Below are 279,982 nucleotides of genomic sequence, written 5' to 3' on the forward strand. Positions count from 1 at the left end.
CTTCTTGCCTCTCCCTGTTTCCAATGGTGTCAAGCAGTAATGGTTGCCTCTTGTCTTTCCTCTAAGAACTCTGAAGTCCAGGTTATCCAACTAAGAAAATCCCTGCTAGTCCTCTGCTGAAGGCACATGACACACATCAATTTAATTAAAGATAAACATATTGGATAGGAGTAGGCCTCTTTTTGATCTATCTTCTGCCATCTTTTCAGGAAAGCAGTATTAGTCTTTGTTTTGCTGTTGTTGTGTTGTTGTTTGGGAGACCTGGCTACTGACAGGATCTGGTGTTGCAAGGTATTCCAAAAGTGGCTCAAGCATGGGCCAGCCAGTGACCATGAGGTAGGGCAGTCATAACTGCGGTGGGGATAATAATAAGCTGCAGCAGTCAGATAAGGTCCTTTAAGAATGTATAATAATTCTGAAAATTATATAAAGAATTTACCCTAATAACAGAGCAAACACACAGAATGGATGAGAAATATCATGAGCTAGACTGGGAGAGAGAGGAAAGAGCACATTCTCTGGAGCAGAGGTTCTCAAACTTAAACTTCAGCATGTGTCTGAATCCCTGGAAGGACAGATTGCTGGGCAGCCCTCTCCACAGTTTCTGGTTCAGGACTCTGGAGTGAGGCCTGAACACTTGCATTTCTGAAAAGTTCCCAGGCGGCACGGCTGCCATTGGTTCCAAGATCACATATGAATAAGGCTGGAAGTTGGACAGAAGAGAGTTGCTAGATGGTGCCACCGGTTTAGAGGCTGGGCAAAACACCAGGAAGATGTAGAAACGCCATGCCGGAGCTCAGGAAGAAGATGGAGATTAGGGACAGAAGAGGGAGAGCTGTTGGCACAAATTCAATGTCCTTATCCTTTGTCTCTTTTGAAAAACCATTTGGAGAAGCTTACAGAGGGAAGAGGTGAAACCAAGATTGTAAGATTAGTGAAAAGTACTGACACAGGAGGGGGAGGGGAGGAGAGTTAACAACAAAGAAGAAAACAGAGATTACAGTCTAAAGTCAACACAGCTGCCGTGGTTAAATCGAAAGCCTGGTTTGGAGCCTACGGGCATTCAGGGAAGATTGCCTGAGCTTCATAGGAAGAAAAGAAGAAAGGAAATATTCCAGTTCTTCAAAAGTACACCAAGTTTTCCTAGGACTAAAGTCTCAATGGAAAGTCTTCCTTGGAAAATTACATGGGGAACATGAGAATCACTGGGCTGGATTCATAATAATATCATGCAGATAAGGAATTCCTGTAGCAGTCTCATATAGGACCCCTGAACAAGTATTCCACTAATGTTTGCTTAAACACAATGAAGAGTATCAATAAATTTGGCTTTGGAGTTTTTATTATATTATTCATTTATATTAATATGCTAAGTGCTCTTTGAAAACACACACAAGCAGGGGCACCTGGGTGGCTCAGTGGGTTAAGCCTCTGCCTTCAGCTCAGGTCACAATCCCAGAGTCCTATGATTGAGCCCCGCATCGGGCTCTCTGCTCAGCAGCAGGCCTGCTTCTCTTCCTCTCTCTCTCTGCCTGCCTCCCTGCCTACTTGTGATCTCTTTCAAATAAATAAAATCTTTTAAAGAATAAAAATAAAACACACACACGCAGATTTAGTCTGTCCAGCTCTAACTTCCACCTGTTTCTGGCCCTTACCAACTCACTCCTAGACTAATGTCACAACCTCTTACCCAAGTACTCTGCCTCTAGTCTCTTCTTCCTTCAAGGGATTTGTTTGTGCATCATTCTGAGAATCACCTTATTAAACTGACATTTTTAACCTGATGTTTGATAACACCACATCCTTGTTCAAAAGCTTCCCATGAAACTCTTATGCTTATAAAATAAAGTTCCAACTCCAAACTGTAGCCTGTATTCGAAACTTTCGTAATATGGCCTCAACATGGCATTCTGGCCTTATCTCCCGTGACTCCAGGAATGGACTCTCAAGTCTAACATAATGAAAGCATTCCTTTACACTGACCCCGCTCTGTGCTGCTTTGGACTTTGCCCCTAAATTCTTGGCATTCTCTTGTTTGAATATCCAGCCCCTCCCTTCCATCAAAATTCTATCAGTTCTTTGATCTTCTCCCTGTCCCATACCTGACAACAAACTCCATGCAAGTCAGTTTTTCCCCCTTTGGAATTCTGTTAATTCTTGTAGTTATGTTACATGAAGAAATCCTGTCTAACCAGACTGAAAGTTCCTTGAGGACCAACAGTATGCTGCTGCTTTTTATTCAAATCTCACGGCAAGCAGCCTTGTAGTAAACACTTAAGTATTTGAAGGGAGACTGATGGTGTAAAAGGGAAAATGGTTAATAGTACCAGTACCATACACATTATTTTATTGGATTTTTTTTTAGCTATAATGGTTGTCATTATAAAGTATAATAGCATTTTAATGTGGTGTAGTCAATCATCCAACAAGCTGGTTTAGATAATTAAGTTGGGTTTCTTATTTTGCTTTATTATGCATTGAACCTTCAGAGAAATTATTTGGGGTATTCGTAAAAGGACTCTTGGAGTAAATACCAATCAGCAGGTATCTTTTTCACTTGTTTTGACTGCTATATAAACAGTTGCTTGTATCTTTCTCAATTATAAGCTCCCTGAGACCTAAGACCATGTCATGTTTAGCTTTCTTTTTTGCCAGTGTATGCTCATATCTTATTCATAATGCTTGGTAAACATTGAATGACTTGAGTTTATCTAATTTATATATATTTAACTCAAATTTATAACCCACCAAGAAAACTCACATGAAACACTTTATTTAAGATGGTCCCTTAAAAAAACGAAGCACCAAAGCCAAATGTGTTTATGATTTAGGTACAATTATCTCCTTGCCTAATCTCAGCAGACAGCTCAGTAATTTCATAGAGCACTGAAAAGAAGAGGTGATTTAGGAACGCACAGGCAAAATTTAAGAACAACACTTCAGGCAACATATCAGTTTGCAGTTTTAAATTTGAAAGGCTTTGGAAATGTTTATATCCACAATACAGTGGCAGCTATGTATTTATCATTTTTAAATTTCGTTTTGCCAGAGGACAAGGCCAGTTCCAGAAAAACAAATCCAGCCCAGCCTTCTTAAGAGTCAGGTCCCATTGCGAAACAACATTGTTCTTTAATCTTTATGTTCTGAGAGAGAAAAATAGTAAAACATCCACCAAAAAAGTCACCATTTGGGTGACTTCTCTTGCATAAGTTTGCATTCTTGTAGAGTCTTAAAAAGAATTTCTAAGTTAAAACTTTTTTAACTATTGTTCCTCCATGTACAGAATGTAGATAAGCTGGAAGTTGAGTAAAATGACCTTGGGTTTTATGTGCTCTGTCTCACAGCATTTCAAAATGAACTTAGATTTATTTAAAAAGCTATAAGAATAGACAAGGGAAGGAAATTAACTTTAAACATTTGGAAAAACAGGGCTTAGGAAGGGGCTTACAGAAGGGGCTGCTTGACGGCATAAACACAGTGGGAGGGGTTCCCTATTCTAGAAGACACTCTAACCTTTTAAAGTAGACCTTTTAATTGAAAGAATAAGAAACTAAAAACAACAGCTTCAGGTGGAAAATTTCCTTGGAGTAAATGGTTTTATATGTGTAACCTAAATGGCTCCCGAGTGTTCCTTGCCTCCAAATGATCTGGTTAAACTTGATCTTAAACCTCATTCTGTAGTCAGAGGCCTACTTCATAATTTCAGCAAATCCTTCTAGCTTACTTTCTCATGCTTCTCTAGGCCGCCATAAACCAGTGTTCTTTTGCTCTTTATCTGTAAAATTTGATGATACTATAGATGGAAAGCCCAATCTCTTCATCAGTTTCCATAAAAACCCACTCATATCATGCATTGTTTAAAGTTTTTACTGCTGTTGCATCTTTTGAAGATTGAGAGTGGTCACATTCTGCAGCATGGCCTTTACCGTCTAAGTGGCTCCTTCACTCCTCTCATTTTTCATCTCCTTCTCCAGATGAACAGGCAACTGAGGGAACTCAGACTTCCTCACTGAGGTCACAGCATCTTCCAGCCTCTAGAAGACCTCTCTCCCACTTTATCGTGTACCTTGTGATTGAATTTTCCTAATACAACTGGCATTCTCTTCCTAAGAAAAATCCAGATGGAAACTGTCAATATACCCATATTTTTCCATTTCCTTATGTATATGCACCCTGTGATTTATATTCTGAATTATATTTCTGGTGACTGTGCTCTCCACAAAAAGAGAGGCCCAGAAGATGTCTGCCTCTCATAAAATTAAAATGTGGACTCCTGGCTTTAACTAGGAGCTGCTCCGTCTGAATGGGTGACAGAAGGGTGACCACTGTGGTTTCCCAGTGCAGCCAACCCACACTGCTTAAAGCTGTTCCCCCTGGGGGCACCTGGGTGGCTCAGTGGGTTAAAGCCTCTGCTTTCGGCTCAGGTCATGATCCCAGGGTCCTGGGACTGAGCCCCAAATCGGGCTCTCTGCTCAGCAGGGAGCCTGCTTCCTCCTCTCTCTCTGTCTGCCTCTCTGCCTAGTTGTGATCTCTGTCTGTCAAATAAATAAATCTTTAAAAAAAAAAAAAAAAAAAGCTGTTCCCCCTGAAGGCCTCTACTTTGTGTCTTCAGCCATTGCAATTTTTCACTTCAACACCAGTACTATTCTCCAAACAACAGCTGTGTGTCTGCCCACTTCCTTTGCACTCTGGATAAAACCGGCCTCTCAGAATTCCATTAGAGCAGGCCTAGCAGTAGTGGGTGGATAATTCTCTGCTTAATAAGTAAGGAAAATCTGAAAAGTTTCTCTGCTCATTTTCTCAAGTATCTTCTATGGAATGATACCAAGGTATCTGACATATTGTTGATTGCCTTTCAGTACATAGAACACAGACATCCCTTAACACTGGGACATAAATCAGAGGATCCAGATTAACAATTAGGAAGAGTAGCTCTAAATTCTAAACTCAAGCAGTGGCTCATGAGAATGCTGCCCTCCCCGCTCCTCTCCACCTCCCTAAATTCCAGCAGAACTTCGAATTTTGCCCAAATTCCTCCTCCTCTGAAACGTCTTCCCAGCCTTCTCCAGCAGACCGTAGCTTTTCTTCTTCTGCAAGACTGGGTATAATCTGATGGTTAATAGAAGGAACAACCCAGTGTAAATAAAAACTGTCTAACAATTAGAGTTCCCTAATACTGGCATGGGCTACCCTGGGAATCAGTGAGCCTTCTGTGTCTGAAACAACTTAGAAGTCGGAAAGACGATTGTCCACAATGTGGCAGAAGCAGTTTATTGCTGAATAAAAACTGAACTTGATGATCTTCAAGGTCTCCCCTGATGCCGAGTTTCTAGTTGCTGCCTTGTGTCCTCTGATGAAATAAAATATAGCACTGTTCTGCAACTGCTTCATTATTTTTGCATGTCTTTTAATTTTTTTTCTAAATAAATATGAAACAGCTCAGAACCAGCAATCTCTTCATTCCCTTTCAGTGCTCTGACCACCTGGTACAAAAAAAATTTATGAAATGAATCACAAGAACTGGTTTTGAAGGGAGGTGAAGAAATGGAAGGGAGGACAGCCTGGAGACCGTACAGCAGATTTGGGGCAGCACCACAACATGACCATTCTAGGGATCAGGTCCTACTGAAGGATGCGAGCTCACAGGGCAATCCTTCAACAGCTTCAATTATTCTACTGCTAGGTCCATGCAGAAATTATTGCTGCCACTCCTAACCAGCATGCAAAAGCAGTTCTCATTCTCTTCCTCCTTGTCATCATTCCTGATTTTCTACATATGCAAAAGATGCTCGCAAGAAACACTAAACGAAGTGTTTAATAATTATGGCAAATATATCCATAAATTCTTTAATTGTCCCCATTTGATTGGAGGAAATTCCATAAAAGCAGACTAGAACCCAATCACAGACAAGATAAAGACAAGTGCATCAAGTCCTTAGTTGGGTTCACAGATGTGCAGCATCTACTGGTGATTGAAAGCTTGGAGGTGATTATACTGCTTTGTGCTGAAAAGAATGGTTTGTGGATCACCAGCATTGGCAGTGCCTGGGAGCTCTTTAGAATTGACAAAATTTCAGACTCGACTTCAAACGGACTGAACCAGAATCTGCACTGTAACAGCCCAAGGTGGTTCCTGTTCAAAATGGAAAAGCACTAGCGTACAGGGCCTTCCCTTTCGGTAGGGAGCTTATCAGAATCAGCTAGGAAAATTGGTTAAAGAAAAAGCACCTCCTGGAGAGTCTAGTATGCCCACACTAGTGCTTCTGTTACTGATAAGAATTGTGATAACATATTTCTGAGGATTTGAGGGGGGAAATGATTGTAAATCATTGACCTGTGGCTATAACACTGAAGCCCATTTCTGTTTATTGTGTTTTTTTCCAGTATAATCATGCAATCAAAAATGAGGTATTTTTCCCAACATTGTCTAAAATTGAAACAAACCAGTCATACCTTTTCTTTAGATCAAAATGGCAATTTCTTTTTAACAATGCTACAAAGGAAAAATTTTAAGACATCCTGTTGACTTCTAGTTTGTATGCAAAAAGCCCTACTGAATAAGTCAGAAAGTTTTTAGCATGGAAATATGCTTTGAATTTATGACCATATCTGGGGAGTGGAGAGTGGCGTGGATTACCACTGCATTAAATATTTAAAGCCTGAACATATCATTTATATTTGCTATAATGCATGGAGAAGATAACTTAATATGTAAATGTATGAAAGTCACCAAAAATATTCTTTATGTTGTTTCTAGATTAAGCAGTTGATTAAAGCAAATACTATCATAAGATATGTTCTCCAGTTGAAGAACAGCTTAAAATACATTTTTTTTAAATAAAGATGAACATGTAATCATTTTGTTAACATTAAAAGTTTAATGGAAAAAATGCTTTATTTTGAAGCAAAAAATAACTGAATAATATAATGTAATTTAAATTTAGTTAGGGTCTGGTATTCAGAAAATGGAGAACTTCCCTCATTCTAACTTCAAGAACTATTGACTATGAGGGGGAGCCACAAAAAATTCCTATCTAGATGATAGCCACTCAGATTTCCTCAGTCATCAGTGTGAGAGGTCATGAGGTCTGAGTCCAAAGTTAGAAGAGTGAATCTCAACTTTGTCCTTATTCATGTAAGCAAGTGATTTAACCTTTTTGATCTTTATTTCTTTCATCCATAAAATGAAGAAATTATTATATACTAGGTATCTATGAGAGTTTTTTCATGTTTATTTATAACATGAATTACTGTATATATATTACATTTATTTATTTTCTCTCATTGTGGTTTTTGCTTTTTTTGGATGAAATGATATCATGTCTTTATGAATAACACATAAATTTAAATTTAAATTTAATATTTACCTTTAATTTTGTTAATCATCATTTTACCTAACAAGTTTCTAATTTTACATAGCCAAATGTATTATTTTTTAAAAAGATTGTATTTATTTATTTGACAGAGAGAGAGATCACAAGTAGACAGAGAGGCAGGCAGAGAAAGTGAGGGAAACAGGCTCCCGGCCAAGCAGAAAGCCCAATGTGGGGCTTGATCCAAGGACCCTGAGATCATGACCCAAGCCAAGGGCAGAGGCTTTACCCACTGAGCCACCCAGGCACCCCAGCCAAATAAATTATTTTTAAGATTTTTCAATTATATTCATAAAAGTCATCCTTCAGCTCAAGGGAAGATAATACTTTACACAAATAATCTAGATTTGAATTAATTATAATTTATTCATGTCTTTTAAAGTACTTTTATTATAAAATTATAAACTGCACATTGTAAATAAAATATTTTGGTTTTGCTAATATTTTGCCATATTATGGTTAATATTTTGATTTATTTCCTTTTAGTCATTTTTCTATGTAGATTTTGTCCAAAATTAGGATAATACTATTATGCGATAATGAGAAATACGTATTTGGTCTCTGTTTCCAATTTCTGACACAGAGTCCCTAAAACCCTCATAATATTTTTTTAAGTGATAGAGATGCTAAGAGCATCTTCTCTTCTAATATTTGGTCTTTGACCCAGGTTCCTGACATAGGAGTGTTTAGACCCTTGGAATTTCTGGGGTCATAAGAGTGTCTTCTTGTATGCTAATAAGATGACTGGTGGCTAGGGGCTCCTAGATAGCTTCACGTTGGGGATTGTTCACCAAAAAGACATGAGTAGAAGGTTGAACTATCATCCTTACTTTCAACCTCTGGGGAGGGGAAACAGGGTGAACTTAATCACCAATGGCTAATGATTTAATCAATTATTCCTAAGTTATAGAACTTCCAGGAGCACCTTGGTGGCTCAGTGGGTTAAGGCCTCTGCCTTCGGCTCAGGTCATGATTCCAGGATCCTGGAATCGAGCCCCGCATCGGGCTCTCTGCTCCGTGGGGAGCCTGCTTCTGCCTCTCTCTTTCTGCCTGCCTCTCTGCCTACTTGTGATCTCTGTCTGTCAAATAAATAAAATTAAAAAAAAAAAAAGAACTTCCATAAAACTCCAAACAACAGGATTCGAAGTGCTTCCTGGTTGGTTAACACTGAGAAGTTGGTATGCCTGGAGAGGGTATGAAAGCTCTATATCGTCCACCACCCCCAATACTTTGCCTATGCATCGCTTTCATTCAGCTGTTCCTAAGTTGTACCCTTCATTATAAGCCAGTCAGAACGAGCAAAATTTCTTGATATCTGTGAGTTGTTCTAGTAAGTTATATAATCTGAAGAGGGTATTATATATATTAAGTTGAGGTGTGTATATTAATATATGCTTCAGTTTGAAAGTATTTTATCTTAAAAGAATTAAAAACTTATTTCCTGGCTTTGTCCATGGCAAAGGCCTAGAAGTAAGTACCCATACTTAATAACATATTTAGCACAGCAATGTCTAACTGTGGTCTCCAAAAACCTTTCCCACTAAAACAAACAAGGCCTCCTTGGAAAAATGCCTCAATGCAGAAGTGGAACAGGAATGTGCAAGGTAAGAATAGAGCATCATTTGACAACAGAAAACAAGCAAGCAAAGCCATCAAAAGAACTTGGAAGTCAACTTGAAGGGCTTTTTCCATTGGTCAAAGATGAGACAGCATGAGTACCAACTAGGATAATAGCAGTGGGTTAAACTAAATCCTGTATGTGTTTATAAAAACAACAATTACAACAACAAATAACTCATTTATCATCTTTGGAGGACTGGAAAGAATGAGTGTATTATCTGAAACTAATAAGCAAGGAAGAAATCAAGTATTTGGGTAGTCTTTCCTTTACAAGCTATATCACTGGGTAACCAAAGAATCAGTGGGAGAAAATTTCTCTTTATTAAAGTATTCCTAATAATAAATGAAAAAGAGGATAATATAATTAAAATTTCACCATTTATGACCTCTAATGAATGAATAAATGTAATTTATTTTCCATAGTACCCATGGAATCAGTCTGAGGCTGCGAAATAACTTGAAATTTCTCTTTTGCTCATTTCCTTCCCCCTTTTCAGACCGGCTTCCTCTACTCCCTTACTTGGTTCTCCAGGGAGCACTTCCATAATAAATCCAACATTTATATATGAATTCTTATCTCAGGGTCACCTTTGGGAGAATTCAACCTAAGAGATCACTCAACCATGTCATAAAAACATTGTTTTAAAGATATATTTATTTTATTTGGGGAAGAGAAAGAGAATGCATGAGGAGAGGCAGGGGCCAAGGGAGAGGGAGAAGCAGACTCCCTGCTGAGCAGGGAACCTAATGCCAAACTTATCCGAGGACTTTGGAATCATGACCTGAGCTGTAGGCAGACACTTAATCAACAGAGCCACCCAGGTGTCCTTAAAATAAATTTTAAATATAATGCAGATAATATAATATAACATATAATATATTATATATATTATTTATATTATATATACATATGTAAATATTATATATTATATATAAATATGAAAGCTCACATAAGTTTTATTGATTTCCCAAAACATCTACTATAGCCTATAAAGAAAATTTTAGAGGATGGTTGTTTATATTCAAAATCACAAGCGATGCTTCCTCCACCTAGTAGATGGCCTGATACTGGAACACAGTTCATATTTGATAAATAAATGATGCCTTATGGTTAAAAGTAACTTTTATTCAACCTTGTGTTCATCAACTGATTAGGCAAGATATTTCACAATGAGTAACAACAGGCTTACATTATGTATTGAAATCCAAAATTCATATTCACATGTAAAAACCCCTAATTAAAAAAGGAACATCTACTCACATGAGCATATTGAACATGAAACAGAAATACAGTATAAGAGTTTCATATTTGATCCCCTAAATGCAAACATTAATGTGGAAATAATTTGAGGTTTACATTTATTGTCATAATCTTGCTATCATTTCACATAGTCACTGCTTTTAATATCACAGTTCTAAAGAAAGCCTTTAGTTTAGAAAATGTTTTATTGACTATTGAGCACATTTGACCTCAGTTTCAGGATCCTCGTACTTCAAATGTGAACTTGCCTTAATCCACTGGAAACAACGTAGAGCCTTATGGAGCTAATTTAAGAAATTGAGTACTTTTACTGGAAAAGAGTTGTGTTCTCATATCAACACTAGATTAAAAAATGGGTTAGTGTTGATGTAAGAATCTCAGTCATTTTCAGGAGAGGTTTCACAATTATTCTTCCCTTACATTTTTTTCAAATAGATTAAATATGTGACATCTTTATATTAACATTCAAAAAGCACTAAAACATCTGTAATAGCAAAATATCACTGAAGCTCCCCTTGAATTTTCACTCAGTAATAGCATATTTTTGGTCCAGCTTGTCTGTCTTCCAAGAGTAAAACCAAAGCAAGAATGGGTTAATTCTTAGCAACAAAAATGAGGCATCACAGTAAAAGCAATTCTAAAAGGGAAGTCTATAGCAATACAGGCCTATCTCAAGAAGCAAGAAAAATCTCAAATAAGCAACCTAATCTTGCACTTAAAGGAATTAGAAAAGAACAACGACCACAACCTAAAACTAGCAGAAGGAAGGAAACAATAAAGATTAGAGCAGAAATAAATGATATAAAAACTAAAAAACCTTGGGGTGCCTGGGTGGATCAGTCAGTTAAGTGTCTGCCTTCAGCTCAGGTCATGATCCCAGGGTACTGGGATGGAGTCCTACACTGTGTTTCTTGCTCAGCAGAGAGCCTGCTTCTCCCTCTCTCTCTGCCTATTGCTCCCCCTGCTTATTGCTCTCTCTCTGTCAAATAAAGAAATAAAATCTTAAAAAAAAAAATGGAAACTAAAAAAATAAACAAAGAAAACAACAGAACAGATCAATGGAACCAGAAACGGGTTCTTTGAAAAAAATCAATAAAACTGATAAACTTCTAGCCAGATTTATCAAGAAAAAAAGAGAAAAGACTCAAAATAACAAATAAGAGGAGAAATGACAACCAACACCACAGAATACAGTCGGAAGAGACTACTATGAAAAACTATAGGCCAACAAATTGAACAACCTAGAAGAAATGGGTAAATTCCTAGAAAGGTAAACTACCAAAACTGAAACAGGAAGAAATAGAAAATTTGAATAGACTGATAACCAGCAAAGAAATGGAGCCAGTAAATTCCAACCAACAAAAGTCCAGAACCAGAGGGATTCACAGGCAAATTCTACCAAACATTTAAAGAAGAGTTAATACTTATTCTTCTTAAACTACTCCAAAAAATAGAAAAGGAAGGAAAGCTTCCAAATCTTTTCTATGAGGACAGCATTGCCCAGATACCAAAGCCAGATAAAGACACCACAAAAAAGGAGAACTATAGGCCAATATCCCTGATAAACACAGATGCAAAAAAAAAATCTCAACAACTAGGAAACCAAATTCAACAATACATTTTAAAAAATCATTCACCACAATCAAGTGGAATTTATTCTTGGGTTGCAAATGTGGTTTAATATTCACAAATCAATCAATACGATAACATCACATCAATAGGAGAAAAGATAAGAACCATATGATCCTTTCAATAGATGCAGAAAAAGCATTTCACAAAGTATACAACATCCATTAATAATAAAAACACTCAACAAAATAGATTAGAGGGAACGTACCTCAACATAATAAAGGCCATCTATGAAAAACCCACAGCTAACATCATGTTTAATGGGAAAAAACTGAGAGCTTTTCCCGTAAGGTCAGGAACAAGACAAGGATGTCCACTCTTACCACTTTTATTCAACATAGTACCAAAACTCCTAGCCACAGCAGTCAGATAACAAAAAGAAATAAAAGGAATCCAAATAGGTAAGAAAGAAGGAAATTTTCACTATTTGCAGGTGACATGGTACTGTATGTAGAAAACCCTAAAGACTCCGCCAAAAACAAAAAACAAATGAGCAAACAAAAAACCCTGCTAGAACTGATAAGCAAATTCAGTAAAGCCACAGGATACAAAATCAATGTATAGAAATCTGCTGCATTTGTATACACCAATAATGAAACAGCAGAAAGAAAAATTACAAAAACAATCCCATGTACAACTTCACCCCAAATAATAAGATATATAAGAACAAACCTAGCCAAAGTAGCAAAAGACCTATACTCTAAAAGCTATAGAACACTAATAAAAGAAATTCAAGATGACACAAAGAAACTGAGAGACATTCCATGCTCATGGATTGGAAGAACAAATATTGTTAAAATGTCTATACTACCTAAAGCAGTCTACATATTTAGTACAATCCCTAACATATACCAACATCATTTTTCACAGAACTAAAACAAACAATACTAAAATTTATATGGAACCACAAAGGACCCCAAATAGCCAAAGATATATTAAAAAAGAAAAGCAAAGCTGGAAGTATCACAATTCCAGACTTCAAATTTTATTACAAAGCTGTAATTATCAAAACAGTATGGTACTGGCACAAAAATAGACACAGAGGGACGCCTGGGTGGCTCAGTTGGTTGGACGACTGCCTTCGGCTCAGGTCATGATCCCGGACTCCCGGGATCAAGTCCCGCATCGGGCTCCCAACTCCACAGGGAGTCTGCTTCTCTCTCTGACCTCCTCGCTCATGTTCTCTCTCACTGTCTCTCTCTCAAATAAACAAATAAATAAAAATCTTTAAAAAAAAAATAAAAATAAAAAAAAATAGACACAGAGATCGATGGAACAGAATAGAAAATTCAGAAATAAACTCAAAATTATATAGTCAATTAGTCTTCAACATAACAGGAACGAACATCCAACAGGAAAAAGACAGTCTCTTCCACAAATGGTGTTGAAAAACTGGACAGCAACACGTACAAGAGTGAAACTGGACCACTTTCTTACATCATACATGAAAAAAAAAAATTCAAACAGATTAAAGACCTAAAGGTGAGACCAGAAACCATAATTATTCTAGAGGAGAACATAGGGAGTAACTTCTTTGACATCAGCCATAGCAACGTCTTTTAAGATATGTCTCTCAAGGCAAGGGAAACAAAAGCAAAAATAAACTATTGAGTCTATATCAAAATAAAAAAGCTTCTACACAGTGAATGAAACAGTCAACAAAACTAAAAGACAACCTATGGAATGGGAGAAGATGTTTGTGAATGACATATCTGATAAAGGGGTAGTATCCAAAATATATAAAGAACTTATCAAACCTAACATCCCAAAAAATTCCAATATTCCAATTAAGAAATGGGCAGAAGACTTGGACAGACGTTTCTCCAAAGAAGATGTCCAGAAGATCAACAGACACATGAAAAAAATGCTCACCGTCACTTAACATCACAGAAATGTAAGTCAAAACTACAATGAGCTCTCACCTCTCAGAATGGCTAAAATCAACAACACAAGAAACAACAGGTGTTGGTAAGGATGAAGAGAAAGGGAAACCCTCTTGCACTGTTAGTGGGAATGCAAACTGGTGCAGCCAATGTGGAAAATAGTATGGAGGGTCCTCAAAAAGTTACAAATAGAACTACCTTATGATCCAACAATCACACTACTGAGTATTACCCAAAGGATACAATACCACCAATTCAAAGGGATACCTGCACCCCAGTGTTTATAGAAGCATATTTACAATAGCTAAGATATGGAAGCAGCCCAACTCTCCGTCAACTGATGAATGGATACAGAATGTAGTGTGTGTGTGTGTGTGTGTGTGTGTGTGTGTATACTATTCAGTCATAAAAGAGAATGAAATCTTACCATTTGCAATGACATGGATACAGCTAGAGAGTATAATGCTAAGCAAAATAAGCCAGAGTAAGATAAACACTGTATGATTTCACTCATGTGTGGGATTTAAGAAACAAAACAAACACACACACACATACACACGAGAGAGAGAGAGAGAGAGAGAGAGAGAAAGACAAAGCAAGAAACAGATTCTTAATTATGGAAACAAATCTGGTGGTTACCAGAGGGGACGGGTGGAAGGATGGGTTAAACAGGTGATAGGGATAGAGGAGCACTTGTCATGATGACACTAAGTGATATATGGAACTGAAATTAATACATATACTAACATATTGTACACTTGAAAGTAATATAACACTGTAGGTTAATTAACTGGAATGAAAAACCAAAAAATTCAGCATTAAATAAAGTTTCCTAGAACAAAAAACAATGCAGAAGATGATTTAATATGATACAGGCTACCATAGCAAGAAGGTCTAGATATTCTGGCTCAGGGCATCTGAATAATAGAATGACTGTCACTATGTAGGGGACACATCTGGCTTCATGCAGAACTGTGTCATTTCTTGAAGACCTTTCCAATTGCATGAGCTTGTGATTATTCATGGAGGAAACTCTTTTGTATTACTTACAAAAAGTTTGACCTCTACAACTTTAGCTTTTTTTTTTTTAAAGATTTTTTTATTATTTATTTGACAGAGAGAGATCACAAGCAGGCAGAGAGGCAGGCAGAGAGAGAGAGAGAGGAGGAAGCAGGCTCCCTGCTAAGCAGAGAGCCCGATGTGGGACTCGATCCCAGGACCCTGAGATCATGACCTGAGCCGAAGGCAGCGGCTTAACCCACTGAGCCACCCAGGCGCCCCTACAACTTTAACTTTATGGAAAGAGTGAGACAGACTTATTTTCCAAGTGATGATTTAAGAGGGAAAAATATTTATGAGGTACTAGATTGTGATGTCTTGCAATGCAAGATGCAATAAAACAAATGAGGTTTTTCTTCACCCAAGGTACTTTTCACTGATTCAGGTTTAAAAATATATAGTTATGGGGCACCTGGGTGGCTCAGCTGTGGAGCGTCTGCCTTTGGCTTAGGTCACAATCCCAGGGTCCTGGAATCCCTGCTCTGAGGGAAGCCTGCTTCTCCCTCTGTCACTCCCTCTGCTTGTGTTCCCTCTCTCACTGTGTCTCTCTCTCTGTCAAATAAATAAAATCTTTAAAAATAAATAAATAAATATATAGTTAAGTACACATGTATGTACATTAATGAAGAATTTGAAGGGAGAGTTAACATTTTAATAGTACATGTGATTAATGATGTCTTGCATGAAGTCAGAGCAAGAAAAGTCAGTGCAAATGACCTCTGAATTGCAAAAAAATGCAGGCTGAAATGTCTTCAGTAATTATTTTGGCTGTGTAAAGTCTGAAACAATGAGTGAGGTTTCAAATTTCTTTTATAGAACCCATAGGATTTAACACATCAAGTTTTGGGAAGTACTCTGGCTACTTATTTAAATTAAAATATGACAACTAGTAATAACATTATTCTAGTTGTAGTCAACATGCACAGCCCGCCTTTGCCAGCTTCATGAAGCAATGAAAAACAAAAACAAAAACATTTTTTTGAGTTATTCTAGTAATTTTGAACAGCTGCAACTAGTTTACGAGAGCGTAATTTTTGCCAAAGATATTTTATCATGCTCTTTCTTTATCATCCAGTTAAATATTCCTTATATTTCAATACCAGTTAAATTTCTTTCTTATTTCTCAGAAATACGAATACAACTAGACAGGCCAAAGATGGTGTCAAGCTTTTCATACTGTCTCTTATTCATTAATCATACATATGAAACACCTAAGTTATTTTGCTAGTTAAGAGCAGCACTTGGGCTGAAATCCTGGCATGGTTCACTGCCAAAAGGATGAAATGTAGGGCACCCCAGGGACTAAGCATTTCTCCCACTGTGTGAAGGCCCGTTGTAGCATTCTTTTGGCTTTTGCTGTTTGTTCAAATATAAGCAAGTAAGTTGTGAATTTTAGCTCATCTGGGTCCTTAGCCAGTTTCCTTTACCCTACATCCCTCTCTTCTACTTAGAGATTCACCCCAGCTGCCTTTTCCAACTCTATTCTGAGGAGTGCCCTTTGTTGCCCTGGCTGGGCACCAAATTTATCCAGGAAAGGCCAAAACAAATAGCACCATTGAGAGACATTACAAAATGACTGTTACTTTGCCAGAAGCTGCAGCAGACTCACAAGCCCTCAGGGGGTCTCTAGGGATGAGTTGAGACTCACATTCAAGTCTCCAGACTTTCTGAAACTCTGCTGCCCAGGGATCAATTCTCTTTTCATAGGTAGAAGGTGAGGATAATTTCAGGATGACTTTACTGACTCATTTACAGAGCCTGTCTATGGCTTCTGAGTATAAAAAAAGGTAAAGACAATGTCCTTTCAAGTGGAGATGGGTAGGTAAATGTCTGTCTAGTCATGTCAGGAAAGCAACAGACTTCAGACTCACTGGGTTATGCCTGCCCAATAAAACCCATTGTATAGTATTTTTAAGCAATGTTACTAACAAAAAACAACGGACAGCCACTGGAGAGCTTTGAGAAGAGGAACTGATGAAGTTCTAGGGCTGCCCTGCTGAATATAGACTGAGGAGGACAAGAATGGGAGGGACAAGATGATTTCAGAATCCACTGTAGTGGCATGGGTAAGAGAGGATGGTGGCTTGGTTTAAGGTGTTGGTATGTGGGCAATGTCTACAAGGAAAAAAAACAACAGTGTTCCATTTCAGAATTAATCAGAGGATCTTTTTTTTGTGGAAGTAATCGCATAGCAAAGTTGATTACAAAGGCCACTTCTAGTACCCTAAAATAAAACTATGTCATTATATGTAGTAGTGTGCCCTTAGCTAACCTGTCTTTCAACTTCCTCTCCATAAAATGGGTTAATCTACTTACCTCATGAGATTGATTTGAAAATTAAGAGCATTAATATATGTAAATCTCTTAGAACAGAGTTTTGCACTAGAAAGTATAAATAAATACAGCTATTAGTAACTTTCTATTCTCTGTATTACAGAGTGGCAAGTGGGAGGGCATAAAAAAAGTCTTTCAAAATTTGCACAAAATCATTACATTTTACATTTTAATGTAAAAAAGGATAAAAAGACAACCTTGCTTTACCACATGGACAAATATTATCTGATCTCTCTTATGAACCAATCTTTCTATTTATTGACTCTGACCTTGCCAACTGTCACTATTGAACAAAATTCAGTTTAGCTAATGGCTAATTCCTGTCCTCAGTATCAATACCCAGAAGAAGTCTTTGAAAGACACAAGCAAGATTCTGTTATCCTAAGATTTTCTTGCAAGGAGAAGTGAGGGTATTTCTTCTCTTCTGGTGTCCAAAGGAATGACCGTATGTATGTCTCCTCAATGGCTCTAACTCTTGCTGGTAGCATCCCCAGCCCTTGTCACCAGCAATCACTGCTTATCATGGTCCTAGCTCTACTCTCAGTCCAGCTTCTGGTTTCTGTTGACCACATATTCATCTGTTGTCCTTTCAGACTAAGAGTGATTAGAGTGATCCATTCCGTGTATTAATTCCCTCCATTTGAAAGATTGAGGGTGGCTTCTCTTTTCCTGGCCACATGTTGAATGATAGAATATACATGCAGGTGATTAAGTAGAACACATTGGGAAAGATTAGATTCCCACTATGCACAGAATTGCATAAACTTTTGGAGGCAGGAAATCTGGGTGGTGGGGGAAGCAGTATTTACATTTAACCAACAAAATTTCAGCTTACTACATCTGAGGTGGTATATAAGATAGCATAGATACCAATTTAACATCAATTCTACGATGCTAAAACTTGAAAGAGGTAGGAAGGAGAGGAATGAGAATTTATTAATAAAGAATCATTTGACCCCCCTCTTCTACTAAAAGACTGGCAGGAGGCAGTGACAGTTACAACAGAGGAACAAGTAGGCTTCGTAATCAGAGGCTTTCTTCTAGCAAGGAACAAAAAAACATAGAAGGAGGCTTCCAACTTCATATTCCACCTTAAATGCTAAATAATTTCTCTTCAAAGACATACTCTTGAGCTTTCTTTTTTTATTCATGAACACTGTACATCACATACAATACCAGGAGGTTGCTCACATGACTTCAGATAATCTTACGAGTCAGTTATATTCTTCATGGTAATTGATATATTTCAAAGACCTCAAAAAATATAAATTAAATGTTCAAGAATCACTCAAGTTGAAAGAATTACCTCCAAAAAATAAAATATTCTAGAATTTGAGAGAATGTAATGAATTTATCACATTGATCATTTAGTCAACCAAGAAAGTCTATATGCTAACCAAAAATCATTATGAATTTATCTATAAAAATCATCATTAAAATGCATTCCTTAATTTCTCTTCATTACTTGCTTTCTTGTCAGTGGTTATTCTATCATGTTAGGATTTCAGCAAGAGATCAATAGCAAATGGCGGGGGGAGTCTTGTTCTCAAAGGGAAGAACTTCCTTAATTTTACAAAGGCTACAGACAGCCTGCCTTCTGTGCTGGAGGTTAGAGAAGAACGAAGCAAACTCATCTCTTGTTGGTAAGGTAGAGCTGAGTTGGCAACTCTCTCTTCCTGAATGAATTCCAAGGCCAAATAGCTCAACAACTTCTTGTTGCATTAGCCTCAGTCCCATGGAGCACCATTTGGAGTATTACATTTTTTTAAAGATTTAAAATAATAATATGTTTTGCAATTTTGTACTACAGTAGTTTAATATCAGTATATGTTATCAAAGTGAGGATGTGGAGAAAGGGGAATATTTTTACACTGTTGGTGGGAATGCAAGCTGGTATAGCTACTCTGGAAAAAAGTATGGAGGTTCCTCAAGAAATTAAAAATAGAGCTACCCTACAACCCAGCAATGGAACTACTGGGTATTTACCCCAAAGAAACAAATGTAGTGAAAAGAAGGGACACATGCTCCCCGATGTTCATAGCAGGAATGTCCACAATTGCTAAACTGTGGAAAGAGCTGAACTGTCCATCAACAGGAGAACGGAAAAGAAGATATGGTCCATATATACAACGGAGTATTACTCATCCATCAGGAAGGATGAATACTTACCATTTACATTGATATGGATGGAACTTGAGGGTATTATGCTGAGCAAAGCAAGTCAATCAGAGAAAGACAATTATCATGCAGTTTCAACTGCACGTGGAACATAAGAAACAGGGCAGAGGACAATAAGGGAAGGGAGGGAAAACAAAATGGGAAGTCATCAGAGAGAGAAAAACAATGACACATTTAACTGTAGGAAACAAACTAAGGGTTGCTGGAGGGGAGCTAGAGGGGATGAGATATCTGGGTGATGGGCATTAAGGAGCGCTTGTGAAGTGATGAGCACTGGGTGTTATATGAAAGTGATAAATTATTAAACACTATATCTGAAACTAATGATCTACTAAAGGTCGGCTAAGTGTATTTAAATTTTAAAGGAGGGGTATGTGGGTGGCTCAGTCAGTTAAGTGTCTGTCTTTGGGTCAGATCATGATCTCAGGGTCCTGGGATCTAGCCCCACATTGGGCTCCCTGCTCAGTGGAGAGCCTGCTTCTCCCTCTTCTTCTGCCTCCCTGCCCATCTGGTGCTCTCTCCCGCTCAAATAAGCAAATAAAATCTTTTTAAAAATTAAAATTTAAATTTAAAAATAAATAAAAGAATATGTTATCAAAGGTTATCTCAGCTTAATGTTGATAATAACTGATCAAAAAATATTACAAAATTATGAACAAACCAGCATAATAAATCATATTTTCTACTAGAAGTTCTTTCTCTTTTTATCTCTTGCTTCTTCTTTCCTTCTCTTTCTCCTCTTCTCCTTTCTCCCCTTCATTTCACTTGTCCTTCTTTCTGCCCTCCTCTTCCTTCCTATTTCTTTATTTTGCATAAACTTGGTCCCTAAAACTCCCTCAGGTTCCAACCCCTTTCCTGACACCCACTTATTTCCTTCTCCACAAAATGTCTCAAAATTTTATCTATACTTACTTCCTAGCTCTTTAAATCAAGACTTCAACCCCACATTTAAAAATTTAAAATGTTACTTGTGAAAGTCATTGACACTATCCCTTTGTCACCATCAATTGACAAAATCAACAATGACAATGTTAGAGTATCATTGAAAAAATTCGTCAGCTGTTGGAAACCAATTATGATGTGCCATACCCCCAATGTAATTTATACACTATACTTAGAATATAATCAGGCTTTGTATCACATAACAAAGTTTCTGCAGATATCAGAGTAACTCAAATCAAACCAGCTTTGAGTGATAGACTAGTCAGCATTACAGGCTTACTAGAGGTGAGACCTGAGGGTCCCTTAAAAGAAATTAATATTGCTGTTACCAGTCATGGCAAGTGAGGAAATGTAGCCTAGGGAAAGGATGCCTTACAATAAGGCGAGGAAACAAATATTTAGTCTTGCTCTAGGGCTGGTGGTCAATGTGGACTCTCAGCCATAGAGAGCTGTGGAAATTCTGGTTGTGGGGTGAACTGCCTGGGTCATGGGGCAGCCAAGAAAACAAAGCTGGAAGCCAGTGATCCTGGGCCTAGAATAGTTGTAAATATTCTCTGTGTTTTCCTTCCATTGCATCATTCCCTCCTCTTTTGCTGCCTTTTTTTTTTTTTTTTCTTTAAAGGCATACCCTGATCTTAGTTGTGCAAGGAGTAATTAGAAAAAGATCTGTGTCTTAGTCTGGACTGAAAAGGTATGAATGCAGTATTTCCTCCCCCAAGTCTGAATGGGCAAAGTGGCGCTATAAGCAATATCAGAGGCAGCAGCTCAGGGGGAAATGAGGAAGCCCAGCAAAGCCATATGGAGGTGGCCTTGTTTCCACAGACCCCTGAGGCCATAAACAGAAACTGAGGAAGAGCTGAGGGTGCTGGTTCCTGACAGAATCAATGGGAGTCAAAACCATGCAGTGTAGACTGCATCTGTGTCTATATCAAATTTAAAGAGGATTAAAACTAATTCATAGGAAACTCAGACAACAGAAAACTGTACAGTGAGTTTTAAGGATTTCAGTCCAGCACAGTAAACATTCACTCGGTGCTTTCTACGTGTAAGGAAGTTATACAGACTGTGCTTTTGAGAAATTTACAATCTACAATAAAAATTCCAAATAAAAAGAGGAAATAATAAAGTCCTCAAAAGTAACTCAGAATTTAATAGGCATACAGAGGAAGAAAATTTTATTTCTGAGCTGGGGATTCAGGTAAGGTTTAATGTGTGTCATGACAGGGTCAGTGATAACATAACCCGAAGAAGAATCCAGGAGACACAATGTAGGCGTGAAACACATTTCCCTCATGCACCAGTTGGAAATTGTGCTCAGGTGTAAACAACCAAAAACCTAATGTGTAAGCTAACTGAATTAATCATCTCTTTACCCAACAAGAATTTCTGGACACGTGTCAGTGCAGTGGCTCTCAGAGCCATCAACATCCCAGGCTCTTTCATCTTTCTGTTCTACGTTCCTTAGTGTTCCAACTCTCATCCTGGTAGTTTCAAGATGATTCTGGTTTCCCAGCCATCTCTTGCTAAAGGATAAGGAGAAAGAATGAGTCATGGAAGAGACAAGAAAATGTTGCCAATCCCCCCAGCAGACTACCAGTTAGGTCCCTTTGGCTAGAAGTATGTGGGAAGACTTCAGTCCTTGGAGCACCTGGGTAGTTCATTCAGTTAAGCATCCAACTCTTGATTTCAGCTCAAGTCATGATTTCAGGGTCATGAGACTGAGCTCTACATTGGGCTCCGCACAGCGGGCAGAGCCTGCTTAAGACTGTCTCTCTCCTATGCCTCTGCCCCTTCCTACCCCGCTGTCACGTATCTGCTCTGTCTCTCTCTCTCTCACACACACACACTCTATCTCTCTAAAAAAAAAAAAAAGAGAGAGAGAGAGAGAGAGAAAGGAAGAAGAAACAGAAAAAAAAAGCTCTCTCCTTGTTATCAGGAAGATTGAAATATGTACTTTTTGTTTTCTTCTTGTTTTAGGTGATCACACTGTTAATACGCCTTCTGGAAAAATAAAAGTTAGGGTTCTGCTACAGAAACAAAGGAAGAAAGAATATTAAGTTGTTAACTACCCGGATGTGCCAAACCCCCACTCATTAACTATGCAGCCGAGGATAAAAATCACTAACATTTCTGTATGGCAGTTTCCTGTACCTGTGAAATGGTTATAATAATACTTTCCTAGCATGCGTTTGGGTGGGGATCAGGGACTATGTATTCAGGATATTCAATATAGTCTTGACAAGTTAGGGGAGTATGATAAAGTGTAGGTGCTGTTATTATTTGGTTAATTGGTTTGTTTGTTGGTTGATTAGGAATTGAAGGAGAAGTCAGTTTACAAAAGGTAGATACTGAAAGAATAAAATTTTAGATGAAGGAAACAAGAGTGCAAAAACATGCAACTAGAATACATTAAGAAAGTTTAAAGAGGGGCACCTGGGTGGCTCAGTGGGGTAAAGCTTCTGCCTTCAGCTCAGATCATGATCCCAGGGTCCTAGGATTGAGCCCCACATTGGGCTCTCTGCTCAGCAGGGAGCCTGCTTCCTCCTCTCTCTCTGCCTGCCTCTCTGCCTACTTGTGATCTCTTTCTGTGTCAAATAAATGAATAAAATATTTAAAAAAAAAAGAAAGTTTGAAGAGTGTTCAGGAAATTTTACATAGTTCAGGAAGGCGGTCACCAAGTGAAAGGGAAAAAGAGAATGGTAATGCTTGAAAGTTAGGCTGGAAGTGGGTCATAAGCGGAGTGTTGGCAGTGGGGTTGGGGAACAAGGGCATAAGAGCCAGGTCGAAGGGTTTGGACGCCTTGGCAGATAAAGTGGAAGCAGCGAAGGTTTCAATGCAGGATCAAGGGCACGCTGTGCTTCATGCTGGCCACTTTGACAGCAGTGCATAAGACATACTTGGGAGCTGGAGAGAAACCAAAGCAAGGAGAAGAGTAAGGAAATTAATTTATATCCAAGCCAAACATAATAAGAGCCTGAAGTGAGATAGCAACAACCGAATGGAAAAGAAGGACTGATGTGGGAGTCATTTTTAAAGCATTAATTACAGAATTTGGCATCCAACAGAATAGAAAAGGTCAGGGAAAAGATGGTGCCAAGGTAATGAGCTAAAATTTCAAGCTTAGTGGCGTCGTTACTCACGGTGGAGTGTAGAGAGGAGGCCAGGGAGAAAGAGGGCCGCATTAAAAAAAGGTGGAAGGAAAGAATGGAGAGGGAAGTTGAAGGGAGGGGACAGATGGAAAAATACTGAGAGTAGAGAGATTTAGTCATGTAAAATAAGTTGTATAAAAATGGTTATATTGCAAAGGGTTCTTTAATCCATAAAAGGAATTTTCTCAGGCAAATTAATGAATCTGTAACAGCTAGATGCCTAAGCCGAGTCATGTGCTAATCTGGCAGTGTGGGGAGGCACCTCCAACTGTACACTTTAGAACATTTACTTGCTGTTGCAATGGCATTAGCATAGAAATAGTCCAAAAGTACGCAAACAAGTTTCTGAAGGAAATTCTCACTACTTAGTCTTTCACTCTCATTAGGATGCAAAATTATTCCTCTGGAAGTATTTGGGCACAGTTTTCCCTTCCTAGAGGCAGAGGGATAAGTTAATTTACCTCTCTAGGATCCCTTGCAGTGTTCAGATCTTGTGATCAAGGGCTCTGGGCTCAGTTTCAGCACTTAATGGTCACAATGGAAACCCAAGGCGAAAGCAGACTGGGGAATCGCTGCTGGAATCAAAGCACTTTGTCACTTTGAGAAGAACAGAGTAAGGAACATAAGTGGCCTATTGACAGAATTGTTTGCTTATCATTTTTGGCACCTGTCATTTAAAACTGGGCAGGAAACACCTTTGAAAAATGATCATCCCAAACAGTTAAGCCTAAATACAGTACTTTCATCTCCGCTTCTGGGATTTGGGGTCATTTAGATTTTGACATTGTAGCCTTAAATCATCTAAATACATTCTTAAGTTTGCGGAAAGGGATAATTAGAGTCTAAGATCCTATTTTTGAAGAATTATTCTGAAAATGCTTTTAGTGAAAGCTTTTGTGCAGACACAAATCTTTAGATTCAGTATTATTTTAAGTAAAATGAAGTTTGTTTCAAACTTCAGAATGGTCTTTGAAAAATGTTATGTGTTTTCTTACAGTATTTTGGTTTACTTTAGAGATAATCATTTCTCCCTAAATGAAGTTACTGGAATTTACTACAGCATTTAATTTCGTACCTGCTTGGTCTCAGGCACTTAATCAGCACAGATATAAAAAGGTACAATTTGATTATGCTAAATTATCTCACTTGTGATTGGGACTAGCTAGTTTTAGGAGCCAACGTGATTGTAAATAAATTCATATTAGAGGGCTGAATGATTGGAAGTCATGTTTTTCTTATTTTCTTGAATTTTATTACATATGAGGTTACAGATCCCATGAGTTTGTGACACTTAATCTAAAAGCAGTAAAAGTGCTAAGCTGGGTATATAATGATATTCATAAATCAACTTATCATAGAAAAAGATTGTGTTTGTAGCACTTTTTCAAGTTGGCAGCTGTCTGCAGTGAAACTAAGGAGTCCTCTTTCCTCCTTCATATTTATGGAAGTACTCTGCTAGTTTGACTCTCACTGGAGGTTCCCAACTCCTAAGTAATAATGTCTTATATGTAAGACATTCCTTGTAGAGTTTTTTTGGCTAATAATGTCTTGTATGTAAGACCTTCCTTGTAGAGCTTTTTGGGCAAAACGCCAGTCAAGAAAATAGAAGATGTCTATAATAATCTCCTTTTCCATCCCCATAACCACATATTTTATAGACTTCAAAAGTAAAGATTAAGTCAAGGTCATCCAGTTAGAGATTAATTTTTTAACACAAAGTCTAGTGTTCCATTCATTACCTCATCTTTATTACCTTAAAAATCACATTCAGCATGTATTATGCTTAAGCTTTGTAAATCATAGGTTAGTATCTGAATCAGGGATCATGCCTTACAAGCAGCTTTCTTAATAAATCCATTTGCTCAGTGTATAATGCCAAGTTAAAAGAATTTAAAGAACTCAGATTAGGTTGCTTTTTAGTAATTCTAATTGTGACTTACTAAATTACATTACAAATTGAAATGCAGCTGAAATAACTCTGTAACTGGTGCTGTTATGGTTAATGAAAAGGTTTCCCCTATCTCTGGAACATTTATTTTCATGAAAGTGAGTTCTATTCAGCAAGTACTAATGAGACATTTGTCAGGCTAAAACCTTGTGTTTGAATCTTCTTAAGAAAATCACAGCAACAAGCTCAGAAAAGTATGAGGTATGGGTGGGATTTTAATTAGTGCTATTCCAATTAGCATTGATTTCAGTTAGAGCTATTGATCTTCCACTATATGCCAGACCCTTTGTTTGGCACCTTCATGAACATTACGACATTTAATTCTCTCTCAAACATGATGGGGGAGGCATGGTGATCTCTACTTCACAAATGAAAAAATTTCAGGATTCTGAGATTTAGTTTGATGTTCTGTCCATAAGCTTCACTAATGGCAAAATAAGCTGTCTGAACCTTGCAATGGAGCTCAAGATAGATTAGTATATAATACATATCATAATGATAATATTTATCATGAATTGGTTGATTCATTTATAAATTGGGCTGATAGTATTAGCAAACATGAAGCTATACTTGAATAAAATGAAACCAGTAGGGCTGTGGCAGTGGAACATACTGTAGAACTTTATATATTTCTATATTGCTTAAATGTTTGTTAGAGTAAATACTAATTGTAACTTCAAACAAGCAAAATATAAGAAAATGATGAGAAATTTTGGTTAGATTTACTTTAAGTCTGGGAATGTCCACCTATTTTCATTTGATGCTGGATCTCCATATTATGTATGGTAGAAAACAGTAACAACAATGACAACAATAATAATTGTAAACATTCATGTTGTATATATTCAAACACATTACTGTATGATATATATGTTATATATTTATTTATTTATATTTTATTCATATTTATATTTTATTTTATTTATTTATATTATATTTATTTTAAGATCTACTATTTATTTTAGAAAGAAAGTGTGCAAGTGGGGGGAAGAGAAGAGAGTAGGGGAGAGAGAACCCTTAAGCAGACTCCCTGTGGAGCACAGATCCCAAAGTGGGGCTCAATTCCAGGACCCCAAGATCATGACCTGAACTGAAACTGAAATCAAGATTCAACTGCTAAACCAACTAAGCCACCCAGGCACCCCTCTTCTCTATATTAACTCATTTAATCTTCACAATCTTTTGAACTTGAGATAATTATTATCTGCATTTTAGAGATGAGGCAATTACAGCACAGAGAGGTTAAAGAATTTTTCAAATTTACATGTATCCAAGCAATATGCCTCCTAAATACAGGTCCTTTAACACCCAGTCTCTTTTGCCATACCTACTTGAACTCTCCTATGGTCTAGTTCAATGACTATTAGGTAATATATCATTTTGATAGTTTTGTTTTGGCATTAAATCACAAATTCCTGGGATGCCTGGTGGCTCAGTCAGTTGGGTGTCTGCCTTTGGCTCAAGTCATGATCCTGGGGTCCTGGGATCGAGTCCTGTGTCTGGCTCCTTTCTCTGTGGGGAGCCTGCTTCTCCCTCCGCCTGCTGCTTGTGTTCTCTCTTTCTCTCTGATAAATGGATAAATAAAAATCTTTTTTAAAAAAATCACAAATTCCTAATCCTCACCTGAATTAGTATTTAGAAAACCAAATTACTTTCAATTCAGTTTGGTACATATCTGTTGAGAGCCTGTCAGATGCCAGATGATCTCCTGGATGCTTAGGATATATCAGCTACCTTTGGGGAGCTGAAGTGGTAGAAGGAAAAAAAAAAATTATGTGCCTGAATTCTCCATAAAGTAGAGCCTGTATCCAAGACTGATGTAAGTATAAGTAGCTAATTTAGAAGTATGATCTCAGTGGATAAAAGTTAGGGACAGGGGGAATAAAAGAAGGATGGTGGAAGAATCAATTATTGGACACAGTAAGTTGGCAGCCAGTGTCTTGTTTTATAATCTATGGGATACTTTGTAAAATGTATCCAGGAGTATCTGCCTGAGGGAATAAAATACCCACCTCCCTTGGCCGCGAATAGCCATGCAGGATCAAGTCCCCTCACCTTCGGGTTACAATTTTGTACCCAGCAATCTCTCAAAGGCAGTCTGCACTGCCAGAGAAGCTCTAAGACAGGAATTTAAGATGTGAGTCTGAATTAAGGTACCGCGTGCCTGAGTCAGGCTGCAACCGCATGAAGCTGGTCGAAACCCTCAGGGAACCAGTGACCTCTGCCAACGCCAAAATCATAAGTGAGGCCAGCAGGATTGAAAGCTAAATACAAGCTAAACAATGCAACAATGAACAAACACAAGTAAATCACATAATATTAAGAAAGTGACAAATGATATTGCCAAACAAAAACAAAAAAAAAAAAGGAAAAAGAAAAACAAAATAAAGCAGTTTAAGGAGATTTGGAATAAGGATGGTAAAGGAATTAGGCTGAAATCTACATACAGTGGTCAGCCTTGCCTCATTAAAAGGGAAATAATTGAGCAATGACTTGAAGAAAGTGAAGGAACAAATCACGCAGGTAATTGAAACTTAAAAATAATTTGACTACTGTCAACTATTAAGAACTGTTGAATAAGTTCCTTCTCTTTTTATTTCAACATCTCTAATTGGAGAAGGCTATTTAAAGTGTTTGTTAAAACCAACGATTAGGGGGCGCCTGGGTGGCTCAGTGGGTTGAAGCCTCTACTTTCGGCTCAGGTCATGATCCCAGGGTCCTGGGATAGAGACCCTCATCGGGCTCTCTGCTCAGCGGGGAGCCTGCTTCCTCCTCTCTCTCTCTCTCTCTCTCTCTCTCTGCCTGCTTGTGATCTCTATCTGTCAAATAAATAAATAAAATCTTAAGAAAAAAATCAATGATTAGTTAGAACTTTTGGTTTGGTTTTCAGGCATTCCATTAATTTCTTTCAATTTACTGCCTTTGTTTCTCTCCTCTCAAGTAAGGCAAGCTTTTATCACTTTTAGGTACAAAAGACTATATGGTAATGAAGGAAAGAATGTATGTATCCAAACCAACTTCTCCCTTGGATGCCTGACCTATAGATCTACCGCTGATGACTAACATCTTCACATGGAGTCCAATAGACATTTCAAATACATCAAGTCCAAGATTAAGCTCCGGATATCCCCTGCCTTACTTCAAAGGTGCTCATTTTACTTTTAGTTGACTACAAATTCCATTTTTCAAGTTTTCAGTGCCAAATAGTGCCATTCTTGATTCATTTCTTTCTCTTACTTTCTATATCTGGTTTGTAATCCAATTCTGATGTCTCTAATTTCGAAATATAGCCGGAATTTAGCCACTTCTTCACAGCCAGAGGCTTGGTTTAAAATACCGTCATCCCTCATCTGCATTACTGCAATAACTTCCGATGGTCTCCTCCTTTTCTTGCTTCCTCTCCTACAGACTGTTAAAAACTTGCTTTAGATCTTGTCATTCCTCACTTAAAAGCCTCCAATGGCTTCCTGACCCACCCTGAGTAGAAATCAAAGGCCAACTCTGACCGCAAGGCCTTGTATGTTCTAACTGCCCATTACCTCTCTGACCCATCTCCTAACACTTTCTTGGTCCAAGCAGATACACGAGCTGCTCTTAAGCCTTTGAACTTGCTTTTTCCCCCCAGATATCAGATGACTAACTCCTTCAATTCCTTCAGATTTTTCTCAGGAATCACTTTCTCAATGAGACCACCACCCCCACACCCCTACTATGGAGAATAACACAACTTTCCCCCTCCTCCAATGCTTCTACTTGTCCTCTGCTTCATTCTTCTCCATAGCATTTATCACTTTCTAATACCTTCCTTCTCTCTCATTTATTCCTCACCTCTGCCACTAACATACAAGCACCCAAAACTGTGCTGAGCACATAACTTAGGCTTAATAACTTTTTTGCTGTATGAAAGAGTAAACAAACGATTTTGGAGGCATCCATCCACCTCCAGAATAGTTATGAGGATTATAGCAGGAACCCCAAAACAAGAAAACGTTCAGCTTTTGAAAACCAAAGTGTAGTTTTTCAGCTAGTCAATAGGCTAGAGTATCAGAATTTGTTAAGAAACAAAATATTTTTCAAATTTCTTTAGCTCCCATTAATATATTAAGAACAAGTTTGTGTAAACTTGTTGGCAAGATTTTATTATAGACCACAGGAAAGAGGAATCCTATGATCTGGCATCAACAAATTTCTTTCAGAAAGGAAGGAGCAGAAAAGCTTTCTCCATTCAGGAAAGGTAATATTGGGGAGGAAAAGAGAAAACAACTCCTTGGATGTGTGTTATCTGCCTACACTTCTCTGGGTTAACATCACAGGAGGTGGAATATTAATTAGATTGAAAGGAAAGCCAGAAGCAGGAGCTTTTGCCCATTTCCCACTGGGTACCCTGAGACCATATTCACACTGATACTGGGGCAGAGAGAGGAGAATTGTAACAGTGCTCAGACACTGGAGGGAAGTGGTTTAAAAAGTCATTACAATGAGGAAATCAAAGCACTCCTAGAATAAAAAACTTCAGTGCAGGCAGACCAGACCAACCAGAAAGCATGTGGGAGACTCTCACGTGGGTATGGGAGACACACCCAGAATAAACGGGGGATCTGTAGTGCCATCTAGGATCAAGACAGTACATAACTGAGGGGAAACAATCAGGTTCTTAGTCAAGATAAACCATAATTTCTTAGCCATAGATTTCAATGAGGAACACTAGCAAGACATTCATGGGCTGGACCCAATTGAGCACAGGTTAATGAATATCAGTATCAGCCATTGTAAATTCAAGAGTCAGACCAACACAAAAACCATCATGAGGCATGCACCCCTCCAGTGAGGATCTAGATTCCCCCTTAAGAATCTAGATGAGGGAAAGTTAATTCCCCTCATCTAGATTCCCCCTTAAGAAATAGGCAGGCATAGGACAGTCCTGATAAAAAGTGTTTTTATCAGTCCTGATAAAAAGTGTTGTTTTTTTTTTTAAGATTTTATTTTATTTATTTGACAGATAGAGATCACAAGTAGGCAGAGAGGCAGGCAGAGAATGAGGAAGGGAAGCAGGCTCCCCACTGAGCAGAGAGCCTCAATCCCAGGACCCTGGGATCATGACCTGAGCTGAAGGCAGAGGCTTTAATCCACTGAGACACCCAGGTGCCTCAAAAGTGTTTTTTTTTTTTAATTGACTAAATGTTTACCACATCAAATTGTTTTTAACTAGAAATGAATTGTGTAAACTGAAAGAAAATGATATACACTGAATTGGCAAACTGACAATTTGATCTGTACCAGTTACTTCCGAGAGTGAACTGAGGGCTCAGGACAATTTTATCAGTTACGGATAAATAAAAAGCCCCACACATTTTTTTGCATGTCTATATGATAACGAATTTTTTTACCTTACAGCCACAGCAAACACATCATCCCTCACCTCCCTAACCAGTCCTAAATTAAAATACTATGGCCAATCTGAAAAAAAACCTAATCAATTTTTCACTTGTGACTTCACACTGACCATTATAGTACAGGATAGAATTTCAACCCTGTACAGGCTTTTTGAGAAAACTTATGTAGACATGAAAAATAAGCTTTTACAACAATGGAAATGTTGGCTCTCAACATAATTAGGAGTGCATCAAATACAAAAATATGTAAGTAGAAAAAAGATATCTATATAGTTTAGTCAACAATTTTCTCCCAGGATTCCAAGGAAATTCAGGACATACTTTCTTCCATATTCATCATACAGTCAACCAACATCCAAAGTAGGAACTGTTTCCAAATGGAATACCAACCAAATATATCATGTGACTTCATGTAAAAAGTTTAAATCAGGATATCCCTTAATAAATATAATACTTCTGAATGAAAATATTTTCCTTGAAATGATGTAAAATACCTTTTTTATTTATTGTAAATTTTTTATTAACTGTAAATGTTTATCTGGGAAATACTAGTTCAATATTATCTGTAATAGGGTCTCAGCTTTTGCATTGATCACGTGACAAAAGAATTTAACCTGTCATTTGCTGAATTTAATTGCTACTTTTGAAATAAAAAATAAGGAGTTATATCCTGTTGTTGTTTTTGTTTGTTAGTAACTGACTAAAGGAGTTTCTTGGCTAAGCAATTAAATTAATGCCATAGTCATTTCTTAAATTATAGATTGGTGTCTAAGACTTACTGGGGAAAATTGATGGTCACGAAGACTTAACTGACTAATCAAGACCAACTATTCTATTCATCTTATAAAATCTCTCTCCAGGATAAGACAGATAAGAACAATTGACATTATCATTTGAAAGAATACTATTTAACCTAGTTATACAAGTCATTTAAAATATCCTTACTGGTTTTAATGTGTACGTTAAAATGAAAGACATTCTGTAAGAAAATTAAAAATAAAGCAAGAAATAGACACATTTTGTTTTTTCCATGTGAAAATTACTAAAAATAGTGTGAAACATTAAAAGAAAAAATTTTAACGTTAATATCACTATCTAGTTCTTCTAATGATCACATTCTATACTCGACCACTGACATCTACTCCCTTTTCTCTAGTGCCAGCTCTTATTTACCCAACTACATTTGCTCTTAAATAGCAGTACATCAAGCTTCATAAAAGCATGATCTCTCAGGTTTCTTTAATGTAAAAATGACTATCAGTGAATGTAAGTATCAAGGTTATCAGTGAATTTACTGATTAGAAAATACTATTGCAAACTTAAGACAAGCAAGGAATAAATTGCCAAGAATCTGATATGATGATTTTTAGGTTCAAATAGAGTGCTAATCTAAAATAACCAGTTTATTTAGAGAAATATAATCTTTTACTCTGATTTAACATCACAGAAATTTCCAGAATCGAGAGCAAGGTAATTATTAAGTTACAACAGTGGTTCCTTTAAGATTTTAAAAATTAATGGTTTAAAAAGAAAAGTTAAGCAATCTTTATGTCAAGGTGAAATTCCAAAGTCATAAATTATCAATCACAATAAAATTATGAAAAGTTCGGTATGAAACTTAAAGTGGATTTAATTTTATTTTTGATAGTGTGTCATTTTGAAAAGCTGAAAACATTACTCTAATATAAATGTAGAGTCAACATGTGCCAAAACTTTAGTTTATTAATTAGGGAAACAGGATGTTAAATCTGGTTCCAGTGGCAAGAATACCCAAAATTACTAGTACTGGTCAAAAAAAAGTGTTCTCTCCAGCAGACATAAAATATTTTCCAGTTGACTTGGACTCACAAATATACAAACAAATACCAAACAAATAATCCCCAAAGATTATTCTTGAAGACAAGAGAAGACTGGTCTCATTTTATCTTGATAGGTAGGTGTAGCAGGAGGTGTTAATTAACCACAAAAACCTCCTTGCTGAGGTGAGCTGAAGCAGAGCCATGTAGAATTGAAAAACTACCCACACCAGGAAATTAACTTCTGTGTAAATTTCATAAAGAATCTCAGACTGCATTTTCAATAACCTCTATTATTCCAGATATAGTTTATGAATTGTTCATATTAGCTGTTTTATTCTGAGACCTAAATCTCAGAAACTAAATCTCAGAAATTCATCTCAACAAAGTTTACCAGTAGAATCCATAAATTTGAGTAGATTCTTCTCTCCTCAAGGTCCCAAAAATACAATGAGATTTCTGGGCTGCCATGGAGTGACGTTATTTACAGCCGGTAAGCTCTGGAACACATATCAGACCAATTTTCTGGGACTGTTTTATGGGCATTGGTTTCACCTATAAAGTACAACCTTTATTCCTTCATGGTGAGCTTGTCAGAACTGATGAAATGAGATTTAGTCTCCTACAGAATGATACTTCCAGGTATGGTCTTGGTTGCATAAGCAATTTATCTAATTCTGTCCTGGTAAATAGGAGGACAGATTCTGGTCTGAACTGGTACAGCTAATTATCATCACCATAAAAAAAGCTAAAGGCTCAGGAAAGTATTTGTTCCCAAATTCTGAAGCTTCAGGGAGAACAAATTGCCATTTAGAAAATGTTTTATTTCAAAAAAGAAAAAAAAGATAAAAAAATGTTTTATTTCGATTTACAAAAGCAGAGTCTACTAAATTGAGGGCTAGGTAGAGATCAAGAAAAAAGAAAAAAAGTTTCCTTATCTACTTAATCAGAAAAAAAGAGCACTAAAAACATTATCAAAATTAGATTTTTCTCCTATTTGAGTATTAGAAATTAGTTCAGCAGTCCTGCTTTCTTGAGATGTCCTCTTCAGGACTAAAAAGAGTGTTGTTAATCCTGACTCAATTTTTAGTATCTGACAGTTGTCTAAGTAGTGACGTTTTAAAATTCATATCTTATATCCGTAAGTGTGTATATTGAAATATCAAGGGGCGCCTGGGTGGCTCAGTGGGTTAAAGCCTCTGCCTTCAGCTCAGGTCATGATCCCAGGGTCCTGGGATTGAGCCCCACATCGGGCTCTCTGCTCAGCAGGGAGCCTGCTTCCCCCTCTCTCTCTCTGCCTGCCTCTCCGCCTACTTGTAATCCCTGCCTGTCAAATAAATAAATAAAATCTTTAAAAAAAAAGAAAAAGAAAAAAAGAAATACCAATAGTTAAGGGGCACCTAGGTAGCTCAATGGCTTGAGCCTCTGCCTTTGGGTCAGGTAATGATCCCAGGGTCTTGGGATCAAGGCCCACATCGGGCTCTCTGTGAAGCAGGGAGCCTGCTTCTCCCTCTCTCTCTCTCTCTCTGCCTGTCTTTCTGCCTGTTTGTAATCTCTGTCTGTCAAATAAATGAATAAAATCTTTAAAAAAAAGAAATCTTTTTCACAGTTAAGTGGGAACCAGGTCTTTGAGAATCTTTTCTTGAGACAGCCCTCTTTGGTTTCACAACTCTTCCATCCACCTTGTGTGGCCTTGCATTCATGGCTACCTCCGCCTCCACAGTGGCATAAGGAACAAACCCAAAGCCCTGGAGCACTTGGGTTTGGATCTCTCATTACCACATAGTCTTAAGCGTTCTCCCATTGTTCAAAATGGCTCCTCAGACTCTCATCAGTTGTTTCAAAGCTCAAACCTCTGCTGAAGAGCTTCCACAGCTGTTCAGGCTTTTTGGGAGACTCTAACTTATACATGGCAGTGTTGGGAGAGAAGACTTTAACGATGCTTACTTGGCAGAGTTCATGGGTGGAAAGGAGTAATCTAATCTCTCTGTCTGAGCTCTTCTTGTTGGCTGTCACCCAGTGCCCACTGTCTGCTCCTAGAGGATGCCTGTATTCCTTCTCACCTAGCCCCCTCCATCTTGAAACAGTAACCATGAATTGAATCCTTCTCATACTTTATCCCTGGCTTTCCCTTCCAGTACCAGCTAGAAAAATTTTTTTGCTTTTAAAGAGCACCTGTGATTCCATTAAGTCCAACTAGATAGTCTATTTTATAGGTTAACTGATTAGTAACCTTAATTACCTCTGCAAAATCCCATTTGTGGTGTAATATAACATAATCACATGGCTCATCACGTTCACAGTCCTGAGGATTAAGAGCAAAACCTCAAAAGTTAGGGATGTAGCAGCATTTTAGAATTCTGTCTGCCATGTAATCCTTTTTATAAGGCTCTTAGACTTTTGTTCTTTCTAGCCTATAGTTTAGAGCAGAGTCTGCAAAGAAGGAAGAGGAAAGGAGAGGGTGCATGTTGATGATATGACTGAATATTTAAAGTTAATTCATTATAACAACTAACAATATCAGAATAGAAAAGATCCTCTATTGGGGTGTCACATAACTATTTTATATGGATTTGACCAATGTTTCTCTTATGAAAAAGAACATATGGACAATGTGGGAATTGACAATTCCACACAGAAATATTCTGAGTGTTATAAATAAATTACTACTTCATGATTTCAGATGCAATATTTAGTATCTACAAATGACTTTTTCAGATTACTTGGAGTCATTAAAAAATGTTAATATGGGAGGGATGCCTGGGTGGCTCAGTGGTTAAGTGTCTGCCTTCAGCTCAGGTCATGATCCCAGAGTCCTGGGATCGAGTCCCACATCGGGCTCTCTGTTCAGCGGGGAGCCTGCTTTTCCCTCTCCCTCTGCCTGCCTCTCTGTCTACTTGTGATCTCTTTCTGTCAAATAAAATCTTTTTTTAAAAATGCTAATATGGGAGATATTTACATGTTTCATATTATTCTTAAACTTCTCTCAAACATACAGAAGATGCTTGTTTGAACTCCAGCCTCTTCTGCAACCCCCACTAAAGATGTTAAAAGAGAAAAAGCAGTTAAAGGCTACACTTCGTTTTCTTTTTCTTTGAGTTCTTATTATTCTGTCACACCAAATCATTATTTCCTTTTGAAAAACCATCCAGGTAATAATAACATCTGTTCTGGAAGAGCTTCTTTGTTCAAAGAAAGAACTGATGCCCCTCAGAACTCCTATTTGGTAGTCCTTTGTTCTCTTCTTTTCCTTTTTGTGTCTCTCGTTTTAAATTCACAATTGTATTACCCCTCCAGTTCATCCACAGAGCACAACATGCCCTACATTCGAATAGAACAAATACTGCTGTATTATTTTTTAGGCCTCTTAAAATGTTCAAAACGCCCATATTTATTGAGAGCCCACAAGATAAGAGGTTCCGCAAAAAAGGTGTCATCTTTGTTTTCAAACATGATGCTACTCATTCTTCTCAGTAGGACAGTCATTAGTAAATTATTACTCAAACAATGCTGAGAAAATTCTACAAATCCACCTCCAGATTTTTACCCCATATTTTTATGACTGTTCTCAAGAATTCACTGTGAAGTTAGAGATTAGAGATCATGAAGCAAAGTGGTCCATGTGATGTAGAATTTGTAGCCTAGTAAAAGCAAGCGTGGCATTGGATTTGATCACTGTGTCTCCCAGAAAAGTATATTCTAAACCATTGTACCTATGAGATTTTTTTCCAGATTTACACAATATAAACATTAAAAGAGAAAATTTGATATTTCATATTGATGTGATAATTCACTATATCAGGGATTGGCCAACTTTTCTGTAAAGGGACAGATATTGGACATTTTTTAGGCTTTCAAGTCATACAGTTTCTATCATAGCAGCTATTTGATTCTGTTGTCCCATGAACACAGCCACAGAAAATATGCAAACACATGAGTGTCGCTGTGTTCCAAAACAACATTTTTATCAACACTAAATTTTTAATTTTACATAATTTTCACATCTCATGTTACTTTTGCTAGTTTTCAATCTTGATAAAATGTACAAACCATTCTTAGCTTGCAATTGTTAAGCCCTGCTTTATATCATACATTAGGCAAACTCTAGCACTTCTCAAGCTAGTATCCAGGGGTCTGGGGGCAGCTGCTCTAATGGAACACTACAGCCACAAAACTCAACCTTTCCTTAGGGTTGATAAGAATAAACTGTAGAAAGTCTGTCATCTCCATTTCTTGGGTCCTTTTCTTATGAGACAAATTGGTATATGCTAGTAATTGATAGGATTATATTTGTCACTCGCTCCCAACTATTGTTAACACCTACTATGTAGAAATTACTCCGATAGGTAGGTGTGTTGGGTGCCTGATATTGAGGATATATATATATATATATATATATATATATATAATTATATATCAAAAAAGAATAATGGAAGAACAAATAAAGACAAAACCAGACATAATAAACTAAGAGATCATGCAGCTAACAAGAAGGCAAGAGCTCATATATTTGGGGAGGGTGAGTGGATTTTTTAAGGAAGGCTATCAGATGGAGGTACAATTTTGATCTGGCTTATAGGAGGGGTATAATATAAATATTAAATATTGAAAAAGGACATCCTAATTGTAATTTAGCTAATGAAGTTACATTAAAAGCTCTGTGCACAAGTCCAATTCACCTCTTTCTTAAAAAGTGATACTTATCCACTAATAATCTATGAACTCAAATACTAGAAGTCACAAAGGAAAATACTTTAGACACCCTAAAAGCCCTGAAAGTTTTGTATATTTATAAAAATCACTGGTATTTACTAATTATTAAACCCAGAAAAATCTATCTACCTCTCCATTTAATTCAATACAGGGTCTAAACCAATGAATTTCCATTTTGTGTCTCTCTGTATAATAGTGCAAAATACAGTGTTTTGAGTTGTGCTGTGAACTTAGTGTGTAAAGAGTACTAGCTATATGAAGATGTATTTACCAAACAACAACAATAAGCTAGGCGCTGTGTAAATAGATAAGATTTTCTCTTTTGTGTGCTGTATGTTTGCTGTTGTTTTATGCGTTAGATGTTATTCTGTTAAATGCTCACAAAAAACAAACCATGGAGTATGATATCACATTTTTTTTTAACTGATTTACAGGAAAATTTCAGAGATACTTAAAAACTGAAGAGAATCGGGGCGCCTGGGTGGCTCAGTGGTTGGGCCGCTGCCTTTGGCTCATGTCATGATCTCAGGGTCCTGGGATCGAGCCCCACATCAGGCTCTCTGCTCAGCAGGGAGCCTGCTTCCTTCTCTCTCTCTGCCTGCCTCTCTGCCTGTTTGTGATCTCTCTCTGTCAAATAAATAAATAAAATCTTAAAAAAAAAAAACTGAAGAGAATTTATCTTAAATTATTGTTACAACACATTTACTTTAAAATCCTAGCATTTACTTTAAAAATCCCTCCTTACACACATATTTTCAAGATTTACTTACATTTCTACCTGCATTTTCTCTAAATTAGAGAAGCCAGCTAACCTTTGAATCAAAACAAGTCACCCTCAGTTATCCAGCTGTTAGTAACAATGTTAATTTCCTGTGAGCACTGCATTAGCTGCAAATAATTTCTCATATGATGTACTTTCATTAACATAAAGGTCTGAAATATTTCCTAATTGCCCTTGTGATTCCTCTTTTCACCCATGAACTATTTAGAAATGTGTTAATTTTAAAGTATTTAAGATTTTCTCTAAATATCTTGTTACTAATTTCTAGTTTCATTCCATTTCAGTTGGAGAATATACCCTATATAATTTTAGTTCTCTCTCTCTCTCTCTCTTTTTTTTTTTTTAAGATTTTATCCATTTATTTGACAGACAGAGATCACAGATAGGCAGAGAGGCAGGCAGAGAGGTGGGGGGGGGGCAGGCTCCCTGCTAAGCAGAGAGCCTGATGTAGGGCTCAATCCCAGGACTCTGGGATCATGACCTAAGCCAAAGGCAGAGGCTTTAACCCACTGAGCCACCCAGGCGCCCCTGATTTTAGTTCTCTTAAATATACTGAGTTTTTTACATAGCTCTATGTATAGTCTATACTGGTGAACATATCATGCAGTTTTAGGATATATTTGGCTATAAATGTTAATTAGGTTTTAATGGTTTACTGTGTTGTACAGATCATCTATTTCTTTACTTATTTTTTTTACCTAGTTAATTAGAATTATACATATATATTTTGTATATACAAATATATATATAATGCATCTCCCCCACCCCCCCTTTTTTTTGGCTCCAGTCAAGTTCTTATAGGTACCATGTTAAAAATAAATAAATAAATAAATAAATAAATGGAAGAAAGGCAATACAAGAGAACAATAACTAACTTTAGAACTAGTTTATTTCTTATTTTTATTTTTTTTTTTAAGAAGGAGTTTAGAATAAAAAGGAAAAAATGATTCATACACTTGATGAAAAGCGGCATTTTGGTTTTGTGGTTTGGTTTTTTGGTAAAGAGCAGGCAGCTGCTGGAGTGTTTCTTAGCTAAAAAAAACTTCTATGATCAAAGACATCAAAGATAACCATCTCTGTTCTCAGCTACAACACTCCCCATCCACAGTCAGCCAAACTGTCCAGTTGAAAGAGGACACTTAGAAAAAGAGGGTGAGGGTGGAAACAGTTGCGCAGAATCAGAGGATATGGTACCAGCTTCCTCACTCTCTTTTCCCTCTCAAGACTCAGTCAAGCCATGGTTGATCATCCCTCTCTCTGCTCTGTCAAAAATAAGCACGTTAACGTTTGATGCCTCTGTGTGCTTAATTGAAGTTTTGGCCGAATCATCCTTATCCTCATGAGCTACTCCTGTGAGTGATATGGTAGGGGGTTGACGAAGTAATCTTACTGCTCCCTGTATCACTTTTAAATGATTCAGTCTCCTTCATGTACATGTTCAGTTCTTCAGATTCCTATCTCTATAATGTGGCCTCTGGGCATACAGGGGACTTAATATGAATTCATGGAGGAAAGGGATAGTGGCACCAGAGATCCACATGTGCTATCTTCTGGATCTTGCTGGGCCTGGAGGATCCCTGGACTTGTTACCACTATGATGCCACTGATGCTTACTACAGTTGAGTCATTCTCATACACTAATGCTTTTTGTCCTGACCCGGAGTCAGCCTATATTTGCTCCTAGCTTCCTTAACATCTTCTAAAAGCTTCTGGCTAAGGAATATGCATGAGGGCAGGAGCACTGTATTGAGCTCACTCATCTCTCCATCCTTTTCACCATTGTACCATGTTGGTATGTCACCAAGCTGGCTCTTACTAGAGGCCTCAGGATATGGGCCACATCTTTACTGTTCTCAGGTTATCTTGTACTTATCTGAGTGTTTCTAATACATGCTACTTCTGGAATTTCCACCTTTGAAGTGGGAAGATGAGGACACACAGATCTGACCTTCGTCCTTGGCTGCTATTAGTTTTCCTTACTCACTCCCCTAGGCTAAAAAACTGGTTTCTACTTCCCTTTCCTCTGCTAGCACTTCAATTTAGTCATAGCCTTTTTCTTCAAGGAACACTTACCTGTTGATTTAGCATTAATGGCAGGTGCTGTGTTTTTCTACTCAGTGGAAGAAACTGTAAGATCTGGGCCTATCAGGCATGTGTTCAAAACACAAGCTGCTGCATCAAGAGGATCTGAGGATAACTAACTGTAAAAATGCGTTGGTGCATTATGTCAAATGCAGTATCTTTATTACAGATGTCTAAAATTTTCCAGCATCTGGGAACTTACTTGTTTTTAGAGCAGTGTGAAAATATTTATGGGGAGACCATATAGTTGATTCTTTTTTTCCTCCTAAATCACGAATGAGGTTACAGATTATTATGAAAAGGAGAACTTTTTCGTATATACACAAAAAAGATATATAGATATATAGATAGATAGATAGATAGATATCTATCTATCTATCTATATATATACACTGTGTGTGTGTGTGTATATCTTCCTTTGTATATATAAATCTTTTGTGTATATATACATGTCCCTCAAAGAATCAAATTGTACAGGAATACTTGTATCAGACCAAATAGACTTACTTTTTAAAAAAATATTTTATTTTATTTGTTTATCTGTCTGAGAGAGAGAAAGAGAGCTCAAGCAGGGGGAGCGGCAGGCAGAGGAGAAGCAGGCTCCCTATTGAGCAAGGAGTCCAAGGACCCTGGGATCATGACTTGTGTTGAAGACAGACGCTTAACCAACTGAGCCATCCAGGCATCCCCAATACAGACTTTAAAGTAAAAACTGTAACAAGAGACAAAGAAGGATACAATATAATCATAAAGGGAATAATCCAATAAGAAGTTACAACAATTATAAATATTTATGTACCCAACCTGGGAGCACCTAAATACATAAAGCAATTATCAACAAGCATAAAGGGAGAAATTGGCAGTAGTACAATAATAGTAGAGGACTTTAATACCCTGCTTACATCAATGGATAGATCATCCAGACAGAAGATCAACAAGAAAACAGTGGCTTTGAATGACACATTGGACCAGATGGATCTAACAAATATATTCAGAATATCCCATTCAAAAAAAAGGAACATCTGTGTGGCTCAGTTGGTTAAGCAGCTGCCTTTGGCTCAGGTCATGATCCCAGGGTCCTGGAATCAAGTCCCACCCACATCAGGCTCCTTGCTCAGCAGGAAGCCTGCTTCTCCCTCTGCCTGTTGAGTCCCATGCTTGTACTTTCTCTATCTCTCTATCTCTGACAAATAAATAAAATCTTAAAAAAAAAATAGCAAAATACATATTCTTTTTGAGGGCCCATGGAACATTCTCCCAAAGAGATCACATGTTAGGGCACAAATCAAGTGTCAATACATTCAAAAAGACAAATCATATCATACCTCTTTCTGATCCCAATGGTATGAAATTAGAAATGAAGCATAAGAAAATATGGAAAGAACATAAATACATGGAGGTTAAATAACATGCTATTAAACAATAGATGGACCAACCAAGAAATAAGAAAGGAAATTAAAAAATACATGGAAACAAATGAAAATGAAAATAGAATGGTTCAAAATCCTTAGAATGCAGCAAAAGTAAGAGGGAAAATTATGGCAATATAGTCCTATCTCAAGAAGCAAAAAACAAAAACAAAAACAGACCCAAAACTGCAAACAATCTAACTTTACACCTAAAGGTACCAGAAAAAGAAAAACAAACAAAGCTGAAAGCCAGCAGAAAGAAGGAAATAAGAGATTAGAGCAGATAAATGAAATAAAGACAAAAACAAAACAAACATAAAAACAAAACAATAATACAGCAATGAAACAAGAGCTGGTTCTTTGTAAAGATCAATAAAATTGACAAACCTATAACCAGACTCACAAAGAAAAAAGAGAGAGGACTCAAATAAATAAAATCAGAAATGAAGAAGGGGAAATAACAACCAACACTACAGAAACACAAATAATCATAAGAGAATATTATGAAAAAGTATATGTCAACAAGTCAGACAATCTAGAAGAATGGGTAAATTCGCAGAAGCATATAACCTCCTAAAACTGAATCAGGAAGAAATAGAAAAATTGAACAGACTGATTTCTAGCATTTAAATTGAATCAGTAATCAAGAAATTCACTGGGTGGCTCAGTGGGTTAAAGCCTCAGCCTTGGGCTCCGGTCATGATCCCAGGGTTCTGGGATCCAGCCCCACCTCGGGCTCTCTGCTCAGTGGGGAGCCTGCTTCCTTCTCTCTCTGCCTGCCTCTCTGCTTACTTGTGATCTATGTTAGTCAAATAAATAAATAAAATCTTAAAAAAAAAAATTTCACAACAAACAGAAGCTGAGGACCAAATCGCTTCACAGGGGAATTCTATCAAACAATTAAAGAAGAGTTAAGGGCACCTGGGTGGCTCAGTGGTTTAAGCTTCTGCCTTCAGCTCAGGTCATGATCTCAGGGTCCAGTTATTGAACCCTAGGCATCAGGCTCTCTGCTCAGCAGGGAGCCTGCTTCCTGCTCTCTCTCTCCTGCCTTTCTGCCTACTGTGATCTCTGTCAAATGAAACATAAAATCTTAAAAAAAAAAAAAAGAAAGAAAGAAATTCAGTATTTGAGGTCGGCATCCTCATACCAAAACCAGGTAAGGATACTATGAAAAAAGAAAATTGTAGGCCAATATTGCTGATGAAGACAGATGCAAAAACCCTCAACAAAATATTAGCAAACGGAATCCAACAATACATTAAAAAAAAAATCATTCAACACAAGCAAGTGGAATTTATTACAAATCAATCAACGTGATATATTACTTTAACAAGAGAAAGGAAAAAATATGATAATCTCAATAGACACAGAAAAAGCAGTTGACAAAGTACAATATCCATTCATGGGATAAAATTCATTGATATAAAATTCTCAACAAAGTAGTTTTAGAGGGAATATACCTTAATATAATAAAAGCCGTATATGAAAAACGCATAGCTAATGCCATACTCAAAGGTAAAAAAAAACTGAGAGTTTTTCCTCTAAAACCAGGAACAAGACAAAAATGTCCACTCTCACCACCTTTACTCAACATAGTACTAGGAATCCCAGCCATAGTAATTAGACAAGAAAAGGAAATAAAAGGTATCTAAATTTTTAAGGAAGAAGTAAATTTTATACTATTTGCACTTGACACAATACTATATACAGAAAACCCTAAAATCATTATATACCATAGAAAATCACACTCATTCCCATTTATTCATTCATTTAACAAATACTCAAAACCTATGGTCTGCAAGAAAATTTACATTAAAAAATTTTTTTTACCTGGAAGGAAACCTATTACCATTATTAGTGGGTTACCCCCGTACCATCTCCTACTTAGTAGTTGGAGGAGAATACATGGGACTTAAGCAACGAAAGAAACTTAGAGGAGAGTCCAGCTTGGTTTGCTTCGAGCAATGGTGTTCCTGTAGTTTCTTTCTGCTTGGGCTCTTTCTGCTATAGAAGACAGTGGTTCCTCAGTGTGAGCCAGGGGACAGGCCCACTGGTTCTCTCCAGGTACTGTTCAAAGTGCTGGAGAGAGAGCAGCGTAAAAAGCAATTAGTGCCTTCGCCCCTATGGAGGTCTCCTATAAGCCAAGGAAATATATACTATTAAGCATATAGGGGTAAAAATGATATCTTCAGGACTTCATTACAATTGGAACCACGTAGAGATGATTTCCAAGGCAATACTACTATATTTCCTTAGAGGCAACACTGTGGGCCTTATAGTGGAGTTAAATTGCTATTAAAAAACTATTTGTTGATCTTTCATCTTTTATCTTAGTGAAGATGCTATAATGTCTTTCCTGACCACTGTAATGAAATAAAGTAATTTCCTGCTTCCAGGTGAACAGGCTGGCACACGTTTTCCTCAGTGTTTTTATTAGTTTTTAAAAAAAGATTTTAGGGGCACCTGGGTGGCTCAGTGGGTTAAGCCACTGCCTTCGGCTCAGGTCATGATCTCAGGGTCCTGGGATCGAGCCCCGCATCTTGCTCTCTGCTCAGCAGGGAGCCTGCTTCCTTCTCTCTCTCTTTCTGCCTGCCTCTCTGCCTGCTTGTGATCTCTCTCTGTCAAATGAATAAATAAAATCTTTAAAAAAAAAAAAGATTTTATTTATTTATTTGAGAGAGATAGAGATAGAGCATGAGTGGGGTTGGAGTGGGAGAGGCAGGCTCCCTGTGAGCAGGGGGCCCGACATGGGGCTGGATCTCAGCAGAACATGACCTGAGCCTAAGGCAGATGCTTAACCACTGAGCCACCCAGGCGCCCCTGAAATTACATTTTAAATATTGGGTCTGCCCTCCACTGTCCTTTGAGTCTTCTTTAGCAGAAAAAATCCTTTTTGGAACTTCCCTAATCTTTTTTACTTTTTCCCTTATCTTTTTACTTCCCCAGACCCCAAAGTATGTAATTGGTTGCTCCTCACCATCCTTGGATAAGAGCTCTTTCTGCCCATAGGTCCTGTCCCTGTGCTTTAATAGAATTCTTTCCCAGCATCAGTTCCAGACCTCACAAACATTCCAAACGCATCAATAATTACAACTTTTTTATTTTATAGATTGAACAAATAGGGTATTATCAACTTTATGTCGACAATTTTGAAAACTTATATAAAATGATTAAATTAGGAATTTGTATGAAAAGGATAAATTTTCTCAAGGAGAAATGAAGACGCTCAAGATCTTTGGGCCACAGGGACCTCACAAAACAAGGCCAACTCAAGACCCCCTGGCCTCAGTTTCGAGGAAGCCCCCTAAGTTATGTACCCTGTCTTTAACTGAATGTGTTAGTGCTGAAGTCTTGGATTTAAGTTACTGACAAAAATGAATAGAGGTAACCTGTGGTAATAAAAATATATTATAAAATAAGTTATAATCCAAAACACCGAGTTTAGGTCTGAATTGGGCCGTGAAATGATACTAAATCTAATTTTTACTTTTTCTTAGCTAAGATTCTACTTAAAAATGACTTGAGTTACTGACTAGAAGTATCCAGAAACATGCTTTGAGGAATAGCTACTATTCAGCTCTGGTTAACAGGGGTGACCAATTGAGTTTCTTACGTTTTAGCAAAAATTTAAAAAGAAACTCTGATTTGTAAATGTAAGCCCTTTTTTTAAATTCTGATAAAAAAAAAACTCAGAGTTTGGTAACTAGAATCAATAGATTCAAAGCTTTCCTTTTTAAACAGTTACATTGTTTCCAGTTTCTTATGAAATTATGGTTATGAAATATAGTTATTTTCTTTTCTAAAACATGCTACTATAGGGGTGCCTGGGTGACTGTTAGTTAAGCATCTGTTTGGCAACTGTTGTGGTCCCTGAGAGACCAGGGATTGAGCCTAGCATGGAGCTCCTCGCTCAGCAGGAAGCCTACTTCTTCCTTTCCTTCTAGCACTCCCCTTGCTTGTGCTCTCTTGCTCTCTGTCAAAAAAAAAAAATAAATAAAATAATAAAATAAGCTACTACACAACAATCCTTTGTAGGAGTGTCTGTAACTCCTTAATTGTTCAGATTTTGTTCCTGCCTCAGCATTTAGTTAACTATATGTGTTTTGAAAAGAATTATGATACCTTTAGGGTAGGATTACCAGATAAAATACAGGGTGCCAGTTCAAGTTGATTTTCAGATAAACAATAAATAACTATTTTGCATAATTAAATATTGCATGGGATATACTTAGGCCAAAAATTATTCACTGAAATAATTATTCACTGAAACTCAAATTTAACTTGGCATCCTGATTTTTGTTTGTTTGTTTGGTTGGTTGGTTTTTTTGAGGACATAAACCAATTTTATTGTCCATCATTACGTTATACAAACATCTAGGAATAACAGATTTGTAGAGAAGAAATAAATGAAGCGTAAGTAAGAGGACAATGCAAATTGTTTAAGCTTGGATTATTTCCCAGGATGTTAGGCTGAAAACCATCTCAAAGCATGGTTGGGACTGGCTTCAGAGTAGGACGGTTCCCTGGGCAAGGTCTGCCTTGAATTTAAGATGTTCAGTGTCTTTGTCTGCTGTTCTGACTCTTGACAAAACTTTTGAGATCTATGAGAAAAGTAATGTATTCCTGGTGCTCCAGGGCTGTGCAGAGATCCACTAATTCAACTACAAAAGTGTTATCTGCCCCTCGATCTGCCAAGAAATCCACCAGGTGGTCATATAAGGCCCAGGTCATGGAATTGGTGTTCAATGTCCTTTCACAAAGACTTGCCAATGGACTGAAAGCTCATTTCTCCGAGGGAGAAAATGTCACTCTTGTCCTCTTTTTGCCCAACCTCATCTTCTGGGCTCCTCCTCCCCATCAAATGTTGGCAGGATGCTATTATGAATGTTGAAAGTGGCAGTGATCTTTTCTCTAGCAACTTTCCTCAATCATTTGGCTTCTGTTCCATTCATTTCCAGCTACCAACCTCCAGACATCTTGGGAAGGGACTTAATGTTCTGTATCTTCTTTTCCTCTTTAATTTCATCATTCAGGGATTCAACCAAAGTTTTATCCTCCTGGGCTGTGCAGAGCATCGCAACTGCACCAGGCCCACGTGTACCTGGAGTGGTCCAGAGGTCTGCACGCATGGTTGGGGTGGCGGGATGCATCTGGCACCCAGTCCAGCCTCAGCCAAACCCAGCCTGCAGGACACAGGGCACCACAGAGGCAGCATCCCTGCAGGGGACAAGTGCAGGCATGGAGCACGACCCAGGCTGAAGATCCCGAACCCCTTCCCCGGGGGGAGTTCTGCCCCTGGACATCCTGTATTTTTGTTTACTAAATCTGACAACCCTATTTTTTAAAAGATTTTATTTATTTATTTGAGAGTGAGAGATAGAGAGAGAAAGCACGAATGGGTTGGGAAGGGTATAGGGAGAGGGAAAAGCAGGCTTCCCACTGAGCGGGGGGTGAATGTGGACTTGATCCCTGGGATCATCACCTGAGCCAAAGGCAGGTGGCTAATGACCTGGTCACCCAGGTCACCCACCCAGGTCACCCACCCAGGTGGCCACCCAGGCCCACTGACAATTGTATTTAGAAGTCTCTGTTTTCCAATAAATGTAAGAGATGGTTCTTTCTCAGATTTAACATTTTACAGTTCCCATCTGTGACAGACTTTTTTGTACGTATAATTGTTACTTATTCGTAATTCAAACCTTCCAACTCTATAGACTATCATATCAATTTATCACTGTCTTATTGATGAAGAAACTAAAAGTTATGAAATTATTTTCCAAATTTTCCTTTAGATATGGGGATTATGAATTCCCACTAATAAAACTGTAAGTGTAAAGTTGACCAGCCTCACTGGATTGCCTTGATGTTCAAGTTTAAAGACACACTAATGCTGAAATAACTAGGTATATTTATTGTTTTTTTTGTTAGACTTCTACAGCCAATGTCATTTGAAGCACAGAACTCATAAATGGAAGGATAGTATTCTGAAACTACCGTTAGTATGTTCTACCAACTCACTTTTTAAAATTCCTCAATTTCCTCTATCATCATAAAAAAAAGAAAAGGTGAGATCTTTCAGAAAGCATTGGAAGGAAGCTCTTGGGTGTTGAAATAGTGCTAGCAATACCTCAGCTTGTTGTATAGCATTGACAGGTAGGAAAATTTATAACATGCATAAGAATCGTGCCTGGGGCTATGAGGCAATTCTTAATCCAAACCAAAATATATAGAAAGTAGTCTCATATATGCCTGACGTAAAACTGTGTTTTAGTAACATTCCACACAAAGGTCACTGACTGTCATAAATAGTTCCCATGCAGCCAGGAAATACAGAGGTTAAAAATGGTTGTAATATCATTCCTTTCACATCCTTAGAAAGAACATCTTTATTCTTTTTTTTTTAAATTTTATTTTTAAAAGAGATCACAGTAGGCAGAGAGAGAGAGGGGCAAGCAGGTTCCCCGCTGAGCAGAGAACCCGACAAGGGCCTCGATCCCAGGACCCTGAGATCATGATCTGAGCTGAAGGCAGAGGCTTTCACCCACTGAGCCACCTAGGCGCCCCAGAAAGAACATCTTAATTCCATTTTTATTTTATTTATTTTTTTTTTTTTTTAAAGATTTATTTATTTATTTATTTGACAGAGAGAAATCACAAGTAGATGGAGAGGCAGGCAGCGAGAGAGAGAGGGAAGCAGGCTCCCTGCTGAGCAGAGAGCCCGATGCGGGACTCGATCCCAGGACCCTGAGATCATGACCTGAGCCGAAGGCAGCGGCTCAACCCACTGAGCCACCCAGGCGCCCCTCCATTTTTATTTTTTTATTCCAAAGATAACTATATATTTACTTAGTACATTCCCAGATCTCTGTATGAGAATATTTGTTCTTGTTGACCAAAGTTATCCACCTTATATATTACAATAGAAAACTGTAAAGAGCTAGAAAATATATACTAACTTAATTTATACAGTAGCTCCTATAAATAATCATACAAAAACCACCAAAGAAAATTACCTTATGCAAATAATCTTCTACCTAAGTATCTTGTGACGCCTGATAAATGTAATATACCCAGAAGAAAATACATTAGTCAACAGTGATCTGCATAGCAACTTCTCCTACCATTTCTTTTTTTGAGTATTTTTTTTTTTTTTTATTCGACAGAATGAGATAGCAGGAGAGCAGAAGCACTGGGAGCAGCAGAAGCAGGTCCCCCTCCAAGCAGGAAGCCTGATAAGGGGCTCAGTCCCAGGACCCTGGGATCATGACCTAAGCCAAAAGCAGTGCCTTAACCAATTGAACTAGCCAGGCACCCCCTGAATAGATTTTTAATTCAGACTTAGACTTGTATGGTCAAAGCTGCTTGAGTACCTTCAATGTGCTGGACATTCTGTTCAGCCTGTTAATAAATAGGTATTATTAGGGCACCTGGGTGGCTCAGTGAGTTGAGCCTCTGCCTTCGGCTCAGGTCATGATCCCAGTGTCCTGGGATCAAGCCCCTCATCAGGCTCTCTGCTCGGTGGGGAGCCTGCTTCCCCCCTCTCTCTGCCTGCCTCTCTGCTACTTGTGATCTCTGTCAAATAAATAAAATCTTTAAAAGAAAAATGAATAGGTATTATTTTCCCCCATTTACATATGAAAAAGACTCAAGTTGATACACTCACATATATACAATTTATAATTCCACCCTTTTCTGCTTTCCTATCACATTTTCCCAGGTCTACCGTGTTCACCAGGGCAAAATAGTTTTAAATAGCCAGTAATTAAAGATTGAAATTAGAAAAAAAAACAAACTCTATACCTAATATGTGCTAGATACATTAACTTCTACCTGGACTTTTAGTACTGTACTCTTTCCATCATACTATCCATATTCCAAATATATAGTTTGTGAGTTATTTTTCTTGACTGGCTGCCTTTGATATTCTCAGGAGAATTTTTTTTTTTCTTGTCGGTAGAGAGAAATATACAGTGTAATTGATTTACGTCAAGGGTGGCTCACTCCAGAATGCATCTGAGTTTCTGATCATCTTTAAGTTTCTGTGTTTTGTTTTTCTGACCTTCATATTTCTTGGATGAAACTGGAAACATCCATAGTCTCAAAGTCTCCCCAAGCTAAAGTAGATCCTTTGGGACAAGCAGGTTTAGGCAGCCAGTATGTTTTTTTTCTTTTAAAGATTTTATTTATTTATTTGACAGAGTGAGTGAGAGAGCACACAAGCAGGGGGAGCAGTAGAAGGAGAGGGAGAAGCTACTCTCCTCCTTCTACTGCTCCCCCTGCTTGTGCTCTCTCTGCTTGGCAGGAAGCCAGATTCAGGGCTCTAGATCCCAAACCCTGGGGTCATGACCTGAGCCAAAGGCAGATGCTTGACCAACTGAGCCACGCAGGTGCCCCTAGCTGGTACTTTTGACCTAGAATTCAGAGATGGGAAATGGTATTCAGCATGATATTTATATAATAATATTAATTTTCTATGGACTAACCTCTTATCCTAGCAGCAAGGTAATTGTAATGTTACTTTAAAAAAAATAAAAAAAATAACTTTGCTTCTCATTTTGCCATTTCCCTAGTTTTGAGTCCTCAGGCAAGTCATTTGTTTCAATTTATAGAACTGTAATATAGGGATATGAGTGTTTATCTCTGCAAACTCTTAAAGGACTCAAACTATACTCAGTGAATGAAAGTACTTTGCAAGGTGTTACAATGTGAAGTTTTGTTATTAATAGTCGTTATACATAAGTTCAATAGCTTTTAATGCAATGAGCTTGATTACTCAACACAGATGGAGGGAAAAAGAACTGAACTCATGGGGCGCCTGGGTGGCTCAGTGGGTTAAGCCTCTGCCTTTGTCTCAGGTCATGATTTCAGGGTCATGGGATTGAGTCCCACGTCGGACTCTCTGCTCAGTGGGGAGCCTGCTTCCTCCCTCTCTCTCTGCCTACTTGTGATCTGTCATAAATAAATTTTAAAAAAGAACTGAAACTCATTATAGAGATAAGGAGATTGAAGATTCAATAGCTTAATGACTTGACCAAGGTAATCATAAGCACAGAAAGGCAGACTCTCCCAACGTGAAGCAGAACATTCCGCTTTACAGACTAGGCCTGAACCAAGACATAGGTGGCTCCCATTCTTTAAGAAAAGGATTTCTGTCACCCTTATTGGATGCTTATATCGCCTTCACTGAATGCTTATTCTTTCCCAGGAGCAGTAACTCTCCTGACGTTACCGAGATAGTGAGTAGCCAAGACAGGGATGTGAACCCAAATCTGTCTGGCTCCAAAGTCTGAGCTCTTAACTGCTGTGGTACTTAGTTAACCACACACGTGCTCAACCTCCCAAGAGAAAAAGCAGTTGTTGGATGAGGAGCCCTGGCATAATGCAATATGCTGAGACTTGTTACATTTTATGTTTGGAATGCCAGAGTCAGTGACTGCCTCAGTCAAAGTTGCACATTTTGAGATATAAGGACACTGGCAAGTAGTTAAGGGCTTACAAATCTCCTTAAGGGAGAAAAGTAGCGCCCATCTACAGTTACAATTCAATACGCATTAAGATATAATTTAAGGGGCGCCTGGGTGGCTCAGTGGGTTAATCCTCTGCCTTCGGCTCAGGTCATGATCTCAGGGTCCTGGGATCGAGCCCCATATTGGGCTGTCTGCTTGGCAGGGGGCCTACTTCCTCCTCTCTGCCTGTGTCTCTGCCTACTTGTGATCTCTTTCTGTCAAATGAATAAGTTAAAAAAAAAAAGATATAATTTAAGTTCACTTTTTGGTCATTAGCCTGTTTTTGTTTTTGTTTTTTAAGAAAAGAGAGAAAACACCCATATGAGAATGGTGTTTAAATTGTAAATCACAAGATTAATTTTAACAGAGCTGATACTTTTTTGGAAGTTTTTCTTTTTCCATTTAAAAAATTTAAATTCAATTAATTAACATATAATGTATTATTGGTTTCTGAGGTAGGGGTCAGTGATTTATCATCAGTCTTATATGATATACCCAGTGCTCATTACCTTACGTGCCCCTTTAATGTCCACCACCCAGCTACCCAACCCCCTACCACCCTCCCCCACAGCAGTTCTCAGCCTGCTTTCTATGATTAAAAGTCTCAGGTCTTGTCTCCATCTCTGATTTCTTCTTGTTTTATTTTTTTCCTCTTTTCCCCTATGATCCTGTTTTGTTTCTTAAATTCCACATATGAGTGAGATTATATGATAATTGTCTTTCAAACAGTGCTGATACTTCAATGACATAAAAGGGCTCACTGTTTTCCAATGACTTAGACAATTACTTCTAACCAATAACAGATTTATAGAATCTAGGTATGGAAATTCATTGTGACAAAAAGACATCTTAAAGTGGGAGTAAGAAAATGGACTTTAGACAATTTGGTGTTGATATATCAGAATCTATAGCTTGGAATTTGGATGGGCACTGAAAACTCAGCCCTCCTGCATGCCTATAGTACTTAATATTTTAAACATCTGCATGCCCATGCATGTTTCCAGAGGCCTCACCTCTATCCTGGAATGTATGCATGTTAATAACACATGCATTATACACAATATATACATTCTAATTGCTTAGAAATGTATGTGATAATATAGAAATACAGTGCCATTTATAAGAGCCATTGCATACTAAACTCAGACATTTCTTCTTTTGATAATTAGGGTTGAAAAAAATGTTTGATTTTATCAATTGGAAGAGAGGTAGGGATCCTTCAAACAACTAATGACCAATTTTCTTTAGATTTTCACTTGATTGAGTCTCACAAAAATATTATTGATAAACCCAGTGGTCTATCAGCCCCTCCAGAGGCAGTATCTTTGCCATCTTTGTTTCTCAAATCCAGTGTTAGGTATTATAGATATTCAGTAAATGCTCCCTTTATTCAAAATTTAATTCATAAATATATAATCTACTTGGAGATTCTATGCAAAGAAAATAGACAGGGATTTTCTAAGTTTTGAAATATAAAAAATAAGTTAAAAGCTCCTTGAAATGGACAAGAAATCATATTTATTTTGGTACTTCAATTTCCTTTACATTTTTCTTGTTTTTTTATTTTGGTACTTTTAATCTCTAGAATGTTTACATAGAGTATGTAAACATACTCTAGAATGTTTAATCTCTAGAATGACATAGAATGTCATTTCTACGTAAACATTTTCCCAAAAGAGAAATGGAGGACGCCTGGGTGGCTTAGTGGGTTAAGCCTCTGCCTTCGGCTCAGGTCATGATCTCAGGGTGCTGGGATTGAGCCCCACATCGGGCTCTCTGCTCAGCAGGGAGCCTGCTTCCCCCCCCCCTCTGCCTGCTTCCTCTCTGCCTACTTGTGATTTCTCTTTCTGTCAAATAAATAAAATCTTTACAAAATTGTAAATGCTATAATGTGATAATAAAATTGTAATTCCAAACATAAGGTTATGAAAAGCACAATTTATATTTTATTCTATAAATAGTATTGTTCCTATTTTCTTCAAACTCTGATACAAATGTTAAACTTCATAGAAGAAAAGTGGATTTACTGATATTTTATAAATATTATAACCAAATATGACTTCTTCTAGTAGTATTTAAAAAACCATAAAAAATATAACATCCTCCACACTCAAGTACCCTCATACATGTGATCTATAAAAATTAAAGAAGAAATATGTATTAAACACTTAAAAATATAATCATACTACCATTTTATTTGAGTATGTTACTTATTTCACATAGTATACATTTTATGAACATTGTTTACATAGAAAAATGGCTATAATTACCATGGTTACTAAAATACAATAAAATAATACAACCTTTAGTTGTTGCATTTGCTTTTCATTTTTTTCTAAGTAAGTCCTACACCCAGTGTGGGGTTTGAACTCATGGCCCACAGATGAAGAGTTGCATGCTCCAGAGATTGAGCCAGGCAGGGGTCCCTGTTTTGCTTTTAAATAAATGTAATTAACATTTGGTTTGGAAGTAATTTCAATGGACAAAACTAATCTGTAAGTTTTACCATAATTATATACATTAGACATTAGACAAACACACATTTAAAAATTTAATAATTTTTCACAAATTCCTTCAAATGTATTTCTGTCTTTGGTGTGAAGAGCATCCCTTCCCCACCTTACCCCATAATCTCTCTCTTTCAATTAAATAAACAAAATCTTAAAAAAAAAAAAAATATATATATATATAATTTATTTTCACCTATGAAACAATTACTGGGCAATTTGAAAGTGAAAGGCATTAAAATAAGATGAGAAATAAGAGAGGAAGGAAAAACAGTTATGTCAATGATAAAGATAGGGACAGTAGTGACTAAGTAGAAAACCTGTCTAAGAATCCTGGCTTCCAGAGGACAAAAAGGATTTGGGTACTTTAGGATAAAGGATAAAGCTCTTTCATGGAGTATTTATATTGAAGACAATGACTTCTAACAACACTTTCTATGTTTTAAATCATGTGGGAGTATTCTGTAAATTATAAGAATACCATAAGAAGACAAAATGATAATAAACTATTATGTATATATTCCAGACTTGGGAATAAAGCCATAAGCCTGACTTTTAGATTCCTGTTGTCATCAATAAACTCTAATAAAGATCTTAATAATAATAATAAAGACATACTTGATTGAGATTAAGGGGCTTCTATGAAATACAAAGTCTGAAGAGATTCATTAAAATTGAATACTACCTTGTAACATCTCTGATCTTGCTATATAAAACCTCTCACACACATACACATACACACTCTAGGAAGACATAAGCACTTTCTTTAGGCTATACTATGCTAAAGTGAAATACATATGAAGATAGATCACCTCTTAAGTATGAATTTTTTTTTTTAAGATTTTAAAAATTTATTTGAGAGTCAGTGAGGGAGAGCATGTGAGGGGAGAGGGTCAGAGGGAGAAGCAGACTCCCCATGGAGCAGGGAACCCTATGTGGGACTCAAGGCAGGACTTGATACCGGGTCTCTGGGATCATGACCTGAGTCAAAAAGGCAGTCGCTCAACCAACTGAGCCACCAAGGCACCCTGATTTTTTCTGTTTTAAATAAATCTATTCTGTGACATTTATACTCGAATAAAAACATAAATATTAAAAAGTTTTTCATTGTCCCAAATAATTTACAAAATATGTAGACAAACTCCAATTCTATTTCTCCAATAACTTTTGCATTGCACACTTCATACAGTGTCTGCTTTTTATATAAGCACATACATATTTATTAAGTATGTAAACATTTTTCTCTTTTAATATTCTCCAAGCAGAAATCGAGATCGTAAACTATCATTTGAAGAGATATATAGCTAAATGGATCTTCTTTCTACCTGGTGATTTTGAAACTAACTCCATCAGGTAGATGTAGAATAAGTCTCTCCCAAAAGGAACAAATTCAGTATCTTCTCCATTTTAAATGGTCTACCAGTTTTTTTTTTTAAGGTTGTTTTTTATTTATTTGACAGAGAGGGAGGGAATCAAAAAGGGGGAGTGGAAGAGGGAGAAGCAGGCTTCATGCTGAGCAGTCATGAACTGAGCTGAAGACAGATGCTTAAGGACTGAGCCACCCAGGGACCCCTACCTGTTCTTTTAAATTGAAAAGGCCAGTCCTGAGGTAAATTCCCACTTGCCTCTTAAAATCCCACCCGAGGAATGGAGTCTTAAAGTGTTTCTTCTCTCCTTCATCCATTCCGCAGACATTTGCAAATAGCATTCAGTGTTCTGGGCAATTCTTTCAGGACACAAAGGATGAGACATGGATCCTTAAGTTCACTCCACCACACACCCTGTTACTATGTAACTGAAAACTGAAAATACCATGGGGCCCTGGACCCACTCAACAGAATTTGCTGGGGCTAAGAAAGGAAAGGGCTAATACTACCTATGTAGTCAGGAAGGTCTTTCAGAAGAGAAAATACCCAAGTACATGCATTAAAAATGGTTGGATGGACTGAAGGAAGGGAGATTTCCAAAGAGAAATTGACCAAAATCTTGTAAATTGGGTAATTTTGCAATAGTTCAGCATAACCAGAGGGAAGGATTGAGAGCAGGTAGTTTATAGCAACTGTGATTACTATTTTGCTAATGAAGTATCATATAGGTTAGTACCATATGAGAAGATCTAGGCTATTAGTGATTTGGAAAGTTGTCAGTCATATTATACCTAAGGAAGGCTAAGTAATAGTTGGCCTACAGGATACTTCAGTCCTGTGCCCTCCCATTTTAATACTCACTTTACGACTGCAGCAGCTAGAAAAGAGAACATAGAGTCAAGCACTGGCCCTTCAGTGATTCCACCAGGAAATGAAACGTTTCATGTCTGTTCACGTTTACTTACTAAAACAACGCTATATCTATTTTCAATGAGGTTGAGAGTATAATCCTCCCCTATACCTAAAACTAGGACAGGAAAAATTGGTGATCATTGAAAATGCTTTCAGCAGTTATGAAATGTTATGAAAATGTTTGATGTTTCAGTTTAGACTAATGTAGTCAATATTTATTAGCATGTCATAAATTAAGATTGAAACTAATTAAAATGTAATCTTGATTTTGTGATTGAAAGTCAATAGACTTTAGTTTCACCGTTACTCAATACTTGTATTACTGTCTGTGCAAGCAACTGTAAGTCATTTAGAGGCAAGATTAACTCATAAAATTGTTTAATCTTAGTTATTTAGAGACTAAAAGCCAGATACATTTAATTGATTTGATTAATATTTAAATCAGGTAAGATATTAAAACACAACTTTTCTGATATGGTTTCAATATCGAAATAAGGCACTTTTCCCCCTTTTCATATGTAAAGATACATTGAAAAGAATGTATCATGCACAGAAAGGAGTACATAGTGATGACTGCCCATAACAGACAGATGGCATATTGCTAGGTATTCAATATGTTAGTTTCATCTAACATTTAGTATGCTAGTTGATTGCTACAGTGCTTAAATATTAAGGAGCATTAAGTCAAGACTTGGTTTTATATATCAGTTTTACTACCTGTCAAACGTGATCTTCACTAGGGTGAAGTGGTTAACACAGATTGGTTACCTGATGCTAACATGACAGCAGAGGCCTCCTTTACCATGCTTTCACCTAGTCTCTGCAAACGTTTATTGAAATATTTTTATTCTTAAACTGTAGTTTAGGGTTAATTTATTAATTTCACGTTATTTTTCTGAAAGTGTTTTTATTTAAGAACATTATAAGATAAAATGATAGCAGACTATTATGTATGTATTCCAGGCTTCGGAATAAAGCCATAAGCCTGACTTTTTAAGCTCTCTGTTGTCATCAATAAACTCTAATAAAGACCATATAATAATAATAATAATAATAATAATAACAATAATAATAAAGACATGCTGGTCTGAGACAAGCTTTTGGGCCTGTCAAAAATGGCTTGCACCTTTCAGCTGGCATTTATGATATACGAGATATGCAAATATACCTGTTTGTCAGGTGTAAAGAACCATCTACAGGGCATGTGCTTGGGAACCAAAATGGACGAACAAGCACCCAGCAGTGTGATTCTTTTGTTCCTGTAAAATTTCCAAGAGGTGAATAAAATCTACCATTTGTTCTTAGTTAATAGGTTATCACCAGACATGATCTTCCAGTCCTCATGTCACAGCTGTTATATGCTTAAAAAGAACGAAAGAAATAGGCCTCTGAAGACAAGGCAAGCTTAAACCTGACACCGATTAGAAAAATCAGTGTCACAGGTGCGCTTTTAATCGAATAGCAGCCACCTTAGAGGTCAAGTTGGGGGGCGGGGGGGGGGGGAGGAAAAACAAAACAAACCGCCCTGTATGTGGAAGTCGAACCACGTGGAGAGCAAGCTGCAGGCCCCGCTCGCCGAGTTTTCCCTCCGCACTTCCGCCGCAGCCCGGGTGCTCCCCGCTGGTTCTCGCAGGGCAGGTACCCTTCCCTTCCTCCCCACCTGTTGGGCTCCCGCGCGCCCGGCTTCCCGAAGCGACGCCCTAGCGATGGGAATGGGAACTCTCTGAGTGGGAGTTTCCTTTCCGTTCGGCTCCCCCAGCCGGACCCCAAAGACCCGAAATCGGGTGGGAGGGAAATTCCTACTCGGTCCTCGCCCACCCCCGCCCGTTTCTGTCTCTGGCTCACTGCCTCGCTCGCTCCGATGCCGCCGAGGCTCGTCGGCACTTCTGGGTGGCCGGCCGGAGGAGGTGGCGGCGAGCTCCGGGGCTCTGGGCTGGGAAATGGGGCAGGGTGAGTAAGCCGCCTTGGGAAAGGCCCTGCGGCGCCCCGAGAGGGCCAGCCACCCCGCCCGCAGGGCAGGGGGAGGCGCTGCGTGCGCCGGGCCGGCGCGGGGCTGAGCCTGGGAGCGGCTGCCGCGCTCTCCTCCTTCAAGTCCCGGCTTGAGAGACCAACTAGGAGCGCGCGGTCCGGGGGAGGGAAGAGTGGGAGAGGAAGCCGCGGGAAAGAACAGGGGAGCCACTGTCTCCTGAAAAGAAAGTGGGAGCCCTGGGTGGGAAAAGAGGAACTAGCCCTCCTAACTTTTCTTCGCGAAAAGTTTTCCCAGGGCGTTCTGTTTGTGCAAACTCGGCCGGGGGAGCCCGGAGACGCGCTGCCGGCGTGGCGGCGGTGCCTCGGATCCCAGCTTCTCGCCCCGCTCCTCCTCCTTCCAGCCTGGGGAGCTCCTCTCCCGCCCCGAGAGGCGCCAAATGGCTACCCAGTAAGCCCCACGGGGCGGAGGCTGCAGCGCCGCCTTCCGCCCCCGAAGCTGCCGGCGGCCGCTAGGACCTGAGGCGGCGGCGCCCGCGGGCAGGGAGCCTCGGCCCGCAGGTGGAAGCGCACCCGGAGGTGGACGGGCCCGGGGCTGGGGGGCTCGGGCGGGCTCCTGACGCGCGTCCCGCCCCGCTCAGGCCTTGGGTAGGCGCGCGGCCCGCCCTGACCAGCCGGCCTCTCCCACTCTAGTAGTGACACGCCGCCTGGGAGCTGGAGCCCGCGCCGCGCCCCGCAGGGCGATGGACAGCGGAACCCCGCGCGCGCCGAACGCCCTGGCGGCGCCCACGCCTCCCGCCGCCCCCACAGGGTAAGTCCGGAGCGCCGCGCCGAAGTTTTCCGGGAGGGCGAGGGCAGCAAGGCCGCAGCGCGTTTACCTGGCTGGCAGCTCGCTGCCTGACTCACTGGCTGCGGGAGAGGCGGCGGAGGAGCCTGCTTGCTCCCGGCCTCCTTGGAGGCCGCCCGGGCGCGGGGGCGGAGGGCTATGGTAGTTTTGATTGCTTTTCTACCGGGGCTGCTCGGAGTTGCTGAAGGGCAGCTGAATGCCAGGAATTGGGTGAGGAGTCCTGGAGCAGAAACTGTAACAAAGAGCCCCTTGTTTGGTGCCCTGGAAGCGCGGCGGACGATACCTGTAAGTGAGCTCTGGGGAAGGGGGAAGAAAGTTTCTTTGGCCGAGGGCTGAGGCCCGGGCAGGTGAGCAGTGTCAAAGTGACTGTAAGGAAGGGGCTTTTCTGCGAGCGGTGGAGGGCCCCGGGAGGGTGTACCAGCTGTCAGCCCGCATGACAGTTCCGGGCCCCGGCAGGGTGAGCGCCTCGGACGGGGTGTGTGTGTGCCTGTGGCCAATTGCTGGTGCCAAAGCGTAGCGCAAAGTCAGACTGCAAACAACGATACTTTTCTTTGTGTCCTCACGTGTTTGAAGAGAGATTGGAGGGGAAGGGGCTGTCACATGGTGAGTTAATATTAAATGAAGCATGTCCTCCTGCCAGATATGCTAATAATCACCTTGCTAAGCGTTTGGGTAAACAGTAATGAGAACAGGTAGTTCTGCAAGAGATGGGGAAAACCTGAAAATAACTTTCGTCTTGGTAAACAGTGAAGGCTGAACATGGGCATTCTTTGAGCTTCTGAAGTGGGAACCCCTTTGATGTAATATAACTTTTCCTACATATATTCTCCCAACTCAGTTTCTTTTGTGATAGTTAATCTGAAGTCTCTAATGCTCTAAAGAGCATTTTCTGGAATGATTTCCAGAAAAGAAACGTTAAGGAAAAATGGACTTTGTAACTAATGAATGAGTGTTGTGCAGTTTCCCTGATTTAAGAGTAGAGAAGTCATTTTTCCCTGGAACATGACAGGCGTTTCCTTAGAAGCAAGTCACAGCATGTTTATTCATCAGAGACCATGCGAACATTGGCAGTTGTCTAGAGGAAACATGGAAAAGTCTCAAAGCAACATGACTAATATAAAAGATATTTTGTATAACGCTTACGTAGAGGAAACATGTAGAGTATGAATTAATTCTTTCATTTGTTAGAATTGTCTTCTCCCCTCTGCAAATAGCCCAGTTACTGCTGACTTCCGTTCCTATTATTTTTCCAGTGTTTTCATTGTTCAGTAATATACATACTTCCATTTATTCTCACATCAGGATGTGTAAAGAAATACATTGGTTGAAAGATCTTAATCATAAAAGCATGAGCCTCTAAATGAAACTGCAGAGATACGTGAATTGAAGATGAAACAATTTTCTGGAATACGGAAATGTATTTGAGGGGCACAAAGTAAGATAGTATTAAACCGGTGGATTTGGGGTGTCTGGGTGGCTCAGTGGGTTAAGCTTCTGCCTTCAGCCCAGGTCCTGATCTCAGGGTCCTGGGATCCAGCCCTGCATTGGGCTCTCTGCTCAGCAGGGAGCCTGCTTCCCTGCCTAGTTGTGATCTCTCTCTTTCAAATAAATAAAATCTTTAAGAAAACAACAACAACAACGGTGGATTTGAAAATGGATTAAGTTAAGGAACAATTAAAAAAGACAGCATATGCTTGTACAGGAAATACACTTACTGGTGTTCAGAAATCAATACTTCTTTAGTAAAATAGGTGAGATGAGATGGCTTTGGAATTTAGTGGAAAGAGCTATCTAATGATAAACACGACGACAGTTAAGATATTTCAGATTTCACTTTTGAGAATTTAAAGGTTAAACTGATACATTCTTGAAAATAATGTACAAAACTGCTTTATCTAATTCTTCCAACTATGAAGAAAATACTTTTAAGGAATTTGACCCTCTCCAAATTTGAGGAGGGACATCTGCAAAAATGCTTCAACATCTTATCTAGACTGTATCATTTTATCTTGCATTCTATTTAGAGAAGTGATCAATATCTGCAAAGTATAAACATTAAAAAAAATTGTGTCATCTTTCACTTTTCTATCTTGTTCCTTCACATATCCCAAGTTCCTATTATGTTTGTTGAATATTCAGTGCAGTATTGCTTTTGTTCCTTTTATCAAAAACCCTCAAAACATTAAAAATGATTTAATTGTGGGGTAAAAAAAGGATCCTAGATAGGGGCTTATGGGAGGTGGCAGGGAGCAATCTCAATGTTACAATAAATTATTGGGTTTGGGAAGTAAATTCCTTACTACAAAACTAATTAAACCATGACTCATGACTCTAATAACCCATGAGGCCTAGTTTAGTTCTCCTTGGATATCCCTGCTCTAAAGAATCCCTCCAAGTTTTACATTGTTTTAACAGGTCATTTTAAAGAAATCTAGTGCAATTCTATGTTATGCAAATGAGAATCTGAAGCCCGGAGACACTGAATGACACTGAATGCTGAAGTCCCAGAACAATTGAGTGGCAAAATCTGAAGGAAAACCCAGGACTTTGGTTGCCTGGTTCGTTGCCTTTTTAAAAATTTTTAAAAAATCTATTCCTGACCACTGTAAGATACATTTAAATTTCACAGAGTCAGTTTGGGTACATTATCTTTAGAACTGCTACTGCTTGTGTTTGTAACTTCCCCTACGGATACCCCCCTTCCTTTTTTAATTCATTGAAATTTAAATGTCAAAAGTGTAGTTAGCCTTACTTTGAGTGATGCTAATGTTTTGATTTCGGAACAGATTTTTAGGCATAGACCAGGGTAAAAAACCTGCTTTATAATTTTGCAGCTTTGGAGCTATGGAGTTCATTGAAGATGTAGAAAAAATTAATTGATTTAGTGGCTACTTTTTAAGGCTGTTATTTGGGTGCATTACAGGCTCTAAAATTTTACTGATTGTATAAACTGAATTCTTGTAAGCTAACATTTGTTGACTATTTAGAAGTTGAGTATCTTAGCTGAGGTTTCAACATGAGAATTACCTAGGGATCTTTAACACCATGCTGTCACACCTGATACCTGTTCTGGTTTTATTTGGCCTATGCTGGGACAAGCTGTGGAGAGGTTTTAAATGCTGCTCCAGTGAATGTAATGTGCTATCAGTTCTGAGAGCCAATGATTAAGTAGGTGTTAACATCTGAGATGGAGGTGATGGAATGAGGATTGCTATTAATCATTTTCAGGCAACTCACGATCCTCATTTTCAGCTTTAGTTTGCTTCTGTAAAGATTCCATTTAGTTGCTTTATAGTAATATTTTTTAAAAAATTTGCTACTCCTTTCAGAGGAAGTATATTAACTCCACTTTGCAGTTGTGGAAACCCAGGCTCTAAGAGCTAAACTAACAAACTCAAAGGCACTCAACTTTAAGTGGTGAAAGAGTAACAGAAACAAGATCTGATCCCCATACCTGTGCTCTTCCTCAGGAGGCAAGTTGGCACCCGGAGTTTGCCCCTATTAATTACTCTGAATGGCCAGAGTATTTTTTATCTAGAGTGGCTTTGTAAGTGTCTTGACTTGACTCTTCTAAAATCATTTTTATATTTTTAAAAACTCCTACAAATTCTAATGCATATGAAAAACCCCAATACCTAGGATTTAAAAAGAACTTAAATGTTTGGTTTATGTCTTCAAAATATTGAACATTTTCACGTGTTTGGGATGATTTAATTTATAGTTAACTGATAGCCTTCTTTTGTCATATGGCAAGCTGCTTATTTTTGCTATTAGATGGCTATTAAATTTATAGTGCGCTTTTAAAAGTAGGAATATTCAATTACCAAATAAGACAAATGAAGTTAAGGTAATGTTAGACTTTTAGTCCAAAGTCTAATTTCCTCTCAGTGTGTTAGAGGATATTCAATAACGTTATGATCTTATTACAATATTGAAATGCCAGGTGTATTTATAAATGTCACGCTTATGTTATTAAGACAGCTGCTTTCATTTAATTAATTAGTGAAAACTTGCAAGCCCTTACTTTATGTAAAACACGTTTTTTAATCACTAGGAGATTGGTTCCTGATGTTAAGAGCTTTACCAAAGAAATTATGTAGGAAAAGAACATGATGTTAGCATAGAAATTGTACTTTCATGTTAGCTTTAAAACATTGTTTATGCTTCAAGCTTAATATACAGTAGTTTGTCTCTGATCAGCAAATTAAGGCCCAGCAAAGTAAGTCCAGAAGGCTGAAATGGGCCCTTCACCTATTTTTTTTTTGTTTTTTTTTGAGATTTTTAAGGCTCCCTACTAAGCAGGGAGCCTGATGTGGGGCTCGATCCCAGAACTCTGGGATCATGACCTGAGCTGAAGGCAGTCACTTAACCAACTGAGCCACCCACGCACCCCACCTATTTGATTTTAACCCTAATTTTGTTGTCGTTGATGGTAAAATGCATATAACAAGATTTATTTTAAACATTATAAAATGTACAGTTCATTGGTTCATTCATATTGTTGTGCATCCAGCACCACCATCCGTTTCCAGAACTCTCTTCATCTTACAGAACTGAAACTTCATACCCATTGAACATCACTCCTCTCTGTCATGTCCTCTGGTGGCCACCATTCTCTGTGATTTTGACCGCTCTAAGTAGCTTGTATAAGTGGAAGCAAAAAGTATATATATTTTTGTGACTGGCCTATTTCACTTAGTATAATGATTTCAGAGTTCATCCATATTGTATCATATATCAAAATTTCCTTTTTTAGGGCTGAATAATAGCCTACATGTTGCTTAGCCATTTCTCTGTGGATGGACACTGGGTTGCTTCCTTATTTTAGCTATTGTGAATATTGCTGCTAGGAACATAGTATACAAATATCTATTTTAAAAAATTTTATTTATTTATTTTTTTCATAATTTTATTTTTTATAAACATATAATATATTATTAGCCCCAGGGGTGCAGGTCTGTATCGCCAGGTTTACATACTTCACAGCACTCACCATAGTACAAATATCTTTTTAAGAGCCTGTTTTCAATTCTTTTGAAGTAGAATTGCTGGATCAAATGGTAATTCTATTTTTAATTTTTTGAGGGCGATCGTAGTCTTTCCCATATTGGTGATGCTATTCCCAACAACTGTGGGCAAGAGTCCTTGTTGGTTTCTGTTTCTTTTCTTTTCCTTTCTTTCTTTCTTTTTAATAGTAGCCATTCTAATGAGTGTGAGGTGGCATCTCATCGTAGTTTTGATTTGCATTTTCCTAATGACTACTGATGCTGAGTGTCATTTCATGTCCTTATTGTTTATTTGCATATCTTCTTTTGAGAAATGTCTATGTAAGTTCTTTGCCTATTTTTAGTTGGGTTTGCTTTTTTGGTTGTTGAATGTTGTTGAATGTTAGGTTGTTGAATGTTTTGTACATATTCTGGATATTAATCTCTTATCCTCTGTTTCTGTAGAGTTTTATTGGCACACAGCAATACCCACTCATTTACATATTATGTGACTGCTTTCCAGTCGTAGCAGAATGGTCCAGACAGAGATCATATGGCCTGCAAAGCTAAAAATATTTACCTTGTAGTCTTAGTAAAGTTTGCAGACCCTCTTGGCCTAACTTATGAAATTGATAAATGAAATAGTGATTATTCAAATTTATATACTGGCAGGAGGACTTTTTTTTTTTTTAAGATTTTATTTATTTGACAGAGAGAGAGAGAGAGATAGACAGCACAAGCAGGGGGAGAGGGTGAGGGAACAGCATGCTCCCTGCTGAGGAGAGAGCCCAATGTAGGACTCGACACAGGGTCACAACTCAGCCAGAGGCAGATACTTAACAACCGAGCCACTCACGTCCCCCTGGCAGGAGGACTTTAAGTATTAAACTTAAATTGGAAGAAAATGATTAATGTTCTGTTTGCATGTAACAAAATATATCTTACAGTAAGAAATTTTGCAGAATGGTGATTAGTGATTGATTTTTTTTAAAGTGAAGACAGGCATGGTTCTTTGGCAAGCACTATAGAATTTTAACATATGATATTGGAATATGATATTGGAATATATTTTAAAGAGAAGTCCTAAACTTCTCTTTCATGTGCTGAAGACACTTTCATGAAAAATGACTGATACATAGTTAGATGTTTAGGAGCAAAGTTGAAGGAGTTGCTTTCTAGGTCTTTGAGTCCATACCTACATTATGAGTTAAGTCAAACTGCCTTTATAACTTCCAGCAAGTGTTTTTGTTGTTGTTAAAGATATTTCATATCTGTAAGTTTTCAGTGTTCTAACATTAGTATGATAGTTGTTGTAAGGCTCTTTTTTTTTTTTTTTTAAGACTGCTTTCCTAAATTTTTCCCCCATCTGTTACAGTAAAAATAAACTAAAAGTATGGGAGAAAGAAGTTTCCCAGGACTATTTATAAAGGGCCAAATGTCTTCAGTTTTGCATATAAACTTCATATCTGAGGAATGAATCCCTTGGAAAAGCTTCTCAAAGACTGACTAGTCTTTAGAGAAATGTTAGAGTGAGCTTGGGGTAATGTATTATTATTTTCATATAGCTTAGGTTCACAGTGTTCATAAATGTAAATAAGTTAAAACTATTTAAATGGGTTTAGACTTAAGAAAAAAGCTGAAGAGTGAAAATGTGGAGTAATTTGACAGAGTAAGTACTTTAATTGGGATGGTCATGTCAGTATTAAGACAGCAAAGAATGCCATGGCAGGAGAAAAAGTCTATTCAGCTCAGCTCCTAGACAGCTAAAAACTTGGTACTATCTGTAAGTTTTAATACATTTTACATCATGATAAATCCTTACTAAGGTCAGAATTTCCAGGTTTCATTGGCAATAAATTAAGGTATTTGGGTTTCAAATATATGTTGTGCCCTGTGTTGGGCAATATCCTGATTACATTTGGGTTTTTCATGCTATATAGCTGAGGGAAATTGCTCAGAAACAAGCCTTCAGAAATTTGGTGGGAAGAGAACACATGTACTACCGAATCAGGTCGGTTTCTTAACTGCCTACTCTTCAGAGAAAAAACAGAGCCCCCTTAAGGCTTTCAGGGTTGTGGTTATGAGGTGGAGAGAATGGAGGTGCTAGAGAAATGGGGGGGGGAGAACTGCCTCAGAATCCCTCATTTTAATTCTCCCTAGTTACTCTCGTTCTCGCCCTATTAGAAACACTTTGCCCACTGAAATGAGAGCTTCAGAGATAATGCACACAATTAGAAAGTACCGTAGTCTTCCTCCCCAACCCCTTTATGGGGGGGGGGGCATGTGCCATATGTGCCAGCCTGCAGTGGATGCCTGAAACTGGGCATAGTACTGAACCTTCTATACATACCATTTTCCCCCATGCATACACACCTGTGATAAAGTTTCATTTATAAGGTAGGCACAGTAAGAGATTAACCACATAACTGATCATAAAACAGAATAGCCATAACAATTTAAAGTTACATGTAGAGGTCACTTTGGGGCAACAGGTTGGAGCAATGGAATGTACAGAGGGTCCACAGAGACCGCTTGGATAAATACAGGCCCATCAGGTGACACCCCCTGCCCCCTAAATGTCCATAGGCCCTAACTAACCAGTGGGCTACTTATAAACTGGCATAGTTACCCCAAAGGGAAAATTCCATACATCCCCAGACTTCCTCACTTTCCCTCTTTAAAAGTAGGCCCCGCCCATTGCCTCCTTGCAGTCTCTCCTCTGCGGTCCTGGGGCCAACCCTATTCCATAAAACTTGCTCCCTCCTTTGTTCTGCTAAAGGTGAATTCTTCCACCACCCTCCTGCCACTGGCTTCGCTTGGTCCTCCCCTGACATTTGGGGATCCCCATCCGATGGAGAAAGACTCCAAATTATATGTAATAAAAGTTATGTGGATGTGGTTGGTCTCTCTCACCCCCGGGTGTGTTCACGCATGCACTCACTATTCCCCGCCCCACCCTCCCCCAGTACAGGACTGTACTCACCCTTCCTGTGATTATGAGACTGATGCGCTACCTACTGCGCTAACGAGGCACCTATCCCTTCCGGTGATGACGTGAGATGACAGAGTGCCCTCCTGAGGAGGTGAAGCGAGGTGCTTGATGTAGGCCGTGTGATGCTGGCTGTGTGGCTACACCTGGCCCTATGACGATCCCTCGGAAGGGGAATCGTCTGCTGACTGCGGGCAACCCAAAATGCCCAAAGCGAAACCGTGGGAAACGGGGACTACAGCTGTCTGGTTAATAGGAGAGAGGTTTATTTTTTATTTTTTTGTAATTGCCTCAGACTTGCAGAAAATTACTTTGAACGGAATTAAGAGTGAAATGCCATGGGGGGGTGGCTGACTTTTGAAAATAACCAAAGTGGTTCAGGGGCAATCCTTTGAAGTGGGGTTGAAAAAGCACCTGAATTATAACAGTTAGGGTCATGATGTGCCCATAATGATTCTGATTTTCTCTTTAGTGTGTAGGCTGACTTTAAACACGGTTGAACGCCAGTGACATCAGAATATATTTTTTAAATGGTAGTGTCATTGGGAAAAGTGCATTGTTTTTCAATGTGATTAATTTGGAGGATTAACATGAAAGCATGCATTCCACCGTACTTTTAAAAATTTCATTTTGTAGCCTAGGTTACAGTTTTAGCACCTATACCAAGATATACTTATAAGGAAGTAGAGTTAAGATGCTGAAACCTAAATGGGACCTTTATCACCAGGCCTTGAGGGTTTTCATCTCTCTTACATACGTGCACACATGCTATTATTTCTGGAGAAATGGAAGTGAGGAAGTATGAGATGACCCCAAGGGGAGTAGTGGTGACAGGAGCCAGAATTTTAACAGCTGCTACAGTTGTGTATCAGATCTGCTGGAAAAACAGGAAATTGAGTTGCTAAATTGGAACATGGCTACCACCCTACCATTCCCATGTTTAATGGACCTGCTGTAATTTCTAGGCCAAATTAAGTCAACAGTGGTCAAGATAATTATAAGAGCTGCTGAATTAATTATTTCCTTTGTGCTAAAGTGGAAGTGTCAGAGAGAGGAGCAACCCTTTGTTTCTTGTTCTTTTGTGCCTGCCAGTCAAGTATCATTGCTTTAATAGAATTAGGAAAGAGACATGGTGAATGTCTTAAAGGACCTCATGATCTTAGGCAGCCCCCATATTCTTGGATATCCACGACTGGATCTTTTGCTGACAGCAAAACTCCCGAGTTAAGTGCCTACTAGATTACGGGCATGGATTCTTCCAGTCTTTAACTTTTATTTAAGATATCCATTCCCAGAAAGCAGCTAAATGCTTTAATTTCAAATGAAAATCTTTTTGCTCTCCTTTAGAGAGCAAAGCTGGAGGTAGCAGAAAAAAGAATTTTAGCATATGAAAATAAACTAATTTTTAAATTTTCTGTTATGATCCCATGCTACCAGCCTTCTGCAGTTTTCTCTTTCTCTGAAAGAGGGCAGGTTTTACCATGATAGTTTTATTATCTGTGAACATTTCCCCCTGCAGGAAAGTTAGATAGGACTTCTTTTGAAAGACAAACATGAATGGTCTGAAAGGAGAAATAGACTGATTTTCCCGTCATATATTTTTAAAAGATTTTATTTATTTATTTGACAAAGAGAGACACTGGGAGAGAGGGTAAACAAGTGGGGGGGGCGTGGGGGGGCGTGGGGGGGGGAGAGGAAGAAGCAGTCTTCCTGTTGAGCAAAGAACCCAATGCGGGGCTCCATCCCAGGACCTGGGATTGTGACCTGAGTGGAAGGCATATGCTTAATGACTGAGCTACTCAGGCGCCCCTTCACCTCACATTTTAATTGGGACAAATTTTTATCTAGAACTTATTCCAACCTGTAATTTACTCCAGTTTACCATATATCATTTTTGAAATGCAACCTTGTCTGAAAGGAGCAATGTCTACCTTATGTCTAATTGTCTGTGATCCTGTGTGTATGTAGAAAGGAACATAGGAAATTCATTCTTAGATGATGCTAAGAAAATTTAGTTCTGAACTTTGTGTTGGTATGCTTGTGAAGCCTAGGAACATGTTTTCAATTAACTTGGTAGCTGTAAGTGGTATAGACTTGAATTTACTAATTGCGTTTTTAGGGTTTTTCTTTCTCTTTTCTCTTTCTTTCTTTCTTCTTTTGTTTTTATTTGTTTTTTTTAGATTTTGTTTTTTTATTTGACACAACAAAGCAGGGGGAGCCACAGCGGGAGAGGGAGAAGCAGGCTCCCTGCTGATCAGGGAGCCCAATGTCGGGCTCCATCCCAGGACCCTGGGACCTTGACCTAAGCCACAGGCAGCTGAGTTAGCCACTCAGGCATCCTTAGAGTTTTTCTAATCATATTCAGGATTTCATATATATGTTGGGGATGCACCACTTTCGATTTTCATGTTTTTGTGAATCATAGGGATTTAGGACACTAAGCAGATTATATAAGTTCAAATTAATGGCAGTTCTAAAAGTTATCTGAAGGTGTTCAAGGGATATTTGCTATAATTTTTGGTAAACCAAATCCATTTTTTTTTATTCTTCCAGATATTAAACACATCATGTTGGTGGTGATGAATATTTGAATATCATGGATTTGGATCAGAAAAATTTAAGAGACAAGGTGTCTGAACCCTACAGCTAATTAGAGTGGTTTGAACACAAAAACACTGTTGGTATCAGCATTGGGAAACTAAGAAATGATTGTTTGTGCTGAAGGTATACACAGCCTGGGAAGCAGGGGAGCAGTACCGTGATGGCTATTTAATTCCATCTTTTACCGCCTGTTGATCTTCACAGGGAATTTCATGTGATTTCCAGTCAAGAAGCAGTTTTTAAAAATTATGGCATTTGGCCATTTTGTTTTAATAGTTAAAAGCTATCCAGAATGCCTTGCTCTCTGAATCAAACTTAGTCAAAACCTCTACTTATTGTGCTGATGAGTCATTCTGGTGTGTGATATGTGTGACTGGTGAGGAACCTGTCTTTCTTGGGCTGAGTTGTGGATGCTCTTGCACACATTCTCTTAGGAGAATTTCCTCAAAATGAATGAAGCCCTATGTCAGACATACTTGAGGTGTGAGAAAAGAAGAGTTGTGCTTTGTAATTGAGAATGGTGTGACTTTCTCCCTTAAACTTAACACTGATAATTAAAACCAGTTTTCATTCGAAGAGTAAAAAAAAAAAGACAAAAACAAAAACAAACAAACAAACAAAAACAACCCCCCAAAACGCAGTTTTCATTGATATATGCATTTTAAGCTCTAAAGTGAGCTCGGCAGGGTGGCTCAGTAGGTTAAGCATCATTGAACCCACATCAGGCTCCCAGCACAGTGGGGAGTCTGCTTCTCCCTTTGCCCCTCATCCTGCTCTTGTGTGCTCTCTCTCTCTCAAATAAATAAATAAAATCTTAAAAAATCAGCTATGTCAAAGCAGAAAAAATTTCTCAAGTATTGGGTTTTAAAATAAGATGGGGAAATTTGAAAGAACTAATACCCTGTATATATGCAATCTCATTTTTCATTTTATATTTAAATATATTAAGTGTAACTCAGTTGTATATAGTACTCATTTACTTGAGCCCTTTGTGATCTGCTTATGTTTTTACCTTACTGCTTCATGGAAAAAAATTAAAATTTTTGGGTTGTAAAGGGGACTATTTCCTAGTTTTTACCCCCTTCTTTGCTTAGCCAAGTAGATACACTCAGTGCTAAATGGAAATGTAGAGATAATTAAGTTTTTATTTGGGGATATAGATGAAGAAGGGAACAAGAAAATGGATAATATGTTTGATGAGTGGAAAAATGAAGAATAGAACAGTCTCTGGTGGTGAAAGAAAAGGCAGTGGTTTTGTTAGTTTAAGCAGTTTGAGGCTTGAAGTCTTTAATCTCTTGGGCTCATTTGGTAACTCCGGTTCTGTTAGTTTGTGAAACAGTTCTGTGATCTTAGATTACCAAAGAGCATTTTCTGCCAAAGACCATGTATAACCTCTTCAAAAGTACCATATATGCTTTTGGGGGGAGAGATTCCATGCAAAATATCATTGATAATTATTCTGATGACAGTCATTCTTTACACTGGTGTTTGTAGGTCACAGCACTTACTTATTATTTTTTTAATAGGCAGTATATCCAAATGGCACAAAATTCAAGAGAAAAATGACCAAGCAGTGAGAGATCTCTGTCTAGTGACTTGGTTCCTGGCATCTAGGTTTTCTAAGGCAATCCGTGTCCCTAGTTCTTTTGAATCCTGGTAGGATACTGTTTACCAGTGCTGTCCAATGGAAATATAATGGGAACCACAAATACAGTTTAAAATTTTTTAAACACTACATTAAAAAATTCAGTTTAAATGGTATATTACACGAGACAAAGTTAACATGATTCTGGTTCTATAAAACACACATGTTGTCTTTAACAAAATATTTTGCACTGAGTCAGTTTTGAAATTTAGTTATATAAAATTGAAATTTAAATTCTTAATCACACTAGCCACATATCCAGTGCTGAAAAGCCTTATATAATTATTGGCTACCATACGGGAGAGGGCATCTCCTTACACTCAGGAGCAAATGAATGCATGTGTGCATATTGTTTCTTATACACCGTACTGCTCTGTACCTTGCTTTTTTTACTTAATCATATAACTTGGTAATTATTCCATTTAACTACATAAATAGCTCTATTTTTTCTCCCTGGTGTGTACTGTGTCTTTGTAGGGATGAAATATGACTTACATAACTAGTCCACTGTTGATGGATTTATTCCTCCTACCACTACTCTTTGCTAGTACTACGTGGTCATTTTAGCATTCTTTACACAGTTTACAGTTTACTCAGCTAATACACTTTCCTGGTATGTTTAATTAAGCTAACTAGATTGTGAAAACCTAGAAGGCAGAGCCATGTTCTTGGCTTCTTTTGTGTATACTGCTGGTTTTTAATTTAATTTCCTACATGTACCTAGACACCTAATGATGAATTATCGGATAGGTATTATTTAAATTTGTGTGAACCTGAGCAAGAGGTCAGTGTTGGGGATGAAGACCAGTGGATTACTTGTTCACTAGAGAGGTAAAAGCTTAATTACAGAAAGCGTCAAACTGAGTATTTAACGTTAGTTTTTGCAGCTGTTAGTCAAAATGAATTGTTAAACCACCATCAAATGCTACACAATTTAAAGAGCTTTTGTAAACCTCTTAGGATTCTATTACAAAATTCCATTGTTAGTCTGATAGTATCTTTTAGCATTATGCCCTGCAGTGGTGTTTATAAGAGAAATATACATTCCATTAGCAGTATAAGTGAAAATTCTGAGTAATGTTTCCATCTCAAACTTAGACAAAACCAAGTATTTTGCCATCATGGGGAAGATTGTTTAACAGGACATAAGTACTCAATGTTTATTTACAGCCTAAATATCCCTATTTAAATAATGATAGAGTAACATTTGATTTACAGAATATAGGTTTTGAGAATGAAGCAATTAGTCATTAATTACATGATTAATCAGTGCATAAGAATTCCACTAATTTGTGTCAAGATTCTAAAATCTTGACAATCGAAAGTCTAGAGTGTCAAGAGCCTTGTTATTTTGATTCACTTATTTTACTGGTGTAAGCAATCAGACTTTTGATGTGAACAATAGTAGCTAAAGAATAAGAACAAATAATAAAGGGTGTTTCCTGCCAGCTCAGGAAAGAAGGGCTTGAGCATTTAAACATATCATGAGTGGAAGAAATTAAATTGTTGAAAAATCAGTATGAGTGCTGTTTCTCCCCAGTGTTTTTGAAAGTTATATTTCAAGATGTGTACAAAACTGCAAATATTACAGTAGAAAACAAGTTTGCTCTTTTTATTTTTCTAAGAACGTTTTTGAAAGCAAGTCGACATTTTACATGGTCTTCAAATGAAGTTCTAAGCCAGAGCTCATCAGAAAAAAAACCAAACCAAAACCTTGAAAAAGTAAAAGTTTAATGTATGTCCAGATGTACGGCATTGCATAAAGCATTTTAAGCGAGGCTTCTTCTCTCCATTTAACTCTGCAGTCTACTTTATAGTTGTCCACTGTGGTGAACCGGTGCGCCTGGCTCTCAGGAATTTACCAGCATTATTTTTGGTTTCAAATAAAACTGGTCCATCCAGAAGCCAGAATAACACTCTGAAGCCAGAATAACACTGTTGCAGAATGAACTTGGTGATGGAAGGTTTAGAGCCTGATCTCTGTTCTGCCACTTGTTGTCTGGGTACTTTCTTTCCCTCATTGGCTCTCCATTTCCTCTGTGGTGGAAAAAGATAATTACAGAGCATGAAAGTGTGGAATTAACACCAGCACAAATCAGGCTTTCAGTTTTTGCTTGTTAAATTATAAACATTACCTGTTTTTAGGAAACAGCTTCTTGTTGTGCTGACATTGTTACTGTACTAAATGGAAACCAAGGAGCGAGAGAACATGTCTGTTCTCATTTTTCTCTCCCAGGAAATGGAAGATGGGGTTGGTTTTCTTCATCAGTCCCCCATGAAAGTCTCTGTGCCAGGTGCAGGAAAGTTATTCTTGGAACACTGAATACAAAATGGGTACGAATCTTAATGAAAATCACAATTTTTAGAGGAGAAAATTGTTCCCTCTGAGGTTAGGAATATGTTACCAAGGTGATTGCAATTCTGATTGTTTCTTCTCTTTGCCATTGTGGGAATTGCCTCATATTTTAGTATTTTACTTTTCTTTTCTGTAAGATGAGAGTAACTCAAACTGTATTTCTTTGATTTTGTTAGGAATGATATGTAGTGACTGAAATTTTTCTGTTGTAATGTTATATACAAGAACATCATTCAAAAGAGGGAATGGGAATTTGAGATGCTATTCTAAACATAGGCTCTCACATATTGAAGAATTTTTTTTCTTTTAACATAGTGACGACAATGACTATATCATTTAGGGTGTTAGGCTAATGGGCAACATTTGTTCTAGATTGTATAAAGCTGTAACTCTTCAGGTTCTGGTGGCAGCATATTAGCATGTTATGCTAATATGTTAACCCTGCATGCTCTTGTCTAAAACCCTTTATTAGAACAAATACAATTAAGTAATCTTATTAATGTTTTTCTGGGTTTGCTTTTTTTTGGTAATACAAGAGTATTTTTCATATTCTTGCAGGTAAGTTTGGATGTCAAAAAAGACTATTCAGAATTTCTTTTTTTTTTTTAAGATTTTATTTGTTTATTAGACAGAGAGAGAGAGAGAGATCATAAGCAGGCAGAGCAGCAGTCAGAGAGAGAGGGGGAAGCAAGCTCCCCACTGAGAGAGAGCCCAATGCAGGGCTCAAGATCATGAGCTGAGCCCGAGGCAGAGGCTCAACCCACTGAGCCACCCAGGCACCCCAAGACTATTCAGAATTTCTTAACATAATTAAGATCTTTTCTTAGTAAGTATAATGAAAAATTTTAGGCAGAATGAATTATACTTATGTATAGATTCTGCACTTGGAAAGTTTCTTGAGCATTAAGGTATTCCCAGTAAATTTTCTTTTAAATAATGTGTTTTCTAAGACAGTATGTAAAATAATATGGAACCTTAGTTACTTAAGGGTTTGAACAAATATTTTAAAAATCAGATTTCCACTAATTAAAAGGATCAGGATTATAGTAGTTTAGGAACAATGGGCAGTGGCTTATAGGACTGGTTATACAAGCATGAGCACTTACTGAATACTGACTGTTCACCAGGTACTATGTCAAGTGCATGACAGGTGCTAGTGCATTTAATAGTCATTAATCACTCTGTAAAGTAGATGTAGTTGTTGTCCAGATTGTGCAGAAAAGGAACTGAGGCTTCCAGTGTAATTTGTCCAGGGTCACACAGCCAGGCAGTGGCAGATCTGAGTGGAATCCAAATGTCATTTAAAATCCATTTGGTTAGACCACTTTGCATCTGTTCTCCTGTTCCCCACCCTTTCCCCCTAGAATGGCCAGTGGTGGCAAAGGCAATAAAATAAATAATAGTAGGAGTAACAGTAAATGGGGACTAAACACTTTTTTGCTGATTTTTTTTTCTGATTACAAAATTGATATGCTTATTATAGAATATTTAACAGCAATAGGAATATGTAAAGAAAAATCATCATTATCGAGGCTACCTGGAGAGATAACAATTGTTAACATGATTTGAATTTTAGCATTTCCCAAGGTGTTGCCACTGTCACCGTCTTCTTTTCTTCTTTTTCTTTTTCTTTTTTTTTTTTTTTTTAAAAGAGAGGGAGGGCATGATTGCACACAGGGAGGGGCAGAGGGAGAGAGAGAATCTCAAGTAGGTTCCACTTCCATCATCTGGAGCCTGCTGGGAGGCTTGAGGTCATGACCTTAGTTGAAATTATGAATCCAAGGCTTAACCTACTGTGCCACCCGGGTGCCCTTCCAAGCTGCCTTCTGAATAAGATACAAGTCAACTTGTTTCCTGTAAGAACAGCTTCCATGGTCAAATAATTTTGTGATTGTATGAGTGAAACACAGTCTGTCTTCTTCTTTTAAAGTCTTCTCAGGGATTTTAATAGAATATACAGAATGGACTTCCAACATGAAAACATTGAAAGTAACATTTTCCAAATCTGTTTTTCAGAAGAACAGTGACTTACCTCTTAAAACCAGTGTTCTTTCAGATAAAGTTTAGGTAATGCTATGGATAGAATGCATCCTTCTAGACTTCTCAATGTTTAGATTTTTAACCGTGTGTATTAGTTTCATATTTTTCTTCAGGATTATAAGTTATTTCAGTTATTTGAAACACATTTAAAAATGCTTTTTTGTGGGGCACGTGGGTGGCTCAGTTGGTGAAGAATCTGACTCTTTGTTTTGTTGTCACTGGGCTTTGTCCTCAGCAGGGAGTCTGCTTGAGATTTCTCTCTCCTCTCCCTGCACCCTTCCCCCAACTCATGCTTGCTAATGTTCTCTCTCTAAAATAAATTCATCTTTCTAAAAATTGCTTTTTGAGGAGTGCCTGGGTACCTCAGAGGGTTAAGCCTCTGCCTTCGGCTCAGGTCATGATCTCAGGGCCCTGGGATCCAAGCCCTACATCAGGCTCTCTGCTCTGCGGGGAGCCTGCTCTCCTCTGTCCCCTACCCCAACCCTGCCTGCCCCTTTGCCTACTTGTGATCTCTTTGTCAAATCAATAAATAAAATCTTTAAAAAAATTGCTTTTTGAAATAGTTGTGCAACAAAACTTTTGTTTGCCTGTGTGTGTATTTACATTTTTAAAAATAAATTTTACCTGTTAGTGTTAGACATTTGGGTTATTTCCAGTGAAATCATTAACTGTGCATGAGAGGGTGTAAGTTTTAGATTTGGGTGAATATAATCCCAAAACGGAAAGACTATCAATTCTGCAGCAGTGAGGAAACCAGCTGTAGAGTTTTTTATAGTTAGAAACTGAAAGCTTTTCCAAGTTTCGGAGAAATCTGTGTGGAAGGTCCTGTGACTTGCCATCAGGGGAAGACATGCCAAAGAAAGGACATTCTTAGAGGGAGATAGAAATACAGATTTTTTTAGACTTAGGATGGGGTTATGTCCCAATAAACCCACCATAAATTGAAAATCTAGGACGTCAAAAATGCATTTAATACAGCTGAGTTATTGAATATCATAGCTTAGTCTAGCTTACCTCAAAGGTGCTCAGAACACTTATATTAGCCTACAGTTGGGCAAAATCATCTAATACAAAGCCAATTTTATAACAAAGCATTGAATATCTCATGTAACATATTTTTTAAAGGTTGTACTTATTTATTTGACAGAGGAGAGCAAGCACAGACAAGGGTCACAGCACAGGGAAAGGGAGAAGCAAGCCCCCCACTTAGCAGGGAGCCTGATGCCGGCTTGATCCCAGGACCCTGAGATCATGACCTGAGCTGAAGGCAGACGCTCAACCGAGGCCCCCTCTCATGTAACATATTGAATTATGTACTGAAAGTGAGCAACACGATGGTTGTTAAGTGTGTCAGTTGTTTACAGTGGTGATCATGTGGCCACTGGGACCTGTGTCGTCCCTGCCCCACGTCTCTAGAGAGTATCTCTATACCTGCATACTGTTATCGCTTCTTGGGCTTTTGGCTAAGATCAAGTGTAGTCTATACTTGAACCTGTAGCCTGGGAGAAGATCCAAATTCAGAATTCAAAATATGGTTTCTAAGTGTATATTGCTTCTGTACCGTCATAAAATTGAAAAATTATAAATCAAACCACTGTAAGTCAGGGACCATTTGTAGTCAGTTATTAGAGTAAGCTGGGAGGTTGGGTGTTTGTGTGTGTAATTACCTTTTTGGTTTGGAAGTACTGTACACGTTTTTTCAAATACCGTCTGTGTGGTCCCTGGGCTAGGCTTGGTCTTTTGCCAACAGTACTGGGGAAGTTTGGATACAAGGAGAGTTCTGGTTATTAATTTTTGCTGTGGTCAGGGAGGATGAGGGCTGGAAATCTTGGGCTCCACTGAAGGATGAAGAGGCTGAGCTTTAGGACGGGTATGGATTTTGAGAGGGGGTGTTTGAATTAGTCATGGAGGATTGGGTTTGAAACTACTAAATATGTAACTAAGTATAACAAGAATAAAGCATCATCCAGAAAGTATCAACAGCTCATTAATTTTGTTTTGTTTTCATTCAGCAGATATTTATTGAAAGCTTACTATGTGTCAGGTGCCCACTAGGCTGGGCACTGGCAGCTAATTGTATTGAAAATATTACTATATGGTACATGGAAAATGTATTCATGGAATAAAATCACTTTGTCTGGATTGAAAACATGATTCAATCTTATTAAAAATACACATCTTTGAACAACTTCCAAGGCAGTGTAAACAATACTCTCTCTGTTTTAAAATAAGGAAAGTCCAAATCTCTGAAATGCCAATTACTATGCAGTTTCGAGGTTTTTTTTTTTTTTCCTTTTTCTTTCCCCCCTTGGTTAACATCATGTTTGGTTTTTCAAATGCCTTAATGAACCTTTTCAGAATCTTTATGCAAATATAGAAGTTGTAAATATGATTGCGCCCTTTCTCCACCCCCTCAACACTTTCCCCTAAGATTAATTCTTCTCATTGGACTTTGGGAAGTTGTTAGCACTGACTTTACTTAGCCAGAACCAAGTGTCAAAACTGTCTTTCTCAGCCTGGGATGATTATTGTGAGACTGAAGAATGCTGCCCTCACTAGGGCAGTGGATTGCAAGGTCCAGTGAGATGCCAAAAGGAAAATTCCTAAAGGGAGTATCCAACAACCCAGGAGGCCTGAAGATCATTGCTATGGCAGCGGGAGGTGGTTCTGGCCTACTCCTTTCGTGGCTGGGGCTCCCAGGCCCCTGGCTCAGCAGGCATGGGACAGAGCTGCCAGTTTGATGTCAGGGGACCATGGAGCTTGCTCTTGTTCTGACCAGACTCCGGCAGTCACCTTTGTGGCCTTAAGTAGTAAGTTTTCTGTGTGAAGTAACAAATCAGAGGCATTCCGAGAGTGTCTTGGGGTTATAAGCTTGGCATTTCAGGGAGACCTGGTGTTCAATCCTGGCTCACCCACTGAATAGTTAGGAAAATTTGGACAAATTAACTTCTGTATATCTGCTTGCTTGCCCATCCGTCCATCCATCCATTCATTCGTCTGGAAATGAGTATACCTATCATAGACTCGTGCCTGGGATTAATTGGATGTATTTATATGTAAAACCATGAAATACTGACTAATAAAACTCCTTACCTATGATATTAATTTCACAATTAAATGTCTGTAGCTCAATTATTAACGTTTTTGAACATCAGCATATGAAAGTTTCTAAGTTTGGTTTAAGCTGCCCACTCTCAGTTTTTATTCAGTAAAGTAGTGGTTAATATTTGATTAAGGATCATTGCTTCCCAAATATACATAATGCTGTTTCGTAACTCATCAGTTCCTAGAATGTGATTCTTTCTAAGCAGACTTTCTGGCCCTTTACAGTCACTAGAAAAGGCTCTACCTGGTAGATGTGGAGATAATGAGCACACAATGTATTTATTGTAAACCTTCATCATCCCTTTCTCCTCCAGGGGGGAAAAAAAAAAAAAAATAACCAACTAAGTCTATCATGGGCAGTGGTTCCTAATGAAAAGACTTTATCTTTGAGCCTACAAGCCAGTCCCCTCATGTATAAGAAGACAAGATTTTTATTTTGTAGTTTCCCTATCCACAGCTCAGACTCCATTCCTTTTTCAGGAAACTGAAGCAGCAGATCTGTATACTTCCCAGATCTGTAAACCATAATCAGCCCTTTATATTAAAAATGGTATCTAAGATGAGACCGGCTTATGCCTTGTTTGTTGATAATACATGTCTTAAAACAAAGTGAGTCCGTTTGAATACGTTAGCATTTCCTGTCTAAATTCTTGATGAGGTTAGTTCTTTTGACCGCACACATTCTCTTGGTTGTGGAGTGTGAAGCGACATCAGCATGAAGGTGTTCTTTCTCAGGGAGCTTGTTGGTGCCATATTCTTGTCATGCCGGATTCATTTCCACATGGGTACGCATTCAATTAAAAATTGTTAATGCCATTTCCAAAGAAACACAGATTATTACTCTGGTCATAAAGAAGTAAACAGCTGCATTTTTCCTATTTAAGGTATTCTAATCAGGTTATCACTGGTCATAAACTATTGAAAATTGGTGAGAACTGTCAAGGTCATAGAGAAGGAATCTGTGATCAAAGAAGAGGGTAGCCCACTATAATCACATTTTGAACTGGTGTGCATTTTCCAATAAATACAAGCATTCTTACTGAGACTGGCTGCTATTTGAACAGTATGAAGACTTGTCACACATTACCATTTTGTGATTTCAGAGATGCAGACAATTTTAAAGATTTGTCAAGCATCGTTGAGTTCCCAGACATTACTTGTATATTTAATGAAAATAACAGTATCTTGTTCTTTGCACTAGACTGTTCCAAATAGGGAGAGAGTTCATAGTTAAAAAAAAAAAAAAAAAATCTAAGGGCAAAACTAGCAGTTCCTACCCACTCCCACCCCTCCATACCTACCTATCTCTGAAATAACTAAACAAAAACCTTTCTAAAAATTCCATTTTTGAAAGTGAAGGACACACTTTAAATGAGAGTCAATGAAAACCTGTCCTCAGGATTATACACAATAGAAATATATCAAGTGTCTGAACAATTTGTTTCCTTCTCTACTTAAAATGCACTTTGTGTTTGACATTTTGGCACATTTCCTGACACTGCTGAGCATTCATTGCATTTTTCCAGTTTGATTAAAAAGAATTTCTATGTTGTCAACCTTGATGGTTTCCAGTCTGATATAGGAAAATGATTAGGATTATTTTAAATTTTTATTTTTCTAGATCATTACTGAGTTTGAGAAACTTTTCAAATGTTTACTTTTCATTTGCTTTTCTTTTAAAAATTCAATTCATGCTTTTGTGTTTCTATTTTCCTCTTAATTTTGTAAAAGCTCTTAATATGTATTTTACACTAAGTATGTAAAATCTTTTGTGTCTTGCATTCTAAATATTCCCCAGTTTTATCATTTGTCATGCAGCTTTGTTTATGGAAGCATTTTTAGCGTTCTAGTTTTATATTAGAGACAATTCTATGTGTTTTCCTTTGCTTTGTTTAGAAATGCATGTATGTTAAGTCTTTAAAATATTCTCTTACTTTAGGGGTGCCTGGGTGACTCAGTCAGTTAAGCATCTGCCTTCAGTTTAGGTCATGATCCCAGGGTTCTGGGATCAAGTCCCTCATTGGGTTTCCTGCTCAGCAAGAAGCCTGCTTCTCCCTCTCCTACTTCCCTGCTTTCATGCTCTCTCTCTGTCAAATAAATAAATAAAATCTTAAAAAAAAGTCTCATCTTAAATTTATGATAGATTAAATATTTGACAGAAACAAACTGAAGTTTATTCTTTTGTGATAAGAGGTAGAGTCTAAATTTTAAAAAATTTTTCCTCAACATAATCTATTGAACAGTTTGTCTTTTCCCCACTGATTTGAGATGGCATTCTTATGTATTAAACCTATTTTTATTCATGTGCTAGTGAGCATTGCATTCCATTCCATTGATTTTTCTGCTTTTCTATCAAAATGTTTTGCTTGTGGTGTTTCTATAATATGTTTTAATGATCTGGTAGAGTAAGTCATAATGGCCAATGTTCTTTTTAGAAATTCTCCTGGCTGCTGTCTGACATTTGTTTCACGTTGAAGTTAGAATTGGAAATGAGAATTGACTACTTGCATTCAGCTTCCACATAAATTTCTAGGGAATTGCTATTGTAACTACCCTTTTTTGAATCTTCTCATTCAAGAACATGTCCCCAGTACTAATTTCTTCCCTTTCTGTCTCACCTCTCTCACAGAACACAAGATTTTACTGTTAGGAAGACATCTACTATTAGGAAGGAAGATTTTTCTATTTGAAGCCTATGAAGGCATATCCTATGTCAAGAGCAAATCATCTTGAGGGCTACTGAATTATCCAGATGTCTTCAATAAGGTGATTTACATTGTTATGGTAATATAGTCAGTGGGTCCCTGATCAATATCAATTGAGAACGCGTTAGAAATGCAGATTTTCAGACCCCCCCTCCTGACCTGCTTAATCGGAAAGTGGGAGGATGGAGCCCAACAATCTGTTTTAATATGCCCTCTAAGTAATTCTGATGCTTGGGAAAGATTGAGGACCACTGGAGTAGTCACAGAGAACAGCTTTGTAGTCGCATGGTCTGCAATCTCACTTTAGGTCTTTATGCAGGTGTAGTGTTTTTTTTTTTTTTTTAAAGATTTTATTTATTTATTTGTCAGAGACAGAGGGAGAGCGAGCAAGCGAGCACAGACAGGCAGAGGCAGAGGGAGAAGCAGGCTCCCTGCCCAGCAAGGAGCCTGATGTGGGTGGGACTCGATCCCAGGACCCTGGGATCATGACCTGAGCCGAAGGCAGCCGCTTAACCAACTGAGCCACCCAGGCATCCCAATCCAGGTATAGTTTTGAGTATGTGACTTGTATATTTAAGTCTGGATATCCTCAGCTGTAATATGGACTATTGTGAGAATTATCTGTATCATAAACAGAAGGTATAGACCATGAGTAGCTATTGTTATCAGATTGCTTCCTATTGAGGGCTGCAGTAGTGTACAACATGAGTTTTAGGTAATAAGGCTAGTATGTAGGGGAAGAAGGGAAAGCCTGGAAAACAAGGGGTATTGCTGGTTTTGCCGGGTTCTAGATAATGGGTGGATGCCCAGGAGGGCACAAAAATGCCTGCTCTGGGGTGATGAGGATAAACACTCTGTCTTGTTCAAGACTGGCACTTTCTAAGTGGGCAGACACAGTAGGCCACTGTTCCTGAAATCCCTGAATTTCATTTTAGCGATATGTGTGGGATTAAATTATTATAGTCCTGCTGTTACATTGAATAAAATAAAATTCTGACCTATTTCTCTAGTTTTAAAATCTCTGTCATAGCAAGTTTCTAAGAAATTGGAGGAGGGATAACTAGAATACACAAGTGAAATAAGGATAAATATTTTCCTTCAGATGGTGACGATTAATACACACAAGTAAATACATAGACCCTTATCAGTCACTGGGAAATTGGAAGAATGTTAATTTACTCAACATCAGTAAATTACTTTATTCCAGAGCGTGGGCTAAGTAGAGGCCGTAAAATGCTGAATATAAGTTTTAGCTATGGCTCTTGAGCTGTATAAACCATTGGGTGGTAGAAATAGCCAAGTGATGTGATAGAGTTTATGGCAAGGCTAGGAATAAAGGCAGACATGGATGTCTGCAAGAGCCCCAAAGCTTCTTGGAAGAGGGAACTCTTGAGCTGATTTTGAAGATCTACCACAGAAGAGGTATGTAGAAAATGCTGTAAGAACTTACTTGGTGATGAGTTCTGCTTAAAGGCACTAAGGGTTCTTACGGTATAGGTGACTTGAAAGATGAATGGACATTACCAAGCCAGAAAAGGAAGATGGATATTGTATATGAAGACATAAACAGACCAGAGTACCCTGAGTGTTAGAGAATGTGGAATAGTCCCGTGTAAGTACAGCATAAGGCTGAGCAGAGATGGGTGAGGCTACAGGTGAATCTGGGCCTGATTGTTCAAGTTCTCCTAAGATTATGGTGGACTGAAAGACTTTTTGTTTAATATTTTGTCTTGTTTTTGGATAAGGTAAAAGTATTATATCTTAGTTGGTGCTAGGTCTTTTTTTTTTTTAAATAATGTTTGCTGTTACACTTACATTAGATAAGGGATTTAGATGAGTTTAGAAAACATTGTGATACAAATTTATGCTCATATAACACAATTTTACTTATTTATTTTAAAGTTTTATTTATTTGTCAGAGAGAGCTCACAAGCAGGGGGAGCGGCAGGCAGAGGGAGAGGGAGAAGCAGGCTCCCCACTGAGTGAGCAACCTGATATGGGACTCCATCCCAGGACCCTGGCATCATGACCTGAGCTGAAGGCTGATGCTTAACTCATTGAGCCATCCAGGCACCCCTATAACACAATTTTAGTTTAGGTCTTATTCAGCCTTTTCTCAGTATTGAAGACTTTCAAGCTATGGATTCAAAAATTGGTTGAATTAAACAAAGCCTCTTCTACCGGTGTCAGGGCCTGGAGTTATTCTTGTTACCTGAATCTCCACTGTTAAGTGTACTTTCAGCGTCCAGAGACCAGGTCTTCCTCACGGAGCACATAGAGGTTTTGGGTCACTGGAGCCCTGTCCTGAACTTGAGGCAATTTGGCTGGGTCCTGACTCCCTGGCGAGCTCATTTTTTCCTTATGGAGCCTGGATTTCTGTGGCCTCCGTAACCAGCTGTGAGCCTGCTATGAATAAGACCAGTGTTCCCCCTGCCCTGCCCCCCCAAACATTGACCGCATCCCCAGCCTAACTTCTACACATAGCACAAGTGCCTCGAGACCTTGGCTCTTGTGTTTCATTTACCAGGTGGTATCCCTTTATTATAATACGGATGCTCAAACCTGTATTTAGCAGATCTGGGGGAGTTCTCTTGACTTGAGGCCGCACATCCTAGTCAGCCCTTTTTATCCCTAAATCCTAACTCTGCATATGATTCACTTTTACCCTGAGTAGAAGAAACGTATTTGTATATTATAAGGATTATAGATTGCTTAATCCTGTGTGCTCTTACAATCTAGTGTTGTTTTTAATTTCCATTTCCTGATGTTCTAGTTTCGTCTTGGGCTATTTTGATAGTTCCTTCTTGCTCCTAATTTTTATTTTCTTAAGATTTAATATGCTACAGTATTTTCAAACTATGGGTCAGTTCCTATCAGGTGCCCCTCGTTTCTCCATAAAGTTCTTTTTGCCTGTGTAGTAAAGGCCAGACTCTGGAGTAGGCGTGGTTGCCTCATTCTAACTTTCTTTTCTGGCCTCATCTCCCACTGTCTCTCTCCACCTAACTCTTTTCAGACTTGGGAGGTGGACTGTGACTCTTCTGCATACTGGAGCGTTTCAGCCTCCTTGTTTCTGGTTAGAGTTTCTTCAGTGTGGAATTCTACTGGCCCAACTCACTGCCCAAAGGAATCCACACATTTTTCAAGGCCCAATTCCAAATTCCACCTTTTCCTTGAAGCTTTTACAGATCCTCAAGCCAGATTTATTTCCTCTTCCCTTTTGCTTTCATAGTACTTTACCTCTAAGTCTGTCAGAGCAAGTAGTACCTTTCTGTCTTCTATTTGTTTTGTTTATAAGCTTGTTTTCCTCACTAAGTTGTAAGATTCTGTTTTCTTTTTTTAAAGATTTTATTTATTTATTTGACAGAAAGAGAGAGAGATCACAAGTAGGCAGAGAGGCAGGCAGAGAGAGGGGGAAGCAGGCTTCCCGCTGAGCAGAGAGCCCAATGTGGGGCTCGATCCCAGGACCCTGAGATTATGACCTGAGCCAAAGGCAGAGGCTTAACCCACTGAGCCACCCAGACACCCCTAAGTTGTAAGATTCTTAGAGCAAGATACATTCATCTTTTTGTCCATGGTAGCATTTGCTACTTTATTGAGTTCTTTTATCATTTGTTCATGTTATTTTGTCCTGTGTAATGGGTTTTTCGTAATTGTTTTGTCCATATTAGGATTTTGGTGGTCTAAGAAACCTAGTTTAGGCATAGAGGGATTGCAGTGGAGAAAACCACCGTTTCTTTTTCCTCTTCTCCTTCAGGTATATATGTTAGATAGATGAATCTGGAAGAATGCTAGGGGCTGTGTGAAGAGGTATGATTTGGGAAAGAATACTCCCCATGGACATTTAACTAGGGTAATTGTAATGCTTTGTTTCAAAATTGTTTGAAAATCATAATCCTTATCACTAACTCAGCCTCTCTAACACCACCATGGGGTTCATGTTTTATCTCTTTATATAGGAGGAAACTCTGAGGCTCAGGCAGTTTTCTTAACTGAGATTAATCAGGGAATAGAGGTTTTCCTGGGAGGTCTGCCTGATTCCAAAGCCAACATTCTTCATCACTGTATTCTCCTGCTTTACAGGAGCATGGGAAAGTATGCATTTCTGACCCCACCTTCCTGTACAGAGGTCAAATCAAGGTTAGCTTCAAGATCAGCTCATAGTAGAAAAAGTCGTTTCAATGTGTACCTTTCTTCAAATTATCAGCCTGTAGATGCTTAAGATGTCAACAAAGTATATTAATTTATCAAGTTGAACTATAAATAAGAGAAGTTAAAAATGTAAATATTGACTATATATTATATAGTCAATATATTATATATATATATAGTCAATATAATATATTGACTATATATATATAATATATTGACTATATATTATATAGTCAGCGATGGACAAACACAAAGAATTAATTCATTTAGGTATTTCTTTCTTCACTGTATGACTGAATTGGTAATTAAGAGGCCTATTGAAGAGTGGTGGATTTCCGAGAACAGTGAGAATTTATCCGTTTTTCTAGAGTTGGGAGTGGATTTACTTTCAATTGGAGAAGTTGAGGTATATGAATTGAGGTATATTTTGTACGCAAGTCTGCCTAGTTTTCCTTTCTGTGATACGTGTAAGTTCTGGATTCCACTGCCTTTATTTCTTTCTGTTTAACCACGTAGGCCTTCCTGTGAAGGATCTTTTGTCTTCTGAAAACTTTTGATTCAAGGCATTGTTGTGGGAAAAAGAAAGATCAGCAAAAGGGATACTGTGTATCATTACTTAGACATTGAGATAAAAATGAATGGAAAATTGTTAGACGATTTATTTCAGTATTTGTTGAGCACTTACTATATTTCAGAGTCTCTTTTAGGACAGGGGATAAGACAGACCCAATAACTTCTTCAGAGAATGCTCAGTTGATGACCCAGCAGGCGCTAAAGACTCTTTAATTTTACATATGATAGCGAGAGTAATAATATAAATTTGACCAATATTTATTAAGTTCTTATTTAGATGCTGGGTTTTATGTTAAGTATGTTAGAGCATTTTGTCTTTATAAGAGCTCTGTGTAAGAAATAGTACTTTCTTTGTCCTTATCAGATATAAAAAACAAAAACCGAGAGTGAGAGATGAAACAACTTCTCCAAGATTATTCTTGGTATCTTGCTACTGTAATTCATCCATTCAAATACATATGATTTTAGCATGTTCCATGTGGAAGACTTTCTTTAGAGATTAGTTTTCCAGAAAATTTTAAAATATAACATTCTGCCTGTACTGACTTTGTCATATAGACTCGGGTCTGTATCAAAGATGTGCCATTTTCTTATTGGGTAACCTTTGGCAAGCTAGTTAACCTCTCAGAGCCTCGGTTCCTTTGCCAATAAAATGGGGATTAAAATACATTTTGGATGTGTTGAAAGACACATGGTAGTAGGGCTCTAAAATTTTAGTTTGCATTCATTTTCCTCCTTTTTCATAAAATCACTCAAAACAATCATGTGATCCTATAAAAAGTTTAGTGAGTTTTTTAGCTTGACCACAACAGTTTTCTTGTAAACAGCTTGAGGAGTTCCAGCAGACCAATAACGTCAGTTGTAATGTTGGAGAGTACACACTGGACTCGAAGCTGTGTTTAGTTTGCGACTTTATTGTCCATTTCTTATTTTAAGAGGGAGGGAAATGCTTTCATTCAATGAAAGCTCATGACTTGTTATTACGTGTTGGTGCTTGAAAAGACTACCAATCCTGTAGACAGAGAAATAATCAGTACCTTTCATGTGCTATTTGGGAGATGGAAGTCTGTTACAGAATGGGAATAATGCTGTTTCCATTTCTTTAGCTGAACTAGACAACTGTGATTCTAGATAAAAATATTTCCTCACTGATAAGCTTTTTTTTTTTTTAATTTTATTTATTTATTTGAGAGAGAGAGAGAGACAGAGTGAGAGAGCATGAGAGGAGAGGTCAGAGGGAGAAGCAGACTTCCCATTGAGCTGGGAGTCCGGTGTGGGACTTGATCCCAGGACTCCGGGATCATGACCTGAGCTGACCGCAGAGACTTAACCAACTGAGCCACCCAGGGGCCCTCTCACTGATAAGCTTCTTGAATGCCTAATTTGACTTTATAATTTTGTAACGTTTGGTTACCCCGGTGAGGTCTTTTGAAGGTACATGGTTGTTTATCCAGTGGTTGAAGTAAATGAATTACTATGAAATCTTTGTTGTTGATTAAACAAAAATATCATAGAACAGTGTGGATTCTCATTAGGGTATTGTTCTGTTTAGCTGTGCAGATAAACTATATTTAAAGTAGCAATTGACAACAGTGAAGATGTGTAATATTTAACATCTCCATGTACATCAATCCATTTGCTGATATACCCGTATAAATCATAATTAGAAGTAAAAGTCACTTTCTAAAATATAATTCTGGAAAAGTCATTTAAAAATCAGGGTTTTTAAAAGAATTTTTTTTTTTTAAGATTTTATTTTTAAGTAATCTCTATACCCAACATAGGGCTTGAACTTAGAACCCTAAGATCAAGAGTCATATATTTTACAGACTGAGCCATCCAGGTGCCCCTAAACATAAATTTTTTAAAAATTTGGAAATCTGATGTTTGGTCTTATGTACTGAAAGATATTATTTAAAGGAACCAATTTTGAAATTGTTGAGGTGAATAGCCAAGCTCAAATTTACACAAATGATATAAAAATTTGCATTGAAAATACTTTCTATCTCAGGATACAATGGATTGTAACCACATAATAAACAGTAATTTTTTTTAAAATATTATATTTATTTGTCAGAGAAATAGAGAGAGTACAAGCAGGGGGAATGGCAGGCAGAGGGAGAAGCAGGCTCCCCACTGAGCAGGGAGCCCAGTGTGGGACTTGATCCCAGGATCCTGGGATCCTGACCTGAGCTGAAGGCAGATGCTTAACTGACTGAGCCGCCCGGGCATCCTAGTAATTTTCTTTTTGTAAGATACAGTCTGTGTTAAAGTAAATCTTGGCCCTACTTATTTTTTTTTTAATTTTTTATTTATTTTTCTTTTTTATAAACATATAATGTATTTTTATCCCCAGGGGTACAGGTTGTGAATAGCCAGGTTTACACACTTCACAGTACTCACCACAGCACACACATTCCCCAATGTCCATAACTCCAACCCCTCTCCCTCAACCCTCCCCCCAGCAACCCTCAGTTTGTTTTGTGAGATTAAGAGTCTTTTATGGTTTGTCTCCCTCCCAATCCCATCTTGTTTCATTCATTTTTCTCCTACCCCCTTGTTGCATCTCTACTTCCTCATATCAGGGAGATCATATGACAGTTGTCTTTCTCCGATTGACTTATTTCGCTAAGCATCCATGTCGTCATTGGCCTCTACTTTTTAACATGAACATCAGCTAACAATGATCAAGTGTTTATTATAAGCCAGGCATTGTACCAAGAACTTAATATAAATTTTATTTTTGTGGCAATTTCGAGATGGGTGCTGAGGTGCTTCTTTTTACAACTCGAGAAATTCAGGTAAAGAAAGGTGAGCTCTTTCCAAAGTTAGAGATTTGAAAGGTGGTGGGAATAGCAGTGTGGACCCTTTTACATTCATTAACCACTAATCTCTTCTCTAGAACTACAAAAATGTTCACCTTTTTATGAAGTTTTTTTCCTGTGTAAATAAAATTTATCTTTATTGTAGAATATAAATAACAGATGTGAACTAAGTTGATTATAAAACTGGAGGAAGACCAGGACAATGTATACCTTACCAAATCCCTGTATAAATCATAAATGCCTAGCACACAGTAGGCTAGTTGATTCATTTATAAAAAAATGAATCAATTAAATATTTTTGTAGAAGAGTGATATGAAAAAAATCCTATATATAAAATTTAGAGTTTGTCTTTTGGTCACAGTTGAAAGGCTTTCAAGTGTTCTTTTTAAAAAAGATTTTATTGGGCGCCTGGGTGGCTCGGTGGGTTAAGCTGCTGCCTTCGGCTCAGGTCATGATCTCAGGGTCCTGGGATCGAGTCCCACATCGGGCTCTCTGCTCAGCAGGGAGCCTGCTTCCTTCTCTCTCTCTCTCTCTCTCTCTCTGCCTGCCTCTCAGTGTACTTGTAATTTCTCTGTCAAATAAATAAAATCTTTAAAAAAAAAATAAAAAAGATTTTGTTTATTTATTTGAGAGTGAGAGTAAGAGAGTATGAGAGATGGGAGAAGGTCAGAGGGAGAAGCAGACTCCCCATGGAGTTGGGAGCCCAATGCAGGACTTGATACCAGAACTTCAGGATCATGACCTGAACCGAAGGCAGTTGCCCAACCAACTGAGCCACCCAGGTGCTGCATTCAAATATTCTTGACTGATGATCTAGTGATATGAGTATCAGAAATTAAGACGGCTTTGTCCTCTCTGGTACTGAGTATTGGTAAAAGGAAGTCTCAAAATATTTCCAGGTAATTGCAATGTCTTGTAAAAATGCTACCAGAGAGAATTATACATTTAGATTATTAGTTGTGAGTAGAGTAATTTAGAATTTGACATGGAGAATATAAATGAAACATTTTTTCCCCCTTGAACTTTTGTGGAACATTGGCCAGGTTCTTGATTTATTTATTGTTAACTTGGTGACAGAAACCTGGATGTACTTTTTGGGTGTGCCATTTTCTAAACTTCTCTTATTAATTCCATCTTTTAGATAGGGTTTTTCTTTTTTCTTTTTTTTTTAATGTAACTTAATTTTTTTTTTTCTGGAAGTCAGAATACCTTTTAAAAATCAGTTGTGGGGGCTCCTGGGTGGCTCAGTTGGTTAAGTGTCGGACTCTTGGTTTTGGCTCAGGTCATGATCTCAGGGTCATGAGATCGAGTTCTGTGTCAGACTCCGTGCTCAGTGTGGAGCTGGCTTGTTCCTCTCCTCCCTCTCTGTTCCTCCTCTCACCAAAAGTGAATCAGTAAATCTTTAAAAAAGTAATACAAATAAAGATCAGTTGTGTTAGAGCCAAGAAAATTGAGAAACTGGTGCGCATATTTGCATTTGAGTATGGAAGGTCTCACTCACTATAGAACACTGGTCATACGTGGATTTAACCCTCTACCAGAGTCAATGTTTAGACATCTTGTATTTCTGTGAATCTAAGATGCAAACAAATTTTCGACTTACCATTATTTTATATATTGCTAAAACAAGAAAACTGCCAATTAAATTTGTATGGTATTCTTAACAGTTTTTATTAAGTGATAATTTATGGTAATATTTACCTGGTTTCATGTGTAGTTCTGCAAGTTTTGACAAAGCTCTGTAGGTTTGACATGTAGCCATAACACTCCCTCACAACCGCCAGCAAAATTGAGATATAGAACAATTCTATTATCACTTAGTTTTTAAATTACATTTAATGAAATTGAAAAGGATTTTAAAGTAATTTGACTCATTTTTATTGTATCATTCTTGCATAGTCATAAATAGGAACATATAAACAAAAGATTTTTTTTGTAAACTTCTTATTCAGCATCTGATTCTTCTTTTTAACTCAAGGTTGTCAGTGATTGACTTCATTCAGTCTTGTCCTCTGCAGTCAAAAGCATGGAAGGTGATATAGCACTTCTAGGAATATGTTCTACTGTTGCTTCTGGGATTTTCTTTCAAGTTGTTTATGTCCATTACACAAGTTTGGACTACCATTTTCTTATTTGGCTAATTCTAGTTTAAAAAATTTTTTTAAAGATATTATTTATTTATTTGACAGACAGAGATCACAGGCAGGCAGAGAGGCAGGCAGAGAGAGAGAGGAAGGGAAGCAGGCTCCCTGCTGAGCAGAGAGCCCGACACAGGGCTCGATTCCCAGGACCCTGAGACCATGACCCGAGCCGAAGGCAGAGACTTAACCCACTGAGCCACGCAGGCGCCCCTAAAAATTTTTTTTTTAAGATTTTATTTATTAGAGAGAGCATGCATAAGCAGGGGCAGCAACAGGCAGAGGGAGAAGCAGCTCCCTGATGAGCAAGGAACCCCATGTGAGACTCAATCCCAGGAACCTCGATCAGGCATGAGCTGAAGGCAGTTGCTTAACTGACTGAGCCAGCCAGACATCCCTTTAGTTTTTCCTCAGTGGAGTAACGTGCCACTGGAAGTTAAGCAGCTTCTATTTAAAGTCAGTAGAAACTTTCCAACCAAATCACACTTGAGGGCTTAATGTTAGTCTTGCTGTAGGTAGTGTGGATTAGAATTGATAAAATAGGGTATTAGGTCCACCACTGCACCTATCTATATGTAAGGAGATTGGGGGTATCATTAGGGTCATAGAACTCTTTGGGAGCAAAGCTGGGGCTAGACACTGGCTTTGTCTGCTAGCTTTTTAAAAAAAGATTTTAAAATTCATTTATTTGACAGAGACACAGTGACAGAGGGAACATGAGAAGGGGAGTAGGAGAAGGAGAAGCAGGCTTCCCGCTGAGCAGGGAGCCTGATGTGGGGCTTGATCCCAGGAGCCTGGGATTATGACCTGGGCCAAAGGCAGACACCCAACTGACTGAGCACCCAGGCACCCATCTGTCTGCTAGCTTTAAGTTGTTTTCATAATACTCGTGGGAGAGATGTTCTGATCTCACAGGAGGCTGGTGTGGTAGCAAAACTATTGGCTTGGTGGTCAGACAGACTAGTTGATTACATTCTGGTTTTTGCTTACAAACTTGTGGCTCTGGGAGTTATTTATGTTCTCTTATCTCATCTTGACTTTAGGGTGTTTCCTTTAACTTTCTAAATATTTTTTTATTCATTTGTTAGGGGTGAAGGGAGGGCATAAGTAGGGGCAGCAGCAGAGACCGAGGGAGAAGCAGGCTTCCGATAGAGCAGGAAGTCCGATGTAAGACTTGATCCCAGCACCCTGGGATCCTGACCTGACCCAGAGGTAAATGCTTAACCAGCGGAGCCACCCTGGTGTCCCTCCTTGAACTACTTAAAAATTTTAACCCCTGAATTTTTATTTTAGTAGACAATTGTAAATATTTTTGTATTGCTGCAATCTTCATTAAATTTTTAATATCGATATTGTGTTCAATTGGATTGATGTGTCATTTATTTAATAATTATGGTACATACTTCATTATATAATTACTTTTATGTAGTAACTTCATTATATAGTTACATTTTATAGTAAACTTCATTACTTCATTATATAGTTACATTTTATAATAACTTGGATTTTCATTTATTTACGTTTTCTAATAACTTGGAATTTTATAAATGAAGCTTTTAAAAACCAGTTTCCCGATAAATATTTATTCTGAAAATATGGTATGTCAGGCATATATATATTTTTTAAAGATTTTATTTATTTATTTGACAGAGAGAAATCACAAGTAGATGGAGAGGCAGGCAGAGAGAGAGAGAGAGGGAAGCAGGCTCTCTGCTGAGCAGAGAGCCCGATGCGGAACTCGATCCCAGGACTCTGAGATCATGACCTGAGCTGAAGGCAGCGGCTTAACCCACTGAGCCACCCAGGCGCCCCAGGCATATTTTTTTTAAAGACATAATACCCCACCCCAAATCCATTTTTCAGATCTCTCAAGAAAAAAATTTTTGAATCTGTAAGATATAGCTCAAATACCAGAGAAAGAAACTATTCCATAGGCAAGCAGCCAAAGATAGGTTTATTTTCATTAGAAAATGTTAGGATTTTAGATGATATAGATTCAGGCTAAGATCTATAAAAGTAAATCATATTTTCTTATTTTATCCTTATATTTTCTTTCTTTGAAAATATATCTAATGATATGAATTTGATAGTCTACTTTTTTCTGAGATGAATACAATTTTCTGAAAATTTGGCATTTATTTAAAAGACTCGACTTTTTGTTAAAATTGTTTACTGGAAAATATCAGTGAATATTAATTACTAGAATTCTGTGACTTTAAATACAAAAATTCCAGTTATACGATGTAAATGTCATGTAAATGTATTTATGACCCCAAATTTTGAGCTGGAGGATGTAAAGTTACTTATGTTTGAAAGATTATATGCCATGCTTGGAATAACCCAGTACTAGAAGATGGTAACTCTGAGCATTTCAAAAGTAATAAATTTGTAACCTATTTAATGAAAATAACTGAGGATGATAGTGTGTAAATGGATAATTTGTTTAGATATTTACAACATGGTATTTGCTTATAACATTGAAGTTCAATTAAAAAACAGTTCAAGAGTATGCTGTATCCTGTTATCAGTACATTTTAGTCTAGAATTGATAGGTGACCAATCTCTGAACATAAGAGTTACAGGTTTGTGTTGTCACCATTTATGTTCTTTAGAGAAAAAAAAAATTTACTGTGATAAAGTTAGTTACTTAGAGGATAAATTTTTGTATTCTCATTGTCGTCTGTGGATATCTTACTATTCAGACTTGTTAATCAGTTTTTGAAAGACCAGTTCTGTAATTTTGATCTATTTTATATTTACCTTATGCAACTAATCCTGTAGAATTTAAGACCATGAAATGATGTTTTTATTAATCTTCTAATCTTGTAGATGAAAAATTGAGACCCCTGGCATGACTTCTTTAAAAACAAGGATTTTGCTCTCTAGGGAAATATTATTATATAATGTAGAAGTAAATCCTCAGATTTGTTATCTAATAATGAATATTTAATTCCTTATAGTCAGTCATTTTACCAAAATGATTTCTATGAATGTTGTTCAACATACCGACCAGAATACTAAAATGTATAATAGCATATATCTTTCAGCATCATGGTTTCTACAGAAATGTGGCAATAGATTCTTGCTGAAGGCTAATTCTTTTCTTAAAATTCATCGAGTGTAGATTTTATTTATATCCAATTGAAATGGTATTATTTATCCTTTAAGTCAACAAAATACTGTTTTAGATTAGCCTGAACATATTCAAACTACTTAATGTATTGGTATTTTCTGTGTATAACATAGTCTGATGATTAAATAATTACAAGTGATGATATTGTAATTGGATGGTTGGCTCAGTTGGTTAATCCTTCGCCTTTGGCTCAGGTCATGATTCCAGGGTCCTGGGATCGAGCCCACATTGGGTTCCCTGCCCTCTCTCTCTGTCAAATAAATAAACAAAATCTTTAAAAAAAAAATGACAAATATGGTCTAATGCTGTTGACTAAGTGCATTGAGACTATTTAGGAAACGTTGTAGAAGGTACCGCATTATTTAGCTATAAAAAGAAACATTGTTCTTACACTGTAACACAATGTGAGTAGAGCAACAAACTGGCTAAGTCTGGTTGAAACAATTTCATTTAGTCTCTTTCAAATGCAGTGATATAGAAAACACTATATTTTAAAATAGTGTGAACTTCTGTGCACTATACTTAAGACAACATTTTAAACTTAAAGAAATATGGTTTTATTTTTTCAAGTTACTAAAATACTTTACAAATCTTTTAAAATGGGGCTCCTGGGTGGCTCAGTCGATTAAGCATCTGCCTTTGGCTCAGGTCATGATCTCAGCATCCTGGGATCAAGCCCCATGTCACGTTCCTCACTCAGTGGGGAGCCTGCTTCTCCCTCTCTCTCCCCCTCCCTACCCCTACCCGCTCATGCGCTCTTCCTCTCAAATAAAATTAAAAAAAAAATCTTTTAAAATACTTAAGTACTTAATTTTTTTAATATTAAATACGGAAGTTACACTCTACCTTGGAAAACTGAACTGAAAACAAGGAAATAGATAAACTGGGTAAGAGTACCTAAAGCAGATGTCATAAAGTTCAGTCATTTTTCTCAAAGATCACTAACAGATTTCCTTACCCAAACCTTTTCAGAGTTTATTTAATGTTTAACCTGACAGATATGACTGATTTCAGAAAACAACACTAATCTCTTGCAAATTTGATGAAAAAGAGAATGAAAATGTTATAATGGATTCCAAAAGTTTTTATAAGAATAATAATGATTTATGTTAATAGGTTAGAAATCCCATCCAGAAGGATCAACCATCTAGAAACTATATAAATTAAAATTTTGAGTCAAGTATTAGAGCTGTTTGATCAATAAATTGTAGAAAAAAATGAAAAGTTATCAGAGGGCTATCTTCTGGAAGGTTCTGGGGTTAGTTATGGAGGCAAGATTATTTGATTTTCTAAGGGATAGATAATACATTCTTTATGGATTTATAGAGCACAGGAAAATCTAGGAAGTTTATTTTATAAAATTAGCACACTGCTATTGCCATTTTATAAAGAAATTGCACAAAGTGAAAGAAGTTATCGTATGAGTATGGCTCTAAAACACAAAACTTAAAATGCAAAATAAAATTATGTTCATCAGTATATTACTCTGTCACTGAGTAGGATTAATGCAGGAATTTTTAAAAAATGGCTTAAGGGTAGGAAACTATTCATATATCACCTTAATTAGTCAAAGGAAAAAAATCCTGCTCAAAGTTACAGAGTTTTTAACTGGCAGAACTATGTGTCAGACTCAGTGTTATATTATACAAGTTAGCCAGTCATTACCCAGTCCTAGGAAGTCATTCTTCTTTCTCTTTACAAATTAAAATAGGGTCCGATCTCCCAGCTTTAGCAAATGACCATCTCACCCATGCTGAAATAACTCCCAAGGCTAGGGGCTAACAACCTTCTCAGTAAATCTAGGTCCCTGACTTCATGGCTGTCCATTCGTTCTGAGAGTGTTTACGGAGTGCCTGCTCGGAACCAGCCACTGCGTCAGAGCGTGGGGAGACAAATGTCAGTAAGAGGTGGTTCCACCCTGGAAAAACCCCTGGTCTACCAGTACTTTTCAACATTGTAAGAAACCATTTTTTTTTTTTTTAAAGATTTTATTTATTTATTTGTCAGAGAGAGAGGAGCGAGAGTGAGCACAAGCAGACAGAGTGGTAAGCAGAGGCAGAGGGAGAAGCAGGCTCCCGGCTGAGCAAGGCCTGATGCGGGACTTGATCCCAGGACGCTGGGATCATGACCTGAGCTGAAGGCAGCCGCTTAACCAGCTGAGCCACCCAGGCGTCCCTGTAAGAAACCATTTTTGAGAGGACATAATTTTTTGCTTTTAGTGATCATTTTTATTCTACCCCATCAGAAAACAATATAAATTCATGGACTTGATGTTACTGCTTAGAACAAAGGTTGATTAAAATGTATGTATAAAACATTAATAATACCCTAATATGACAATTTGGTGGGTGAGGGGAATATGAAATGACTCACTGGTCCAGAAAAGAAAATATTAGAACTTCTATTATATGTAATGTAAAAGAGGGAGAGGGAGAAGCAGACTCCCTGCTGAGTTGGGAGCCCATCTCAGGACTCAATACCATGACTCTGAGGTCAATGACCTGAGCCAAAGGCAGCCACTCAACCACTCAATCGACTGAGCCACCCAGGCTTCATCAGTATTTAACACAGGGTGGGCACTGAGGACATTCCTTATGTTGTGGGTCAAAGAGGCTACGTGTGATGTTGGAGAGACCTTGAGCATGCTGTGCTGGGCCACGTTGCTAGTTGCTGGTGGTGATTACCTTTTGGTATATTGCAGTTCACCCATGCCTGCCAAGTGTTCTACACCTCATATTATTTATAAAGTAATCTTCATGATGGTCAGGTATGCATGCCTGCTAAGAAATCACACAGTGTACTCTAAGGAAGTAGCAAACTTGACAGATAGGGTTTTAGTATAAGCTTTCTGTCAGACATAAGAAACACCAAATCTGATAATAAGTGTAGCCCATCAGCTTTTTCCTTTCATTGATGTTGGAGATTGCTGGTCTGGATTTTCTACCTGGTTTTGCAGCTTCTGGTCTAGCTTTCCTCTAATCCATTCTCTGTTTCAGCCAGGCAATGCACCTACAATGCAACTCTGATGTAATGCTTTTGCTTAAAACACTTTTTTTTTTTTTTTAATTGCTAAGGGCTAATTCCAGTTTTTGTTAGCTACACTGGTAGGGGTCCTACCTTCTTCTCCAGCCTTACCTCCTCCTAACTCTGTTTCTAAAGGACTTTCTCTTACCTGTGCCTAAAGGACTTGCATCTTTCCCTTCACTGGGCTGTATCCTTCTCATCATTCGCATATGCTGAGCTATCACGTCTCCCAAAAGATCTTTTCTACCTCTAAGTCAGGTGAGGTGTGCCCTGATGCAGCCCATTGCCCAGTCAGCTTGGCGTAAGCTTGCTATATGGCTTATGTCCATTGTGACCAACTTTAGCAAATATCTCTAGGCCTTACCTCCACGATCACCCATATCATACATACCATACATACACACATACATACATACCAAATCATGCATGTTTATGATTAAATTGATTAAAACCATGTTTTGGAAGGAAAGTGAGATGGGAAAAGGAGCCTGTATAGTTTTACTTGATACAAGATATTATAAACTTTTTAATCCCAAAATATAATAGACGGATTATAAACAATGGTAATTTTGTTTGGCAAGCTTTGTTTTTTAACTTTTCTGTTTTATCACTTTTTAAGAACATCATTGCATATTGTTACTAATAATATGTTTATCGAAAGGCAAGGAAGTATGCAGCTACTTAATGTAAGATAGTTAAAATAGAAATTAATTTCTTCAAAACCTTCAGAGGTTTTGTTTCTTTTTCTATGACCGGGCTTACGGTCTATGACAAGATCACTGTGGATTTAGATAAAGGGAATTTTTTTCTTATATTTAAAGAAATATTTATGTCATTTAAACTGAATTAAAATCCTGTACTGTAACCTCTAATCTTTTATTAAAGTGGCACTTCCTGTTCTTTAGAAAGAAGAGTACTTACCACTGCTCTGTTGCCTAATTATTTTTGATTTTGGACACCTTCTAGTCATGTCTTCCCTTAATTATTTTCTCCTTTTGCCTCTCTCCTTCCCTCCTTTTCCTTCCTTCCTCCTTTTTTTGAGCTTGATTTTTAAGTGTTATTCCCAACTTCTTGGTAGAAGATGTAATTGGATGTTTCTCATATCACTGTATAAAATTTAAAAAATTGTTATATGCCAGAATACTGGTATTTCAAAGAATAAAACCTCTTTGTATTAAAATAAACTATCTCAGAATTCTACTTTTTTGCAAAATTCCTTTAGTTTATGTCCCAGAACATAATTGTTTTGACGTCCTCACGTCATCCAGCGGACCTTTCTTGGAAAGTCAACACTGCCTGATGAATAGTGCAGTGGAGGTTGGGCATACAACCTTACTTTGACTTTGGTAACACCCAGCCCTTGCTTTTTCCTGCTGTACTAGGGCAAGTACACCTTGTTTTTCACACTTAGGTCATTCCCTATTTATTATATCTATTAGGTCTATTAAATCTAATTCCATAGAATTATCAGTAGATCTAATTATTATTATTAGATCTATTCCATATTTATTACTGGCAGGTGCACAAATGTTTGCATGTGTGAGTTGTTAAACCTTTGGTATAGAGGTGAATGTTTGATCTATAAGCCTTATGGTGGATATTCCTGTTTGATGCTATTAGATGATACCATGTGGAATTATGATGAGTTCCTCCTGTATGCCAAGAATTCTGCTGTGAGCTTTACAAAAATACAGATCTTTTACACACACACACACACACACACTATATGTATATGTATATGTATATACATGTATATATATGTATTTCAGATTCTTTTCTTTTCGTTACTAGCATTCATTTGTGAATGTTAATCTGTTGTCTACATAATTGTGAGTTGACTGTAAATAACAAACATAAAAGATGTTAAATATTTTTTTTTCAAAGATTTTATTTATTTAACAGACAGAGATCACAGGTAGGCAGAGAGGCAGGCAGAGAGAGAGGAGGAAGCAGGCTCCCTGTGGAGCAGAGAGCCTGATGTGGGGCTTGATCCCAGGACCCTGGGATCACGACCTGAGCCGAAGGCAGAGGCTTTAACCCACTGAGCCACCCAGGTATCCCAAAAGATGTTAAATATTTTATGTCTTTTTTTGGCATACGTTTTGATTTAGTTGCTAAACGGTATTTCTAGGTTCTAAGCTAAAATGAACTTCTGCATTTATGTCAAGTATAAGTACAAAGAATCAGAAAGGAGTTATGCTTATTTTTCCATTTGAATGCTCAAGAAATATGAGATTCAAATAACTAGCAGAGTTTGTAGGAATTTGCACTATTCCGTCTCCTTTCAGCCCATTATTCTGCTAGAAATATGCAGCATGTTCATAGATAATGGAAGTAAATATGTTATTTATTTGTGCAATTCCTTTCTCCTGTCATAGATATTTTCACTTTAAAGTGAAGTGGTGGCTGAACAAAAAGAAAATTATGTGTCAAATCCGCCCCCCCGCCCTTTTTTTTTTTTTTTAAGTAGGCTCCATACCCAGGCGTGAAGCCCAATGCAGGACTTGAACTCATTACCCTGAGATCAAGACCTGAGCTGAGATCAAGAATTTGCTGTTTTAACTGATTGAGCCACCCAGGAGCTCCTTAAACATTTTTGATCAACATAGGTAAAACTGACTTTTATTGGATGTACAGTTCTAGGAATTTAGACCCATTTAGAGTTTCATGAAAACTCCACCACAGTCAGGGGCTTTTTGGCCATCTGTAAACCTTCTTTAGCCAACTAAGTCTTTTACTAATTTTAAATTGGACTGGTTGTTTTCTTTTTGAATATTTAGTTATTTATTTATTTTGGATATAAGTTCTTTGTCTAATGTGATTTGTAAATATTTCCTCCAGACTGTGACCTGTTGTTTCATTCTCTTGACAGCATATTTTATAGAGCAGAAGTTTTTAATTTTGATAAAGTCTAATTTATCAAATTTTCCTTTTATGAATTTGTGTGTCTTATCTAAGAATTTACTAGATAATACTAGATCATAAAATATTCTGATTTTTCTAGTTTATAGATTTTCATTTTTATATAGATCTGTTATTCATTTTGAGTTAAAAATTTTTAAGGTATAAAGTTTAGGACTAGGTTCCTAGTTTCCTTTTTTTGGTTAACATTCAGATGTCCAATTACTCCAAAATCATTTGTTGAAAAGACTCTCCTTTCTTTATTGAATTTGAACACCTTTGTCAAAAATAAGTTCTTCACATTTGCAAAGTTCTGTTTCTGGAATCTCTTGTGTTGCATTGATCAGTGTGTCGATATTATACTGTCTTGATTACTGTAGCTTAATAGTCTTGGAATCTAGTAGTGTGAGTTCTCCAGCTTGATCTTCTTTATCAAAATTGTTTTCTAATTCCTTTTCTTTACTGTATATTTTAGAATCAGCTTGTCTATATCTACAAAAGTCCTCCTAGGGTTTTGACTGGAATTGTGTTGAATGTATAGAACAATTTGGGAAGAATTGACCTCTTAATACTGTGTGGAGTCTTCTAATCTATGAACATTGTATGTCTCTCCATTCAGTCCTCTTTGATTTCTTTTATCAGTGTCATGTAGGTTTCAGAATACAGATCCTGTATTCATTTTGATGGAGTTTCACTCAAGTTGTTCATTTTTGTGGTATTTTAAAATTGTTCATTGCTGTTATACAGAAATACTTTTGGTTTTTGCAAAAGGAAATAAAAAAGGCATTTTTCATCTTTCTGTGTATTGAAACCCCTTCGCTGCTCCTTGACTCTGAACCACAGGGCTTTTCCTTGACTCTGTCTTTGCATTCATTGTCTGCTTCTGAATTTGGGCTGCCTTGAGTCCTGGCTAGGGTATAGTGGAGGGGAAAAAAAAATTGTTAACTCACTGCCAATTCAGTTGTACTTTGAATTCTGATCTTTTTTAATCCACCTATCCCAATTTAATTTCAGGGACCTCAAATCATTTCTTCATGAATTCCGAGTTTCATAGCTGTATTGTCTTGGAGAGTCAAGGTAGTGTGTGCTTATCTTTCTGAAACAAGAACCAAGACCATGCTCTCTCTTGCAGAGACTTAAATTAAGTCTTTATAATCACATCTCAAATTTTGTTTACTTGTAGCAGGCAATCCATTTATCTGTTGAGATCTGATAACATTTCTTTCTTGTCTACTCCCTGTTAGGAAATTTATAGTATAACTCTTTTCCCAGTTCTGAATACTCAGCTTTTATTTATAGTCTTAAAATATTAAGGAAAAATAGAAAGATTTTGGCTTGACTAAGTTATAATTGAAGATGAAATGTCAGAGTAACATATTTTTGATGATTTTCCTTAAAGAGGAGAAGCCATGGTTATATCTGAAAAATTGTTTGAATTCAGACTGCTTCTGCTGGCAGCCTTGGCAAATTTTAAAAAGGATTGGAGGATTGATATTTTAAAAACAAATTTGTGTGTGTGAAACAAATTGTGTAAAATTTGATATTACACATTTTAAAAATTTTAAGTGATAAGGCATAGAGGCAGATATTTTAAAGAAGGTATACATTCCCCAAATTTGCATGAGCCTCAGGTTTTATTTCTTTTTTATTCACTGCTTTTAAAAAATGCTGATTTATTTAGCCAGAAATTCTGCAGTGAAAGTATTGACAATTTCCATATTAAAATTATGACAAATACAATTTCTTTTCAATTTGTTGGCCACTTTAACCTTAAGATTTGTTTTAGGTATGCCAGGCACAAGTCAGTAAAACCATGCATTTCTGACCTCATCTTCAGGAATAACTGATGCTTTCAATGTAAATTGTAATAATTCTGTATTCCAGCATAATTTAGTGTTAGAATTGCATAGCTTCAGTTTCAATCTTCTTGTGCCTGAAACTAAACATATTTAGTAACATTAGTAGCTCTTATGGCATGTTCTTGCATGAGGGAAAAGGAAGCAATCTAAAGGTCAATTCTGTGGTAGAGGAAGAAGAACTCACCTGCTTTTAGAAAGTGGGTTAAGAGTGCTCTATATTTCCTCTTGCTTTTCTTGGAAAAAAAAAAAAATGTAACCAAAGTCCAAAAAAATACTATCAAAGTCTGAAAAGACTAGCTGGAAATGTATTTCTGTTGTGCCTTCTCCTGAAGGACAGGAATCAGAGGGGACAAATGGGTATGTGGTCATGATGAAATGAAAGAGCGTAGACTTGGGGATATTTGGGTTTTAGGGGTCCCTGGGTGGCTCAGCTAAGCAGCCGACTCATGGTTTTGGTTCAGGTCATGATCTCAGGGTCCTAGGATTGAGCCCTGTGTTGGGCTCCATGCTCAGGGGGATCTGCTTGAGGATATTCTCTCTCTCTCTGCTATTCCCCCTGCTCTCTGTCTCTTGCACTCACTCTCTCTAAAATTAAATCTTAAAAAAAAAAAAAAATCAGCGTTTTAATCTAAGTTTTGTTACTAAAATGGTGGATCTATTGCTTAATGCCTCTGAGTTTCTTCTCTTGATTACAGTTGCTTTATCTCCTTAATTTGTAGACCTGTTTGATGAATTCAACAGGAATAGTTGTATAGGGACCCCAAATGGTGCCTGGTGATAGTGGTATACTCATATAGTCATAAATAGAGTCTTGAGTGCCTCGGTGGCTCAGTTGGTTAAGTGTTTGCCTTTGGCTCAGCCCCGTGGAGTCCCATTTCAGGCTCCCTGCTCAGCAGGGAGTCTGCTTCTCCCTCTGCCCCTCCTCCCACTCATTCTCTCAATCTCTCTCTCTTTCTGTCTCTCTCTTTCTCTCAAAAAAAGAGCCTTTATTATACAATAGCTAGAGCAGACCAAGAAATAGCTTCATAGCTGAGAGCTTTCTGAAAGAGCATGTGCTAATGTTCAGCCTTGATGAATAGCATGGAAAATGATTAGCTTATTTAATAGGGTGCCTAGTTTTTGGCCTGAGTACCCAAGTTTGCTTATATTCCTTAAGACTGAGACATAAGATAGTAATGGGTTTCGAGTAAGGTTTGGGCAGGATGGTAGCCTTGCATCTGTGGGATAGCAGGCTCTTTTCTCTTTTTTCTTTTCATCTTCCTTTAACTTCTCTTTTGAGTACATAAACACATACGTTCTCGCAAGTACATCTCGTAAGCACAAATTTCTTAACCCGATCTCCTCTATCTCACATGATAGTATAACTTGAGGCCTACAGAGGATTTGTGTAGACATTTCAGTCTTTAAGGTGAGCTTGTGATGATGTTAGACTGTTAAGAGAAGCTGTGACAGAGTAAAAAGTAATGGACTTACTGGCGATGATAGGAATTTCTCACTGCATGTGCCTGAGAAAACTGACCATGTTATTTGGCACCTGGAATCTATAGCCATGTGAGTCCAATAAGGAATTAGAAGCCACATGGTAGGACTGATGAAAAACTCAATATAAATATCACTATGAGAAAAGAGTACCTATAATATATAAAGAAACGCTATATAGTACCAGCTGAGGAAGAATAACCAAGGAAGGACAAACCCTTAGAGGGTACAAGACTTCTGTATAGAAATATGATTCAGCACCCCCAAAACAGAGAATTTTGCTAGTTCAGCCATAATGGAGCTGCTCGGGAATTATTAGGCAAATAGGCCACCCTTTGCAGTGCAGATGGGGAGCAGGTATGGACGTGCAGTGGAAGTCCGAGTGGTGGTGGGAGGTGGGGGAGCAGAAGTTTTTCCCATTGCATGAGTTGGTGGCATGGGTAGGGTTGGGATGGTGAAGGTTGGAGAGAGGTTGTAGAAGGAGCCACTCATCAGGGTTTGACCTTCTAGGCCATAAGTGACTATGTGCTGGCTGCGAGGGGCCCTGCCAACAGGCTCTGCAAAGGTAGGAGACATTTAGAACCTTCAGTCTGTGTAGGGGCTCTTGTTTCTATGTTGAGAGGAGCTCAGGTTATTTCCAGGAGGCGAGGCTTCAAGATCACAGAGGGATGGTGTTCCATGCCCATGTCTTGGGAAGGCTTTACCAGATATCTCTTTCCACACACACATTCCCAAACTCCAGCCCAGGCAGGGAATTCCAGGAAGCCCATCTAGAGTGTCTCTCAGTGCTTTTTATACAAAAGCTTAACATCATCTACTTTAAAGGAGAAATGCTTAACGGAATTCCATTGCTTATCACAGAGCCTGCATTGAAGGGTCTGTTTTATTCAAGGGAATTGAGATGAAGTAAACTGATAACTCATACAGTATCTTTTATTTTGAAGAAGGGAGGGTTTATGCCAGTATATCGAATCAATAAACTATGTAAATATTAATTTGATACTTATTTTGCCTTGCATACTTCTTCCTGTCTTCTGAAAGATTGATTTTTTTTTTTTTTAAATTTTAAAAGATTTTGTTTATTTGTTTGAGAGACAGAGAGTGAGTGACAGAGAGAGAGTACAAGCTGGAGGAGGTGCATAGGGAGGGCAAGAAGCAGGCTCCCTGCTGAGCAGGATCCCAGGACCCTGGGACCATGACCTCAGCTGAAGGTAGACATACTCACTGAGCCACCCAGGCATCCCTGAAGGACTGATTTATAAAACTAATGAGAACTAAAATCACACCAGTGGTACATGAAAGACTTGCTGAACTTTGATCATAACATTCCTTAAATCTGCTGGGAGATGTTAATGTTGGCAGCCACTGGTCTCAAGTTATTGATAGTCATTTGGTGGCAGATGGTGTTTGGGGTTATAGTTTAAGAGGAGAAACCACAGGCCTGATTTTCCATCTCTGCTGCCCCATCACCTCCTCCTATCTTGCTTGGCAAATGCCAGCCAGCAGGGACCCAATATTGCCTAGCTTGGTGATGCTCGTCCATGAAAGGATTTTCCATTACATTGATTATTTTACCTGTAACTGATGACATCAGCAGGATTCCTAGAAATAATGCCTCATTTTCTTTCTAGTCACATGAATAGCATTGGCTTTTAGAATCCTTACAGGCAATACTAGATGTGAAAGAAATTGTTAATTTTTTCCTTCAGGCAATTAAAAAAATTATTTATTTAACAGAGACACAGTGAGAGAGGGAGTACTAGGAAGGGGAGAGGAAGAGGGAGAAGCAGGCCCCCCACCGAGCAGGCAGCCCGCTGCGGGGCCAGATCCCAGGACCCTGGGACCAAGACGAAGGTAGACGCCCAACGACTGAGCCACCCAGGCGTCTCCCTTCTGACAACTTAATTAACTAGACTCCTTTCCCTTCTTTTTGGGAGGCCAGCAGCTCCCATCTATCATTATGCATATAAAATAAGGAATTGGTTGCCTGGAAAGAAACCCAGCCTCTTTTTGAGGCTTTTATTAATTACAACCAGTTTATGTTAATGTGGCTTTTCTACCCATTGTAGAAAGTTAAAGACATTGATAAGCAGAAGTAAGATAAAGTAACATTCCCTTGCCTAGAGATTATTCCTATTTACACTTAAATATGTAGAATTCAGGGCCTGTTTATTTCCCCATGTATCTCTTTTTACCCAAATGACATGCTGTTTTGGTCATGCTGGTGTATTAACAGCCTTTTTCTTTTAATGCTTGTCGCCTTTCCATGTTTATAATCTTACATAATAATTATGTAATAATCTTAGTGCATTGTTACAGTGGCTCAGTTGCCTCAAAAACATTTGCAGGTACTTGTTCTAATTAGGAGCTAACAGGGACTTTGCTTGGCCTCTGATTATGTCCTGCAAACTTCTTCAGGTGATGGCCCTGACTTTGAAGAGAACAGGCAATTTGCCCTACACAGTATTGTACTTTGGATTTTTCTGTGGCTTCCTTTGTGATGTGAATGTGTTCTTAGATTACTTTTTCTGAAAGAGTCTGATCTAAGCACATGGATTAAAATTAAATGGTGTTTGACTAGAACATATTGTAGATAATGCCCTATATTTCATACCATGTCACATCAGGACCACTGTTCCTGTGCCGTCCGTATTCTTCAGACCACCGTGTCTGTGCTGCTTCCTGGACCTAGCTTCTGGTTCTGTATTTGGTATTACTATAAATCGAAAATCCTAATTTTTCAGACTGATAAAAACCTTATACAGTTACTTTGAAAGTGTTTTAAAATGTCTGAGTGAAACTTTGAAATAATTTTTAAAGAAAATGTACACTTTAATGTTTTCAGGGGTTGCTTTTCAAAGCTTTCTCTAAGATGAAGCATATATTATTTCAGTGACTTTTTAATGTGGGATCCTTGGTCTCAAGAAAATAGGAAGGCGTCTTAGATATCTTCGATGCATATTCTGTATGATTTTCTAAAAAGGCCTACCAAGGCAATGTATAAACGCTATAAGAGGCTGTGATGAAGATATTGAATACGGTCCTGGGGGGAGTGAATGTAATTGGGGGATAGCCATCAGCCAGCCTGTTTATTCTCGAAGCAAGGAAGGTTTAAGGAGATAATTGCAATGGTAACTTTAGTATCAGGAATAAATGGAAATGAATAGTAGTAATACCGTGAAAAATATTTTAAGTGGCAGTTAGTTTTTTAAACCTTGAGGAACTGCAAGTTTTTATCAAAAGTAAAAGGTACCATATTCCCATTACAAATTCTGTTTCTTTCCCTCTGTCTCTCTCTCTCTACACACACACACACACACACACACGCATCATATTCCTGTTTAGTTTCTGTATCCTTTTAGTCTTGTTAGTGCTTCAAAATACTGCGTTGCTTTAAAAAAAATTTTTTTTAAAAGCTTCTCCTTTTAGAAATGCTGTTATAAAGGAATAACTTTAAAAGAAACATCTAGGGTAGTTTCCCTTTCAAAATAAATATATTTGATTACTTGATATGTGGAAGCAACTTTTCCCCAGAGATGAAGATGAGAAGAGTCCTAGAAGGAAGTGGGCTTAGTGAAGACTGGTAACTGTGATAAGTATTTCTCACAATTCACTTTTGTTTTTATTGGCTCTTGCTGTTGGCATTGATTTAGAAGACTTAAAAATTCATATTCTCCACTTTTCTTAAGAATACTAGATCTTAAAGACTTGTACTTGTTGGGCGGGGAAAGGATTTGTGAGTTTAACAATGTCCTTTGATCTTATATGTAAATGGTGTTGACTTAAGAAAACACTAGAGCAACCCAGAGCAGGGAGGGTAGGGAATGGGGTATGGTGGAAAGGGGAGGTGTCTCTGTCTTTAAACCATTACGCTTGGTGTTGGGGGATGAAATTTCTTTGCGATTCCTGCTGAGTTCATGTACTTGTGCTGAACAGGTACTAAGTCCCTGTTCTTTCTCTTCTTCTCTGCTATCATTGTCCGGGGGTGAGCACCTGACTGAACAGCGGAATTTACCAGGTGGAATAAAATTCGCTGGGCCATCACTGTGCCTAGTAAAGGGTCACTGAAATGTCAGAATCCTAAATATGACATTTATGAGCCTTTAGTGTGTGTCTGCATTTTCCCTCGCCTGATTTTTGTCTTTGTTAACTGCCCCGCCCCATCTCCTCTCACAAAACACCTGAAATGAACTTTTATTTGTATATTTTTGAAAGTTCTAATCAAGACGTCCCCCAGGTATAAGATCTGTCCCAAACTCAAGGACATTTAGGTAACATTTATTTTTATTATGATATGTTAGTCACCATACAGTACATCATTAGTTTCTGATGCAGTGTTCCATGATTCATCATTTGCGTATAACACCCAGTGTTCCATGCAATACACGCCCTCCTTAATACCCATCACTGGGCAAGCCCATTCCCCCACGCCCTTCTCTCTAAAACCCTCAGTTTGTTTCTCGGAGTCCACTGTCTCTGATGGTTTATCCCCCCGTCTGCTTCCCCCTCACCCCTTCATTTTTCCCTTCTTTCTCCTCATGTTCTCCATGCTACTCCTTATGTTCCACAAATAAGTGAAACCATATAATTGACCTTCTCTTGTAAAGTAGCATTTAAACAAGTACAGTTTCCTTTTATCTTCTATCTGTGGAATGCTTCATGGTATGCATAAATTAAGCCTTATAATGCTGTGAGAACAGGGACTGCTATCACCAGGATACAGATGAGAAATCTCTGGCTCAGCCTCCACCCCTTCAGTTTTGAGTTTTGGATTTTTCAAAGAGATTAGCACATTAAAAAGGCAGACAGTTTTTTAGCTTAACACCGAGCTCTGCTGTTGATGTCCTCAAATTCATTCTTCCTCCTTTAAGTATAGAGGACCTGGTGCTTATAAAGCAAAGAAAGTCAAATGATTTGGGGTGGAAGAGTCCAAATTTTGTTTAAATAATTGACCTCTATAAAAATGAATTTTGTCTTCTGGCAAAACTTTTTATAATATGAATTTTAAGACACCTGCAGACAAAAAATTTTTATAATTGAAAAGTGCTTTTCTAATACCCTAGTGATTTTCAGACTTCAAAACAGTTTACAAAGGAAAATACTTCTGGTCTTATTAGTATTCCAGATATGCAAAATGATACTAACCTGAGCCTGCTATAAAATAGGTACTTATGTTTGGTTTTGAATTGTTGAATGGGTCTTCCTACAAATATCTGTCTTACTATATAACATACTAGGATATTTTTATTTATTTATTTTTTAAAAATTTTATTCTTTGCTATATGCAGGTCCATTAAAATTGGAAAGGAATTTCACATAGAACTTAACATGGAAGCTATAAAAATAAAAGTCTCTCAAAGTACAACATGCTTCCACGTCACTAGTGATTTCAGTTATAAGAATCTTTGCAAAAACATAGATAAATTATGGCAGAACATTTTAATAGTCTCCAATTTGTTTTCCTCTAGTGTTTTCCAGCAAAACAAATGTCAAAATTACATGTTAAAAATACTTGGAATTAAGTTTTGTTTGCTAAAGTATATAACATTTTTTTTTTTTTAATTTATTTATCAGAGAGCGAGAGAGAGAGAGCGAGCACAGGCAGACAGAATGGCAGGCAGAGGCTGAGGGAGAAGCAGGCTCCCAGACCAGCAAGGAGCCCGATGTGGGACTCGATCCCAGGATGCTGGGATCATGACCTGAGGCGAAGGCAGCTGCTTAACCAACTGAGCCACCCAGGCGTCCCAAAGTATATAACATTTATAAAACGTTGATTTTTGGTAGGCTGGAAAACTAAGATGGTATGAAATCTCTTCTTTTTTGTTTTTAAAGGAAAAGCTACAACCTTTCTTTAATGGGTTTATAAACCACTATCACATAGCGGAGGTTTCTTCCATCTGGAAAAGATGTCCCACTTATTTCTACAATTTAAGTGGTGTAGAAGTGACTGAAGAAGAAATAAAAGTATTTCAAAGATCTGAATCATTCTACTACGGGTTGGGTCTGGCCTGTAAGGGTAAATTTAAGAGTTTCTGCTCCTTGATGGGGGGACTGCTTTTTGGAAGTAAGAAGCAGAAGATGAACCTCGTAATTCTTTTTTTCTCCCAAGCTGAGTAGTCATCCCTGTTTGGAAATTTAGTAGAGTTTTGTGGTACGAATGTTTCTGGGTGGGAACTGTAGGGTGTGTCTTCCAATGGAATGTTCACTTCAAGGAGAGATTTCAGGATATGGTCGGCCTTGGAAGAGAATTAATCTGGGTTTAGAGCAGCAGCAGGTCACTTAATCTTCCTAAATATTGGTTTTTAGGGCAAGAGTGTTTGAGAGGCAAGATCCTCACAGAGAAAGAGTATATGCTCAAAAGTGTTCTCTCTCTATACAAAGCATTAGTAAAAAATTGATATTTCAAACATTTAGGTATTAGAAGTCTCTGAGTTAAAAAATTTTTAAGCAATTTAAGGTAAAGAAACTTTTTTCCTCGTAATATCTAATATTTGTCTAGGTACTTTACATATGCAGTTTTAATACAAATGTTATAGTGATTGGTACTACTCAATTTGAAAGTTGAAATTGAGGCTTACAGAGGTTAAATAATTTGCTCAAGGTCACACAGTACATAATGGAGTTGGAATTTGGTCTTAGATTTTTTTGAACTTGGGTTATATGTTTCATGATCATGATCCTATGTGAAAAGTTGACCATTTCCAATTATGAGATAACTAAAGCACTAATTGTTCTTTTTGGAGCCATGGCAATTAGCTCAGGAAGTGTATCTACTTAAAATAGCATCTGTTCTGTGTTTATCAAAGGTTGAATTTGGGTTAAAAAAATCTGATCCTTTTTGATATCTTAATATAAATATATATTCTCAGTTTTTAGTTTTATAACAGGAAAACTAGCTGTTTGAAACAAACAAACAGAAGATACTTATAAAAATGTTGGCAGTTTGGACAGGTAATTCAAAATGGCAGTATAGGAAGATCATGATCTCACCTTTTCCCATGGGCACAACAGATGTACAACTACATATGGAAAAATTCCCTCTGAAAAGAACCTGAGAACTAGCAGAACAGTTTCACAACAAAGGATAAAAATTCCACACTGAGATAGGTAGTAGAGGCAGAGACATACTCATCAAAACCTCACCCCTGGAGAGGCAGCCTTCAGTAGGGTAGGGGGAAGGCATCTTAAGAAAAAAAGAAGCAACCAAACAAAATATAAAGGGAGCTTCTTCCTAAGCAGCAAGGGTTTATACCCCATATTATGCATCTCACTTGGGTCCTGCACTGGAGAGACAAAACCCAAAATGTCTGGCTTTCAAAACCAACAGTGATTATGTTCAGAGGAAATCTGAATTTAAGTGGTGTGTATTTAAGGGCTATAGTCAGTGAAGATTCTGTTCTTAAAGGGCTTGTACACAGACCCAGTTGTCCCTGGACCCATTGCAAAACCCAGCAGTTTGAAAACAGCGTAGACTTTAGGTGAAGAAGATTCACTTGCTAAACTTAGTGTCTGCAAGAAGAGCAGAAGTCTGTGGGGACTCTGGGAACTAAATGCCAACAGATACCATTTTTATAGGCTCCCTCTACCTTGCTGGCCTCGGTGCTGGTGGTGGATTTTGTACTGTCACTCTAACCACTTAGCAGCAAGTAAATGGCCCCATCTCTACGAGCCACTGGAGCAGCATTGCCAGACACAGTCTTCTGAACTGCTTGTGCACCACCACTAGCTTTAGTAGGTAAGCAGCCCTGCCCACGACCTCTGTGCTATTTGCATAGCTCAGTCAGACAATGGGCAAGCAGTCCTGACCCTCTGTGCCACTGATGCATGCCCCCAGATCCAATAGGTCTGTGTAGGCCCCACAGGGGATGCCCCTTAAGAATCAACCTAAGGTCACGAGAGGGGATTGTGTTTCTGGACCCAAGGGGTCTGAAACAATCGAGAGAGAGCTCTGATAGATAACCAAGAACTAGGGTAAGGTTAAATGAAAGGGTTCATGTCCTACACAGAGGTGCTTTTTCAAAACAGGTAGATCAGGGTTTCATAATATACAGAAGCAAACACAGAGTCAAGCAAAATGAGGAAACAGGAGTATGTTCAAGTGAAGGAACAGGATAAAACCTTAGGGGAAAAAAAGGCTTAGTGAAATGGATATAAGCAATTTATCTGATAAAGAGTTCAAAATAATGGTCATAAAGATGGTCATTGAACTCCGGAGAAGAATGGATGAATGCACCAAGAACTTCAACAAAGAGATAGAAAATATAAGAAAGTGCCAAACAGAACTAACAGAGCTTAAGAATAGAATAATTAAACTGAAAAATATATAGGGAATCAACAGCAGACTAGATGATACAGAAGATAGATCAGTGACTTGGAAGGCAGGGTAGGGAAAATCACCCAAACAACAGCAAAAAGAAAAAAAAAAAATAAAATGTGGATAGCTAAAGGGATCTGTGGAATAGCCTCAAGTATACTCATATTTGCATTTATAGAGATCTCAGAAGGAAAAGAGAAAAAGGGCCAGAAAACTTCCCTAACATTGGGAAAGAAGTAGACATCCAGGTCCAGAAAGTACAGAGAAGTCTAAAGAAGATGAATGTGAAGAGATGTAAATGAGACACATTATAATTAAAATGTCAGAAGTTGATAAAAAGAAAACCTTAAAGGAAACAGGAGAAAAACAGCTAGTTCCATGCAAGGGAAACCCCATAAGACTCTAGGGGCACCTGGGTGGCTCTGTTAATTAATCATCTGCCTTTGGCTAGGTCATGATCTCACAGTCCTGGATCTAGTCCTGCGTCAGGCTCCCTGCTCAACAGAGAGTCTGTTTCTCCCTCTCCCTCCTGCTTGTGCTCTCTCTCTCAAATATAGAAATAAAGTCTTAAAAAGAAAGAAAGAAGGAAAGAAATCCCATAAGACTCTAAAGTTGATTGTTTCTTGGGCAGAAACTATAGGTTAGAAGGAAATGGCATGATGTATTCAAAGGATAAAACTTCCAAGAATACTTTACCCAGCAAAGTTGTCATTCAGAATTGAGTGAGAGAGTTTTTCAGAGAAGCAAAAGCTAAAGTTCATCACTACTTAACTGGCCTTATAAGAATTGTTAAATGGACATGTTTATGCTAAAAAGAAAAGGCCATGGGGCACCTGGCTGGCTCAGTGGGTTAAAGCTTCTGCCTTTGGCTCAGGTCACGATCCGAGGGTCCTGGGATCAAGCCCCGCATCAGGCTCTCGGCTCAGTAGGGAGTCTGCTTCCCTTCCTCTCTCTCTCTGCCTGCCTCTCTGCGTACTTGAGATTCTGGCTGTCAAATAAATAAATAAAACCTTAAAGAAAAAAAAAAGTCATAACTAGAAATAAGAAAACATATGGAAGAAAAAAATCTCACTGGTAAAGGCAAATATTATAGTAAAGGTAGTGGATCGACCACTTATAAAGTGAGTATAAAAGTTAAAATACAAAAGTAGTAAAATTAACATTCAGGAAGTAATACACAAAATATAAAGATGTAAAACATGTCAAAAACATTAAATGTCAAGGGAGAGTAAAAATACAGTATTTAAAAATATATGGCATTTTTGTTTTTTATATTTTTTAAAGATTTATTTATTCTAGAAAGAGCGTGAGCAGGGTGAGGGACAAAAGGAGAGAATTCAAAGCAAACTCCCTGATGAGCATGGAGCCAGATGTGGTACTCAGTCCCAGAACCCCAAGATCATGACCCGAGCAGAAATCAAGAGTCAGGTGCCCAACTGACTGAGCCACCCAGACATCCCAAAATGTAGTGTTTTTAGAATCCAGTCAAACTTCTGACTATCAACTTAAAATAGACTGCCGTATACATAGGTTATTATATATGAACTTTATAATAACCAAAAACCTATAGTAGATACACACACACAGAAGAAAGAGAAATTAAGGAGTCAATCCCATTTACAACTGCACCCAAAACTATAAGATAGCTAGGAATAAACCTAACCAAAGAGGCTAAGGATATATACTCAGAGAACTATAAAGTACTCATGAAAGAAATTGAGGAAGACACAAAGAAATGGAAAAATTATCCATGCTCCTGGACTGGGAGAATAAATATTGTGAAAATGTCTATGCTACCTAAAGCAATCTACACATTTAATGCAATTCCTATCAAAATACCATCCATTTTTTTTAAAGAAATGGAACAAATAATCCTAAAATTTATATGGAACCAGAAATGACCTCGAATAGCCAAAGGAATATTGAAAAAGAAAGCCAAAGTTGGTGCCATCACAATTCCAGACTTCAAGCTATTACAAAGCTGTCATCATCAAGACAGCATGGTAATGGTACTGGCACAAAAACAGACACATAGATCAATGGAACAGAATAGAGAACCCAGAAATAGACCCTCAACTCCATGGTCAACTAATCTTCGACAAAGCAGGAAAGAATGTCCATTGGAAAAAAGACAGCCTCTTCAATAAATGGTGTTGGGAAAATTGGACAGCCACATGCAAAAAAATGAAATTGGACCATTTCCTTACACCACACATGAAAATAGACTCAAAATAGATGAAGGACTTCAATGTGAGAAAGGAATCCATCAAAATCCTTGTGGCGAACACAGGCAGCAACCTCTTTGACCTCAGCCTCAGCAACATCTTCCTAGGAACATCGCCAAAGGCAAGGGAAGCAAGGGCAAAAATGAACTATTGGGATTTCATCAAGATCAAAAGCTTTTGCACAGCAAAGGAAACAGTTAACAAAACCAAAAGACAACTGACAGAATGGGAGAAGATATTTGCAAACGGCATATCAGATAAAGGGCTAGTGTCCAAAATCTATAAAGAATTTAGCAAACTCAACAACCAAAGAACAAATAATCCAATCAAGAAATGGGCAGAGGACATGAACAGACATTTTTGCAAAGAAGACATCCAGATGGCCAAAGACACATGAAAAAGTGCTCCATATCACTCAGCATCAGGGAAATACAAATCAAAATCACAATGAGATACCACCTCACACCAGTCAGAATGGCTAAAATTAACAAGTCAGGAAATGACAGATGCTGGCTAGGATGCGGAGACAGGGGAACCCTCCTACACTGTTGGTGGGAATGCAAGCTGTGCAACCACTCTGGAAAACAGCATGGAGGTTCCTCAAAATGTTGAAAATAGAACTACCCTATGACCCAGCAATTGCACTACTGGGTATTTACCCTAAAGATACAAACGTAGTGATCCGAAGGGGCACGTGCACCCAAATGTTTATAACAGCAGTGTCCCCAATAGCCAAACTATGGAAAGAATCTAGGTGTCCATCAATAGATGAATGGATAAAGAAGATGTGGTATATATACACAATGGAATACTATGCAGCCATCAAAAGAAATGAAATCTTGCCATTTGCGACAACGTGGATGGAACTAGAGCGTATCATGCTTAGCGAAATAAGTCAATCGGAGAAAGACAATTATCATATGATCTCCCTGATATGAGGAAGTGGAGATGCAACATGGGAGGTTAAGGGGGTAGGAGAAGAATAAATGAAACAAAATGGGAGTGGGAGGTAGACAAACCATAAGTGACTCTTAATCTCACAAAACAAACTGAGGGTTGCTGTGGGAAGGGGAGTTGGGGAGGTGGGGTTATGGACATTGGGGAGGGTATGTGCTATGGTGAGTGCTGTGAAGTGTGTAAACCTGGCAATTCACAGACCTGTACCCCTGGGGATAAAAATATCTTATATGTTTATAAAAATAAATAAATAAATAAATAAAAGTGCTGTAAAAAAACAAGCAAACAAACAAACAAAAAACCACACACACACACACACACACACAAATACTGAGAAATGAATCTGAACATACCACTAAAGAAAGCTGTCAAACCTCAAAGGAAGAGAACAAGAGATGAAGAAAGGAACCAACCAACCAAACAAAAAAAACAAAAACAGTTAACAAAATATCAGTAAGTACATACTATCAAAAAATGCTTTAAATGGACTAAATTTTCAAATAAAAAAATACAAGGTTAGTGAATGAATTAAAACAAACAAACACCAACAAAAAAACCCAAGATCCATCTATATGCTTCCTACAGGAGACTCACTTCAAATCTAAAAAGCACACACAGACTGAAAAGACAGGAATGACAGAAGAAATTCCATGCAAATGGAAAAGATAAGAAAGCTGGGGCAGCAAGACTTATATGAAGCAAAATAGACTTTAGATCAAAGACTGTAGCAAAAGACGAAGGGCATTACATAATGATAAAAAGATCAATCCAACAACAAAATGTAACATTTGTAAACATTTATGTACCCAACATAGAAGTAACTAAATATATGAAATAAATATTAACAGACATAAAGGGAGAGAAGTTGACAGCAATATAATAGTAGGAGACTTTAATACCCCCACTTACATCAATGGTTAAATCTGACAGAAAATAAACAAAAAATATTGGTTTTAAATGACATATTAAACCAGATGGATTTTGTAGATATCTACAGAATGTTGTATCCAAAAACAGCAGAGTACACATTCTTTTCAAGTACAAACAGAACATTCTCCAGGATAGATTACATGTTAGGCCACAAAACAAATCTCAATAAACTTAAGAAGATTAAAATCCTACCGAGCATCTTTTCCAACCATAGTGGTATGAAACTAGAAATGAGTTACAAGAAAAAAAAACTGGAAAAAAAAAATAAACACATGGAGCCTAAACAATGTGCTGCTGAATAACTAATAGGTTGATGAAAAAAAAAGTCAAAAGTGAAATAAAGCATCCCGACACAAATGAATATAGAAACAGAATATTCCAAAATTTATGGGATGCAACAAAGGGAGTTCATATTGATACAGCCCTACTTCAAGAAATAAGAAAAATCTCAAATGAACAATCCAACTTTACATCTAAAGGAACTAGAAAAAGAAATCATGAAGCCCAAAAGTAGTAGAAGAAAGGAAATAATAAAGATCAGAGTTAAATAAATGGAATAGATGCAAAAAAAGAAAATGGAGATCAGTCATAATAAGAGCTGTTTCTTTGAAAAGATGATTGTAATTGGCAAACTTTTAGCCAGACACATCAAGAAAAAAGGAGAGGGCCTAAATAAATAAAATCAGAAATGAAAGAGAAGTCACAACTGGTATCACAGAAATACAAAGGATCATAAGAAAACTTCTGTTAATGATTATATACCAACAAATTGGACAATCAAGAAGAAATGGATTCATTCCTAGAAACACAGTTTTCTAAGACTGAATTGTGAAGAAAAAAATAATTTTTGAATAGATCAAGATTACTCAGGAGATTGAATCAGGAATCAAAACAAGTTTAAACAGGCAAAAGTCCAGGACCAGATGACTTCACTGGTGAGTTCTATCAAACACTCAAAGACTTACTCCCAGTCTTTCTCAGACTATTCCAGAAAATTAAAGAGAAGGGAATGCTTCCAAACATTTTACGAGGCCAACTTTACCCTAATGCTAAAACTAGACAGATGTGCAATAAAAGAGAATTACAGGCCAATATCCATGACAAACAAAATCCTTATCAAGATATTAGCAAACAAAATTCAACTATATTAAAAGGACCATACACCACGATTACATAGGGTTTATTCCAGGGATGCAAGGATAGTTCAAAATCTGCAAATCAATCAACATGATACACCAACCACATTGATCATCTCAGTAGATGCAGAAAAAGCATTTGACAAATTTTAACACATGATAAAAACTCTCAACAAAGTATACATAAAGGGAATGTTCCTCAATGTAATAAAGGTCATTTGTGACAAACTTACACCTGAGATACTCAGCATTGAAAAGCTGAAAGCTTTCCTCTAAGATCAGGAACAAGACAAGGATGTCCATTCTCACTGCCTTTTTTCAACATAGTTTTGGAAGTTCTAGACAAGCAATTAGGCAAGAAAAAGAAATAAAGGCATCCAAATTAGAAAAGAAGAAGTAGAACTGCCGCTATTTGCAGATTACTATCACATACAGATAACCTTAAAGATTCTACCAAAAATGGTTAGAATTAATAAACAGTAATTGCAGGATACAAAATTAATATATAGAAATCTGTTGAGTTTCTATATACTTATAATGAACTAGCTTAAAGAAAAATTAAGAAAACAATCCCATTTATAATTACATTAAAAAATAATAAAGTATCTAGTTATAAATTTAACCAAGGAGCTGAAAGACTTGTTTACTCAGAAAACTATAAGACATTGATGAAAATAATTGAAGACACAAATAAATGGAAAGATATATTGTGCTCATGGGTTAGAATAATTTTTTCTGTTAAAATACCCATACCATGGGTACCTGGGTGGCTCAGTGGGTTAAGCCTCTGCCTTCAGTTCAGGTCATGGTCTTAGGGTCCTGGGATCGAGGCCTGCATGGAGCTCTCTGCTCAGCAGGAAGCCTGCTTTCCCCTGTTTCTCTGCCTGCCCTTCTACCTGTTTGTGATCTTTCTCTCTCTCTGTCAAATAAATAAATAAAATATTAAAAAAAAAAAAGATTAAATGCCCATACCATGCAAAACAATCTACAGATTCAGTGGATTCCTCATAAAAATATCAACAGTGTTTTTCACAGAACTATAACAAGTAATCCTCAAATTTGTATAGGGCTGCAAAATGTCTCTAATAGCCAAAGTAATCTTGAGAAAGAAGAACAAAGCTGCAGTTATCATGCTCCCTGATTTCAAGTCGTTCTACAAAGCTATTGTAATTAAAAAGTATGGTCCTGGGAGAAAAAAAAAACATAGATCAATGGAGTAGAATTAGAGCACCCAGAAATAATTCACACATATATTATTAATTAATCTATGACAAAGGCAGGAATATACAATGGGGAAACAAAACAGCTATAAAAAAAAAAAAAGAAAGAAACTGGATCACTATTTTATAACATATGCAAAAATTAATCCAAAATGGACTAAGAACTTGGATGTATGAAACTGAAACCATAAAATTCCTAAAAGAAAACACAGGCAGTAAGCTCCTTAACATTGACCTTAGTGATGGATGAGACCCTACTTTGTTTTACATGGCCACATTTCCTGACTTTCATTACCCCCAGCCCTCATTAAAATAGCACCTTTGGTTCTTTCTGGGGTGATGAAAATGTTCTAAAATTGATTATGTTGATAGTTGCACAACTCTGTGAATATACTAAAAAAAACTGTATACTTCAGATGGATAAATTTTACCATATGTGAATTATATCACAATAAAGCTGTTATATTTTTAACATCTTAGAAGAATATCACCTTTGGCCTTTCTGCTCATGTGTCCTGTGAAAGATTTTTTTTTTTTTAATTTTGAGAAATTAGATACTATAGCAAGTGCAACGGGGGATGCTAGAAGTACTCTCTAGTTTTCAATTCCTAAATACCAGAAAATAGCAGCTATAACTCTGGGAGAGTGTTCTAAATCTATTATATTTTTGGAAGAATATTTCTCAGAGGACTGTTTCAGAGATAAGCTGCAGAGAATCAAGTGTTTACAATATAAACCTACATACATTTTTTTCTTGAATTGAAGTAATTTCGATATGCATTTTCCTGGGGATTTCTGAAGAGAGTTATCGTGTGGAGAGTACATTAGAAGGTAATAGTTCAAATTTTGCAGAGTGTGGAAAGAAAGTAATTTCTAGGCTAGTGTTCTGTCTTTTAGCATTTTTGCTTCAGATGCTTAAACCTGTCAAAAGTTTAACTGGTTTCTAGAGAGAAGTAGAGAGTTCTCCAAAGCACTTTCCCCTCATTGATGGAGGCTATATTATGTAGACCATTTTTTTTCTTGAGTTCCTTGTGTAGTCTCCATTTTTTTTTTTTAAGATTTTATGTATTTATTTGACAGAGAGAAATCACAAGTAGATGGAGAGGCAGGCAGAGAGAGAGGGAAGCAGGCTCCCCGCTGAGCAGAGAGCCTGATGCGGGACTCGATCCCAGGACCCTGAGATCATGACCCAAGCCAAAGGCATCGGCCCAACCCACTGAACCACCCAGGCGCCCCTGTAGTCTCCATTTTTAAAAAAGTTTTTATATTTAGTAAGCAAATATAATACCAGTTATTGAAGGTTAAGGGAACAAATGGAAGGAGTCTCTTTGTTCATATTTAGTTACAAAGAATATTTTATTTGATATTTCTATCTTGCTATTTATATTTTTGTCTTCATCTGTTTCCTCTCAAAGCGTTTGAGTATAAGGAGGAAAAAAAACACTGGTAAGCTTAAAAGAAAACACACACACACACACACACACACACACACACTCTCCAGCAGGCTGTTTTGGAAGTGTTCATAGTTATGTAATCAGCCCAGTATGTGTAAAACATCCATCAACTTAAGAATAAGAAAGTAAGTAATAAACTTAGCAGAGAATTATCCATTTGTACTCAGTGATTACTCATTTTTGAAAGCATCCTATAAAAGGGATAATTGCAGAGAGAATATCTGCAATTACAATCTAGATTTTGATATGAGAGGTAGGCTTGCTGATTATAGGTTTTCAGGTAGATATTTAAGTAGTAATTAAATTAATCTTATATTTTCACCTGTTCTCAAATGTGAATAGAAATAATACAAGGCTAAAAATAGAGTTTAGAGAATTAGTGGGTTAGCCACCACCACTAATGGATCGGCCACAAGATACGTAGCTGTTATCTTCTGAGCCTGTGCTCTGTGACAGACACGTCCTCAACTTCCCATCTCCCATTACTTCGTCACATTATTCTTGTTCTTAATAAGATTGCATTTCCTTTGGAAGATAATTATTCTCCTGGCATAGAGATAATATTAATATTGGTTTTTCCTAATGCCCTCTTTTTTGCTTTGTATTATCCTGTATTCTTGGAAGTGAGAGCACAATCCATCAAGAATCTCACTGCCTTGGAGATTCATACCATCGGCCAAATACTCTCGACCACATTCATAGCTGCCCATCTCCTACAGTTTTTTCCTCTGTCCCCTCTAACCTGTCATCATGATCTTTTATTAAGATAGGGTATTTGACTCATCTGCCACCTGTCTTAATGTTTTTGTTTTTAATTAGAACTCCTGTACTCCTATAAACCATCTCTCTTGTTACTAACTGGAATGAGCATATCCCTGATACGACAAATTCAGAAACTCCACTCTACAAATTCTTATTCTCTTTTCTTTCCTATTTCACCTATTCTGCTTTTTATATTTCTTTAACATATTTTATTTTTCTGGTCATCTGGCTTCTCATGCATTCGTTTCTCTCTTCTGTCTAAATTCTAGCGTCAGTCATTTTAAATTTCTTCAATTAACTGGCTCAGTTTCAAGCTTTCTCTTTTCCCTAGATAGACTTCTGTTCAGCATGCCACCAACCATAAAACCAATCAGCCTAAATTGTAGTTGCTCCCGTTTCAGTTCTCCAGCTGATGGGTGCTACTGGAGGAAGAAAGTGGGCCCAGATAACCCGGTGGTAGAGTGTTTGCATATATCTTTGGCATTTTCATAACTTCCGTGAAAGCTATCATTATCACCTTTTTCTAGATTAAAAGAAGGGAGGAGAAGGGAGAGGAGGAAGAAGAGGAAAGTTGGGTGTGAACGCAGGCCTTCTGATGCACGACAGCACAAAGGATCAGCAGTTCTAGATGTCATATCGCACATCTTACTCTGATTGTCAGACTCCTGGGCTGCACTCTGGAGCGGCTTGAAGTCTGTCTCCATAGCTATGCCCATGGCTAGAGTAATGCCAGCCTCTATTTGATTTGGTCCTGAGTTATTGTCAATCTCAGTAGTAAGGTTGTGAGATTTTGCTATTTGTTTTAGGGTAATTAGGGCCCACTTACATGGCTAGTTAATGGGAATCAATCCCAGCTAGTCACCAGGACTGCCAGACTGTGCAAGAAGTATGAAATTGATGCTGGGGAAGCCACTGATAAGCGTTTATTATGGTGGCTGATACTTTTATCCGATATAAAAAACATTTTCAAATGCTGATAGTTTATTTCCAGTTTGCTTATGGAAATTTAGAAGACTAAATCATAAAAGAAGACAATCTGAAGTCAATGAAATAATTTTATAGGGTTTACTTTCTGGGGACAATTCGTATGGGAGTAGGAAAGGTATTATTATTTTAGTAATTCCAATTTGGGGTTTTATGAGCCATATAAGTTGGAGGATAAAGAATGCAAAATAATTGAGATTATAGTTGAAAGTGTAACTCAGGTGATTAACCAAGTAGTATATGGTGGATGGCAAGTAAGTGAAGCTAGGGTATTTACTTTTGAGGAGTAGATACAGGATTTGAAAGGTGTAAGAAGTTTTAATCAGAATAGGATATTAAAGTTTGACCTATATGATGTGGTAACATTTCAACTAATTACAAGGCCCTGTGGTGGTGGAGTGCAAGTGTGAAGAAGTCCGTGAACTTAGGGTGTTGATAGACCATCAATGTGAGCTCTGAAATTTTAAGTAAGAGCAAAAGGAAGGGTAAGTTTACTATGAGGCAGACGTCAAGTTCCTCAGTGTTTGTAGAAGGTGACCTGGCGTTAAGTGATTAGCATGGATAAAGTGGCAATATACCTAGATGGCCATACCTTTGGAGGAAGAAGAGTGTTGCTATTGAGCTAGAGTAACACATTCCTGTGGAAGGTGCAGAAGGGATTTAGGAAGATGCTGACTCCACTCTCTCTTCCTGATCTGCCATTTGAGGTCTGTGTTGGAGATGGCATAACTGAGGAAAAGGCAGTCTACGTAAGCTTCTTGGGAATCAGAAAGCAATTCTAGAATTCCTGTTGAAAGGGTTATGGGTGGGGATTGGTGAGAAAGAACCTGGAAAAGTGACATTAAGCCACTTGGTGACAGGTATTAGGGATCTGAGGCTGAGAGGTATGGATTTACAAAATAGACCATTGAGGCTCCTTGTGGAGTGATTTAAGACATTTTTTGTTGTCTGTTAGTGTTATCACCGGCTATTTGAGCCACTCCTGCTAGTCTACCCGTAAACTGAGCTACTTGCTCTTTTCTGAGTCCCATTTATGCCTGTGTCTGCTCACATAAGCAATTTTCCAAATGTCCCTTCCACTCTGTCTCAACGTCTGTAATCAACCTCCTGTAAAACCATGTCCGCCCTCACCTCCTCTGAGATGTTTTCTTCATACTTCTACCCAGATATATATTCTGTTTTTTTTTTTAAGATTTTATTTATTCATTTGACAGACAGAGATCACAAGTAGGCAGAGAGGCAGGCAGAGAGAGAGGAAGGGAAGTGGGCTCCTGGCTGAGCAGAGATCCTGATGTGGGGCTCGATCCCAGGACCTTGAGATTGTAACCTGAGCCAAAGGCAGAAGCTTTAACCCATGAGCCACCCAGGTGCCCCATATATTCTGTTTTATTTGTCATGACTCTTGAGATGCTTTGTGTGTATTTATTGCAGGACTGCATATTTTAGTTCATTTCTTGTACTACCTAGCCTGAGTCTTTTCCCTTTGTGCATGTAAAATACCTTGCTGAACATGGCAGTCAAAAGGGACTCCCAAACGTAGAAGAAGCCCTCCAGGTTCCTAGAGTTTTAGTCCATGTGTTGGAATATTACCAATTCATTTCTCCATGTAGTATGGTCAACTTTGTTAACAAAAATTATTTGTATACTTAGAAAAACTCTCAATTGAACTTAAGACATATATTCATCTGAAAAGCTAGACTTATTTTTTTAATGTCACTGCTTCATTTCAGTCTCTATCTTCAGCTGCCTGTTATATACCTGTCTGGTGAAAAAAAAAAAAACAAAAAAAAAAACCAAACCCTTTCTTGGGGGTGGGGTGGGGATTTTCTCTAGCTATTTATTAATCAAAGAAGACTTCAGCTGTAATTCATGTATCAGCTTCCTATTTTCTTCCTGGAGAATAAGCCACAGATTCCCCCTCCTCCCCATCTTGGGCTCAAAGAATGCTGAAAACCCCTAGCAAATAGAAAACATAGTTAAAGGATGACTGGAATATCTGTACAAGGTTTATTTTTGCTACCATAGCAACTACCAGCAGTTACATTGTCTCTCACTTTTGGAGCTCCTAGCTCACATGAAAAATGTTAACTGGTGTGACTTTCGGTATTAACCCCTGCTGGAAGTTGAGGCTTTGTCCCCTGTTAATCATGAGGAGCTTTGTCTTTAAAAACAACAAAACAAACAAAAACCAAACCAAACAAACAAAAGCCCCAACTCTTTAAATCTTTGACTACTTCAGTTTTTCGTGGGATCCTCTAGAAATACTCTCATGTATATCTGACTACTTTTCCTTAGATATCAATTTAGTCTTTATATTCATTATTAAAAAAAATAACTTATTGACTCTTCTCGTACTGATAGAATAAAAAAATATAAATAACTCATATTTTGCCTTAAATGATCTATAACATAGGATGGGAATTAGATGATGTGTAATAAGTGAGTGTCCTTTTCTAAGTGTTCAGTGAATATAGGACAGGGAACTAGGGTGTTCAATGGGAGGAAGGGGGAGAGAAATAAGGGTGTCTTCTCAGAGGAATTAACATTAGAACTGGCCTTTTTTGGAGAACCAGTGTTTTGGACAACAGATATGCACTTATCACTAAGGGTTTCACAGAAGGAGCTGTGCAAAATATGTGTATTGAGAACTGTGTATATGCTTTAGCAATGTGTAGGGAGCTTGTGGGACTGAAGAACTATCTGTGAATTCTTTAAAGAAAGGAACTAAAATTTAATTAGAGATTCAAAATACAGACACAAAAATAGATCAGTAAGACAATCTAGGGTTCTATGCATAGTGTTTGAGTAGCTTCCATGTGCGGTGCCTATGGTGATAGTGCTCCCTTCTTCAAGATCTTATTTGCGAATATAAAACATGCATAAATGAAAACTTGGCATTTTAGTCAGTCTATAAAATTAATATGAATGAAGTTAAGAGTTAAGTGCTGTGTATGCTGTGAAATGAGAGAGAACACCAGGAGCTGAGGAGAGAAAGGAAGCCATAGAAGGTTAGGGTGGCTCACTTGGACCTGCTGCTTCTCTTGCCTAGATCTTAGGCTTGCCCTGGATCTTAGTCTTGCTGCTGCCATCCCCGCTTCCGGCTGCCTCAGCACCTGTGGAGTGTGTGACAACATCCACTCCCATGATTGGTGTCCCCCTCCCTGCAACAACCCCCCCCCCCCCCGGTTCTATTTATTTGAGAGAGAACGCACAAGGTGGGGGTGAGGTGGGGGGGAAGGGAGGGGCAGAGGGAGAGGGAGAAGCAGGTCCTCACTGAGCAGGGAATCTGACATGGGGCTCGATCCCAGGACCCTGGGATCATGACACGAGCCAAAGACAGACGCTGAACCTACTGAGCCATCCAGGCACCCCTGGTATTTGACGGTTTTAACTTTGTATCTCTCGAATTAAAATGCTGATCTAAATCTTGGGTGTGTTTGAAATGTCTGGGAAGGAAGAAGAGATTTTAGTGTCTGGATTTTTAGTATCTGGATCTACCCAGGCAGCCAGAACACGTGCTCCTGACACTGCTGCTGAAGGCCACAGTCCACAACCCAAGAGGCGTTTGTCCTGTCTCTCTGGAAGACCTGTGGCATGTTGACACACGTTGGATTATTGCGTGGCAGTCCCCACACATGGTCATTGTAATCATGTGCTGAAGGCTTAATCTTCCCTTTGCATAATTTAGGAAAAAAATCTTGAAAAGCTAGACAATCTACTGAATTATTGATAACATTTAAACATAACCATACTAATACTGAGAAATTATTCATACTTTTGGGGTGCCTGGGTGTCTCAGTCAGTTGAGCATCTGCCTTTGGCTCAGGTCATGATTCCAGGGTTCTGGGATGGAGCCCCACATCAGGCTCCCTGCTCAGCTTCTCACTCTCCCTATGCTTCTCCCCCCACACATGTTCTCTCTCTCTCAAATAAATAAGTAAAATCTTAAAAAAAAAAAAAAAAAGGAGTATTCCTACTTCTGTAATCTATGGAAATCTTAAATTATAAAACATAAAAGGCAATACAAAGTAACAAGGGAATTAGAAAGTATTGTTAAAATGAAAAATTATAAGGATAAAAATTCCTTTTTTTCTACTGGATAGTTTCTCTGAGGTTAAAGAGAAAACACTATTAAGAAAATAATGCATGGCTTTGTTCAGTTTAAAAAATATACACACTGATAATGTCAATTGTTTAGGAAATGATTTTTACATTTTTTCTGAAAAAGCAACAGTGGGATTTGAATACCTTCTTATGGTCTTGATGTCTGTTGAAAATAAGTCAGTTTTATTGTTTTTCTCTCTGGGCATGTAGTTACTTCATGCTTTTTTTTTTTTTTTAATATTTTGAGTACAGAGCACCTATAGATAAGTCATTTCATAGTTCAAGCTTTTAAAATAAAATCAGGGTGGAAAATTTAATTTGGAACACATTTGAAATTAAATTAGACTCTAAGTTTAATGGATAGAGTATAGCTTCTAGATTCAAATACTGCCTCCTAGGTACCTCATTAACTCTAAATTGTTCCTATTCTTAAGTATCTCAGCAGAATGCCTGCTTGGCTTATTATGAGAAAGGATGAAGGAATTCTTGAGAAGCACTTTACAAAAACCTGGTCTGCAGAAAGTGCACAGTATGTGGGCTCATGATGATGCCAAAGCATTCTTTTATCTAAAAATTAAAATGTTCGGGGCTTCTAGTTGCTCAATAGGTTAAGTATCCAACTCTTGATTTCACCTCAGGTCATGATCTCAGGGTTATGAGATCAAGCCCATGTTCAGCTCATGAGTTAGGTGTGGAGTCTGCTTAAGATTCTCTGTCTCTTGCTCTGCCCCTACCCACTCTGCAAAACTTTAGCTCAATACAGCTACAGTTTGTTGATAATAATTTTATTTTTAGTGACTTTTTACAGAACTGTTCCAGCCTTATCCATTAGTATTCATGTACTTTTTTGGGGGACATAGACCATTATTGTGCTTTTCTTTTCTTTTTTCCTGTGGATATAGGGCACCTAAAAAATAAAAGCCTTTATGATTAAAAAAAAAAAAGTTTAATCACTGCAAAGAAGATAAATGTCTGTTTTTCTCTATGTGTTATTCATTATGATCTACATGTAAGGTGCTGAATCTTATTTTTGTGCTTTTGATTTTAAAGTAGTGAAAGTTACTTTCACAATTAAAATGCAGCATTATGAAATTCAGAATATTATGGAAGGAAACAGATTGCTCACTGCTGGTAGAATTCTGAAGGGGGCACGTATCTATTTAAAATTCTCCCAAGACGAAGGAAACGCCCAGAGGAAAATATGCACATCACAGGCAAGGTATTCTTAAAGGGTGTCTATTCTGGAGCTTGACTAAGTGGAAGAGCAAATTATTGACTGAGAATCATATTTACTTCTTTCCCAGAGACCTCACAAGGCGACAGCGTGTCTTCATGAAAACATAGCTTCTCCACTGTGTCTGTTGCTTACTCTGCCGTTTGGATTTCCACTTCACCCGGCAGAGACATGGGCAGGGCCGCCCAGGGCAAACATCATTTGGCTTCTAAATAAGGCACTAAGATGGAAATACACAGAAGTAGAGTGGTTCCTGAATGAATAGGAGAACTGCAGCTTCTGTCCGTACTAGGCAGTGGTCATAATACCTGTGTCTTTGTAGAGCTTGTAACCCAATATCCTAGGAACCAAGGAAAATAATCATATTTAGCTTTAGAATTAATGTTGAATTATTAATTATTTTCCAAGAGGAAGCCACGCTAAGAAAGTTGATCTAGAAAAAGCCCTCATGACTAATCTTAAAAATTTTCCATGTGATTCACCCAGAGGCCTTTAAAAAAAAAAAAAAGTATGCATCTGTGTTTATGTTTGTATCTTTAAGTGTAAATTGACTAATAAATTATAGATTTACATTTTTTAAACTGATATACTTTTTTTTAAAAAAAGGGATAGCGTAGAATTAATTTCACTGTCAAAAATGTTTATTGCAAAGGCCTGCTTATGTTCTCTTTTGGGACATTAGAATACTCAGTAAGTTTTAGCTATTTCTATGCTGCAGACTGTTGTGCTGAGAACTTTCTTTATAGTAGTATATAAAACTCCTGAGTAGGTGTTATTACCCCATTTTACAGATGAGGATCTAAGATAGAGTGAGGATAAGTCACTTGCTCTATACTTGACCTAGGAATCAGCCCAGGTAGTCAGCACTATCTTGCTAGACTGCTTCCGCCTTTAAGCAAAAGTAGCACTTTGCTGGAATTATAGGATAGTGGGGTGATGTTGCAACTACTTATCTGAACTACAGAATAAGAATAATTGTATTTCTACCTTTTAATTAAAATATAAGAAGTGCATGAAGCAAACCGTTGTCAATAGGTCAAAGTGCAGCTTGAAGAACCTTCCCACAGATGGGGGCCTAACCCATATTTCCTTTTAACATTACTCTTCTTTTAATTTCACATCTATACTAATGGAGCTCTGCCACCTTAGCTCTTCTTTCCTTCTAGACTGATTTATTGGAACGGGGGCTGGTGGAGGAATCCTAGTCCATGTGGTCTCTGCTGCAGGAGCTAAAGGGCGTTGTTGCTAGATTTGCTCCCAGGGACCCTCCTGTTCTGACAAGATAGTCCTGCCTGGGCCTGAGTGCCTGTGGGAAGCTGGGAGATATCCTGCCTCGGAAAGACTAGCGAGGTATCTTCTTCCCAGAATTTTGATTCTAGGGAGTGGAGGAGGGGTAGGGTGGAAACCGGGTTTTGTGAGAACAGCCAGAAAAAATAAATAAAAGAAAAATAACAGTGATAAATGCTTTGAGGAGAATTAAAATAGGGTGATGTCATAGCAACTGGTTTGCTGCTTTAGACAATATCCATGAAAGTCTTTATGAGAAGTTAACATTTAAATTGATATGAGTGATGAGGAAAGAGGAAAGCACAGGGGGAAAAGAATTCTAGGTCTGGGGAACAGCAAAGGCAAAGCCCCTAAGGTTGGGAGGCTTATGAATAACAGACCTACAAGAAAGTCAGTGTTGCTAGCGTACAGAAGGCTTATGAAAAGAGTCTGAGACTGAGATAGGGCCAGTCTGGTTGGATTTTTTATGCACTGATGAAACTTTTGGGATTTACTCTTAAAACCGTAGGAAGCCTTTGGAGGATTTACAACAGAGAATGAGTTGATTGAGTTTATATTTAAAACTGATCACTGTAGGGGTGCCCGGGTGGCTTAATCGTTAAGCGTCTGCCTTCAGCTGGCTCAGGTCATGATCCCAGGGTTCTGAGATGGAACCCTGCATTAGACTCCCTGCTCCTCAGGAAGCCTGCCTCTCCTTTTCCCACTCCCCTTGCTTGTGTTCCTGCTCTTGCTATCTCTCTGTCAAGTAAATAAATAAAATCTTAAAAAAACATAAAAATAAAAACCATCCCTGTTGAAGTGTTTAACAGAGATTGGAGTGTTTAACAGAGATTGGATTGCAGCATGGCGGCAGAGAGGCAGGGAGACTGTACTGGTGGTGTATGTGGAAGGGATAGGTTGACCTGAAGTTGTAATGGAGATTGAGTATATGGATTCAGCATTGATTTTAGATTACATTTGAACAGTGAAGGAAAGAGAATCAAAGTTAACCCTCAGATTTTTGGCTTTCCTGTGGCTGTTTATTGAGAAGACTAAGGGAGGAGAAGTGAAGATTTTGTTTTTGGCATTCCCAAATTTGACATGCCTAATTAGCTAGCCAAGAGATATAAAGAAAATGGCTTGGGGCACTTGAGTGGCTCAGTTGGTTAAGCTTCTGTCTTTGGTTTAAGTCACGATCTTGGAGTCCTGGGATTGAGCTCCAAGTTAGGCTCCCAGCTCAGCAGGGAGACTTCTGCTCCCTCTCCCTCTGCTCTTTCCCACCAATCATGGTCCATCGCTCTCTCTCTCAAATAAATAAAATCTAAAAAGAGAAAAAAGAAGAAGAAGAAAGAAAGAAAATGGGCATTAATATCCCAGTGGGGTGACCATGTGATTGATTATGCCACGTGGGACACCTTGGAGAAGGAAGCAGGGGTGTGGTGGGATTTGGGTTTTACTAAAACTCAACTACTATTCTAAAGCAAGGACAACAGAGGTAAATTGTGGCTCCCTTGGCAAACCAGAAGGTATGATATGTAGGAATCTAGTTCCAGGAAAATATTTCAGGATTGGTAATATCAGATGTTTAGAGTAGTGCTAAGAAGTCAAGTGAGATAAGAACAGAGACAAGGTCTCTTCTTATCCAGAGCAACATAAAGGTATTTGGTGATATGAAACTGTAGGACAGTATCAGTAAGGTGAAGAGTGCCAGCCAAAGGGTGCTTGGGTGGCTCAGGGGGTTAAGCCTCTGCCTTCACCTCAGGTCATGATCTCAGGGTCCTGGGATCCAGTCCTGCATCAGGCTTTCTGCTCAGCACAGAGTCTGCCCTCCCCACCCCCCACCTGACTGCCTCTCTGCCTGCTTGTGATCTCTCTGTGTCAAATAAATAAAAAGAAAAAAAAGAGTGCCAGCCAAATGGGAGTGGACTGATGAGCCGATATGAGGTAAGGAAATAGACAAAAAAAGTATAGACATCCTTTTAAAGAGGTTTTGTAGTGGAGAGAGATGTAGGTGAAAAACAGAGCTCTTTTGGAGACTGTTGGTTCCCATCAACACTGGAAGGAAATCCCAGTGGAAGCTCTCGGTTTATTTGAGGCTATAGCTTGCATCAAAGGCAATATGCACAAGTAGAAAAAGAAATAATGCTTTTGTGAGTGAAAATAATGGGACACGTAATTTTGGACCGCAGTTTCTGTTGCTATTATTTGAATAATCTATATTTGATTTTGAGCATCCTTAAAAACTCTGAATTGTTACAAAGATAACCTTTGATTTATAAAAGAACTATAAAATCTAACCTTTCAGTTGCTACTCCATTCACTTCAGGGCCATAGTCTTCTGGTCTGGTAGGGGTAGAGCCATTTAACTCAACTATCAGCTTCCATTGGCTGTATTAGGGTTTTTATGACGGGAAATGGTGTTTGCCTTGAACAAATGGAAGTCTTAGGACTTCTGCAGGAAATGTGCCTGTTTCCTTTTCCTTTTTACAAAATCAGATACCTGAACTTTTCTCTGATTTTTTTTTTAAATCTACCCAACTTTTTTTCAATTATCATCCTACAGATAATTTTACGATTTTTCTTAAATATCCTACAGATGTATTTCTGATCACTAGCATCTATTGATTAATTAAATTGTCTAGTGAGGTGTTCCTTAAAACTTTAAAAGAATCATGTATGTAGAGAATCTGCAAGAGTTTATAATTTTATAAAAACAGATAAAAACAGTGAATCTCTGGTTTTTAAGCTGCTAAATAAGAAGCAACTTTTTAAAACTTTTATATGAAACACATTTCCTTCAGAAAAAGCTGTGAAAATGTTACATGATCATTCCCGGAATGATTTTGAAAGACCAGTAAATTCCTTCTTTTGCATATTTGCCAGAGGTAAGAAGTGCCTGGCACTGACAACACATGATAAACAGAAGAGTCAGTAACAGAACAGGACAGTTGGTGTAGCATTCTCTACGAGTAAATAGTCAAAGGAAAGGTACCATTTCATGGAGGTTTTATGAAAGAATTGTAAGTACCTATGATTTGTAAACTTATGATAACTTTAAAATTCCTCAGCCTCTGCTTTTAAAAATGGTCTAATGTTTTTCTTTGAGCTCTTATTACTTTTAATATATCTAAGGACTCTGTCAGAATTTTTATAGAAAAAGCTGAAGAACTTAATGATTTTAGGAATTGACATTTTAATTTATATCATTTATTCTCCTTGACACATTAGATGTATATGCGATGATGTAATTTTTGCTTTTTGGCGAAGAAGAAGAAAAATTTAAATATAATACTTAATCCATTAAATTTTGTGTGTTCATATAATACTGTTGTTTATTATGTTTTATTGTCTAAATTTTATTTTTTAAAATTTTGTTTTATTTAAAATTTTATTTATTACTATTGTTCATTATATATTATTATGTTTGATATACTTTTCAAGCTTTAAGCCATGGTGATTTTCCTTTCAAATTATCATGAACATTTCAATAAATACTATGATAATTATACTTATCTAGAGCTTTAAATTTTACCAAGTACTAATCACTATCTCTTATAGTACAAGAACCCTATAAAGTGTACTTTGAATATTTTCTTCATTCAGTGTCAGTAAATAAATAAGTAATAGCAAATAAGTAAGTTGAGATTCAGTTTACGTTACTTAACAAGAAATTCAAACTATAATTAGCATTTTGAACCCCAGATTGGTATTCTTTTTTTAAATACTGTACTGGCACTGGTTCTTTCTATATTAACACCTGTTTAGGGAGTAAAAATAGCATAGCATTCAAATTTGCCTAAATTAAACAAACACAAAGAACCAATCCTTAATACATTACTCTTCGACCCTGAGTGTAATATTAATTCTTGCAGCATAATCCATGAATAAGAACGCTGTGAGTCGAAATTACGACTTGGCTGGTACTTGATTGTATGATTTTGCTTACTTAACTAACCAAAGAACACAACATGACTCAACACTTTGCTTATAAATAATACTGTATTTCCTTTGTAAAATGTGTGTGCCAAAACTTCATCCTCTTTTTAGAGACCCCACTAACCTCATCCTTTAAATAGATGCCTGGTGTTATGTAATCTTAGATGAATGTGAAGACAAGTCTTTTTGTGTATACTAAAATTTTGGGGTAGAATATCTGTGGTAATCAAAATGCTTCCTTTAAATGTATTCCAAATGGCTCCCACTGTCTGGGGAGTTAAAAGAAATAAGGTCAAGAAAGTGAACAAACATTGTCTTGTGGTACAAAGTGTTTTTTCCCAGCTTTATTAAGATATAATTGGCATAAAACATTGTATAAGTTTAAGATGTACAGTGTGTTGTTTTGACACACTTATATATATATTGTGAAATGATTACCACCAGAACTTCAGTTTAGCTCACATCACATAATTACTTTTTAAAAAATTCATTTATTTATTTGAGAGAGAGATTGAGAGACAGAATGGAGCAGAGGAGAGCGAGGGAGAATCCCAATCAGATTCTTCACTGAGTTTGGAGCCCAATTCTGGGCTCGATCCCATGACCCTGAGATCATGACCTGAGTTGAAACCAAGAGCTGGATGCTCAACTTCTCGTGCCACCCAGGTGCCCCCCCCCCTTTAATGGTTAAAATCTCTCTGAGCAACTTTCAAATATATAATACAGTATAAATAACTGTAATTATCGGCTGTACTTATAGCCCAGAAGTTATTTGTCTTATAATTGGAAGTTTATACCCTTTGTCTAGCAACTCCCCGTTTCCCCTACCCCTTGGCCTTAGAAACCCCCATTCTAGTCTGTTTCTGAGTTCAGTACTTTTAGATTCCATGTATCCATGTATACTGATATGATACAGTATTTGTCTTTCTCTGTGTGACTTATTTCACTTAGCATAAAACCCTGAAGGTTCATCCATGATCTCATAAATAGCAGGATTTCTTTCCCTTTTAAATGGCTGAATAAGATTTCATTGCATTTATATGCCAAATTTGCTTCATTCATTCATCCATTGATGGGCAATTAAGTTGTTTCCATGTCCTGGCTATTATGAAATAGCGCTATAATGGACAGGGGAGTGAAATTATCTCTTTGAGATCCTCTTTTCATTTCATTTGGTCAGGTACTCAGACGTGGGATTTGTGGATGATATGGTGTTTCTATTTTTAATTTTTTGAGGCAGCTCTATACTCTTTTCCATAGTGACTATACCAGTTTACCTTCGCACTAACAGTGTGCAAATGTATTTCTTATAGCTGCTCGGTATTTAAAGAAGCCTTCCCAAAGGTTATGAAATTACAAAAACCTTAGAGAATGGAGAAGTAACAATTGTTTGTACCTAGGCAAGATTCTAAGTGTTGAAATTATAAATGAACTTGCTATTATAAAAAGTATCTAAAACCTGGAAAATAGTAAGTTCACTAGAATCAGAGTGGTTAATTTTTTAAACAGGGGCTATGTTTCTGAATACTTTGTAGAAATCTGACTTGCATAATTCAAATTTAGTTTTCCTATAGAAATAAATACTTGAGATTTATGTTTTTCAGGTTTTTTTTAATTTTTAATTTTTTATAAACATATATTTTTATACCCAGGGGTACAGGTCTGTGAATCGCCAGGTTTACACACTTCACAGTACTCACCAAAGCACATACCCTCCCCAATGTCCATAACCCCATCCCCTTTCTCCCAACCCCTCCTCCCCCCAATGTTTTTCAGTTTTAATCATGAAGAAACATTAAAGACTCACACACATAAAAATAACAGAAAATGCAATCTCACCATATTTTGTTGTAAAGATCAAAAAAATGGGTCGTTATTATCTGTCTGGTTAATTGCTGTTAATCACACAGTGAGGATTATAAACTAAACAAATCCATTTATCCATGTAGGCCATGAGGTCAGATAGTTGAGACTATAAACAGGCAGATTTAATGATGTCATTAATAAGAGGAGAATCTATCTCTGTGGTGTCTTATTTACTCCCACTAAGCATATGTTCTTTAGAAAGCAAATTACTGAACAGATGGAATAGGGAAAAAAAACTAAGGTGAGTAACAGAACTATTTAACACAAACTCATTATACATTCAACATTAAGTGTATAATTATATTGCATTTTCATGTTTGGAATGATTATGCATCACTCTTTAAGGTTAAATTTGTTTTCTACATAAACTTGAAGTTATATAGTCATAACTCCAAGTGGAGTGTTTAGATGCTTTCTTAGTGCTGTTTAACTTTGTCAAAGGAAAGGGGATATTTATTCATACAAAGAAAAAATGCTGTGGTTAGTCCAAAAGCTGTATATACGGAGATACACAACTAGAAACTCATTCTTTCTAAAACCCAACTGTTTTTAACCTTTCCACAATGCTGTGCTTAGTACGGACTCCCTTTCTTTTAAACTTTAGCCTATTGTCAGTTATGTCATAGAACTCTCAAGTCGTCTGAATAATCCACTGGTGATTCTGTTTGTGGGGTAATTTGTTTGTTAAAAGTTTTGACTTTTTGTAACAATGTAGCTAAGTTCCCCCCCCCCCAAAGAGAAATGCTAGAAAACAATGTAAAACTGTTGTTTATTTTTTATTTTTTAAAAAGACTTATTTATTTATTATTTGACCGAGAGAGAGAGAGAGAGAGAGAGAGAGATATCACAAGTAGGCAGAGAGGCAGGCAGAGGGGGAGGGGGAAGTAGGCTTCCAGCGGAGCAGAGAGCCCTGTGGCTCTCAATACCAGGACCTTGAGATCATGACCTAAGCCAAAGGCAGAGGCTTAACCCACTGAGCCACCCAGGCAGCCCTAAAACTATTGATTAAATAATTAAAAAATAATTTGAAGATTAATTGATGAGTGATTATATTTGGCTGGGGGTTTTGTTTGTTTTTTTAATTACTCATGTGCAATCACAGAATGATGATTTTCTGATTTTCATAGTTGGGAGAAAGGTTGGTCAAAGTTAGCTATCATTTCTTGAAGTGCAGACATAAAATATCTCATCAATTTCATGAAAATAAGCCACAGTCCACCAAAAAGAAATAAAAGATTAGTTTTGCTTTTGTGATAAAATGTAAGTAACATTCTTTATATTTTTTAATTTTTACTTTTTACTTTTGAACTTTTCCTTAAGGAGTAGAAAGAGATTAAGACACTAGAGTAAGAATAACATGTGAATGATGCTTATGAAATTTTCGGGACGAAGAATAGCATGTAATCTTTTTGTGAGAGCATTGCAATATATCTGATTGGTTTTTATTTTAAGATCAAAAAGTGAATGTCCGTTATTATTTTAGCTCCTTTATCTTGGCATTCATAATACAGGACACACCTATTATACCAGAATTCTTGTGCTAAAGTTGTTTTAATGGCTTTGATATTCTGAGGACTATTTTTGAACAGAATCTTTGCTAAGATTTTGTGCTGTACTGACCGCCAGTACTTGGCATGTTATATATGCCTTTGTTTCTAGATCCGCCTGTTTCCTCAGGGAAAGTTTGTATAAATGAATGAGGTTACTGTATGTTTCTTTGTCATTTCCTTCTGTTGTTTCTTGGGAGGAAAAATTGCAATAGATTTTACAGTATTTCTACCCTAAATTAGCTACCTTTCTGTGAAGCTGAACTGTAGGGTAGTTAGGAGGGCTGGAAATAGTATTTCAGGTTGCTTAGATCAGGCAGATGACACGTAATTTACTTTTCAGAATGTGGGTTATTTCCTTTGCTTGAAGAGACCAGCTGTAGTTTTATAGATCGTGATGAGCATGAGTTAGTCTTTAGCATGCACGTCCATGGTTTTCTTCTGGTGAGCCAGGGCTTCTTTTAGATATTGTTCCATAGAAAATAATAATGAATTATCTTTATTGAATAGGTCATACAGTTTTTTTCCCCCTGTCATTCCAAATAGAATTTTAAGCCTCAGATTGTTGTTTTATCAGTCCCGGACACACATAGTAGGAGATTCAGCAGCGGAATGGCAGGGAGAAAGGAAATGGGTGTGGAGATCAGCTACTCTGCAGTTGACTAACTGTGACTGAGGACAAATTAATTTTCCTCTTAGGAATTCATTCCTTATGCTAGAACATACAGAAAACAGCAACTCTGCAAGGTGGTTGTAAGAGTTCACTATAACACATACATAGTTTCCCACCTATTGTAGCTTCATGAGTTCACGACTGATGTTATTATGGGTGCTTCACCAGTGCTCATTGATTGATTAAACTGAAGACACCTAAAGAGAAAGGGAGAACAAGGTAACATTTGGGACTTCTCATGCATAATTGAGTAAAATAGTAAGCTATTAATTTTTTGAGTGCAGAAAATGCCATTTTTCCTTTTCTACCCAAAGTTGATGATGGTAGCTTATAAATGCTGTCATGTGGTAGTCTGTGTGGGGAAACTCATGTTGCTTTACCTCCTGGTTCAGAGTTCTTTCCTAAGTATCATTACCTGTTTTTTTTTTTTTTTTTAAAGATTTTATTTATCTCTTTCAGACAGAGAGCAAGAGAAGAGAGAGAGAGAGAGAGAGAGCATAGGCAGTAGGGAGGGGCAGAGAGAGAAGCAGAGAGCCTGCATGGGGCTCGATCCTAGCACCCTGGGATCATGACCTGAGCCAAAGGCAGATGCTTAACCAATTGAGCCATTCAGAGGACCCCCCCTAAGTATCATTACCTTTAACTTTATGTTTACTCTATCAAGTGAGCTCATTTTAATTAATCTATGATTTGACCTTTTTCACACAAAAGAACATAATATATATGGCTGATATTGAGGATATATATAAAATAATTTCTTTGGGGGAGTTGTCACACTAACAATGTGAGATGTTAGGAATCCTAGTGGTTGGTTGGTTCTCTGCATTGCTTAAAGACAACCGGATTTTTATATGATTGAGAATAATGTATTTTTGTGCAAGTTCTCCTTTCTTTCTGAGAATCAGGGTCTGATGGTGAAACTTTAATTTCATACCAAAGATAGCAACTTGTCTTGTTTCGGCATGTTGTTAAGAAATCAGGATTTATTTATTTATTTATTTATTTATTTATTTTTGACTGGGAAAATATTTGAGCACCTGACTTTGTATGTATCCGAAGACAACATTCATTTATTTAACAATATTTTAGGGGTGCTTGAGTGACTCAGTCCATTAAGTGGCCACCTTCAGCTCAGGTCATGATCCCAGGGCCATGGAATCTAGCCTTGAGTTGGGCTCCTTGCTCAGCAGGGAGTCTACTTCTCCCGCTCCCTCTGCCTGCTGTTCTGCCTGCTTATGCTCGCACGCTCTCTCTCTCTCTCTCTCAAATAAATAAAATATTTAAAAAACCCCCAAATTTTATTAACCATCTTCTTTGTGCCAAAAAATATTCTATCTCCTTCAGGATATAGCATTTATCTAGAGCATTTAAGTAGCTGGACTCAGCAAGCTTCCAGTCACTAATCAGGTTTCACTAATCTGAACTAATGACTAGTCAGAATTGTGAACATTTATAGTAAGCCCTTTGAACATTGTTGCTGTGAGAAAAGCATATAATATGTAAACAGGGACTTCCTTGCTTAATGTGCCATTTTGTGCTTGCAATAAAGAGACACCAAAAAATGAGATAGGATGGCAAACTCTTTCTTAGAGACCTTTTCTTTGTTGGTTTTCAATTTCATTGTGATTTTTCAGGTCTGATAATGCTTATTGACATTTTGTTTCTAGTTTTTACTTTTTATTAAATTATTTACTTTGGATTTGAGAAAAGTTATGAAAGCAGTTAATAAAAATAGGGTAGTTCCAAATTATTCCTTCCCCATATTGAAGGGATTATATCTATAGAAGGATAAAAATGATGGTTTCTGGAGAGTTACATTTTATGTATTTATTTTTATTTTTTAATTTTTTTTTTACATGTTATATATTTGTATCTTAATACTGCTTGGAATACTATCCTATTGAAAGAATTATTAGTATAATTCCTGACCTGTGATATGATCCAGTGTTCTCATTTTTACTACCTTTCTTACAAGAGGAAGAGGTAGCTGTGTGTTTTTTGCTTAGCCTGCAAGTGTTTAGATGAACTATAAAAATGAGTTTTGGGCCATGATTTCTTAAAGATTTCTCGGCGTATGGATCAAAGTTCTCTAGCAGTCCTATATCTAGTAATACTGTAGAGACTCTTAAATTTCAGTGAGCTCTCTCACAGGGTCAAATAAGACTTCTACCTCCTTGGTAGAATATCCTGAAATGGCTGTGCTTGGCACAGAAGAACCCCTGGAGCCCTAGATTGTCTGCGTTACCTCTTACTATGTTTTACCAAAAATGTACTGTTAAATTTTATATGAATGAGACCATGAAAAGAATAAAACAAAATGATAAAAATCCTTGAAAAAATAAAATAAAATGATTAAAAAACCCCGAAAAAATGTACTGTTGAATTTTATATGAATGAGACCATAAAAAGAATAAAATAAAAATGATAAAAATCCAAAAAAAAGATAAAAAATAAAATGATAAAAAAAATTACATTGCTTGCCCATGTCTTGAAATCTTTAGAGCTCACTTCAAAGACAACGTGGAAAGTAAGTCATTGCATGCTACTTATACAAGACCAACAGAGTGAAAATCCAATCAGTGTGTGCATTTGCAAAGATAAGCTTTCACTCTACTTCAGAGATCAATGAATGAGTTACATCTGTGTATTTTAAGTCCAAATAAAATGTTTAAGATTTACTTGAACTTTTGATTTCATATTTTAAGTGGTGGTTTAAATGAATTTCTGATTAGATGGGTTTTTTTATATTTGTGTTCCTTCTTGATCATTTTCCAAAATCATTATTCCCAAAGTGTTTTCTTTGTCAATACCTGTATATGTATATTAAATATATATAATATTTATCAATACCTATTATATATATTAAACATAATATATATAATAACTATATATAATTAAAACTAGAGAAATCTTTCCCCAAAAGAATTCATTAAATATGTAGGAAAAATATAAAAATATTTCTACAGTTCTATGTCTGAGTTTAAAAGTACAATTTTGAATTGCACATTATTGGGTAAGCAGCACTTATGGGGGGAGTCCTATCTTTTCTGGGTTTAGGTAGTGAAATCAGTATGGAAATGCAATTATGCTGTGTTTTCATTATGCCAGCTACCTCTTTTTTTGTTAGATGTGTTAGCCTATTCATGGATTGCTGCTTTGTGTCTTGCTTTAAAACAAATTAGTTTAATTATATTTATTTTATATATATATATAGTACATTTAGTTTTTATACTAACTCGTTGATCTGTAGTTGAAAGAAGACTGTCTTACTGGAAAAGCAGTTCTTGAACTATTTGAATCATAATAAAAGTGTTTCTTGGATAATCAATTTGTGTCTGAGGTGGTGTTTTGTATAATCTATGTGGCTTATAATTCTTTAATATCTGCCGGTCTTTAATGAATTTGTTATACTTTTAAATGCCAGGGATGTCAAGTAGTTGGGGAATCATGGCTTTAAATTATTTCCGTGTGCGTGGAGGGATCTGGGAGGAATTACATTGCGTACTAAGAACATGCTATATTAGTTTTGTTGTGAAGTCTTGACAAGAATAATATACCAAAAAGGGTTATATACAAAGACTTGCCTGCTGTTTATAGCAGCATAATTTACAGTAGCCAAAAAGCAGAAACAACTCAAATGCCCATCAATTCATGAACAGATAAATAAAATGTAGTATAGTCATATAATAGAATAATACTGGGTGATAAAAAGTAGTAAAATACAGTTACAAGCTACAACATGGATAAACTTCAAAATTCTTGTGGTCCAATGGAAGAAGCTGGAGAAAAGCCAAAAGAAAAAAAAGAGAAAATCATATTTTATGATTCCATTTATATGAAGAAAAAAAAGAGAAAATCATATTTTATGATTCCATTTATATGAACTATCCAAAAAGGCAAGTATATAGAGACAGGAAGTAGATTAGTGGCAGTCTAGGGCTAGGATACAGATATAAAAAGAAAATGATGATCTTCGCTTGTTTAAAGCACTTACTGAGAACATTAGAGTTGAAGAAACTTCACAAAGTTTTAAGCATAGCTCTTCATTTTGCATACAAAAAGAAGTGACCTTCATTTAGGAGATCAGTATATATTTGATCTATATATATTCTAAATATGCATTTTTGATTAGCCTTAGTAATTTCTTTTTTTCCCCTCAATTATTTCTAATTGTTTTGTTCATCTGTACCATCGGACATAAGATTTTGAGGGGAGGGATTCTATATTAGTAATTCACAAACACAAAAGCAGAGTATTTTTTTTTTTAAAGATTTTATTTATTTGACAGAGATCACATGTAGGCAGAGAGGCAGGCAGAGAGAGAGGAGGAAGCAGGCTCCCTGTGGAGCAGAGAGCCCGATGTGCGGCTCGATCCCAGGATCCTGGGATCATGACCTGAGCCGAAGGCAGAGGCTTTAACCCGCTGAGCCACCCAGGCGCCCCAAAAAGCGGAGTATTCATTACACACCACCCAGCTTCAGAAATCACTTTTGATCTTGCTTTAGCTATCTCCTTCCCTGCCTCTGTTTTCTTTGCCTTTTATCTTCTGAAGAAAATTCCACCCATAGCCATTTTACTCATGAGTATTGTATTATATATGTATGAGTGATAAGGGCTCTTGTTTTTAGACATACCTTCTGTGGTATTATTGTATATAGCAAAATTAAAATGTCATCTAATACCCCATTTTCATTCGGATTTCTCTAGCAGTCAGTTTGTCCATGCTAGATTAAATTTCCCACATTCCTTTGGTGGTTATGGCATTTAAAATCTCCCATTTTATGTCAGTTCTTGCCCAATCCCATTTCCCCACATTTCCTCTCCACATTGTCAATGTGTAGGAGAAACTGAGCTGTAGGCTATCCACATCTAGATTTTGCTTATTATTATATTTGCTAATTACTATTATATTGAACTATTTGAGTATAAGTCAGAAAATGGCTTAATTTTTTTTCATCCCAAACAATTTTTCCCCAGAGTTGAGAGCAATTGAAGTGGCATTTAAGAATTGGTAGTAACTCTTAAAGATCGAGATCAGTAGGCTTTCAGAAATGGTATTCCAAGACTTGACTTATTCTGTTTCATTGCTGCAGTTTTGTTTTGTTTTGTTTTGTTTTTCCAAAACTAAATCATTGCTGCATTTCTTTTGGTAAAAAGATGAAAGGGGTGACATTGGGAAACTGAATCATTCCTGATTCAGTTGATCCCAGGACCCATTCCTCCCTAAGGTAAGCTGCTTAGGACAGAAACACCCAATGCAAATGCCGAAGTCATGGGTTTAGGGTATGAAATGTGCTGCTCTTACCAATCCCTGTGAATGGCGTTGAATGATGTCTTAACAGATTGGGTTTTAATTTTTATTATGTTGCGTATAGAATAATGTCTGTGTTGGTCTTTTCATTTCTTTTTTTTTTTTTCCCTTACAAAAGCAGCTTTTAAATCAAATGTCTTGATGCTTATTACGTGTGTGTGTATGATTTGCCAACAATGTTTTTTTTTTTGTTTTGTTTTGTTTTGTTTTTACATAGAAGCACAGGTAATGGACATTTAAAAATGTGGCCCTTGTTTCTTATTGTGGTTATGTTTTCCCTACATCCCTTTGTTTTAATAGCATGTATTTTTTTTCTTTTAATAGCATTTTCACTTCTATATGGATATATCAGATTTTTGTTATGAATAATAATATTTGTGCTTTTAAAATAGTTCAAGAATTAATTTCATTTGCATGTCTTACTGTGTCTGTAAGTGAGGGCGTCTTAGTTCAGTTAAGTAGTCTAACGAATGAGGGTCTGTGCAAGTACAGCTAGTTTAGTAATTGGCTATTAAATAGAATAATACGTATTGATGGGGATAGTCATTTTTCCAATACCTTTGCCTTTATTTTAGTCCAGTGGTTCTCAAACTGTAATATGCTGGATTACCAGTATGTATCACTTGGGCCCGATATACAGATCCTATTAAATAGGTACAGTGTGGATCCACTCAAGCAAATCAAATTGAAGCAAGTTCCATAGGTGATTCTAATGCCTTTCAAAAGTTTGAAAATCAGTCTTAGAAAAATCTAGTTTTATTGTAACTTTTTGTTTTTAAATAGTTTGATTTTCCAGGAGTTGCAGAAATAATGCAGTTTCCTTATGACTTCTTCTAAGCTTCTCCCAATAATAATATCATACATAATTATAATACATTATTAAACCTAGGGAAGTGACACTGGTGCAATACTATCAAGTCAGGTACAGACCTTGTTTGGATTTCACCAACTTTTACATGCATTTTTTTTTTTAAGATCTTATTTATTTATTTGACAGGGATCACAAGTAGGCAGAGAGGCAGGCAGAGAGAGAGAGAGAGAGGAGGAAGCAGGCTCCCCGCTGAGCAGAAAGCCTGATGCAGGGCTTGATCCCAGGACCCAGGAATGATGACCTGAGGCAAAGGCAGAGGCTTAACAAGATGAGCCACCTAGGTGCCCTACATGCATTTTTATCATTATCATCTACTGTTTATTTGTTTTGATTTATAATTCTATGACATTTTAGTACATGATGTAGATTTGTGTGACATTCCACAGTCAGAATTCAGAACTGTTCGGTCACTGCACAGGAACCCCTTTGTATCAGCCCTTAACAGTCACACCCTGCCTCCAGCCCAGGCAGCTGGTGATCTGTATCGTATGACCTTAAGTTTGTCATGTTCGGACTCTTACATAAATAGAACCTTATAGTACATAACCCTGTGAGACTGTTGTTTTTTCCCACTCTACATGATGCCCTTGAGATCATCTGAGATGTTGAGTGTATCAAGGCTTTGTTGCTTTTTATTGTGGAGTTCATTATATGGGTGTCCACAGTTTGTTTTATTTATTCTCACACCAGAGCACATCTGGGTTGTTTCCAGTTTGGGGTTGTCACAAAGTCAGCTGCCATAAACACTGTTGTGCAGGTTTTAGACGAACCTAAGTTTTCATTCTCTCTGCAGATACTAAGAGTAGATTGCAGGGTCATATGATGTGTGTGTTTGGCCTCATATTATACTCCCAGTCTTTCCCAAAGTGCCTGTACCATTCTGAGTTCTACAAGTCACATGTGAGAGATCCAGTTTCTGCCCACTCTTGACTGCACTTAATGTTGTCAGTAGTTTTCAATTTAGGTGTGTTGTGGTTTCTCATCATAGTGTCCATTTGCATTTCCCTGATGGAGAATAATGTTAAACATCTTTTCATGGGCCTATATGCCATTCATATCCTCTTCGGTAGTGTTCAGAACTTTTGCCCATTTTATAATTGGGTTGTTTTCTTTCTGTTGAGTTTAATTTTAGTTTTTTTTTTTTTTTTTTTTTAAGATTTTTAAAATTTATTTGACAGAGAGATCACAAGCAGGCAGAGAGGCAGGCCAAGAGAGAGGAAGGGAATCAGGCTTCCTGCTGAGCAGAGAGACCGATGCGAGGCTTGATTCTAGCATTCCGGGATCATGACCCAAGGCAAAGGCAAAGGCTTTAACCCACTGAGTCACCCAGACACCCCTATTTTTTAGTTTTTTAATTTTAAAGATTTTATTTAATTATTTGTTAGGGAGTGTGCATGCACGAGAGTACACATGGGAAGCATCAGGCAGAGAGAGAGGGAGAAGGAGGCTTCCCACTGAACAAGGAGCCTGATGCAGGGATCGATCTCCGCATTCTGGGATCATGACCTGAGCTGAAGGCAGACCCTTAACCGGCTGAGCCACCCAAGCGCCCCTCTTCCTGTTGAGTTCTCTATATTTTCTGGATAGAAGTCACTTGGGCATATAACTTGCAGATGTTTCTCCCATTCTGCCTTTTCATCCTTCTAACAAAGTCTTTGACAGAGCAAAACTTAATTTTTAATAAAGTCCAGTTTATCAATATTTAAAAAAAAACTTTTATGGGTTGTGTCGTTGGTGTCATGTCTAAGAACCTTTTGTCTAAGTGTTGGTCCCAAGTATTTTCTCTGGTTTTTCTCTTGTATTTTATCTTGTCATTTTCTCTTGTATTTTAAACACTTTGTAAGTTTATATTTTATATTTATATTTAGATCAGCATTAGGTCAATTTTTTAATAAGGTGCTACTTTAGATTTTAGTATTTCCAAAGTCTTAGACACTATTTCCAAGTAGTTTTACCAGCCAGTATTTGATAAAACCTCTAGCTGGGAAAATTCCTTCCAAGGACTTTTCCTTGTCAAGTTAAGGTTTTGTTTGAATGTGGTTTACTCTAACACACACTCCCCAACAAAGATTTAAAACTTCAACAGAGACTGACTGCTGTTTAATATTTACCAAAGTACATGCATACATACCTTGTTCTATTGTGCTTTGCTTTATTGTGCTTAACAGATACTGCCTTTTTTTTTTTTTTCTTTTTAAACAAATTGTAGGTTTGTGGCAACCTTGTATTGACCAAGTCATTGCCATCATTCTTCTAACAGCAATTGCTCATTTTGTGTCTGTGTCACATTTTGGTACTTCTGGCATTATTTCAGACTTTTAAATTATTATTTGTTACAGTGATTTGTAATAAGTAATTACAACTCACTGAAAGCTCAGATGATGGCTTAGCATTTTTTAGCAATATAGTATCTTTTTAAAACTTAATTTTCTTTAAATTCAATTAATTAACATACAGTATATTATTGGTATCAGAGGTAGAGTTCAGTGACTTATCAGTCTTATATAATACGCAGTGCTCATTACATCATGTGCCTTCCTTCAAGCCCATCAACCAGTTATCCCATCTCCCCATTCCCCTCCCCTCCAGCAACTCAGTTTGTTTCCTATGGTTAAGAGTCTCTTACAGTTTATCTCCCTCTCTGATTTTGTCTTGTTTTATTTTTCCTTCCCTTCCCCTATGCTCTTCTGTTTTGTTGATTAAATTCTACATATGAGTGAGATTATATGGTAATTGTCTTTCTTTGATTGACTTAATTCACTTAGCATAATACCTACCCTCCAGTTCTATCCATATGCAAATGGAAAGATTTCATTTTTTTGATGGTTGATAAATAGTCCATTGTACATATATATACCACATCTTTATCCATTCATCTGTCAATGGACATCTGGGCTCTTTCCATAGTTTGGCTTTTATAGACATTGCTGGTATAAACATTGGGGTATAGGTGCCCCTTCAGAACACTACATTTGTATCTGTGGGGTATGCTGAGGCTAGGAATTTTAGTACTATGTTGAACAACAGTTGTGAGACAGGACATCTCTGTCATGTTCCTGACCTTAAGGGAAAGCTCTCAGTTTTTCCCCATTGAGAATGATATTTGCTATGGGCTTTCATGTATAACTTTTATGATACTGAGTTATATTCCCTCTATCCTTACACTGTGGAGAGGTTTTTTTTTTTTTTTTTAATTTTTTTTTTTTCAGTGTTCCAAGATTCACCCTTTATGCATCACATCCAGTGCTCCATGCAATACGTGCCCTCCTCAGTACCATCACCAGGCTCACCCAACCCCACACTCATCTCCTTTCCGAAACCCTCAGTTTGTTTCTCAGACTCCACAGTCTTCTCATGGTTTGTCTCCCCTTCTGATTTCCCCCAGTTCACTTCTCATCTCCATCTCTTAAAATCCTCCGTGTTATTCCTTATGATCCACAAATAAGTGAAACCGTATGATAATTGACTCTCTCTTTGACTTATTTCACAAATGTTGGAGAGGATGTGGAGAAAGGGGAACCCTCTTACACTCTTGGTGGGAGTGCAAGTTGGTGCAGCCACTTGGGAAAACAGTGTGGATATTCCTTATGAAATTAAAAATAGAGCTACCCTATGACCCTGCAATTGCACTACTGGGTATTTACCACAAAGATACAGATGTAGTGAAAAGAAGGGCCATCTCTACCCCAATGTTCATAGCAGCAGTGGCCACAAAATCGCCAAACTGTGGAAAGAGCCAAGATGCCCTTCAACAGATGAATAGATAAAGAAGATATGGTCCATATATACAATGGAGTATTATGCCTCCATCAGAAAGGATGAATACCCAACTTTTGTATCAACATGATTGGGACTGTGGGGAGTTTTAATCAAGAAGAGATGCCGTACTTTTTCAAATGCTTTTTCTGCATCTTTTGAGAGGATCATATGGTTCTTGTCCTTCCTTTTATTAACATGGTATATCACCTGGATTGATTTATGGATGTTGAACCACTCTTGCAGCTGAGGAATAAATCCTACTTGGTCGTGGTGAGTAATATTTTTAATGTACTGTTGGGTCTTATTGGCTAGTATCTTGATAAGAATTTTTGCATCCATGTTAATCAGGGATATTGGTACGTAATTCTCCTTTTTGGTGGGGTCTTTGGTTTTGAGATCAGGTAATGCTGGCCTCATAGAAAGAGTTTGGAACTTTTCCTTCCATTTCTACTTTTCAAAGCAGCTTTAGAAGAATAGGTGTTAATTCTGCTTTAAATGTTTGGTGGAATTCCTCTGGAAAGCCATCTGGCCCTGGACTCTGTTGGGAGATTTTTGATTACTGCTTCAATTTCCTTGTTGGTTATAGATCTGTTCAGGTTTTCTATTTCTCCCTGTTTAGTTTTGGCAGTTTATAGATCTCTAGAAATACATCCATTTCTTCTAGGTTGCCTAATTTGTTGGCATATAATGGCTTATAATTCTTATAATTTTTTCAGTGTTGGTTGTGATCTCTCCTCTCTCATTCATGATTTTTTTGTGTTTTAAATTTGGATCCTTTCTGTTTTCTTTTTGTTTAGTTCAGCTAGGGGTTTATTCCTAGTTTTATTGATCTGCTCTACTATTCTTTTGGTTTCTATTTGCTTAATTTCTGCTCTAATTTTTATTATTTCTCTTCTCCTGCTAGGTTTAGGCTTTATTTACTGTTCTTTCTCCAACTCCTTTAGGTATAAGGTTAGATTATGTGTCTGAGACTTTTCTTGTTTCTTGAGAAAGGCTTGCAATATGGTATTTTTAAATTAAGTGCATACATTGTTTTTTAGACATAGTGCTATTTATTGCACACTTAGTTGATTACCGTATAGTTTAAGTATAACTTTATATGCCCTGATAAATAAAAAAATTGGTTTGCTTTATTGTGATATTTGCTTTATTGTGGTCTAGCGCCAAACCCACAATATCTCTGAGTTATGCCTGTATTTGAGAGATTATTGAAATTGTGACTTGAAAGTAACTTTGCTTTCATTTCATGATTGGTTAATTTATTATTATATGTGTATTAGGTACAAATATATGTATACATATGTATACGTATACATATATACATAGGTACACACATATACACAAATACATATATACATATATATACATACATATACATGTATCTTGGAATCTTGGAACACTGAAAAATTGTATATATGTATACATATATACCTGCAATTACAGGTATATATGTATTATGTGTATAATATGTATTAAAATACATATATGTATGTATTTTAATAATTATAATATCCACATTTAATGTTTCTTAGTTCTTTACTAGCATGCTTTTGAAAACCGGAAAATTATTCCATCCAAGAACTTTCTTTTAAAGACTTAATTTTTTTAAATAGCAGTTTTAGTTTCACAGCAAAATTGAGCAGAAGGTACATAGGGTTTCCATATGTACCCTGTCCCCACACATGCACAGCCTCTTCTACTATCACCATCCACCACCAGAGAGGTGCATATGTTACACCTGATGAACCTACACTGAGACCTCATAATCACCCTAAATCCACAGTTTATATTGGGAATCACTCTTGATTTTGTACATTCTATAGGTTTGGACAAATATATAATGACATGTATTCATCATTATAGCATCATATAGAGAATTTCCAGTGCTCTAAACATCTTCTGTGCTTCACCCCCAACTTCATCTCCCCCAACTTCACCCCATAACTCCTGACAACCACTAATCTTTTTATTATCTTCGTATTTGTGCCAGAATGTCGTATAGTTGGAAACATACAAGCTAGCCTTTTCAGACTGGTTTCTTGCACTTAGAATACCCATTTAAGGGTCTTCCAAAGTTTTTCATGCCTTGATCCTTCATTTCTTTTTAGTGACAAATAATATTTCAGATGTACCATATTTTGTCTGTTCATCTATTGAAGGACATCTTGGTTGCAACTATGAGCTTTTGAACTTCCTTTTAGGGATGAAAATTACTCTCTTTTATTGTTTCAGAGACATAATAAGATGAAACAATCTGTCGGTAAGTTTTTACCTTAAATTTAATCAGTAACTCTTAGTTTGAGTTTTTGTAAGTATTTAACCTCTTTTGAGAAAGTGGAAATATATAGGGTTTTTTATACTTAATTTTTATGTGGCTAAGAAAAAGGAGGTCCAAGAGGTATTGCATAATTCTCTGTCCCCATGTGTTTGTTAATCATTTTTGAATTTTTAGATTGTAGCATCAGTATCATTTTTATTACCTTTCAGACTAATTTTCATAAAGTGCATTGACTGTCTCTTGTACGTTGCCTTCAAGGGAATAATAATGAAGTTCAGAGGCAGCTTTCAGTAGATGATGCTGAGCTCCCATTGCTCCTGACATTTATTACTTACTAGGCAGAGGGCTATCTATGCACAGAGTAAATGGAGCAGCAAGTGAGCACTGGGGCATGGTTTTAGAGTTTCAGTTTGTTTTTTTGAGGGAAATTATTTGCTAAATAAATTTAGTTCCTGGAGCTAGATGGGCATTCAGTTAATTTAGTTTTTCTTTTGTAGGATCCTTTTAGGTTATTTTTGGAATTGTTCAGTTGGACTCATTTTAAGTTACTGGTATCTGAGGACCTCCTGGTATTTCTTTATCCAGTTTCTTTCTGTAGCACTGAGCACACAGTGGGTGCCCAATTAATGTTGTTGACTCTCTTGTTACTCATTGTTTATATTGCTTTCAGGTCTGTTTTTCAACTTTGTTCATTTGTTTTGATGAATTTTTTATCTTCTCCTTTGATAATATGCATTTCTACCAGAGGCTTTCCTTATCCTACTACTTGTTGATGTTTGAGTTTCTTAACTTTGCATAAAACAAACATCCCCATTAGATATTTAGAAAAGCCCAGAGACAAACTGAAATTGCAGCAACTATTATGGAACAGATGAGAAATTAAATATTTAATATTTAATTTATAGATACATTTTTCTAATCTATGTCTTTGGTAGTTCCTCGATTGTGTTTATATGAATAAGAATGTATCCACTTATGGGCACCTGGGTGGCTCAGTGGATTAAGCCTCTGCCTTCAGTTTAGGTCATGATTCCGGGGTCCTGGGCTCAAGATTCCCACATTGGACTCTTTGCTCAGCAGAGAGCCTGCTTCCTCCTCTCTCTCTCTGCCTGCCTCTCTGCCTACTTGTGATCTCTGTCTGTCAAATAAATAAATAAAATCTTAAAAAAAAAAAAAAGAAATGTATTCACTTATATCTGTACATTTTTCTGTATTATATCTCAGTGAAAATATCCAGCAAGATTTAGGCTTCCTTTGATTCATAAGGAGTTTCCTTATTTGGTGAAAGGAAGCAAATGAAGATTTAGATTTGGAAAAGTTATTACAAAACTTTTAGACTGCTTTTTTTTTTTAAGATTTTATTTATTTATTTGACAGATGAGATAACAAGCAGGCAGAGAGGCAGGCTGAGAGAGAGGAGGAAGCAGGCTCCATGCTGAGCAGAGAGCCTGATGCGGGGCTCAATCCAAGGACCCTGGGATCATGACCTGAGCTGAAGGCAGAGGCTTTAACCCACTGAGTCAGCCACACGCCCCTAGACTGCATTTAAGATTTGTTATATTCTGTGATTCTGAGACCTTCTTAAATTTATACACAGTGAATTGACCTAAGTAGCAATCTTCAGGCAGTGTTTTAGTATTTCCAAAGTTCTTATGAAGGTATATTGTTAACTCTAATTGAATACCTATTATATGCCAGGCATTATGCTAGACTAGTGGTTCTCAAATGTGGCTGCACTATAGAATCAGTTGGGGAGATTTTAAAAATCCCCCAAGCCAATTAAGTCAATTTCTGGGAGGGAGACCTAGGCCTCAGTGTTTTCTAAAACTTCTTAGGTGGATTTATCATGTAGCCAAGTTTGAGAACCACTGGCTAGACAATACGCATTACCCATTTAACCCTCTCAGCCACTCTGTGAGATGGGATATATTGTCCAGTTTCGTGACTGAAGAAATTGTTTCAGAGAGATTAATGACCAACTAATAAGTGCAGCCCCACCCACAAACCAAGATCTCCAACATACTTCAAAATCTTGAACTCTATCATTAGTACCTCTGGATGATTCATATATTGGTTCTTTTTCCTTTATAATTGCAAATGAATACCTTTTTCTATCCCCTTGTGCTTTTCTACATGTCATATCTTCATGTTGTCACAGGAAGATTATACTGTATGTTGATCTAGTGAGCTATTTTTGTTTTCCCCCGCCACACCACTGATACCCACCTCTCCAACCAAAGAAGTTGAAAACCAATTTATGTACTTACGATCTCAAGCATTGCAAGTGTGTATGTATGTGTGTGTGTGTGTGTTTGAATAAGAGTTTGGCTTAGAGGTGTGCTTGGGTGGCTCAGTTGTTAAGCGTCTACCTTCAGCTCAGGTCAGGATCACAGGGTCCTGGAATCGAGCCCTGCATTGGGCTCCCTGCACAGCGGGGAGCCTGCTTCTCCCTGTCCCACTTCCCCCAGCTTATGTTCCCTCTCTTGCTGTGTCTATCTGTCAAATAGACAAATTAAAAACAACAACAACAACAACAACAACTTAAAAACAAAAAGAGTTTGGCTTAGAAACAGGAGTAAATTTTTGTCCTACTGACTTTGATAAAATGTGATATATTGTGTGGTTTTTAGCTATTTTATATACATAAACAAAATGCCGTCTAAAATCAGGCTTTTGGTATTGAGAATGTTATTGGATATTACTAAATGTTGAAGAAATTTCTCAAATCACCTGGTGATAACTAGACTGGGAGTGAGGAGTGTGAATTATGTTATTTAGCATTTCATTAGCTGGCTACTGTAGTGAATATTAAATGTTTCCTCACTAGAAATAACTTTTGGAAGTTGTATTTCTGCTCTTGGAATGGATATCTGATTAAAATAGGAGAAGGGAGCCCCTTCTGTCTCGCTGCGTATATGACAACTAAGCCACAAAAGCTTCATTTATTCATGCTGATTCAGTCTGAAAGAGCTGGTGTTACAAAGAGATTCTGTTATGTCCCTGTACCTCACTTGACACAATTGCTAATTTCCTAAAAGTAGTAAAAAAGGAAGACTTGAGAGGGATATAATAAAAAATGAATAAACCAAATGAAAACTATAGTTGAATTGTTCATTCTTTAAGAAATAATTGAGCATACTCTGATGAAGGGGATGTATTAATCAAAAATACAAAAAATTGTATTTTTTTTAAAGTTGTTGTTGTTGTTTTTTTTTTAATTTGTCTATTTGACAGACAGACACAGCAAGAGAGGGAACATAAGCTGGGGGAAGTTGGAGAGGGAGAAGCAGGCTCCCCACTGTGCAGGGAGCCCAATGCAGGGCTCGATTCCAGGACCCTGTGATCCTGACCTGAGCTGAAGGTAGACGCTTAACAACTGAGCCACCCAAGCGCACCTCTGCTTCAAAAATTTTTTCTGGCAGATAAGGTGGGGTGCACAGCAAAGTGTGCTGTAAGACACAGGGCAGTCTGGGGTATTGTATTCCTCTACTGTAATTAGTTATTTGGCTTTCTTTTTATTCTTTCTACCATACTGTCAGTGCTAGAAGGGAAAGCTTATTTGGATATAATTGGATATAATCTTTTTTTTTTTTTTTTAAGATTTTGTTTATTTATTTAACAGAGAGAGAGAGATAGAAAGGCAGAAAGGCAGGCAGAGGGGGAGGGGGAAGCAGGCTCCCTGCTGAGCAGAGGTTCCCCATGCTAGGCTCCATCCCAGGACCCTGAGTTCATGACCTGAGCCCAAGGCAGAGGCTTAACCCACTGAGCCACCCAGGCGCCTTCTTTGGATCTAATCTTAATCTACGTAGTGTGTTGGGTGTGATAGCGCATCATAGCTACTTATTGAACAAAAGGATCTATCTATCCAAATGTCCTATTATAAATATAAATAAGATACTAAAAGATTTTAAAGCAGAAAGACTTCCATGTATAGAACAAGAAAGGTTCTTGGAAGACAAGGCATCCAGCGAGAGGATATTCACTGACTGATTGCAGAGAGAAAGTCCTCTTTGTGCCTGGCCTGAGCAGTGGGTGCTTTTGAACATAGCGGGTCTGCTAGGTCACCTGATGCTGGAACTGAGGTGGAGGGTTTATGTAGAATCTTACTTCTCTAGATTGTTGGTTAGGGAGGTGAGGCTGTAATCAGGATGTCAGCTGGGGCTCAAGTCTCAGCTGAGGTGGGATCCGCTTTCAAGCTCACAGTCTTGGCTGGTGGCAGGCTGCAAGTCCTCGTTAGCTGTCCGCCAGAGACAAAGGGAAGCTGAGAACATGGTAGCGGGCTTCCCTTAGAGCGAGTGAGAGTGTCTAGAACTGACACCACAGTCTTTGGTAACCTAATCTCAGAAGTGACATTCTTTGCAGCATTCTGTTCACTGAACATGAGTCACTAAATCTAACCCACTTTCAGTGAGAGGGGATTTCACAAGGAGCCAGGGTTACTGGGGGCCATCTTAGAGGCTCTCCATCACAATAATAGATTTCATTGAACAGTATGTAAAAAATTATTTAATATGTAATCGATATAAAAGTAATACTAATAGGTATTTAATATTTTGGTACTTAGCCTATAAAATGCAGTGTGTATTTTATACTTATAGTACATCTCCATTCAGATGGTGTATTTTCTTTTCTATTTTTTTTAAAGATTTTATTGAGAGAGAGAGCACGTGTGCACGTGTGTGTGCATGTGAGCAGCGGGGAGGGGTAGAAGGAGAAGCAGGCTTCCCACTGAACAAGGACCATGAGACTCAACCCCAGGACCCTGAGATCATGACCTGAAGGTAGACGCCCAGACCCCCAACCACCCAGGTGCCCCAGATGGTATATTTTCATTCAAAGGACTTGATCTGTATTTAGTTGTATAAAATTTATAGTAAAAAAATAGATCCACACATCTGAGCTGTTCCAAATATACTTAAATATTTTCCAACAACTGAATCAAGTATCGGTTTTAAAATAGAAATTAAATTGAACTAAAAGTGTAATCCCTCAGTCACACTAGTCATGTTTCAAGAGCTCAATAGGCAGATGGCTACCATATTAGGTAGCAGAGTTCTGGAAGTTTGGCTGCAAAAGGAAGGCGGGAAATAAAATGATACTTGGAAGGAACAGGAAAGTGGAAATTAAGATAATAGAAATCGATGCCCTTTGTTTGTGTGTGTTCTGGGGAGAAGGAAAGAAATCTAGGTGATGGAAACCCAGAATACAGTTAACATATTGGGATTATTGATCAGATTTGAGTGGAGGTGCAGTGGGTACAAAAACCCTGAAGTGATGAAGGGCTTGTGGTAGGTACCTTGTATTCTGAGTGTTGAAATGTGAAACCATTGAGTGTGGGAGACTGAAACCAGAGGCTTTTCAGACTGTTTTTTGAGTTTGTCACTCTGTTCATCATTTTTTCCTAGTGTGTATGCCAAGACAGAGAAAAGCACTTGGAAATGGAACCATTTCCTGTGAGCTCAGAGAAGAGAGACCCTTTCCTGACCAGAACCAGAGTATTCTCAGGATAGGAAGAGCTCCCCGGGCATGGGGTTTCTGTCCATGCCACTCTTTCAATGAAATGTTGTTTGTAAATTATCACAGAAAATTTCCTTTCCTTCTCCATTTTGGTGACCAGTAATAGTACTGTGGTGTGCAGGGTAGATGGCACACCAAAATATTATTGTGCCCTGCCCTCAGGTGGAAGATATCTGAGACACTATTTTCGGCTTCTAAACATTATTATGCACAAATCTCTGCATGTTAGATGAGGAAAGGGACCTGAGATTTTCTAGTTCAATACCTTTATTTTGTAGATAAATGAATGGAGGACCAGAGAAATGATTAGCTTACGGTGAGGTAAGTAGCCATTTAGGACCTTCCCCTGCTTTTTGATTCCCGGTACTTGAGTCCACTACTCCAACTGGGGAAGTAGCAGTCTCTGTCGGCATGAGTGGGCACTTGCACATCTAGCATCTGCATTCCTATTTAAATACCAGGGATTTATTTAGATGGCCCTTGTTAAGGTTATCGCGAGGGTTTGGTACCATGCTCCATGAGCTTTGGAGCAAGTTTCTTAACCTCTGTAGACCCCAGTTAAATGGCAATGACAACTGCCTCATGAGATTAAATGTACCCAAAGGCTCCTGCCCAGTGTTTAGCAGTAGTTCTTCAGTAATGGCTCTTTTTTTTTTTTTTTTTCCTCTACCACTTGGCTTTTGTCCATTCATCTTTGTTGTTGTTTTGTATGGAAGTTTCAGCTCCCAAAGGGATGATACAGTATAATAGTTAAGAGCACTAGCTTTAGCATCCAATAACTTGGGCTTAGACCTCCATACCAGCCCTGATAGCTAAGTTCTTTAAACACGTGGCCCATCAGTTTTCTCATCTGGAACATGATGCTGGGCTCACTTACCATATACAGGGTTGTGAGAATGAGTTAGTAGATGTAAGTCACTTTGGGCAGTTTCCACCAGCGAGTCATTGCTCAAGCATTTTCTGTTTTGATGACGTGGTCATAAAATAGGATGAAGTTATTTTATTTTTCTGTTGTGTCCATTGGGAGGCATTTTAGGGACATACAGGCAACTAGCATTTAGGAAGTGCTGACTTTGATGTGAAGAATATCTTTGCCTCTTTATCTGGTACATTATGCCAAATGTATCTGAGAAAAGCATTCCATTAAGTCATTCTTTCTTCCTATTAATCACAGTCCTCATTGGTCATGTTAAGCTATAGATGGAACATCTGAATTCCGACCCACAGCAACTTACTGAACATCTGGGCAAAATGGAGGTGGTTTATTTCCAAGCTATAATTTAGTCTGGTCCTATTTAATTCTTAATCCTGTCCCCCACACCCCTCGACACGCCCTCCAATAGGCAGAAGATTTAAAATCTTCCTGAGGATTGAATACTTTTACCATTTTTGGTCTCTTTGAATTTCTTCTAGTTCTGACTGGTCAGAAATATTTGATTCTCAGCAACTCACCAAGCTCTCATCGTCCCGTGAACTCAGGGAACTGAGAGAACCCTCCCTCTTCTCTTTTCTCCCCTCAATTAAACCAGCAAACACTTACCGACCACGCTTGTGGCACCTGACGTTCTAGGTGCTAGTGGAGAATGAGAAAGGCCAGGTCCCGGCTGTTACGGAATTTTCATTTTAGAGGCTGACCTCAAATAATAAACAAGTGAATACAAGAATGAAGACGATGATAGCAGATAGTGGTAAATGTGATGAGTACAAAACAGGTACGTGCAGAATAGGGAGAGATGGGTGGAGTTCGGTATTGGCAACTCTTTTGTGCGGTCAGAGAATACCTCTATGGGGGAAACATTTGATCTGCAGTCTGGGTGAGGTTGGAGGCAGGCAGTTGGAGGCAGGTTAAATGCACTTTGGCTAGAGGGAGCAGCTGTGTTAAGTCCTCAGGGATGAAGGATTTGGTCTATTTGAGGAAGGAAAAGGATGCCAGTGTGAATTACAGAGGAAGTTGAAACAGAGTAACCTGAGGGGAGCTCAGAGGTTTGCAGAGGCTAGGTCAGTGCATTTGGAAACTCCCAGGCTTCAGAATCACTTGGGAGTTGTGAAATGCAAATCGCTAGGACTCCACCCACAGTGTTTCTGTTAGTATAGGTCTGCAGTAGAGCCTGACAACCTGCGTTTCTAACAGGTGCCCCTGCTGCTGCTCCTCCTCTGAAATCACACCTTGACAGCCACCAGGATGGCTCATCTAGGGCCTTGTACACCAAGGGTAGGAATTTGGGTTTTATTCTCAGTGCACTTGGAGGCCAGTGAAGGATCATAGGGGCGAGGTGTCAGATTTACATATTTAGAAGAGCACTCCTGGGGCCCCTGGGTGGCTCAGTTGGTTAAGCCTCTGCGTTCCGCTCGGGTCCTGGTCTTGGGGTTCTGGAATGGAGCCCCATATCAGGCTCTCTGCTCAGCAGGGAGCCTGCTTCCCCCTCTCTCTTTGCCTGCCTCTCTGCCTACTTGTGATATCTTTCTCTATGTCGAATAAATGAATAAAATCTTAAAAAAAAAAAAAAAAAGAGAGAGCACTCCTGACTACTGCAAAGAATAGGTTTTAAGGCACAAGAGGAAAAACAGGAGAGACCAGTCAGGAGGCTACTGCAGAAGTCCTAACAAGAGACAATGCTTTAATTGCCAGGGTGGTAACAGAGAAGCTGGTGGCATTTACACAGATTCAGGATGTGTTTTGGATTGAAGAGCTCACAGGACTTGATAGTGGATTGGAAATAGAAGGTAGTGACAGAGAGGAATAAAAATATACCTAGGACTTTTATTTGAGTTAATGGGATGTTTAGTGTGGTGCCATTTACAGGCATGGGGAGTAGCGGGGGAGGAGTGGGTAAGAATGGGGATCAGGGGTAGAAAGGAGAATCCAGAGCATGGGTTATGAGATACGTATTGGACATCCAAAAGGAGATGACCATGAGATTATTGGGCATATAAATCAGAGTTCAATAAACAAGTCAGGGTTGGAGAAGTGAATTTGAGAGTCATCAACTTACAGATGATGGTTAAAGCCTTGGAGTTTGATTAAATCACCTGCAGGTGAGAGTTGTAGAAAGAGAAAAGGGCAGGGAAAGAGCCTGGGCAGGGAGATGAGGGCATTGTGATTGAGGAGTGGCAGTGAAGGAGGAAGAACATAAGAAATTGTGTTGTCACACAAAGAAACTGAGGGAAAAGAATTCTAAGCGCAGTTACTGCATAGCTATGAAATGTGTCCTTGCTGGAATTTAGGAACTTACTCAAGTGTAACTGAGATGACTTAGGTGATTGTCTATTAGATTTGGACACACATAGGCGATTGGTGACCTTGACAAGAGAAATGTCTGTTAAGAGTCATATAATATTTGGGACCTCCCTTTGTTGCCTTTCATCCACTATTTATCTTCTAAAGCCACTTTGCTGTGTTCACTGTACTTCAAATAAGCTCATCAAGACAAGGGACCTTTTGTTGTTTTTAATTGTTTTCCCTCAAGCATGTAGCATAATGTTATGCCCACCATTGGAAAAGATTTTTATTGACTACAATTTTCTCTTATTTCATTAAACGCAGAGAAAGACACTAAGAAATTGCTTTGGGGAAATGGTCTGTAATTTATAGCTGAAATGCATGGCTTAGGGGCTACCAAACATGGCCAGTTACTTTGAAGGGCTGCCTAACCAACACTTACCAACATCATACATCATATATTTGGGTGCCCTCTATACCAAAGGTCTATATACTATTATAATACTATATAGTATAATACTATAATATTGGAAGGGTGGCTGTTCAATTTCTTTTTGGTCATTAGAATGTAAGATGTAAAAAACCTATTGTTTTAAGACTTGTTATTCCACTTTTATATTTTTGTCTTTAATATTGAAGCTGTATTTTGTAAAGTACTTCCCTGAGTGAATACATGAATACTATATAAATAGAGCAAACACATGAGATCCCGTTGGACTTGAGTAGCTGCTTCCAGATGTACATATTATCTCATATATAATTTAAAGCTTTTTTTTCTTTCAAACTAAGAGGTATTTGAGTAGATTTCTGTTGTTTTGTCAAGCTTCTCATTTATAGCACCTTTTCACTTATTTTAAGGATTTAATATTGACAGAGATGGAATAATGTGTACAATGCACACATGAGGGATGCCTGGGTGACCCAGTTGGTTGAGCAGCTGACTCTCGATTTAGGCTCAGGTCATGATCTCAGGATCAGAGACTGATGCGGGGCTCCACACTGGGGCTGGAGCCTGCTTAAGATTCTCTTTCTCCCTCTCCCTTTGCAGCTCCCCCACTCATTGTGTGTGTGTCAAATAAATAAATCTTTAGGAAAATGGGCACATGATTTTGAAGTACTTTGGAAATAGAGTTATATAAAAAAAAAAACCCAATCAGTACAAATAGGATACTGATTGAATTCTGTGTTAAAATTATGTTTTGGTATTTTAAAAAATGTTATGGCATACTGTAAAATTATACCTTAATTTTCATTATGAAAATTGAATATAATATTGAGATAATTTTAATGAATAAATCAATATTTTTGAGGGGATGATATATAGGTTTATTACCTTGATTGTGGTGATGGGAACACGTGTGTATGCATATGTACAAGCTTATCAAATTGTATACGTTAATAATGTGCAGTATTTCTTTATACCAATTATACCTCTAGCTGATGGGGAAAAACAATTGTGTGCTTTAAACAGAAACATGCATTCATATGTAAATCAATTGTAAATAGGAGTATAGATGTAAATAATGCTACTCAATTCACCATATTCATTTGTGATATTATGTCTTCTTATTTTTAAGCCTTGATTAGTGCATTTTTGTCCAGACCTAGAGGAGTTTTCTGTATCTTTTTAGTATAACTTCCCCTCCATACCCTTGTGTGAAATTTGCTCTTGTTTTCTGTTAGGGGTAACACCTCTATAGAGTGAAAACTGATAGTCAAACTAGGTCACTGGTGAAGAGCTTATGTGAAAACCCCTGGGTAGGAAAACTGGCTCAAATATTCTATTTAAAAGGAAGGAGATGGGTGGCCCCATCTGTAAGCATCTGCCTTGGGCTCAGTCATGATTTCAGGCTCAGGGTCCATGGATTGAGCCCAGTGTCAATCCATTTCTTGCAGGAAGTCTGCTTCTTCTCCATGGGCACTGCCCCCCGCCCCTCCCTGCCCTGCTCCTGCTGTCTCTTAAGTAAATAATGTTTTTTAAAAATAAAGGGAATGGGGAGACTTCAATGCCATTTACTGTGATTTTAAACTATTAATGAAAACTAGTATTCTTAAGCAGTAAATTATAATTGTTATTGCATGTTGATGTGGTGTGGATTGTTTGTTTTTCTGTATTATCAGAATTTCCAACACCTGGATTATGCTATAAATTTTGATTATTTTCACTCTATCTTTGGCTTTGGGTGACATTTAACTTTGTTACTGCTTCAGAGCATCTCAATCAAAAAATTAAGAATGTTGGAAAAAATGTGAGGAGGTAAAAGGTATTTTAAGAATTTTGCTGGTAGGGGGCGCTTGGGTGGCTCAGTGGGTTTAAGCCTCTACCTTCAGCTCAGGTCATGCATGGTCTCAGGGACCTGGGATTCAGCCCCGCATTGGACTCTCTGCTCAACGGAGAGCCTGCTTCCCCTTCTCTCTCTGCCTGCCTCTGCCAGCTTGTGATTTCTTTATGTCAAATAAATAAATAAAATCTTAAAAAAAATTTATTTTTTTGCTGGTGAGTAAAAAGCTGTTAACAAAATCTGAAAGCTTCTCAGGATTCAGACCAAATCCAGACCTTTACCCAGTAGTCTTCTGGATAGACTATATTGTGTGGTAAGCAAACTTTAATTTGCAGACACATTGCCAAATTTAATGCAAATGGATCACAATAGAGAACCAACACATAAGTGATCCTACAGGTTCTGCCTGCATAAAGTTTACTTTTCTTTCAAGAACTGAGTCAATATCATATCTCTTCTCTTTGAAGTATACCTTCCCACTCCCCCAAACTAGCTTTGAGATGCTCTCATTGCTCTGAATTTTTAAGTTACTCATCTGTTTTATGACACTTAATTTTTCCTTTGTATTCATTATTTAATTACTTAGACATTGTATCTATCCTGGTTAGATTTCTAGTTCACCATAGAAAGATCTTGGTCTGATGACCAATATGCTTTCCAATTATCACCACCAAAGGTGACAAATACTTTGTTATTTGAATAATAGGGAACATTAGGATGTTCTTAATAGAAGTTCCAGGTAAAATAATATTTCAATTAGTGCTTTGTTCTGCTCTCCATTTTTCTTTTTAAGAAGCCTTATCTTTAGTAATTTGAGTTTTCATCACAGACTCCAAGTACTTTAAGAAATAAGAGTCACACATACATAGAACATTAAAACTGTTCATTGGAGTTTGCTGTGGTGTGCTGTGGTGTGCAGTGAAGAGGAAAGATGTCCCAAGGAATGGTGACTCAGTCTGGACCTTGAAGGATAAAGAATATGGTAAAGGTAGAGAGGATGGGGAGGGCTTTCAAATGGAGACCAGGATGGGCCACATTTGGAGATGACAGAGTGCCTGGCATGATGAAAGCCGGGGCTGGGAGGAGGATGGCGGCAGCAGAAGGTGCCGGTCAGACCTCAGTCCTGCCACTCAGTTCCTGCTGCTTTCTCTCCCTGCCTGTGGCAATTGGGCTTCTCTTCATCCTTCCTGATGAAACTCTCGACACCTTAAGTTTCCCAATTATATCTTGCTAATGAATCCAGTGTATATTTTTCAGTACACATTGTCTTTAAAATAAAATATAATCAGTGTCTCAAAGTCCAACAGGTAATTCTGATGTAAAAATTCATTCTCTTCCTTGGTGGGGTGAACTTTTTCTTCCCAGTTATATGTATAGGTACCTCTTGTTTTGTGGGAAATACTCACTGGTGTAAAAAATCCATTCATTCAGTAAATATGAATGTCTCTTATGAGGCAGACATTGTTCCAGAAGTTTTATTCATTTGCAAATTTGTGTAACACAGGGCAGTCCCTACTGTCATGTAATTAATTACTCTTTAATGGAAGGAGACATGATAAACAAGTATGTTAGTTGCTGATAAGCCCTAAGGCAAAAAGTAAAACAAATAAAGGTACTGTCTTAAAGTTAGGAACAGATCCTATGAGGATCTTCTGTCGGGAATGTTGTAGGAGTAGAAAAAAGGGGGAGGGTGGATTATTCTAGGTGTGTTCAAGGGAAAGGCAAGAGTCACAGTAGTGGAGGGTCATGAACGTAGGTAGAAAGGAAATTGGAGAGACCAGAGCTAAGAGGACAAAACTCTAGGTCTTACTCTCCGTGAAGTCAGAAGTCAGCGGAGGCTATGAGAGGAAGTGTGGTGATCTGACTTAACAATTTCAGAGGCTCATTCCAGCCGCTGTGTTGAGAAGAGGATGTAAAGTGGCAATGCTGGGAGCTGGGAGACTGCTTAGCAGCTTGAACAGAGAGGTGTTCGGTGAACGGGGCTGTCGGTGGAAGCCAGGTCTATCATGTAGAGCTGGCAGAAGTTGTCGATGGATTGGATGGCAACTGTGTGTGTGAGGGGACTTTTTTGGCTTAAGCAACTGAAAGAATTGTGATTTACAGAGATGGGAAGACTTGGAGAGAAAGGGGTATGGTTTGGAGGAGCTGGGGAGAGGAATCGGAAGTTAAATTAAGCTGGAGATTGCAGTTAATCATCTGACTCCAGATGTCAAGCAGGCATTGGATTTACAAATCTGGATTTGAAGGGAGAGATCCAAGCTGACTATTTAGCGTTTAAAATTTTCTTCATACAGATCTTTCAATTTTTTTTTATACATATTAAAACAATTTTTAAGGTTCATTTTTGTTGCTATTGTAAAGTAAGTTTTTTTTTTTTCCATTATACTTTCTGACTAATTTTGCTTTTGTTTATATAGGCCATTCATTTTAGTTTGTTTATATACCGAGCTGCTTTAATGAATTCTCTTATTTATCAATGTTTTTAAAAAAACTGATTCACTGATTTCTTATCTCCTTTAAATTTTCTGTGCATTTTTACCAAATTGTTCAATTCTGTAAAGTAGCAGTTTCTTTCATGTCTCCATATGATGTCCTGTGCCTGAAATACCAATTATTTCTTGTTTTTTCCTGTGAGTTTGTATTTATTCCCTTAAACTCCACTCTTGTTTCTCATCTGTAATACGTTTCTGGGTTCCTAAGAAAGTTTCTCTTTCCATGAGCTTTAGCTGTATCAACTGTGTACCTACATTAGGGCAATCATCAAACTTTATCATCATTTTGTATGTATCTATCAGTTTGTTGGAGGTTCGAACTCTTTTGGGGTGGGAACTGGGTCTTACCATTTTTACGTCCCCAGTGTTTAGGTGAATCTGCCACATAATTGTCTGTTAGGTAATTGTATGTTGAATACATGAGTAGTTAATTTCTACATATTAAAAACGTTTTGAAACTGGATAAGATTTTCTTTGTATAGATATTTTATAAGTGTATTAATAGTAACACTTTTAAAAATTCACTTTTGTCACTAGTGTAAAAGAAATATTTTCTCAAGTGCATTATATTTGTGCGATTATATCTTAAAAATGAAAGGCCTATTATTTTAGAAAATTAATGTACAGTGTTGGAAGCTTGTTTCTGCTTTCCGTGCCATCAGATGCATATAGGTACTTGGATTTATGAAACCTTAAATTTTGCAAATGACAAATGGGTGGATGTTACATATTTACTTACAAAGAAGCTCTTTTATCTTGTTTGGTTTTTTACTTTGTGTAGGAAATGGGGAGAGGGAGAATTTAAAGTTTATATTTTTCTGGAAAGCAGTAGTAGTTGTTCTTCGAAAAGCAATTAGCTTTTCCTAAAGGCAACATTTTCCAAAGCTTAGGTATATGTCATTACTAGTAGTTACTTTATATTTATTTTTGTTTTACTTTTTCAACCCATCAAGTCAGTGAATTGGCCCATGTGAAATTTTTCAGGGTGTCTACTACCTATTTCTGTTATAAACAGGTTAAGAGTTTGCCCTTGTGACACTGAAACATTTATTAGAGTAATTATTTATAGATTTTTTTTTTCACTGAAGCAGAAATATATTCCATCAAATAACCAATCACAGTTCATTGTTCATTGCTGAGTGCAACGGGACATATGGCATGCTTCTCTTTTGTAGGGAGTTATAAATGTAGGCACAGAGATAAAACCTGGTACCCAGGAAAAAAACTGTAGAAACATTAAATTTATGGAATCTGTTGTATATGCTATATAGGGAGAGACTCTGAATGTTGAGGGGTTAGGGGAGGGTGGTTTCAGCAAGACCTCAAAGAGTAGGTAGGGGTTGTCTGGATAGAGAGGCAGAACACACTAGATTGGAAACAGAATGAAAGGAACATAGGTAAGAGCTGTTATGAGGTGTGGAAATGAGATGCTGACCTCCATCCTGACGTAGTAAGGATTTTTATGCTTTATCTCATCAAAAAAAGTATTACACTTTTTCTTCACTATATTTAAAACACATTAGTTGAACTTCATGGAGGTGAGTATCAACGTTATTTGTTATCATGTTTTTATTACCAGATAATGTAGTCATATTGTTGAATGCAAAAGAAAATGCCAATTAAAGAGGGCAAAAACAAACAAGCAAACAAAAATCCCTTAATTCCAACATCTCAAATAAGCAGTAAACATTTTGGTGCATTTTTTAATTAGATGTGAAAAACACACACACATTGTATTTTTATTAAGTTAGATCATATTAGAAAGTTACTTTAAAAATAGAAATATTTTATTTTCTGTGTTTTGTTTTATTTAAGGAGAAAACCAAAAGCCAAGGCACCACTTCCTCCAGCTGAGACCAGATATCTCGATGCCTCTCCAGTTGATGATACTGTAGAATCCTCTGCTTGCATCATGGAACAGAAAGAAAACACAATAGATAAAGACATTGAACTCTCAGTGGTGCTACCTGGGGATATTATCAAATCGACTACTGTTCACGGCAGGTACGACACAGCAAATGAAAGAGCAGGAGTTCCTTTTCTTCTTGGGTCATTGATACTCTCTGTTGCATATATACCTCTTGATTTTTTTCTTTGACAAAATACTTCATTCGTCACTCAGTTATCAATTAAATATGCCAAAGGTGATAAATTTTATCTAATAATATTTTAGTATCAATGCTTTGAATTCCACAATCCCAGTCAAGTGACTCTTGAAATTTAGAGTGATTTTTTTTCTGTTGCTACTTATTTAATAAGTTTTCTTTTAAAAAAAAAAAAAAAAGCCTTTCCCAGAGGAACAGTTGTTGGTTATATTAATTTTGTTTAGTCCAACTTACAAAGCAAACCAGTGGTCTATAAGAAAATTCTTGCCCTTCCTCTTCAAATTATTCCTTCCTTTTTAAAGCTGCTTCTCTGAATTTGCTTTTGCAAAAGTTACTAAGTACTCTTAAAATGTCATACTCTCTTATGTATCTATAAAACTAGTAGGATTTTTTAGTTCTTTGAATGATTTCATTAATGTATTAAAAATGTGGATAAGTTTAATAGAAATGTAAAATTAAGCTTTAACCTAGCAAGAAGTGAAAATGTGATTTAGGAGAGTGATATTTTTAATACCTGCATAAAAATTGGAAAAATGGAATAAAGCCAAGTGTAATTTTCCATTTCATTTTGAAGTGGAAAGTTACATGAGTTGTATGCTTGGTCTTGTTCTACCTTTCACCTTCAACTGCCCGTTCGTTATCAGGAGTCCTGTTTTAGAAATCTAAGCTGATTTGACCTTTGGGGGGAGAGAGAGAAAGAGAGTGTGTGTAGAACAAAAGAATAAGCAACGTATTGGGTAATGCATTCTTACAGGGTGGTTTTATCTAGAAGAAACTCATTCAAGATAACCTTAATCTTAAGACTTCCCATCAAGCATAGGTGTCAACTTCACAAATTATTGAAAAATATGTGAACATAGAAAGGTTTAGCATTAACATACAATACATAATATTGGGTATTAAATTCTCATTAAATTTAAATAAGTTGCATTTTGCCATTGATTTTGTATGGGGAGTGGTTTTGGAGATCACATGTTGAGTTGTATTGAGGAGGTTGAGAAACGTGTGTCTGTCCTTGGTGGGCTTCCAGCTCAGATGCAGGTAATCACCTGGGTTGTGCTTCTGGTAGGTAAGGAAGGCATCTTGGGAGTTAGAAACTCTGGCTATCATCTTCAATCATTGAAATAATCCTATTACCCTGGTTTAAAAATAATAATGGCAATGGATGTGTTGAGGGGTAATGAAGGCAGTTCCTCTTATTCTCCCTGAAGTCGAAGTCATTTTTTTTAAAAAAAGTCAGTATTTTTCCTAGGTCTTTACTGATGCTGAGAGGTAACAATGGTTTCCTCACCAGTACTTCTCAGACTTTCTTCTTAGGTAGGGTTTTCCTTCACTCCTCGCCTTTGAATATCGCAGGCTTTAGCCACGTGACTCTTTGGTTCTAGAGAGTCTACTTTTCCACTTCCACACCTTTTTGAAAGTTAGTAGCTCAAGTGACACTTTTATTTATAAAAGTTCTCTAATCTTCCTAGCATGAACTTTACCCCCAACTTCCAAACTCTCTGACATTTTATACCATTGAGTTACCATATATTATACTATGCTCTAATTAATATGCATGTCTTGTCTTCTTGATTAAACCACAAGATCCATGCAGGCTTCATTGTTTTATTGTGCTAAGCACAGTTTCTTGGAATATGGCAGGCATTTAATAGATACATTAAAATGAATATTGTCTCCCTAATCTCTTAGATGTAGATGGAGGTAACGACTTAAATGGTATGTTTTAGAGACGTTTGCTTGGATAGTCCCTGGTTCTTTTCCTAGGATCTTTTAAATAAAGACAGTTTCTCCACGCAGAGACCAGAGAAGTTATGTCCCAAATTCTGATTGCTTTTGTCGGTTTGTTTGTTTTGTTTGTTTATTTTTAATTAACATATATATTATTTGCTTCAGGGGTAGAGACCTATGAATCATGAGTCTTACACACCTCACAGCACTTACCATAGCACATACCCTCCCCAATATCCATCATCCAGCCACGCCATCCCTCCCTCCCACCCCTCAGCAATCCTGTTTATTTCCTGAGATGAAGAGTCTCTTATGGTTTGTCTCCCTTCCCAGTCCCATCTTGTTTCATTTTTTCCTTCCCAACGTGCCACAACCCCTCACCTTGCCTCTCAAATTCCTCGTATTGGAGAGATTATATGATAAAATTTGTTTAGGGCTGAAAAATTTTCCTAGGAGCAGAATTTGTTTCCTATCAGTGTTTTCACTAGGGGGTTTGGTTCAGGGACTTGTTCTTAATAGTTTTATCATTCAGGAATGATATATATGTATCATTTGTAGATGCACTGACTCATTTTTTAATATTAAGTGTTTATGATTAAAAGTGGTTGTTAGGAGTAGTTATAGATATTTTAGGCTGCAATTTGGGATATATTAAGAGTGTAATTTGGAGTGGAGGTCCTGGGTGGCTCAGTCAGTTAAGCATCTGCCTTTGGCTCGGATCATGATCCCAGTGTCCTGGGATTGACCCCTGTTTCCTACTCCCTGCTTAGTGGGGAGACTGATTCTCCCTCTCCCTCTGCCCGTCCTCCTGCTCATGCTCTCTCTCTCTTTCTCTCTTGCTCTCTCTGTCTCTCTCAAATAAGTAAGTAAAACCTTTAAAAAAAAAAATAAGTATAATTTGGAGTATCTTGAATGTTGGAGCTACCATTGGCCCATGGTTAAAAAATGAAACACTGTTTAGCTGTAACAACAAACTGCGCAAAATACAAATTTTAGCTACCTAAAGTGAAGACCCATGACATGGATAACTTAAACTTGTTACTATGAATGGAATAGGGAAAGTTTCAGCAAAGTAGTAGAAGAATTGGGTGGGAGGTTAAGGAAGAGTAATTTTAAATAAGTTTCTATATAATGTTCTTTTAGATATTTCAGAGTTCCATATTGCCATTATGAATAGTCCTTAATAGAATTTTTTTGAGCCATCTTTTCTTAATTTGTCTAAATATTCCTTGTGTATGATATTTATTTTGATAGTATTATTTATATGCATTTCCTTTGAAAAATAATATTAGTATTAGACTAGAATATTAAGAAAACTTAAATGCTTCATTTAAGTTCAGATATGTATCTCTATATAAATATATATAAAATATATAAATATATATATATTCCCCCCAAAAATGTCTTTTTTTTTTTTTAAAGATTATTCATTTATTTATTTGACAGAGAGAGAGAGAGAGAGAGAGAGAGAGGGAGAGATAGCACAAGTAGGCAGAGAGGCAGGCGGAGAGAAAGGGGGAGGCAGGCTCCCCGCTGAGCAGAGAGCCCGATGCGAGGCTTGATCCCAGGACCCTGAGATCATGACCTGAGCTGAAGGCAGAAGCTGAACCCACTGGGCCACCCAGGAGCGCCCCCCACCCAAATGTCTTCTTGGGGAAGATTTTTCAAGTTTCTCTCTGTCTTCTTATACAACTTACGCAGAGATATGCTTAGAATGTTCCATTTGCAGGAATGTGAACACATAGCATTATCTACAGAAGAATGCTCTTATTTGTACATTGATTTTCACCAAAGAGCTTATTCAGATTAGGGAACACAATAAGGTCAGAAGTGGTTATAGACTTTATGCTCAGGGGGCAAGTAAAAACTTCTGATTTAGGTCAATAACCTTACTCTCTTTACCAATCTTTTGGTACTAGAGTTTAATGATAATGCATCTTTAAGGACCAGAAGTCACTTTAGTCTGCCATCTTGCCTTTTTGTAATCCTGGCTTACTGTTGAGGGTAGCTACAGTGCCAGCCCGCAAACCCTTGGGCATTTCTGTATTCTTGTCATGGATGATTGGATTGAAGGGAGATGGAATTAAAATATTTACCATAGTGCGTGTCTGTGTGTCTGTATGTATGTAGTGTGTGTGTGTATAAATATGTATATTATGTGTGTATATGTATATATTTGTATGTGTACATATATGCATATATACACACATAAACATATATCTCTGTGTGTGTGTGCGTGGGCCAACCTTTTTCACCAGGCAGAGCTGCTCTGTGCCTTACTTAAAGTAAGCATTAAAGGACACTGCTGTTAGAGATAAGGTGCCAAGGGGCTGCCTTCCTCAGAAGGTGCTGCAATATGCAACGGTATAAGTAGTGGTGTCTCAAAGTACTTGGGAAAGTTAATTTTTAATGATAATGAGCTTATGAGCCGAAAACTACAGAGAATAAGGAAGTATGTGGGTATGTTTGCCTATCACTCTAGATCCTTACCTTATCATGAGGTGTCTGCCCAGTATGTAATTATTCCTCATGAAATAAGTGTTCCTTTTTCCTCTGTTTTCTTTGGGATACTTTATTTATGTATTTATGTATGTATGTATGTATGTATGTATTTATTTATTTTGAAAGGATTCTTTTTTTTTTTTTAAGATTTTATTTATTTGACAGAGAGAGACACAGCTAGACAGAGAACACAAGCAGGGGGAGGGGGAGAGGGAGAGGGAGAAGCAAGCTTCCTGCCAAGCAGGGAACCTGATGCAGGGCTTGATCCTGGGACCCTGGGATCATGACCTGAGCCGAAGATAGATGCCCAATGACTGAGCCACCCAGGCACCTCTCTTTGGGATACTTTAAAAGTAGTTCTCATTTGGGAGATTTGGCAAAAGATTGACATTAATCCCCCTTTTTTTAGCCTGTGGAAAGAGCATTGTATGGCTATACTAGTATTCTCCCACAAAAGGGAGGAATGGAATCAACACCATTTATAAAAAACAAAGATAGATTTTTCTTTTATGCTCCTACCCTAAGTAGAAATTTGTTTTGATTTGAGCAAATCTGAGAATGAAATGAATGAAAATACAAATAAAGAAAGCATAGAACTTGAAGTTAGACATCCTGGGCCCTGTGGTTGATTCTGTAACTTGCTGTGTGACCTGAGGCAAGTCATCTCACCTTTCTGGCCTTTGCCTGTAAAATTACCCAGAGACTCATTACATATGATTTGTGACCTGGATTTACCTGTCTAACAGCACCGGTTTATAGCAGAGTTGAGAGTAAGCCCAGTTTTGACTGGCACTGGGTGGGTCAGAGAACTAGCTCAGAAATGGTTTACATGGATTACAGTGCCACCTGTTGGAAAAAGTAGACTATGAAAAATGACAATATTGGATCAGTGTGGGTCAGTTTCGTTTAAAAAAAAAATCAGTAATAGAACCGTATGGGTCCCAGAGGAGTTTCACAATTTCATAACATACTTACATTTATTGAAAAGTGTCAAATAATGACACATGTGTAGTAAATACATTATATAATAGGTGAATAGAGTTGAAGAACACACTGTTAAAAATCCATTCCATGGCACAAATCATGTTGAACTTCCTAAGAATTCTTAAATTTTGCTTTAGGTACTGAGTCAGTTGTAACTGCTCAAAATAACAGTTGGAATTGTAACTGCTAAAGTATTTCAGTATACCAGAGCTGCTTGAGTTTTTATTGGAGAGACTGAAGAATCCTGTTAACTGGGCTCCAGTACTGCCTTCCACACCCCTGAGCCAGGGAGCACATAAGCCTCTGCAGGCTGATTGCACTCCTTGTTGGTGGGAAAATGTGACAGAATACTCACAAATGTCCTCTGAGTGTCATTTTTAGGTGGACTACCCTTTTCTCCTTTCCTGGCCTCCCTGCCTTATAACAATGATCCTTGTTAATTTTCTTTTTAATTTTTTATAATTACAAATGCAACACTTGGACACTATGTAAGTAGGAAAATGCAGATAAGCTAAAAAATAATTAAAATACGATGTCATTTTTAAACAGGCAGATTACAACTATTAACTTTATGGTATATAACCTTTCATTCATACACACATGCGCAGACACACACAAATGTATGTGTACACATATACCTATATAGGCACTTTTCTTTTTAACCGCTATCATGTTGCACATGCCATCTTGTTAACCTGTCCCTTTTTCAGTTAATGATTTCTAACTTTAGTGTCAGTACAATTTATCTTATCCTTTGTCTATATTTGAATTGTCCCAATTGCTGCGAGATATATTTATAGTACTCTTTTTTTTTTAATAAGGGATGTGTATGTGTGTTTAATAGGTATGTTATTAAATCACAGTTCTTGCGAAGGTAATTATTTATGACTAGCTGTGAATGTAACATCCTAGATACATGACCAAGTAGATTTAGCCTAAAGTGGTGAACTTCAATTTTTTTTTTTACTTTTAGAAATATGTATTTTGTCTGTTTAGTACGGATGTATATTATTGTCTTCAAATCTTAAAACTGTTACTTTCTTCAAAGTGTTTCCTATAGCATCATTCAGTAAGCATTCTCAATTTTGAGATTAGGTTTATTTGTTTTATGTACCTGATCCCCTTCATTTCATGCACATAAGAATAGTTAGAGAACATTAGTTCATTCGTGAACTCACTACTGAACTAGGTTGGTTAGCGTAGGACAAATGTCAGCCCTGCAGGCAGTGTTCTAAAACTTCCCACACTATCATTGGTAAGTCTGATTGGGTTGTTGGTATACATTTGGAAGGGGCAGTGAGAACTAATTCAACTCAACTAAGTTTTGAGGATCCAGTGAAAATGGTATAATGCTTTACTGGATACTAAGACAGATTTAAAGAGTCATAATAAGGAAGAATCTTATTCATAGAATTCAGCCCCTATCGGATACTTGAAATCTATCTATTCATAATAAGTCCTTATCATCATGCATCCTCATTTTCCTGTGACAGTCCTTGTTTATACCTGTTTTCCCAGATTATTTACTGATAGTGCCCTCCTTTCACTCTCAGATGTCCCAGATTGGATGATAAATTACATAGCCACCCTATTGGTAAGTGGCTTTGTTTAAACACTTCCAAGGGTTGGAAATTCAATGAGACAGTTATTGGACTTCTTGTTGATCTGTGAGCTCTTTAGTGAACCATGACCTTCATTTTTGATACCGAGTTGGATCTTTAGAAATACAAAAATGGAGGTCTTATCTAGCAGGTAACACATCTAGGACAAGTTTACCCCTAATAGTTGTCATGAATGCAGAAAGAGTCACCCTAGGAGTTAGGGGGTTACTTAGTGATGTCATCATTCTTTGAAGGAAAACTGCAGATAGCAGTTAGCTTCTTACAAACCATGTATCCCATCCTGAATCCTGACTTAGGGTATTACTGGGCTAAAATGTAACTCTGTCAGGACTCAGGAAATTCTAATTGTGACTGCACCTTAATTGTGTATATGTTCTTCATTATCTGGTCATGTAACTTCTCTAAGCTCAGTTTTTTAAAATTCATGAAGTGGGAGTAGCTTTTGTGGTGGTTGTGAGCTCAAATGAGGTAATAGATACGAAATTCATATGAGGGATTGTCATTTACTTCCAAAGGGAGTAGGAAATTTCATAGGGATTTCTTCATTTCAAAGAAGAGAAAAGAGATTTTAGAGGGTCTTAAAAACAATATCTGCCCTCCAGGAAATTATTTCTCAAGAGAAATCTGAAAATAGTAATGCACAGTAGTCTCTTAAATAACTATAAACTATAGTTTATAGTTCAAAGTGAGGGGCTTATATGGAGGAGGAGAATATTATTTCTTATTTGATGAAGTGATGACCAAATTCAGCCAATCCTTTCCTACTTTTAATAATTTGGCTCAAGTTTTGGGTGGCCTGTTGGCATGTGCTTCCACTTTAGCAAGCAGGAACATAAGCATCCTTCCTGGGGTGATCCTGGGGTAGAACCTGTTAGCTAGTTGCTGTTTAGTACATCAACTTGGGATAGTTCTTCTCACAACAGAATTGTTGTTTTTGCTGGAAGTAATTTGGCTTCCAGGGGGGAAAATTCTCAACTATATGCAAGAGAAGATTTTGTTTTCTGTTGTGCAGTTTGTGACTTGCAAATCCCCAAAGCAGCCCCATTGCATGCGGAGACTGCTTAAAGGTTATGTCCTACTTTTATAGTGCTAAGGCTCCTTCATGAGAGAGTTAAGACAGTAATTCCCACTCTCAAAATCAGCTAGGTCAGGATCTTCTCTTCTGTGCTTCTAGTGCCAAATTCTGAGGCTGCAATGAACTATTTGAAGTATTTGAACTGGTCTGAGGTTATTTTTGGAAAAGGTCTAACCCAACTTAATGCTTATATCTCACCTCTGTAAAGATGTCTTGACTTTAGATACAAGGCTACTAGTTCAGTTTGTAAATTAAGAAAAAACAGCTTTCATGCCTATGTGTGTTTTTTAAAGCATATGAATCTCTTTTCAGTGACTTTGCTTTTTCATACATCCAATACCATGCAGATAACTCCTATATATTGAGTTATGTGTGTGTGTGTGTGTGTGTGTGTGTGTGTATACATACATACACTGTTATATATTGTCTGCTGTGTGTTTGAGATACCAGATTAAGAGAGAAATAATCACTGGTTTCTATAATATCCTCATTCAGTGATACTGATCTCACTAGTACAGACATTGTATCAGGTCCTGGGAATAAACACTGCTAAGAGCTGGTCCTGCAAGAAGAGAGTTCATATCCAGGTATAAATGGAACTCAGGTAACATCTTGTGGCCACTCTGTTCCTTCAGGTCTAGATAAGATTGGCCTTAACCCCTGTTCTAGATCTTGTGGAAAGTTCTCTCCCCTTTATTAAATTATTATTGAAAATTCCTGAAGGTTAATGTTCTTAGAACCTCCTCTGGCTCTGACTTTTTGTTGTTGTGTTTTGTTTTGTTTTGTTTTTAAATATTTATTTATTTGACAGCACAAGCAGGGGGAGTAGCAGGCAGAGAGAGAGGGACTCCCCTTGAGCAAAGAGCCCAATGAGGGGCTCTGTCCCAGGATCCTGGGATCATGACATGAACCGAAGGCAGGCATTTAACTGAGCCAAACTGAAGTCCGGGCCCTGACTTTATGTCTTATTTTTGGATTCTTACTTTTTAGACTCTTCCTTTTGAAATTTCCTTTAAAAAAAAAAAAAAAAGACTATTTATTTATTTATTTGATAGAAACCACAAGCAGGCAGAGAGGCAGGCAGGAGGGGGGTGGGGGAGTGGAAGCAGGCGCCCCACTGAGCAGAGGGCCCGATGCAGGGCTCGATCCCAGGACCATGACCTGAGCTGAAAGCAGAGGCTTAACCCACTGAGCCACCCAGGAACCCCTGAAATTTCCTTTCTTTTCTTGATTTAACACCTCGCCCTGAAGCTAAGACCAGACCTTAGTGATGGTCTGTGGGTCACCAGGAAAAGGTGAGTAAGTGCATCACATAGCAAATCATTTAATTCAGCACTTTACGCCTCCTGTTGGGTCCATTCAACAGCCCTCCCACACTCTGGTGTAAAGCCATCCTGGCCTCTTCCTACTGCTTAGCTCCTCTTTCTGTTTCTAATGTCTTCTCACTCTTTTCTTCTGGCATTGGCTTTAATTGTATCAGCACTTAATGAAATAATCTGAAATCTGACTAAGTCCTTATCTCCCCCTAAATTTTTGCAATACCTTTGTAACTTTTCCCCCCAAACTGTTCTGGATACAATAACAGCAACAAAAGAAAATTACCTTTTAAGACACACACACACACACACACACACAAAATAAATGAATGAATGAATGAATAAATAACACAGTGGCTTTTAAAAAAATAAACATGTATTATTGGTTTCAGAGGTACAGGTCTGTGATTCCTCTCTTACATAACACGCACTGCTTACTACATTACATGCTCTCCTTAATGTCCATCACCAGTGACCCCATCCCTTTATTTCCTCCACTCCAGCAATCCTGTTTGTTTTCTGTGATTGAGAGTTCTTATGATTTGTCTCCCTCTCCAATTGCATCTTGTCTTATTTTTTCCTATCTTACCCTCTGATCCTCTGTTTTGTTTTTTAAATTCCACATATGAGTGAGATCATATGATAATTGTCTTTCTCTGATTGACTTTTTAGGCTTAGCCTAATACCCTCTAGTTCCATTTGTGTTGTTGCAAATGGCATGATTTTATTTTAGGAGGGCTGTGTAATATTCCCTTGTGTATATTTTTACCACATCTTTATCCATTCATCTGTTGATGGACGTCTGGGCTCTTTCCATAGTTTGGCTATTGTGGACATTGCTGCTATAAACATTCGGGTGCACATGCCCCTTCGGATCACTACATTTGTATCTTTAGGGTAAAAACCCAGTAGTGTGATTGCTGGGTCAAAGGGCAGCTCTATTTTCAACTTTTTGAGGAACCTTCACACTTTTTTCCACAGTGACTGCACCACCTTGCATTCCCACCAACAGTATCCGAGGCTTCCCCTTTCTCCGCATCCTCTGCATCCTTGCCAATATCTGTCATTTTCTGACTTGGTAATTCGAACTGGTGTGACATGATATCTCACTGTGGTTGTGATTTATATTTCCCTGATGCCGAGTCATGTTGAGCATTTTTTCATGTAGGATAGTGGCTTCTTAAATCATGTATCACCCCTATTATTTACATTTGCTTTTTAGTTTTATTTTAAAAATAAAACATGACTTTTTTTTTCAAGTCAAAGTAAAAAATGAAAACAATCAGCATATAATCCTTTTAGATATACAGTAGACCCCATCATTCCTCAGAACTCCACCGGTTTTCTCTCTCACTTGGTAAAATCCCAAGCCGTTTTGGTTTCAGTCTACCACTTTCCCCCAGCAGTCTGCTTTCCGTTTTTTCTTGAACATGTAGAGCCCACGACTGCCTCAGGTCCTTTGTAACTTGTAAGTCCTTGTAACTGCCTCAGGTCCTTTGAAACTCATTCCATTCAGGTCTCTTGTTCTAGTGTCTTCTCCCCCCCCCCCCCCCGCTTAGAACAGTTCCTAACCTCCCTTGTTATCTTATTTTTCATCACAACATTTATCATATCTGATGTACTATATATTTTACTTGTTTCTTTATCCTCTTTTGATCGCAGGTTGGGAAGCTGTAGCATGTGTGTAAGAATTGGCTGGAGTGCTGGTCAAAGCACATATTGCTGGGCCCCACTCCCAGAGTTGGGGCTTGAGAATTTGTATTTCAAGAAGGTCCTAGAGATTCCGATGTTGCTGTCCATGAGTCACACTTTAAGAACCAATGTACCAGGGCGCCTGGATGGCTCAGTGGGTTAAGCCGCTGCCTTCGGCTCAGGTCATGATCTCAGAGTCCTGGTATCTAGTCCCGCATCGGGCTCTCTGCTCAGCGGAGAGCCTGCTTCCCTCTCTCTCTCTGCCTGCCTCTCCATCTACTTGTGATTTCTCTCTGTCAAATAAATAAATAAAATCTTTAAAAAAAAAAAAAGAACCAATGTACCAGAATTCCTCTGGCCAATACAGTGTCCAATACTCACTACCTCTGGTTATTTAAATTGAGTTTACATGAAATGTTTAGTTTGTTAGTCCACTATGTTAGTATTTTTCAAGTGCCTAATAGCCACATGTGGTAAGTGGCCACTGTATCAAATATGGAAAATTTCCAGTTGGACAGCACTGCTCTAGAACATAATAAACTACATAGAGATGGATTTCTATTCTGCTCCCCCCACCCCGAGTCATATCCCCATATTTATATATGTGGTCTACTTGGCATTTACTTTAGTGTAAGGCTTAAGATGAAGATATAAGTTTTATTTGTCAGATGCCGAGTCAGTCTTCCATACCATTTGCTGAAGACTCAGATCTTTCCCCAGAAATTTGGAATACCATTATCATATGCAGTATTAAATTCTCATCTGCATTTGTGTCTGTTATAGAACTTTCTGGTCTGTTGCATTTGTCTGTCTGGAAATAGGAATATTTTCTTTTTTTTTTTTAAGATTTTTTTATTTTATTCATTTGACAGAAATCACAAATAGGCAGAGAGGCAGGCAGAGAGAGAGGAGGAAGCAGGCTCCCTGCCGAGCAGAGAGCCCGATGCGGGGGCCGATCCCAAGACCCTGGGATCATGACCTGAGCCAAAGGCAGAGGCCTTAACCCACTGAGCCACCCAGGCGCCCCAATAGGAATATTTTCTTTTTTTTTTTTTTTTTTTTTTAAAGATTTTATTTATTTATTTGACAGAGAGAAACCACAAGTAGTTGGAGAGGCAGGCAGAGAGAGAGAGGAGGAAGCAGGCTCCCTGCCAAGCAGAGAGCCCCATGCGGGACTCGATGCCAGGACCCTGAGATCATGACCTGAGCCGAAGGCAGCGGCTTAACCCACTGAGCCACCCAGGCGCCCCAATAGGAATATTTTCAAGACAAAATTGGCTTCTGGAATTATTGAACAAAGAATTAAGCAGAATTATAGAATGAAAGAATAAAGTCATAAGGAAGTTCTATGATTTTTATTTTTTATTTTTTAAAGATATTTATTTGTTTTGAGAGAGAGAAAGAGCACACATGAGCAGGAGGAGAGACAGGGGGAGAAGGAGAAGCAGACTTTATGCTGAGCAGGGAGTGCCATGTGGGGCTCGGTGCCAGGACCCCAGGATCATGACCTGAGCCTTAAGCAGACACTTAACTGACTGAGCCACCCAGGTGCCCCTTTAGTTGCCTTTTAAAGAGATGTTTTTATAAGAAAATATTTAGGCAGTGTTGAATTCAAAAGGCATGATATAGGTCCAGTCAGCCTGCAACCTTTTTGCCATGAAGTCTGATTCCTTGTGCAAAGATTATAGATGACCAAATTGACTGAGGGAATAGGCCATTATTGTAATATTTTTGGCCCATTATGCACTTCTTTTATTAAATTAGAAAACAAGGGGTGCCTGGGTAGCTCATTGTGTTAAAGCCTCTGCCTTTGGCTCAGGTCATGATCTCAGGGTCCTGGGATCAAGCCCTGCATCGGGCTCTCTGCTCAGTAGGGAGCCTGCTTCTTCTTCTCTCTCTGCCTGCTTCTCTGCCTACTTGTGATCTCTGTCTAATAAATAAATAAAATATTTTTTAAAAAAATTAGAAAACTAATGTCACAGATAAAAAACAATACTCATTAAGGCATATCAAAAAGGCTAAATAAGTGTGTATAGAGTGTTAAATGCTTACCTTTTAAAAATGGAAAATATCTTTTTCCTTAAATGTTTATATTTTTATACATAGGGGGATAAAAATGGTAGCATTAGTAACTTTCTATTTTGTTAACTTTTGTGTATTTCTGACAGAGATTCTACAGAATGCACATTTAAGAGGTAAAATGTTTAAAGCATAAGCTTTAGTGTTTTTACATTTATTACTTGGCACATTTATATGTGGAGAGAGAAATCCAATCTGAACATAACACCGTTTATTCATAGGCAGTAGTAGACAACTCTCCATTTTGGTTGTCAGTGAAAGTTCTCTCCTCTTCCAGCTTTAGTGTATTTATAATTACATTGTATTTACCTAGACATTACCTAATCCCTTTACACTTTATTTACTATCAGAGAAAGGAGGTACCATGTTCAAGTCAAGAATTTTTATGTAGCATCAAATTGCTCTCATAGAGTATTACGTTACCAAAAAACTAACTTGAATAAGACCGTTATGCTAATCTTCCTGTGGATGAAATTTAATATCTACTACTCAGTGTCAACATTTGGGTGATCATAAACAAATTTATGTATAAGCGTACCAAGTGGCTCCAGAAGATATAAAACTCCTAAGTTATTATTTTGGGAACATCTAATAAAGGCATAGGAAACTTATTTTGAGGACTGAAACATACATATATATATATATATATATATATATATATATATTTTACTGAGAGGCTTAGGTTTTTATTATTTTTCTTGATATATGTATAATGGGGTGCTACTTGTAGGTGGGAGAGGAGAAGAGATGTGAAGGGATGGGCAATAGTCACAGAAGGTGAGGGTGAGGTAGGTGGGTGAACACAGGGCATGGTGTGAGAATCCATATAAGGTGTTGTTTAATCCCAAGACCATACAATGTCAGACAGCTAACCCTCTTCCAGGAGGAGACTGCTTCTTTAGAAAAGCTGAACCAAACAGGCTACAGATGAGGGAACTCCCCTTAAGAGAGCCAGGATGAGGTGCATATGAAAACAAATGGACTAAATTAAAAATGTCAGATTCAGTGATGATTCCTAGCCTCATTTCCCTGTCAAGTTCCTGAAAGCCAGGAGCTAGGTTCATATTATGTAGTCAAGAAACTGGAGAATTTTTTTACCAACATTTATATTTCCCCATGGAAAAATACTTGATTGCCATCAAATGAAGCCCATCAACTTATACCTTCATTCATGAAAATAGGACTTATACAGAGTGTTTTAGTGCCTCACTCTTAAATATGAACTAACAGCTTAAGATCACTAGACATTTGAGGAAAGCACAGACTACAAAAGATTTTTTATTGTTCTTTACTTAAGGGCTGACAATTAAGAAGGACTCGGAGACCATATTGTTCTTTTGTGGATGTGAATGAAATTTAACACTTAATCATGAGCTGAGATTATACATTTACTTGGTTACTTTTTAGTTGTTACAGCACAAGCGCCCATAATGTTTTACTGTCAAGAACCAGACAGTAAATAAGTTAGGCTTTGTGGACCATTCAGTTTCCATCACATCTACTCAAATCTGCCATTTTAACACAGAAGCAGCCCTAGATATTATGGAAACAAATGAGCATGGTTGTATTCCAATAAAACTTTATTTATAAAAAATAGGCCATGGGCCCACTTTGACCTGCAAATTGTAGTTTGATGACACTTGGCCTAGTCCATCTACTTGTGTAGATCTATGAGGGCATATCACTTATATTGTGTCTCCTGGGCTGTAGAAAATATTAAATGTCATTCGAATGAATTAAGAAATCTATACTATACTTTTGTGGGCTTCCTCCTATAGATCTTCACTGTACTTTCTAAAGCTCAAAGAATGGTGGTAGTTTGTTCAGTCATTCGTTCCCCCTCCCCCCGACCCAAAGCAGTGCTTGATCTCATGACACAGATCGAGTCACATGGTCTACCAACTGAGGCAGCCAGGTGCCCCAAGGGGGTGCCGGTTGTTAATGCTTCATTTTTATGCGATCTTTGAAATATAACCAGTTTATAAGCCAAAGACTGCTGGTATTCAAAATATTATAAAGGAGAGCATTTGCTGAACTAATTGCTCTTGGGTAAGGGAAGGACTTCTCTTAAAATTTATAATAATAAGATGACAACTTGGCAGATAAAAAATATAATTATTAAACTAACATTAAGATCCAAGTTGTCTTGAGTACCAATCAGGACTTTTTATGTATTACAATTTGTCCACTTAAAAATCTTGTAGTTAGGGAGACACTTGTAGTCCAGGGCCCAGGCTACCATATATATCTCCTTTTGCAGTGGGGGAAAAAAAAATGATCTTGTAGCTAGATTTTTAAGTTGCTTTCACACATACTATTTTATAGTCTTGTTTTATCTGCTGAAAACAAAAAGGCCTTAAGAAAAATGCTAGAAACAGTAACTTTAACTCTTAATGAAATTGTTTTATGGACTTTATATTACTTTTGTTTTACAGCAAACCTATGATGGACTTGTTGATATTCCTCTGTGCACAGTATCACTTAAATCCATCCAGTTACACAATTGATCTGCAGTCAGCTGAAAATCACCCCATTAAATTTAAGCCAAACACACCAATAGGAATGTTGGAGGTGGAGAAAGTCATTTTAAAGCCAAAAATTTTGGATAAGAAAAAACCTACGCCTATAATACCAGAGGTATGAATGTCACTAGCATTTTGATTCTTCTGGCAAAAATACTGAATTGATTTTTCAGTTATAACCTGCAGCTCATATTTATTTCAAATGAAATAAAAATGGACTTTCCTGGTTAAATTTGTTGTGAACATGGCTGTCTTGTTTGCCTTGGTCGCATTGTTTAGAATTCATTTAGTTATTAATTTTTGGGTTAACTAGAATTTTGGGAATACTTTTGGTTTTAGACACTCTAAAGTGATCTATAGGACCATATCAGAATCTGACAATTATAATTTTTTTTTTAACCAAGATTTATTTATTTATTAGGGAGAGAGAGAGCATGAGTGCACAAGTTGGGACAGGGGAAGAGGTAGAGGGAAAGAAGCAGACCTTCCACTAACACAGAGCCCTGTGTGGGGCTCGCTCGATCTTACGATCCTGAGTTATGACCTAGCCAGAATCAAGAATCATACACTTAACCGACTGAGCCACTTAGGCACTTCAAAAAGTATTTTATATTTACAGGAAAGTTTTATAATCTTTCAATGAAAATTTATTTAAGAATTTATTAAAATATTTTTTGGCTTCTCTGTACTCAGTAAAGTGGTGGTTTTATTCCAAGTTGTTAATTCAAGCTATATAATGACTCAGTTTTCTGTAAATATATGAATTTTAAGCAAAAATTTTTTTTCTCAAAAATTTTTAACCATCGTTGTTCTAATAGCAATTTTTTATTTATAAAATGGTTCTGTTTCTATAAGCTATAGAGGTAGAATTTTGTGGGTTTCAAGAAATATTTTTTCATTAGGAATGTCAACTTTTTTAACTCAGGAAATATAGGAAGGCCAATAAATTAAATTAATAATTTATTTACATATGACTTGAGAATATATATATTCTCATATTTTCTTCATATTGTTATGCAACTTTTTATAAAAAAGTTAAGAATTTTTAATTTGTGTTCTATAAAATACTGATATTAAGAATTAATTAGGATATTGAGCTGTTACCAATCTAGATACATATGTTATGTATCTAGGTGGAAATAGTATTTATTTTACAGCATGGAATTATACTTGGTGTTTTAATTTAATACATGTGAAACTTTAAAGATCTGCAAACTGTAGTTTTCACGTAGCTTGGTAACATGTTTCTAAGTTCCACTTTGTATATGAGTTAATTTAATTACATTAAATGATATGTTTAAAATTTTCTTAATAATTCTAATTAGTACTAGGTATCTGAATCAGGAATATCTTAATAGTCTTTACTAATATATTAAAATGAGCCAAAGAATTCTCTATTGTCAAATATATGTCTCTATTGTCAAATAATAGAGACAATAGGTAATCACAATAGCTAATGTTTATTTGTTAATAGTTTACTATGTGCCAGATACTATGCTAAGTTTTTTATGTGGGATATATCATTTATCTTCCATTTAATAGAGAGAAGCACAAAAATTTTATATTTTAACCAAAATACTCCTTTTTTCATTGAGACAACAGACAAACCATTAGATAAATATTCCTCAACTAAAATATAAAATAGAACATGTATATCTCTGTATTATTATGGACACTGCTCATTTTATAATAATCTTTTGTAATAAATATTTTAAGGAACAAATAAAAATATTCATAGTATCAGATATGAGGCTTTTTTGTTTCCTTTTAGATTTCAGATCTAATGCTTTACAGGGATTATGGATTTAATCTAGATTACTTAAATTATTTCTAAGAATATGCTTTAGGAAAGAAAAATAATAATTTTCTACCAAAATAGAAAAATACTGTTTATTGTATGACAGTATTTTGTAGATCATCTCTTATTGTAAATGTCATTGTAGAAAGTTTTGGTAAATAAATTATGGTAATAACTATGGCTTTAATCTGTGTTTCAGAAAACTGTGAGAGTAGTGATCAATTTTAAGAAAACACAGAAGACAATAGTGAGAGTTAGCCCTCATGCACCACTGCAAGAACTTGTCCCCATTATATGCAGCAAATGTGAGTTTGATCCACTGCATACGCTATTGTTGAAAGATTATCAATCTCAGGAGCCCCTTGATTTGACACAATCTCTTAATGACCTGGGACTAAGGGAATTATATGCCATGGATGTCAGCAGAGGTAAGTAAGACTTTTTGTTTTATTCATTTCACAGGATGTGCAAATAAGTGCATGTATCGTGTTTATGTATAGGGTTTCTGAAGTTCATAATGGCGAGTGAATGGATCCTATCAATAGAAGTCAATATGTATCATTGAGAATAAGAGAAAATGAAATTAATAAAATTCAACTTGATTTCAGTTTTTGAAATTAGAATAAAAACTTGTCTTTCTTAGTTGTCATTCACATTTTATACTTTTCCATCAATCTACGAATATTTTTTGGGGTAGGATTTAACTTAACTCTTTGTGGCTGTAAGATTTAAACAGAAAATAAAGACTTCCATTTAAATTCATTGCTGTTGAATTACTGTAGACTGACCATGGTTTTGTCTGAGTCTTAATTATCATTCAGAGTTATAAGTTTCTTGACACATATTTGTCTAGGTTCACCCAAAATCAACTAGCTTGTAAAATAAATCTGATTCCAAAATTTAAAAAAGAAAAAACAGCTTGCGGTATTAATCTATAGAACGAATAGAATGTATTTGAATTTGGAGATCTTAGATAGTGTTTGTTTCGATGCTAGTAGACAACTGCAAGCTTGTTTGTTCAGCTCGGCTTCTCTGTACTTGCTAAAGTGATGGGTTTTTTGGTTTGTTTGTTTTATTAGAAATAAAAGTTTAGTGAAGGATTAATTCTCCCTATATCCTCTGTGCACTGAGCACTTCAAACTTTATCCTGAAATTGTGGATTTATATAATCCATAGACTGCTATTTCAACTCAGTGATGTTTTATACTTGAACAAACATCATCTTTACAGTCAATTTACCTCTTTTACCCCCTCCTTCTGTAGCCACTTCTGTTACTGCCTTCAATAAATCATCTTTACAAGGTAAGACATGAATCAGTAGAAAAAATTATAACATGAAATCTCTACTTTATTGGATACATTGAAAATAAACTTCTAACTTTACCTGTTTTCTTAATATTACTAATGTGTACATTCTGTAAGAAAACCATTGGCTTTTATTTCCTGAAAAATAATTTATAAGCCCTCCCCCTTGATTTCTGAAATTAATACAATAATAATATTTCAATAATTGTTTAAAAATTAATATCATCCTAAGAATGTGAAGAACATTTTTTTAAGGATTTATTTATTTGTGGAAGAGAGAGCAAGAGCAAAGGAAGAGCACAGGGAGAGGGAGAAGCAGGCTCCCTGCAGAACAGGGACCCTGGTGTGGGGCTTGATCCCAGACCCTGGGATCATGACTTGAACCAAGGTAGATGCTTAACCAACTGAGCCACTCAGGCATCCAAGAAACATATTTTTGATGCAGACAAGAGAAAATTATTTTTCTGGGTTCTTTAAGTATAGTTGCTGATAGTCTGGTGGTACCATAGAAAGATCTCAGGTTATGTACTATGAACAGTTATTCAGAGTAATCAGGGTATATTCATCAAGGAATTTTTTACAGCATTAAATTGTGAATATTTTATAATAACATGGAAAATGCTTAGACTAAAATTAGCTTTTAAACCACTTAAGTGTGCTTAATATAGTATGTAAAAAAATTTTTATGTAAAATTTCTGAAAGGAAGTACATAAAAAATTTTAATACTGGTGACCTTTGGGTGGGAGGGCTATGGATGATTTTTTTCATCCTGTTTTTCTTTACATCACAGAACTTTATAATAAGAATGCATTACTTTCATAGAAGAAAACTTTATTAAAAATTAGCCGATAATAATAAAGTCTGGAAGCCTTTTTTCTCCATTAAAAAAGGATAGGCTTATATAATACTAAATGCCATAATAGGCTTAGATAATACTAAATAATACTATAATAAATGCCGCTCTACAAAAAAAAAAAAGAAAGAAAGAAACAAGAAACTATACGCATTATGTGTTACTAGAATCTTTCTTTACCACTTCCAGTTTTCTGAGGCACAGTAAACCTCTCAATTCCAAGGATTAAGACAACATAAGTAATAGTGTGATTATTATTAGTGTCTTGATTCATGACGACTAGATTAATCAAAGGAGCTGAAAATTGTTATGTTTGTAAAGTGTATACTGGCTAATAATCCGAAGAAGACGTTTTAATTCTGAAACTGCTTTAGCTGTCAAAATCATTTAACAAGCTGATAGGGCAAATAGCTTTTTATCTGTCTGGATCTCACTTTCCACTTCTATAATAATAGATTGTGAAAAGTGGTCTCTGTGCTTTTTTTCTAGTAGTAACATCCGGGTACTTGTACTTGGCTTTTGTTCCTACCTTTGCCATTCATAACCCAAAGCAAATTCCCTAATCTTATTGGGCTCATTTTGAAGGTGTTGAATGTGTTGGTTTGTAATAATCCTTCCAGCTTAGAAAGTAGGTCTTTATTCAGAGTACTAATTGTTGTGACTAGACCCTCAAGAGATTGGATTAAGAAAATTAAGCAAGCTCCTTTTCCAGTGTCAGAGTCTACAAGATCAATCCAAATGCTATAAAAGCCTCTGCCTCCTTATTTTGTCTAATATTATCAGAAGTCTTGGAGCTTTTGTATGTAGCTACTTATAGCCTCTCTTCTGGAAACAGGAAACTATAAATTTGAGTTGTTTTTCTAAGTAAGCTCAAGCCCTGGTGTTTCTTAGTTTTAAGCTCTGACTTGTGGGGATCTCTGCCATAGATCTTTAAGTGAAGACTTAGGTTAACTAACTAGTGTGGAGGATGACAGAGTACCTGGAAATTGCTTTACCAAAATTAGCTATATGAAACACTTTGGTTATATTTATTGCCCCCTACCACCATATGAAATATCTGCATTCAGTTAGTGGAGGAGTCTATCTTAAAAGGAAATAACACTTCTAGAAAAAGAAAAAAAAGTCAAGGGTATTACACATTCTCAATGAGTAGGTATTATATTGAATTCTACCATTTAATGCCTGTGTGTCTTGGTGCAAGTTATTTAAACTCTGTGGTCACCAGAGCTTCAGATGTGTAATGAGACAATACTATCTGCTAACATTTCTTTACACTCCCTAACTTAGAAAAAGGACACAGAATGATAACTTGTGATAATTTCTGATAATCCTCTTTGGACTGTTCCAGGAAAGAAATTAGGCATGAGAAAAAATTCTGTAACCATAAAGTGCTATCCACATGTTCATTAGTTAGTATTTTCGGTAAACTCATTGCACAGAATGAGTACTGTTTATTCAAATATTTAAACTTAATAATAATAATTTAAATATTTAAAGCATCAGATTTATGAAGTTTTAATTTGTGCAATATAATTCTCCTTTAACTTGTTATTAGGCATATTGCATTAATATATTTATTGGCATTGACTATCTTTGCTTTCCTGGAGTAGTGCCTATTTTGTCATAATTTATTTTTTAAACTTTTTAAACAAAAAGACTGTACATGTAGTCCTAAGAAAGGTGTATATACTTAAGCCTGAAACGTATTTAAGGCCATACCTTTACCTCTAAGTGCTGTACTTTGTTTCCAATATCACTGAAATTATATTGTGAGTTATCACAAAACATATATGTGCTCTTTCGTAGAAATGTCTTCAAAGTTGACATATTCCCCACTCCTTGTCTCTCTTTCTCTGTCTCTTAAATTTTGCAATTCATTTGTTGAAGAAACTGGGTCCTTTGTTTTACTGAATTTCCCCCATTCAGAGTGTGGATTGCATCCTGTGATGCCACTTAACATGTTTCTTAATTGTCTCTGTTTCCTATAAATTGATGGTTAAATCTAGAGACTTGATCAGATTTGGTGATATATTTTCAGCAAGAATACTTCATAGGTAGTATTAATATAGCAGTCATGTATAGCATAGTATATGCTAGTATAGCAGTCATGTAATGATAAGTTACATTTATGTATGTATGTACATAATCCCTGTACCCAGTGTGGGGCTCAGATTTATGACTACAGGATCTAGAGGGGCATACCCTACCAACTGAGCCAGCCATGCGCCCCACAAGTTATCTTTTTTCATGTTAGCTGTCAATAATCATTGCTTAAATCTTTTTTTTTTTTTTTGGAAGATTTTATTTATTTATTTGTCAGAGAGATCAAAAGTAGGCAGAGAAAAAAAAAAAGTAGGCAGAGAGGCAGGCAGAAAGAGAGGGGGAAGTAGGCTCCCTGCTGAGCCAAGAGCCTGTTGCGGGGCTCAGTCCCAGGACCCTGAGATCTTGACCTGAGCCAAAGACAAAGGCTTAACCCATTGAGCCACCCAGGTGCCCCGTCATTGCTTAAATCTTGATTAGGAGTTTGAAAATAATCATAATCTGTAAATATTCCTTTAATTTTAATTGAGATATTTCTGAAACAGCAAATTTCCCCAGTCAGCTACTTGTCTACCTAGGTAGAATTCATTCAGAAGAGGCAGGAAAAAGGTGTGATTCTTTTCCTTCATCAGTATTTATTTATTTATAAAGATAATCTTTTTTTTTTTTTTTTTTTTTTTTTTTTTTTTAGATTTTATTTATGTATTTTGGAGTGAATATGGACGGGGTGAGGGAGGTATAGACAGGGGAGGGAGATCATCTGAAGCAGACTCCCTGCTGAGTATGAAGCCTGATTTGGGGCTTGATCTCAGGACCCTGAGATCATGACCTGAGCCAAAACCACGAGTCAGATGCTTAACGGATTGAGCCTCCCAGGCGTCCCTTTTTATCAGTTCTTAAAAGTAACAGACTCTTCTTTAGCAGTACGTAGAGGTAAACAGTAAGGATCAGTTATTGTTTCAGCATCACTACAAATCATGGAATTAAACATATGCAAAATGCTTCAATTTATTGAGTAGTTCCATGATACCCATACTATCCTGATCTTGGCCAGTAAAAACCGTATCAGATTGATTCCTGTGCCCTTTTAAAATGATCCAGTGAACTCTGATTTCTTTCTCTCTGCTCTAATTAGATATTCCAGACTCATTGTAAAGACAGCCCTTGATATGACAGAGAATCAACCATTCTTACCTGATTGTGGTCCCTTTTTTAGTGGTCAAAGGTATTTAGAGACCATCTGGGCCAGGGTTCTACTGGATCTGTCATTGTTTGTGTAGGCCTTTTCAGTGGACACTAGGAAATACTTTTCGAAAAATGGAATGTTAATATATACTTGTGAGGTTTGACATTTGCCATTCTGATTAAAATGTAGTTTCTTAATTTTCACACAATTGACATTTGGACTTGGATGATCCCTTGTTGTTGGGGGGGCTGTCTCGTACATTGCATTGTGTTTGGTATCATCACTGGTCTCTGCCCAGTAGATGCTGGTAGCACATTCTCCTGTCCAACCTTTAGTTGTGGTAACCAAAATTGTCCCCAGACATTATTCATAGTCCCCAGACATTGTTCATAGTTCTCCAGGATGGGGATGGGGCAAGATTGCCCCTTAGTTGCGAACCATCATATTAAAGAAATAATGTTTTGGAAACACTTAATAAGTACTAAGTAATTATAGTGAATCATGTTTTGGAGAATAAGATATTTCATAATTGTTTAGATCTGAGAAAAAAATTCAAAATAATGGAACAAACTGTTGAGAGCTTCATTATCTCATTTAATTCAAAATGCCCATTTTACTTCTGAAATGTTGGTAATTATGGATAGAACACAAAGAGTCACAAAGAATCGAGTTTATGTCCTGTCTCTGTCATTGTTTGATGGTTGGCCTCAAGTAGGTATCTTTGTTTCTTTAACCTTCAGATTGCTGTGCTGTGAAATAGGAAAAATAATACTAAATTTCTTTGTTGCTTTGAGAATTAAATAAGATATAAGATGCCTAGAAGAATGCATGGTTCATTGTAGACCATGATTAGTAGCTTTCGTCATTGTACATTTTTCAAGGGAAAGTAACTGAGGGAAAACTTGGAGGTAAATCTACAATCCCATGTACAAAACTAAAAGGCTTTTCTTCTATTTTAGAGTCCTGCCAAATATCACAAAACCTAGACATTATGAAGGAGAAAGAAAATAAAAGGTTTTTCAGCTTTTTTCAGCGCAGTAGGAAAAAGCGGGAACAGGTAAATATTTTCTTATGTAGTATTTTGTAAGATTCTTCTTGTCTCTTTTTAATTGCTTGTGCTTTTTATCTTGAAATGACCTACAGGTTTTGCCTTTTCATCCTTTACTAGACGGCAAGTGCCCCTGCAACTCCTCTAGTAAGTAAGCATCGCCCAACTTTTACAAGGTCCAATACCATATCCAAGCCATATACTTCAAGCACACTGCCTTCGGATGCCCCCAAGAAGAGGCGGGCTCCGCTGCCTCCAATGCCAGGATCTCAGAGCGCCCCCCAGGACCTTGCTCACATCCAGGAGAGGCCAGCTTCTTGTGTAGTGAAGTCCTTGAGCATGGACGAAACAGAGAAGGTACGTGTATTGCATTTTGTGTTTTTAGGATGGGGCAGGAGACCATTCTATTTTTCCTCTTGTCCTTTTCCACATAGACTGCTAATAAGATTAGTAACAGACTCTAATATGTGATAAGATGAATGACTTGTGGCTGATAACACTGGCACTGGGAAGAGATTGCATATGCGTAGTTCTGTGATGCAGTAAAGAATCAATGTGTCAATTTTAAGTAGCTTTTATCTTCAAGCAAATAAATCACCCATAAACCTTAAAGTCTTGGCTTATTAAGGCCCAACCAGAGGTCTTGGTTAATGCATTTATCGGGAATGCAAATACTCAATTTTAAACTTTTTTTTCCATAGCACCAAAGTCTTTATGTTGCATTCATGGGTTTCTAACTAGATGTATCTTCTTGATCTGACTCTGAGATGCTCACAGGGAAATCTGTGTGTCTTGTTGGTAGATAGACACTCCATAGTTTAAAAAAAAAAAAAAAAAAGCCTTTTTATGTAGACTATATTGCAGTTACTTTTATCTACTCTTATGCCCAAAGCAGTGTTCTGGGTACATCTTTCTTCCATACGGACTTACTATTGCTTCTTTGTACTCCCACCTTTTCCTGGAGTGTGCTGTTTTATGGAAATTCATTTGCCAACTACTTTTTATGCCTATAGTGTATACATTCTTTGCTTTATTCATGTGGACTATAAATAAAGTTTTAAGTAAATGTATTAAACATGAGACACTATATTCTGTTGCTTATTAGCAGACAAATGATTCAAGTAACTTTGAAAGCAAATTTTATTTTGAGATATTTGAGACACTGAGAAGTTTTCTTATATCTACTTGAAGGGTTTTATTCACCCTTGGAAGTTTAGTAAACTAAATGCGTAAGTAAACTAACTCCTCCCAACCAACAGTAAACATTTCTGTGTTTTCTTAACTTCAAAAGTTTTTAATATAGTTTTTAGTTGTAATTTATAAACTATCATATATGCCTTTTAAAAGTAAATAGCAAGGCAGCTGGGTGGCTCAGCTCAGGTCATGATCCTGGAGTCTCAGGATTGAGCCCTGTGTCAGGCTCCCTGCTCAGCAGAGTCCACTCCCTCTGCCTGCTCCATACCCCTCCAGACCCCCATCCCCTGCACTCATTGCTGTTTCTCTCGTTTGCTTGCTCTTGCACACACGCACTCTCAAAAAATAAAATCTTAAAAAGAAACCCAAAACACACACACACACAACCCTGATAGAAATGAACACAACAACAACAAAAAAGCTTAAACTCAGTAGTTATTTGGAAAATAACTAATCATCTGCTAAGCTGTCGTCTTCTTCTTTTTTTTAAGATTGTGTTTATTTTTTTGACAGTCAGAGATCACAAGTAGGCAGAGAAGCAGGCAGAAAGAGAGGGAGGAAGCAGGCTCCCTGCTGAGCAGAGAGCCCGATGCGGGATTTGATCCCAGGACCCTGAGATCATGACCTGAGCCGAAGGCAGAGACTTAACCCACTGAGCCACCCAGGCGCCCAGTCTTCTTATTTCTATTAAGATTTTTTTGTCTGATGTCCCTGGTATAAAATCTCACCTTAAAAATCAGGAGGATTTGTTATTTTTTCAAATGATAGAATCATTTGCTACAAAGTTTTTCAAAGTAACTGCTTGGTAGTTGGGTGAAGTGTTACAGAAGAGGTGATTCTTGGGTTCAGTATTAACATCTATGTGGAAGTACCCGAGGCAACAGGAAGCATGTTCAAAGAGGTGGGAATGTGAAGACTATGGCATGTCTGGGCATGAATGAGAAGGAGAGTTTGAAATTGAGTGAGATAAGCAGAGGCCAAGTCAGGGTCCCCAAAGACTTCATTTTGTGGCTGTAACTCCTTTACATTTCGTCATAGTAAGTCATTTAAAAGGCAGCACTTTCAGGGTTGTTTTAAGTTTTTAATTAGCGGGGCACCTGGGTGGCTCAGTCGTTAATCATCTGCCTTCAGCTCAGGTCATGATCCCAGGGTCCTGGGATCGAGTCTCCTGCATTGGGCTCCCTGCTCAGCGCTGAGCAGGGAGCCTGCTTCCCCCTCTCCCTCTCACCCTGCTTATATTCCCTCTCTCTCTGTCTCTCTGTTAAAGAAATAAATAAAATCTTAACTTATTTTTTAATTACCAAAGTCTTTTTTTTTTTTTTTAAGATTTTTATTTATTTATTTGACAGAGATCACTAGGCAGAGAGGCAGGCAGAGAGGGGAGAAGCAGGCTTCCTGCTATGCAGAGAGCCTGATGTGGGGCTCGATCCCAGGACCCTGGGATCATGACCTGAGCTGAAGACAGAGGCTTTAACCCACTGGGCCCCCCAGGCCCCCCATGTCTTTTCTTTATGTAGAAATAAATCTTTGCTCCTGGTCACAAATCTTTATTCCAGATGACCTCATGCATTTAGTTTTGGTAAACTTCCTCTGTGTTTAGACCTGAAGAGGACGACATTGTCTGAGAAATAGTCTGCTTCTTAAAACTCTAGCCTGTGCTTCCAGTGGCCTCACCAAAAACCATTTCTTTTGTGCTCTATGACCAGTGGATGCTCCCATGTTAAGTAATCTTATTATTTTTTTATATGTTGCCTTTGGCAAACTGGACATCTTTATACAATTTTCTAATTATTTTTTCTTTTGATCTGGACATCTGGGTAGTTCTTTGATGTATTGTTAAGTCGGACCCAGAATAACTTGTTCCTCCCTAGAGAAGCTGAAAAACCATTTTTTAATTTATTCATTATAAAAATTCTTAACAATTAAGCCATGGTTTGGGGTGTGTGCATGCTCATGTGAACTCATGCCCCCCTAGGCATCCTTCAGCACTTATTTAAGTTCCTCACCATATTTGATGTGCAAAATCACCCCCTCGGTCTTGATTTTTCTTGGTTTTTCTCTCTTTCTTGGTCCTGATTCTCTTTATATTTCAGCTCTCTCTCTCTCTTTTTTTCCCTTGCCTCCACTTCCTTTACTTGTCTCCTAAATCTGGAGGTACTGAATCCATGGTCCTAGCCTATAAGCACTCTACTCTTTCAGAGAAGACATGTTCTTTGTTGAGTTTTCAACTGTCGTGGTTTGAATAGTGTCCCTCCAGAAGATATGTCCAAGTCAAGGATCTTGAGGTAAGATCACTGCAGACTTTAGGCTGGGCCCAGACCCAAAGACTGGTGTTCTTGTAAGTGGGGAGACACATGCACAACAACAGAAAGGAGAAGGTCATGTGATGATACCCGCAGAGATTGCAGTCATGCCTCCATAGCCAAGGGATTCGAGGAGCCACCAGATGCTGGAAGAGGCAAGGCAGGATTTTCCCCTTGTATTTTCAGAGAGCTATGGCCTTGCCAAAAGCTTGATTTCAGATTTCTGGCTTCCAGAACTGTGAAAGAATAAATTTCTGTTGTTTTGAGCAACTCAGTCATGCTAAGTTGTTACGACAGCCCTGGGAAACCGATGTCAGTTTTGTAATTCCAATCCCAGTGTTTTATTCCAGCCGCAGACTGAAGTCGGGGTTGCTTATTCCCTCATCACTACCTGGAAATTAGCATACTGAAAATCAGGCTCAGTTTTGTTCTCCCAGATTTCAAAGCTCGGGATTGCTTTGGTTGTGCTTTCTTTTTTTTTTTGTATCCCGTTGGCGGGTCCTCCCTTCAGTCTCCCTTATCTTTCCTTGTCCGTTTCTTTCCTTCCACTGAAGTCATGCCTTAGACAAATCCAGGGTGCAGAGTAAGGATAAGACCAGTACTTAACTTGTCTTCCCAATGCAGAAACTTTGATAACTGGCAGGTATGTTTGATGCATTGAAGGCCCTCTACAAACCGATCAAAATGGGGGGGGGGGCAGTTATACCTCTGTTTCTTTCTTTGCCGCTTTGTCATGGTATAATTGAGAGAAAACTGTAAAATATTTAAAGTGTACATTGTGGTGATTTGAAACACGTATATATTGTGAAAGAATTTCTGCCATCTGGTTAATTAACACATCCATCACCTCAAATATTTATCTTTTTTTTTTTTTTTTTGGAGAGAGAAAGAGAGCACACCGAAGCGTGTGCACGCAAGCCTGAGGGGGCCGGGGGACAGAGGGAGCAGGAGAGAGAGATCTTAAGCCGGCTCCACGCCCACCTTGGAGCCTGATGTGAGGCTGGATCTCATGATCTGGAGATCATGACCTGAGCTGAAGTCAAGTGTTGGTTGACTGAGCCAACCAAGAGCCCCTTTATTGCTTGTTTTATGTTTAAAATTTTAAAATGTCATTATTACTATAGACATTTTATGTTAAACAACTTAGTTTTGAATTTGATGCTTTAAAAAGGCTATGATTCTGATGATCGAAAGTAATAGCAGGCTGGGGGAAAAAGTATCTGGAAAAAAAATTATTTTCAAACCCCTGAGGAATTTTGGATAGCTTATCCTGGAGATTTTTATTGTTCAGGAGTCAGAATAAACCACAAGGGTGCGCTGTTTAACAGACCTACAACAGTCTGATTTTCGACTTTTTTCCCCCTCCAAAGCATCCTTTAATGAAGCAGAAAGAAAATACTGGAAATAGTTACATTATATTAGAAATAGCAAATGCTTATCTCTTGTGTGTGAAGTTTCAGAAAATAGAGCTAGATAAATAACAGTAATGTATGACAAAGTGATACCTAACTTATGCGGTTTTCTTCATTTTGCACTGTCCCTTCATGTTCGTATTCTCTTAAATAGTCATTGATAGTCTGTTTGCCTTACACAGGCTTACGGTCAGTCTACCGGTAGCTTTCAAAAATTTTGTTCACCACACCTATTTTATGCTTTTTGGCTGTCAGTATTTAATGATTTGCCTCATTTCATAAGGCATTTCTCCATTCTGGTAAATTAAAGTATTGGATAGTGATTTTGAAGCTTAGCCTGAAACTCTTCACATAAAAGGCTGTTGGTTTTCTGAGCTAATTCTGGCAACTGATTGTGCAGTTTCTAAAGAGGAGTCCATAAAGATACCAGTCAGTAAACTGATTTATCCTAACCTGCTTTTTGGTACAGTTTTGCAACTGTGGATCAAAATTTTTTGATCCACCTAAGGAATACATTTTGAAGAACATGTAGTTTACTGTCACTGTTACTATATTGTTTTTTCATGTCTCTAAATTTCTACATTTTTCTACTCTTTCACATGTTAAGCCTTGTATCGTGCTCCTTATACTCCTTTACATTTCAAGCCTTGTATCCTGTTCCTTATAAGGGTGAATATGCTGTCCTCTATGGAAATCTTTATTTGCAGAAGACAGCTATCCAGTTAGAAATTTTCTGGCAGTTTTCCTCCCATCTTTTTGAGCAATATGATTCTGCCTAAAGATTTGAAATGCCATTTATGCAACAACATATGTAATGGCTGGCTCCTACTGTTGTTTACCTAAACCATATTCCCTGTATTACTGTATAAATGCATACAGTTATTTACAATAAGATTATGTATATATAGTTGTTTATGTAGATTGCATTTCTGACTTTTGTCATGTGTGATATAAATGACAATGACATTGGCTTACATCAAAAATCACTTAGCATTCGGAGATTGACACTAAGTTCAGAAATCCAGTATCTGTACCATGTTCACTGACCAAGTTTCCACGAAGAACACATTTAATAAAATTTGTGGCCAAAGGATGTCCTAGGATTATTGACAAATGAACCTTTCTTTTTTTTTTTTTAATTTTATTTATTTGATACAGAGAGAGATCACAAGTAGGCAGAGAGGCAGGCAGAGAGAGAAGAGGAAGCAGGCTCTCCGCTGAGCAGAGAGCTTGATGCGGGGCTTGATCTCCAGGACCCTGAGATCATAACCTGAGCTGAAGGCAGAGGCTTAACCCACTGAGCCACCCAGGTGCCCCAACAAATGAACCTTTCATGAAGGCTGATTTTACATTTGAAGAAGAGGAGAAAGAGTTGGACACAAGTTGGGGATAATTTTGACCCACAGAATCTACAGAAGCTTTTGGAGAATTCTTTATTTTTGCACATTTGGTATGGTTTGGCTCTTGGAGTTATGTGTGTATGTAGCAATAAAGCAGCTTTTCCTGGGCTACTAGAATGGAATCCCATTTTCTTTAGGATATTGGCTTCTGGCTGGAAACACAATAAGGAATTATCTTGAATATATATATATATATATTTTTAAAGATTATTTATTTATTTATTTGACAGACAGAGATCATAAGTAGGCAGAGAGACAGGCAGAGAGAGAGGAAGGGAAGCAGGCTCCCTGTGGAGCAGAGAGCCCGATGCAAGGCTCAATCCTAGGATTCTGGGATCACGACCTGAGCCAAAGGCCAAGGCTTTAACCCACTGAGCCACCCAGGCCCGCCATATCTTGAACTTTTTATTTAGTCTCATTTTGCATCCTGGTGCAGACAAACACTCAGATGGCGAGAAATGGAAATACTTTGCCATCCAGTATTTTGCAAATGAAATTTAATACTTAGAGTGTGTTCATTTTTTAACAACTGATTTAATTGTTTTTAAGAAATATTTGACATTATTCATTTTTTACTCAGTGTTACCTTTTAATATTTATCATGGTTTATAAGCAGGTAAGATGATAGATTGTCATATGTTTATAAAATGTGCAAGAATCTATTTGGTCTTTGTTTCACTTAATGAGTTTTAATCCTAGATGTTTTATGCAGAGTCATTAAGGTGGTTGTAAAAAGAGCATGTATTTGTAATCTTTAAGAAATCTCTCTTTTTGGTTTTTTCCTCCAGGTTATCACACAACATTTGATTTTCCCCGCCACTTACATTTATCATATAGAAAGAAAACCACACACATAATTCTACAATTGCCTAGGAACAGTAGTTGCCATGGCATTTTTTGTTTGATATACGGGATACAGCTGTCTGTATTTCCAAAAATATGACTTGTTTCATTCAGTAGGGAAATGCACCAGTGCAGCATAACAGAATATTATCTGCTTTCCCCTTTTAAGGCTTTCCCATATATATATAAATATATTTAGTGTTGGTAGTTTTTTTTTTTTTTTTAAAGATTTTATTTATTTATATGACAGAGAGAAATCACAAGCAGGCAGAGAGGCAGGCAGAGAGAGAGAGGAGGAAGCAGGCTCCCCGCTGAGCAGAGAGCCCGATGCGGGACTCGATCCCAGGACCCTGAGATCACGACCCGAGCCAAGGCAGCGGCTTAACCCACTGAGCCACCCAGGCGCCCCTAGTGTTGGTAGTTTTAATCACATTTTCAGAGTCTTAATCACAAGAGCAAAATTAATGACCAATGTTTACAGAGCACTTACTAATATTTTGAGACCAGGGTACTAAGCACATTACTCATTTAGTGCTCTTGAAAATTCCTCTGAGCCATTACTTTTTAGGTTTCTGCCAGCTTTACCTCCGACCAAACGTAAGGAACTATGCTCATTATAAAGCTGTTAGACTTTAAAGAATAATACACTTCAAAGAATAACAGGTCATTAATGGAGTTAGTGTGGATTTTTCTCCCTTATCTACCAGTACACAAAAGTTGTGTCATTCTGAAGTACATACTGAATTAATAAAATATTTAAGATAATCAGTTTTAGGAATCTTCCTCTACAAGTTCCTATAGAATGAAGCTTACTTAGGCTTTCTACCGCTATGACATTTAGGACCTCATGGGCGAGAACATGCCTTTCTTTGGTAACCAGCATATACCAGAGACCAGGGCAGAGAAAAGCAGGCCTCTTTCCTGGAGCCATGGGGATAAAACTATGGGGTCACTGGGGTAACACCTGCCATACAGCCTTGGCCCCCTTTCCAAGATTAACTGAGTTGATCACTGTTTGTTCCCTTGGTTGCTGCTTTACTCTGGTGGGGGCCATAAGTCAGTTAATATATAGATGTTCCCTACTCTCCTACCCTACCCCTGGACATTTTTTTGTTCTAATCACTGACCATGGAGAACCTTAATTACCACCGTAGTCTGTCTTTTTAACTTGATCCTGACCTCTGATTTCTCCTGATTTATCTTCTCTTTTTTCATCTGAGATGTATTACTGAGTTAGGCCCTTATCTTTGGACATTTAAAAAATGTCATTAGTAAGGGATTATCACTAATAAGACTTGGTTTTATGATATCTCAAAGTATTATAGTGTTGATGAAATGAAAGCACAGGTTGCCTTAGGGAGAGAAATTTTAAAACCTTGCAAGAGTATATAACCCAGGTTGAACAATATGTGGGTTTTTTGTTTGTTTGCCTGTCTCTGACCTACATGGAGAAGGGCTGGAAAGGAAGTATACTATGGTAGAAGCAACCCTACTCTGGCTTGAGAGAGAGTCTTGAGTCTACCAATAGGTCTCTTATCATAATTCTTCTCATTGCCTTCTTTGTCTTCTACCTTGAAGAACAAGCCATTGAACTTCTTTGTGGCTTAGGTTTCCCTCTGTACAATAAGATTTTGTAACTAAATTTCCAAAGGTCTCTTCCAACTCTAGTGTGGCCAAATTATTTTATCTTTCGTTATCTTTTAGAATTGGCCTTTAACAGATAAAAGTGCTTTGTTACGTGGATCTTTGGTTTGATCAGTATTAATCAGATATTGATGCCTAGTCCTAGTATTACTTCTCTGAGGATTTTTGAAACTCTAAAGTACAATAATGAAGTAAAACATGGATTAACTGGGGCGCCTGGGTGGCTCAGTGGCTTAAGCCTCTGCATTTGGCTCAGGACATGATCTCAGGGTCCTGGGATCAAGCCCCTCATTAGGCTCTCTTCTCAGCAGGGAGCCTGCTGCCTCCTTTCTTTCTCTGCCTGCCTCTCTGCCTACTTGCTATCTCTGTCTGTCAAATAAATAAATAAAATCTTTAAAAAACAACAACAACATGGATTAACTGACATCTTTCTCCCTGAACCTCTGACTGTAACACAAAAGTGAACCCTGGTGCTTTGGACATCAATAAAATGAGGTAGAGGATACAGAGTTTGAGGAAGATATGCTCAAGTTAATGAATTTGTTAATTGGAGGATGCAGGTGATATCATTGACTAATAAGGAATTTGAATCTAGACCATTTTGAGAGAAATCTAGTAACAAGCTTGGCCACCAAGAATCCTCTGAAGGGATTATAATTTTAGTAACCTCTAAGTGAACCCAGCTCTAATCTCATTGCTTGCTGTCATAGAATTTATTTCAGCAAGTTGATAGGGAACACCCTTAAAACTGGCATAATAGATGACTGCTTCCATAGTGTGGCTTTAAGAGCTCCAGGCCCTGATATTACTACCCTGTTTCTCTTTCCCCTATATACAGTAGTCTGGAACGGGACACATCACCTCTAGTTCCTGATAGGGGTTTTCTTCATCTACGTTGACCTAGACAGGCGAAGACTTTCAGTTCTGTCAATGAAGGATCTTTAAACAGGTTTATTGAAAGAACATGAAAGTAGGATATAGAAGTTCTAGATTTTAGGAGCACGTGCCATTTAAGGGAGGGGATGGGTGTGGAAGGAGATTCAGGGCAGCAATACAAAGATCCCTAGCCTCACCAAAATAGCATTTTATTTTAAAGGCTTCATGAAGAGAGAAACTGGCATATATGCCTTCATTCAAGTAAAAAAATGCATGTGTGTGTATAACCAAGTATAGTGGATATGTATAAAAGGCTGGACACCAAAACTTCTGTGAGGTAACCTGTACTGGTTGGAGTTTACAAGGATTTTTTTCTTTTTTCCCCTCATCATTGTATGTATTGTTTGTATCTTATAGGAGATTTTTGCCAATTTTATGATCAAATCAATAGTAAAAATGAATTCATTGTGATTAAAAAAAACTTGCCGGTACAACTTTGCTTATTTTGCAAATTCATTATAATACTTCATACTTCTATATTACATTTACTTTATTATATGTTTTGAAGTTTAAGAAAACTGACCTGTTGTTCAACTTGTAAACTTATTTTAGAAAGAATTCTTCCATCAGGAATTAAGAATTCAGACTTGGGGTGTCTGGGTGGCTTAGTTGGTTAAGTGTCTGCCATTGGCACAAGTCATGGTCCCGGGGTCAAGCCCTGCTTCCGGTTCCCTGCTTCTCTCTCTCCCCCTCTGGTGCCCCCTGTGCTTGTGTTCTCTTGTGCTCTCTCTCTCTCAAATAAATAAAATCTTAAAAAAAAAAAAAAGAGAGAGAGTTAAGAGTTCAGACTTGACCTTTAGTTAGTTAGGTAACAGGTCATGCATAAGGATATGATTCATAGTAAATTAAATAGTATGTTGTAATATTTATAGAGAATATTCAGGTTGGAGAAGGATAATGTGATTCTGGCATTTAAGGAAAAAAGGTGAGTTTTAAGAGTTTCAAGGGGTGGCCTAGGTTTTCTCCTCTAACCCATTCCTCTCCACGTGTAGAAATCATAAATGGAAATAAAACCCCAAAGCTTCTAACAGAAACATTTAACAATGTCCTTGAAGCTGGGCTACCGTATTTCTGTCCTTTGATTCAAATTTTTTTCTTATTTTTCTATTTGTAGTTTTTCCTTTACTCTTTTCTATAGAATCTATTGATTTCAGTGACCCACTTCGTATACTTCAACAGTGATTAATAAGTGATCTAATAACTTGTACAGAGCTAGGACTCAGTAAATCTACTGAATGCCATTCAATTCCATTTTCTTCAGCTAAATTTAGTTCCATTTTGAACCAGTAAATCCTGATCTGGGTGTGAATTCTGAGGGATTAAGTATCTGGCATGGTTTTCAACTTGACCTTGCCACTTTCGCTAGTGTTCTCTTCTCTGTGCAGTATTTTCCTTTTCACAGACTGTAAAGCTCAGTGATGTGCATTTCTGTTCAGGGTGCAGTTTTTGCTAATGGCAGGCAGACTTAGTGACTCTAACTAAAGTAAATAATTGAACATCTCTAATCATTAACCAAAATGTTTTACCCTAGTAAGTAGAAACTTCCCTGTGTTCTTATTTTGTAAACGCTTTGGACTTAAATATAGTTTAATCTCAACTTCTTTTTAAAAATTTATTTTGGTGCTGGAAGCTAAAAACCACTCTAAATAGTTTTTCAACTTTAATTCTTTACATTAAATTTATGAAATATTCAAATTTACATATTATACAAAAATTCATATACCCATCCCCAAGATTTAGCAAATTAGTGTGAAGTATTGTGCTTTTATTAAATTCCCTTGGGGAGGATAGAGCTGCCTGAGGTAACCAAGGAGGAGTTTTTACACACAGTGAATTACACACAATGAATCTGGCTTCCGCAGTGGACTAAACACCAGTTCCTGAACACTGGGCGCTGTGTTGGGGTCTTAAGGTTGATTATTATGGAGATGGACTCTAACAGGACTCTTAACCACCATCATTGAGGACAAAGTATAGTCTTCGAATAAGTACCTCCTTTTATCCATACTTTTCAATCTATGTAGGAACTATCATTTGCTTATTTTATTTACAGATCATGTTCACGTACTTAAAAGTAGATGAGCTGCATGTAACATCAGCTAATGTTTACGAAGCAGGTTCTGTATACTAAGCACTGTGCTGAGTTTTCACACATGCCATTTCCCATAAGCATCCGGACCCTTCTGAGGTGTAGGTGCTCTTACTTTCCTCACCTTATAGATGAGGAGCTGAACGCTACAGAGACACTAGATGGCCATGCTTCCAAGTTCAAGCCCTGGCAAAGCCCAAACAAAGCTCATTTGTTTGGTAAGCATTACACTAGGCCGCCTTCCAACTTGCAAACCCTCTAGAAGCCTCTCTCCAGTTAGACACAAACTCACCTTCAAAACTACCCAGTAGCTCAAGCCTGACTAATGCAGGGGTAGGGCGGTTAGGAGACTATTAGGCGCACACTCCTGAAGGGCACAGGAAAACTAGGACTTAAGCATGCAGCTTGGTTAGACACTGATGGCCTTGCTCGCCTATTTTCTTTCTTTTATTAAAATTTTTTTTTAGCCTTTCATTTGTTTTTAATGTTTCAAGTTTTTATTTAAATTCTAATTCACATATAATGTAGTATTAGTTTCAGGAGCAGAATTTAGTGATTCACCACCTACATATAACACCCAGTGCTCAACACAGCAAATGCCTTCCTTAATCCCTATCCCCCATTTAGCCCATCCCCCACCCACCTCCCTCCAGCAACCCTCAGTTTGTTCTCTGTAGTCTCTCAGGGAGCCTGGCTGGCTCAGTCGCTTAAGTGTCTGCCTTTGGCTCAGGTCATGATCCCAGGATTGGCTCAGGCATGATCTCGGGGTCTTGGGATCAAGCACTGTGTCAGGCTCTCTGTTTCTCCCTCTCCCTCTGCCCCTACCTACCCCACTCCCTGCTTGTGCTCTATCAAATAAATAACATCTTTTTTTTAAAAAGTCTTTTTTGCCTCCCTCTTTTTTTTCTTTCCCCTGTGTTCATCTATTCTTTTTCTTCACTTCTACATATGAGTGAGATCATATGGTATTTGTCTTTCTCTGACTGACTTATTTTGCTTAGCTGAATACCCTCTAGCTCCATCCACATCCACATCATTGCAAATGGCAAAATTCCATTCTTTTTTATGGCTGAGTAATTTAATTCCATTATACACACACACACACATATACACACACACACGTGTGTGTGTGTATATATATACATATGTATGTGTGTATATATACACACACACACATACATATGCGCACACACACACACACGGACACACACCACATTTTCTTTATCCATCTCTCAGTTGATGGACACTTGGGCTTTTAACATGATTTGGCTTTGTTTACAATGCTATTGACATCAGGGTGCATGTGCCCCTTTGAGTTGGTATTTTTGTATCCTTTGGGTATATATCTAGTAGTGCAATTCCTGGGTCGTAGGGTAGCTCTGTTTGTAACTTTTTGAGGACCATCCATACTGTTTCCCAGAGTGGCTGCACCAGCTTGCATTCCCACCAACAGCGTAAGAACATTCCCCTTCCTCTGCATCCTTGCCAACGTCAGTTTCCCGTGTTGTTGACTTTAGCCATTCTGACCCATCTCATTGTAGTTTTCGTTTGCATTTCCTTGATGATGAGTGATGCTGAGCATCTTTTCATGTGTCTGTTGGCCATCTGTATGCCTTCTTTGGAAAAATGTCTATTCATATCTTCTTCCCATTTCTTTTTTCAAAGATTTTGTTTAATTATTTGTCAGAGATATATAGATATATATATATAGAGAGAGAGAGAAAGCATGAGCAGGGAGAGGGGCAGAGGGAGAAGCAGGCTCCCCACTGAACATGGAGACTGTTGCAGGGCTCAATCCCAGAACCCTGGATTCATGACCCGAACCAAAGGCAGACACTTAACTGATCCACCCAGGCGTTCCTTTGCCCATTTCTTAACTGCATTATTTGTTTTTTTGGGTGTTGAGCTTGATAAGTTCTACATAGATTTTGGATACTAACCCTTTATCAGATATGTCATTTGTAAATATCTTCTCCCATTCTGTAGGTTACCTTTTGGTTTTGTTGTTTGTTTCCTTTGCTGTGCAGAAGGCTTTTATCTTGATGAAGTCCATATAGTTCATTTTTGCTTTTCTTTCCATAGCATTTTGTATGGGAACTCATGATGTGTTTACTTAAGCAGCTGTGGTGGTTTAGTGAATCTGCTTTCTAGAAGTTGTCCTTCTTGGGTTAGAAGTGCTCTATTCTTGTATGCTGGCTGCATATACTGCACCCACATTCCTCAGTATACACCACTTTTCTTGGTTACAGTCTATTTAGGAACACCTAGAACTTCTAACTCGAATGCTTCTTTTCCTCTTGGCTTTTACTCAAGAAAAGACTGTTTGCAGTAGATATAGAACATCCCTTTCTCTCTCCCTCCTTTTTTTTTTTTTTTTTTTTTTTTTTAAAGATCTTATTTATTGGACACAGAGGAGGAGAGAGAAAGGAGAGGGAGCACAAAAAGTAGAGGGAGAAGCAAAGGGAGGGGGAGAAGCAGGCTCCTTACTGAGCAGGGAGCCCGATGAGGGGTTTGAGCCACCCAGGCGCCCTAGGACATCCCTTTCTCATGGTCCAGGGTCTCCTCTACTTTGGTCTTAATAGTGATGTTTTATTTTAATACAAAATAACTCCCAAGTCTGATTTATATTTACCTTACCTTTCCTTCTTAACTGATTATCTAAACTGATCATTCGTATTCCCTGAAAACTTCTGCCCTTTGCCTATCCTACATAAGTTGTTAAATTTACATTTTTGTCATAAACGTAGTAAGTCTTAACCATTAATTATAGCATGGAGTCTAGTTATGACAGGTCACTTGCATCTTTCTGGTACCACTCAGTGACAGTCATGCTGTCTTAACATTTTCCTTCCTGGTCTCTGTGGTTCCATTGCAGCTCTATAGTGTATGTCCATTTGTTTTCATGTTATACCTGCACAACAGGGTCAAGGGAATTAAATTCTGTAGGATAAAGTTATAAAAGATGTCCTCCTTCAAAAAGTTCATGTCTTTGCTCTGCTTTTCCCTCAGCTGCCTTCATAAATGCTATTGAAAATGTTTTAGTAAAACTAAAGTCTGTATATTTTGACAAATTTTAAATTCCTTATCCATAGAAATATAAATATCCTGTACAAAAATAAAAGTTTGCTTATTTTAAGACCTCTGGGGACATAAGTGAAATATGTGAGTCTATTTTTATTTTGCCTTTGAGTTATGGATAGGTTCATATAAACTTTGGAGTCTGCCATATAAATTCTACCCTTTAGTTTCTATACAGTATGTTTTATTATGACCAAAATTTAAGAGCTCTAACTCGTAGAAAGATTCTGTCATTTGAAAAATTCATGACTAATTCAAGTCATGACTGCTTTTATCAGGTAATAGAAAAGGCCAATAAATGACGGTGATTGGGAATCTGGCTCAAAGAGGAACACAGGTTTGCATCCTAAACCTCATGAAAGCAATCAGTCTAAGCACGGGAAACAAGTTTTCAGCGTGGACATAGGAGGAAAATCAAATGCTGCCCCAAATTTGTGCATTCAGCAGTTACTTATTGATCACTAACTATGTTCTTACCAGTAAAGTAGGTCTGTGAGAGAAAGGAGTTGTGCCTTGATAGGGCTTTATAGAGTAAATTCACCTGAGAAATAAAATGACATATTCTACAGCTTTTGATAGTTACATCATCATTTTGAAAAGTGAAGTGTTGCATTATTTAAGAAGAATTTTTCACCTTTTTCCTAATGACTTCTCAACTTGTTAATTTTATAAGATAGCAAATGAAAGTTTCCAAGCACAGGGATATATCATTAATCAATAAGAAGAAAACTTTATATTCTACTCAAAAGGATATTTAAATACTACTCATCCAGCTGTATGTTATAGTGCATTTCTTCTCAGCCCTTTATTGCCAAGAGTCCTTCTTCTGATTGTTTCAAAAGTCCAAATGGCAATTAAGGATCTGTGTCCACATCCACTCTGGAGGGGGACAGGGGTAGAGGGAGGGCCCTTAGGTTTAATCAGAATTGGCTGTAGGGACTGAATCAATCTGGGTTTGGGTGGCAGGTTTTAAGTCTTTCCTTGCTGGATTAGGTCTGGGTATATTAAGTGGAGATCAGATAAGGGTCCAGGATGGAGGCACAAGTTTGGAATTAATTGGCGTATGAATAATACATAAATCCAAGGGAATAAAGGAGATTACCAACCGAGTGAGCATAGACACTGAAGAGCGTGTTCCCAAGGACGGAGATGAGAAGGAACCCTAAGAGAAAATGGAGCATTGAGATCTGTGCAGAGTAGGGATGTGGTACCCTGGAAGTAAGAAAAAGAGAATTGTGAGAGTGTGGCCTATTCTGTCGAGTGCTACAGACAGATCAAATAAATGAGTTCTAAAAATTAACCACTAGTTTCGTGGTGGTGGTGATCATTGATGACTTTGATAGGAATAATTTTACTGGATCAAAAGTTGGGAAATATCTGGAAGTGTTCATGTGGGGGATGAGAAGTTGGAGACAAAAAAAAAAACAAAACAAAACTATGAACAACTCTTGGAAGCAGGTCAGTCATAAAGAAAGAGTGAGACGACGTGGCAGTGCGCCAGGGGGCGGCAGGTGGCGCTGAGGCAGGCCTGTCTTCAGGTCCATGGACAGTCACATGCCAGGCGTGTGAGCGCTGGCTCTGGAGAGAGCCGGTGACCTCAAGTGACCTTGCCGTGGGTAGACATAAATTTTTGAGATGTTTGTCATTAATACATTAGTACTAAAAAGGAAAGATTAATCGAGCCAGCTGTTTTAACGTACAGACATTCTTCCCTTTCCGCCTCTTGCTCTACATCCATATTTTCTCCCTATTTTTCTCTGAAAGCTAGTTTTTCACTCTTATGCTTATGGGTCCTCCACATGATAATTGGTTATTCGTATGCCATTCTTCCATCCTGGCCTAAGATTTTTGAGAAGGACCCTATTTTATTTTGCTGTGTTTCCATCTCCTAGCTCAGCTCCTGGCACACGGCAGATGCTCCCTAAATGTGTTTTGAAGGAATGACTCTTATGTTGCATCTCGGCATATGAAGTAGTCGATGTAAAGGTCAGGATCTTCCCGGAGTTCGCTATTCATTTCTAAACAGAGATCGTGTCTGGTCATTTTGTTTCCCAGAGCCCGTGTGGAACAGGCATTGTGAGGACCGGCTCTCTGCAGCTCAGCAGCACATCTGCCGGCAGTTCATCTTTGAAGAGGACAAAGCGAAAAGCACCTTCCCCACCCTCCAAAGTACCCCTGCATCAAAGTGATGACAACAGTCCCAGCACTGGTAACGTGTCTTTTCCCATTAACATTACGTGTGCATTAGGTCTTATTTCAGACAGACAGTCAAGTGATAGAGGTTATAAATCAGGTCTTCTTACTAAAAGATGATACTTACACTAAGGCTTTTTAATTAATTTTAATAATATTTAGATAGCCCCTGATTATTCTCACTTAACTACCTTTTAAAAATCCGCAACATTAAAAAAAAAAAAATTGCCTGGCTCCCTGACCCTCAGATTGAGTGTGTGGTCATCTGTGAATCTCTTCAGGACACTCTCGTTCCAGGATTGACTCCCTGTAGGAAGGGGGAGCTAAGTCAATTTTAGTTGCTTCAAAGCTGGATGGTGAAATGGCTTCTAACAAAGTTAGGGCTATCTCTTCCCAAATTACATACACATGAATTAAGCTACTAAGGGATTACTATATCTGTGACTTGTTTGTAAGGTGTACTGCTTCTGTCTCCCAGTCTTGCAGGCAGGATGCACAGTTCCTTCGGACGGTGTTTTGGAAGCAAACTCTCCTGATGGGCTGCCCAGCCCAGGTAGGACACCTTTACTCCACATCACTTAGTTCCTGGAAAAAGACATTTCAAGGTCGTTGAGGAATGAATCTAGTTATAATTCTCTGTCTGTGAAAGAGACACAGATGCTTTGACTCTTCTTTCGCAAATTTTACATTCTGAAACGAAAAAATTTCCACCCTGGGTTGAGTATGAAACTGACAGGACTCAAAATTTTAGTTTTGTGATAGTACCGAAAGAACTTTCCTTATGCCAAGTCCAGTTACTAACATGTGTCATTCCTCCAAGAGGAATGACACGTTAGTTAGGAATGTACCTTAGTGTGTTCAGAAGAAACTTACACCAGTGTGTAAGGTACCATTGTTTACACAACTGTCGTAGGTATGAATCTGATGTACATAGTGTCCTAGTTAAGCGGTAAAAATTTGTTATCTTGAAGTATTTCCTATTATATGGTGTCATTTTGGATTCTTTAAATAAATGAAATGCCAGTAAAAATTAACTTAATACTGTTTCCCTATGTTTTAATAGTAGCTATTATAAGAATAAATATGGTAAAATTTCTTAATTCTTAGACTTAATGTTAGCTATAAATGAATATGAAAGACTAATGTCTAACCAAAAATAGAATATTACTCTGTCAGCACTTTAGCATGGGTATAATTTTATAGGTATGAAAATTGCTCAATAGAACCCTATCTAGTTTTTATAATTAATGTTCATAAGCACAGGAGAAACTCAGGAGCACCCAAATGCTCCTAAATCTTTTAATACTTAGGTGATTTTTAGGAATTTGAGATTTTGACCCATATTATATAAGAATTCTCCTGTCCTCTGTGATTAAGAACATTATTCTTATATAACTAGTCATGACTTTTCTTATTTCTTAAGTCTTACCCAGAATAATATCAATGATACCTCAGGTTTCTGGACCTCCAGCACCTTTGAAAATACTATTTCATGCTATAGTCTCTTCATTTGCTGTATTTGCAGAATTTATTTGTGAAAGATAATGGTCTTTAATATTTTGTCTGTCTGCCTTTTGTAATGCATTTTGCATGCCTTGACTTTCTGGAAAAGCTCAAAACATGTTTAAATTTGCTGTTTAGAAATCCTTTGTCAATTGAATTAATGTTAAACCAAGTACTATAAGATCTTTCAACTTTGAAATGTACATGTTAGCATAATACATCATGTCAGTTAACCATAATCCTGGTATATTTTTCATGTTCAAAATCTTAAAAGATCCCAACCATCTATATATATTTGCCAACCTCATTAAAAAACCTAAAGTAATATTTGTATTTATGTTCAAATGTTGAAGTTGTTCTCAAATAAAACTTCACAGTAAAAAAAAAAAAATTCCTTTTTTTTCACAAAGGAATTTTATTTATATAATATCAAACCATATATGTGAAATGAGAAGATTCAGAAGTATTAGAAAGGAGGTGTGAATGCTATTCAGACTTTGCTTGGTATCTATTCCCCCCCCCCCGCCCCCGTTAGCTCTTCTCGTTTAACACATGGATAATTGTGAGCTAATAGATCTGATTTATTCGAAATGCTTCTTGTTCTCTGCTTGCCTTAACTCTGTTGACTAAGTGCCATTTCCACAGATTTTACTTCTTTGGCAGACTCCTCCCTTGGCCCCGGGCTCCCCAGTCACGAACACTGCACTGTGCCCAGACTGCTGGATGAACCCTCTCTCTCTGAATGCCCTGGAACGCCTGAGGCGGCCGTAACATCTCTGACATGTAGGTGGCGGGGCCTTTCCTGCCTGGTGCTTGGTTTAATGCAGATTAAGATTATCACCAGGTCAGCATTTCATTACTTGGCTACCCTTTGTGTAAAAAGGTCTCAAAGAAATACTAGTTTCCTCCTTTCACTCAAAAATTCTCTTATGGGTTTGGAGGTTATGATGTTTTCCCTAACCAGATGAATATGACAAGGCCTAAGATGAATAAAACAAGTGGTTCTGGAGGACTTCAGCTTTTCTTCTATTAGGCTTTCTGCTTTTTTTGGCAAAACTCTGAACTCTGTATTTTCAGTGTTCAATTTTATGAATATTAAAGAATATATATATTATATATATATAATTTTTTTCTTTCTTTTGTTATCTAGTCCTGGCTTACTTTCTGAAGTATTGCTTTTGATTGGGATTTTTCTATTAAATTATTGGAATTATTTTGTTACCAGATGGCAAAATTTTATAGTTAGGTAATACTTGCATTTCATTATAAATAATTTTATTCAATTTTTTATTAACTCAAAATGAGTCCTTATTTAAAATTATTTAAAATTAATGTCACATACTGTTTATAGTAATGCAAAATTGTGCAGCCAGTTTGGAAAATAGTTTGATAATTTTTTTTTTTAAAGATTTTATTTATTTGACAGAGATGAACAATGAGAGAGGGAACACAAGCAGGGGGAATCAGGGAGGGAGAAGTAGGCGCCCTGTGGAAAAGGGAGCCCACTGTGGGGTTCGATCCCAGGACCCTGGGATCATCACTTGAGCCAAAGGCAGATGTTTAACAACTGAGCCACCCAGGCACCACGACAAATTTTTAAAAATAAAATTTAAGCATTCATTTTTCTATATAGCCCAGCAGTCCCACTCCTAGGGATTTTCCAAGAAAAAATGAAAACCTCTGTGCACACAAAAACTTAACATGTAAATTATTTTAGGATTTTTATTCATAATTGCCCCAAGTAGGAAACAACCCAATGTCCCTAAACTGAGGAACGGATGAACTATGGTCAGTCTGTACATTGGAATGCTACCACCTACCCATCCAAAGGAATGAATACTACATGCGGTGACATGGCTGAATCTCCGAAGCCTTGAGTTAAATGGGGAAGCCAGTTGTAAATGGCTAGATGTTGAATGATTTCATTCATATGACATTCTTGCAAGGGTGAAACTATAGAGAAAAGAGTAAGCAGGGTCTAGACTTAGGGGGAAGGGAGGATCACCAGAGGACCTGGGGTTTTTGGAGATCGATGGACTTGTTCTATATCTTGATTTTGATTGTAATAATTAAACTTTCAAAAGATGACTTCTGTGATTTTTTAAACATTTATACTTTCAAAGTTGTTAAATCTTAAAACTTTACAAAGATTTTGAACACTGTGTTCTTTGAAAGCGACTGTTCTTCCCTTAAAACTTATGAAGCTGGTCTATGATCATTGTGCTGCCTTATTTGTGGAATTTGTTGTTTACAACCCTCACCGAGTCTTTTTTATTGTCCTAAAATGTGGCCATCATATAACATATACAAAACAAAGTTGATTTTTTATTTTTCAAAGCTTGGGGCAATTTATGCTAGTCAACTAACCAACTCTGAAAGTTTTTTTTTGATTGTTAGAATTTTAATTTTTTTTTTATTTTATTTTTTTAAATATTTTATTTATTTGACAGAGAGAGATCACAAGTAGACAGACAGAGAGGGGGAAGCAGGCTCCCTGCTGAGCAGAGAGCCCAATGTGGGGCTCTATCCCAGGACCCTGAGATCATGACCTGAGCTGGAGGCAGAGGCTTAACCCACTGAGCCACCTAGGTGCCCCGGAATATTAGAATTTTTAAAAATAATCACAATCTTTCCTAAGACTTTTAAGAATAGGAATACTCTTCAAGCTAATAAAATATGTATATACACATATGTAATATGTGTGTGTATATATATATATATTTTAAGCAAGCCTATATGATGCTTATAACTACCAAGTTATAAAATTTCAGAAAAATAATTTGAAAAGATTTTTGAAATACATAACTCATTCTTTAACTGAGACTGGTTTCTCAGTGAGGAGTCCTATACTCAAGTTGAAGTACTTTTCTTTTCTTTTTTTTTTTTAGGATTTATTAGAGTGAGAGAACATGTGCATGCCTGTGCCCACCAGTGAGGAATGGTGGGGGAGGGGCAGAGGGTGAAGGAGAGACTCTCAAGCAGACTCCCTGCTGATTGTGAATCCCAAGGCAGGGCTCATCCCAGGACCCAGAAATATGTGACCTGAGCTGAAATCAAGAGTCAGATGCTAAACTGAGCCACCCAGGACGCCTATATGAAATAGCTTTGATGGGCAAGAGAGAAATAGGGATAACAATAACTGGCTAAGCGTTTCCTCAGTTAAACTAATTTGTAAGGAGCTTAAGATATGCTAAGGGGCCATTTATAAAACACATTTGCATCTAAACTGGAACAGACGTTAATTTTCTCAAACAGTTTTCAAATTATATAAATGTACTCTTACTGCACAAACATGATATACTATTGTAGGCACATAATATTATACATTGGTATCATAATGATGCTTTCACATGTCATAATAAAATAAGACTTGCCAAAATATATTTTTTAAAAATTCATTTAAATTCAAATTCTTTAATATTTTTCCTGTTGAGTAATCTCCTTTTTTTACTCACAATGAAACTGTCAATAAAAGTCTCCATATTTGTTTGTTAAATAGCATAAATAGCATACTTTTCTGCCTAGAGATAAAATTAAAGACATACATTACTTTAAATACTTAAGTACATTGAAGTTTTTATTAAATTTTGTGGATGTGCTGATCACTATAATCTAATGCTACACCATCCCCCTCCCCCATTGTGGTAAAATTAAATTTTGTTCAGCTGCTATTGTGTAAATGGCAGTGTTAGATTATACTTAAATAAGCAAAGATTCAGAGACTCATTCTTTGGTTTAAATTAAATTTCACAGCTACTGTGGATACCAATTAGGATGTCTCCTCTTTTAATCTGTTGGACATTTGTTGTTGGTACTAAAGGAACAATGACAAAACTCATTCTTATACAATGAAATATTAACTGCAGCTTTTGAAGAGAATCATTCTTACACACACACACACACACACACACTGATACGGGATGATTTTTTCAGCCATAGTTAAGTGGAGAAACAGAAGGTGAAAAATATCAGCTATAGTATGCTTCCATTTATATTAAATGGACCCATAAAAAAGAAGGAAGCATGAGTATGCGTATCTGCTTGTATGCTCATTATACTTTTTCTTTTTTTTTTTTTTAAAGATTTTATTTATTTATTTGACAGAGAGAAATCACAAGTAGATGAAGAGGCAGAGAGAGAGAGAGAGAGGGAAGCAGGCTCCCTGCTGAGCAGAGAGCCCAATGCAGGGCTCTATCCCAGGACCCTGAGATCATGACTTGAGCCGAAGGCAGCGGCTTAACCCACTGAGCCACCCAGGCACCCCTACTTTCTGATAATATGTAGGAAAAACCTGTTAAAGGAAGTTGCCTCTGAGAAACTGAGTGGGAATAATTTTCATTGTATAATACTCATATTTTCAAAAAGTATATTGTGTCTAAATGGCTTTTAATTCTGGTTTTGTATTAGAAGCACCTTAGGAGCCTTAAAAATTCCTGGTGCCACCCTTCAGAGATTTTTTTTTTTTAAGATTTTATTATTTATTTGACAGACAGAGATCACAAGTAGGCAGAGAGGCTGGCAGAGAGAGAGGGGGAAGCAGGCTTCCTGCTGAGCAGAGAGCCTGATGTGGGGCTCGATCCCAGGACCCTGGGATCATGACCTGAGCTGAAGGCAGAGGCTTTAACCCACTGAGCCACCCAGGTGCCACCCCTTCAGAGATTCTGATTTAACAGGTGTGGAGAGGGTGTAAACACTGGTATTCTTTTTATTTATTTATTTATTTTAAAGATTTTATTTATTTATTTGACAGATCACACAAGTAGGCAGAGAGAGAGGAGGAAGCAGGCTCCCTGCTGAGCAGAGAGCCTGATGCGGGACTCGATCCCAGGACCCTGAGATCATGACCTGAGCCGAGGGCAGCGGCTTAACCCTCTGAGCCACCCAGGCGCCCCAACACTGGTATTCTTAAAAGGGGCTCAGATAGTTCTCTGTTGTAGTTCTGATAACTTCTGAGTCAGATTTTATAAGTATACTTGTATAGATATAAAATTTTTAAATCTCATGTTCTTTTAATTAATATTTAGAGCTATTATATGAATGTAAAATCATTTAAATTCAAAGATACATAGCTATCTCTCAGGCTGAGACATGTAACTTGAAGATTATGAGTTTAAATAACTTTTTTCTCTACCATGAATAAAACCTAGCATGATAGCATATTATTTTTAGAATTGTATATGTCCAAGATAATTTGGCTATATGTTAATGTGATTACTCATCATTAGAGGATTATTTTCTTATTAGTTTTGGGTGAGCATTTAAAAGAGTCCAGCTAATTATTATTTTTAAAATTCCTTTCTTGCTGGGATTGCATAGGATGAATGAGGCAAATTAATATTTAGGATTATATCTTCATTTCTTTGTAGCTGGAATAAGCTCTGATCATAGCCTTGAAGAGATAGATGAAAAGGAAGAACTGAGTGAAGTGCCCAAAGATGAGACTGAAAATATTTCTCTGAAGTCACAAGCCATTCCTTTTGGATCTACTGATATAATAAATACACTGAAAAATGATCCTGACTCAGCCCTTGGCAATGTTACTGGAGAGTCCTCACAGAACTCCAAAGAAGAAAAACAAGAAGCTAGAAACACAGATAGACAGTAAGTAGTCTATTTGCTGGAAGTGTCGGTGATGGTTTGTTTAATGAGTACTAGTCTCTGAATTATAGATCTGATATTATAAACACAAATATAGTAGTCTCTTTAGTTTAGACTCTGTTCACCATCATTATCAGAATGCTTATTAATAAAGTATCCATATGCATGTTTTGTTTTTAAATAAAATCAAAATCAACAGTTCTGGTATCCCTGTGTGAGACAAACCATAGCATGTAGTTAATTTGTGACTCAAATATAAAAGTATCTCTTTGAAAAATATATGTTTATAAAAAATAAAAAATTAATTTAAAAAAATGTAAAAAAAAAGTATCTCTTTGTTTGTATTGTATGGGTTTTGCGTATTTTCTGTTTGATCTAAATGAAACATTTAATTTTTAAGTTTCACCAAATGCTTCTCAAGAATTTTCACTGATGTATAAAACAATTCTGCATATTAAATTATGATGTTAAGTTACTAATTTAGTTTTTATAGTTAACTTTATAATGCTGAGAGAGCACTTTCCACTTGGCCCTAGGAATTGAAGTTAATACTACAGTATGCTTATATTGTGTTAGAAATGCCACCTCACGAGTAAAAATGAAATTAAGTAAGCAAAGTAAACCATATTCATCAAAGTTTTACTATAATTTTCATGGGAGTGTCACCAAATTAAACCCTTCTATCACTAAAAATAAGACAAAAAAACAGTTGAGGTCAGCCCACATCCTGATTTGCCAGAAGTTGGCTTTGTCAGATGAAAGACTTAAATATTTCATTCAGTTTCCTTTTTCTTTAAAAGACAAATAATAATAACAGAAAGACACTGTTTTTGGAAAAGTATCCATTTTACCAGGCTTCTTAGATCCTTCCTTATAATAGGACCACTCTTTGAAAGCTAATGGTTCATAGCAGCATTTCCTCTCAGGTTTTTTTTTATATTTTTTCTTTGCTATTAAATTTCCAGTATTTGGCAGAAGAAAGATGATTATTTCAATCCATCTGTCTTTGGAAATTATTGCCTCTTTTCTCATCTGGCGCGTGCACGTGTATGTGTGTGTGAGTGTTTAAATAGTATCAGTATATAACATATAATATCCTGTTTTGCAGAGGGCCACACATAATGGTTTATGATGCAAGTAGTGGAGAGAGGGTAGTTGACAGTTTAAGAAACTTGAAGTCATTGGGCCCACACCAGGAGAATGGTGAGTTCCATAAACACTAATAGCCAATGTTTTCAGAGCACTTACTGTATGCCAAAGGGCCATTCTTAAAACTTTATATACAATAACTCATTTAATCTTGTCTATTAACTCATTTACAGGTCTGACTATTTTCAGTTCCACTTTATGGTTCATTGAACCACAGTGATGCTATGTAATTCACAAGGGTTCCCGTTAATTAGTAAGTAGCGGACCCTGGATTTGAACTCAGGCAATATTACTGTCACAAGTGCTATTAACTACTGTGTGTACTGTTTTTGTTGTTAAATCTTAGACGTTGTTTAACCTAGATCTTGGATCTTAAAGATGTATACTCTGTGCATCCATTTGTGATCTATTTCCCTTTTTTTTCTTTTTACTAACTCCCAAGTCCAAAACTGTTTTACTTAGGTGAAACTTGTCTACATGATTTTTAATCTAATTGCATAATGTTGACATCTAATTATGTGATGTTATTTACCAGTATCTTCCACACCCCAACTCCCTAGTCAAGATGTTTCTTTGCTTTGTTATATTTCACTCCATTCTGTCTTTAAAACTATGCTCATTTTTTTTCTTTGCAAGACATATGATTTCACCCATTCATTCAACTATCCACCAAATCCTGTCACTTCACTAATTTTGTTACTTGCTTACTAGAAGCCATGTATTTCTCTAAAAGGTCTTGTCGGCTCAACCAGATTGGCCAGTCTTTTGGATCAGAGAAATTACATCCAATACTTTGAATTCCTCATAGCACCTAGTAGAATACTGACCTATTGTTAAACTATACAAGTCATCAACTTAAGATTTTTTTTTTTTGACTTTACAATGGTGTGCAAGTGATACACACTCCATAGAAACTGTACTTTGAATTCTAAATTTTGGCATTTTCCTGGGCTAGCAATGTGCTGTGTGATACTTTGGCACAATGCTGGGCATCAGCAGCTCTGGCTCCCAGTTGGCTTTCCAATGGTAAAAGCCCTCACATCTGCCACCATTCTGCTGTTCACTTTCAGTACAGTAGTTAATAAGTTACATTAGATACTCAGCCCTTTACTATAGAAGAGGCTCTGTGAGAGAATGATTTTGCCCAACTGTAGGCTAAAGTGTTTTGAACACATTTAAAGTAGTATAGTATTCTGTAATATTCTGTAGCTTAGATGTACTAAATGCATTTGACTTAACAATATGTTCAAGTTATGATGGAATAGGTTACAGTGTAACCCTATCATTAGTTGAGGAAGATCTGTACTTAAGGTTGAAGTTCAGAAAAATGACACTACAGAAATAGAAGATGCGAGGAATGCACGTATTATAAGAAGATATGAAGGAATTTGCTTATGAATTCTCATAGTCCAGTCTGTTATATTAATATACAAAACTAGGTGAAGATTCTTAGAAAACATAGGCATATACATATTCATATTTGGATAAAATGTTGATTATTCCAGTGTCACAAGTGGATAGACTGATGTAGATATATGTTGTTTTACCTATGTAGGATGTGTTGGTTATTTCAAATAGGTCTCTGGTTCATTTTCCCCATGGTCAATACCATCCTGAGATAAAATACTTAGAAGTTCTAAAAGTATATAATTTCCCCATCCTTTTCCTCTTGATTCAGTTCTTCACAACATACATTCTGATGGCCAATAGAATTTTACTGAGAAATCATGCTGCTTCCTTTTTTTAAAAATGATGGATCATTTTTGCTAAGATTTTGGCATCAAAATCTTAGTGCTATGGTCACAGGTGTATTTCTATAAGAATATTTTTTTGGTTTACATTTGATTTGCAATGACCTCTGTTAACTCTAGGTGGGGTTTTTTTTCTGTTTTTTAAAATTAAAGTATTTAGGCAATTTTTAAAATAAATTATTTTTATTATCTTAAAAACAGTTTTATAGTTTTCTTCCTTTTTTATCTACATTATGTACTTGTTTCAATCATTCTTCTGACAGATGATTCATTTTGTAGCTGTTGTTGTCAGTTTTGAGTAGGGGAAGGAAAGGATAGTACAAAATTTACCTTTTCCTTCTACTGGCTATCATTGGAAAATGACCTAACCATTTGTTGACATTGGTTGGTGTCATTATCAGGTATGTATGGGGATGGATTAGCTACTAAATCCAGCAGTGATCCCAGGTTTCCAGTCCTGTCATTGGGAATAATTGTGAGATTTTGATGAGAAATTCAGAATTGGTGAATAGTGAAAAATAGACATTTGGAGTTCCAAAAGCAATTAGTTAGGGTTTATAGGGAAATGAATTTAAAATATGTTGATTTACTTTGTTTTGGAAAATATTTCTGTTGTGTAACATAGGTATATAGCTATGCCTATATTCACTGGAAAATGAGAAATAGGCAAGAAAGAAGGGAATACATTTACATTCATTTCCTGGTACCAGGGACCATTTTTTTTGTGCTTATAGAGGTATTGACAATAGTACTTTTCATATAGATATTAAAAATACTTACAAACCAAGTAAAAAACAGCATAGGAAGAAATGTGTCTTTTTCATGAAAATCAAATGTGTCACAAAAGTTAATAATTATGAGTCATTGAGAGGTCACTTGTATAGAAAACAAATATTCTGCAAATCAGTTGCATTTTTTAAGGAAGAATAAAAATTAAGTCCATTTGAAAATTAGATATTTAATTTAAGAACTTGCAACATAATAGAAAATTTAACCATGACATAATTTTTTTCTCTTGCATGCATGTTTCTTTTTGTTCTGGGGAATATCCTACCTAATTAGCATGTTACATAAATGACATATGAAATATAATACATATTTTCACCTTTTTACATCTGAGGAAGCTGGGTTTGGCTCAGAGAGGTTAAGTAACATATAAGTCCAGCTGGGTTCTGGACTCAGGTTTCTATGATGCCAAAGCCCAAGCTGTTTTTCCTGATGCTCTTACCTGCTTTTATATCATTAGTGGGCTGAAAATTATCTGTAGAATTCAAACCAACCTATTTCAGTTTGGGGGAGGCAGGCATTGAAAACTTGAGGTTTTTCTACTTTGTTCATATTTGACTTAGCAATATTTTTTTTTTCTCTCAGTGGATCAAAATGAAAGAATTGTCACTCCACCAAACACAGAAGATCATATGAAAAATGGAGTGAGGAGAACAATAATCAACGTAGGAGGCGTTGCCAAAAATAACAATGTGGACACGGAAGTTGACAGACTATCAGACTATCAAGCGCATAAAACTGATACCGCTGACAGTTACAAGGAGAATCACCTGGCTGCTTCATTAGTACAGGACCCAAAACTGAATCAATCCAGTGAAGAAAAGACCAAAATGCAGGATGCAGCCATTCAGACCATCCCTTCTACTGACAGCTCTCATGGGAACCACCGAGATCATGATTTGTCTGATTTCAAAGTTAATGAAAGTGTGCCAACTCCAAGTAACAATAAATCAACTCGGCCCTTCTCTTCAAGTCCCCAGGATGCTGTAGATGCCTCAGGAACATTCAGGAGTCAGGGCCTCCTAAATGTACATTCAGAAAATCAACTCCCCATTAAAGGTCCAGTTGGTTCACACAGTAATGAGGATCTTTTGCCTCCTATAGATGGGGTTGATAAGGATTCAGCTATTTCTCATGGGAAGAATTATCCATTGTATAGACAGGACTATGATCCCAAGCCAAAACCTTCAAATGAAATCACGAGAGACTACATACCCAAAATTGGAATGACTACTTATAAAATTGTGCCTCCCAAATCCTTGGAGATATTGAAAAATTGGGAATCAGAAACCACTGGGGATAAAGATGATCAGGAGATACATACTTTAGGAAGAAAGCACACTCATGAGAGTTTGAAAGAAACTGCAATCCAAACAGAAGATATTATTTCTGAAAGCCCGAAGGTGCCACAGGCAGACGTTCAGCTGAAGCTTCCCCCAAGAACAGGGCATCTAGTGCACAGCGTGGAGAGCTCATCCCACCTCGCCATGGGAAATCCTCTGAAGCCTCCTCCCAGGACGACGAAAGACACAGGTACAGCTCCATTTGTGCCGAATTTGGAAGATATAAACAATATTTTGGAGTCAAAACTTAAATCTCGGGTTTCACATTCCCAGACCAAACCAAGTTCTTTTTTCCTGCAAATGCAAAAAAGAGTTTCAGGTCAGTATGTCACATCTGCAGCTGCCAGGAGTGTGCATGTGGCCCCTAACCCCACTCCACAAGAACTACTAAAGAAGGAGGGGGAAAGGGATGCGATACCACCTCTGGAGGAGCAAACTCTTTCTCCCTTAAGTAAGACAGCTCCATCCCTTCCACAGCCCCATACAAAAAACCCTCAGGATGGCAGCAGCAGCCAGAAGCCCACTGAAACCTCTCCTCCTCCCGGAGCTCCAAAACCTGCTCCTCTTCTGGCCAGTCAGTTAGCAGCACTAAATCTGAAGACTTTGAAAACTTTTGGGGCCCCGAGACCTTACGTGAGCTCTGCTCCGTCTCCCTTTGCCCTTGCCGTGGTGAAACGATCCCAGTCTCTCAGCAAAGTGCGCCCAGAGCGGAGCGACGAGGGTGCGGCTGCCCCCCCTCCACCTGACGCAGAAGAAGGGAAGTCTCCTTCTGAACATCAGGTTGTGGGCATCCCACAGCTGTGTGTGAGTGAGGAGGTAAGGTGACCGTTTTAAAAATAAGGGATTCCAATACAGCCTGGTTTCAATGAGGGTCGACAAGCATGTTGGTGTTTGTGTGTGACTTAATTCTGAATTCCTATTAATCTAATAGCAAGCTACCATAGGGGTAAAAAGAGAAGTAATACATAAAATCTGATTATTTACTCTCAGAGCTATTATTAATTTAACACGATTAGGTAGTACTATAAAGGTCATCATTCTATAATTGTATCATTAGCAAATACAGTAATTTAAAGTTTCTTTGCTCCTACATTTGCATAACTTACTGCTTTATAGTTCTGATTCTATTTTCCTCTTCTGCTTTTCTCAGTTTGTTAACAACTTTTCTGGATTTTCCGGTTTCTTTTCTTCTCCAATTCTACCCAATGGCAAAATAGATAGTTTTAATTATATAGAAACATAAGCAGTATTTATAGACTAGATAAAATAACCAAACATTTCCCAGCTAGACATTTTCAATCACACACACTCAACCTCAGTTACCAAACATTGATACATTGAAATAACTTAAACTAAAACTAGAGTTTAAATATGTAATTTTCTTAATTTCCCATTTTTGTTAATTCAGTGTCAACTTTACCAGTTACTGGTTTGACTAAAATATCATTTAACCACTGTCTAACTTTAATAATTGACATAAAAAGGGACATTTGTTGACTTCGTATTTGGTCAACTGAGTGTTATAATTTGGTAGATTCAAATAGTATAGTCAGAGGAAAGGATGACATTTACAGTATCAATTACAATAATCCCCTTGCAAGTTAAAAAATATTTTGTTTACCTTTACTCTGATAGTGTTTAAAGAATACGTTCAGATTTGTGTGACAGTTCCAGAAGTATTTTACAGTACTTTTCAAACATTCCTAGAGTAACAGAACATTAACCACACTGCCAAGTAAAGATTTTTTCCATAGTCTCAAAGCAATATTCATCTCGAAGGACATTTCTTTGTATATTTCACATTTATATTTCTTCGCTTTGATATAATGTCAGGAAGAGATATATGGTATAGAGATTAATTCTTTACTTGGGAACAAAGCCTGGGTTTCTTCTTAGGATGGAATGCCATTCCTAAACAACAGAAGTTTGATTTAGATAATACAGTTTTTGAGTCATTGCCTGAACTCCATTTAGCTCATCTTTCGTAAAGATGTTTGGCAGTTTAAAAAAGACATTTTTAAGATTATTTGATAATAGTTCCAAGTTAAATCAGTTATTAAATATTCTTTCCTAAGAAGCTTAATTAAATTTCTGATTCTTAAATATGGAGATTCCTAATACTTATTTTTAGTTCATGGGAAAAATAAAACATGGTTATCATTTAGCCCCTGTGACTTCCAGAAACACAAAATAAGCTATTACATGTAGCACAGTCATTAATATTCTTTTATTATAAGGTATGTTAGATTCAGCCAATATAAAATTGTCAATTTGTCCATTTTGTTCTGTTAAAAGTGATAATTTCACAACGTACTATGTTGTAACTATAAAAGTGTGGTTTTTTTTTTTAGTCTGTGAGATTTTTATTATTATTTATTTAGCTCTTCTAGCCAATTCTCACTGGCAAAATCAGCATCATTTGACTTAAGGATAGTAAAATTACCAATGTATTCTTATAGCAAAGAGATGTACCACTTTTCTTCCTTAGCCTCATGAGTTCAAGACAAGAGAAAGTAATACCCTCATCTTCTAGCTGAGCTCTGGCAGCAGAGATAATTCAGTGGGCAAGGAAACTAAGCTATGTCTGAAACACCAGTGTGGCAAATAGTGATTCTTAAAGAATATTGATGATGACATTTTTTTAAAAAAATGACTCATTCTTCACTTGGTATTCATATAAATATTTTGCATTTACTTTTATAGGGAAATAAGTCTGCACATAATGAACAGAAATCCCAAATACCATCTCCACCTGACTGCCCATCATTCATTCTTAAGAGACAAAGTTCTTTAACATTCCAAAGCTCTGACCCAGAACAGATCCGACAGAGTTTGCTGACTGCAATCCGTTCCGGAGAGGCTGCTGCCAAACTGAAAAGGGTAAGTTTTCTTTATCAAATGAGTGACAGTGGGTATATTTTCAACATTGTCAAACTAATACTTAGGGTAAGTTGTTTTCTGGCTTTTGAATCTGAATAGGGAGGGTGCCAGAAGTTACTCTTTGATGGCAAGGGTCATTTTTGAAGTATAAGCTGAAAGAATCCAGAGTCTTACACATACTTAAAAATATGTCCGGTCTGTTTTCCACACCATGGGCCAGGTGCAGAACGTGGGTTTTACTCTTTATTATATGACTCTACATAGAAAGTACCCTGGACTCTTATTTTATAAATTATATCAGCACAGTAAGAAAAAATTCTTTCAGAAAAGAAAATCCCTCCTTAATCTAGAAAAACTGCACCAGCAATATAAGAGCCTGTAAGGTTTTAGTCCTAGCTCCCACAGTGGTCAAAGTTCACTGCCCTATGCAGGAGATTGGGTGGGGGTGGGTGTTGTTTTGTAGATTAGAAAAAAGTATAGGGAAAACCTAAGGAATTTAGATGACATCGAATATAGAAACTCTGGTCTAATAGTGGCCTGCCTGAGTGGCTCGCTCCTCTTTACTGAGGTGCAGGAGAACTTCAGGTCTCTTGATTTAACTCTCTTTGGAGCAAATGCCAAAAAAACGTTACAGTGAATTATTTGTAGGTGAGTTTCCTCCCTCTGTCACTTTCATCCACTCAGAGAGGACGCACGTGGTGAAGCTTGGAGCCTGGCATCATAACAGACTTCCCAGAGACTGTTGTCTCCCTAAATGTCTTTCTTGTTCTCCCCTTAGTTGTCTTGGTTGCAAGTTCCTCAACACCCAAGACAAGAAAAGTACTCATTATTCCCCTGACTCCCTAGGCATTTCGTTTTGTGAATTCCTTCTCTAATCATTTTAGAAGCTATTTAGAGAAGAGTAAGAGATTTGTTGAGCAAAACACTGAGCTCAACAGAAATGAAATCTGCGAAGGGACAGGGATGCTGCAGAGAGAGAAAGAAACGGGAGGGCATCTCGGGCACATCTCCACGGCTGGCCCTGCTTGCGCTAGCCACTTTTCTCCCTGTGTTTCAGCGGAGCCATGAGTGACCGCTGTTTTCACGTAGAGCTCGGCACTCCCAATTGGGCAAACAGGAAGATAGGGCAAAATACTGCCTGCTGTCAGGAGTGGAGGAAAACGTGAAGGGGTAATTCAGGGGACTAGGTTTGAATTTTGTCAGGTATTTGTAGAGTCTGAATTTAGATGCCAGGTGGCAAAAAAGCAAAAAATGAAAAGTGGTTTTGAATACTAAAACTGGTATTTCACAGGTCATAACAGTTATATTTTTATGGGGAAATAGGCCCATGCAAATAAATTGTACATTCTCACTTAGGGAAATATTTCTTTCTAATCTTTTAAATTAAGGTTGAGTTTCAAATCCATCACTTCTGATTTAAAGCTTTCTCAGTTCAGTACACTTGATAAGCATTTTTTTCGTAAAGATTTTATTTATTTATCTGACAGAGAGATCACAAGCAGGCAGAGAGGCAGGCGGGGGTGCGGCCGGGACACAGGCTCCCTGCCGAGTAGAGAGCCCAATGTTGGGCTTGATCCCAGGACCCTGAGATCATGACCCGAGCTAAAGGCAGAGGCTTAACCCACTGAGCCACCCAGGCATCCCTTGATAAGCATTTTTAAACACAAAAGTACTAAACAGTGAATTTTGGAACACTGAAAAAAAAATTTAAAAAAAATTACCCAAACTAAAACAAAACAAAACAAAAAAAACCCCACTGTACTAGATACTGGGGAGAGGAAGATGAATAAAATGAAGCCTCTGCCTTCTGGGTGTTGACAGCCTGAGACTGAATAGCAGTGGTGTATCAGGTCCAGGGGAGAACCAAGGAACTACACAGAAAATCGTTGCAGTACCTTTGTACTAAAGTCACTGGATACAGTAACCCATTTCAATGGCTACGTCGCAGAAAACAGTGCATGAAGCTGGGAATGTCTTTTCGGCCAACAGAACTGTACAGGCAAGCAGCTGTGTGCTTGGTGTTCTGGGCTCTGAATTGGCAGTCTCTTCACTTATAAAACTCTCATTGCTTCCAGAATGAGCTGGATGTGAATCAGCATAGAAAGCAGGCCCTAAATGATGATCCTATAATTGTACCCTGTTTCTAACTCACTACTTTAGGTTCTATCGAGGCTAAATTTTATCTCTTTCAGTAGGATATTATCGATAGCTCGGAGTCTTAGAGTGCCAGTTCCTAAATTTTGTTTAATGAAAATTCTTTACATAATCCATTTTATCCCAGTGAAAATGGACACAGGGTCAAGTAAAGTGAATAATATCCACACTCCATGATCAGTATTTCCGCTTCTAATTATATACCCTAACAAGGTGTGTGTTGTGTGCCGGGACTCATATAAGAATATTCATGAAATGTTGTTTGTAACAGCTCCAAATAAATATAACCTTAATATCCAAAAAGAGGATAAATAGTATATTCAAAGAATGGATTATCAAACAGCAATTAATTGGGCAAAATGCAGCTAAACACAACAGTATAAAGACCTATAAAAATATATATGTGTAAATTTCAACAGCATGCATAGGTGGCAATTATTTTTAAAAGTGAGGAAGTAATTATAGAAATCATGATAGGGTTACTTCCACATGGAAAGAAAAGGGGTTGCTGGAGGCTCGTGGGAGCAAGACAGGCACACAATTTAGAGGGAACCAAAAATATAAGTAATCAAGATAAATATTAATGCAGTATTTTTTAAATGTCTACATGATAGACATTTAGTGATAGAGAAAATGTCAACATTTTAAAGACAAGCTCAGTAGGGAGCTGGAGCTATTCTTTTCTTGGCCTAGGTGCTGGATTATATATATGTTTGTGTTTGTTTTCATTGGGTTGTTTGTTTACATTCAGGGCACTTTTCTGTACGTGTATTATATTTCAAAAAACATTATACTGCAAAAGGAAATAGAAATGGGCACAGGAAGGCTCTGATTCCTTGTGATCTTTGCTTAAGTCCCTTATTTCTGTCCTGTACTGAACATTTCTCCTGGTTTGTTTTAAATTCTAACATTTCTTTTATAGAACAACAGTGAGAGTGCCAAAAAAAATCTTCAGTGATTTTGACAGGAGGTTTACATTGTTCATCAGAAAGTTGGCTCCAGGTTTGCCTATATTTTGGCTCCCAAATGTTCAGTTTAACTCCAGGTACCAACCTGCCTTATGGCTCTGGTTCATACCCGAGTAATTAACCTTCATTTTAATAATTGATTCATATTAGAACAATTATCTAGTTGACTGCTTTAGTATAAATGTAGTCATGAACATGCCACGTTTTTTCATATTTCTTCAGATTTTCTCCACACCTTACCCCTATTTGACCCTAGTGTAGTCACAGAGATCTGTCTCGTCTTCTTACAAAGTTTCGGTAAATCCGGTTCAGTATTTGACAATATGTGTTTGGTGTTAAGATTTATATGTGAATCAGCAAATTGTTTTCAGAGCATAAGAGATTAAGGAACCTATTATTGTTGACTTGTGTTGATAAAGGAGCTTCTCTGGCTGCTCTCGGTTCTTGATGATGCTTCAGTTAATAAAGCTCATTACAAGTAGAATATAGGTTTGTAAAAATAAAATCTTAAAATACACTGACAAATGGTATTTAGTGCTTGATATTAACCATTCCTTCAGGATACAAAATTTATCTTTGGCTACATGGAAATCTGGAAGGAAGAAAAAAACTGGATAAGACACTCAGAATCTTGCTGGCTTATTTTATTTGTTTAATTAGTCTGCTTTTTATTCTTATTTCCTTGATTGGAATTTGAACAATCTAAAGCTTCAGGTTGGCACTTCTTTCTCTATATTTTTAAATTAAAAATAAATGATAGTTTCATAGTTAATGCTTCTCACAAGAATAAGAAAGCTAGGTGAATATTCCTGAAAAGTCTTTAAAGGGTAGACAGGCAACTAGCAGATGCTCTTATCAGTAAATTTGTTAATGTTACTTTTAAAAATATCTTTATTGTATTATGTTCATTATTCAAAAAGCTCAAGCAGTACCTTTTTACTTTATAATGTTTATAAAAAGTTACCGTATTCCATTCAAGAAATATCCATTGATCCTACACTGTGCTAGGCACTAAAATAAACACACGTATAATGGGGCATTAAAATAGACAAGGTTTCTGAACTCACAAAACTTATGAACTAGTCTATAATGTCTTCTCATGCTTGAAAGTTTAGTATACAAAATTTTAAATATCAAACAAAATACCATCCCCCCAAAGTAACTGCTCATGATAGATTACTGTGAAACCTTCCAGAGCACTTTTGTAGTATGTAAATGCATTTACATACCTACAAAAATAGAATCCTGTAAAACATTCCTGAATACCTCTTTGAAGTTTTCCATCTTATTATACACACACACACACACACACACACACAATTCTTTTAAGACTACATAGTATTTGACTCTATGAATGAACCATGGTTTAGTTGTTCCTTACATTTAACCAGATTCTGGTTTTTCCAGTCTATAAATGGTGATACAAAAACATCTCTTAACTTGTATTAGAGTCATCAGTGTGTTTTTTAAATGTTTAAAACAAAATTTCTTTTACTTTACAAAGAGTTATGAGAACTACAATTTTGGCAGTTATTACAAAAATAATTCCTACACACTGAAACTTTTCAGACCAAAGTTACATAATGAAAAGTCATTACCTGTTTGCTGTTCATTGAAAGGAATCCCACAGGATTACTACACAAAATGCAGATGAGCTTTCCTTCTTCTGGTGGCAACTTTTCCTTTGTGTGTGGTTTTTTTTGTTGTTTTGTTTTGTTTTTTTCCCAGGTGGATAGTGTCAACATTCTTCTACATTCTGGATTCATAGACAGTCAAGAAAGCTGATTAGTTTAGATGTCAATTTTTGTTTAATAAAAGGCAAAAATGAAGCACAAGGAAATCAAATCCAAACTAAATTTGCCCATTTTATTTTCCTTTTCACTAACATACTCTGTTGCTAAGCAGAATCTATGGCTTCTTGTACTTCAGTTTTCTTCTTGGGAGAAGATGATAATGTTCGTTTAAGAATCTAAACTAGCCAAATTGTAATATAGAGATTAACAATTTTTCTTAAAATATTGTCTTATTTTATGTATAATATTTCAAGATATTATACTTATTTACTGTCCAGAATGCATATGTCTTTTTAAAAATATTCTAAATAATTCGGAATTTCAAGCTACTTAGGAGTTTATTGGGAGAAAAAAACTACTTTTCATTCATTCTGCAATTGTTTTGGCATAACAGTCCTAGATTTGACTCTTTTAGCCCTTTATATGAAAGCATTTTTTTCATTTTTATTTTATTTCTTTTCAAGTGTTCCAAAATTCATTGTTTATGCACCACACCCAGTGCTCCACGCAGTAGTGCCCTCCATAATACCCACCACCAGGCTCACCTGACCTCCCTGCGAAAACCTTTTGTTTTTCAGAGTCCACAGTCTCTCATGGTTTGTCTCCCCCTCCGATTTTTTGAGAGTGAGAGAACACAAACAGAGGGAGGTAGAGGGAGAAGTGCAGAGCTCCGTCATCACAGGACCCTGGGATCATGACCTGAGCTGCAGGCAAACACTTACCCGACTTAGCCACCCAGGCATCCCTATATGAAAACATATTAAAAACAAAAGCTGCATTTTGTTATAAATAAGGGGTACCTGGGAGGGAAACTTCATGTTAATATAGATCACCAATACAATTTTAGAATTTGTAAAATTCTTTGCTTTGTGGAATTCACTTTATTTTTCTACATTCTCCAAAGCACTTTTGGGGAGCCAGAACTGATTTAGCAAAAAATGCTTTTCAACAGCTTGGCCTGCAGTCTGTTTGTGCTCTTGTCCTTTGAGTTGATTTGGTAATTTTGTAAAGACTAAGATGTGTTAATGGATTATTTAACTTGTTTGTTGTGGAAATAACAACTCTCTCATTTTTAATTTTATGGTAGAGTGAACATTTCTTCTTGATTATTTGTGATTTATTGAATACTAAATGCTAAATATTCTCATTTACAATTAAGCAGAAGTTAAAGTGTGGTAATTACTGAATATTAGATAGCTTTTCCATTTTAAATTGATGGGTGCAAAATGTGTTTCTTTCTCTTAGGTCACTGTTCCATCAAATACAATATCTGTGAATGGAAGGTCAAGACTCAGCCATTCCATGTCCCCTGATGCCCAGGATGGCCATTAAATGTTGCCTGTGATAATGCACTTCATCACCTCTATTTCAAGAACACCTTTATCCTAATGGAGAATGTTGGCAAATGTATATTCAGATGTACACTAATATATTGTCTATTAAAGTGTAAGAATTTGTGCTGTGGCTTTTAATGCCACAAGAAGAATTACAGAATTTATAAGTTATGATATTTTTGGCCCTTTTTTTTTAATGGCCTTAAAAGTTGAATATGCTGCTTTAGAACTTTAAGACAAGGTGTTAATGACTTTCATTTTCTTTCAAATGAGAAATGGTCACCTTTTGTTGATTTCACTTACACATTCTCTACTGTGGTGACTTAGACAAAAGGATAAATTGAGATTCATAGACTTATATTTGTGTGACACATAAAGAGGTAAGGCAAATGTAGATATGACCTTTGCTGCCTCAGTGTTACAGTTTAATTGGAAATGTTTATAAGTTATATTAAAGTCTGTTTTGGCTGAAAGTATACTATAGAGAACTAATACCAAATAAGTATATTCGGTTCAACAGTTAATTAAAATGATGAGTCATTTAGTGAGCAAGTCTTATGTGTGCTTCCTGTAATTACGAAATCAATGTCAAATTTATGGGACGCCCATAGTATTTTGATATTAATATGGACAGTTTGCTTTTTTAATCTTTAGGACTTAAGTTGCACAAGGAATATTTTAAATATTTTTTATATAATCATGACATTGTTGTCACACAGATATTATACATTTATGTGCCAGAAGCCTTAGAAATCACCTCATGACAATGTTGATCTATTGTGACAATTATTTCACTTTTGATATGCAGCAAAGAATAGGTGGGGGTTAGTCCATGTCCATATTGGAAAACTTCCAAGGCTACTTGGTGGTTCCATAAATCCTGGTTTTAATTAAAGTAAAATGATAAAGTCTTTATGTAGTTCAGATGCTAATATTCTAAATAATAATATATATTTACATTAAAGCTAAAACTGTTAAGCAAAACAATGCCTAACTTGTTGGCTTATAACTGTACTGGGATCTAGGGCTTATTCATGTTCTAGTCCTACTTTAAGAATCTAATCACTCTTTTATTCTAAAAGCTTGGTCATACAAGTTGATATTACGTTGGTTTTCACTGAAGCTCTTGGGATATCTGCCTTTTCAGAAAATGTGTTGATTTCTACCCCCCTTTCCCCCCCGTTTAATAAAAGCAAGTTATATATTTGGTTTGTGTGTGTCCACAGCATCTTTAGGAATTTCACCTGACGACCTATCTCTATCAGCCAGTAAACAAAAAAGTCACAGTAAGGTCTACCATCCATCAAGGCTCTCTAGGGTACATGTAGGCCCATTCAGACTCCAGAGTGCATGATATAATCATTTAAAATTCTTAGTATAGTTCCTGATACATGGCAGGGGCATATTAAATGTTAAATGTTATTTCTTTAAGTCAGACGTGAAGAGACCCTTATATATGGAAACTTAAGTTCTATTATTGTAAACTGTAGCAAAAAGAGTGACTTTTTGTAGAATTATGATTGATTATCCACTTGGTAAAAAAATAAATCTGGATCTCTACTTCAAACCATAAACAAATATATTTGAGTTGGATTAAAAGCATTTATCATTTTTTTGGAAAGATTTATTTATTTGAGTGAGAGAGTAAGGGGGCGCGGGGTGCAGTCAAGCAGACTCTGTACTGAGAGCCTAACGTAGGGCTCAGTCTGATCACCCTGAGATCATGACTTGAGCTGAAACCAAGAGTTGGACACTTAACCAGCTATGCCACCCAAATGCCCCTAACAATGATTTTTTAAAAGTAACTTAGATGAGTATATTCAAATATATTCAACATTTTTCAGACCTCAACATGGAAAAAAAAATAGGACACAAAGGGACATTCATAAAAGTATACATTTATATTAAAATTTGAGACTTATATGTATATTAAGTACTATATAAGTGAGAAAAGCCATAAGAATGTTTTTAATATAATCTATAAAAAAATAAAAATTCCTGGAAGTCATGAAAGACTACCCAAAAGAAATATGCACACTGAAAAAACAAAAAAGATTTCTTACAAGAATAAATCTGAAAGGCCAATAAATAATGAAAGAATACTGTTCACTAATCAAGGAAATACTGGTTAGGACACAAGGAAGTACTACATCACACCCATCAAATTAGCAACAATTTAAGTTTCAAAATAGCAAGTGTTGTCAAGGACAACAAAGCAGTGGAACTCTTTCACTGTTGATGGGAAAACATACTGGCACAACGATCAAATTTTCAATATCTAATAAAGATGTATTACCATGTTTCCTTAAACAAGTACTTCTGCAGGTGCATAAGGAGACATTAACAATGGGGTCCTGGTGGCTCAGTGGGTGGGGCAGGCAAATCCCTCTTCAGCTTGTGAGTTTAAGCCCTGCACTGGGTATAGAGATTAAAACATTAAAAAAAAAAAAAAAGGGTCATGGCAGCATTGTGTACAACAGCAAAAGGAAGTCCTAATCAGCACTCAGCATTAGTACCTTCATATGATAGACATCTATACAACAGTCAAAATGATTAAACCAAGCTTATGCATGTCAACACAGATGCAGCACAAAAATGAGCAAAAAAAGCAAGTTGCGCAACAGTGCATGATTTATGACACCAGTTATATAAAATAGCAAAACAATACCGGATATTATGGCTGCATACATAGAAAAAAAAAAAAAAACACAGGTTTGCTAGTGGGTACCAAGAAATGAAGACTGGATTGGGGAAGATGGACAGGTGTCATCAGTTGTGTTTGCAGTATTTTATTTTATAAACTGCAGTTTGAAAACAAACACACTTGACCCTTAATAAATAGGGATTTGGCATGCCAATCCCCTGTGCAAAGATCCACGTAGTAACTTTTGACTCCCTCAAATCTTAATAGGCTACTGTTGACTGGAAGCCTTGCTGAAAATGTAAACAGTTGATGAATACATATTTTATATGTTACATTATTATATACTGTGATTTTACAATAAAACCAAAGAAAAAACATTAAGAAAATCATAAGGAGGAGAGTACGCTTACACTCCTATACTGATAAAAATACCCATACAAGTGGACCCAAGCAGTTCAAACCCATTTGTTCAAGGATCAAGTGTACTTGTATTACTCCAGATTTTAACATACTTGAAGTAGTTTATACTTAAAATATTTTTCTAAGATTGTATAGTACTTAATGGTATGATATGTACATGAGCCATTAATAAATATATATTCTAAAAAGATTGCCTTATCCACACTGTTTCCAGAGAAAAACTTCCACTATCCTCTCTACTCGATTGGGAAAGAAATTTGAGACAAGCCACATCCTTAAGTAATAGCAGAATGAAGATACAGAAATGATTTAGAACTAATTTACCATTCTCATACTTAATATTTTGCATATAGACATTTTTCTTTTCCTTCCCCCCATCAGGTTTATTTCTTTATAATACACATTTTTTAAGTTATCCAGATTCTATATAAATTATAGAAATTATGGGGTATGAAATGAAATACTTTTTAGTCTCCAGCATCCCACTCCTCTCTCCAGAGATAACCACTATGAGTGTTTTTGTTGTTGTTTTTTTAAGATTTTATGTATTTATTAGAGAGTAAGCATGCAGGTGGGGGAGAAGCAGAGGGACCAAAGGAGACAGAGAACTTGCCGCAGACTCCACACTGAGAGCAGAGCCCAACTCGGAGCTTGATCCCACAGCTCTGGGATCATGACCTGCACTGAAACCAAGAGTCAGATGCTTAACCTACTGAGCCACCAATGCACCCCAAGCACTGTTAATGTTTTGATATAAATCTCTATATAAATCTATTTATATCCAGGGGCGCCTGGGTGGCCCAGTGGGTTAAGCCACTGCCTTCGGCTCAGGTCATGATCTCGGTCCTGGGATCAAGTCCCGCATCGGGCTATCTGCTCGGCAGGGAGCCTGCTTCCCTCTCTCTCTCTGCCTGCCTCTCCGTCTACTTATGATTTCTCTCTGTCAAATAAATAAATAAAATCTTTTAAAAAAATCTATTTATATCCAATGCAGTATATTTGTACCCAATACATACAGGTGTATGTATATTGCATTTTTGCATTTTCTTAGTTTTTTCCCCCTGTCATTGTTATTACTGCTTTTAACATTAAAAATCTCTCTCTTTTTTTAAAAATTTTATTTATGTGACAGAGAGAAATCACAAGTAGGCAGAGAGGCAGGCAGAGAGAGAGGAGGAAGCAGGCTCCCAGCAGAGCAGAGAGCCCGACATGGGGCTCGATCCCAGGACCCTGGGATCACGACCTGAGCCAAAGGCAGAGGCTTTAACCCACTAAGCCACCCAGGCACCCCGTTCTACTTGTTTCTTGCTGTAGTACACAGTTATACCTAAAGGCAGAATACCTGGGCTTGAATCACAGGTCTGCCTCTTACAAGACTTGAGATCTTGAGCAAATTACCTTTTCTGTGCCTCATTTTTAACTTCTGAAAAACTGCATTAATAATACACCTCGGTTGGTTAAAGCAGCCAGCTCTTGATTTCAGTTCAGGTCATGATCTCAGGGTCCTGGGATTGAGCCCTGTGTCTGGCTCTGCACTCAGCCAGAAGTCTGCTTGAAGCTCTCACTCTCTCTCCCTCTCCTTCTGCCCCTCCCCCTGCTTGCATACATACATGTGCACTCTCTCTCTCTCTCTAAATAAATAAGTAAATCTTCAAAATATATAATATACTTTCCTCGTGAAATTGGTTGTAAGGATTAAATGAATTTTAAGAATTTGGCATACAATTCATTATTTAAAGCTATATATATATTTTTTAAATATTTATTTTAGAGAACATGTGAATGGGGGAGGGGCAGAGAGGGAGAGAAGCAGACTCCCCACTGAGCACAGCGCTGACTTGGGGTTCCAGGTGGGGTTCAGTCTCTCAACCCATGAGATCATGACAGAGTGGAAACCAAAAGTCAGACACTCAGACTGAGCCACCCAGGTGCCCCTAACGCTATCTATTTGTAAAAAAAAGATTTTATTTACTTATTTGACAGAGAGAGAGATCACAAGTAGGCAGAGAGGCAGGCAGAGAGAGGGGGAAGTAGGCTCCCCGCTGAGCAGAGAGCCCGATGTGGGGCTCGATCCCAGGACCCGAGACCATAACCTGAGCTGAAGGCAGAGGCTTAATCCACTGAGCCACCCAGGTGCCCAAAGCTATCTATTTTTACTACTGCTATTAGTGAACAGGTATTACTTACCTAATATATTCCCCGTCCTTCTGAAGAGTGCTACCCTTCCTCCCACTTTAAGGCCTGATCTGGGCTTGTCCGCCAGGCATTGGCAATAGAATCCATACTCTGCTGTCTGATCCAAGTCCTTGAATGAGACCAGTCTTTTATGGAGACCTGAAGCTGCCTGCACTTGAAACCAAAAGAGTCCCAAATTACACAATTATTTGTCTAGTGCCAGCTCATTTTGTACCCACTACAAGTAGACACAATAAATGTAAAAAGCTGAGAATCAGATTCATCATTTTTACTATCTATTGATTCTGATAAATGACTTAAAGAAAAGAGAGGTTGCAATTAGAGGTCACAAGGAAGATTTCCATGGGCAGAATGCTTTTTTTCTTAGATTATTTCTGATGTAAAAATAGCTCATTTATTTGGAGTGTTAGAGTTTATGCATAATTTTCATATTATTTGAGCTACTTATGGAACACAAAAGTAGACAAAGGGATTGCTACTTTACAGAGGTCACACAAGCAAACAAGTGGCAGGTGAGGCCCCACATCTAATTTTCAGTATGCTCTTTCCAATTGCCGAACTTTGCCAATGATGAAGAAAAGGTGCTAGATTTCAAGGGACACAACACTGTGATCTACTTATTCTGGATCTTAGTTGGTCTTCCTTTTCAGTGTTACCACTTTCTTGCAAGCTTTCATTTTTAACACCTCAGACTCTTCATATGGATGGATAGATTTTGTTTATGGCAAGAAAAATGCCACCATGTGCTCCCTCAGAAGAACTTTCCTGACAGGTATTTCGAGAGGAATTGTGAAACATTCTGGTAATTTGTGTAGAGCTGTTGGCATTTCTGCTTCACAAACTGGAGAGATTCATTTGGAAGTCTTGCAAATTACTCATCTTGGAGAAAGAGAAGTGCTACATTCCAAACTTATAGTTTTCAAAACAAGTGACTTCTTTACTTGCTAACTGATTTTTATGTCCCTACCTACCCTTGTTCCTTGGGGCAGATCATTGTGGTGGCCCCAGTTCTTTATTTACCTGCATCCACACCTTTTGCTGTTTGCAATTTCCCTCAGTAAAGAGACAAAGCCCTTTCCCCACCTGTATAAGTAGGTTTTGTGAATAATAAAATAAGGTAAAAATTGTACCAATTGGGACAGTAGGCCTCAAAACTTTGCATGTGTTTGCATGCTCTCCCTGTGCCTGGAATGCTGCTGTGAGAAAGACATCTGAACGAGCTGGATGGTCCTCAGAAGAGAATGAGAGATGCAAGGAGCAGAGCTCTTAGCTGCGGCCAGCCTAGAGCTCTCAACAGTCAGAACTCCAGACCTAAGCAACTACAGGTAACATCAGAAGGGCCACATGGCCATGCCCTCACTGACGCCAATGCGTAAGCCATAAATGCTACCTGCTAGCTATCTCTGAGTTTGCAGAATTAATGTGGCAATAGATGCAATACATGTTCTTAAACCAATTCATACATGTATGACTTTAACCCTAATCATAAATCCAATCTGTTCAGATCCACATACCCTATTTTCCCTAGAGTCCCAAGGACTATTTTACTTACTAGATCCAACACAAAAATACCTCAGACACTCTAACTCCCAGCTAGCTCAGAACAATTCTAGCTTAATCATCCCCTTATTATTTGTGGTGCAGAAATATTTTCTCCCTTTATCTATCTTCCTCTCTCACTTTATCTTTAGACTTGTGAGTCTAAGAGCCCAAATATCAAAGAGATCCACAGCCCCCTCAAACTCTCTTTGAACTCATCTATGCAATAAAGTTGTCAGATAAAATACATATTTTCAAATGAAACTTGAATTTCAGATAAACAGTGTATTAATTTTCAGTATAAGTATGTCCCAGGCAATATTTGGATTAGACTTACCCTAAAAAAATATTAAAGTTAAATTCAAAAATTTTTAAAGATTTGTCTGTTTTAAGAGGAAAGGGCAGAGAAAGAGAAAGAGAATCTCAGACTCCCTGTTGAGCACAGAGCCTGATGTGGGGCTTAATCCTAGGACCCTGATATCATTACCTGAGCCAAAATCAATGGTTGGATGCTTTAACCAACTGAGCAGAAATTCAAATTTAACTGGATGTCCTATATGTTTCTGTACTAAATCTGGCAACCCCACTGTTTCATAAAGATTTGGAAGGAGTAAATGGAAGCAAGAAGGAGTATGTACTTGTGGGGAAAAGAGAAAGAGCAGGCCAAGGCCCAGCAAGTCAAGAAACCAGGAAGTGGCATTATGGAAAAGAGTAGCCCAAACTTTGTTCTCTTGGATAGTTCACCATCTGAAGAACCCTCCTGTGATGAATGGGGAAAGGTTCACTGAAGAGTTCACAGTGAAGAAACCCCTTGGGTAACTTTTACTGGTGGGTTTTAGATACCTTCAAATCATCAGTAAATAATATACATAAGAAATTCTTCTATATCAGATAAAGGTCTAATATCCAAAATCTACAAAGAACTTATCAAATTCAACACCCAAAGAACAAATAATCCAATCAAGAAATGGGCAGAGGACATGAATAGACATTTATGCAAAGAAGACATCCAGATGGCCAACAGACACATGAAAAAGTACTCAACATCACTCGGCATCAGGGAAATACAAATCAAAACCACAATGAGATACCACCTCACACCAGTCAGAATGGCTAAAAAATGACAGATGCTGGCGAGGACGTGGAGAAAGGGGAACCCTCCTACACTGTTGGTGGGAATGCAAACTGATGCAGCCACTCTGGAAAACAGCATGGAGGTTCTCAAAAAGTTGAAAATAGAGCTACCCTATGACCCAGCAATTGCATTACTGGGTATTTACCCTAAAGATAAATATGTAGTGATCCAAAGGGCCACATGCACCTGAATGTTTATGGCAGCAGTGTCCACAATAGCCAAACTATGGAGAGAACCTAGATGTCCATCAACAGATGAATGGGTAAAGAAGATGTGGTATATATATATATATATGTGTGTGTGTGTATATACACACACACACACATATATATATATATAATGGAATAATATGCAGTCATCAAAAGAAACAATATCTTTTCCTTTTTCAATGACATGGATGGAACTGGAAGGTATTATGCTGAGCGAAATAAGTCAATCAGAGAAAGACCATTATCATATGATCTCCCCGATATGAAGAATTGGAGAGGCAATGTGGGATATTTGGGGAGTAGGGAAGGAAAAAATGAAACAGGATGGGATTGGGAGGGAGACAAACAACGAGAGACTTTTAATCGCACAAAACAAACTGAGGGTTGCTGTTGGGGGGAGGAGTAGGGAGAGGGTGGTTGGAGTATGGACAATGGGGAGGGTATGTGCTATGGTGAGTGCTGTGAAGTGTGTCAACCTGGCGATTCACAGACCTGTACCCCTGGGGCTAATAATACATTGTATGTTAATAAAAAATTAAAAAAATTCTTCTAATGTCCTCATTAACCTCAGCATTATTATTATGATAATTATTAGGACAATTGTTAAATCTAGGTGGGAGGTAAATGCATTATAATTATAGATGATTTTGACTTTTCCTGTATTTTTGAAATTATTAATAATAAAGTTGGAAAATGCATTATTGAGATACTCCTATTAGAGCAACCAGCTGCACTATATAATGTGGGGAGGGAGAGATTTAATTTTTGGTCATTGGTTTCCCTTTCACTAATTAAGAATTTTAGCGAAGTCAGGGGAGATGATGTAATGCAACCATTCATTTGACAAGAACAACTTGCTGTTAGCAAAGTTTCTTGAAAGGTTTGATGGTTAAGTGTTAACTAAAAAAACATACACTCCAAGATCTGATTGAAGATAGCATTATTTGTAGGAGGGAGGAGAGAAGTAAGGAAAATAAAATGTGTTAAGTATCATCTATGCACCACTAATCTGCTGGGTGATCTTTGAGGTAAGCATTGTCATCCCATTTTACTCACAAGCTTAGAACAGCTAAGGCATGCCCTCGCCTAGGGAGGTGCTAAGGTTAAAGACAGATATCTGACTCCAAGGCCCTAATTTTTTTCCACTATGCTCTGCTGCCTGTCTCCAGTCACAAATTTGTGCTTGAACAATCAATCATCACCAAGTTTTTGTGTTGCTGTTGTTGTTTTTCCTTCCCAACAAGGTATTTCTTATGGAGTATATCCCTAGCCTTTGTAACCTGCTCTCTAATGCCTGAAACTGGGAAAACTCACAATGAAGTGACCAGTGTTTCCACCATTTTGATACATGAAGGATGGCTGTAAATTTCTACTTGATGTTGTGACATGTCTCCACTAAATATGAATTGAGTACCTCATAGAACTGTGAGGGGTACTTTAGAAGAGAGTGGCCCTTGTCCTCAAGGAGTTCAGAATTTCAGAGAAGTGGCCCAGAGATAGAAATATGAAGTAATAGAATTCAAGTGCAGGAGATGTCCCAAAAGAACATCTGGTAGACAGAAGAGGCAGTGAAGGCTTTATTATGTAAAGAGGGATGGTGATCTAGACTTCCAAAGATGGACAGAAGTTGGTAATGTAAATACAGGAACAAAAGTGTTCAAGCTGAAAATGTGAGCAGAGACCCTGAAAGTGGTTATGTATATGGTGAGTCTTACTAATGGAACTTACATTATTCCAGAGTGGCAAGTTTGCTCATTTATTCAATGAGCATTTGTTGAATGCTCATTTTCTATCAGGCACTAGCAGAGTGATGAGGAAACGAAGATAACTAAGACAAAATTACAGTGCTCTAAGAATTATAAACCAGCTAGAGTTCATGAAACATGGTCATAAAAGAAAAGGGTGCTAGAAAATTATGTTGCCTATTTTTCTACTGGATCATATGTCCTTTTTTTGGGGGGGGATTTCTTTACATATTCTTGACACTAGCCATTTTTCATGCTATGTATTGCAAGTATCTTTTTCACGTTTGTAGCTTATTATTTCCTATTTTTCTTCTTCTCCTTCTAGAGGAAGGAGAAGGGTGGAGAGGGGCAGAAGGAGAGGGAGAAAGGGAATCTTAAGCAGGCTCCACACCCAGCATGGAGCCTCACTCGGGGCTCAATTTCCTGACCCTGAGATCATGTCTTGCGACAAAATCAATTGTCAGCCCCTTAACTGACTGAGCCACCAAGGTAGCCCGTTTCCTATTCTTTAAGTTGTGTGTGTGTGTTTAAAGATTTTATTTATTTATTTGACACAGAGAGAGAGATCACAAGTAGGCAGAGAGAGAGAGAGGGAAGCAGGCTCCCCGCTGAGCAGAGAGCTCAATGCCAGGCTTGATCCCAGGACCCTGAGATTATGACCTGAGCCAAAGGCAGAGGCTTAACCCACTGAACCACCCAGGTGCCCCTAAGTTGTGTTTTTAATGAAAAAAAAATCTTATTAAAGTAATTGAGTAAATTATTATCTTTTTTTATGGTCAGGATTTTTTTTTTTTTTTTTTTTTTTTTGTATCATAGTTAAGAAATCCTTCCCTACCTTAAGGTCAGAAAAGGGTATTCATTGGAATTTTTTCTGTAAACAGTAAAGTTATTAAAGTCTGCATGCATTTAAAGTTAATTTTTTTAATATGGTATGAGACAACAATCTATTTTCTCTTTTGTCTTCTACATAAAGAGTTCATATTTTCAACTCTACTTGCTAAATAATCATGCCCTTCTCTGGGGACCTGACACATCATCTTTGCCATTTTTGAAGTTCCTTTAATTAATGAGTCTCCTTTGGAGCTCCTTTTCTCTCCTCTGTGGGTCAAGATGTGTATTCTTGCACCAATTCCTGAATATGGCTCTCTTCACTACCATAGCTTTGTAACGAGTCTTTTTATATACTGAAAAGAAGTCCCTCCTTTTTCTTCTCCCTCAGAAATGTCTTGGCCATTCTTTTTTTTTTTTTTTCCTTTAAAGATTTTATTTATTTATTTGACAGACAGAGATCACAAGTAGGCAGAGGCAGGGAGAGAGAGAGACAGAGAGAGAGAGGAGGAAGCAGGCTCCGTGCAGAGCAGAGAGACCAATGTGGGGCTCGATCCCTGGACCCTGGGATCATGACCTGAGCCAAAGGCAGAGGCTTAACCCACTTAGCCACCCAGGTACCCCGTCTTGGCCATTCCTGACTCTTTGCTTTTCTATTTAAATTTTAGAATACACTTGTCAATTTCCACAATACATGAATGGGAATTTTATAGAAGAATTGATGTGTCTGGCTAATAAACATGAAAAACAGCTCAGCTTCATCAGTAATAGAGGGAATATACCTCAAAACCACAAGGAGGTAGCATTTGAAGCTACCAACAAAAATTCAGAAGTTTAACCATACTAAGTTTTGAAAGGATATGATCAACAGAGTATCTTCTATACTGCCATTTGGGAGTGTACATTGGTACAAACACTTTGGAAAATATGATGGAATTATGTAAATGTTTAATATTTGCATATATCCTTTTACCTCTCTAGATCCAGTGTCCGGCCTTCTCCACCCTGCTCTGTATTCTTAGAAGCTGACCTTTGCAGACATCGTCAGTGGGCTCTCCTGCATTCTGACTTCTCATGAATTCTGACTTCTCATTGGTTCAGCCAATGAGAGATCATGGCTTCTCATGAATTCCGACTTCTCATTGGTTCAGCCAATGAGAGATCATGGCTTCTCATGAATTCTGACTTCTCATTGGCTCAGCCAATGAGAGATCATGGCAAAACACTGGAGAGAAGGGTAGAGAGTGAGGTCAGGGTTTTTTGTGAGATCAACTCCCTCTCTGCCAAGCTGTTGTTTCCTTGAAAAAAATTAAAGACCTCTGTTGGATAATCTTCTCCTACAGCTGCAGCTGCCCCCTTTAGGCTCAAATAATCACCCCCTCCCCAGTGCCTCTCCAGAGATAGAGATGGTTATGGCTCCCTGCCCTTGCTCCTCCTAGTGTGCTTCATCATCCTGTAACAGGTCTTTTCTTAAACTTTCCTCAATTACACAATTTGATCTTGTTCCTGCCAGGATCCTTATTGGTACACCTAAAACTCAGCAATTTCACTCTCAGGCATACACCCAAGAAAGACTGGAGCAGGAATGCTTTCCAGGAAACATGTTCAAGAATGTCTGCAATACACTTTGCACACTTTGGTAATCAAAAAAAAAAAAAAAAAAAAAAAAAAAAAAAAAAAAAGGAACAACCCTAAAGCCAATTGTGATATATTTGTCCTATAAAGTATCATACAAAAGTGAAAATTAATTAACTGTAATTACATGCAATAATACAAATGTGTCTTAGTAACCAAATGTTAAGGAAAAAAAAAACAAAACAGAAGGTAGCCATAGAAGGCTATATATAGCATGATAACCTTTTTATAAAATTAAAGTTTATTTATATGTTTGTTTGTTTGGGCATGGAGCCCATCATGGGGCTTGAACTCACAATTCTGAGATCAAGACCAAAGCCAAGATCAAGAGCTACATGCCGAATGGACTGAGCCACGCAGGAGCCCCAAGGATTTATTATTTATATGTACATATATGTGGTAAAACTTTTAAAAAGTAAGGCATGAAAAACACCAAAATTAGAACAATGGTTACCTCTGAGAGGGAAGGAGAAGGGGTCAGGGGAGCAAAGAGCACATGGTAAATTATTGGCAATATTTTATTATTCTATGCTATGAATTCGACGGTGGACCCTGGGTTAAAATTAATTAATAAAGTGGTTAAATAGAAACAAATGTATACTTACTTACTTTTTAAAAATGAGTAGCAGGTTTAGAAAATCTGGAATTCCAGGCTAAGATTTAAAGTTCATTCTCTGGGCAGAAAAATGACATAATTATACATTTAAGTTAACCTGCCAGAAGTGGACAAAAGCAGAAATCCACAAGTTAAGGATCCTTTGCCAAAACTCAAGTGTGAACTGAGAGTTCTGGCCCTAGAGTTATGGCTCGGGCATGGGAAGAGAACAGGGAGGAAAGAGAGGCAGGGCTAAGAACCGATAGTATGTTTGATGGAAACACAGAGGCAGAAACAGGAGAGGGCTAAAATATGGGCCAAGAGTGAATAACCCAGGATAGATTTTTTTTTTTAAGATTTTATTTATTTATCTGACAGAGATCACAAGTAGGCAGAGAGGCAGGCAGAGAGAGAGGAGGAAGCAGGCTCCCTGCTGAGCAGAGAGGGCCCGATCCCAGGACCCCGGGACCGTGCCGGGAGCCAAAAGCAGAGGCTTTAACCCACTGAGCCATTCAGGCACCCCAGGATAGATTTTTTCTAAAACAGAATCTTTAAACTTTAAATATTGTCTTTTAAGGAGATATGAAGAATCTTAAACCATTTGATATTGCCTCTGTAGTAGCTAAATGAATACTGAACTCCTCCCTGTGTTCGGCTCTTCTCCATTCTATTTACTGGAAACTGAGCCCAAGAGCAAAGCTGTGGCACTCTAAATCGCTGCTCGGTTTGAGGTCCCTCTGCAAGACGAGTTACATCTATCCATCTGATAGAGAATATCCGAGTTTCTTTGTTTCCTTTTTTGTATAGTTGTTTCTAGAAAAGTGGGACAAGTATCATTAAATGACATAAAAAGATATCCTGGCTAAAAAGGTTAAAGAAACCCTATTCCAAATAATAGTGTAAGTTATCACCGTTTGAATGTCAGTCATTTTAAATTCAGAATACTTTGATAACCAACATTTCCCTTAAATATCTAAATGGCCCCTGATCTTTTGCATTCAATAAAAATAACAAATCTTATTAGTGAATTCGATCCTGTGGGTTGAGTTGTTAATCCCAGTACTCTATTTATACAATTATTTTTCAAGTTTATTTCCTATTTTTATCTTGTCCTTCAACTGCAGGACAGTTCAGGGTTACCTATTTTTAGTGCAGTCAAGCACCACACCGCGAAATCGCTTTAACACTTCACTCCATAACCCGGGCCGTCCTGGACTACACCTCCCAGCATTGTAGGCCGCCTGAACTTTTGTTATCTGTGTCTTCCACTTAAGAGGGTGAGTCCAAAGTTTCCTATTCACCTATCCTAAGGAATATCCATGTTGTTGCAAGAAGGAGAAAAAAAAAAAAAAGGCAATAAAATATTTTGACCACCCCTGTATCTTGGAACAAACCATCCCTGTATCTTGTGTCAGAAATAAAACTGGTCATGAATACAAATGTTGAAGGTAACGTGAATAATTTTTAATAACTCTGGGGCTTTGGGGTTACTCCTTGCCCAGTCTTGATTTGGGGGAATCCTAATTAGTGAGAATCGTGTTGTTTTATTTTTTAAGAAAAGAAAATCAGAGAAATAAGCTTGACTTCTTGAAGATGCTTTGACAGCTTTCTTTTCTTTTTAAAATCCTTGTCTAGATGAGCTGTCTGTGGAACAAGCTAACATTCATTTAAATAGGAATTTAAAATCTGCCTCAAACATCTTTTGATATCTGAGTAGGGGCCAAAATGCCACGTGCGTTTAAGGGATATCTGGCTAATAGTTTTGGAGATCATCCAAGTCAGCTCACTTCTAGAAGGCTGAGCAGAGGGATGAGAAGAAGAAGAAGAAGAAAAGAATATGTAATTCTGTTATGGTGTCGTGGAGTGAGCGCGCAGTGGTTGGGTGAATGGGAATATATGTTTCCTCCTCCTCCATCAGGCTGTCAATGCCATCTGTTGCAGAATGTGAGGAACAACTAAGTTCCTCTTCAACAAACACTGGCAGTTGGTCTTTTCATTTCTTCCCAGAAGTACTTGTCTTGATCAGCATGAAGGTCTCTGGAGTATCACGAAGAGTTTTGCTTTAAGGAATGTTGCAACATGAAATTAGGAATGCTCTCTTAAAACTCTAAGTGGTCATAAAGAAATGAGAAGAATAATAGGAAAATACATTATTTCAAGGGTATCTGTTCAACACAATGTTCCTGATGTAAAATTCTGATGTAAAAAACTTGAAAGGGTATGATTTACCCTAGAAATATCAAAGATGTTGAGACTCAGTCACCAGGGTGTGGAATATCAAAGTGAAGTGTGGTTTTACTTGGTTGCAATAGAAGAAAATGAAACATGAATGCTTGTTTAGAGAAATGTTACATCTGTGTTCTATTATTCACACTATATTGCCCTTAGCACTTAATGTAAGTGTAAAGTTATAAAGTTGTTCAATTAGTTATTTAATGACTATTTCCCTCCTAACCTTTCTCTCCATGAGAACAGAGCTAATCTATTTATATAAATCCTTCCTCTGTAGTCTACAACGCAGAATATTACCAACAGCAGCTATCATTAGAGAGCCTTTCCCTATGCTCTTCTAAATGCTTTATCGATATTAGTCACTTAACCTATAACAAAATGTATTGCTTATTACATCCATCTTACAAATGAGGAAACTAAGGAACAAATTCTCCAAGATCACATATCTAATAAATAGAAAACCAGAACACGAACCTCGGTACTCTGAGTCCAGAATCCCCGTTCTTCCATACTGCCCATTGTATTAAGCATGAGATACAAATATTTATTGAAAGAATGAATGAGAAATTCAGTAAACTACTTTTTTTTTTTTGGTTGCCTAAGTGAGAAATAAATCGTTTTATATTTTCTTGTACTCTCTCATTAGAAATATTGATCCATCTCCCTACAAGTGTTGTATGTAAATAGTGGTAGCCAATAGGATTGACAGCACTGTACCAAGACAATGGCCAGATTCAATCTTGATACAAACATTGCAGAATTTCCTCAAATTCAAAAGAGACATCAAGGAAATTTTGGTTAGTCAGATTAAATTTGCTCAAAGTTGTCCTGATTTCCATTTAAACATATTCTGCCATAAATACACATATGTACATTAAGAAATCACAGAATCTCTCAAAGCACTTGTAAAAATGGCTTACAAACTTAGAAGTTCCTTTAAGTGAATTCACTTATTAAATTTGAAAACATTCATTAAGTGCCCACTCTGTAAAGTGCAATTGCTTCTATCCATTTCCCCACCTCTCTCCAAGGCCTTTATTATTCCTTCTCTAGAGTAGAACAACTGAATGGCCACTTTCTCCAAATTTGTATTCCCTGTGTATTTTAAGCTTGGCTTGACTATTGCTTGTCTCCATTGTAATAGGTTTCCACAAAGGGATAAATTTCACTGTTTCACAAGTAATAGAATTCTTTAAGAATCATAAGGCATAACAGATATGTATATTAGTAAATGTATTTGTTTCAAAATTCTACTTCATGATAAGATTGCATAACATTTCAGGAGGAGAGATTTTATTGCTTTTGCTAAAATCGATTTCATTAGGGAGAGCAAAGGAACCTGAGTAAGGCAGTGAGGTCTGTGCTCTGGGCCAGAACACCAGAAAGCTGGGTCCCTGTCTCTGAAATGCCATCATTTCACTGGGAGAGCCTATCCATGCCACTTAACTTCTCAGAGCCTCTGTTTCTTCATTAGTAATACCGAGGTTTTATTGAGTGATCCTTGCCTCTTCTAGAAAACATATAATTTAATGAATTATCACACCAGTACTATGAATTTAACAGTAGTATGTTTCAAAGCAGCCATTTTTTTTTTTTTTTGGTGGAGGGGGGGCTGTCCTTTCTTGAAATCTAGGTTCTATCTAAGTGATATTGTTTCTGTATGAAGAAATAGAATGAGCTATGGTGAAGTGACTTGTGTAAATGATCTCATTCGGAAGGCACTGAGGGGACAGAGACTTGTCATTGCCAAGTAAGTCACATTTAAATTCCCTCAAGCCTTGAGAAATAATGTGAGGGAAAGAGCAAAAATAGCACAGTCATTCCTTTGGACCAAGTCGACTCCTAGGCCTCCTGAGAGCACCACAGCTGTGTATTCATCTATATGCAAAGAGAAATAATAAGAGTCATCTATATTTGGCACACGGCACTTTTCTCTATACCAGTGCACTCATCTATTAATACATTTTATGCTGAGCCTTTTGGTAAGGAAAGATACACCATGCACACCACCTCATGCACAGCTACAGACACATATTGAAGATGCTTTTTTCCCCTGAAATACAGAAAATTGCAAGAGCACACAGCCCCATGAAAACCAACCAGAATGAAACTGGAGGCAGCTGTATCTGATTGAAACTGTGGAGAGAATTGAGATTGACAGAGTTGCAGGGCTAGGAGGTTAATGAGTCCATAGTCCTGCCTCCAGGCAGAGCTGTCCTGAACCATTCCAGGCAAATGACAGCTCAGCCTCTTGGAAAAAAAAAAAAATCTTCATAACATGCTTCAGTAACATATTCCATTGTTTAAACGTCCTTATCCTCATAAAGTTCTGAAAGCAATCTAGTCCACACTCTTCTCTGTGTAATCTCCATGTTGACAGATATATTGAATAATAAATTGACAGAAACGTCAAAGATGATGAGAGCCTTAGAGAAATGGGTCACGGGATTGGTTATCCTCACCTTTCCAGAGACCTCAGAGGAGAAAATAATTAGCAAGTCTGTGGATTGTGGTTCTAGCTGCAGTAATATTATGGGCCCAACTATTTGTTTTTATAAATGAGACCTACTTATCATAAGTCATTAAATAAAAATTTGCCTTGTAGTTTATAGCAAAAACCATAGGTCTAGTAAACACTATCCTGAACTGAAACATGCAATCAAAGAATAGGTGCTTATGTAAAACAACAACAACAACAAAAATACGAAGGAAGTACAGAGCTACAGAGCTGATGCGCACACAGACCCATACTTCTTTTTTTTCTAATTCTTTTTTGTTACAATATTCTGATTTATGGGTACTTTCTTATATATAATAGTAATTAGCAGATTAATTGCCTTTAAAAAAAAAACAAAAACTTCTGGGCATTACGAATGATGAATGTGTTGGCAGCATTATATAGAGGGAAAGAGTAGGGTCAAGACCAGGTTTCAAATCCCTTGTCCACTACTTACCAACTGCATGGTTTCAAGTAAGCTGCTTGATCTCTGAGCTTTATTGCCCTCACGTGTAAGGTGGGACTGACCATACTTACTTCACTCCCATCTTGGGAAACAGAATGGGATAACATGGTGAAAGCACCTAGGATCTAGTAGGCACTAGGATAAATGTTAGCTGACCATGAATCTGGTCTGTCACACTCTGCTTTTCTTTCCTCTTCCCCATTCCGTTTAAGTTCTGGGAAGTGACTGAGGGACAAACCAGCCTCTTCTGAATGTCACTAGACCATTTCTGCTTCCATTAGGCCTCTCTTCTCTGTTGCTGATCCCCATGTGAACTCATGAGGGCACTTCCCTTAGAGACATACAGGGGAAGAGCAAGGAGACTTTCTGATGCCAAGTTAAAACGAACGCTGGATTTTAACTTGAATTTTTAAAGGATCTGTGCATGTTACATTTGTGCTAAGAACAAGTAGATGAAATTCAAATTCTAAAACACTCTATTCATTTTTAGAAATCTGTAATAGAACTGCTTTGTCCAAAGGATAAAAAGACTGATTCAAAGATAGACTACTTTTTAGTTCAAAGGAGCGAGCAATAAAGTAACTATTATTCATTTTGAAGTAGAAATGTTAATATCGACACAATTTGAAAGAGATTTAAATAACATTATCAAAGTAATATGTCCTTATTACATAAAACAGAGATAAATGTAGAGACATTTTATAACATCACTCCTAATTTTATGATCCAGAGAAAACCACTAGCAATATTTGGATCTTCTCTCCTTTTCTACACATATTCTGATGAGCAGGATTGCTTTCAAGTTCAAGTTCTGCCACTTATTAGTTGGACTTTGGTTAAGTTGTTTAGTTTCTCTAAGCATTTGTCACTGCATCTGAAAATCAGCATCAGCTTCAAAGAGTAACTGAGATGATTAGTGAGATAATATGTATGAAGCATGTGCACGGTACATAAGAATCCTTCAATTATGTCAGCTAGTGTTATTAGGATTTCTGCTATGCATTATATTTTAAATGGAAAAATGGTATTTCGAGGAGAGGAAATGAAGGTCACTAATAAGCTATTGTGATGTGGCTTCTGGAGTCTGTGTAGTACAGAAAATCTGGTTTCTCACATAATGACATAGCAGACAATTCATTGAATGCTTTACTATGTGGTTCCAGACACGATGACAGCATAGCTCATTTAATCCTCACAACAGTCCTATGAGACAGCTGGTAGTATTATTATTACTATTACTATCCCCATTTTACAGGTGGGCAAACTGAATCAGAGAACACGTGAAGTAACATGCAAAGTCTCACAGCTAAGTGGCAAAGTTAGCATTTGAGTGCAATCAATCTAGTTCCAGAGTTCACTCTTGTAAACAAATACAGAAGAGTTCAATATTGAGCAGGTATTTTTGTAAATATTACAGTTTAAGTCAAACACTCTAAAAAGCACATTTTTTTGCAATTGATCAGAAAAAGACCAGATAGAAAAATACCAAGAAAAGAATCAGATGTCCTATTCTTTTAGATAGTATTTTGCAATGTTCCCAACTGGCCCCTTATGTCCATCCAGCAGAATTACAGGACCTCACATTCGATCCATTTCTTCTGAACTTTGTAGGTAGCTAGAAATGGTTAGGCATCGAGCAATGTTCTTAGAAAAATAGATTTGTATTACCCTTGGAAACAGACTGTGTTGCAAGAAAGTCTTTGGCATAAAACAAGGCTGAGTGTACACAGTTGTCTCTCAGATGGTGTGGATTTGGAAACATAAGTGGACAAGCCAAACCCTCTAAGTCTTCCTTATCCTTTGAATTGAATTCCAGAATGTGTTTTTGATGTCACTATGTAGCACTTCTCTTTATCCTTATTTGTTCCTGAGTAATATTCCATTGAGTGGCTGTAACAATGTCTACTGGATGTAAACAGGTTCCCTCAGTCATTCCAACCTGAGTGAAAACTCCATGCCCTCCAAGTTCATCTACTCATCCCTTTCAGATAGTGGGGCAAAAAGAAAAGAAATAACACCCAAAGCACAAGTATGGTCAAATGATAAGCAAAGCTCCTGTCAACTTTTAGGTAAAACTGATACATTCAGACATTGCTGATGAAAGTGGAAACTAGTATATTCATTTAAAAAAACCAATTTGGCAACACTTATGGAGTGTACAGTAAAATGTTCATCCCATTTGGCACAGTTTCCCCTATTCCTGGGAATTTATCCGAAGGCAGTAATTAAAAAGAAAAAAAAAAACATAAAAGTAGAGAGAATTCAAATGCAGCGTTAATTATAAATAAAACCTAAGGAGCAAACTGATTGTTCAACAACAGACAAACAGATAAATGGAACATCCACTTGGAATATTTTGTTCCCTCAAATAATTATAAACATGGACTGTATAATAACACAGAAAAACAAAAAGCTGAAAAGCAGAACACTAAGTGATCTGTATAGTTTGATTATACCATAGGATGTAAATAAACACGAAGGTAGCAGTGAATAATGGAGGCAATGATGCAAAAATAGAAATAAGGACTGTGCGATTTTCTTCTTGAATTTAAGTGTTGCTTGAGATTCGCAAAATAATTAACAAATAAGATTGCTGAGATGGATGAAGAGGTTTCTTTGTCATCAGAAGAGCAGGTCAATCAATCGTCTTCCCACAACCAGTGACTGAAACCAAATAATCAAACACATCAAAAACTAAACTTCCTGCCTTCAAAGAGAGCTATTGTGTTTAGAAATTATATATATGAAATGGCCTGTCTAGCAGAGAAAAGAGATTGAGAACTTCTGGAGTAGGGTCTTCAATTGGCAGTAAGATTTCACTTCAAAAAATTATATTCATCTTTCCTTCTTTCCTCTTTCTCCTTCCTTCCTCCTTCCCCCCCCCCCGCCCCTACACACACCTTAGCAAACTACAGCAAATATAGATACAGCTCCTTTCCTCCTTCCTTTTGCAAAGATGCTTCCCATAGGCACCTGGGTGGCTCAGTGGGTTAACTGTCTGCCTTTTGGCTCGGGTCATAATCCCAGGGTCCTAGGACCAAGCCCCATGTTGGCCAGGTTCCCTGCTCAGGGGGGAGCCTGCTTCTCCCCTTCCTTCTGCCACTCCCCCTGCTGTGCTCTCTCTCACTCTCTCTCAAATAAATAAATTTAAAAATTAAAAATAAGATACAAATAAATACAAAAATAAATACAAGAGTGCTCCCCATAATCATCAATGTGGCTTTAAGTCTCCCTTTTTAGTAACTTTTCATTTTTTTTTCTTTGCTTTCTATCTTGATAAGACTTTTTTACCTTTCATTTCTCTTTGCTATGCATAGTTGATTCTCTAATATCCTTTTATTCACTCTCAATCTGTTTTATGTCTCTTTCAAAGGATACACTGACTGACTGGCTATATTTTCGTTGTTGGTGGTGGACAGCTTTATTTAGGTCTTAAATAGCACTATATTTGGTTAAATAATTTGTCAGAAGAACTAAATGATAATGATCTGTCACTAAGAATATCCAATTATTCCTGTCTTATTTTCTTATTTCAATTCTCTGTTGCAAACAGAGGAAATGCTTTTGATTTCTTTACATTTATTCCATACAAATAGGTGCCTTATGAGGAAATTAAAGGCTCTTTTTCACCTGCTATTAAGATCGTTTCTGTCACTTAGGTTATATAGTTTGTTGTATGGCTGATTAGTATATCTATTTTTCATTCATGTTGGAGTAAACTAGCTAGACATCTACAGATTTAGTCTGTCTGCAGTGATTATGCCCTCATTTTGTGTTGCTAGTGATTTATTTTCTGAGTCATCCATACCGGAAATGTTTTTTTTTTTTTTTTCCCAAGAGGATTATTGCCCTAAAGCACTTTTCAACTTCATAAATGTAAGTTTAAATGGGGCTTTTTATTTGTCATGAGTCTTGATTACAGGCAAGGACACTAATGTGACTCTACTTTTTGACTTAGATCTTTTAGCATGTGAAACCATCACGTATTTGTACAGAAAGTTATGCTTCTTAAATGGGAATGTAACACCATAGGGCAATTTCTCTGCTTTCATAGGTGACATGTCCATGCACTTCTGTTGCTTAACTGAAGCATCGTGGACGGTTCCTGGAGCAGTGCCATCATGGAAGACTAGCACTCAGCCTTTTTGGACAGGACTCACTGAGAACCTACTATGTGTTGGGCTCAGTGCGTAGTCCTGGGACATAATGGGACAAGAAACTTAACCCTCTCTCCATCCTGTGCTCTTCACCTGCTAAATTGGAAATATAACTTATCTATAAGGCCCCTTTTAAATATTAAGTCTCTGCTAAATCTAACTGTTTTCATTTCCAGAATCAGGAGACACATTTTAGTACAAACAAAACTTTTTTAAAAGATAAAGATATTTTGAGTGATGCCTGGTTCTGTATCTAGAGTTTGGTAGACAATAACAGAGTAGACACTAACTAGGGGCATCTCTGAATATGACTATAGATATGTGTATTTATATTTTCAAATACTTGTGTATTGAACACAAAAGTTTAAATGTGGAGGCTTCCCTGTGCCGTCAGAAACTTGAGCAAGGCAATGAAACATGACCAACACAACACAATATGACAAAACAAAAGTTAGAGGTTTTGTAATAATGGTAAAATCACAGAAAAATTCATCACATCTATTGAATATTTCTACTACCATGATAATGAGATAAAAAGATAGTCCTAGAATATCATACACTGGTTTCAGAAAATCCAATCTTGAACATTCCAAATGCATGAAAAGTAGGTGTTAATTTGTACCATGGTACACAAGGAATCATTTGCAGATTTTCTTTAAAAGGAACTCTTTAGGATCCTTCCACTATTACATTTGTAACATGATCCATGTGCAAAGTTTCCATTTTTGTCCAGCTTCTCAGTAACAAACCTATTTTGTAAAGCGCAGTCTACTTGCAATCTTCTTATACTATACTAAGCAAGACTGAGTAACCTCAAGGTCGTTCAGACTGGTTGTTGGCTTCTGGAGGAAGACAGCCCCAAGCTATTTAAGGAATATCTGGCTGCTGGAGACCTTGGAGCCAAATTTGTGGCTCATCACTAGCAAGTGTATGTTTTTTAGACATTAACCTCGCTCCTGGTTCCATTTAACTTTTCTATTCTTAATTTTCCCTTACCATGTTTAAAAACACTAATTTAGAAAATTTCTAAATCTTTTTCTTAATCCAAGTCTTTTTATTTATTTATTTTTAATTTTTCTCTAAATCTTTCTATATGAAAAAAAAAAAAAACAAAAACTCAGTAATCTTCCCCAAATTGTTTTTGGTGCGTATGTGGATGTAAATAAATAAATAAATAGGGATCAATAATTTTTGTGATTATTGGGAAACACAAAAGATCAGAATTATGAAACAGCCCATTGCCTTAATTTTGTTTATGCTGAAATAGAAAATAACCATTAAAAAGTGCCCCTTTTTAACAGAGAGTAACTTGTGTTGATAAACAGAAAGAGCTAGCATGGGAAAGTGACTTATTTAAATATATGACTTTATTTGAAGTAGTCCTAATAGTACTTGTTCATAAATTAAGTTTAAACAACATGAATCTGCATAAATAGACTATGACATTTTGACAACTCTACCTCAGTTGGTACATCAAGGTTGATTTATAGCATGACCCTCATGAAAATGGCTATGGCATCTCCGTTAGCACACACTGAAAGGACAGTGATCAGTGAAACTTCTGTGATTTCCACATGAATCAACAGTGGTGCATTGCTCAATGTAACACTCAAATTACATCATGTTTAATTTATGTGGAAATGTTTGGATCTGCTTAAAATGTCTGTGGTAAATCACTTTGGGATCTTAATTGAATATTTTTCTGTGATAAATTATTCTTAAATACTGAAATAATATTCTGACAGAACTACCAATTTATTTTGAAAGGTTCCAACAACCCCAAATATTATATTATTCTCGTTGTATGATCGAAAGCTTGCATCCTTCAGGAATTTATTTTACTGTCCTGTAGCAAATAACTCTAACATTTGTAAGATGCTTATTTCCATCCCATTGTCGGTGATCATTTTTTAAAATCCAAAATAATTTTGATATTTTAATATATTAAATATCACAGTGAGTTTTAGTCTCTCCAATATGAAAAAATGCTTAGACTTAAAATCTGACACTCTTTCTCCCAATAATAAGGTACTTAATTTAATATACTAAAGTAATAATGCTCTATTTCTAGACTCGATTACTTTATTATCAAGAATATTTAGGAAAGCAGTTCAATTTCATGATAGAGACTAGTTGAAATGTCACTCTTATGATGAGCACAGGAAAAATTTTATGTGAAATCGAGAAATAAATATTTTTAGTCATAAAAATATTATCTAAAACCAATAACTTCCCAGGTACAATCTCCACAACTATAAAATCCAGAAACGAGAAACTCTTTGGAGCCTAAAAAACTACCTGATAAAACATTTAAGTCAAATAAACTCTATTTTGAAATTTTTATATCTATTTACTCAGAGCAATAATTCCTCTAAGTAATATAATTAAAATAGATACAAATTTATATTATTCCAATAGTTACAAACTTACATTGATCTATGGCCTTTTGTATCATTTTCCAGAAAATGAATCAACAACAAATTAGGAGACTGTGCCTAGTCAGAATTCTTGGTTGCAAGTAAGAGCAAAAACAAAGCAACATGATTCAGTAAAAAGGGATCGGGGGACTGAGTGGGTTTCTTCCGTGTTGTAGCTGAGAGGTTAACTGAATTTTATGACTGCCCTCCTCTGCTACACTTTCCTTTGCCTTCAGCTTGAAACTCAGTGGGTCATGATTCTTGACCCAGTATGGTGAGGGATATGAGCCCTTGGTGGCCTTGCTTAAATAAGGCAGCTGTAAGGGGCATTTTCTTCCTACCCACAAGAGTAGCAGTAACTCTACTTTCCCTCCAGGGGAATAAGCAAACAGTAACACAGTGACAACAGTAACCATCTTTTCTCTTTTGATTTTTGCTTTTACTACTTACGTAGGGCATGAAGAACCAAATTAATTAGGTTCAGCCTTAGCTTCCAGGTCAGTGGAACCCCTATTCTCATGGTGCTATTAGAATCCAAAATCAAAAGAACAGAAAGCAAACAAGTGGCAAAAGAGTAAGTATAATCCTAAGAGCCTCCATCACAGTTTTGAACCCTAGGATTCCAGACTTGTGTATTCTGGCCAAGGGGAAAAAGAAGTCCACGTGACAGTCATTTGTTCAGAACACAAACCACACCCCGTTCAGAACACAAACCACACCCCATAGAACATCAGACTCCTGAGGTGTTGACTCTTGGACAAAACACATCTAAATCTTCAAGGATTCATTCCTTCTGAGTAATGAGGCATGCAATAATACCAATGAATTCCTTGAACATTAACCCTTTGCCTTGTTTCTTTAACAAAATTGTTCCTTTAAACTGAAGCCATTTTGCTTGGGAAACCATGGCCTTGTATAAGGCAACCAATTAAGCTATGGCTCGTGTAATGACAAAGAAAAATGACCAGGTAAACAAAACAAACCCAAACTAAATAATCAACTGCAATAAGGAAAAACTTCTGTTCCCTACTCTGCATTGTCCAAAAGATAATAGGGTAGTATCTCACACAGACAAACTAACACTAAATACTCCTTTGGTCCACTAGGTATCATGCTTTTCAAGAGTTCATGATCAGTTACCGATAACAGAAAATGGAGTATTCAAGGCTGTAGCCAGATGGCCATTGCTATACATAATATTCATTCCCTCCACAATGAACACCTGGTTCATGAATCCACTGGGCTTGCTGAGAAAGGAGGTTGATACGTATATACTGAGTAGGTCATCTTATCTACACTACAGCCCTTTTGGTGAACGTATAACTTCCCGAAAAATATACTCACATTCTAGGCTCATTCTGAGAGATCAGATCCATTCAGTGTAACCTTTCGCCACACTCCCTCCACAACCCTCCAATCCTGCTTTTCCAACCACCTTGCCATCCAACTAGTCCATTAGTCATCGAAATGGCTGTAGATTCCTGTTCTGGTTATCTTTGTGGCACAAAAAAAATTCACCCAACATAGCAGTTTGGAACAATTATTTCATTATGATCATGAATTCTGCAGATTAGTAATTCTGTGGGCCATTGGAGATGGCCCTTCCCTGCTCTGTAATGTCTGCTGCCTCAGCGAGGAGTCTTAAAGCCTGGTGATGACTTGGTGGCTATGGGCTAGAGTCCATACCTGGTGCCTAGAATGGACTGACTCAGGGACTAGGACTGGTGACTGGAGCACTTACTTGGGGGCTCTCTTGGTGAACACACAGCATGATACCACAGGGTAGCAGGCTTTCCCAGTGATCACAGCAAATAATTTAATTGGATGTTTCACTTCTGCATATTAGGATCAGGCAGATCAAAATTTCATTCCTAAAATGACTAGGATTTTAAATTCCTTCACCCTCAACCAGGCCAGATGAAAGCTGGGTTTTGCCAATTTCACTGAGGTTCTGTGCTGCCACTCCCTACTGGTAACAACTTCTTTTAATCTGGGGTCCTAGTTGCACAACAAAAACTGACTCTGGGTCCACTAAGCAGAAAAGACCTCCAAGGGAAGAATACGGGGTGGCTTAGATAGTTCATGGGAGGGCTGAAGAACCAAGCTCAGAAAGTGGGTCTGAATTAGGCACTAGGAAGCACGGAATGTAGGGAAGCTCATATCTCATGATCAGCGTGGAGGGGACAGTGCCACAGCAGTGCTGCCATTGGATCTGTGCCGTCCTGGTTGATAAGAATAGCCGCTATCACTGTGACTTAACTGCTCTGTTGCCTCCAGAACAGCCCTTACCTATCTCTGGTTCAGTTACTTCCTCCATATCTGAAATTCCTACACAGACCTTCCTGCCAGTGACACCTAAGTGACTCACCTGCATCTTACTCTTGGGGTAAGAAGAGGGGATGGATGCTCTTCCAGTTCCTTCAAGGGAAATGGGGGTTTGCCTCACCATGTTTACAAACAGAACTCCTAACCCAATAGGAAAGGGGTTTGGATTGTGGGCAGTCAAAAATAAAGCAAATACCCACTGAACATGATTATCTAATTACTTAATAATTAAAAAGGATGGGTGAAGTAATAGTAAAGTAAAATTAATTCAAGCAATTTCTTTTATAATAAGAGTCCCCAAGTCTAGCTTTGATAGTGGCACATAACTGGGTAAATAATTTAACTTCTCTAGTTCTCTTCCTCATACATAATATGAGGGTTTGACCTATGATTGCTAATTTTCATTATAACTAACTTCTTTTCAAAAAAACTATTGTCAGTATTATTTGCAGAGGCTCATCCACATGGTGGAGCCGTATGCCTAGGACTTGGCAGTACCCATTGCACTAGTTTTATACTATTAAAGAAACTCTTGGTGAAACAAACTGGCTAACTTTTAAAGTTACAATGGATTGTTTTCATGTGTGTGTATGAAAGATTATTGACTGAAGTTGGTTAAATTGAATGGTTATACATCTAATTTTCCATTGTGTATGCAGAAATGTGGGGGTTTTTTTAGACACAGTGTTGTTTTGTGTTCTGAACTCCCAACACAGCTTGACTGTCTAGAGATAGCCTATAGCCTGGAGAATGGCAAACTCAGGAAACACCCTTCCCAAGAGAGCATGGGTTCTTGGTACAGAAATCTTTTCATGAAAGATTTGGTTCCAAGGTTCTCTATGAGGAAATTTGGGGACTTTCCATTTAATTCACCTCGTTCTGAGTCATTCCTTCAGTGGCCTCAATGTCACCTCTGAGGATGATCCAACCTTTTCAAGACAATACAGAATCTTCTCTCTCCCCTTTGGGGTAAGATCACAAGATCTTTCCTTTTATTTATACATTATCTTTAAAATATGGCTATGGTACTCCCCTAATTTTGGCTGTTCCAATAAAAATTGAATCTAAAATGGGGATTAATGGCTGTTCATTACATTGGCTCTGAACACTGGCCCTAATGGAACTGGACAGAATTTGGAAGATCAGAACCAAAAGCACAAGCAGGACTATAAGTTGGGTGAAGACCTGAAATATGAATACAAAAAGATAACTGCCATAAAGATAAGGAGGTGGAGATACAATATTGAACGAGAGTTCAAAGCTTGGCTCTACAGCCAAGGAAAAAAGGATAGGCACATCACCAAAACAAGTGACAAAAGTTCTAGAAGTTCAAACATGTCTTTTCAAAGATGAACTAGACCACTGGACACAGCTAAAGAATACTAATTAGTTGGCAATTTATTACAGATTACGGGGAAGATTTGAAAGCAACACGGTTTTTAAAAGATGTTAGTTTTATCACAAAATTACCATTTTACAAAAAATTGCAAAAGAGAAGAGACCATTGAATATGAGTTAGTTAATGAGCTAATAGATAGGTTTGGCAGCTGGTAATAGGGATCCTGAGCCTGAGAGGCCAGGGTTCAAAGATATGCGAATGTAAGTCACTGCAGGGAGCAAAGCCCAAGTATACAAAGCAAGATTATCCGAAAAATGGATCAGAGAGGATACTCACACCTTGGAATCTGAGTTATCAAGAATGGACTGAAACTTGCAGCAAAATTACTTGAATTTTGAGCTTCTGTCAACATCGAGAGAACACAGTCGTAGATGCGGTTCTTCAGCTGGGGAATCAGAATTGGCAGGAAAATAAAAGACGGAGAGACATAGAGCTGTCCTATAAGTAACAGAAGAATGAAGTGACATCATAGTTAGATGATAGAGTATTTTTTATAAAGTGAAGCCTATAAAGTGAAGTCTTTTGATTTCTTCATTTAAATTATGCCACGATTCAAATTAATTTATGTGTCACCAGAGATCAATTAATATTTATTTTAGTCATTTCAATTACAAATATGGTCATAGGAAATGCATATTTGATTGTATATGACCTAAAATCTGGAGAAGCCCATTTGGTCACATACTTGTTCTCACATCTTACTGACCTATCACTGAGTCCTACCATAGCCCCTGATCATCTCTCTACTTATCCATTTCTTTCCTTCCCAACGGACTCAGCTTAGCTCAGGTCTTCAGCTTAGTTTATGTGGGTTACTGAAATGTCCTCTCAATTTCCATCTTCATACTTGAGCCAGAATGATCTTCACAAAACAAATATTACATCATGCCCCATCCCATTGTCTTTATTAGCTCTATTACTGTCCACCTGTGCAACTTTTGTAAAGTACTTTTAGTCTTCGCGCCTCAGTTTCACTACCTATAAAGTCACGAGCTGTGAATACTAAGTGAGATAAGTTTAGAGCAATATGGCACCCATATAAGCATGAGGAAAGCATTACATATCACTCTTATTTAGAATGACATCCAAATTCCTTGCATGGTGTTCAGCATGCCCTTGCTTTCCTGTCTGACATTAGCCCTCATCATTCCACATTCCACAAACCATTCCCTCCCTTGCACCAGTTACACTCTGCTTTAGCCATACTGGACTACTTACAGCTATCTCCAACCTTTTTTTCATTCTTTCTCTTCGATCAGGGTCGTTGCATACACAGCTATCCTTCTGTCTGGAAAGTCCCAGCCCGCAGAATTTGCCTGATGAAATTCCATTCTTCTTTGGGACTTAGCTTCATGGTCATCTCCTTTGCAAAGGCTTTTCTGATTTCCTGAGCTTGGACCAAGTGCTCCTGCCTAGAAGCCCTGCAGTTAACTGTGTTTTCACTTGCCTTCATAAACTCATTGCAACTGCTTGTTTCTTTGGCTAGCTCCCCTCCTTAGTCCACAAAATTTATGGAGGCAGAATTCTGAGGGCAGAGCCTGTGACAGTGCCTGGCACATACAGCACATGCAACAAATAATCTGTTGCCTTCCTTACTGAATCGGCCACTTATGGTATAATATGGTTGTTATTTCAAAAGCGAAACAAAGCAACGCAAAACATATTGGTGGCAATTACATAATCATCCTATTTGTTTCCTTCCCAAAATATTCAGACACACTGGAAACACATAAGTAAATGTGGCATTTGGAGTATAAATATGCCTCATTCAAAAAGGAAGCTTGAAACCATTATATGCATGTTAAAATGTACTGTAAAAATATGCTTCATGTTACAAGCTACAAATTATTGCTCCAGGTAAGAAAAAAAAATCAAATTCTCAACTATTTATATCCACATTTATAATTATTTCTTACTTTTTTTGTCTGTGTGTTTTTTAGTTCGGGCTTCTTTTCACTCTCAGATAAACATGATGTTCCCTGAACTTGACTTACTGGACTGTAACCCAGGACTGCCTGAATCGAAGCACACGGGAGAAATACAGATATATTTTTATTCATTATGGCAGATGCTCTTTGAAACTTGACTTGTGAGAACAGAAGTTCAATGAATGTGTTTCACATTTGTTCTTCTGACAGATAGAGGCCAAATGACACAGTGTAAAGATCCTCAACTAAGTGACAAGAGAAAAACTTGTGTCCCGGAGTCCTCTTTGCCACTTACAATAGCCTTGTGACTGTGAGCGTGTCCTCCCACATCTCCTAGGTTTAGAATAGAGAAGAAAGATGTTTTAAGTGGCACAGCATGGGCGGTAGAAAGGATCTGACACATAAGTGCCAGGGAGTCCTGGTTTTGCCCCTACTGCTTGGGTGACCACTAAACCCTCTGTTCCCATTTTCTCCTTCCCACCTTCATATACTGCAAGTGCTCAGCAGACAGTGTCACTTTGTTAGCGGATACAAAAACGAAATGTGTGGCTCTCATCTAGAGGAGCTAAGAATTCAATATAAAAGCCCGAACTCCAAGAACTCCAAACCTCGAATCAAACCAGTAGCCACACAGCTCAGACTTGTGTGTGCCTAAGAATCAGCTGGAGATGCCCTTAAAAGGTAGGTTGTGACTCAGCAGGTCTGGGGTGGAGCCCCAGATTTTGCATGTCTCAGAAGCTCCCAGGCGGTGGAGAAAGCTGACCCCTGGGTGCTGGCTGGAGAAGTACACCGAGGTAAACAGGCCCAAGAAAAGCACAGAAGGACACGAACTCAACCAGGAAGACCCCCACAGAGCAAGTGAGCTGGAGTTGAGGGATGAGTACCAGAAGGTGAAAGGGAGGTAGTAAATGCATTTGAGTAGAGGGAATTTTTATATAGGACAGGGAAGTATCAATGGCCACAGGATGGGTGTGGAGAAAAGACGGCACACTGGGGGAGGCATGTGGTAGGGAGACCCATTTCAGGGAAGCACGATAGTCCATGTGGACAACGATGAGGCCCTATGTTACTTTAATGTAGTCACCTGATTATTCCTAGTTCAGTTTTGTAAAAGGTGTGTGGTAGAGAGGGCCTCATGAAGGTGGGGCCAGTGAGGCCAGAGAAAAGGAGAGAGAGATTTCTCCCACTATACTTATAAGGTAAAAAATGACAGGACCAGATCCCTGACTGGATGTGGTTGAGGGTAAAGGATGAGGCATGCAGGGATGTTTTTGGCTCAGAGGACCAGAAAGCAAGGTTGGTTTTAATTCAGGGATTCCACAAGAAGAAGCAGGTTTGGATTTGGTGGAAGAAGTGAAAAATAACAATGAAATGAGTCTTAAGCACAAAATGTAACGACCGAGAGACAGAGAGTCACGTCTACTTAGGTCTGAAGAGCTACTGTTACTCCCTTTAATTAAGTCCATTGTCCTCGAATACGGAGTATAGTTACTACTTTCTATTATGTAATAAATAAAACAACAATTTTGAGAAAGAATTAACATTTTACCCTCATTTCATGAGTCCCCTCAGGGATTTTTCTCTGTTCACTTATAAATTCTCTTTGTGTATTTCTTAAAAGTTGGCTGTTTGGAATCTAATTCGTATTAAAATCTTTTTTTCTGAACACATCTTTTTATCTTGCCTATGGGTGGGTCACATAATACAATTAATTTTCTATGTCTCTTCCTTTTAATTATTGCCAGCATCGTTTCAGAGACTTTTGTTGAAAAGTGATTAGTGACCTTATTTTCTCCTTTGACACCATCTTTTCATTTCTCCTGGGCTATACCTGATTATATTCCAAACTCCTTAAATAAGCCATTCAGAAACAATCTGTGATGAATAAATTATTTTTGGTATTAAATACTATTGTGAGTCTTAAAGAAAGACTATACAATGAAATGAATTTAGTAAACTTTTGTCCCTATCAGTAGAGCTGAATTTTTTTCATAACAGGAGTTAAAAAGTCATAAATCATTAGGGCCAGAGAGATAATGTAGTAGATAAAGAGGGCTGAGTATAAGAATTCTGGCATTCTGATGCTGTCATAATTCATGTTCAGTACTAAAGATGAAACTTGGCCATGGAGGCATTAGCAATCAGCGGGGAGTGTGGCAAACTAGAGAGCACAGGCCCCAGTGGAAGAGAAAGATAACTGCTAGTGACAGCACAGGCCCCAGAGGAAGAGAAAGATAACTGCTAGTGAATTGATCCATTGGGGAAGGCAGATGGTCTCTTTGAAGATCTGATTTTTCAAGAGAAATAGAAACCTAGATTTTTTTTTTTAAGATTTTTATTTATTTATCAGAGAGAGAAAGAGAGAGGGAGAGAGAGCGAGCACAGGCAGACAGAATGGCAGGCAGAGGCAGAGGGAGAAGCAGGCTCCCTGCCGAGCAAGGAGCCCGGTGTGGGACTCGATCCCAGAATGCTGGGATCATGACCTGAGCCGAAGGCAGCTGCTTAACCAACTGAGCCACCCAGGCATCCCGAAACCTAGATTTTTAATTAAAAAATACAACTCATAGTTGTTATGGCTACGTGTCCCCTAAAAACATGTTGAAGTCCTAATCTCCAGTACTTTGGACATGACCTCATTTCAAAACAGGATCTTTTTTTTTTTTTTTTAAAGACTTTATATTTACTCATTTGTCACAGATAGAGAGAGAGAGCACAAGTAGGCAGAGTGGCTGGCAGAGGGAGAAGGAGAAGCAGGCTCCCTACTCAGCAGAGAGCCTGATGCGGGATCATGACCTGAGTTGAAGGCAGATGCTTAAATGACTAAGCCACCCAGGTGCCCCCCAAACAGGGTCTTTACAGAGGTAATCAAGTTAAGATGAGATCATCCGGGTGGATGGACCCTGATATGGTATGACGAGTATCTTTACAAGAAGAGGGGAGAGAAGCATATAGGGAAAACGTCATGGGAAGGAGGTGGAGGTTGCAATGGTACCTCTATAAACCAAGGAATGGCAAGGATTGCCAGCTGTCACCGATGCCACGGAGAGAGGCATAGGACAGATTCTCCCCCATTTTTATTGAGTTCTTGCCTCCAGAACCTGAGACAGTATATTTCTGCTGTTGGAAACCATACAGTTTGTGGCAATTCATTACAGAAGCCCTAGGAAATTAATAAGATAGTAAATAAACATCCTATGAGTTATATATACAGTCTACTGCTGTGCAGTATTAAGTAATTTTATTTCAGATTAAAAAAAAAAAACCAAGGATTTGGAAAAAAAATACTTCTACTTGGCTATACTTTGTTGGAATATGGCAAGTTACTTTGTGTAATTAATAACATTGCCATTTTCATTGACATCCTAATGCAACAGACAACCAGAAGTATTTAAATTTAACCCCTCAATAAATATTAAGCAGTTACCAGGACATGGCTCAAGGAGTAAAACTAAAAATAAGAACAGCCCTTTCCCTGAAGAAAATGACCACTACAACAGTAGTTATAATACAGGAGCTGTGATGAGAGAGGAGTACAGATTGCCATAGGAAGAGAGCAATAGTTCAGGAAAACCATCTGATTGTGATGTGAACAATTTAACTGTGCAGATGGAGTGAAAAATTAGCTGATCTATCTTACAACCCAGCATATATATAACAGAGCTGAGGTTCCAACCCAGGACCTCTGACCCAAATAAAGCTCTTTTTACCTCACCACACTACTTTGGTTTTCTTCGTCTGCAAAAATGAGGCACTATTACTCCTTCAAGCTTTCCTGAAGAGTAAATAAGACATTTGAAACACATTGGTCCCCTCCCTGGTCATGGCAGAACTTACTAGTGCCCACCAGATTCTGGTTCTCCTACCTGTCCTGGATACTTGGAGGACTATACTTTCCAGACTCCTCACACCTGGGTGGAGCCATGTGACTAGTTCTGGCCAGTGGGGCACAGCACATAGGAGCCAGCATGCCATTTTCCATGCTCTCTTCCCCTGATGCTAGGAGCAGGGAGACCATGTGTTCCAGTTGGTGGAACTGCAAATGATGAAGTTTCTGTCAGCCCAGGTCTCTGAGCAACTATCAGAACAGTATCCCTGCCAACCCATGATAGAAATAAATCTTTGTTTTGTTAAACTACTGGGACTTGAAATTTTTTGCAGCAATTTATCTTAGTCCATCCTGACCAAAGCACTGGTTCATAATATATGTGCCACAAATTTTCTTTTCTTTTAATAATGATTTATGTCACAGGGTGATAGAAATAAGACTTATATTTAAAAATATATAAAAATTTAGGGCATGTATTATGTAGCTCAATTTAATATATTCATATTCCAGATCCTGAGATAAACCAAAAACAGCTTATGATAGTTAAGAAAGTGTGTCCTAAGACAGGCTGAAATGAGAAATCCATTTGCTGTCAGAAAAAAGTCACCTCTCATTAAAGATCATTTCTCTCATTCCTCCAAACCAAATTATTTAAGTTTAAAAATAGCAAAAGGACCTTATGAAAAAAACATATAAATGCTAAAAATCCCAGCTTGAGGTTTCAGCCACTATTCTTAACATACCTTCAGAGGGTTTTGACTGTCATTACTACAAATAGAAGACTTCCAGGAAGGAATCATTCAACAAAAAGAAGTCTTTTATTTTCTCTACAAATTTGGGACATGAAGAGAAAGATGAGAGTAAATATAATTCCAAGTTTTCTGCTCAAACAAATCTAAATGCTTCTGTCTAGCATTCAGCATCTTGATGATATGTTCTCATTTGCTACTAACCGCATTTCCCACTTTTTTCCCTCTAACATAGAGTCCATTTTAATCAGTCTCCTCAAAATCCACAAACAAGCCATAGTCATCCTTTCTTTATGCCTTTTACCCATTTGCCTGAAATGCCCTTCTCTCTTACTTGAAGAATGAGCTCTAGGTCTAGCTCTAGGTCCACTTCCTATGGTTGTACTTTGTCCTCTAAGATTCAGTGCTCTTTGTTGCTGTTGTTGCTTTTACTTTATTTTACCATACACACACACACACACTATAGTGTATATATATATACACACTATATATATATAGAGAGAGAGAGAAAGGGAGATACATAATTGATATATAACATTATATTAGTTTTAGGTATACTACATAATGATTCAATATATGTATATATTGTGAAATGATCACCACAATAAGTCCAGTTTATATCCATCAATGCTTGCCTTCTTCTTTTTTTTTTTTTTTAAGATTTTATTTATTTATTTGACACAGAGAGAGAGTGATCACAAGTTGGCAGAGAGGGAGGCAGAGAAAGAAGGGGAAGTAGGCGATGCAGGGCTTGATCCCAGAACCCTGAGATCATGACCTGAGCTGAAGGCAGACGCCCACCCCACTGAGCCACTCAGGTGCCCCCATCAGTGCTTTCTTATGCCTAGTAATTTTCTCTCTTATCTGTACTTTGAGTTCTCTAAAAACAGCAATGATTTTTTTAATACTTCACCTCCATATCCACAAAGCTTTGACACAGTATTGAGCACATCATCAGCAATAAATAAATACTTCCTGGTTGATCGTTTGTGAGTTTGTGTGGGGATGGACGGGTAACACTCTCTGGTCAGGAAGAACAGCTTTTTAAACCTGGTTTTAAGGATTAACATAGATGAAAAAGATACTCCACAAAAATCTATATATTCCAATGGAATGAGTACATGAAGGGAAGCACTTAGGAAAGCTCAGATACTTGTTTTTCAGTTGCATACCAATTATACAAACATTTTTGTTGAAATTCAGCAACTTGGTATCTTCTTGAGTACCAAGCATTTGTTTTTGAAACCTAATCAGAAGTTGTTGCACTTAAAAAAAAAAAAAAAAAGTTGTTGCAACTGTTACACTTTTAGCAATGTGTTAAAGATCCATTAAAATCATAAAGATTTTTAAATATTATAAAATATTTATAATATTTTATAAATATTAGCTATTTTAACTAATATTTATAAATATTATAATATTTAAAATATATTAATCTTTAATATATTTAAATATCAATACATTAATATTAATATATATTAATATATTAATTAATATATTACTATTAATATGTTAATATATAGCAATATATTAATATATCATATATCAATATAGTTAATATATTGATATATTTAAATATATATTAATATTTAAATATATTAAAATATATTAAATATTTTAAAATTATAAAATATTAGTTATTTTTTTTAAATTAAGAAGCTATTATGAGGTACCTGGGTGGCTCAGTGGGTTAAAGCCTCTGCCTTTGGCTTGGGTCATGGTCCCAAGGTCCTGGGATCGAGCCCCACATCGGGCTCTCTGCTCAGCAGGGAGCCTGCTTCTCTCTCTCTCTCTGCCTGCCTCTCTGCTTACTTGTGAGCTCTGGTTGTCAAATAAGTAAATAAAATCTTTTAAAAAAAGAAGAAGTAAAAAAAGAAGATATTATGATAGCATTTATAGGAGACACACTTACATCTGCTGTTAAAATGCAGTAAAATCACATAAATCACATAACAATGGAAATATCTCTGAAGACTAATTTCTAAAATACTTTTGGAATATTAATAATGAGAAACAGTGAATCACTCATTATTAAAACATCAACTTAATCTTGATGGGATGAATTAAAATATTTCTGTTTTTTGAAAAAATATCTACAAGGTAGCGTTCTATTGAGGCCCACTTTCCACTACAGCAAAGTTCAGCATATTTGGAGCACTTATCTAACTTGTAAGAGAAAAATGTGTAAACCAACCATTTTAAGTACCTCAACAGGATAACCAGTGAACTTCTTTGTATGACAAAATAATCATGGTCATTGTCTTCCTTGTTATAAAATACTTAAAGGTTATAATACTTAGAATAATAAATTTTAAAATTCAAATAACAGAACAAGGAAATTGTAACATAATGCAAAATACTGAAAGGAAACCCAGGAGTGATGGAGGAATTCTTAAAGAGCTTTGGATGATAGAATATACCACTGGTATACCTTACGCATATCCTATGATCCATGCCTCCCTGATATGTAGAGGCAGTGAGGGTACCAGTGTAAATATTTATATTAAAGATTAGTACAGCTTAACTTATTTTCTATTTTTTTTAGACAAATAGTTACAAATAGGAGGCTTGACATTTTCACCTTGCAATAATGAATTATTAGACTATGGAAACCACTCTGTTAAATTGTTATTGGGTGTTTCTCATCTTTTTTTTTATTCTAGTTGTCTTCTCCTAACATATTTACTATGACATCGATTCCTTTTCATTTCTTTTTTGCCAATCAGAATGTTCTTTAAAAATGACAACAAATAAACACAGAGATTATAATTTCTAAATGGTTTATGCATTCATACAGATTCTTCTTGGTTTCTCATACCAGTTGAAATTAATAATAGAGATTAATTGAAGAAAAATTCTTTCTGCAATTAAAAAGCAATTTTCCAAAGCCTTTATTATTCTAAAAGAACTAGACTAAATTAGCAAAAAATATTCAGAAAGCTATGAAATATGCATACCCTTAAGACTGAGCAAACAAGTTTTGATCCTGAACAATAAAGATATTTTTTCACTTTTTGTTTGCTTCTATAAAAGCACTGCATACTGAAACAGTAGAAATATGCTGTATGCTTATCAACCAAAAATATCAGAAGATAGAATAGTATTTCTGTGGCTTTAGCATTATGAAGGGATAAAGAGGCAAATGTTACTTACGTCCAATTGGAAATTTTAAAAAGTAAAATGGCATTATCTAACTTACTGAAGATAGGAAACCAGAGGTCAAAGAGGGATTAGCATTTCAGAGTCAAAATACTAGAAAGAGTATATTAATAGCTGAGATAAAGTCATTCAATTGACTACTTTCATTTCAAAGTCTGCTATAGCATCAATTGTTAGTAATTCAATTCACATTGGAATCAAAACTTGGGGTGGAAGAATATTCCTGAATGTTTTAAGAATTTACTAGGAATCCACTAACCATTAGTACTGCCTATTACTTTTATTCAAAATAGTGGGAGAAAGTTTAGGAAAAAAGGCAGTTTTGAAGTAGCATTGTAAAAAAAAAAAAATTTTTTTTTTTTTTTTTTTTTTTAGTAAATAGCCACAAAAAAAAAAAATTCTATTCAGCTCATCAAATTTGCCTTGGCCTAATCCATATTTACCAACTTACTTCCTCCTAGCTATTTTCATCATTTTCTATCATTAAACTAAGACAGTAGTTCTCAGTCTTGAAACCAGCAGAAATAACCCCCTTAGGGAAGTAATAACTACCTACCTCTTAGACCGCACCTTCTCTGTCTACTTTGAGGCTTCTTCTTCTTCCTCCTTTTGCATCCAAAATGTTCCTGACCGGGCTTAGTTCAAGTCTTTACTCTTTACCTTTCATATGCTTGCCTCTGATCATCTCATTTACCCTGTGATTTCAATTATTGCCTCCCTGAAGAACTCAAATAGTTGACTCTAGCTGAGACTTTTCAAGCAACAGGCTCACATTCCAACTTTCTGCTCATCACCTACATCTGGATACACTACAAGCAATACAAACATAGTGTCGACAAAATCAAACACATGGTCTTCCTACATCATCTGCTTAACTCCTCTGTTTCTTTTAATGCTTGCTCAACTCCCCTACCTATGACTCAGCTCTGAATCCTCGGTCTCCCCTCTTACTGTCCCATCCTTACTAATATCACGTGCATTATTTTTGATAACATCTTAATTATTCTCCTTACTTCTAATTGAGAAACAGGTCAACTTGAATCATTATTCTGAAGCATGGCTTTAATCATGTTCCATGTCTTTAAAATGCTTTGTTTCTGATTACTTTTAGAAGGATGTTCAAATTCCTTAATCTGCTATTCCAGAATTTAATGAAGTGTCATACTTCTCTAGATTCATTTCCCATAATCTCATAGCTTTTAGCTTATACACTAAAGTTGAATTTTATTACTTTATGTTTCCCCAGTATAACGTTCAATACTTGCTCCTCTACCTTTGCTCATGTATCCTATCATGTATCCTATGTATTCATGTATCCTATCCCTAGGTTGAAGTGCTGAACAGTTTTTATTTATTTTTATTGTTTTAAAAGATTTTACTTATTTATTTGACAGAGAGAGGAGATCACAAGGAGGTAGAGAAGAAGGCTTTGGGGGGTGGGGGGAAGCAGGCTTCCTGCTGAGCAGAGAGCCCAGTGTGGGGCTTGATCCCAGGACCCTGAGATCATGACCTGAGCTGAAGGCAGCTTAAGCCACTGAGCCACCCAGATGCCCCTCTGAACTTTTAAATCCTAGTTCCAAATAAATCTTTTCCACGAATCTTTACCTAATGGTTCCAGCTTAGCTGTGATCTCTGATTTATTTAGTTTGAGTTACTCCTATGGGCTCCATGATGTAACAGAAGGGGTATGGGCTTTGAACTTCTCTATATCAAGGTTCCAAAGTCATTCTTTAACTTTGTGACAATAGGAAGCTTATTTAACTACTTTAAAGCTTCGTTTTAACATCTATAAAATGAGAATACTACAGCTTACCAAGAAGTTCAAAAGAAATCCTGTGTGATATGATTGATGCCACCAAGAGAGAGAAGCCAGCTGAGTGGCCACTTCTCAGTAGCCTAAGAAGATACAATTTTCATTCATTCAGATATATTAAAAGCGAACTAAGGACCAGGCACTTTAATATAGAGAGTGATGAACAAGATAAATATAGTCCCTGCCTCCTTGGAGCTAACAGTCCTAGAATCTAAATTTACCACAGCTCCAAGTCTAGTCTTCTACTTGCAGAAAGACCTCAAATTGACTGGATTAGTAAATATGACTCTTGCGAAAAATATCACTAACACTGATATATAAAATCAGAATAGCAACTTCTTATTTATACTAAAGACGTAACTGTCGAACAAACTGACTACTTGACATGGTTTAACCGGGTAGTCACATGGAATCAGAATGAGAAGGGGGAAAGACTCAAATATCTGATGGTCTTGGGTTCTAATAGCTAGATGGGCCAATCTCTCTAATAGGAAGATAGATTTTCTTTCTTCATACATGCATCTAGAGAGATGGCACCTGAGATATCAAGTACAATAGAGACCCCAGAACAACACCCTTCTCCCAGCTTCCTGAAGAATTGCAGACAAGGCTCCCAAATATTCCAGTGGATCTTAAAGGTAGGGATGGAATGCTTGCCACAGATCTCTGCCCAAGGTATGACTTATGGTGAAGCCAGGGGTAATGAGAGAAAAAGATAGAATTATGAACTAAATTTTGAGCAGGACTTGTGAATCCTCATGTGGCAAAGAGAAATCAGTAGATAAAAAAGAATGAACTCAATTGAGTATCTGCCATTAAGAAAAATAGCAGTTCAGGATCAAAGACTAGATTTCAGTATCAAGCCAGAAGGAATGTCATTTTTCCCGCACCTATTTCTAAAGCTGTCAATTATACTCCTATAAAATCATGTGCTTGCTAATATATATATATTTTTAAAGATTTTATTTATTTATTTGACAGAGAGAGATCACAAGTAGGTAGAGAGGCAGGCAGAGAGAGAGAGAGAGAGAGAGGGAAGCAGGCTCCCTGCTGAGCAAAGAGCCCGATGTGGGACTCGATCACAGGACCCTGAGATCATGACCTGAGCTGAAGGCAGCAGCTTAACCCACTGAGCCACCCAGGCACCCCCTGCTTGCTAATATATTAACCAAATTTCTTAATGCCTGAGACAAGGTCTGGTTTGGCTTACTATTCGAACACTATCCCTATTAGACAGTATATTCTGCATTAAGAAAGGAACAAATGACCCATCTTAAATTAACAAAGAGCACACCTATCTAGGCATCATCTTCACAATGGGTAAATTTTCTTATAAGAGAGACATCTGAGGGTTGGAAGAGGAAATGTGAAGCAGGCACATCAAGCAGGTACATTAAGATGATCCTTAGTGGGACTAGGTTGGAAGAGAAGTTGAAATCTTATCTCTAGTTTCCTCCTATTCCTTTGGTATTCAAGCATCCAATAAAAGAGAGATACCTAAGACACAGCAGCTAGACACAAGTAGAAGGGAAAAGACAGAATCAAAATAGCCTTAACAAAACGTTTGTCTGGCTTTGTCCATACCCACTTTGCAGGTCATTTAGCCTTTCACAAAACAGTAGACTATACGGTAATCATTATAAACTATTAACTACTATCATATTCATCTCTCCATCACGAAGTTCATTCCAAAAACATCTGAGGTGGCTTGCATACACACAGCAAGATAACATTAAAAACAACAGCAGCAACCGAAATATGCAAAAAGAAGTCAAAGCTACTGCTGAGTATAAGAAAAGAAACATAAACTAAGTCCAAATGTAGCATTTGTACACAAAGTGCAAAATATTGTAAATAGACTATAATAGTGACACTGAGCTTTCTTACACAAGCATTTGAACTTTGCAGGTATATTCTAATTTTCTTGGAAAATCCAAGTTCCTTAGAACCATGAGCAAAAAGAAAATCCTTAGGGAAATAATGTAAGATCAGCATTTCTCTAGGTATCCCGGTCATATTTCCTCAGGCCAAAATCCATGGAGCTTTGCTGGTTTAAAAACTGTTACCTGAGATTTCCGTTCCTGCAGAATGTTCCTTAAGTAAATTTTCACATACATTTTATCCTGCCACTATCTCCTTCCTTCCTGCCTGCCTGCCTTCCTCTTTCTCTTTTTCTCTCTTTCCCTCTCCCTCTCTCTTTCTTTCTTATTTAATCCAGATGTTCATTTAAGACATTCTTTCAAAGTCTAGTCTTTGGCTCTACTGGCACTGATGTATAAATAAGAGACACCTAATTTGTTTACATTGAAAAATAACAACAGTGAGAAAGGAAATATACCCAGCCACTGAAAGTAATGAAAGTTGAAATAGAAAATAGCTGCACTTTACACTTTCATTTAAAAAGTTGGTGGCAGAATCTCATGAGGCATTGGGAACTCAGGAGAGTAGGAAACTGCACATTTTTGATCTAATAAAGACAGGCATGCACAGGTGTGCTGATAGGGACTCACTAATGGTATTGCTTTCAGGGCTAGAGAATAAAACATGTTCCCTAGAGTAGTGTTGTGGTTTTCTTTTCCAATTTTTTAAAAAAATGATATTATACTGAATGTAGTAGCTCACAAAAGTGTCAGACTTTTGGAATTCCAAATTTCTTCTCACAAAGCAAGAGCAAGACAGGCAGGCATATCAGAAATTTGCTAAAATATTTCTAGTAATGGGACTTAATTGGGGCATTATAGGAATTTATAAGATGCCAAAATTTTTACATAAATCAGATTGAACATCTGAAGGCCATGGTAGGAGATGGGTGAATAAATTCATAAGAAGTGCAGGTAGCTTTGCATGTCAACTCCTTTTTCGCTCCTAGGAGCTTCATTTTTAATTAGGTGCAAAGATCATTTAAAATGGCCATTTGTGGCAGAAGGCTACTTACCAGAGGATAATGGGATCTCCAATAGACTGTGTTCCTATGAAGTAGGTCCAGCACTAGCAGGCCACAGCAGTACCCCCTATCTCAAAAGAACTTACACTCAGGGTAGTCTTTAATTTCTAAGAGCCACTGAAAAAACTGTATGGCTCTTAGTTCAGATAGATAATTAAGTCTTTTCCACAGTTTAAAAATTGCTTTGCTAGTACTATTAGCATTACATGGCGGGGGGGGGGCATGGAGATTACAAAAGTCCTATTTTAATAGGTTAAGATTGGATGAAGATGCTTGATCAAATGAAGCATTTTGTCAATTCTAGAGGATAGTGGAAAGGCGGAGCAACTTTTTATGCTCTCTTGAGAGCTAAAATAACAAGGCATGGTAACAGCAGGGAAGAAGACTTGGGTAATACCCTTTGATGTGGGATGGTTCACCAAGAAGATGTACTCTAGCACTGATAGAGAATTAGAGTAGGTAAGTCTTTAAGGGACCAAAAGCTTAGCTTTGAGTCATCTCTAAATGAGGTAGCTCCAGAAGTTACTTCTATTTGCTCTTTGCAAATGACATGATATAAAATCTATTTGCAAATGATATGATATAAAATCCTAAGGAATCCATTAAAAACAATACTTAACTAGTTCCTTCAGGAACCAGGCAGAATCAAACATAATCTTTTCTAAAGGAATCTACTAAGACGCCTGGGTGGCTCAGTTGGTTAAGCATCTGCCTTCAGCTCAGGTCATGATCCTGAGGTCCTGGGATGGAGCACTGCATCCAGCACCCTGCTCAGTGGGGACCCTGCTTCTCCCTCTCCCCCTCCTCCTCATGTTCTTTCTATTTCTCTCTTTCTCTCAAATAAATAAATAAAATCTTAAAAAAAATATTAAAAAAAAATAAATGAAGCTATTAGCATTGTGGAGACCGAGAAAAATCAAGGCCATCCCACCTCAGGTTTAGCCTTAGCATAGGTACAGCCATCTTAGCTCTGGCAGCCTTCTCAGACCCCTGTTCCCAAGGGCTGAACTTTCCCCTACTTTACTTTAGTTCCAGGAAGTCCCACCCTACTTTAGTTCCAGAGACCCCCACCCTGCTTTAGTTCCAGGAAGCCCCACCCTGCTTTAGTAAAAGGAACCCATAAATAGCCCTGCCTTAACTAAGCTCGGGATCCAAGTCCCTACTCCATTGTGTCGGGTATACTTGGGCCCAAACTTAAGCATGTCACCTCGGGGTCCAAGTCCCTACTCCACTGTGTTGGGTATACTTGGGCCCAAGTTTAAGCTTCTCAAATAAACCCTCATGTGATTGCATCAGTGTGGCTCCTTGGTGGTCTCTCGGACGCGAAAACTTGGGTACAACAGCATCATCCTAGGCCTATAATTATTTCTAAAGTTATTTTGCAAATAAGTATCAGTTAAGCAATAAAAGTAAATAACCAGGTACACAAAAAGACAGTAAGGCATGAATAAAATATAATAGAATTACACTATAGAGAAACAGGGGCTTCATATACAGGCATTTTCAAAAGCATATTTCAAATAATGCCTATTATTTTCAAGGTATAAGAGACAAGATTGAGAATTGTAGCAGATACTCAGAAATTTAAAATAGGATATCCAAAATTATGTATGAATGGATGAGTTGATTAATATCTTAGACTCAGCTATCAGGGAAAAAATACCTACAATAAAGCATGGGGAAATAAAAAAGTTGGTAATACATAAAAAAGGTTAAAAGACAAGGAGGGCACCATGATAAGGTTTAATATATGTATAATTAGAATCCCAAAAAGGGAGAAAAGAGAAAAAGGGGAAAGTACTATTTACACAGAAAATGTCTGGAAACATTTCCAAATTGATAAAAAATATTGTAACAAATTCAAGTCCACTTACAAACTGTAAGAGAAATAAAAGGAAATCCTTGCCTAAGTATATCACAGTGAAATGGCTAAAAAACCAGAATAAAAGAAAACCTTGAGAGTAAGGGGAAGGGTGGATAGAAGTCAAATTACTTTTAAAGTAAATGATAATTTGAGTCAGTTTCTCAATATAAATAATAAAGCTGGAGCAATGGAAGCATACATTCAAAGTGTTGTAAGAAAGTAGTGCCAACCAAGAATTCTATAGCCAATATGACACCCTTTAAATAGGAAATTGAGCAGAAAAGAACCATAAACAAAATCCTATGCTTCTTCATAATAAAAGCACTCAAAAAGTAGGAATGGAAGTTAACTTTTTCAGTTGATAAAAGACACTATTCCAACCAACAGCTAACATAGTACTTAAGGCTAAAAGACTGAATAATTCCCCCTATAAATAATAAAGAAGACATGGATATTTGTTCTCACTACTTCTATTCAACATTATACCAAAGGTTCTAGTCAGGGCAATTAGGTAAAAGAAAAAACAAAAGAAGGAAAAGAAGAGAGGAGGAGGAGGAGGAGGAAGAGAAGGGAGGGGGAGAAGGAAGAAGAGAAGGGGGGTAAGGAGCAAAGGAGAGGAAGGAGGAGGAGAGAAGAAGAGGAAGAGGAGGAAGAAGAAAAGAAAAGAAAAGAAAAAGAAAGACAAAATAAAAGATATCCAGATTGGAAATGAAAGTTAAGTTGTCTCTATTTACAAATAACATGATATAAAATCCTAAGGAATCCACTAAAACAACAATAAAAAATCCCAAAACTATTAGAATAAATGAGTTTCATAGGGTTGCAGGATATAAGATCAATATACAAAAATTAATTTATATAAACTAGGAATGAACAATCAAAAAATGAAATTAAGAAAATAATCCCATTTACATTAGCAACAAAAAGACATAGTACTTAGTAATAAATTCAAGAAAAGTAGTATAACATTTATAATCTGAAAACTATAAAACATGTTTGAAAGAAACAAAGACCTAAATGAATGGAAAGATATCCCATGTTCGTGGATTGGAAGACCTGATATTTTTAAGAGGAAAATACTCCCCAAATTGAAGCACAGATTCAGTGTCATCCTTATGAAAACCTCAGCTGGTTCCTTTGCAGAAATTGACAAGTTGTTTTTAAAATTCAAAAAGAAATTCAAGGGACCCAGAAAAGCTTAAAAAATCCTTAAAAAGAATAAGCCGGGAGGACTCACAATTCTTAATTTCAAAAACTTACTACGAACCTATCATAATGAAAATAGTGTACTAGTGGCATAAGAAAAACATGTAGACCAACAGAATAAAACTGAAAGTCCAGAAATAAACTCTCATATTCATGGTCAATTAATTTTTGACAAGGATCTCAAGACAGTTCAATGAAAAAAAATTAGTCTTTTCAATAAATGATGTTGGAAACAACTGGATATACAAATGTAAAAGAAAAAGTTGGACTCCTTTCTCATATCATATATAAAAATGTATCATAGATTTAAATATAAAGGCAAGAACACTATAACTCTTAAAAGAAGTATAACAGTATATCTTTGTCACCTTAGTCCTCTTAGATATGACACCAAAAGCACATGTATCAAATTAAAAACTTTGTGATCCAAAGATATCATCAAAAAAAGTAAAAAAAAAAAAAAAACCCCACAAAATGGAAGAAAATATTTGCACATCATAAGTATAACAAACTTGTATGTAAAGATTTTTTTAAAAGTCAGTAATAAAAAGACAAGTAATTCAATTCAAGAGTGGGAAAGGATCTGACATATCTCCAAAGAAAATATACATATGGTCAATAAGCACACGAAGGGTTAACATCATTAGCCCTCTGGGAAATGCAAATTCAAAACCATAATGAGATATTACATGGCATCCACTGGAATGGGTATACTGAAAAGACAGATAATAACAAATGTTAATCAGAATGGGGAGAAACTGGAACCCTTATACATTGCTGGTATGAAAGTAAAATGGTACAGGCACTTTGGGAAATATTCTGGCAGTTCTTTTGGTGATTAAACATGGAGTTATCATATGGCTCTGCAGTTACAAAGAGAAATGAAAAATTTGTATGCAAACGTTCATTGTGGCACTATTCACAATATCCAAAAAGTGAAAAAAAAATCCAAATATCAATCAACTGATTGATGAATAAACAAAATGTACATACATATGATAGAACATTGTTCCTCAATAAAAAAGGAACAGAATACTGATACATGCCACACATATGAACTTTGAAAACTTGTGCTAAGTGAATGCAACCGGTCATGAAAGACCATATTTTATATGATTTCTTTGATATGAAATGTTCAGAATAAGAAGGTCTATAGAGACAGAAAGTAAATTAGTGATTACCTGGGTTGCATGGGTAAAATGCAGAGTGACTAAAGGGTATGGTCTTTTTCTGGGATCATAAAAGCATACTAAAGTTGATTGTAATGTTGATTGCAAAAATCTGTGTATACCTTAAAAGCCACTAAATTGTACTTTCAAGTGGTGAATTGTATGGTATGTGAACTATATCCCAATATAGTTGTTATATGTTGAAAAGTAAAGGTAATCAAAACTTTTTTCAGACAAACAAAACAGATAATCAATTACCAGGAGACTCATCAGTTGAAGAAATTATAGATTAAAGTTCAGTGACTTCAGAAAGAATGAAGACCAACAATAAGGTAAATATATGGAAAAAACAAATGAGTATCAACTGTCAAATGATGCTAATGATACGTTATGAAGACACAATACACACGAACATAGGCAGAGATTCACATACAAAACAGTGGCATAAAAGTTGACAGGAGGTTAAACAGAGATAAGTATTTTAAGATCCTTGCATTGCCTGGAAAGTTGGTGAAATTAAATAAATATACTTTGGTTAATCAAGGATATGTGTTGTCATTTCTGATATAATCACTGAAAGAATAGTAAAAATGTACATTACTTCCAACTTAATAAAGCAGGAAAGAGATGGTATACTCTAGCTGGGTAATTTGAAGACCATTTAATAAAGGAGCTCTTTATAAAGGTGTTATAAAGTTTAAACAAAACAAAATACAAACAAAATAAGATAGTGCAGAACTCTACTGTGTTAAGAACCGTGAAGGGTCTAAGATTTTACTTGACTAAATTACAAATTGAACAATTATTCTAACACAGTTTCAAGGACCCTGACAAAGGATGCAAGATTCTGGGTCAGAGACAAGGGCATTTTGTCACTACTGCAATAGCAGTAGCCAGAGTATCAGCATTTGTTGGTTTTCCCAGCTTGAAATTTCCATATAGTCCTATGAAGAGGGTTAGGTAATACCCATACAAGCAGTGGATGGCACACAGGAGAGCAACTGTGCAAATTGGCAGATAGGGGAAAAAGAGAATAAGTATCCCAACTTCATATTCTTCCCACTGTTCAATGTCCTGCTGGTGCCTTCCCAGTGAACGAGACCAACTAAAATTCAGACAGCAAGGAAGCTTACGTCATACATAAAACTGACCTTCCTGCAGCCCAAAGCTGGTGGAAAAGGATGGAAAGTGGATCTGGTGGGACAAATGGATAAACAGAGGGGAAAAGATGAATTAATATGAAATAGTCCAAAAGAAGGTAAGTAAAAAGGGTTAAAGGAATACAGAAATAGATAGATAGCGCTCAATGGGACAGAGATGTAACCCAAAATGTTTAAATGTCTCAGTTAAGAGCAGTGATCATGTGATTGAATAAAAACCATGAGCAAACAGCCCTAATCATATGTTATTTACAAAAGACACTTCTAAAGTATGGAGGTTAAAAAAAACTGACACAAATTAAGGAAAAAATAGGTACCATAAAACATCAACTGAACTGTATTAACATCAGACAGAGACTTGAAGGCAGAAAAGTTACTAGAGGTGAAGAAGTCCATCTCAAAATATTAATTACTTCGATTTATCATGAAGACCTAATCATTCTAAATTTGTAAAATATCATACTAAAAGTAACCTCTAAAAATACAGCCTTAAAACATAGCAACAATGGAACATACAGAGTAAAAATAAATTTAAAAACTCACAGAGTGGGAGATTGTAGTATAACATCTTTCAGAAAATGACAGAACAAACAAAAAATGAGTACAAAACTGAGAATTTAAACAACATGGTTGACAAGTTTGAGCTAACTGACATATATATAATAGTTAATCCAAGGACTGCAAAAAATACCTTCTTTTCAAGCATGTACATAATAATATTAATATTGACCATAGCTGGGCCATAAAGCAAGTTTCAACAAATTTCAAAGGACTGAATTCATATAGAGTATATTCTGTGACAAGATTATTAAGCTATATATTAGAAAAAGAACAAAATAAAAAGATAGCTAGAAAAATCTCTACCACAATAGAAATACAGACACTTTGAAAAGAATAATAATGAAAATACAACTGATTAAATCTTCAGGGATATAGCTATGGTCATACCTAGGAGGAAATATATGTCTGGAAAAGAGAATATTAAAAAATATGAAAAGCTAAATATCAATGAGCTATACACATCAATGTCAAAAATTTATATAATCTTTGAGGAAAGAAAAATAAAAACCACTCCCTATCTCTGAGGTGATCATAACTCTACACCAATACCTCATAAGAATATTATGTATGAGAGAGGGGTGCCTGGGTGGCCCAGATGGTTAAACATCTGCCATCAGTTCAGGACATGACCTCGGGGTCTGGGATCAAGCCCTAAGTTGGCACCACACTAAGTGGGGAGTCTGCTTGTCCCTCTCCCTCTGCCCTTCCCCCTGCTTCAGCTCTCTCTTTCTCTCAAATAAATAAACTCTTAAAAAAAATTTTTGAGAAAAGACAACTACAGACCAATCTGACTCATGGGCATAGTTGTAAAAACTGTAAACAAGGGACGCCTGGGTTGCTCAGTTGGTTAAGCAGCTGCCTTCGGCTCAGGTCATGATCCCAGCGTCCTGGGATTGAGTCCCACATCAGGCTCCTTGCTTGGCAAGGAGCCTGTTTCTCCCTCTGCCTCTAGTCTGCCACTCTGTCTGCCTGTGCTTGCGTTCTGTCTCTCTCTCTCTCTCTCTAACAAATAAATATTTTTAAAAAAAACCTGTAAACAAAATATCAGCAAACATCAAAAATATATAAGCAAGAATGAGTAAGGTTTATACTGTGAATATTAGTTTACCATTTAAAAAACATAATTCATTAGTTTAATAGAACCAAGGAGGAAAATTATCAACTCAGTAGATACAGAAAAGTTGTTTAATAATATTTAATATCCACTCTTGATAAAAAATTTTTAGCAAGAAGTGCCTTGCTCAGTCAGTTAAGGGTCTGCCTCTTGATTTCCATTCAGGTCATGTTCTTAGGGCTGTGAGATCAAGCCCCGAGTAGGGCTCCACACTCAGAAGTCTGCTTGAGATTCTCTCTCTCCCTCTCCCCTCCTCCTCTCTCTTGCCCTTCCCCAACTCCCCCAATTTTTTTTTTTTTTTTAGCAAAAAGCGGTATGAGGGAACCCTCCTCCCTTATCTGATTATCTGATAAAGTATATCTATGACAAAGGTATGACATTATTTTATTTAATATCTACTCCTTTAAGATGAAGTAAAACTCTAATCTGCACTATCCTCACTCATATTCAACATCGTACTCAAATTCCTAAGTAGGATGGCAAGTCTAGAAAAATACATAAAAGATAAGAAAATTAGAAACATAAAATTGTCATTATGCATGAATAATATATGGCCATCTATATTGAGAACATAAAATGTTTCAGTTAAATTTTTAAAATTAATGCATGACAGTAATTATGTGGATAAAAGATCAATACACAGAAATCAGCTGTTTTCTCATCACAACAAATCACGGAAAATCAAACATTTTTTTTTAAAAGATTTTATTTATTTATAACAGAGAGAGCAAGAGAGAGAACACAAGCACGAGACAGCTAGAGAGGGCGGAGCAGGCTCCCCGTCAAGCAGGGAGCCCAGTATGGGCCTGGATATCAGCACGCTGGGGTCATGACCCAAGTGAAGGTGGATGCTTAACGACTGAGTCACCAGGCACCCCAAAAATCAAATTTTAAAAAGGTATCTAAAGTAGTAAAAATATTACCTAAGTAAGTGTCTAACAATATGCACAAAATATCTATGTGCAAAATCATAAAACATCATTGCAACAAATTAAAGATATAACTAAATAGAAAGATACAGCAATTTTATGGATTGGGAACTTATTTGTTTTAAATACTATTTCTTTCTAAACTGATGTATAGATTTATTGCAATCTAATCAAAATCCCAGCAGCTCTTTTAAAACGTGTGAAGCTAATTCTAAAATTAATAAATTGAAGAGCAAAATGAAATGCCTTGTTTTACTGAATATTAAGAATTTTTTATAAATCATAATAATCAAGGCAATGTGATTTTGGTATAAATACTGATAAATAAACCAAAAGAATAGAAGAGAGGGCCCAGAAAAAGTCCATAGACAGGTGTATAATTAATTTTAACAAAAGAGGCACTGAAAAATTGTGAGGAAAGGAAAATCCTTTTAATGAATGAAGCTGTAAAATTACCTGTTTATAATGGAAAAAAATAATCTTTACACTCTTATGCCTTCACATTTTCATACCCTAGGATAAAAATATTCATCATGTTGGATCACAGATTTAATTGTAGAAGGCAAAACAATAAATCTCTGGAATATATATATAAAAATATATATATATAAATTTTCTAACAAGCTATAAACAATCATAAAAAATAAATTTGGTTATTTAATACTTAAGAACTTCTACTATTTATCAAAAGATACCATTAAGATTTATAAGATGTAAGACACAGAATGGAGGAGTACATTTTCAAAGCATAACTAACAAAGAGCTGCTAACAACAATATACAAAGAACACTTATAAAAGAATAAGATGACATAAAAATGGGCAGATACTTGAATTGGTACTTATCAAAAGAGGACATTCAAATGGCAAACAATCACCTAAAAAAGTTCTCCCAACCTCATTATTCATCAAGAAAGGTCAAGTTCCACCCTGAGATATGGCTATATACTCAACCAGAATGTCTATTGTGAAAATTTGAATACTATTCCAATCCTCAAGGATGTGAAGAACTGAGGAAACTTATGCTGCTGGTTGTGAATTGGTATAATTCTGAGAAATCGGCAGAATCTACTCAAGCTGAATATACACATAGCATGACCTCACAATGCCCCTCATATATATCATCCAGAAATGTATACACATGTGCATCAAGAGACATGTACAAAATATTCATTGCAGCAACATTAACAATAGTCAGAAGCTGGAAGTCATCCAGATGCTTATCAGTCGTAGAATGAATAAATAAACTGTGCTATTTACATACAATAGAAGAATGAGCTACAGCTACTTGAAAAAGAATATTGTAAATAATACCTTAAGGGAACCAAGTCTAGCACAAATGGGTCATATTGTATGATTCCATTTATATAAATGTCAAAACCAGACAACCTACTTAATTGTGTTTTGGGGTGGATATTTATGGTTAAACTATGAGTTGATTACCATGAAAATCCAGATTGGAGGGAGAAGCTTTTAGAGGACTGACTGCAATTCACGACCTGACATTGGTGTCTGCCTTGTAATAAGTCGTCATACAATTTTGTCTGTGAACTTCTTTTCTGTATGTATGTTATCTTTCCCAACATAAAGGGTTAAGAAATTTGATTTGATGAATAAGGGAAGTGAGAGAGTAAAGCAGGGAGAACACCTCTTCCTTGAAGGGTAGAAAGGCTAGGATACCTGGCAAGAGACAGGAAAGGGAGGTGCAAAGGGGCAGACAATGCTCAAATTGGGGGAGGGGCCAAGAGACAAACTGCTTCCTTTGCAGTTTCACAGATTTAAGTCAAAAAGGACAACAGCCACTATAGGGGAGGATCCAGTCTCTGGTACCAAGATACCTGTCTTGGTGTTTCAGACCAACATATCTGCCTCATTGTTTCAGAAATCTTAGACAGTTATGGGAAGGAGAAATCTCCCTTTATAACTTCCTTTTTGGTGAAAAACTGTCACTATATTCTTTTAGACTGTACTAGGTCTGATAGTATTCTGCTTTTATATTGTATAGTTCTTTATTTAGAATCATTTTTTGTAAACCTTTTAGATAGAAAAACTGGTTCTTTTGTTGGCTTGCTTCGAAAATGAGAATGAGCTAATTCTAATAATTCTTGGTATAGCGCCTCAAGGTATCTAGATGTAAATTCAATATTTAACTCCCGTCTGCAAGACACAACTAATAAAACTAGGTCCCATTCCTCAGAGACTTGTTCTTTTTGCTTTTGCCCCTGATGACTATGGGTATTATAATTTTTGCCATGGGGTTTAGAAAAGGAGCATAAAGGCTGCAAATGGATACTCCCTGGATAGTCACTAAAAGAAAATGTCTGGAGAGGGGAGACAAGATTGAGATCTCATTCCAACAAATGAATACTCAGTCTTGAGGTTAAACATTCATACTGGGAAGTGGAGCAGGACACACTATTGGGAAATAGTACTTCCAGTGATTCTGAAGATATAAACACTTTTCACCTATCCTTTTCTCTGACAAAAAAGCCTGTTCTCTGTGTGTGTGTGTGTGTGTGAGAGAGAGAGAGAGAGAGAGAGAGTTGCTGGGAGCAGAGTGGGAATAAACTTTAACGACTGATTCATCCTCTTGTTAGATGCTCAGAGTATCATTCCATTTTATTTATTTATTTTTAGTTTTTCACATTTTTAGAAAAGATTTTATTTATTTATTTAAGAGAGAGAGAGAGAGAGCAAGAGTGAGAGCAAGAAACAGGAGCAGGGACAGGGAGAGAAGGGGAGCAGAATCCCCCGCTGAGCAGGGAGTCCAATGTGGGGCTCAATCCCAGGATCCTGGGATCCCAGGATCCTGGGATCATGACCTGAGCCGAAGGCAGACACTTAACTGATGGAGCCACCCACGTCCCCCGAGAGTGTACCATGCTAGAGGAGAAATGGGTGCCTCTAAGACTTTTGGAAGAATTAGGGATAAAGAAGAAAGAAAAAAGAGGAAGAAGAAAAAGAAAAAGAGGAGGAGGAGGAAGAAGGAAGAGGAGGGAAGGAAGAGGAGTTGTTTCTTTATGTTTAGTTCGAGTTATCTGTAAATACATAACCTCTTTTTTGTTTTGCTGGAATGGCCTCACTATATCTATATGCTTTTACATGAAACTCTCTTAAAACCTGCATGTAGAATTTAGACCATATTTAGGGACCTGGAGGTGAGTGAGGGCTTTGCCTCGCACACAGCATCAAAACACGTTAACTTTCACCATGATGAGTATACCATTATTTTATCCGGCCCGAGAACTACCATTTTGTCCTTCCATGGCTAGTGCACTGTAGAAAGTCTCCTGGAGACCACACCCACCATGTGACCTGCACTGATTCTGCTCTTTATTGGGTCTCAATTTTGACATCAGTAAAATGAAGAACTTGGATTCTATAAGTTATTTGACCCAAAGATTTTCCTACTG

At 37.3% G+C, this 279,982-nt stretch overlaps 1 protein-coding gene and 1 pseudogene across 8 annotated transcripts; one reads left to right on the forward strand and one right to left on the reverse strand.

Moving 5' to 3' along the window:
- Positions 1-45,805: 45,805 nt before the first annotated feature.
- On the reverse strand, positions 45,806-46,916 carry LOC123388001 (annotated as a pseudogene).
- A 10,464-nt stretch (positions 46,917-57,380) lies between these two features.
- Positions 57,381-226,919, forward strand: COBLL1 (cordon-bleu WH2 repeat protein like 1). Of its 8 annotated transcripts, none has more exons than XM_013052006.2 (16): positions 57,381-57,480; positions 58,501-58,618; positions 163,316-163,504; positions 179,042-179,243; positions 181,126-181,354; positions 182,190-182,228; positions 187,271-187,368; positions 187,480-187,716; positions 204,314-204,467; positions 204,930-205,004; positions 206,600-206,737; positions 211,321-211,555; positions 212,661-212,755; positions 215,824-217,397; positions 219,285-219,461; positions 225,622-226,919. In XM_013052006.2, the coding sequence occupies exons 2-16, from the start codon at positions 58,551-58,553 to the stop codon at positions 225,706-225,708; spliced, it is 3,597 nt and encodes a 1,198-aa protein (XP_012907460.2). In that variant the 5' UTR covers positions 57,381-57,480; positions 58,501-58,550; the 3' UTR covers positions 225,709-226,919. The 8 variants fall into 8 exon arrangements, with proteins under 8 accessions (XP_012907460.2, XP_012907464.1, XP_044922769.1 ...); XM_013052010.2 differs by lacking the exon at positions 57,381-57,480 and adding an exon at positions 57,547-57,792; XM_045066834.1 differs by lacking the exon at positions 57,381-57,480 and adding an exon at positions 57,547-57,792 and having other exon boundaries at positions 206,618-206,737.
- Positions 226,920-279,982: the final 53,063 nt, after the last annotated feature.

Source organism: Mustela putorius, unplaced genomic scaffold, assembly GCF_011764305.1.
Source record: "Mustela putorius furo isolate JIRA1106 unplaced genomic scaffold, ASM1176430v1.1 tig00003869_pilon_pilon_pilon, whole genome shotgun sequence".
Taxonomy (NCBI): domain Eukaryota; kingdom Metazoa; phylum Chordata; class Mammalia; order Carnivora; family Mustelidae; genus Mustela; species Mustela putorius.

Bases quoted from the DNA above. Each gene is read 5' to 3' on its own strand.
- COBLL1 (XM_013052010.2), top strand. The intron at 206,738-211,320 runs GTAGGTGGCGGG...ATTTCTTTGTAG, and splicing joins GGCCGTAACATCTCTGACAT to CTGGAATAAGCTCTGATCAT. The intron at 211,556-212,660 runs GTAAGTAGTCTA...CCTGTTTTGCAG, and splicing joins GCTAGAAACACAGATAGACA to AGGGCCACACATAATGGTTT.